Source organism: Zosterops lateralis (genome assembly GCF_965231275.1).
Source record: "Zosterops lateralis genome assembly, chromosome: 17".
NCBI lineage: Eukaryota > Metazoa > Chordata > Aves > Passeriformes > Zosteropidae > Zosterops > Zosterops lateralis.
This window is the reverse complement of record NC_139777.1, coordinates 13,753,335-14,041,692: the sequence shown is the minus strand read 5'-3', so window position 1 is coordinate 14,041,692 and position 288,358 is coordinate 13,753,335. Positions and strand designations below refer to the sequence as shown.

The 288,358-nt window shown below is 42.6% G+C and overlaps 1 protein-coding gene and 1 long non-coding RNA gene across 5 annotated transcripts; one reads left to right on the top strand and one right to left on the bottom strand.

The window, feature by feature from the left end:
- The first annotated feature begins 64,245 nt into the window (after nt 1–64,245).
- On the top strand, nt 64,246–229,633 carry MED13L (mediator complex subunit 13L). 2 transcript variants are annotated; one of them, XM_083874047.1, is made up of 31 exons: nt 64,246–64,914; nt 83,724–83,961; nt 147,886–147,970; nt 152,224–152,307; nt 184,329–184,474; nt 185,608–185,802; nt 186,181–186,372; nt 190,313–190,475; nt 191,298–191,402; nt 193,675–194,403; nt 195,075–195,297; nt 195,715–195,820; nt 196,139–196,263; nt 197,406–197,505; nt 199,935–200,155; nt 203,211–203,416; nt 205,704–206,650; nt 207,288–207,467; nt 208,952–209,175; nt 209,776–209,968; nt 211,543–211,993; nt 213,305–213,524; nt 215,850–216,038; nt 217,435–217,658; nt 218,110–218,252; nt 219,441–219,599; nt 220,825–221,001; nt 223,100–223,254; nt 225,162–225,323; nt 225,629–225,741; nt 226,743–229,633. In XM_083874047.1, exons 1-31 carry the CDS (start codon nt 64,843–64,845, stop codon nt 226,873–226,875), a joined length of 6,660 nt encoding a protein of 2,219 aa, XP_083730173.1. In that variant the 5' UTR covers nt 64,246–64,842; the 3' UTR covers nt 226,876–229,633. The 2 variants fall into 2 exon arrangements, with proteins under 2 accessions (XP_083730173.1, XP_083730174.1); XM_083874048.1 differs by lacking the exon at nt 193,675–194,403 and having other exon boundaries at nt 226,743–229,632.
- Nucleotides 229,634–230,365: 732 nt separating this feature from the next.
- On the bottom strand, nt 230,366–277,252 carry LOC310916244. Of its 3 annotated transcripts, XR_014591273.1 has the most exons (4): nt 277,146–277,252; nt 247,189–247,311; nt 232,727–232,953; nt 230,366–230,699 (listed from the first exon to the last, which is right to left on the bottom strand). It is a non-coding gene; the product is annotated as an uncharacterized lncRNA (long non-coding RNA). The 3 variants fall into 3 exon arrangements; XR_014591274.1 differs by lacking the exon at nt 230,366–230,699 and having other exon boundaries at nt 232,441–232,953; XR_014591275.1 differs by lacking the exons at nt 230,366–230,699; nt 232,727–232,953 and adding an exon at nt 243,409–244,407.
- Between the last annotated feature and the right edge of the window lie 11,106 nt (nt 277,253–288,358).

The following is a 288,358-nucleotide window of genomic DNA, read 5'->3' as shown; positions in this document are numbered from 1 at the left end:
TGGGAATAATTTGCCATTTTAATATCCACAGGGGTTTTTTGTGTTGCTTGTTGTCTTTGCAGTATGAATGATCGATTTTTTTTTCCTCAAGATTGGTACGTTTTATATCTCTCAGACTTGCTTCTGGACAGTTTATAGGATTCAGACAATCACCCAAACTTTAATTACCACAGTATTGCTCATATTTGCTGCTTGATCAAATTGCTCAGACAGTTCCCCTATAGACCTTTGCCCACAAACATTCAAAATTCATCCTCTGCAAGCATGATAGTCATCAGGATTTGTGATGCTAATGCTTATGTAAAATAGATGTGAACACAACTGGTGTGAATTCACCTAAATAGGGTAGAATAATGGAGTAAAAATGGTGAAAATTCTTAAAACTATTATAAAAATCTTTAAAGATGGAATAACTTCTATTTGATCAAATAGTGGTTGAAACAGAATTCATGTTATGCCTGAGACCTCAAGATTAAGCTTTGTTCCAGAGGGTAAAAATAATTCCATTATTTTTGTGTAATAACTGACTGTGGACATATCTCCTACTGAGACTGCTCTGCCCAGATGTCAAATTTCAGTTCTGTCTGACTGAAATCCTGCGATCAGTGAAGCAGTGGCCATTTGTTCCCTGAATTCTTTTGCAGGAATTTGATTTAGGCATCCAAGTTTTCTATGAGAACAGAAGTGGTGGAGGGGAAGGCACAGTGCAAACCACTGTTGTCTGAAACTGGGAACAAACCCTTTCCCAAGAAGGAGAAATGAGGGTGGAAATGGAAAAGCTTTGTAGCAAAGCAGGATATGTTCTGGGCACAGACTCCCTGGATCCAAGGTGGAATATTTACCTTTACGCCATTTTCTTTTCTGATGGTTATTCTATAACTCAAGGAAAACATGGGAAGGGATGCAGTTGGAGAATTGAAAAATCTCAGTGGAGGCTTTATCTCTGAAGGGAAATGGGAGATGGCTCAGACTGGGAAGCTGCAGGGCTGTGCTGCCTGGCTTTGACTGTAAGTAACTGCTGCTGGCACTGCGGGGGTTTATTTTGGCCCAGATTGGCCCTGGGAACAGCAGAGAAACTAAGGCTCTTGGAATTCTCCCCCTTACGATTCACTCAGCAACTTGGCTTCAAAAGAGTATTTAAAAAAAAAAAAAAAAAAAGGCAGGAAATGTATCCAAATATTGAAGCCAAGGTTTGTGTGTGAAGCTGTGAAGAGGAGATTAAAGACCCAACAACGCTGGACTCCTTGAGTAGGGAATTTAAAGGGGACTGGAAAGAAGGGCTTGTGCAGATGGAGGGGGATGAACTCCTATTCTGAAGATCTTGTTCAGCCCCGTGTGAAATCTGGTTGTGATCCCCGGGCAGGGAGCAACCTCCTTCCCAGCAAATGCATCCCGTTTCCAATATCTCTGGCAAGGACTGGGAAGGACTGAGGGGCTGTAGGAAAGGAGGCAGCCCAGGCTTTTTGTGTTTACGTGTTTCAATCTTGCCAATTTTTGTTGTTTCCATCAGTGCTGCTGCTTTTCCCCCAGGGCTGCCCTCTCCATTCCCTTCCAGAGACTGTGGTGTCCTTGGGCTTAATGTTCATCTCCCATGTAGGAGGTGAACCACAGAACACTGAGCCAGTAAGGAATCTGGCAATGGCATGAACAAAGCACGCTGTAGGATCAAAGTTACCTGGTGCATAATGATTAAAACTTGTTCAGGTGAAAACATCAGAATCAGGATTTTTTTCTTTCTTTCTTTCTTTCTTTCTTTCTTGCTTGCTTGCTTGCTTTCTTGCTTTCTTGCTTTCTTGCTTTCTTGCTTTCTTTCTTAATTGCTGCAAAGCTGTGTAGTCAGTTCACATGGGACACAGTTTAGTCCATGTGAAAGGAATGTAAAATATAATTTTCAATATGGGTATTATTTGTTACATTATATATTTTTAGCCTAGAGGATGAATTATATATCCTAAATATCTATTTCAGCACATAACCCACTAATTCTCAAGCATGTGGCAAATGCTGGAACCTTCAGGTTATGTACAAACGGAACTGATTTTATTCCTGTATTAATGGTTTGTGAAAGGGCAACATAATAGCTTCCATCGAGGAACGTTACTAGAAACAGTATTATTTAAAATTCCAGACTTTGTTGCAAATGCAGTTCTTCTCTCTCTTTTTTTTTTCTTTCCTTTTTCCCAGCCAGATCATCTGTTAAGTTGGACATGACAATATTTTTCTCCTTTTTTATATAAATGTAAACAGAACTAAGCAGAGAGCAGAAATTCTCTGAAGCCTTAAGATACCTAACTTTTCATTTGACCTTTATAAAAAGTCAATTTGTGCTTTGTTTCTTTAACGTGAAATCTAAAATGCCCTCCAGCCCCTTCCTCACAGAATTCATTTTTGACCATAACAAAGCAATTCTGCCTTTGCTCTTTTCAGGCATTGCTGAAGCTCAGGAGGCAGGGGCGTTGTTTCTGCTTTTTGTTTCTGCTGAAGGGTTCAGATTGCAGAGCTCTGGTGTCACCGCCATAACGTCCCTCACGTTGCAGTTAACTGTGCTTTGCAGAACATCAATGTGTGCTCCGTTTGAGGAGGGATAACTGTGGATTGAACAGAGATGAACTCCCGGAGTGTTAGTGGTCCATCTGTTGCTGACAAGAACAAGTTAGGCCAGTTCTTAAGTTCCTTAGGCCAGAAGTGGTGGCTCACTGAGGGTGACTCATCCTTTGGAGATTCCCCACCACAGCACAAAGAGGCTGAATTTTTTGCACAGGAAACACCTCTGTTAGCAGCTGATGGGTCACAGTTCTGCAGAACTCCTTTATTACACGGAGTGCATTTTATAGGAGTGGGCATGAAGTGTCATCTGAATTAATTTGCTTATGTTCCACAAAGCATCACCTGGGGGTTTTCTCACAGTGATCTGGATTTTGCCTCTAGAGGTTCAGTGGGAGATTCACACCCTGTGATTTTTTCGTGCCTTTAAAAACTCTGAGTAAAACTCATTACCTTCTTGACATCAGTGACTTCCAGAGTAATGTGGTATGGAAAATCCTTCCCAAAGAGCTCTGCTGTGTCTCTCCAGGTAAGCTCTCCTGCCCCTGGGAGCACTTCCCAGCTGGTACCCAGGCTGGAAGGGGCACGTCCCTTGACCTTGTTCCTGGTACCACACCCACAGTGCATAGTTTTGGACACAGGCATTCGTGCCCTATCATGCTAGCTGTGGTCAAGTATTCACATGAAACCCAGGTTTCCAAAGAAGATGCTTCACCTTGGAGATGTTGAAGAATCAGTTTCCTGTCAGTATAAATACCCTGTTTATTTCTGGGTTAAATTTAAATATCAATACATTAGAAGGATGTGGCACTGGGTTGAAAACCCCATGATGGTGTAGTTGATAAAACCAGTCACTTTTCTTTTCTGGCTGAATCAAATTTTGTGATCTACAGGCTGCTTTGATGCCTTAGAGAGGCTGGGAGGCTACCAGAACTGGATGAATTGAACATTACCTTTTACAAACTTCTTTCAAATAACCATGATTTAATTGAGGATTACATTTTTGGAAATTTAAACGCTGTATAGTATCTGCTAATTGCTCAATGTTCTAAAAATAAAGTTAACACAAAAAAATCAGCCCTACAGAATCAATTTTGTGTCTCCTCTTTCCAAACTTTCTAATCTGTGACAATAAAAATTCTTCTTGTAAGCTATTTAATGTATTTTGTGACAGTGCAAGGCATTTAGATTAGGACCTCAAAATGCTCATGAGCACAGATTTGTTAAGTTTTCCAGTACTCAGTGGAAGAAAGTGAATCTTATTCCACTAGAAGTCTGCAACAGAGTTGGAAGGAGAAAAAAATTTAGACCTCTGGATTCTATGAATCCTTTCACTTTAACCACAAGATCTTCTGTTTGCATCTGTGACTCAAAAAAAGAAGTTATTTTTCTTCATTGTAATGAGATGTAATTAGAATATGGAAACAATCTGTGGCCTCTGAAGCTGTGTAGAGATGTCACTACTGCATCTTAGAGTCACTTGGGGCTTTGTGGTTAACCAGAGATAGAATTTGAACTGTCCTGATCGAAAAGCAGAGGCTCTTCACTGTTGGGCTAAAAAAAGAATCTGTGCTGGCACTTCGCTATAAAGGGGCTGTGATGTTCACATGTGATAAGGTTTGGTTCTGCCCACTCCAAACAATATTACGTCTTCTGTGTGTCCATAGGATGGATAGAGCAGCATGAGTTCCTGGGCAGTGTTCAGTAGCTCTTGATGTCTGATTTACTCATCAGTCAATTCATTTACTGCAGCTTTGTGTGTGCAGTGATATGGCTCAGTGTTGTATAATTCATCTCCTTCCGCAAGAAATCACTGTCCTGGTTTGCAATGAGACCTTGGAAATGTGTGAGCATTGCTCAAGGAAATTATTTTTTTCCCTCTTTCTGCCTCAGTTCCTGTTTTTATCCATCTGCTTGACTTTACTGATTGCCTTTTGAGCCTACAGAACTTCCCAAGACAGAGAAAACTGACTGTCCAGCTCTTTCTGTCAGTCTCTTCATTCCAGTATCATTGCCAGAGAATAATGACACACAGAACTGTTTGAAAGATCCCCATTTACATGCTTTCCAAAGTGTTTTTGTGTCTGATCATCAGGATGTCATGTAAAAATTCACCAGACCTGGAAACCAGTGGTTTGGATTTGTGTTGTTGGTGATCATAGGGGGTGTAGACCAGGAGAACATCACAGAATCATGGGATGGTTTGAGTTAGAAAGACCCTTAAAGATAATCTGGTTCCCACGAGCAGGGACACCTTCCACTATCCCAGGCTGCTCCAAGCCCCATCCAGCCTGGCCTTGAACACTTCCAGGGATATAGGGGCAGCCACAGCTGCTCTGGACAAAAGATTACACAATTATACTCCGTAATGATTTTAAAAGCAGTCAACTCTGGAAGGCTGCCTTTGCTACTGGATCTACAGAGAAGAATGAGTTACCTGGTTTTGTTGGGCTTGATGATGGATCCAATCTTCCTGGACTTGCCCACAGAGAAACTTCTACGGACTGACCAGAGGTGCAATTCCAATGCTCCATCCATTCCAGCATATCTCACCATATGGGTATGCTTACTCCTGTGTAAAAACATTTGCTCAGGGTGTAATATTATTACAGCAGTAAGTCTGTGTCATACTTATCCTTGAAGATATGAGTTCTTTAAGTGCTGAAAGCTTTAAGGAAGGAACAGTGATGGCCAGTGAAGGGAAATAAGAAAGAAAAATTCTGTTATTCCAAGGAATCTTGTATTTGACCTTACCTCAGTTAAGGAGTAAATGGTGTATTATCCCCTCATCTGAAGACAACCCATATATATGTGTCATCTTGACTATGTCTTTTTTTTTTTCCCCTCCAAAATTATATTTTTTGGGTGGCATTTGAAGATTTTTTCCCCATTCATCTGGAGTTTGAGCAGTTCAGCAACAGGGTCAGAACAGGGAGTACTGCTGCAAACAAGATACAAAGGAGGATCTTGCACCCCCCAGGCCTGTTAAGCTCACTGTACATGTGTCAGGAGCACACAAACATGTTATTTTTACTCAGGATTTCCCCACAGTAAATAGAGCTTCCTACCTTCTTTTGAACTCACATGAACTCTCCTGATGCCCAGGGGCTGCAGCCACAGTTAAACCCAAGTTTTATTGTTCATCTGTGGGAAAAGCAGAGGCCCTATGTGTCTCCATCGTTATGTGAGCAGGAAGTTTGGGTTAGCTGGAACCCATGACTGAAAGGAAAGGCCTTGGGATTGCTGTGTTAATAATAATTACTTTGTCAGGAATTATGCCTTTCCCTGGACTTGCCAGCAGTGGGACAGGTGGGGTATGGCATCCAGATCCAGTCCTTGAGAATTAAAGCAATAGACCTTCCATCCATGTAAGAAGGACTATTATCCATCTTGCGCTTTGGGCCTGTGCAACTAGAGGAAGATAAATTAATGGACACCAGGCTATGGCCATCTTCCCTATTCTATATTTTAAATAACAACTGTCTTTCCAACTGTTCCTGGTATCTGGAATAGGATAAATTCCTGGAGAGATGGGTTACATATAGAACACAAGTGATGTAGCCAGGGTTGAGTGAAAAATATAATTTATTATCTGTTTTTACAGTTTATCTTGCTACCATTTTATATACACACTTTATAAAATACATTATGTTTATTGCCAGCTCTTGTCTGTATTTGCTAGTTAGTTATAAAGCTCAACAAGGACCCACTACAGTTCTTAAAATAGCCAGACTTATTCTTGCTCCAATGAATTCACCATTTCTAACTACAAAATAGGTTTTAATTACTTCCTATATCTCTATTATGGCCTTTCGGTCACTTTAGTCTGATTCTGTTCTTTCTTCATGGATAGATTCCAGGAAGTAAAGGCAGAGCAGCTCAGGGAAAACTGGATGTTGTTTCTGTTTAACAGCCTGGAACGTTTCTACTGGTGTAACATGTGGATAGTTAAAAGGGATTTCCCTCCATTTAGAAACCTTCAGGAAAGAACTTGTTAGGAGAAGGAAGACAAAGAATAATACAAATAAAGTCTACCTAGCAGCAGGTATAATGTCAGCAAACCCACTTCCAGCTGAGGTCATTGTACAAAGCCTCTGGTTCCTCCAGCTCCGACATGGAATCAGCCTTTTCCCAACAGAACTCTTTAGGCAGAGGAGTGCTCATGCCTGCATCAGTCCTCATTGTCTCTGGAAACAGCCTCAGCGTTAATGGGCAGGAGTTCAAGAATTACTCAAACTGCCAGATTTCCAAGATTTTCATTGCGGACTCTCCTCCAGATTTGGAGTACCTCCTGTCTCCAATTGTTTGTGAAACTGTGCTGCCTGTGGTAAAAGAGTGTTCATATGCATTTGTGGGAAAGCTCAGGCACAGGTAACCATCAAGGAGAAGGCAGCAGATACTCTGCTTGTGAAGGGGGAACAATTTTATTGTCTACTTTTGAGCTACTCTGACATAGTTTTCAAAACAGCAGCTTTCTACTTTTAACAGCTATAATCCTCACTAGGAAAAGATGAAAAGAGGAGCCTCACTACAACCTCTTAAAGCTTTTTCTTTTCATAAAAACCTGTGATTTTTAGTGTGAAAGAAAAATATTTCTCTTTTGTCCCTTTCTTTTCTGTAAGAAAAGATATGAACCCATTCACATTACTCTGTATCTAACAGTGCTGAGGTTTCATAGTCTTCATAAAACATGCCAAGTTTCTTAGCTAAAGATTAGGACATAGCTACAAAGCTTCATTATAATCAGAGACTCTTCATTAAGAGGTTATTGGATATTAATTGTCTATTGATACTGACAAATATTTCATAAGCAAGTTCTTTTCTGCTTGAAGTCCGAACACTGGTGCATTTGCCAGTGAGAGACCACTAATAGAGGTACAGCCTGTGGGCAAGTGCTACAGAGAATATTGTGGTGTTATGTTACAGGAGAGAGATGTAATTTGAGGGCATTTATGTTCAAGAACTGTCATTTTTGATCAGGCTGGGCAGAGAGGGACAACATGGTGGCAGGTTGTACAGGACCATGGAGGTGACAGTGAGCTGGAGGTGCTCTCCCAGTGCAAACTGGGGGACCAGTCTAAGCAGACAGAGATGGCAACAGGCCAGGTCACGGCAGATTGATTTGTCTGAACCCAAGAGACTCCTTAGAGGAAAAAGAGCTTAAAGAAAGCTTTTGGTAATAAGCAGAATTGGGTTTTAATGGGGTTCACAGAGATAGAACAGAAATAAAATCTGTGTTTGCATAAGATGGAAGAAGAAGCAGAAAGCTCAGAGCGGCAGTGACTGTCTTGATCTGAAAGGCTCAGCAAGCAGCGCTTAGGCAGCCAGGCTCCATTAAGATCCTATCCATAATGCATAAGGTTTGGAAACCCAGGGGACTGCCCATCAAAAAGGGAAGAATCCTCCAAACTCGCCTTCCGAAAGCGCTGGGTTGGCTGTCCCAGAAGGGGCCCGTCAGGAGAGCACTTTGAGTAAGTAATGGCTCACTTTGGCAGAGGTGATGGAGCACTAATGCACTACACGGAGAGCGCCGGCCCTCTCCGCACTCACATGCTCCGTGCTCAAGGATCACTGCGGGAAAACAACGCTGGGCTTAGTTCATCAGAATTACTCTTATTTTTGTTTTATTTTGGGCAGACTGTGGAACATAATTCCTGCCTTCAATTTTCTGTCAGAATGGGAATACCAATGTCCCCCCGATCACTTAGTTAAACTTTAAACTTTTAAATGTTAACCCTTTATATCTCTGTGTGGTTCTAAAAAGATTAGGTGTCTAGTTCAGCAATTCTGGAGTTTAGAAGAATTCACATGAAGAGTGTTGCTTCACATGGCTTAAGTACTAGAACAGAGTCTCCAGCCTGAAAATGTGCATTTGGACTTTTCTTGAGACTCTGATTTGGTCCTCACACATTTTCCTGTCTTTTCTGCTGAAGTTTTGTGCCAGACTTGCTATCAATCACTGCAGTCCTGTTTCTCATTTCTCATTTGTGTGGTATTTTTAAGTCTTCAGAATGAATACAATATTGAAAAAGCAGAATTATTAACTGAAATAGTTTCTTCATTAGAGTTATTTCTGCTGGAACAGAGATGCAACATGCACTGATTGGAATGACTAAATAAAATGGAGCTGGGAACTGAGGAGATGTTTCCCAGCTGTCCACGTTTTATTTGCCTGTGGGCTTTGCACTGTAAAGTAACAGACCTGAGCTGACCTTCGTGATCTTCACAACTGTAATGTCTGATCTTTTCCACCTCAGAGAAGACAGAGGATCTGTCAGTTCACACATGTCCAATTTATTTGCAGCAAACTACAGAATTCTGGAGAATATAAAGCCTCCATCCAGACACCACAAAGTCTTCAGCTACCTTACACTTTGGCACCAGCTGACGAAACAGCTGGAAGAGAAGGGATGGAATTTACAGTACCAGAAATATTTTTGGCTCCATTGAAATCAAACTTGGCAAAGTATAATGGTAAATTTGTTTCTCAGGCCTGAGAGGTGACAAGTCCTTCTTCTTCCCTGGTAAGGCCTCCTGCCTGGAGTTCAATCTGACAAGTAAGATTTTGAGAGAACTTCATGGTCTTGAACTGGTGGAGTGTGTCCAGAGTGCAGCAAAGATACCTGAATGTTCAGATTTATAGCTCAACAGCTTGGGGAAGACTGCAAATACTGCTGGTCCTTCTTCTGAAGCAAAAGCAGGACTATAAAAGGGACCTGATACTAGTCTTAGAGTATATAAAAGGCTGATGTAAGGAGAGAAGAGATCCATTTTTCTTTATGGTGGATAAACTAAGACAAAACAGTCTACACTTAAGCAAGGAGCCTCAGGCAAGAGTTTAGGAAACTTTTTCAAATGATAAAGGCAATAAAGTACTAAAATGGATTTCTTAGGGAAGTTGGAAGACTTTTTTAGAATAGTTTGTATAAGAACAAATAGATCTTGCTGCAGGGCAGGGAGAAGGACTAGATTGCAAGGCTCTTCCAGGCTGATTCCACAATTTTTTAGTTTGGTTATAATTTGGGCAAACTCTTGGGCTTGTGCTGCAGAATTTGTTTTGCCCCAGTTCTATCCATCTGTCATAGATGGATAGATAGGCCAAGGAAGTTTACTCTTGGACATCTTTCTTATCCTTGTACATCTCTCCCTTTAGTCACAAACAGAGTGTTCTTGCCCTAATCTGGAATCCAAAGCCCAACTCAATGAGTTTAAGATGACTGAGAAATTCAGAAAGAACTGTTTCTAAACTCTGCAGTTACATGCTTGGCCTGTTCCCACATTAGCATGTGGTCCACCTGGAACCTGTGAGACCAAGGTAAATGCTGAGCAAGTCTTTCTCAGCCTTTGTGCCAGCACTTGGGAGTCTGGCAGCACTGGTGACAGCCTCCCATGAGGTACTGTCTGTCCATCTAGGTGTGTTCCAGGGCCAGCATGTGCCAGGTGCTTCCAGCTGCACACTACACACCACTTATAGAGGGAAGGCAAGATGTAACTGTGTTTCCTTTTAGGACAAACTGCTTTATTAATGCATGGTTGTCTGTGTCACTCACCTTAGCTAGGTTTTGAAGAATATGTTATCTATGGGTTTGTGTTTGGCCCATAGAAATAATACTCATTCTACCTATTTACATACCTGTAGAATCCCATGTGACATTAGGTTCATCTGGGTATGATTTAATTTTATTTTTTTTCACCTCAAGGCAGCTTCATTTATTGTATTAAAGGAAAAGATCTTCAATTTTAGGAGTTGTGGTTGTGTGTCTCTAATATTTTTCTCAGCCATTCCACCATTCCAAGCACTTTGCCAGGGATTGTGTTACTTCCATTTCATAAGAGCAGAAAGTCACCTTGTAGGAGCAGCTACTGCAGGCAGTGGGCACTAACATGCCTGGTGATGTTAATATTAACATTTAGTTATCCTAAACCATACTCTCACTGCATTCAGAACTCTCCAGTAAAGACAATCCCACTAGGGATCAGCAACAGGGACCATGTTCAGAAAGTTCCCAGGTGTTTGGAGAAGTCCCAGTACATGGATGTTTCAGATTGACATGGAGAGACCTGTATTCTAGTTATGTTTGTTTCCTTCAGGTCAAAAATATTTCAAGATTTTCACAGAAAAGCATCAAAAATCCTGAGGAAATTTTCTGATCTGTTACAAGGAACTGGGAAAAAAATCCATTTTAAAAGACAGAGTCTAAAATACTTTATTTTCGTTGCGTATCTCTGCAGTTTTTCAGCAATGTCTTTTTCCATCCTTCAGAACAGGTCTGGATCCAGCCTGGCCTGGATTTTGCTGTGCCCTGAGCAGGATACATTAGGTCTGTTTGTCATTCCCATGACCTTTGTCTCTGGACATCTCTTGGTGGCACTCAGGTTCTCCAGCTCCTGGGAACTTTTCCCTTCTCACTGATCCCTGACCCAGTGGTGGCCGCTCTTCCAGTGGGACTGAACCATTTCTACTATTCCTGCCTCTGCACCTGCCATTCGGAAACAGGCCACCTAGGAGGAACAGGTGTGAGTTCCAAGTGATGAGAAGGTGTTAATTGATTGTATTTCTCTTCCCTCTTTTATCTGCCAGGTTGTCTTTACATTTTGCTGTAGGTACTGAGAGAATATTGTAACAGGTTTCTGCTGAGATCCCTTGGTCCAGAGTCATTTGTTTCAGTGTTGAGATACTGATCAGAAAAACTCAGAAGTGAGTTGTTGGTCTCTTCAGAATATTAGGAGAGTCCCAATAGAAGGTGAGATGGAAGGTTCATGCTTCTTGCATAGTCCTGTCAGCAGATTCCCAAGCTTCTATGCTGGGAGGAGAAATTGGGGGGAATCCTCCTCAGCCTGGAAGGAACTGGTCTCACTATTGGAGACAGCAGTTCTGGGGAGGATCATGAAGAATAGCTGAAATCAACCTAGACTCTTGAAAAAGAGATTCCAGGTGAGTACAGGATCCTTTAATCGCTCCAGTCATGATTTTGCAGCAAACCAAACATTCAGCTTGTTTTGAAAGCAGAGATACTTGTCAGCAATTATTGCTGAGCTAGGGAGAGCACAGTTAAGACAGATAAACTTGTCAGTTGTGTCAACTGTGCTGATGGAAGAGCAGAAAGGCCAGCTGGAAGGTTGAAAAAGACCTTTGTGTTTGAGATGCAGATAGTGAGGTGGTTCTTGCATAATGCTGCAAAATGATTGAGAGTATCCTTGGTTCCTGTGCATTAATTCCACAATTATTACAGAAAAGACCCATGAGTGATGGGCTAAGAGGGTTGTATTATCACCAGGAATCATGTTTGGTGTTGGCAACATATTTTTATAGGCATGCAGGACTGAATCTTCTGATTTGAGCTCACCTTGCTATCCATAGGATTAATGGGACTCCTTCTGCACACTATTGGTTTGCTTATCATCCATCTTTCATATTTAACTCTTTAAAAAGATGGCTTGCTGATTTTCTCCAAAAGTTTTTTATAGTTGTGACTGATAGCTGCATCAAATGTACTTTTTTTTTGGAAAATATGATCGTATAGGATTCTAAGACATCTAATTTGACACTGGCAATTGAGGTGTTGCCTGTTTGGCTGCAGGACTTGGGCTGTCTCCATGGCTGGTGTGACCCCCTGAAGAGTCTCTTGGAAGGAAGACTGAATGGTCCTGGCAGGAATTTTCTTCAAATTCTACTATTGTTTTTATATAAAATTAATAATAAACATATTTGGGGCTTGTAGGACCTAACCAAAACAGTCTCTTTGCTCCAGTGCCTGAGAGCCAGCAGAGGGAGTGTGAGGTAACTCTGAACATCCCTGGGCAATGCGAGATGGAGACACCCAGGGAAAAACCTGGGGCACAAAAGCACTGAACAGCATATTCCTTTCAGGTCCCATTAGGAAGGAAAGCTAAATAGTCAGCCCACCAAAAAGAAAAATATGGTGGTAGTAGTAAAAATCCCCATTTTAATTCCGTGTTTCTAAGTGGATATTGGCAACAATAACATTAAACAAAATTAAGCCATAAAAAAGTACTCAGGAGTGTCATATTATGAGTGAGCAGTAGAACCTGATGAGACTTGGGATGTGCTCTCTCCATTACAGATGCTCCTAAGAAGGAGGTGAAAATCTGTGCTTTGCCCTTGGTGTGTTCAGACTGTTGTGTTTGTTTCTATATTGCTCTCTTTCTCTCCCCCTCAATAACTTCTGGGTTTCAAGCACTGTTTTGCTCAGTCACAGTGAAAGATGTTTAATGCATCTTCATTAATATACATGAAATGCTGTTCCTGTTTTCTGCTGAGGAGGTAACTGGGGCTTTTCCATCTTGGGTCTGAGCTGTGTGTGTGAAAGTGGGAGAGACGAAGAGCAAGGGAAGAGGAAGTGGGAGAGAGAGTTGGTTTGTGTCCATGTGTAGGTAGTTTTAAAAACCAAATCTTTTCTGTTCTTCTAGAATATATGTTACTTATCCAGGAGACATTCAAAGCAGACACTCGTGTCAAGCAGGGTGAGAAGGGGAGCTTTTTTCCAAATTGTTTTATTTTCAGGCTTGTCAGCCAGGTTTTAATCAAATTGGTATGTGTCATGTTGGAATGTGTGTCATGTTCTGGTTTCTTCATCGGAATTTCCTATCACAGAAAATCAAACATCTTCTGCAGAATTGAAACTGGATGGCTCTTTTTTACTCCTCTGTTTGCATGACAGATCATACTGGTACAAAAATCAGAGCGAGGTTCCTGTGTATCAGTATATTAGGAATGATAGCAAAGGAATAACAAAAATAACAGGACACACACTTGGATTATTAATCAATTATGAAAATAATTACATCTCATCAACCACTCGGCCTTGTCTAGGCCATTTCTAATGCTAATACAGGGGAAAAAATTGCCATCAAAATAAATCCAAGTGTTTTCACTGCTCAGAACAGGAAGGTTCACCATCAGGTCACTTTGAAATTACAGTGGTGTGATAAGGATAAACTATCTGATGAAAATAAAACATCTTTTTCGGTGGTACAGGCAGGAACATTAACTTTTCCTTGGAAAGGTTGTTCCTTGTTCCAGTCAGATCCTGTCCAGTGATTTTCTCCCTAAAAAGTATGCATTATAGTCTGTGTGTAAGTTCTAGTCTAAGAAAAGGATTTTACAAAGCAGGGAAAAATCACCATCAACTCAAAGCATGAAATATCTGGAGGTTTGACTCATGAAGGCAAATCAAAAAATTTTTTATGTACAACTTGGTAGAGAAGTATAAGAGAGAAATGGTCTGATAATGTAAGATGTTTCATAAAGTCACAATGCTGTGAGGTTGCAAAAGAAAACCCAGAACATGCAACATAAAACCCAAAGGAAAAAACTCTGGGGAAAAACCATTAAAGATGATACAAAGGAGTGTAATTTCTTGAGGTAAAAAGAGATTATGAAATTTGTTCCTGACTGAGTCAGCCACAGAGGAGTACATTTCTAAGAAATATGATATAAGTACAGCCACTGACTAGGACTGAGTATCATTCCTAGAATACTTTAATTGCTGCACTGCTCAGGATTAGGGACTAGACACTCTCTTCAATCTCAAAGATTTGTTCACTACTTCACTACATAGCAGATAATATTTCATATTCTTGCAGCTCCTTTCATCAAATGATTTTAAGGAGCTTTAATTAGTGCTTCAATTTCTCTTTGTGATCAACAAGTGCTGTGCTCCTTGCACATGCAGGGGATGGGAGAGGAGTGTGAAGTGCAGCTCTGTAGGGATGGGCACTGCTGAGTCAGTGCTGCCTAAAGAGAAACGGGAAAACACCTGGCCTGGGTAACCAAACACCTCAGCCTCAACTCAACATGTGAACTGGCCACCACGACCTGCCAGTGAATAAGGTTTTAGATTGTTCTGATAAAAATATGTTCAAAAATCTGACATAGTTTATGGGAAGAGAGTGAAATTATTTGGCAACTTGTGCTGAGCTGTGGTAGACATTTGTTCAGTCGTTCTTGACAGAAAGAATTTTATTCCAGATGACACCTCCTAAGCATTATTTGGTCCTCATTTTATGTAGTCCAGGTGAAATCTAGAGTACTGCAGTGAAGAACACTGCATTTTGACACAGAAGTAGAGAATATCAGAATCTGAATCAATGTTTGAAAAGAATCAAAGGCTCTTTTGTCTACTTTGCCACCTGATACTCTGGAGCAAAGATTTCCACTTCCAATGAATAAAACTGCCCTAGGCTTGTTTCTTCCTCCAAATATCCAGGGAGTAAATCTCTCCAATTGTTCCAAACTGCATCAATATATAATATCAGGAGGAATGTGCAGGGGAATGGGTATAATGTGAAAAATCTACAAGGCTGAATATAAAAACTAAACAACCCTCTGATCTGCAGCCTAATCCCATGGTGCAGCTGACCCAGAATTGTAATGCAAATATTGTAGTTCAGTCAGGCTATTTTAAGACAGGATAGGAATGAGGCTTCTACTTTCCCCAGAAGGAATGTACATCATTGCCTCTTCTTTAATTTCCTTTTGATTAAAAAAATATTAGACTGTCTGAAGAGTATGTGCTATCTTTTCTGTGTGTTGAGGGAAAGAGGAAAATCAAAAGGAATGAGAAATACAGGTGAACTTGTCAATCCAGGTTCACTGGGAAAAGCTTAGAACTCTTTGTTAAATGCTCTTTATGTGCTGTAGTTTGGCTGATTAGGAAACACAATTTCTTTGGTTTTGCATTCTAAATGCAAGAAGAATGCAAGAAGAGTTTCTAGACACTTCTTGTGAGTTTCTAGACAAGGGCATGAGAGTCAACTTTCTGTGTAGTTCTTTCTTCCTTCCCTAGCGGTTTATTTGTACAGCCATTAGTTCAGTGAGATCCTATTCTCTTCTCTGTGAGGTTTGATACCTAGAGCAGGCTGAAGCTGAGCTTTATTGCCACATTTCCTGCAGCCAGCCCAAATAACCAGTGGCAAACCCTTTACTTTTGAGTTTCCCTTGTTTTTCTGAGGTTTGCTAAATATTTGCAAAATGAAAGAAGGTCTTAAAAAAAATTCCAAATGGTTTGCTATGTTTTTATTCTTGAACTGATTGTGCTGGCAGTTTTCCATGTGTTCTTTGTCTGCTTTGGAGCCAAACAGGTTCACTCGTGTGGCTGACATGAAACTTTGGAGCAGCTGCCAGAGCCTTTGAATAGCTGATGGCTCAGCCTATCCAGCCCTAAGAGATCTAGTGGAAACCATTTTTACTGCTTTTCACATTCTCTCAAAAGTGTATGGGAAATGTCATTTGCAGAAAGCATCCCTGAAATGACACTCCAGGACTGGATGTGTGATGGGGAGAGTGGCTTTTCCTGATAGTGTCAGGGAGACTCCAGAGAGCAGGATAAAATTTAGAGACCAAAAAACCCACAAACAAAACAAAACCACAACCCCCCCTCCCCAACAAACAAACAAACAAACAAACAAGCAAAACCAAAAAAGCCCCAGTCAAACCAAACCAAAACAACCAGAAGATGGCTTTGCTATTAAGGAGACAATATCAGAGAAGGTTGAGGAAAGAGAACTGCTGACAGAGAGAGTGAGCTATAGGCTTTATCAGGAATATCCTTAGGCAAGGGAATGTTGATGAGGTTAAAGCTCTTGAATTTCTATTTTTGTATTTGGGTTTACTGTCCCGTGGCTGGTTTGCTTTTTGCAGCTGTGGAATGGCAACAGGGTGAATCTGGGGCTGAGATAATGATTTTGCACAAAGATTTGCATGTGGTAGTGGAAAACCAGACTGCACTGCATGAAAATACCTACACACACAGATAAAGCAATGCTTAGAAGTTCTTTAATGCCCGACTTTAGAGAGCACTGTGTTCCCTTGAGGTTTCTTCTCCTTAGTATGTACTATTATGTAACAGTTTCTGTTACTTTGTGTATCGATCCATCACTCCCACACTGCTCTGCTAAAGACACAGTTGCTTTGCACATGTAACTTGAAAATGTGAAATTTTAAACTCTTCGTGGATTTCAGACACTTATCCTTCCTAAAGATGATCATTTGATGCAAGCTATAGAAGTGTTCCTGGATCTGAAAGCTTTGCAGTATTAATTGGAGTATGGAGGAAATTCTTTTTGCAGTTCTGCTTATTGATGAAGGGAATAAAATCTTTGTTTCATGCAATCCAGAACTGCCTGGTACTGCAGTGCTCAGGACCACAGAACTGTTGCGCTGAACATTTTATGTGAATCAAGCAACAAGATCCTGAGTGAAGGGGAGCTGGCAGCTCCAAACAAATGACCCCACAACTGTGCCTGCAATTTTCACAGTGTGTTTTTAGGTTTTGTAAAGACCTAAAAACCATCTTTGGTTTTCATAAGTTTGAAAGTTTCTTTTTTTTCTTTCTTTCTTTATTTTTTTTTCCTTCTTCCTCTCTTTTGCAATGCATTAGTTACTATAGTAACTATGCTGGGAATAGTATAGAAAGAGGCTAGTGCACCCTAGCAGTGAAGTAGAAAGCCACTTTTATATAATAGTTGGAAATTTATATCATGGGTTTGAAAATACAACAGGTTTCCATAACCACATATGTGGTATAAGTATATATAGCACACTTAGGTCATCACTGGTAATTACCCTCTGCTGCTGACATCCAAAGGATGGCAACTGGAATTCTACACCTCAGACAAAGCTCTCTGACATCCACAGCCAAGCACTTCAGCACCATCCGCTGTCACCTCCTGAGGAAGTTTGGTTGTTATGGAAAAGTGTTATGGAAAATTGTACCTGGAGGCACAACTCTGTGTTACACTGGATTTGACTTCCAACAATTCAACAGGGGCTGCCGTGGGGTTGTATCTGCACTGGTCACTCCAGCAGGGTTATATTCCAAGGCTATATTCCATGTCTGTATTCCATGCCTGTACTCCATCCCTCTATTATAACAGCCACAGAGTTTGGACTGTGATCCTGTTATCTCTTGAGCTGCCCTGCTCTGAGTCAGTGTTTTCACAATGCCAAACATTGCAGGAAGCAAAGACAGAGTAGAAAGTATTCCTGAAGCCAGTTCTGACCTGTAGCTCCTGCGTAGATCCTGGAGACACTGAAGTATGAGCTATTTGTTGATAATGATATATTACACACCTGGTGACTTTGGCCTCTTCTGGTAATAGGACACTTTTTTTCTTTTTCAGGGAGCATATTTAAGCACAGCCTGGTGTAAACTCATACTTTAGTAATTGTGTTCTACCTATCCCTGGAGTTCTGAGTGAAAGCATTACCATTCATTACTTCCTGTCCAAAACTCAGTCTGCCAGCTCTTGCGATTTTATGAAGTCTCAGGATAGCTGTATTTTCAAAAAGTCCCAGCTCCTGAAGCAATGCAAATCTATGAACTCTATTTCATTACATAAAGGGCACACTTCTGGTTTTTTCAGCTTGGGAAAAGTCTGAACTAGCAACTGAGTACACTGCAAGACTGAGGAAAAATGCAATTTAAAGGTATATTCTTTTTAATGAAGTCTCTAACTTAAGCATGACTGATAAGTTTTGGATATTTGCACTTGATAACAAGCTACTGTTTGTTTATTTTTGCTGCCATGCTCTACTTGGGATCTCATACATCCCTCCCTCACTGGTAGAGCATCCTTTGCATTACCTCATAAAAGAGTGAAGATTGAGCTCGAAACTTATTTAAAAATGTTCTGAGATCTTTGGATGGAAGCTGTGAAAAACACATCTGTCCTCTTAAATACGCATTAATGTATAAAGCATATTAAAAATTCAGCTCTTAAAACCTTCATCACGTGACCTGAAAATCTGCTGATGTTTCTTCTGACTCTTGAAGGCAGATTCTCAAGGAGCTGCCTAATTCCTTACTTTAACTCCACAAACCCCCTCAGAGCTGCCTGATTCTTAGGTGCAGGAACAGGGAAGAGTTGAGAGAGAAAAATGTCAGGGAAAGGGAGGAAAAATCTGTATGTGCCTGTGGTTCCAGCATAGAGATTTCAGGAAGCACGGCAAGCACTGAGCAGGGGAAAATGGTGAGTAAATTATTTCCCAACTACTGGCTTTCTGCAGGTTTTCTTGGATTTAAACTCCTGGAACTGACCACTGACGCAATACTTGGCTGATGGTCTTACCTCATCCACTCCCCTCCTCTACACTGGCCATGGGCTGAGTTTCATAATATCCCACATCCCAGCTTGTGTTTTTCCCTTGTGAATCAATTTGCTTAAAGGATTCCTCACCATGCAGTAGTAGGATGTTTATTTCCATAACATGAACTGTTGGATTCCTGTAATTTGGAGCCTGGAGAAGGGGGAAGGAGCAAGAGGGAGACTGAAATGTTTCTGTACAAACCTCTGTCTATGGAGCCCAGTAACCTCTCCAAAGCACTGTCAAATCTCAGCCAACTTTGAGAAGGGCTTGGAATCGTGCTCCAGGCAGGCCTAGGAGAAATTTGCATTGTTCACATTATTGCTGGTATTCTCTGCTTTCTGAACAACAGCCAACAGGAAATTCCTGGGACAAATATTTCCACTTTTTTTTCTTTAATAAAATATTTAGGAAAAAAAAAAAAAGGTAGGAGAGTGAAACCAAGCTGTACAGAACAAAGAAGGCAATATCAACCTCAAATCACAGATATGTAAAATTCTGAGCCTCCTTTGTGATTTTATTTTTTCTTCTGAAGGATTTATGACCTCACATGTGTTGTTTCTGTGACATCAGATGGTGTTGCCATGGGAACCATTTTATTGTCAAAAACAAAAGAATTTTGAAGAGTTCCTTAGCAGCACAGGACACACAGTGCAGAGGATAAAGAAACTATTTTTATTTAGATGATAAATCTACTTTATTAGACCCATGAGTTTTCAGCTCTGTCCTGCTAGAAGCGAAAATAAATCTGGCAAAAACAACAAATCTTGCACCTGTTAATCTGGGACTGAATTTGTCCCTACATGCAAAATCTTGGGAATTTCCTTTCTTGTCTCCCCCTCCAAAAGACTGATAGCTTCCAAATGCTTTAGCATATGAGGAGAAACAACAATCTGCTCATATGAGCTTTGCAGGAGCAAGTAACAGGAAGTTTGTGTTGCTGTAGGCGTGGTTGCTTTAAATTGATGAAGTATAATGAGCAGAATGAAGTATTGAGGATCTGTATTTTGCTTCCATAATACCTCCAAAATCAAATTTAATGACAGATTTGGTAGTTCATGTTATTAAATGTGGAGCTCTCTAATTTGTACTGAGAACCTGCAGGAATGATGAATCCAGTGGACCCATAGGTAAAAAAGAACAAAATGTGATTAAGTATGATTAAAATGTAGAATAATGCTCAAACCCTGCTGAGAACAACATGGGATCAACCTTCTAAAAACTAACAGTTAACATGGAGCAAATCTGGGAGTTTTAGATTCATAAAAATAGCAAGTGTGTGGTGTATGAGCTCACTGATAACATGCACTGCCAAATCCTACAATCCAATCTGAATGTGTATCTACACACAGCCCAGCTCCTTAAGGAAAATATCAACAGAGGTTCTGAGAGAAAGTTGTTTGAGAAAATTTTAAAATTCCTTTCACATATGTATCCTGCCCTGGTTAAGATTCTGCAGCTGCTGAATTCAGTGCCCCAGCACTGTTGCTGTATTTCAAAAGACAAGTGATCTCATTGCCATGTATTTGCTGGAGTAAAAGGAATATGCACAAGGGGATAGGTAGGTTAAATGCCATATGGTTAACCCCAACGTTCCTGTTTTAAATGATTCCCCATGTTTGGATGGATATCAGCATTTCACAGTATTTTGCTGATCTTTTCCTTTGTAACGAGGAAACCTGGGGAGAGAGAGAATGATAGTGACTGTAATTACTCCAAATTTGTATCTGCTCTCTGTCCAATCCACCTCTACAAATGTGTTCCTGTAGACCTAAGCAGCTTAGAAGTGGATCTGAGGGAATATCAAGGATGCAGAATCCCAGCATGGGAAGGAGAAGGAAAGTGCTGCTTAAACATTGACACATTGCCAGATGTAGTGCTTTTTAACATTGGTGGAGGCTTGTTCACACTTGTCAAATCACACTGTGCTTGCTAATGTTGCATTTTCATCAAATATATTAGCTCACTTTCTATTCCCACTCTCCAGCAACCCTTTCATTTTCATTTTTCCATCCTTACCTTCATTCCCCATTCTTTGTTTTCCCTTTTGTCCTCATGGTTATTTTCTATCTTTATTTCTGCCTTGCTCCCCCTTGTTAGCTGAAAAAAAATCAGTCTGACCCAATCTCCCTTTTTTTCAAACATGTAGGTTAAGCAGATGCCTGCCTGGAGGAATGTACAGTCTCAGCCTGATATACAACATGCAAGGAATACATAGGCTGATATTCCAGAGTGGGAGTAGTTAGCTGTTAATCAGCAATTGAAGGATGCATGAAAGAAACACATTTGGGATCTTCTTAGGGAGGAAAAAGAAAAAAAAAAGGTAAAGCAGTGAATGTCTGCCCTGAAGGAAAGGGATATTTTTTTGGTGCACCAGTGGGTAGTGTCAGTGAAGAAATTGAGTTCAGACCTGAGGAGCATTTTGTGTGGAATACTAGGATGAACCAGAAATAACAGGTTACAGTACCTGGGAATTTCTGATAGGTGAAAAAGAAGCTCTTAAATTAGTTGTGAAAACAAGCTGAGGTTTATGAAGGGGTTTAATAAAAATAACATAGAGTAGCAGAATATCCCCTCTTCCCTTTCATTTTAACTGTACACAAAAGCAGCAAGGATTCTCATTCCTTTGCCCCCTCAGCTCTTTTCCCTATTTCCCTGTCATGTGGAAGGATAAAAAGAGAGCACTGAACTCAGAGTGTCTGATTGGGTTGGACAGGAGAAATACTGAGAAGTTCTTTGCTGAGGGCAGGTCTGTAGGCAGGGAAGGAGGGTGAGGGGAAAGGAGTTGTCCTGAAAGGCTCTTATCTGGGGTCTTATCTCTTTTCATCCAAGTGGGGGATGGCTGACAAGTGCAGACACTTAAACAAGGCCAGTGTTAAAGCAGAGCATTGTCCTTCAGTGGTTTGAGAGCTGCTGCTGGAGGGAGAATGTTCAGCAGAACAGAATCCTCAAGGATCATTAGGACAGCCTGAACTGTGTAGGGTTTGCTGTCCAGCTGGCAGTGGGTGCTTTTAGGGACAGGTGTCATAATGTAAATAAATAATTTATAATTTTAATATGAGAACCTTTGTCTTCTTATGGTGCAAAATGCTAATGCTAAATCTGCTCTTTATGTAGACAATTTTTTAGAAGCTCAAAAGGAGATTTTGCCAAGGAAAGGTTTCATCTTGTGCTCCCCCAGTAGTGTCTTGTACAATACAAATATGCACATTTGTCAAAAAAAACAGCAAATGAGTCACTGAGGAAGCAAAGCCAGTGAAGACTCAGTTGTACCAGCCTTGCTGTGCACCTGGCACCTTTGCTGAGTGGGTTCTGAGGTGGGGTTTGGGTTTTGGGGTGTCTTTCAGGGGGGTTCAAGTCCCTATATTTCGCTGGGGCAGTTACACATCAGATTCAGGACTAAAGGTACTGACTGTAGGATTCTTGTGGCCACTGCTGCATTGGAAGGCCATGGAAAACTCTGTTCATTTACACTGTAGAAGCACAGAAAACTCCTTGATCCACCAAGAATTAATGGAGGAAGAATTACAGATCTACTCTACCTCCATACCTTGTCATCTTTTCAGTGGGTAATCCCTGCTTTTGTGTCATCTTAGGGTGTTTCATCCACACTTCATGTGATTGAGATTCCTAAATCTGAATGGTTCTTATCCACAGCCTAAACTGTAATGTTTTGGAGTCCTCATATCCTACACAAAGCAAGGGGAACATATCCAAGTATTTTCTTAAATAGTCCTTCTTCTTTTCCATTGTTCAGGGAAGTGATATGGTGTGTTCAGACACTGGCTTACCACAAACCATCCCTCTTTCCATTGTATGTAATCTGAGGCTTTCCTGTGTTTGGGGAAAGGTTTGCAGGGAACTTAAGGAAATTAGGGATGGTAACATGTGAGAAGGTACAGAGCTACTGAGATTCCCTGGAATGGCTGTGGCTGTGATAATGAACCCCTATCAAACATCACTTGCTAAGCCTCTGCCTCCGTGATTACTTTTCAGCTGAAAGGAGCTTAACCTGAATTAGTGTTTTGATTTGGAGCAAGAGTGCACTTTTGAAGGGAGTCCCCTCATCAGTTCTGCTTTCTCTGCATTGGAGTGGGTTTAGAATGCATTAAATCAGTTTATTTTGGAGGCACTTAAACACAAAACATGCTTTAGGAGTAACATAACCTGCAGCTGGGATGTACAGACCCAAAACAAGGATTGGTTTTGCAGATCCTCCTAAACCAAACATACAGCTGGGCTGCTCTGTGCATGGAACCAGGCTAAACCTAGGCCAAAGCAGAATTCCAGGGCTAAATTTAGTGCTCACTTTGATCCACTGAGGTGCTGAGATTGTACAAAATTACTGGCAGGATGTAGCCAGAACTGGCTGCAGTTTAAATGTCAGAATTAACTGTAAAGATTAGGAACAGGAGAAACCAGAATGACTCCCATGGAATACATCAGTTCATCCCAATATTTCACATTGTGCAGCAGTGTGTCTGCCCCTCAGCTTTGTGTCAGTGTCAGCTACAACTTCTGGTCACCTTTCCATACCACATCCCCGGGCTGATGTCAACCCGTCTTTCCTCCACAAGAAGTACAACTGTCAGCTGAATATTTGTGAAAATTTACTTATCAGAAAAGAATTAAAGCTAAAATTTAATATCAAAAGATGGGAAGGATAAATGATGTGGTGTGGGAGTCACTAGTAAATCCCACATGCCTATGCATTCCCTGCAGATTGGGCTCCCTGCAGTTCAAAAGACAGGGATACCTGAGGGAACTTGAATTTCCAATTCCCTCCCTTCTCCACAAAGGTCTTATGAAGAAGGAAGCTGGAGGTAAATGCTCGTGCTTTTCATCTCTGGGGTGGGGCAGCTGTTCTCTGCTGCTGGCTGTGAGCCATCGATTTTGCCACTATTCTAAAAAGGGAAAGATTTTAAAACTTTTTTCTTGGAGTCAGGGAACAGCTGGGGTGATTCAGGCACTCTGGGCCCTGTGGCTGGCCCCGATTTCCTATTGCTTCATAACCAGCACGAGCATAATTGTTTTGGTTCTTTTGAGAAGTGTTGTGTTTGTATTTTTGAGAAGGTTGTATTTATTTCTTTTTAACACTAATGTGTGTCCCTTGGATTCTGTATTGGATTGCTGGTTGCAGAGAAGAGAATGACTCTGAGTGTGGGTACAAGGATAAGAGATTACAGCCTGGTGCAGCCCAGACACACAGGGAGAGATGGGACACAATGGATTTATGGGCTAGAGCAGTACTGGAGGAATCCTGTCAGAGGACAAGGGGCTCTGCCATATGGAGGGGTTCAGACAGGGTGAGGAAACAAAGGAATTCTCCACAGAAAAGCAGTGCTGGCATTGTTTTCAAGTCCAGCTTTTTGTCCTCCTTAGTCCTAGGAAATTTTATGGTGAACCAGTATAAATTATTACCTCCTAATGCTATTGCTTCTTGCTGTGTTTTTGTGGAAATATTCTGATTCTAAATTTCTATGGCCCTTTCTACACTAATACAGGGATGTTTGGCCACAGCATTCCCAGTGGTACTTGATGGACTTGTTGGAGTTGGGTTATCTCTGTCTTAGATCTCTGATGTAATAAAAATACGTTATTATTGATTAAGCTTTGGTGTTCCTAGATTCTCAGCTGAGAATCTGAACTCAGAAGAGTGCATAGAAATAGAAAGAAGGAGTTTTATGGACCCCATTTGCATGCAGAAATCATTTCTGGAATGTGCTGAGTATTTTAGCTTGAGACTTCCACAGGAAAAATCTAGAACATTGCAGTTTCATTTCATTAGACTGGTTTATAAAGCAGATTTTTAAAGGAGAGAAAAAACTCCAACTTAATGTTTTATATGATTACAAACCATTAAAATTGTATCAAAGTCATAAATCAGATCCCAGAAGCAGGGTGTTCAGGATTTAACTTTCTGGATGGCCCTTAGAATTCAGTTTTCTAGATTTTTCTACAATCTTGTAGTTAACAGGGAAGACTAGTAATTTCTTGATTCTGGGAACTGGGTCTTTGTGAGAAATACAGAATGAGTAAAATACTGCAAGACCAGCTCCTCCCAAAAAGCCCCAAAATGTGACGTTTGGGTTATGACCATCTTGGTTGCTGTAAATCTTGATTAAATTCTTCACCACTGTCTGGCTTTTACACACTCAAAATAATATCTTTTCCTCCCTAAGCGTAAGCAGGATGACATAGGGCTAGGGAGGAAAACACAAGGACAGTGCGATGCAAGTCTTCCCTTACAATTATTTTGGGTAAAATTAGTTTTGACATTTTCTCCCCTATCTTGTACTTGTCCTGTGAAAGGGGAATGAATGCCAGGATTTCCAGGGCAGAGCACAGGATTGTGGAGCAGAGCAGGAGTCTGTGGGCAGCTTGCCAATGTGCACCCCTCACTGTTCTGTAATGCCCATGATCCCTAAATCCTGCTCTGAAAGGTAAAACACAGGTCTTTCTCAGTGTGTACATGGGTAAAACAAGAAAGCCAGTGATAGAAAGCCTTCCCAGACATGGTGCTTTAGAAATTTGGATTTAACTGCCTGCAACCATGTGCGTCATGTTCAGTTCAACCCACTGGGCAACACTGGATTTTTGCCTCAGCCTAAAAATTGTCTCCATCAAATAATGAATCTTTCACTTTGTGGGTGTTTTCCAGAAATCTTCTCAGAAGCTTTGCCATGTGTACAAGAGAAAAAAAGATTGCAAGGCTGATGCTGAATTCCACTCTCAGCCAGCCAGAGCTCTCCAGCTGTTGTCCCCACTTAGCTCCCAGTCTTCATCTCTCTTGATTTAAACAGGAATAATTTGGCAATTGCCTTTGAAGATGCAATTGCCATTTAAGATAAGCATCAAGTCCATTTTTTACATGACCTATTCCTTCCTCCCTTGCTTTTAGCAGGAGTTGTGCAGGTGAACTCAAACCTCCTTTATTCCAAGGAGGTTGCAAGGGCTCAGCAGTTGATTTTAGGCTCCCTCCCCTTGTGCTGCCACTCCCCCAGGCATGACTGAACCAGCAGCCCTGCATGTCTCCTTAGTTGCAGGGTAGAGGCAGGAAAATGTCCCTTTTCTGTCAGTAAATAGCACTCCTGAGTGCTTCCCAGCTGGTGGCCACAGTCCCCTGCAGTATTTTCATTGATTTTGCACAGTGTAAAGAGGGTGATTTCTATCTTGGAGAGCACAGGAGTCACACTGGGTTCCTCCAGACTGGGAAGAGCCAGGGGCATTTCAGAGTCATGGAATCATTAAGGTTGGAAAAGCACTCTGAGATCATTGATTCCAACCACTCCCCAGAACTGCCAAGGACACCACTGACACATATGCCCAAATGTCACATCCACAGGGCTGGTAAATCCCTGCAGAGACGGGGACTGCAACACTGCCCTGGACAGCTGTGCCACCCTGACCACCCTTTCCATGAAGAAATGTTTAAAATATCCAATCTAAACCACCCCCCATTCCCCCCAGCCAGCACAGCCTGAGGCCCTTCCTCCTCCTGTCCCTGTTTCCTGGAGCAGAGCTCGACCCCCCCTGGCTGTCCCCTCCTGTCAGGGACTTGTGCAGAGCCACAAGGTCCCCCATGAGCCTCCTTTTCTCCAGGCTGAGCCCCTTTCCCAGCTCCCTTAGCTGCTCCTGGTGTTCCAGCCCCTTCTCCAGTTCCATTCCCTTCCCTGGACATGCTCCAGCCCCTCAAGGTCCTGCTTGTCATGAGGGGCTCAGAACAAGCTCAATGTGCCCCACTCTGGGATAAAATGTCCATTCTGGAAAGTAAGAGAGTGAGGCTGAGGTCGTGGGACAGAGAAGATCTCAGGACTGCTTTAGGTGTATGCTGGGAATCCTGTGAAATCAATATTTATCATCTTCACCAGGGAAGAAACAAAGTCACAGATTGGTTTATCTGCAGCAAACAGACTCTGGTACAGCCCAGGAGGCTGCTCACCTGTGTGCAGGTGAGGGAGGAAGGTGCCTGTGCTATCTCATTTCAGTTCTTCCATCTGTTACATATCTAAAGAGCCCAGTCCACCAGGAGAGGCATCCTACCTCTTTTTTCAGGGAAGGTAGAGCTTCAAGGATGGTTGAGGTCACCTTTGTGCACCTGAATTTCCACACTCACAAACCAAGGGAAGGGTTTTGAGTCTTTTTTGAGTGCTTGGTTACACTGAGCTGCAGTCAGTGACAATCCTTTGTGCTCGGTACTTCTTAGATGAACTGGAACTGCTGCAAAGTCACTCCAGAAACCTCCTCAGCTCAAGGACTTGTTTCCTGGAGTTTTGTCTCTCCCTAGAAAATTAATTCCTGCTATTGCATCTCTCTCCATTCATTGGCATATTTTGTGAAGTATTCATTTGTTTTCATATTGCATTTCATTTGGCCACCTACATTGACCTCATTGTCAGTTTGGGTTTGGAGCTCTGATCCTGTGCTGGTCTTTCATAAATATCTGCCCACTGAGTGCTACTTTTTAAACTGGATCATGGCAAGGATGTCCAAAAAATGAATTAAAACCCCTCATGGGACTATTGAAACTGTGATTCTTTGGTGGTATTTTTTTTTCCTTTTCTCTCCAATATCCACAACAGAAAAAAATCTAAGAAATTTACCTTGAATTTTTCTAAAAATGAAAATTCCAGTTGTGTGGCCCCAGAAACTAGATCTTTAAGAGAACATTATAAAACAGAGATTCATTACAAGACCTTGAGAGTGGACAAAGCACTCACCCCCATGAAACAGCTCTTGTGGTAGCCAACAAGAAAAACAAAAAAACTCAAATACCACACATGGTGAGTGCTCGGGAGAAAATTCACAAAAACCACACAGTGCAACAAACAAAAATAAAACCCAAATGAATGAAACCCCAAGTTATTTATTTGTATTAATATCCTCCATCTGCTTTCTGACTGGCATTTTTTCTAAACTAGGTTGAGATCCTAAGGTCAAACACAAAACGAGAAATAAAGTTCAGAGAGTGTGAGGAAAGTGAACTTCACGTTGTATGAGAATAATTAATGAAAAATTTGACAATAACCGATTTATCTCTTTCACTGGGCTCTTGCTCATTTTTACATTGTGTCCCCTTTTCTGTCCATAAATAAATGTTTTCATTAGAATCAGTAATGTAACTGAGGATAACTTTGCTGTGTGGTATCATTTACAAATGAAAAGGAAGATGATTTTGTCCATTGGTTGTAAATTTGCAATGTTTCAGTTCCATGCCAGCTCTATCCAGCTGGTGCAGGTTTCCCAGGAGGTGCTGGCACCACACAGTCACTGCAGACCTGGGATTTGGGATTTCTTCTTCTCTTCCCTTTTGCTGGACTGGCCTGGCGTCCCTCCCCAGCACACACTTTTTATCCAGCCCAGTGCAGTGAGGCTTGGAAATGAAATTCATCTCCCTGGCATTCCAGGTTTGGAGTCTGAGCCTGGGCTCTTTGTGCCAAGCATCTGCTCTGCCTGTTTTTCCTTTGTGCTCACCCACAGCTCAGGGAATGCTGGAGTGGCTGCAGCACTCCAGTTGTGAGTGTCCTTTGGCACTGCAGGAAACACCCACTGGGGACTGCTGGATATTCAATCCACAGTTATAAACCCATCCACATCTTAAGGCATTTGGCTTTCCTAACACCACCTCAACCCCCACTGAATTACTAGATGTAAAACTGTTCTGTCTCCAGCAACTACTTTCGTTGTCTCTTTTTCCTTTGGCCTTCTTCTGCATCCCACTTTATTTTTAATATCTTTCCCTGCTTTTGTCTTTTTATTCAAAGTTCCTCTGCAGAGTAACTCTGTCCTGCAAAAGCAGTTGGCAGGAACATCTTCAAAATCTCCAACTGTGTAAAGTGTGTACAAGGATCTAAGTTTGGGAAGGGTGTCCTGTCTAAATCATGATGATGATATTTTACTTGTCCATAAATTTAAAAAAAAATTAATGAAAAGTGAATCAAGTTCCAAGTCCCCCTTCAGCCCTTCGGTTCCTAAATCAAGTTAATAACCATATGTGACCTTTAAGGTGGAGGTGCCACACCTTTTAGTGCCTGCAGTGGAGTGTAAATCAGGGGATGTTCCGTTCAGTTCTGCCCCTGGCTGCTGTGCTTTCCCCCTTTTCATGATTTTCAATATATTTTCTGGTTTGGACTTGGAAAAATTTAGGTCATCAATAGCTGAAAACAGAGGATTGAGGGGATGTCTGATTGAAAGGTGATTTACTGAGGACTCAGTATCCAGTATAGAATTCACTTGTGACAAGTTACTGCTGGAAAAGGTTTGTTAACAGTGTGTGAAAATGCAGATTTTCTGTGGCACCACGGCCATTGTCAAGCTCCAGCTAAAGGCGCTTGCAGCATTCAGAATTGGGTTAGAAGAGAACATTTTTTCAGCCAAAGGAATTCCTTGAAGTAATTTATTTACTCCAGCAAAAGAAGATCCTCTTGAGGCTGCTACTTCCAGGATTCCTTCTCAAAATCACCCCACCATTTCAATTTTTTGGGGTGTGTGGGTGTGGGTGTCTCTGTGATGGAGAAATAACATTCATGGAGCTTTTGTATCATTGGTGTAGAAGTTGCTTTGGCAACTCCCCATGGCTTATTGAATGCCAAGGTAAATAATAGCCAAAGACATGCATACACTATTATTCTCATAATTTCCTGCTGCCTTCAGGCAGTAATAACTTACACACCCTATTTTCCAAATGTTTCTAATTTATTTCTCATGAGCAGAATTATCTCATAAGGAAAACTCCTCCCCTTTGCAACCAGTCCCTGTCTCTTCTTTTCCAGCTGCCACAAACGAGGTGAACAGTCAAAGGAAAAGTTTAGGGATCTCCCGCTCACTGTGAACTCTTGGAAGAGAGCACATTCAAACTCCTCAACTCATTCTCCTTGCTGGTCTGGAGCTCCGGAATTCTCTCTTCCCAAGCCCTAATCCTGCGTGCAATGCTGCCCACAACCCTGCAGAGAGATTTCATCCCTTATAATTCCATTTTGTGGTTCTTGTACAGTTCCAGTTTTTCTCTCTGGGCCAGAGACTGGGATATCCCTGTTATTCCAGTCCCACCTCTGTCATGTGCACCTGGAGCTGTTTGCAAGTTGCCTTTTGCATCAGCCACAAAGCTTCTGCTGAGAAACAGCAAAACAAGGAGGAAGCAGCCAATTCTATGTTTTCTTAATATTAAGGCAGAAACATCATTATAGAGCTTCAGTTCTCCTCTGTTCAGGGATATCTTTGTTTTTCCAATACTTTTTTCTACTTGATTACCATCTATATTGACTTGTGAATTAATTTTGAGAGTGCAGCAAATGACGTGCAGTGATGGCTACATGATAATTGAAAATGTAGGAGAAAAGACAACTCAAAATCGAATCCTGAAGATTGGTTAAGCAAATAAAATTACTCAACAATACTATAAAACTATTTTCATGAATGCTTAGGTGAAGCTGCATTTTGCAAAGGATATCCCTTTGTCCTGGGTTGCAGTGTAGGATGTACACAAAGTATTTATTCTATCACCATCTTCATGAACTGTTGAAACCAGGTGGGCTAGTGTTTTCCCAAGCCCCCTGCCTTTTCTGCTAATGGCCCATTAACGCCTTTGGGGTGTTTTCTGCTAATGACTTCTGGGGTGTCTCCTGCTAATGCCCCATGAGTCATAGGTAACTCCCTCCAGGGGTTATCTCTGTTAATGGGCCATCAAGGACACATTTCACACTTCTCATGCTATTGTGAGGTGCTCTGCCCAGGGGGAGGAGCCAAGCATTCTCACCTGGATATAAGCTGGGATTTGGGACAGTGCAGTGGGCATTTATCCACTGGATTCCCAGAGGACCAGAGCTCCCAGACCTCTCTACAGGATCACTGCTTCAGGAAGAGCACCTCACCTGGACTGCTTCCACCATCCTGCTCAGGTTGTATTCTGACTCTGTCAGTGATCCTTTGTGTTATTGTATTTATTTTATTTTACTTTTACCTTTTTACCTTTCTTCTTATTAAATTATATCTCTGACTTGGAGCCTCTCATTCATTTTGCTTTCAAAACCACAACACCCTTGGCTGGACTGTGATTCCACTTTGTGACTCCACTCCGGCTTGAACATCCTTCCACATGAAGCTTAGGAGTGGTAGAATCCAGTCCTGAAAGTACATTTATGTTTTTCATCTTTCCTTTTAATTTTGGGGGTTGCAGAATATATTTTACATTTTGGCTTTGAATAGACTGCAGTGGAAAAGGCATCTCCTCCATTACTTTGCAGGAATCCTCAAAACAAAAGGTTTATTGTGCTTCCATGCTCAGTCTTGGAAACTAAAAACACAGAAATAAACAGTGCAAATTTGTAGCCTTGTTGCAAATTGTTATACAATATAAATTACTGCTACAAACTGGTAGCTATTACTGTTTCTCTTCTCTACACCCATGTAGTTTAGCCTGTGAAGTGCTTAAGGGAGCTAGAAAGCAGGATTAGGGTTTTTTTAACATGTTTTCTCTTTCTTAGTCCCATGCACTAACACAGTGTTGTGGTAACTGGGTTGCAAACACATCTGAGATGTTACTGTTCTCAGGGGTACATGAAGTAAATAGGTTTTATTAATGTACTGGAAAGTAATCAAGAAAAATAAGTTTTCTTCCTCTTTCTATGCTATTTATTGTGTGTTCTGCCCCATTCTCCTCCCTGCAGCTTCCTGCAGTGAGGGACATTCTGCTGCCCTGTCTCCTTCCAGCCCCAAAAGCTGCTTTTTTCCAGCAAAACTTGGTGAGGGTGGAGGCGTGGCTGGATGAGGGAGAGGAAGGGCTGGGGAGGAGCTGGGTGGGCACTGCCTGGGCTCTGTGCTCACCTCAGGGGGTCCTGGCAGGCAAAGCTTTGTGGTCCTGCAGTGCTGCCTGCCCAGGGAATGGCATTCCAGCAGGGTGATGGAAATAGGAGCATGGCAAGTGGGATAAATCCATGAGGGTTGCATCCATTCTTTGTAACTGGGAAGAAAATTTTCGCATTTAAATAAATAAGCTTTTTCTGATTTTGTTCAGTTTAGGCTTTTATAGAACTCTTTTCTCCTTCTTCTTTTGCTTTTTGTGACTAAGTTTTTATCCCACTTTTTGGGTGGCAATTTTCAAGGAACTCGGAAGGCTTTAATTCTGATCTAAGACATTTGCTTCTGTTCTAAATAAAGCAGCAATTAATTATTAAAACTGTACCTTTTGTGGCTGAACATTCTCCCTCATAGCTGCTAAACTCTAAGACATATTTTGCTTTTTAATTATTCATATTTTAAAATTTATTTTGTGAGTATACAGTAAGTGTTTTGTGGGAAACTGGGAGAAGGATGGTCTGGCTGCTGCTGGAGACTGCAGTGTAAGCCAGGAACGGTTTCAGTTCCAATACAATCTTCCTGGCGGTACCTAGAAATATCCTGAGTTTCTGCTCAATGCCTGTGTGAAAGCAGCTGTGGGGTTATTGCTGAGGGGCTTTGGTACCTCCCTTTCTGCCCCTCTGCCCCACTCAGGTGAGACCCCCACCTGCAGAGATGCTCCAGCCCTTGGGCCCAGTACAGGAAGCATCTGGAGCTGATGGAGCAAATCCAGGGGAGGTACCAGGACGGTCAGAGAGATGGAGCAGCTCTGGAGGGAAGGGAGGGAGAGAAGGCTGGGATAGTTGGGAATGTGCAGCTAGAGAAGAGAAGCTTTGGAGTGATCTAACTGTGGCCTTCTGGTGCCTGAAGGAGGCAAGAAACATGGAAAGAACTTGGGACAAGGGCCTGGAGTGCCAGGACAAAGGGGAATGGCTTTCTCCTAACAGAAGGTGGGACTAGGTTGGATATTAAGAAAAAAAAATCTTCCCTGTGAGGGTGGAAAAGCCCTGGCACATGTTGCCCACAGAAGCTGTGGTTGCCCCATCCTTGGAAGTGTCTGTGAGGCCAGGTTAGACAGGGTTTGGAGCAATTTGGGCTAGGGGAAAGTGTCCCTGGCCATAGTCGGGTGGAGAACAAAATGGACTTTAGGGACTCTTCCCACTCAAATCATTCCATGATTCTTTTACAGGTCTGACAAGGGCACTGCCCTTCAATGTGCTCAGGGAGCAGTCCCAGAGATCTAAACTGTTCTGCAGTGCGAGAATAACAACAGGCACAAAGCAAGTGAACCAGATATGCCAACATGGAATGCTGTGTGTTCTCCTCCTCTCTTCACATTGATAACCCCTGAGTTGGAACAGTACAAACCCCACATTTCTGTATGAACTGAGCCACTGTCACTTCACCCTTAGAAAAACTGGTTCTGTATGATTTGAAAAATGGCAAATTTATTTGCTTAAGGTTTGAAAGATATTTATGAGCTTTGGTAAGGAGGAAATTTCATCTCTGAACAAAACCTTACACACCAGGTTCTTTGTGAACTGCCTGAAGCCCTTTGGTGTAATTATTCATTTGATTTGCACAGGGTGGATTGGGCACAGCCTATTCCTCCTGACGAACTGAGCCAGACCTCTCCAGCAGTTCTCTTTAAGCCTTTGACTCCATGCTGGAAAAGCTGCAGGAGCCCAGGAAGGGGAGATCTAAACTCAGCTGGTGCCAGCAGCCTGTGCTGTTCAGTGTGGGAGTTACGGTGGCAAAGCCACAGCAGAGGGAAACATCTGATGGAACCAGACAGGTCATTGCTGAGTTTTAGGGTCCCGTGCTGCTGACAGGGCCATTTTTTTCTAATGAGACTTAAGGCTGGAGCTCTGACCTCCCATTGTGTGTTAGCACTTTCTGCAAGGGATGAGAAATTTGGTAGCTGGCCAGATTCCAGCCCGCAGTAAGTTCTTATATTTTGCCTGCTGAGATTCCCTTTGCAGTTTCAGGGACACAGAGTGCCCAACTCTCATTATCCTGGAGAAAGGGAGACTGAGGGGAGACCTTAAATCAGTCTGTACCTTCCTCCCAAGGGCAGCTCCAATCTCTGCTCAGGGACAGGACCCAGGGAAAGGCTGGAGCTATGTCAGGGAGGTTTAGGTTGGATACCAGGAAAGGTTCTTCCCTCAGAGGGTGCTGGGCACTGACCAGGCTCCCAAGGGAATGCGCACGGCCCTGAAGCTGCCAGAGCTCTCAGAGACAGGATGGGATTGTTGGGGTGTCTGTGCAGGGCCAAGAGCTGGACTGATGGTTTCTTAAGATATCCCAATCCAATTGTTAAGAGAGATACAGCAACTGTTTAACCCGTTCAAAAAGGGCGGCACTGCAGCAGTGAAGCCCTCTCTGAGTATACAAGTGTAAACAGTGAGTGATGGAGAAGGAAAACATATCTTTCTCTTCTCCCACAGTAGCTCTGCCTGGAATCTGAGGGAATGCCTGCCCTTTTGAAGCAAGGATCATATCAGTTCCAAACAAGAAATTATTTTCTCCTAGCTGATTGAGTGATTAGGAAGGTGCATTTGTGCCCTGCCGCCAGCTTTGGAAGGAGGGAGGTTATCTCCACAGTTTTGAGGTCAAATTATTAAATGATTCAGGAACTTTAATTTCAGCCCATGTCTATTTAATGTGAAGAGCCAGGCACCTGAGAGGAGATTCTAAAGGTCTGGAGACTCTTAGTGAACAACAGCCCAGGGAGCAGTAAGAATAGACTTCAGGAAAAGAGAGGCTGTGGGAATTTGTTCCTTAGGGCTGGATATGTGTTTTGACTATGCTAAAATTGATTTTCTTCACAGAAAAAAAGGCTTGATGGGGGTAAGAAAATATTTCTGTGCCCTGTGCTTTCCAAACAAGAAACTGAGCTGTCTTGGATGGAGCAAATGGGTGGACAAAATAAAGGGAAGCCCAGTGCACAAGTTCAGCAGTCAAACAAGTGTTCAGACTTCTGCTGATTGTAGGGATTTATTCATTACCTTGGGATTAGAACTGCTGCAAGGCAAACACAACACTGTGGGCACTGGGAATTTCAAAATCAGATATCCAGCCCAGTGCCATGACTTTTTTCATTTCTACTACTGGACTACTGGGATACATTTTGTAAAAGTCTTGGGCATTGGAAGTCATCTTTTGGTTAGCTGGTTTGCTTTCTCATATTCTTTTAAAGAAGTCTGCTTCTGATTGCTGGAAGGGCTGTATTGTTTTCCAAACCTCCCTTGGGGGCCCACTTAAAAAATAAGATGAGTTTCCGTGGTGCTGATGGTAGCATTGGGCGCTGGATTCCCTCAGCCCAGCTCTGTCTCTCTGGATGTGCTGAAGTCTCTGGCCATTGTGTACTGGGATTTTCCAGCATCCATTTTGCCCACCAGACATGGCCTGGCTGCTGCCAGCTGAGCCTGAAGAGCAGTAGAGCTTCATGGTGCCAACTCTTCCCACACATCTTGTGGTGCCAAAATTATAGAATCATCCTGATCAGCAGAGTGACATGGGATAACCCATTTTCTTAGATTAAATGATATTCCCATGAGTTCCTCTCCACCCTTCGGTAGGACTTCATTGGGTGACTGGATTTCCATACATAGGATCTCCTTGGCATGGATTCCTTCCATTTCAGTGGTTTTATTTCCCTTGTGTGCGCCTAATTTTAAAGATCTTTCTCCTTGGGATGACAGAATACTTTATAGCAATTAAGAAATGCTTTTGAATGATCACTCTGGAAAACAGCATTTACCTCTCAGTGGAAATAATTATGCTGCACTACTTCCATTGAAAACAAGGGATATTTCATATTCTGGGGACAAGAGGAGACCTGTGGTTTAGTTACAAGAGCACAGTGAATTTGGCAGGGACGTTCAATGTAATGCTGCTCAGACTGCCTATGAGAGCAGCAAGTCTGGAGTGTGTGCTGTGCAAGCAAGGAATCAGAGACATTTCAGCCCAAATTAATTAGCATTATGTAAGTGGAGAGAAAAGCAGAAATTTAAAGGGGAGGGAGACATCTGTTATGTCTCTGAGTTTCCAAGCCTGCCTACAAATACAGGTCTCCTGGAAAGACAGGAAGATCTCCATGCTCTGGAAACAGGGAGTAAGTGATGAGGAGCCACTGGCTGAAATCCAGAGGTGTGGTCAGTGCTAATCCTGGCTCTGTCTTGTGAGGGATGGTTTGCTCTAGCAACTCTCTGGGATTATTTATTATTACGTTATGATGGGGGTCATATTGCAGCAAACTGACACCTCCCTGTCCTGTCCCAACAAATCCAAGCAGAAGTGGCAGTGTCTGTCAGACTGATGGATAAAATTCCCAAACACTCTTCTGCAGAACAAGAAGTTTTCTGCAATAGTGAGAAATCCTTGCTGAGGAATGTGTTGTGTTTGCTCTAAGGTGGTGCTGGCAAAGGCACAGTGGCTCCAGAATACTCCTGAATATCCTAGGCAAATAAGTGATTGCAAGGGCAAGGTGGGAGGTAATGTTCCAACAATTTGGAAATCACTGTTGAGAGTTATGATGTTTAGCTAAGGAAACACTTCTCTGAAATAAGACATTAAGGCAGACTGACTTCTTCTCCCCCCACTGCTTTCCTCTGGTGGAATCTATTAAAGCATGTTGTGAGGAATAAAAGGAGTGAGGTCAGGTCAGGCTGCATGGCCAGGGAGGTCAGACAGGGTTAAGCAGGTCAGGTCACATTTCTGTGTCTTCTGTGGTTCTCCAGGAATTTGGGGTCACTGCTTAGAAACTGCTATTTGACCAGCTGTTGGTAACTTGAGCATTACACAAGAGCAAGTGAAGTCAAAGATGATTCTTTGAGGTGAATGATGAGTAAAAAGAGGAATGAATGGAACATCGATACATTAAAAAATTAAATCCACCCATCTTTTGTTTTATTCCCGTTTCAAATAAGCTGTCATGGTTAGCTGACCTAGAAACAAGGACTGTGTGTATTTCACCGTGTTTGGGATATCAGTGCAGCAGAGGCTGTGTGTCTGTGAAAGGAGGACAGGCAGCTGAGATGTGCACAAGGTGTTGTTCTCCTGCAAAAATTAACTTGTCACTTCAAAAGTGGCTGGGCACCAAGCATGGACAAAAGCTACTTTGAATATCTGCTAAGAGATGGAGCTGTGTTGAAGGGCTAAGAATCATCTTTATCCAGTAATTGCCAAGTATTTAATAACTTTTTTTTTAAAGTACATTATCGTGAGGTGGTTTTCATCACCATTCCTCAGTCTGGCAAATGAAGACATCAGGAGGTTAAATAACTTGCCAAAGGTCAGCACAGACCAATGGCAGTGCTGGCAGCAGTACCTGATGCTGAACCTTCCCTGATAAAATGATTGGTTCTGAAAGAAAGAAAACTCAAGGGCCATAAATTAACTGCTCTTGAATGATGGAAATGCCAGTAGAATCAAGTAAGAGGAGAAAAACCTGACATCAGCAGCTTATACAGGGGAACTTAGGGATGGATTTCGTATTCCCAGGGGAATGGAAAAAGGTGGAGTAAAACCATGTTTATTTAGGGGTTTTATCACTTTTCTTTCATTGTTTGAATTCTGAGTAAGAATTTGGCTCAGGTGTTCCTAAATCTCTCAAGCTTTGCAGGCCATCCTCCTTACAAAGTTATGATTTTCAAGCCTAAAAGTAGCAACATAGATGGAAAAGCAAATTCCCTTGAGACTGTTGTTTTATCAGTGAGTCCTTCTCCAAGAGAGATGCATGTGGTTCTCTGTCCCCTGCCATCCTTGTTTTGGATCTCCTGCTCTTGAGTTCTACAGCTCTGGTAATGTCTCTCCAGTAGAGATAATGCTGAGAAAGTCCCAGTGTAGTGGAGCAGAGGAAAACCCCCATCCCTTCACATCCAATAAGCAAAATCCTGTTGTGAAAACAAGAATTTATTTACAGCCCAGCAATACAAAGTGAATTTCAAAAGACAATTTTTTTTTTGTTTTACTGTTTTACTGAAACTGTAAGGACTGACATCCCTGGTTATGTCACTCCAGGATTTGTACTCCAGCTCAGAGTTCCTACTCACCATTCTCTACCCACTCCTGCTTGGCAGTTCTTCCTCTGAGCGTTGGGTTTGGAGCCATGACAGATTTCTGAACAAAACAGCAATTTCTCTGCACTGTGATTCCCACAGTGTTCTCTGATGCACCTGCACCCCTCCAGACTCTGGACATTTCATATCCCTTTCTGTAGGAATGGCTACTTTGGAGCTGGGCTGGAGCTGGAGCAGACGAAGAAAGCTCAGCAAAATACCGTATTTATTAAAGCATTCAATGAACTTACAGTGCAAGTTAATTGTATATACCATAAACATGAAATACTACAATAGTTTTATAGGCAGTGAGTGTTTTAAAATTATTTAAGCCTAAACACATTTAATTCATAGCAGATTTTCTGTTTTCTGGGTGCTAAAAATGCTCCTATTATGGAGAACAAAAAGAATCACACAGCTGATGCTACAAAAAATTTTTGATTTTTCTGCATCACAAACAAAGGAGCAACCTCATGTGGATATTTGGTGATGGAACAGTTGGAAAAGCAGGGTTAGAGAGGTAAGACTTTGAAGAAGGGCAATTCACTGCCTGATCCTGAGGCACAGATTGCCCCTAGACATTTCACCCTGCCAAGGCAACTTCTCCTGTAGTGTGGGGTCTGTGCTCAGTCTGTGCTCTGCCTCTAGAAAACATCTGTGTAAATTCTTTTCTCTCATCTATTTGGGAAAGAACATCACAAGTCAAAAGCTGGTGATGAATTCTGGTGTTTTCTACATGTCAATAAATCAACCACTTTAGTGTTTTCCTTTGGGTTTGGAAAAACTTGAAATGTAGATACTGCAGTCCCACTGTCTTATTTTCAGTGGCTCGTTAATGATGTGTATGTTGGGTTTTCCTCCATAATGTGAACAAGAATAGATTATTTAAAAACAACACAGGCAAATGCACTCTTTTTATAGCAGGAGGGAGAAGGATAAGTGTCAGTCAAGACTAGTTCCAAATATGTCTCCAAAGAGGCCTCCTACAGGCTCAGTGATACTGGCTGGGTGCCATCGAGATTACTCAGGGCTATAACTCTGCAAAGAGTGTTTGTTATGGATTTCCACAGGAGAGAAATTTACCAGGGAAGAACAAACAAATCCTGCTACCAGGTTTCCTTGTGCTCTGGAGAAGTGCTCTGAACTGTTTACAGGGTTGCCTTTGATTTTTCAGAGTAGTTTCACTTTCTGGGTGCTGTTTTATCCTGCTTGATTTGTGGGGATGTGAAGTAGCTGAAACAACTCACCTATTTCCCCCTGGCTTTCCATGTTTTCCAAGGACTTTTCCTCACCTTCAGCTAGGGGTCCAGCAGGGGTGTGCAGAAGACTCCTAACTCAGCCCAAAAAGGTGTGACCATGGAGATGAGCCAGGCTTGGAAGTGCTTTAGCCTCTGCAAACACACGAGTCTTTGAATGTAAACCAGTATTAAGCTTCAGAGTTATTCCAATGATTTCATTCTCTGGTTCAGACAAAGCCTGGGAAAAATTTCTTCAGGACACAACCACCCTCAAATCCCCATCACTGGGAGATGGCCTCAAGTTGCACCAGGGGTTTTTCAGGAAAAATTTCATCACTGAAAGAGTGGTTAAACATTGGAACCGACTCTCCAGGACAGGGATGGAGTCACCATCCCTGGAAGTGTTCAAAAAGTAAGTGGAGATGTGTGGGCAGTTCATGATGTGCTTCAGTGAACATGGGGGTCAAAGGTTAGATATGATGACCTTGGGGGTGTTTTCCAATCTTAACAGTTCTCTGATCCTAACAACTTCCCTACCTGTTCTTTGGAGTAGGAGTGTTGGGGTTATGTTGTACATTCCAGGGATGGAATGAGTCTCCTGTTCTTGTGTTTAAATGATGCAAAAAACTCAGTGTAAACTTGGGGATGAATTTCACTTTATGGCAGTGGTTGGGGTGGAGGGATGGGAATTAGAGGGACTGAACGTCAGTGGTGTTACCTGTGGGAACTGTGGCAAAAGAAAGCATAAGGGAATAGCATGGGCTAAAGGACAGTGGCTGGATTCAGGCTGGGATTGGGGAACACTGGAAGGATTTAGGAGACTGTGTAGTACTAGAGACTGGAGAAACTTTTAGGGAACAAAGAGGCATCACATGAAACAAGATGAAAACTGTGTGACTGCACAGGGGAGACTTCAGCTTGGCCAGGTGCTTGGGATTTTCTTTTCTTTTCCCTCCTGTTAAATGTTGAAGCCAACAGCCACAAAGGCAGGGACCTCCTGTTCTTGGGTATATCTCTGTTTTTACAGTCGTGTCAAGCAGCAGTAATATAGAGAAGCTGCTAGATGGGAGCTGTTGCGACAGTAATTAAAGTCGTACTGATGATTACAAGGAAAAACTCAGCTATTCTGATCTCCAAAATGAACTTAAAATAGAAGAGATACCAGTTCAAACATTTCAGTCAAACAGCAATGCTGGGTCAGCTCCTGCCTGACGTATAGACCTGTTAAAATGTGCAATAAAGACATGGCTGTGCCAGGAGAATCCACTCATTGCATAAGGTAACCAAAGCCAGCCCTCAGATAAAAGAGTGTGTGGCTGATCTTTCCATTCCACCCCTGTTAATTCACTGATTTCAGCAGGAATGCTCTTGGCTGGAGCCCCACACTTGCACAGGAGCACAGATCCTCTGTTCTCTGCCTGCATCGTGTGTGGCAAAGGGATCTGCTGTGGGGTGTCTCTAGTCCTTGTCTGAATCACAAGAGGCTTCTCTAATCTCTCTCTGGGAATTTTGATACAATCTATTACCTATAGCCTGGTGTGTGAAAGGGATTCAAGAGTGAGGCTGACAGAAGTAAAGCACTGCAGAAGGGTGAAACTCCCACCTTTTCTATAGTGTATTTTCCTAGGAAAGTTTAGCCTTCCAAGGAGCCAACACACCTGTCCCATTCCTCTGCATGGCCAAAGGCAGGCCACAGGGAATGGCACTGCTCCTTAGAGTGTTTGGGGTGTCTGGAATGATGAACTTCAGGGCCAGGGGTGATTTCAGGACAGCCTACATTGACAAAGTGTATCCATAGACAATGGGAAGGATCAGAGTTCGTCCTGAACCAGGTAGGACAGAAACTACTTTACCATAGTCATTCTTCTGGCAGCTTCATGGTAGTACAGCCTATACCTTGCTGTCCTTCAAGGGCAGAGCACACATTTGCCTCTGGAGGAGGATGTGCACATGCTAATCCCACAGGAACAGCTGCTTAATTAATAAAGCCATGAGGAAAATTCTGTCTGGCTTTTTTCTTGCTTTTCTGACTTCAAGGTTGATGAGGCTGAGGAACAGACGACTGCACAAAAACTGTTTGCTGCAATGTCTTGGGACCTTCCAGCAGCAGAGAACATGCTTTTTAATGGCTCTTTTGTAGGAAATAATAGTTGTGCATCTGTACAGAGTTCACCAGCACAGTGCCATTCCATACAGGTTTAAAAGAATCACAGAATATGCTGAGCTTGAAGGGACCCAAAGGGTCATTGAGTCCAACCCCTAGCCCTGCACAGACACCTCGACAATCCAATCCTGTGCCTGGGAGCATTGTCCAAATGCTCTGGTAGCCTTGGGGCTGTGCTCATTCCCCGGGGAGCCTGGGCAGTGACACTTGAGCAGCTCCTGCCGTGTTAAAGCCCCAACATTGAGTAGCACTTGGGCCATGTCACTCTGCAGCAGGAAAACATTAGAAAAGTAGGTCGTGGAAATAATCCTGCTGGTTCCAGTATACAATGGGGTCGAAAGTTCAGAGGGAGCTGGGGAATGCAGAGTTTCTTCTGCCTGAGTGCTGGACACGAGGGGCTCTCTCTGAGGGGCTGTGGAAGGAGGATTTCTCCTAAGTGGGATGTTGCTAGGTTCGATAAAAAATGCAAAATTTACAGAACCATTTCTTCCCTAGAACTTGGTGTCTTCCTCCCTCTCTGAAGTTCTCTGGAGCAGAATGGGCAGAAAAAACTTGTAAGGTCTCTCTATTCAGCTGTGCAAGTCTTACATACTGGAAATATATCCAGGTTTCTGGACAGCTCTGTGATGGTTTGCTCATTCATAGTTAAAGAATTTATACACAGGATGAGGGAGGAAAGAAGAAAATTGGATAAGGGTCAAGTTTAAGATGAATTTTGAGTTAGAAGCTGTAAATGTTTTAATTTTTTTTTTTATTTTTTTTTTTAACTTACTGGTTAAATTGTCTTCAAATTTCAAGAGGGATATTCCTGTGATATTTTGGCTGATCCTTCCCCAGGGCCAGGACATAGAATCCAAATCCATGTTATGGATTTGATTCAGAATCCAGATGTCTATCTGATATTTTGACACAGGCATTTGTATCCATGTTTATAGAACCACAGAATCATCGTGGAATGGTTGGGTTGGAATGATCTTTAAAGATCATCCATTTCCAAACTCCCTGCCATAGGCATGGACACGTCCCATTAGCCCAGGTTGCTCCAAGCCCTGTCCAGTCTGACCTTGGATACTTCCAGGATGGGGCAGCCACAGCTTCTCTGAGGCTCCTGTGCCAGGGCCTCCCCACCCTCACAGGGGAGAATTTCTTCCCAATATCCCATCTAACCCTGCCCTCTGGCAGTGGGAAGCCATTCCCTATGTGCAGCTCCTCCAAGCCCTCCCAGATGGTGTCTGTCCATGTTTCTTATTTATGCCTTCAGGCACTAAAAGGCCACAATCAGGTCACCCCAAAGCTTCTCTTTCCTAGGCTGAACAATTCCAACTATCTCAGCCTTTCCTTGTAGGAGAGATGCTCCATCTGGACTTACTCCAACAGCTCCATGTCTTCTCCAGTCCTGGTCAAAGCAGAAACTCTTTGAAAACTCCCTGGGACCACCAGGACTCCCCTCTGACCTCGGTGTCTATGGCACACAAATGACATAAACCCAGTAAGTGGGAAAGCTTGAGCTGTGGAAGGGCTCTACATAGGACAAGATCCTACTGCTGAATCCCCCTGGCTCCTGACAAGTGGTGGTTTGTGTGTGTTCCTACAGGAGGGATGCACATAAACCATCATGTTTAATAACTGTCAGTGGATCACTCCTCCATGAAATAACTTAAGTCCTTTCAGATCCTAGTGCCTCCACAGCATCCCACATCAGTGAATCCCACAGTTTCAATTATGAAGAAAACCCCTTGTTTTGTCTGGTTTAAAACTAATTTATCAGATTTTTTTCCCATGGCTCCTTAATCATTGTAATGTGAGAAACAGCAAATAATAATATTTCATCCATTTTATCCATGGCACTTGGGATTTACATCTCTATCTTCATTTTCTCTTCTCTGAGCTGAAGATAATGAGTTAGTCCAGATTTTGTCACTGATACAGAGTCCTTGCCTGGCTTTGCTCTTCCATTTGTGTGTGTGTGAAATGAGGACAACACTCACCACACCATAATTGGTGCTTGTTAAGAATTTAAGGACTATTACACAGAAAAGATGTTATTCTAGCATTCCAAAGACTGCTTGTAAATAAATTCACAGGGATGAATGCAGGTGACTTGAACATACATTGGTCATTCTCATTCACAAATGGATTTTCTTACAAAATACAGATATCAGTTAGAGGCATCAGCTTTTGAAAATTTGGTCAGGTGCATCATTCCCAGGATGCACACCCAAAATTCTCTTGGCTCTGCATGTAAGAAAGGTGTAGAGTGAGCCCATTCAGAACTAATCAGTATTAACTGAAAGAAGAGTCTCCCACATCTTATTCATCGCCTGCCTTGTGACTCGCTCTCTAGCAAGGCATCCATCATTCCTGAACCAAATGAAAGGGAAGTGTGTAGTATTTCTTAAGTCATTTTAGCATAATTAAATTTTGATTTGTCTCTTTCAAAACCCTTTTTTCCTCACTAGATCTTAGAGAGATTACTGTGAGAGTTTAAATGGCAACTTTCAAAGTCCTACTGGCTTCTCTTCTGAAGGGTTTGTCTGTAGCTCATTTTTTTTAATCTTGAAAGCCTCTTTTTCCCTTTCAGATTGTCTGTGCAGATCACTTTGTTTTACTTAATGTAAATACTCCAGCAAATTTCAGAACCAAATAGTGACAGACGTGATTAGAATTAGAGCTTTGTTAAGTAGCATGAGAAGATCCTTTATTTCAGCAAGGGAGATCTATCACCTCGCTTGCAAATTATCTCATGCTGACGGAGTGAAATGTTCTGTAACTTGATGAAAATAGAACATGATCTAACTGTATTGATACAGGAGGGGAGAAATGCACACCATGTTCAAAACAAGTATGTCAAGAAGAGTTCCTTCTTCCCTTGTTTTCATTTTCTGAGGCAGAGTGAGGTAATTGTTTCTCTGATAGAAAAGTGCAGGTGAATAGGTGGGTTTTACTCTTTTGCTCATTAATTGACAGTTCAGGGTCTGTATAACAGGGATGAGGAAGAGCCATCTCATACAGAAAGCATCACAGAATGGCATTGTGTGAAATTGGACACTGAACATGTCGTAAAAGCCTTTTCTTAGGGGAACTGATGGATTGTTTACAGGCAATTATTAAGACTATGTCCCTTCCCCCAAGTGCTTTTGGTGTCAGGGCCAAATTTCACTTGCTGTTACACCAAATCTCAGATTAAGTCATTATTTACTTCATCCAAGCCACAGAGAGTCTGCATTTATTAATGGGGTTGTTGGGAGGAATGTTGGCCTAAAGGGCACGTATATACAAACAGAGAAAGAAAAACCCAATGGTGAAACACAGCATCTTTGAGCACTGATATGGAGCAAAACTATCTGGGACTGTGGTTTTGTTCACCTCTTTGCTGGGTGCACTGGTTTGCTCAATGGATGCCAGCATAAGTTGCAATTCACAGACTCAAGTGCCTACATAAGAATCTGTTGAGATTTCTTGAGCTCAGGCAGGGGGGAGGTGTTCAGAGCTGGCTGCTCACACACAGGGTTTTACAAATATAAGAACAATATGATTTATCACTGGTGCAGGTTAAAGGAGTCACCATCTTCAAACCAATGGAAAAGGAGGAGCAGGACTGCTTGAAGTGTTGTCCAGGCTGTCCTTTGCCACTCTCCCCAGAGATTGTTTGATAGTCCACTTGAGGCTGAAACCTCTTGCATGGACTCACTGTACTCAATTTTCAAAGTCAGTATATATGCCAAAGCAAATTCTTTTTAAGTTTTGTGGTCATTGACACTGCCAAAGCTGCCCCTTTTACTGTTCCACCACCACACTCCACAGTCCAAACCATTGCTACAAAACACATTTGTACTGAAGAAATCCATTTCCAGCTGAAACACAACACAAAGCTTCCACCACACTTACTAGAGAGGCAGAAGTAGCTATTTTTCAGATCATCAGGTGTATCAGTAAATGTACCTACTCCTTGTCAGTGTTTGTTAAACCTATACTTAAACTGGGCTTTGAAATGGCAGAAAATTACATGTTTGGTTTATCATTAAGGGGATGGTGGGGAAGAGAAGGACAAAGCACTGTCTGGAGTAGGAATAAAGAAAAAGGAAGGGTTTTCTTTTTCAAACACTGGTTTTTGCTGTAAATGCTGTAATGAAATGTTCCATGGCCCTTATGCTAGTCTTGACCACATGTGTTAAATCTAAAATTTATCCCAAAATTTGAGTGAGGGAGAATGTGTTTACCCACACCTTAATTCTTGCTGTAATTTCAGCATCTAAATTTTACATTGCACTCTCTTCTTGTTCTTAACTGACAGGAAATATTGTACTGATATGGCTGCACATTGTTCCTATCAGAATAAAATCTCTCCTAACTTTGTTGATTATCGTTTGTTCCTGAATGGTGCTGGCTTTTACCACATGACTAATGAAGAGTTATCTCTGCACGTTAGGTCAAGCTTTCCAAGTAATTTTGAAAATCAGCAACAAAATAAATATACATGCCCTGTGTCACCACTGCTAGTCTTAGAACCATGTTTGGGGACAAAAATATTTTAAAAAATAACTTAGAGAAAAGTATTTTTTAATTACTTTGCAAAATGACAGGGCAGTTACTGATTTTTTTTTATTTTTCACTTTTAAACTCCTCAGTTCTCTGTTACTCAGATGATAATTTTCTGCACTTGTATAAAACAAAAATAGTTTTGCTCTAAAAGATGAGATTTGGCACTTAGGGCAAAATTCCCCTCTCCAATCTGCAATGCAGATGCCGTCGCCGCAGAGCAGATTCCCAGTGTCTTCCTGCATTCCACTCATGCAGAAAACTTCCCTGACCTCCATGGGAGCTCCATGGAATGGGCCACAGGGAGAATATTCCCTTGATGTACCTCCCATGTCCAGAACCAAATCAGGACAAACACAATTCATGCTGGGAGGAGCCATTTTAAGCTGGCTCTTCTGCAATCAGGAGATTTTCTTGGAATAACTGAGCATGATCTGGTGGAGAAGCTGGGATTTTGGTGAGGCTTTGCACAAGTCTGTGAGTGGTTTCCCTTCCCTGAATCAAAGTGACAGCTCTGCAAACCTACAATTGAAAATTCGCTATCAAATCCAAATCCTGGCAGTCTGTGTTTTGTGCAGGAAGAATTAATTTCCCCATGGTGCTGCCCTAAAGTTCCCTGTGTCCTTCCATTCCTTCCATCCTACCACTGGCCCCCCAACCCATCCCCACTGTCACATGACTAAGATAATATGAAAAAATCCTGCAGGGAGCAGACCCTCGGATGAAGTGGATCTGAATCCTTTTGGTATTTGTACTGGGGAAGGTCCCTTCGCCTGTGGAGGGAGAATGTGTTAAAGCCAGTCCCAATTGCTGGTTCTGTGTGCCTCGAGGCAATGAAAGCAGGATTTTCTCTTTAAATCACTGCTAATTAGAATGAATAAATCTAAATAAATAGCAACAGTGAATATTAATTGAAATAACCCCCCAAATCTCACCTAGATGTAGTTTGAAATTTTTTTGTTTGTTTGTTGGTTGGGGTTTTTTTTTTTTTTTGTTTGTTTGTTTATTTTTTTCCCTATAAAGTCATACAAATAAATTAGTATATGAACATCTATGCCTGGGAAACTGTGAAAAACCAAATAATCACAGACATCAGTGGAAATTTATTTTGGTAGAAATTTCCAGCAGAAATATTTGTTCAGCCATGTTGGAATCAATTTCCTTCTTCTCCCTAAATTACTGTATTTGTGAAAAAGAGGGAGAAGAAAGTCACCTAATCCAGGTTTCTGTGCCAGATTTGGTACAGATAACTGAAGGTACAAATAATTGAAGGTACGAGGGGAAACTTTGAAAAGTGTTTTTTGTTAAAATGAGACCTGAGCCATCCTGCTAAAAACTAATAGGGCCTGGACACATTAATAATTTTAGGAAATGTTATTTTAGTAGTTTTGAAATATTATTTCTCCTGGTGCAAGGACTGAAGTCGATCCAGGCGAGCTCATGAAACAGATCCCTGACATTCAAACTCTTCCTGTGCTGTGAACAGAAGGGGCTAAAGCCAGGGAGGGAACTGATGCTGAAAATCAGTTCTGGTGCAGTTCCTTCCAGTTTTCCAAAACCAAGATCTTACCTCTGGAAAACATAATATAACATAAATCCATAGAGTTTCAGTTCTGTGAGAAGAATAGGAAGACTTTCTTTGCATCTTATTACTGGCCTACTACTAAAATTTCTGTCTGACTACTTAAAATTAATTTCCTTTATAGGACAGCAAATATTAAATGTGGTATCACATACACCTTTGTCTGGAATTTTGTTCTTTATAGAGATGTTATTTTTAAATTTCTTGGATGAGACAAGAGGCCTTTCAGTTTAAGTGCCTCACTTGATTCTGTGGTTTCTGTGTTGGGTTGCTCCTCTATAATTTTTTCATAACCTTGGGCAAGTCACTTAATACCTGCATTTCATTCAAACCCAAACTGGGTGCCAAGTGCCGGAACCTGCCTGCTAACTCTGCCTTCTTCACAGACTTGAGAAGCTGCCTCAGTAAGAGAAAAATTGCAAGATTAATTAATATCATATGTTCTGGGATTAATTCACTTCAAAAATTTCATGTAAGATACAGTGGGGTTAAATGATGAATATTGATTTAAGTACGTGGATGGTTTTAAAAGACGAGATGCTATCTCAACATCAAAAACAGTTCTGAGAGGTCTTGCCTTTCTTACATGATTCGTATATTTTAAATGCAGTCTTGATCTTTGCCATTCAGTGTAAATGAAGGGATAAAATCTTCCTTTTGAATTACAGAATAATACAAAAATGATCACAATTATTTCAAAGCTTTCCCTTTCTAGGCTGTAATCAACACCAGAGCTAGAACACACTACAGACTGTGGTGTTCAAACTTACCACCTGCGGTGCCCCAAAACAGTTTGGAGGAGTCTTGTCTGATCCCCCAGGACAGGCTCTGTCCTGTGGGAGAAATTCAGTGAAAGTCCTGGGGATCAAGGTCTCTCCCAGAGCATGATTTCCCATCCCCTGCCTGTTACTGCGTTACACAAGAAATCTCCAATTTAGCCTCCAATCCTGACAAGCATTTCTTGGCCCACGTCACTGTCCTTTCATGTTGGCCAAGTTTAGAGGAGGAGAAGGAGGAGGCCAAAGATGAGCCAGCTGGTTTTAAACCCTTCAGTGCATTCTGTATTCCCTTCCATGGGGAATAAAGACAAACTCTGGGCCTCTTGTTTACTCTCTGGAGAACGGCTGGTTCATGTTTAGGGAACAGAGCTCACGTTCTCTTGCACTTGTGTCTCATGAGTGGTGTAGTGCCTAAAGACCAGGAGGGATAAACTTGTGATCCAAAGGAAGTTGGCAATAAAGTTTGCTCTATAAAAAGAAACCTGCAGTTAGGATCCAATTTCCTATTCTGAGTCAAGGCAGGGTGTCGAGTCAGAAATTCTGACCCAGCAGGTCAGGAAGGATTCCAGGACATCTTGAATCACAACTCCAATGTGTTCCCTTCCTTTCACCCTTTGGCCCAAGTCCCACTGGGATTACTACTCAGAACTATTTTATTCAATTCACTCTGTGCCTGGTGCTTGATGTGAATACACACTGTGTTTTCCAAAGCTGGAGCTTCTCTTCATGTCTTAACTGGCTACTCTTGTTTCTCCTCTAATTATTCTGCATATGAACAGCTCCTCACCTCCACTCAGAAGACTTTTTTGTACCTAAACCACTGGAGACACTGAACTCTGCCCTAAATGATAATTGGCCTTGCTGTTCCCGGTGTCCTTGCTCCTGATATTTCACTTGTAAATTATTTGGGTGGTGACTTTATTCCATACTTATTTCTTAATGAGAATTATTTTGCTAAGGACACAGGTGATTTTGTGGACAGATTTGTATTAGAAACTTCTCTCACCTATCTTTCTAGTTTTGTGCTTGGCAACCTAGGTGAAGAATAGGAAATATTTCTCATAGTTGTCATTCTCAAATGGTGCTGGCTTCCAACTATAAGGTCACAAAAATAGTCTAAGAAACCATAATTATATCTACTGTGTATAACACATGGTTCTGTGATACTTTATGATGAGAAGTGAAAAATTCAAATCTGTCTGGAAAGAAGACAAAAGGTAAAATAAGGAAATCACTTGTAATGTAGAATCACTTAAATTTGGTGAAGTGGAGCCAGTGGGACACACTTACCTGGATGGTTTTACTGAGCATTTATTGAGTCCCACCCTCCTGGTTTTCTTCTCCCCAACAGGACACTAAATGAGCTGACAATGGGGTTTCTTTCTCTCCACAATTCTGCAAGCAGCACATGCTAAGGAAGAAATGTCAAAAGGTAAAGATAATGAAATAATTAGCAAAGACGATAGACACCTGAAAAGAGAAGAAAAATCTAAAAGGTGCAATAACAACCTTAGAAGGAAAATTTCCTTGCAGCTGAGTGGAATTCATGGGATGAGCCTATTCCCCATGGTTTCAGTGGTTCTGTGGATCAGAGATGTGTTTGCACAGGGCCTTACCTGTCATTAGGTAAAGCAGTCAGTGGGAAAAGAAGGTAAAATAAGTCTGTGCTTTACTCATTAGGCTTTAATAATCCTTCTCTTTTGCCCAATGTATCTCTCACTGGGCTGCACACTGGGCTATCATCAAAGCAAGGGTGGGGAATGCTCCATCTGGAACAAACACCCTATAATTTAGTACTGAGGTCATTTCCATGGGAGATGTGGCCTTGAATCTCCTCAGGAAGATGTTTCCCTTTCCCTTCTACTGGAGTGAGTGACAGGGAACATTGCCACAGGGTCTGCAGAGCATGTTTTCTAGCTGGGTCACCTCAGGTACCTAAACTCAAGGGGAGTGGTCTTGGATGGAGCATCAGTTCTGTGGGAGGTGCGCAGAAGTGGCCATGGAGGTCAGCTTTTTGCACCTGAGGACCATGAGGTTTAAACCTTGCTGGAGAAAGACACTTCAAACACCCCCCTCCCTTCAGGATTTTCACTGACACTTTGTGTCCATCTGCTGAGGAACCAAACTTTCCCCATGAGAGCCCTGCCTTCCCTTGGGCAGGGTGATGCACAAGCCTGACTCCATTACAACCTCTCCCTCAGGTCTTTCCCAGACAGATTTACACCCCTGGGAGCTCTCAGCCTCAGACCAAACCAACAATCAGCTTCATGCCATCACCTCAAACTCTTGATCCTTTGCTACAATTTATCAGGCAGGCATGAAGTGATCAGGAATCCGAGGTGTATCATTCCAGGTTAATTTGGGACATGTGTAAAGGACAGAGAGTTTGGACAATGGAGAATCTAGCTGATTTTTTTTGTCTTTGCCTGAGACAGTCTGGATCAAAAATTCGATGCTGTGCTGCAAAGACCCAATTCCCTTCCCCTCCAGGACAGTGGCTGTTATTCTCCTTATTCCTCATTTGCTGGGCAGTTGCCTACAAGGCTTCAAACTGAGAGTGAGCAGGGAATGTCAGGCTTCCCTTCCCTGCCTTTGCTCCAGCACATGCAGGTTATTTTAAACGACGATTCCTTTGAAGGAGAAACAATGAACTATGTGAATCAAACGTTTTCACAGCGGTTGAAAACTGGAGCTTGGCAGAAAAGGGGAGCACGGAAACATTAAAGACAATGTAGCAATAACAGGCAGGGAGCAAAGAGAGAGATGGGGCAGAAGATAACACGGTATGGGGTAGAGCACACAAGTTAAGCAGGAAAATTTAGATGAGGAAAGGAATATGGGAAAATGGAGAGGTAAAGATTGAGAAATCTGTTTTGCCAGGTAAGTAGGCTGAGCTGTCTCATTTTGGGAAAAGGGAAGGTTAGAATTGTTGACTGACCACTGATGAAATCTAGCATGTACTTTCACAAACTCTTAATAAGAGTAGTAAAATAGTTGTATTGCATAATGGTCTGAGAAATGGATGCTTGCAACACATTCCAGCGCTCTGGCTGTGCTGTTGCTGTCAGGACACCAAACTCCTTGTACTGGGTACACTGGTCCTGGGGGCTGCTGCAGAGGTGCCTTCCACAGGGCAGGCTGTGCCCAAGCCTCACAGTTTGGTGGGTTTTTTTGGTGTTTTTTCCTGGAATCTCCGTTGGACTCCTATGTGTCCCCAAGCTTCTTTCATCTGATGTTCTCTTATGGAGGTGAAAGGAAAGGTTTGGTGTCCACCACTCATGCCATTATTGAAATTTCAGGGCTTGAGGCTTTCATATAATTTGTTCAAGGAGTTGAAGGCCTGCGCCAAGCACACACAGTTGATCTGTGGGTTGGTGGTGTGAATGCCCCTGTAGTGAAATCTGAAGAAGTGGGGTTTTTCCCCTATTCTTTTCCTGGAAAATACCCTCAAATCTGTGTCACACGGACTTTGCAACAGCCTCTCTGTGGATTCCAGATTTTACAGCTGGCTGTGGGCTGAGGTGATCACACTGCCAAACCCCAAAGCCAATGGACACTTCCAAAGGCAGAGCCCAAAGGCTCCCAGGCTGTGGTTTGCTCCTGTGGTGGAGGAACACACAGAGAGCATTTGTTCAGGAGTGATTCCACCTTTCCTGTTGAGTGCTGCATTCCTTTATTCTTCCTTTATATCACACTTGCCTTGTCGTTGTTGTTTATTCAGGCACAAAGTCTCCTACGCCAGCAGTGCCATCCCAAATCCTCTGCAGGAGAGTGTTTTTCCCTCCTGATCCTGGAGACACTGCTGTGAGAACCTGCTTGTGACACTCCCATGACTCTGCCCTGAGCTGGATGAACCCTGGGCTCAGGGAGCAAACCCCAGACCTGGAGCTGCTCTGCTTTTCCCTCCTGTGATCCCAAAACTGCTTCAAACCCCGGCAAATTTACACTGTGTGGTGTCATCTCACAGCCCCTGCCAGTGAATGTAAATGGCATAAAGAGCATGTGGAACAGATGGAATGAGACATGCACGTAAAGAATTAAAGTATTTGTGAGGGAATTTGGCAAGGATGTTGGAATGCTTCAAGCACAGTATACGGGGGTGGAGGGAGGGAGACCAGGATGAGTTGTGGGGGCCTCTATGCTGTGATCCATTTCCTTCAGAAACAGTATGTGACCTATTTCTGTAATTGTGCTAAACATAGCAACAAATATTCCCTCCTTCCCACCTTCCTTCAGGAAGCTTGACAACTTCTTTAGTTGTAGAAAATGTTTCCTTGAGGGAGAGCTGTGAGCTGCTTGATTTTGCATTGAAATATTAGATGAAATTAAAGGTAGCAAAGGGAAAAATGAAAGCCTGTTTGGGAATTGGATGGTTTGTTAGAATCAGGGACAGTGCCCTCACCTGTGGGCAGTGCAGGGAAACCAGTGGGGAAACAATCCAGAGCTGACACAATACAGAAATGACTTTGAGTTTTCTTTTTAAAATGGCTTTATGGATTGGCTTAGCCCAATTATTTTAAAAGTGACATTTTAGGAGATTTTATATACACACACAAAGAGTGACAGTTTTTTGAGTGGCTCATCAAATTGGAAAGAAACAGGATGAAATTTTTTGTAAAAGAGACAGAGAAAAACCACTGGGAAATGGAATAAAAAGTATGGAATTCTGCAGACTCTTTCCTTTTACAATTGCTTGAAGGAAACCTGGTAACTCACATTTTTGATCAACCCATTGTATAACCTTTTTATTGGAAGGTACCTCTTGTAGTTCATGGTCATGGCTTGGACTGGCTTTGAGCAGGGAGCTCTCCATGCCACAGGTAACACACAGATTAAGGTAACAGTTTTGTAATCTCCAGTGTCTTTCTCAGAGAGAGGTGACAGAAGCCCTAAATCTGATGATAAATGTTCTTGTTCACTGCTCAAACTAAACATCTAAATTGAGAGATGGGAAAGGTGGCTTTCTTGCAGTCACAGGAAAAGCTGAAGTATTAAATAAACAGATTTTTGAAAGAAAAAAGTGATGAGTTTTGAACAATGCAGACCAGCTGTTTAGGATAAGGTAACACCTGATGGTTTTCATTAAATCTATAACACTTCTCATGGTGCTACTGGACTTTAAAGGAAGCCCCCAGCCAGTGAGTTTGCCCCAAAAGAAATCCTGAAACAACAATGTGAATAGAAGACACAAGCCAGGTTTCCCTTGATAATCATAAAAGGCTCAAATTACCTTCCTTTCCATCCCCAAAGGGGGCATAAATACTTCATTTATGAGATTGTTTACGCATGACTAATCTATTTCTACTTGCTAATTGTAATGACTAATGTGTGTTACAAGACAAATATTAGCTTGTAATAATACCTGAACAAGTAGATTTATAAGCGTTAAGCAAAAATACAAATAATTAGCAGAAGCTGACTGGCATTATCGTCTAATTAAGTGTAAAGACACTTTCTATATGAAAGCAAAAGCCTGAAGATTTCTCAAGAAGCTAGGAATAACTAGGCCATGCTGCTGTTCTCTTGATAAAAGGGCAGGAGTCAGGTAATATTTAATTTTCATGGGAGCTGCATTCAGTCACGCTTCCCCCACTGACGTCAGTGCAAGAAAAGCACTTTCGGCCTGCTCCTACCTGCTGAGGCCATATGTCCACTGGGAAGAATTTGGCAGACATCTCCAAGTAGAAGTAATTACAAGAGACAGGAGCAGTCCAGAGAGCAGAGTTTGGGAGTTATTTCTGCACTGCCAAACTCCCTGCCCACTGCTCCCAGAGAGGGAGTGCAGCTCACCCAGCACTGGATGTGATACAAAGACAAACTTTTGACTTGGGCTGTGCTGCTTTGTTTAGATCAAATGTGAAAACTTTGCTTCATTAAAAGTGGGTTCTCTTTAGGTGAGGTGGAACATCACCTCATTTATTCCAGCCTACGGGATGTATCTCCATTTTCTGGAGATTCCATTATAAGGGGCACATGAACCGAAGGGATTTTCCAACTGCTATGATGTAAATTTTGTCTGCAGGTCAAAGCACCACAGCTCATATTGTATTTGAAAAGTGGATTTGGAGGGGCACCATTGAGTGTGGTACCTCCTGAAGGAACACTAAGGGTGCACAGGCCAGAAACTCCCATGGATTGCTCCCTCCTTGTCTGAGAGGCAGGACTGGAGTAGTGATTCTCAGACTGTCCTGGATGGAAAGATAGCTGGAGCCAGAGCACACACCATGAGCAGGCAGCACCTGTGATGACAGAATTTGACCTCAAGAAGCAACTTGGGAAAGAAGCATGACACTGTGACACAGGGACTAAAAATTGATGGCAGTTAGCTCCAAAGGTACAGATTGGCTCCAAGGGTATAAATTGGATTTTGGCTCATAAATGGTGTCATTACCTCAAAAATACTATTGTAGAGTAACTTGTTACAGTAATAGTGTAATCATTCATTTAACATCTCTGAATAGCACCTAAAATATTTGACCTGTATCACAGACAGGGAGCCAGGACTCTTGTCTGAAACCACAAAGTGAGCTGAGGGTTGTGCTAGAATTGTTACCCAGCTCTCATGCTATCAAACTCTTCCTTCCATTTTGACATCTTCCAAGTTTTCAGTCTTTTGATAAGTGGTTGGAATAGTTCACACTGAGGGACAGGATGAGGAGCTCCTCCCTGGCAGGTACCACAGGGACAAAAGGGGTGTGTCTGACATTCAGCTGCAAATAATTCCAATGTCCGGGTGGGAATGTGCTCCTCCTGCAACCCAGGGGTCTGTACCCAGTCAAATCTTAGCAAAGATTTTGTGTATTCACAATGTAAACAACAGCAAAACAATTATTTGTATGCCTTCATCCAGTCCATCTTAGTGGCTTAATATTGAGACCTAGAGATTCAGTAGAATTACTACTCTTAAGTTTCTTCTTTTACTCAAATTCTACAGCTCTGATATGGGTTTAGATTTTACACAAACACATTTCTTCCAAATACGTATTTGGAAGACCAACTGTGTTTTGTCAAAATACTGTATTAGCTTGAAGGTGTAGAATAGAATTTAGGCTCTGCAGAGTGCTGTGACTTGTAGCTTTGTCAATCATTTAAAAAAAAATCTCTCTTAGCAAAACCAAGCAGATTTCAAAATAAGTTTGTATCCATCAAGCCCCAAATCAGCAGGTGCAAACAGCACTTGTTTCTGAATATGAGGAGCGGCGTTTGTTTAAATCAGCAGAGCTGGTCTTTGTCCATTTTAGATTCATATGCCAGAAAACTGAAGGTCACCCCTGATTAGACTGGAGCAGGATCCTCTGCGATTTCAGAAAATACAGGGGCTCATGTGAACTGTTCCCCCTTGGATCAGGAGGTGAACCTCGGGGAGGCAGATATAGCTCCTTGGTTTGATCCAGGGAACACTTTCCTGCCAGGACTGGGTCAGTGTTACCCTTTCCATCTCCTTTGCAAACCCATTCAAATTTTTGATTTTTCTTCTGCATAAAATCTCAGTCAAAGGATTTTCAGCCAAAATTATTGGCTGAGGGGGAATGCAGGTATTAGTTCTGTTGTGTGACTTAAACCAGGCCAAGAGGCTGCAGGCTCCACACAGGAAAATAATAAATATCCCTGTGTAATTCCTTTCTTCCTATGTCAAGAAAAGACAAACATTTCAGTTTCTTCCTGAAACGAGTGTCAGAAAAATCCAAAAAAGCAATATTCACTAAGCTGCTGGAAAACAGAAGGCTGAACAGATATCTCTGAGATGAAACATAGGTTCCCTTTACACAAACATTTTAAGGCATGGATAGTTTCTTGAGTAATCAAGAAAGCAGTTGATTAAATTAAAAGCAGTTGAAATATTTTATTGTATATGATTATATTATCTCTTAAGGTGAATATTCTAAATTTTTCGTAATAGGAGTGGTAGAAAAATAGGATTTGCTCTGTAATTCCATTGTAAACTGGGGCATGTGAAACCTTAAAAATCTCAGAGAAATGTATTGTTTCATTTAATAGGGCTTGGAAACAGGGATGTCAACACAGGGCATCTCTGGAAGTCTTATGGCTCTAATTCCTTTATTCCTTCTCATAATTTCAATGAAAGCTTTCAGCACAACATTTGTCTGCAGTTGATGGATCACTGAATGCTTACAGCTGAAGAAAATTAACATCAAAGATATCCAGTAAATTATTTTAATGGTTGGATCTTTACCAGGGCAAGCTTTGCCTTTTGCATGTTTTGTTTCCCATAAAAATACAGTTCATATATGTTCTGAAGGCAGAATTTAGCCAGAGCTGGCTATTTGCTTTGATTTACATTTCTTATAATTGAGCTCTGAGTGAACTTGACAGCTCCATGGCCGAAGGGAAGTTCTGATACAGAGGTTCCAGAACAAAAGGGCCTTAATGAGGTCAGAGTGGTAACAGAACGTAAAACAGAATATTCCTTATTCAATCTCATTATTACTGATGAGCCTCCTCTGGGTTGTTCAGGCTCTGGTTTGGAATGGGGTGAGATGAAGAAAAGACAGAAGGAAGAACAGACTCAAATGTGAATAATATAGAATTTATTACAAATATTGCAATGTGTGTGCTTGAGTGAACTGCAGGGACATTGCTTTTGCATTTTGGTCAGTACACCTGACACTGAGCAGCTGTGGATGAGGTTTTTTTCAGGAGTATGACCTTAACTTCAATCTCTGTTTAAATGGTGAAGTCCATGGCAGTGACATCTACTCCAAACCCTTTGCTGTCCATCCCATAAATGCTCACTGACTGCACAGCTGCTCTCCCCTCTTCAGATCCCAGACCTGTGGAATGGTTTGTTCTCTTTTCAGTTTACAACATAACTTTGTACCCTCAGAAATCAAGATGTACAAAAGTCGAGGGCACAACAATAAAATATGTTTTAATGACAAAAAAAATAAATCTAGAGGGAAGGGAAGAGAAGAGGAGAAATTGGTAATTCCTATTAAATGGTGCCTATAAGGATCTGAATTTCAAAGAAAGAAGCTACACAGTGGTTGATAATGGACTGCAGTTGCAGAGCTGTTGCCTAGAAAGTATTTTTTTTACCTTTCCAGATTGTGGTAACTGTTTCTGCCTATGGATATTTGAAGGAGGAATTGTTGGGAGATAACAGAAGGCAAAGAGCTGCATTAATCCAGGCTCTGATGTGGTCACTGCTCACAGACAGGAACCACAATTTTATTCATCTTTTTTGTAACATTACTTGAGCATAACTTTCAAAAACCCCAAAGGTTTCTTAGGACTTACAAGAAAAACTTCACCTTATCTTTTCCCACCACAGGATAAGAAAATTATTTTTAGAGTTCCAGAAGTATTTGGAGGGATGAATTTCATTTGCCCATTCTTTTCCTGCACTTTGTCCATAAAGGCCATACTTGCAGATTATTCTTTTTGCTTGTTTTAATTTTAAACTGCAAAGTAAACCTTGTAAGTTTGGCAGGAGAAGCCCTTAGACATTTCGGTGCAATACTTCACAGTTCTTGTTTTTACAGCCATAAACACCTTCTAATGCCAGGGGGGAAGAGGACTTTAATCCAGATAAAATAAGATTCTTAAACCCTGAAAACTGAACACAGATTTATGGGCCAATTTTAACATTTGGGCTCCCATGCCAGAAGCTGCATATTCCACATGTGCAGCACAGGGTGTTGTCTGTCTGGCAGATTCCAGGGTCATGGCATACCAAGCTGCATCAGCCACACAAGCTGCATCAGAGTTACCCCACAACCTATTCCAACAAATAAACTCAGAGTTTTGTTCTCAGAATGTGTTTGCCAAATGTTATTTCCATATTTACTTTGCCTTTTAGCCTTAAATATTTCATTTTTTTTTCCTCTTGTAGTATTTTTATCCTGTATCTTATTTAACACCTTTTAATAAGCTGAATTCTTACCAAGCGAGCACAACAACATCTGAAAGATGAAATCTCTCTCTTTGATGGTATGAAACCATGACCCAACAGGCCCATCCTCTGCCTGCAGGGCTACTGGGAGCTTCATGTTAGATTATTAAATCCTCCAGAAACTCAGGTATGTTTATTCCTAATGCAAGGCGTCTTGCCAAATCACCATTCTTTCCTCTTTTGAGTGCAAAAATAATTTACAATTTAAAAGTATTTGCCATTTTTCTCTCCCTAAATTACACCCCTCTTTCATTCCTGAGTAGTTTCAGTTGTCATTTGCTTCTCTCTGTTCTTCTAAGCAGCTCATTTATTTTCGTTCTACAGAATATTTAAATGTGAAGTTGCAATGGTGTTTTACAGAAACCAAAAGGACAAGTTGGAGCACAAAACTGTTCCTCACTTCCACTTGAAAATAAACACCTTCTTCTGCCTTCCTTGCAAGGTCTTCTGGCCAGTTCTCTGTCCCACTTGCACCTGAAGTTCCCAAAGCCTCTGTGAAACACAGATTCTCCTTCTTTCTTTAAAAAAACCCAAGTGAAAACCTGTTCTCAGGTTTTGACACATTTTGACTGTCAAATGGGTCAGCATATATGGGACTGCCTGAAGCTTGATTTTTAAATCTTATCTCTGTGTCCAACAACTTCTATTTTTTAGCATTACACTTGCTTGAAAGTAACAGTTTGCATTTACTACTTGCTTCATCCCTACCAGTTATACCTGAAATGTCATCTAAATATCACTGTGATGTAGGGAAGGAATCAATCTACTCTTGCTCCTGGACTGTTTTTATCCTTTCATCCAGAGCCACATTTCTAGAGATTTTCTCGGATTCATTGCTGGCAGTTTAAACTTCACACTGACAAATTTAGCCATCCTTTTTTCCCGGCTGCCTCACACTTCCATCACCAGTAAAAGCACCCAGCTACAAGCATTGCTCTTTAGAACGAGTTGGGCACCTTTGGTGCTTTCCTTTCTTTCACTTTTCCTTCTCTGTCCGTCCCACTCCTCCCTGCTTTCACTGAGCTCCTGCTGCTCCTCCGTTTGTAGCAGTCAGAGATGATCTTTTCTCTTGCTAGACAGCACAAGATTGTCTATCTCCCCTTGCCTGCCACTGCTTCCTTTTCTGCCTCTCTTCTATCTTTTACAACCCAGAGAACATGCAGCTCCGAAGATAATTTGTCTGTTTTTTGATAAAAAGAAGGGAGCACATCTGCTCCTGAGTCAGCTTAGATGTCTCATTCTTGTCATTAGGACTTGAGTATTAATTTGAACTTTTTCTCTTCTCATTTTCCTGATGCTGTGACCTTCAGTTAATGGAAGTCCTCTACAACTGTTTGCAGATTTCTTTCAACGTTATCTTGGAGGTGGAAAAACTTCCCCAAATTGGCTTTCCAGGTCATTAATCTTTCCTCAAACTGCTCTGTAATAGGCACTGTTAGTATAAGATCAAGACAAGCAAATAAAATAATTTTCAGGGAATTTTCATATGTATGACTCTCAGGGAGAGGTGGAACCCTTGACAAAGTTGGCTGATTCAAAGACCATGGTCTGATCACTGGCAGGACTTCAGCTATGGGTCTGTGGACAACTGCTCTACAAACAAACATTTTACTGATGTTTTTAATTTCCTTCTAGAAGTACCCATCCCTTCAGAAAATCAATATCTTGTTTTAAAACTCGGATAACTGTTTTTATTTTTACCAGGAGTAAATAAACCTGCTAATGCAGCTATTCCTGTATCTTAATAAAATGAAAATGTGAGTTTACAGGCAATCTATATCAGTGTTTAAAAAAAGAACTATTGGGTATTGGTTTGTTTTGTGAACTTTAAAATTATTTTTATGTTAAAATTAGATGTTGTTAATTAAGCCAGTGAATTAGTTTGGCTGGTTTGGTTTTGGGGTTTTTTTCTCTTTTATGTCTCCAACGTGTGGAAGCAATTTATTTTGGTTTAAGAACAAAATAATTTTGAGTTGTTGATACAAACACTTGAAAAAAAAAAATGCAAGTATTGAATGAATTGAAAAACACTTAAGAAATTTGTGCAATTTCATCAAAAGTGGACAATGAGACCACTGAGAACATCCCTGGAGTGAGGCTGCTCAGCTGTGCTGTATCATGAGACCATACAAAAAGAAACTACATAAATCATGGTCAAAATCTTCTAAAATTCTGTGACTTTCAATCCTTGCCAATGAGCTTGCTCACTTGAGTGCAATTTATTTAAGGGCAACCCAAGAGCAGGGGGCATGCAGAATTATTTTATTTTAAGCTTTTTGCTATATGGAACAGTTGGAGATCACTTGCTTGTGTGGTTTTAATAATTTGAGTATCACATCATCCTCCCCTCCCTGTTCTTTCCATTACTGGGAAGGAAAACACAGAAAGCAGTAAAAATAAAACTTGATTAAATAAGACATGAGACAATCCTTAATGGTAGTGCAGCCACAGGACTTTGTTTTAGTGAGTAACCAGCTAAAATACATGGAAAAATATGTTTCAACTAGAAATGAGTTGTCTTTGTCATGGAATGTCAAGTGCTGCTGAGTTTTGACACGGACAAAGCTTGTCTGATCTCCAGTTCTGCTTCTGGTGTGAGAAAGGCCAAATCCTACACCCAGAGCAAGGAGAGCCCTGTCTGAACCTGCTGTTCCAGCCAGTCCTATTCCTCCAGAAAACCCTCTTTCCATGGATGGGAGGTACAGCAAAGGGGCCAGACTTTGGGACAAAACAAAGCCAAACCCCTGTTCACCATTCCATCTTTGCCTCCTGCGACACCTTTGTGTCTTCCCCCACATCGAGTTTGACGTTTAAACAGCACCTGATGGTGAAAACAAAGGCTATGGAAGTGCTGAGCCATCCTCCTGGAAGAACAGGTTTCATCATTACTCTGAGCTCTGGGGAAGTTGTTCTAGAATGAAATAAACCGGACTATCACTGTTTGGAATAATTTTGCCAAGGTGAGGACTGGCTCATTCCCAGCTCTGTGTGCTGATGGCTGAGTGTGACCTAGCTGATTTCTACCAGCCCACTAAACTTTGGAATTGCAAATTAACCCATTGGCAGATTTAGCTAAGATTGTATCTTCCTACAATGGAAAAATAGTTATTTTGTATAGTAAAAGCCTCAATGTTACTATTTATGTTCAATGATTTTTAAAAAGAGATTAAAGAAAACAGGGAATAAAACTGGAATGCCTTGAGTTGGGGAACACGTTCCACCACATACCATCTCAGGTAATTATGCTCAAGGAAGTGTCACTTGTGTGTGATATCTGTAAGCGGAACAGTTTCTGTTTGAAGTAGCACTGCTGTCAGAGACAGCAAGGGAACTTCCCCGGTTTGGTACTGGGAAGGGAAGGATTAGACTGTAATGATTTCCCTTCTCTGTGATAACTGAACACGATGTAAAGTCAAGTACCTGGCAAACTTCTTTTCAAGAAGATGTTGCATTTTTTTCAGTTTGAAGCCAAAATGGACTTGGCAGCACAGAGCTGTGGTCAAAATGTGTGACCAGTACCATTTCCAAAGTGCAAGAACCAACTACTCAACTTCAGAACTTTGCCACAAAACAGATAATTTAATTACATTACATGATTTTTAGTAGAACTGAAAGAGGGGAGATTTAGATTAGATGGTAGGAGGAAATTGCTTGTGGTGAGGATGGGGAGGTGCTGGCACAGGTTGCCCAGAGCAGCTGTGGCTTTCCCACCCCTGGCAGTGTCCAAGGCCAGGTTGGATGGGGCTGGGAGGAACCTGGGATAGTGGAAATGTCCCTGCCCATGGCAGGGGTGGCACTGGATGGGCTTTAAGACCCCTCCCAAGCCAGGCCATTCTATGATTTCACAATTCTTAATTTATAAATTATTTAACATTCATAAGACTACTGGAAGGTGGCCAAAGCAGCACAGTACGAGTATGTTAACATATCTCCTCATGAAAATGGACCTGAATCATCTGTTAGACCCCACATTTTCCTGACAAAACAAAGCATAATAAGTCGTCACTATCTGAAAGATCCAGATAAGAGGAATGGTGCTGACTGGAAACACCATTTGGAGGCTAAGCAGCATACTGAATGAACAGAAATTCTGCAGTGTTCGATCCTGCACAGTATTTATCTGGATAAATAATAACACAATTCACAATTCCAAAACATTTTCTATAATAAGAAAATATTTTCTTCTCATGGTAGTGGCTGTTCTTTTATTCCAGAAATAGGATAGATACTTCATCAAAGGGTTTGTTGTCCCTGGGCCTCCCGTAGTGATAGGATGGATGCGTGGTGCTGCAGTGGAGTTACAAAAGCTGTACTATTTTAATGCGGAAGGATGTGGTTTGGGGTTGGTTAATACACATTGCTTGACATATTTACGAGTGTCAGATTGTGTTCTCTGTTTATAAGACCTGTGCCAAAAGGAAGGGGAGTAGCATGGGCCAAAGTACTTCCCTGATTGCGGGTGCCAGGATGTAACAAGCAGTTTCAAGGCTGTGACACTTGGACTGAATAAATTTTAACTGCAATTGTAACTGAACGTGAATAATTTGTATTTGAAAACATTTTTCCTTACAGAATAGGCCCGGTCTTCGCAAGACAGAACCCCTGCTCGGTGTGGCAGGGGAGAGATTGGATGGATGATGGATTTGTCAGAGGAAACACACGGTGAGAACTCTGAGCTATGTGGAAATTTTCTTTTGGCTTAAATTCTGTCTCTCGCTCTGTGTACGTAATTCAGGTAAATGTGACGCCTTTTTGTGGGAGAGATTTGTTACCATGAGGTAAATCCAAACAAACTCCAGTCAACCATTGCAAGAGATGCTAATCTTAATTTATTGCCGAGAAAAGTAAATTGCAAAAAAGACGCTTAAATGAGATTAAAATCATGATAAGGAAAGCTGCCATTGAGCACAGAGCGAGAACTTTTTCCACTGAGTCAAATAATTGAAAATGTGCTGCATTTCTGTATTGAAGCTTAAGCTGAAATCCTCAATATCTTCATCGGTTAAGCACAATATTTGCTTTCTACCACCTGTGGAACTCTCCCTCCAGTCAGGGAGAAACTCAGGCAGGTGAGCCTAAATCTGCTCCCACTGGTTCAAATCAATGGGTCAAAACAAGGAAAATGTTATTTGTGATGAATTATCTGTTTCAAACCGAGTATCTTCTTGCATGCTGCTGACTTAAGAGTTGGACTCCATGATCCTTGTGGGTTCCTTGCAACTCAGAATACTCTGTGGTTCTTCTCCAGACCATGATTATTTTGGGAATGAATTTCATTTGTTGATCTAACTCGGGGTGTTTTTGAGCTCCTTTTATAAAAACTGATGCCACCCAATGTCTTTGAAGGTGTTTCAGGTGAGTGTGGGGCTGTGCAGAACGTAGGGTTAAAGCCGGCTATGAACGAGAGCTTGGTGTGCTCTGGTGAGGCAGTGGCCATGAACGAGTTCTGAGGTCTTTTAAAAACTGCTTTGTTCACTCTTACGTGCTGGGGAAACCCTCCGGTGAGCCGCGGAATGGGCGGGACCGTGACCGGCACCCTGAGCCACTTCCCTTCCACGGACAGGACACGGTCATCGTGCCACGGAATATCCCGAGGTGGAAGGGACTCACCAGGATCATCCAGTCCAGCTCCTGCCCCTGCCAGGGCCGTCCCAACAATCCCACCCTGTGCATTCCTGAGAGCGTTGTTCAAGTCACCTGGAGCTCTGGCAGCCTCGGGCCGTGCTCATTGCCTGGGGAGCCTGGTCCGTGCCTGAAGAAATAGAAAACCTTTTCCAAATGTCTGGGTAGCATGTCTGTTCTTTTTGCTTTTCCTTGATAGGTAATAAGGTAATTCTGCATAGTTCAGAGACAGTAAATGGTAACTTTCCTTATCCAGTTCTTTATTTGGGAAAACAAACAAAAAAGCGCTCTTTTGGTAAACTTGTAACATCACAATGTGAAACTCTTGTTTCAGCTTTTCCAGTAAGTCAGTGGTTTTCTTATGTCCTGTGGTAATTCCTGACTTTCAAGTGGTCCCTGGAGAGCCTGTTCAGTGCCCGACCACCCTCTGGGGGGAAAACCTTGTCCTGATCTCCAGCTTACCCTCCCCTGGCACAGCTCCAGCCGTTCCCTGGGGCGCTGTCAGCGGCCGCAGGGAGCGGAGATCCCGTTCCGAGGGTGGGGACAGGGATCGGGATAGGGACCGGGACAGAGATCCCCCTGCGGCCCCGTCGCTCCCGAGCGCCCCCACCGGGCGTCAGGGGCAGCGCAGCGGCGGCGGGAGGCGCCCCAGCACCGGAGTCCCGCCCCCGGCTCCGCGTCACGTGGTACGGCGCGGACCAATGGCGCGGCGCGGTGCGGGCCCGGGCGCCATTGCTGTCAGAGCGCAGGAGGCAGAGCGGGCGCGGAGCTGCGGCCGCCGCGGGCACGGCCGGCACAGCGCGGGCGGACAAGCGCTCCCTGCCCGGGCCGGGCCGCGCCCGCACCGCCGGCACCCCGCAGGCAGCGCCGACGAGGCGGCGGCGCCGGCGGCGGCAGTGGGAGGAGGAGGAGGAAGAGGAGGAGGAGGAAGAAAACACCATCCACGCACAGCCAGCGGCGGCAGCAGCGAGGGGCGGCTGGGCGGGGCGGGAGGGGACACAGCGCCCCCCGCCCGCCGCCGCCTCCGCACGGGGCCGGGACCGGGACACCCCCTCGCCCCGCCCGCACCGCGTCCCGCACGGACCCGCCGCCCTCCGCGCGACCCCCGGCCGGGGGGGGCCGCACCTGGACGCGGAAGGGCGGCCCCGGGCCCCCCCTTCCTCCTCTTCTTCTCCCGGCCTGGAGAAGTGGGGGACGCGTCCCCCCTGCTTGCACCGGAGAAGGGCCTCCCGGCTCGAGGATTATCGGCGCGAGGGCGGGTAGCGAGGAGCAGCGCGCCCGCCCCGGCCTCGGCGCGTCCCCTCCCGGCCGCAGGGCCCCGCGGGGCCGAGGGGCCGGAGGGCGGCGGCCGCCCCGGGCAGTGACGGGGTCGCGCCGGGGGTCGCCCGCCTTGCCCCTCGCCCCCCGGCCGTCCCCCCAGACATGCCCCGCCGTGGCGGCCCGGCTCGCCGAGGATCATGACTGCGGCGGCGAACTGGGTGGCGAACGGGGCCAGCCTGGAGGACTGTCACTCCAACCTCTTCTCGCTGGTGAGTGAGCGGGCGGGCGGTGGGCGGGTGGGTGCCCGGGGATGGCTCCGCGCCGGGTTTGCCGGTCGGGAGCGGCTGCCGGGGGTTTATAGGCAGGGCCCGGGGCTGCTCCTGCGCTGGCCCCTCCCCCGGTCCGGTCCCCGTGTTTATTTTGCTCCTTAGCGTGGTTTGCTGCGGGTCCGTGTATCGCGCTCGCAGCTGGGGAGCGGGGAGGGGACGGCTCCGTGTCCCCTGCAAGACCATCTTCCCTGGTAAACAGGCTCCTCTCCCCGCCTCCCTTGGCACTCCGTGCCCTGTGCGCTTTGTGCCACCGAACCGGGGGGTTTTCTCTCTCACAATGACAAACGCCATTTCAGCAGCAGCGAACACTCATGTAGTGTGATTGCCTGTCGGACTTAGCTCTGGGCTCCTGTTGACGGCGTGTCAGCTGCTGTTACAGCCTGCTCTCCTCTTTGCACACATCGAGCTCGGGGGCAAGAGGTTAAAAAGAAAAACAACCCAAACCTTTTAATTTTTTCTTCTCTGAAGAACAACAGCGGCTGACAGTAGCATGCCGGATTGTTTGCATAGACGCCGTCTGCCCATCTCACTGGGAACTTCCGACATCGATTGCGTGGTTTAATGTTGCAGAAATCATGGCATCAGTTTTGGCTGGCTATATGTTGGCAATTTAAATTTAAAATACCCAAACAAATCGTGTGTAATGGCAAAGTCATTTGGGAATACCTTGCTTTATTTTACCTGGCACGCACAGGAGCATTTATCCTGTCTGGCTGGGCAGCAGCTGAGCGAGCGAGAGGGCTGCTGGCTCATCGGGAGCCTTCCAGTGCTACAGGGATAATGTCGGAGGGGAGGAGGGACTTGTTCGGTGGGTGGTGTGGTGGAGTTAAAACCTTGTGATGCAACTTTGGGGGTAGCATGTGTGAAAGGGTTGTGGTGGGTGCCGCCTCCCCTCAGCAGAGCTCTGCCAGAATTGGAGGTGGGTGCATATGTTCTTCTGATAGAACGGAAGAGATTGTTTTTAGCTCCCTTATGAGAATAAGAAGAGGGGGAAAAAAAGGAAATTACTTAGAAATGCAAATGATTAAGCTCTTTGTTTTATATATTTTTAACTTTATTGTAGTATATTTGTTATTGTCTCAGTTTTGTGGTTTTTTTTTTTTTTTTTTTTTTTTTTTTTTTTATCTATGTATGTTCAGTGTATATTTTGCTCCTACCTTTTAAGAATCTGGGACAAGAGCCGTAGTCTTCCACTGCTGGAAAACTGTCCCAAGAGCTTGTTCTTGTTCAAATGTGAGAACGATACATTTCTTACTTTGTCTCTTTATTGAACTGTTACATTATGTAAGTTTGTATCGGTGCTTCTGTTTGAAGGCGTGCAGTAATATTGGTAAATATGTAGCAGTGCTCCGTGTGTGGAGATGCAGAAAGGGTGATTTGGGGGATTGTTATGGTGATTTTGACTGCGCCGCTCTTAACTAGGGAGGAAAATAAACCGGGAAGCATAAAGGGAACAATCGTATCTGATTGTGGAAGGGCGGCAGTGGAGGGTTTGCTCCTCGCAAAGTTGTGAAGTCCCCGTTCATTAATGCAGACTGGAGTGTGTGTTTGGAGAGGCGGAACTTCTCCTGCAGTTGCAATCTGCAAATCTGTCACTGGTAAAAAGTAATTGTTGGCATGCAATTTGCATAAATTATAAAGTGAAGCTATTTCATAGTTATTGTGGTTTGGTTGCTTTTTTTTTTCTCCCACCTGACTAGGCTAGGGAAATGTTCAATTTTAAATGGGTGTGCAATATCACTGAAATAAGTTTAACGAAATTCTTTTGCAAGTGGCTTTAATAATAATGAGTTTAATGTGCAACCCTTTAATCTCCCATGTAATTTTGTGGGAGGTATCTCTGCCTTAATGTGGTGCTGTATATGAAACTCTGTTTTTTAAATTGTATTCTGGCTCTGCCAAAAAAGAAAGGAATCAAGTAGTAGTATTTTTAAAATACAGCCTATATGAAAACTATTAGGAAGACTTATTTTATACTGTGTTAGGTTTTTGGGGGATTTATGTAGCAGAGAAAGACATTGAAAATGGAAACACTGACTGGAAATACGTGGACAGCACCACTGACCTTTTAACCTCAGATTGTCATATTCATTTCAAAATTTATGGAGTGTTAAAGCTACAGTAGTCTGGATTAGGAGTTAGAGAAACCTTTGCTAATCATTTACTTTTTTAGTGTAATAGAACAAAATCTAAACTACCAGTTGGTGGGAATTCATTCATTCTTTAGGAGCGAGGTCAATTACAAATATTTTGAAAATTGATTCTGCTATTAGAAGTTGGGGTTTTTTCAATTGCAGGCTTTGTTTTGTGTGTGAATCACAAAGAAATGTTTGTGACTGGAGAATTACAGTTCTGAAATAATTACAGTCTTCGTGATACTGTTTGTTCATGGTTAAATAATATTTCTTACCGCAGACGTTTGTTTTGTGGAAGCAGGAATGCTGTCTCCCTGCCCTGGAGAAGCCAGAGCTCTGTGCCAGCTCTGTCTGGTTGCTGTGGTGGATTTCGGTTGGTTTAACAATTCATGGTTTCTGTTTTTCTGTCGACTGTAGACATGCTAGAGAGCTTAGGAGCCTTTGCTGAATCTTTTGATGGGAAGTGTTTTCTAAAAGCTTTTAGTAACTAATTCTCTTTTATCAGTGATGTCCAGAAACTGTGGAAGCCCTCAGTGCTCTGGGCTCAGAACATGTCACCCTGAGAGGAGGGCACGGTCTGAAGTGAAGGTTTTAAAGTTCCCTTTGGCTGTGCAGGTGCTGGTGCTGGGCTGGCAGAGCTGTATTCCATGGGGTGTCCCTCTGGACTGCAGTGCTTGGCAGCACCACTGCGTGTGTGTGTTCTCCAGCAGTGTAGAGATCCAGCACTGCTCTGGAAAATGGGTTAATGTTGGTTAAAAACTCCCAGCCATCCTCCACAGAGACATCCCCAGTCCTGCTCTAAATGTGCAGGCTTTCCCAGTAAGGTGATGGAAGGGCATCTTTGTCATCAGAGTCCTCCTCAAATAATAACTTGTTTAATCTGCTAGGTATAATAGCCTTGCTCATTAAAAATACACTTTCTTTCTGAATTTGCTGTTCTAGCTCAAGAGTAGGAGAAATGATATTTATCCTCACTCTGTTTTTGCTGTAGTCAAAATGTCTGCTGCTGCTTTTGAGAAGAATGTCTGTTTTGATAAACAGTATTTAATAAGCCATTGTATGGGCCAGTTTATTTAAATACTAATTAAGAGCTGTCTAATAAGTATTTAGAGACAAAATGTTCTGAGGTAATATGCTTTGTATTAAAACTTCAGCCTCAGCTGGCAAGCAGTCTTCCTGTGAATAATCCTTAATCATAAAAGTAGTCTTACTGAAATTAATTTGACTTTTCCTGTGAGTAAAGGTTACTCATATGACAGCGAGAGCTTGCATGGAGATGTTTCCTCAACTATCAGGCTTTGCTGCCTTGGTGGATCCAAAGGCACAAGTTAGTCTTGGGAAATTGGGGTGAAGTTGCATAACATTGGGTATACTGGAGCTGGAAACAGTACAGCCAAGGGTGTCAGGAATGACCTGACATTTGAAGCAGCTTTCATGAGGTAGAAAGATTTGGTACTGTACGGATCTTCATGCTGGAAAAGACATGACTGTGTTTTGGGGAAGTGAGATCAGATTATAGAAGCTGTAGGAAAGATGTCCCATGTTCTTGTATAAGTGCATTCCTGGTGTCAGAAGGGTCCAGGCAGTGGGAATCGTGTTTGTTCTTATTTAAAAGCCAAAGTTACAAACAGTGAAGGCCATTGCTACTGTTGCTTTTTGCAGTTCACATCCAGGAACAGAAGTTGTCCCCTTTGATCAGTGAGCTTTGTTGATGTTTCCAGAATAAAGTAAAAGGAATTAAAGCAACCTGAGGTGGCATTTGGATTATTCTCCTAAAGGTTCTTCATGGCATCAGAAAGTGAAGGTTGCAGAGGCTGCTGTGAGCTATTCCTTGGTGTTGCATAATAGTCAGTAAAGGACTTCATAGTAAATGTTGATTGCTCAATGCCTTCAGTAGTAGTGAATTAACCAGTAGTCCTTGCTTGTTGTGTTTTCATAAATGCAGTGCTCCGAGCAGTGGGCTGGGATTTTGGCATGCTGGATGTTACAGCACTGCACAGTGTCTATCTTGCTTGTTTGGAATTTTATGTAGGTGTGAATTTACATGCATAAATAATTAAGAAATTGAATTAACCTCTCAAGTTGTGCAAAAGTATTTGATTCTCTAGTTATCTTTATCCTGAGTTTCATTAGGTAACAAGACAGAAGTAGAGAGATGACATTAGAAAGCTTGTTCACTTCTTGCTAATAAAAGATTATTTCAGGTTTTAAATCACTTCAGTTGTAGGTTTTTATTATGTCCTGTCAGAGTATTTGACAGTTTAATGGGATATGCCAGGGAGATGGTTTGAAGAGAACATACCCAGATTTGCAAAGAGACTGGGACAGTGATGTTCAGCCAGTGTGCCCAGCTCCAGGAAGGGAATTGAGGGATCTGTTGGATAACCAACCTTTTTGGAATATTCCCAAAGAAAATGGGGGGTGCAGGAGTGACATTCGCAGCTCGGACTAAGTGTGCCCAAGCTCATCACTAAGAAATATTTGAGTGAAGTTTCCTTGAAATCCTGAGTATCCTGTGAATGTACATGTGTCCTGGGGCTGGGAATCCTTCCCCAGAGATTGGGTCCTGATTCTGGGGGCACTGGGAGTCTGGTGGTGTGATGGCTGTTGGGAACATCAACACAGCAAAATTAATACTCAAATATTAGGGTGATGTGTTAAAAAAAGTCCTGGATAACTACACCTTGGGAACAAGAATTTTAATTTACTGTAACACCATCTGGAAATAGATTTTTCTATTTTTTCTACATTTTTAATACAGAATTGACATCATAACCCCAGTTCTGAAACACCCTCCCCACCCTGACTCATTTGATCTTGAATTTTTTCCCTTCTTCTAAGAGTGCCTCCTTATATGAAAGAATAAGGAAAGATCTACAGATAGAACTTTTTAGTCCTTTCTTCTATTATTTTCCTTCTGCACAATGGCAGTCCTTTTGAAGAAAATCTAAAGAAACTGAAGGTTTTGATCTTCAGTTGAAAAAAATAAGTATGGTGCATATGAGATGTATTTGCTGAGTGTGTTAACTTTAGTAACTTTGGTCATTAGATGAAGGAGGAATCTTTATGGATTTTGTTTTAATTTTTTCATCTCTCTAGTTCTCAGAAGCATTACATGAAAGGGTATGTGTGTATGCAGATGCAGTGCTTTTAAATACCAATTCTCCCCCCTCCAACAGCCGACTGTTGCACTTTGTGATGGGGTGAACACCTGGGCTGGTTTGAAGCTTCCTGTTCACTGGGTGAGAATGCACCTGTTGTCTCCACTTTCCTTGATCTCTCTATGGAATTACACCCACCTCTCCATCTGCCCCAGTCCACTATTGCATCCTTAGTTGTGGCAGCACACTTTGATCAGGGTTTGGGTTTTGCTCTGATCGGAGCAGGGACACGCCTACAAATTTTTTTCTCACACCCTTTGGCTGGAATGGTTGGCACCTTGCTGCATTTCTTCATTGTCTCCTTGCTGTTACACTTTCTCCCTCTCTGCCTTTTATTTTTCCTTGAGTGCTGGCTCCAGTATATGCCAGGATCACCTCATTATAAATTTATGTCCTTTGGTTTTTTCTGGTTGTTCCATCATAGCTGTGGAATGGGACAGTTGATGTCCACAGACCTGCAAACCCCCTTTTTCTGAGCTTGTGTGGGACCCTCTGGACGACTCAGTAACACTGGATAGGTGGTTGGGCTGTTCCCACTGTTGTTAAGATTGACAAGTGTAGTTTATACCAAACTTTGGAGTCTGTGTGTGTTCATTTACTGTTCTGTGGGTGAGTCGTGCACTTTGTTGTGTAGAGTCTGTCACGGTGGCATTTGCATCTTGTTGGTGCCATAGTAACACAAATAATAAGCAAAAATACTGCTCTGACTGAAAACATGCTTGTTTTAGTATTAACTTGCCAGTTTTAAAAGTGCACAAGTGTTTCCAACAGAAGATCCCAACCCAAATCCAGATTTGCTTGTAAGGAGTGTGTGTTTACATGGGGGCATCTTTGTTCCTCAGACCAGGCTGTTCCACTGCTCTCATTTTGAGTTCAAGGTATTGCTTTAAAAATAGATCCTGTTTCCTTGAGTTCCCTTACATCAACTGGTAGTTTTAAAGAGAAAGCAGATAATAAAAATATTCTGCTTTGAAGACCTCAAAATATGACTAAAAGCTGGTGTTGGGTTCCCTGTGCACACAGTAGTGGAGTGAAGGCACAGCACAGGGATAAGGGGACTGGGATACTGGGAATGACAGCTTGTGTTGTTTCCTGCTGTGGCCCAGCTTGTTACAGAGCTGTGCATTAGTGTGATTCCAGCCCTGCAAAATGATAATGAGGACTGAGCAGAACCTGCTCTGATGTCAGCGAGGAAGTTTAGCTTTTCACATTGGGAGGGTTCTCAACCTTTCCTCATATAGTAAGGAGCTGCCTTACTCACAAATGTAAAAGATTTAAGCAGTCTCTCCTTTGGCTTGTGCTGTGAATTTTGATTAATTTTGATGAATTCTGACTCTGACTTTCTACATTAATCTGTAAAAACACGTTATTTCTCATTGAGTCGTGTGGCTTAATCCATGAGCAGAATTGCAGTAGTGCATGCGGAATTGTGGCTGGAGCTTTTAGTGGCTTCTTTGCTTTTGTTTCTTTGAGATGGGCAATTTTATTGTGTAGTGCTGTTGTATAAGGTGCCCTGAGGCAATATTTATGTTTATGTGACTAACACAGATGAGCCCAAACATACACAATGACCTTGTCCCTATATTAAGGAATGTATTTAATCAACTTATGAAAATGGAGAAAAACAGCCAGGCTTCTAAAATTACAAAAGTAATAAGATGTGACACATGTATTTCTGTATCACTTCTTGTGAGGCACTTACCTCAGCTTTCTCTAATCAGCCAGTGTTGCAGCATAGTGTATTCTTGTTTATGAAAATTGTAATTATAGAGGAAAAAAATAGGGGTTTCCCCCCCCTTTCATTTTTGTCCCTCCCTGTTCACTCTTCTTCCATGCCTTGGTGACTCCAGAAAGATCCATAAATTCCTATTTAAGCCTGGAGTGTGGAACTGACCTAGTGAAAATCTCTTCCCCCTTCTCTCTCCCAAGGCAGCTCTGTTCCCCTCATTCCTCTCTCCCACGTTTTGGCAGTGGCGTGGATTGAACGGAGATCAAAGTGGCTTTGTAACCACAATCTGTGTCTTAGAGAAGGAAATTTAAAGCTTGTTCAGTAAAACTTTATTTCATTCATCTTTTAGCTTTAAAATAGCTATGCTGTGGTCAGGGCCTTATGGTTGCCTGTTCTTATGACTCCATATTTGCCCATAAAATACAATATTTTGTGAGAACAGAGGATTGAAAGCAAAATTTAAAGGAAAACTCTTCTTTACCTTTTGACCAGGCATTGGCAAGCTTCCAGTTTTTGATAATGATGCATTCATAGCTGACAGCTATGAGATGTAAGTTTCAAAATGTGTTGGCTTTTTTACATTATAGACTTCTGACTTTTTACTTACAGGAGTCTCTAGTTTACTTAGAAGTTTTCAAACCTAGTTTAGTATATCTGTAGTCTTAGTGTTGGACTTTTATGAGTTTCACTTCACTGTATGTCTACAGTGTTACTGGATTTGTAGGTGGCTCTGGTGTGGCACAAAATTAATTCCAGGAATATTTTGTAGTGGCCATGTCAAGTATTTTTAGAGATAAGTAACTTCTTTGCTGAGAGAAAAGGTTAATTGGTTAAATTACTTTATTCTGAAAGAGCTGCTTTCCGTTTTAGCCCAGTGTTTCTGGTTATTTAATTTTCCATGTGTATTCTAATAAAATTTTGACTGGAGCTCTCTGCGAATTTCCCTAGTTCCCTTCTGGCAGGAGGTGCTGGATTCTTGTCTTTGCAGGAATGACAGTGGGAGAGCTGCAAAGTGAATCTGCATGACCAGTCATGTAGTGGCTTTATTTACTGCTTTCCATGTTACAGAAGATTCATACACCAGGATTCTCCAGGTAGTGGGTTTTGAAGGGCTGAGGGATTTTGGCTGCTCCTGACAAGCTGGGCATTACTGGGTGTCAGTGATGAGGACAGGGATGAAGAACCAGGGCTGGGGATGGGATTCATGTGCTGTTCCTGCCTCCCTGTCCCAGAGCAGGAGCCTGGGATGGGCCCCTTTGGGAAGGGAGCGAGGTGTGCAGGGCTGGGATGGACGTGGGTTAAAACCGAGCTTTGCTGGGCAGGGCAGGGACGGACATGGGTTAAAATCAAGCTTTGCTGGGCAGGGCAGGGATGGCCACAGCTGTAAACCCGTGGGAGCTGCTGTGCTGCTCAGATGTGGGGCACGGGAATGTTCCGAGTCCTCGGTGCAGCTTTTTGTGTAATGGAAGAAAAGGAACCGCATTCTTTAACTCACTGTGCCAAAGTTTACTCTGCTCGGGTTGTTACTTCCTCCAGCCCACCCACTCCCCGATCTTTTTCTGCCCATATGTCAGATTACTTGGTTTGGGAAACAGCTGATAGTCCATTGTATGACTCTGATGTTTGATATTTCCTTCCTCTTTCAGTTAAAAAATTCTAGAAAAGAGTTAAATTTGGGAAGAATAGAGAAGATTCCTTTGTTTTCTTGCAGATTTGTTTTTGTCATTTTTCTTGTGTTGGGCTGCTTTTCTGTAGTACAGCTTTCTGCAAGAGGGGACTTTTAAATTTGGAAAATGGGCAGTCAGTTCTGATTCTTTCTGAAGGGGACTTGCAAACCTCATAATTCACTGTCTGAAAACAAGGGAGGGGTACTCTGGCTGCTGGCAAGTTGCATCTTTATTTGCTTATTTTTGTGTGCTATTGAAGTTTGCAGTAGGTAGTTTCCATTTTATTGTCTGTTCCTAACCATCTACTTGGAAGTTAAAATATAATTGATTCCCTTTTGTGAAGAAATTGGCTGAAGTGATGGAGAACTCAGAGATGCCTTTCTGTAAAATAGTGTCTGTGACTTGAGCTGTGGGATGGGTCACTACCTAAAACCCAGGGTTTGGTAATATGAAAAGAATTTCTTCAATTCCTTCAGTCTTTCGTCTCAGAGATGGCATTCTGCTTCCAGGCATTGTGTGCTTCCATACAGCCTACAGGGGTAAAAGTTCAGCTCTGCTGTGGGTAAACTTCATTCCATGTTGAATTAGTAAGGCTGGAAAAGAGCTCCAAGATCAAGTCCACTTCTTCCCCCTTTCCCAGTAATGATACCCAAACCAAAGCAAACCCAGTCGTGCCTTGTTACTTTTGGCTGCCATGTTTTTGCTGGGTAGATGTTTGAACGTGGGCAGGTTTTGTGCATCCTCTGAACCCCAGATTGCTGCCTGTTCAATTTTGTTGTGCAGATTGGCTTTTCCATTTCCCTTTGTCACTCCTGGTAATGGGATTCTGGCACAGCAGCTCCCCATTTTGTGTGGCTGTGTTGGTGCAAGAGCCAGCAGGACACAGGGGGAAGCGCCTGTGTGAGTCTCACTCCCATGCTGACCTGGGACAGTGCTGCTGCCATCTTTGTTTCCTTATGTCTGTGTCTTGAATATTTTGGGCTTGAAAGTATCTTTTCAAGTGATGGCTGAGTCTCAGCCCTTTGCCTTCCAGCCATGCTTATCACATTTTCTTTTCCCATCTCTGAACTGGGTTACAGCCCTGACAGTGGAGGGGAGCTGCTGAGCCAGGCACCAGTGTGGAACTGTGTTCTGAATTTGCTGCATTAGTTAAGGGATGCAGATTTGCCAACCAAAGCCTTCACTGAAGGTGAAAGATGTTGATGTAACTCAAAGGTCTTTTATCAAAAATTTCCTCTTTAATTCCTTATTGTTTTTAAATGGTTTTTTAAAGAGTTTTTGCAGTTAGTCCTGAATGACTATAGCTGCTTTATAGGTGGACATTGGGTTCTGGCTGAGGATGGCAGCTCTGAGGGTAACCATTGGGTGCTCTCTGTGTGCTGATGAGATTTCCAAGGTACCTCTTGGTACCTGGCTAAATGAAGGGGCATGGAACAGTGTTGTGGAATCATAATTCCTCCAAAGTGTCGCATCTCAGTGGTGGCCAATGTTTGTTTGGCCTGTCAGATTCACTGAAGTGGATGTAGTTGCACTTCACTCAAATAATCTCCCAGTCTCTCTGTATTTGGTTGAGAGGTTTCTTGAACCAGGTAGATGTTTTGTAGACAAATTTTAAACTAGTATGTAAGGTTTTATCCTGATACAAAATTTTCAGCCACCTTGTTTTGGTTTGAGTCTGCATTCTGATAATTTAATTTGATATCTGGATGAAAACTAGCAACTGTTTTTGGAGAACCTCAGTTTCCCTCTTGTAAACCAACCAGACTTGGATGATTTTTTAACTGTATGGAAAATATATTTTTGACCATTCCTGTAATTCTTCTGGTTTTGATGTTGTGAAACAAGAGCTGCAGTTTGTTATGAATGTGCAGAGCTACAGATGAATTGTAATGGCCTCAATTTCTGTGTCACCTTCTGTTTCTTTCATAAGAATTTCTCACATTTGATTTGTTTTGCCAACCTGTTTTTGTGGTGGACTGGAAGAAGATACTTTTTCAGTACATCAGTGTGTGCTCATTTTCCTTCTGCTGTGTTTGATTGTAGTCGTCTACTTTAGTATTTAACCTTGGAATTCTGTGAGGGTTTGGATCCATATCAGTAATTTGGGTGCTTTTACCAGATTGCTCTTCCTTTTATACTCGCCACTCAAAAAGCCTGTGTTGGTAACTCCTGCATCTGCCAGAGCTGCTGAAATTTGAGCATTAGTATTGGAGTACTTTTATATTTTCCACTGGGAAAGATGGTACTTGGTTGCCACCTCAAATTCTTTGTGAGATGGGTCCGACTTTTGTTTCTTTGAAAGAAGCAATTAATCTTCCTGGCTGCCTCCTCTCCTGCCTGGGCAAAGTCACCTCACGCTGGGGAGAAAGAGGAAAAAATACCTTATTTCTGTCAGTGCTGTTTACATTTTAGGCATAAGAGCTAATGCTGTTTGTGGCTTTTAATAATGTGAAATCTATTATTTTAGAAATGCCTTGGTTTTCTGGTCTTCAGTACTGTGGTATGGGATCTCAGGTGTCCCCAGGTATAGAAGTCCATCAGGGAGATATCTGATAATAGGATTTTGGTTACAGCTAAATCCTTCTCTGAGACTTGGCAAAGGTAAAAGATGACACACAAATGCCCTGACACTGTTGCTTGCCACAAACAGCTCTGGAGTAGGAGCATTTAGATAATCTGTTCCAGGGGGCACGAGGGAAGGAGGCAGCGTGGAGTGCAGGGATTTATCCATCAGAAAACTGTTCCAGGCACATGTGCTGCATGCACTGGCATGCTCACTTTCACATTGGTTTTTGGAGCAAAGGAATAACAACCAAAAAAAAAAGTAATTTTTTCATCCTTAATTTTTAAAAGCTTGTTAGTGGCTGCCCTTTATCCCTTTTTTTCCAGCCACTTGACTGTGTGCTTATGCAGGGAGAGGATTAAAGTCAAACATGTCATTCTGCTGCTGCTCAGTTGCATACTAAGAGGGCTGAGGCTGGGAGCTGGGCTCTGGAGAACAACCATGGCATGGTGGTTTTTTGATCATGGGACACCCATTTCAGAAGCAGCTATTTTTTAATACTCCATTTTTTGTCTTTTCTTGATTTCAGAGCAAGTTTGGAGGACTTTGTGCAGTTATGGCAATACTTGGCCTCACAGAAGTGTCCTTTTGAAGCTCATTCAGTGCGTGGGAGGCCTCTGCAGTGCCATGGGATCCCTCCCTCTTAGGGGCAGAAGGGATAAGCCCAGAGGGAACACAAACCATTCCTTGCTTTTTTAAAATGGAAAGCATAGAGAGGAAAATGTTAATATGTAGTTCAGGGAATGATCTGATTTCAGGAGACTCTGCAGGACTGAGATGGTTGGTCTGCTGTGGGTTTTCAAACCTCAGATCTTCAGACCAAGCAGAAAAGATGGGGAATGTCTGTGGACAGGTGCTGGCACTGCTCAGTTGTGCTGAACAGGAACCTCTCTCAGGGTGTACAAACAGTCTGAAAGCTGTGAAGAAACCAAATTTTTTAGTTAAGCAATCTCCTCTGTTCTTTCAATTCACTTGACAGAGACTTAGGCAGATTTTAGTAAATACTTTATTTCACTGCCAGAGAGGATGGTGTTTGTCTCCCCCACAAGCAACACATTGTTACAGAGTAATTTTCAGTCCCCCTGTCCTCGTCCTTTTGCCCTTCCTTCCTGGTGAAGTGTATCAACATGACATAACTTTTATCTGGTATTTAAATGGCTGCAGTGGAGTGTGCAATGATATTTTGTTGCTGTGTGAGGATGATGTAAGTGAAATGAGGCACTGTAACCAAAACAGATGGTGCTAATCTTGAGTCTGTCTGCAAGATCTTACAGCATTTAATTAAAATGGTGGTGTAATTCCCATGACACCTTTAACTACAGTTTAAGTTCTTGGACTATGAACTAAGGGCTTTCTTATGCAGATTTTCACTCATGTGAGTAGTCCTTAGTATGAATCTCTGGTGGCTTCAGAATAGCTACTTACTTGAATGAAGCTCTCAAGATGAGACACTAATAAAACTGGCAAACATATATATGGCATTTACATGTTTTATGTTCCAATTTGAAGCATAAATTGTAGACTAAAGATACTTAGCAGCTACTCTCCTATGTAGAAGCAAACAAAATTCTAGATTAGAGGAATTGTTTAGACTGAGCCTAACTTCAGAGGCTGGTAAATAGTGTTTTAAGGTACACTGGGCAGCTTAACATCTTCCCCTTTGGTTGGAAGGACATTTGATGAAAGCTTTTATATTCCCTTTTTTTAACTGAAATGTGTTTGTGGAAGTGATGAGGTATGGTTTGGTTTTTACGTTGCTTGCATTGTTTTTTAAAGACCATTAAAAGAAGTTATGTTTGAAGCACTGGGCAGACCTGAATTTGTCTGAGTGGCACCTTTTAAGCAGGCAACTGGGAAGTATTTTTATACTTGGTTTTTGTTTTGTTTCAAATTGGAGAAGTGTGAAAAATGAAATGACCTGAACGTTGCAATATTGAAAGTCTTTGAGAAAGCAGGGTTGGAGCTGAGGGCCTCTGTGATGGATATATGGTTCTTTTATTCATGATATGATCTTACCTCCTTTCCAATGTATTCTTCCTATTTTGAAAGTACCAGAATGATGATTTTCTACACTCTGTAGCCTGACTCTCTTAGCTTTACTTTCTTTTCTGTACTATATGAAGCAGGAAAAATAACACATTTATATAGTTTTAGTAATTGTTTTTAATGTAGAGAAGCACAAAGCAGTTAAAAAATAGCTCTGCTTTACACTTGGTGTGGCCAAATACAAGAATTTCTCAAACTTTTGATGCTCTCCCTGTTTCTCCTTCTGCTGTGTCTATATTATTGTATAATCTCTCCAAGGGAGCTTTGTGTATTAAAATGGGTGGAATTACTCAAGTGATCTGGAGAAGTTAATTTAGAGTTGGCCTGTCCATTTCCCATAAAACAGAGGCCAAAAAGCATTTGGTGGAGATGGGAAATAAAAGAAGAGGTGGAAGATGGTTTTGTTTGTGTTCCATCTGCAAGGGCTGCAGAAGAGGAAAACAGTCACAGTGGCTACCCAGCACTAATTATATCTTCAGGGTTGCTGGGAGCATGCCAACACAGAGCTGTGCACTGTGAAATGTTGCTGGGGAATTGTGATTTTTAGCAGCCTAAACTCTACCAATCTGAGTGGAGCATGATGAGATCAGCAGAAGACCCTCCCAGCCTGCATATTATTGTGATTTAAGCCTGAAGGGGGAAAAGAGTAAGAGCTTAGGTTTTCTGTCTCCTGGGAATTCACAGTCGTGGATGGTGTCCTGCAGCCCTGAGCTGTGGCAAATACATGTGGAGGTGTCTGTATTTAGGGCAGCAGCGTGTGAAAGGGAGTGCTAATTTACTTTCTGTGTCTCTCTGCTTTTCTGTGTCTGTGTGCACGGGAGATCAGAGGTTTGAACACTCTGAGCTCATCTCTTTTGAGGCTGTTTCACTCTGCAGGATGTGATGGTGGACACTGAGTTTGTGTCCCTTTCCAAGGGACTCCAAGTGATCACTCTAAGTCCACGCATTTGAATAAAGACATTGGCAATGCACTGTTTTCATTAATGCCTATTTCTTGGGGATGTTTTGGGTGGTTTTGGATGCCTGTGTGAAATTCGAACGCTCTCTTCTACCCTGACAGCTGCTTTTGAAAACATCAGAAACAAATCTTTTTGTGTCTTGGGAATTACTCTGTAAGAAGTTGGTTGTTAGTGAAGGGTTTGGGTATTACTCTTAGAGATCCAATTTCTCTGTTTCCTTACACACTTGGCCCAGTGCATTTAGAACTGGCGTCTCACAAATATTCTGTGTCCAACTGTAGTTAGCTGAACTTAGGGGAAAAAAATTCCATTTCAAAACAGCCCCACTTATCTGAGCAGTTGAACCCTTCACAGCACAGTCCTCCATAACACATGTTCCTTTATAAATCAAAGCAAAACTCTCATTTAATGCATGATTTGCTAACAGTGTTGGATAATAATAAGTATTTGTAAGTTCCTTTTTTTTTTTTTAGTCAGGCTTTTTAGTTTTAAAAACATTGTAGCAACTGCAATAAGCCAAAACTGTGCATATGGGAAGAGATGCAAGAAACACAGTAGATTACATCACCTGGCAAGAGTTCTGCTTTGTTCTGCATTCATCTCTAGCCAGTTGTGAGTTAAACAGCATGTTCACAGTTTTGTCCTCAGGTTGGCAATTTTGTCTTCTGTCTCAGTGTTTCAGGCTGCTTTCAAGCCAGCAGTTTTACTAATCAGAGCAGCTCTGCCCTCCCTGACCTGTTTTGCCGTCCTCAAACTTCCCGGTACAAGCATCTCTGTGGCTGTGTAATGAATCAGGTGTGGGGACTGATCTGAGTACAGGAAAAAGTCGTTTAATCCAACCCTTCAGGATTTGAGTCAGCCCAGCTCAGTGTGAATGTCTGAGCAGCCAGCTGAGTGCTGCAGGGAAGGCACCCAGGCCAGGCCTGCTCTGGCACCAGGGCTTGCTTGTGTTGTTTGAGGTGCACATGAGCAGCAGTCTGGGTGCACTGAAAGTTGTGTTTTATCTGATTGGAGCTGGCCCTGACAAGGGAGATCCCTCTCCACTCTCCCCCCTCTCCTGTGCCTGCTCAGTGATTCCCTGGCTGCAGGATGAGCTGTCAGGGTGCTGAGCCTGGCAGTGTTTGTCTTTCTCTTGTTTAAACTGGTGAAGTGATCCCATTCACTGAGTGATTCGATGACCAGTAGATCCAGTGTCAGACTGGGACATGGAAATGGGTGGCTGGGGCTGAGGAGGAGGAGGCTGTGCTGGGTCAGCCTATGCTCACTGCCGATGAAGCACAAATGAAACCACTTTTGGGTCTTCAGAGCAGTTCCCAGAACCACAGCCCACTGCTTGTCTTGTCTGTGCAAACCCTGCTACAGATGGAGGCCTCTTCAAACTGGGACTGTTGGTTTGTTTAAAGAAATTAATGTAAATAAATCCCCATGTGAGTGCAGCTCTTCTCCCTGTAGTGTGTTAAATGCTTTGCACAGAACATGAGTAGAGGTGTAGAGTGTGTGTAAGTGTTTTGGGTGTAGTCTGCTCTCGTGTATCCCTTCTGGATTCAAATCTCTATTTGAATTCAGTTTTAATTGACATGAGGACACAATCCAGAAGTTCTGAGGGATTAGTATTGATGCTTACCTATTAAAAATTTAAACAGAAACAGACATATCCCAGTACATGTGCTGAGCCACATCTCTGCAACTTGGACTGGGAAATGATGTGTGAGAACTCATTTAATGCTGCTACTGAGTCCAAAGCCCCAGGACTCACCTCTCACTTTTTTTGGGAGTCTCTGTCTGTGTGGGTGGGCACTGGTGTGATCCAGGTTTGTAGTTTATCATTCCTCACAGTCCACAGAATTACAGACTCTAGGAGTTTGTTAGCACAGAATTAAATTGGGTGCAGCTCTGCTGATTTCGCTGTGCTTTCCTTGACTCTGTTTCATATCTCCATATCTGGGGGGATGTTGAGGTGATACCTCTGAGCTGGCAGGAAGCCACAGGAGCCTCTCTGCTCTTTGAAACAGCTGAGCTCTGGCTTTTGCTGTGTGGATCAAGCAAGTGCTGCTGTTGGGTAATGTCCTTTGTTCAGTTGGGTTTTTTGGTTTTGGTTTTCATCATCTTCCTGTTCCATGCTCTTTGTGACTTAGCATGTGTTCTTAGCTGGTTATGGCACAAACATTTAACATCATTTTTTCACAGGCTGCCTATGCTGGCACTAATTTTTGATGTTTTGTGGTTCATAATTATATTCATTATCGTATTTCAGAAACTCTGCCTGTTCCTTTTCCATGCTATAGCTGAGGACACACATAGAACAGATGTAGATGCTTTGGAGGAGCACTTTCTCTCAGACTGTTATTTAGTGTATGAGGTGTTCTAATACCCTGGAATTAGAACACCATAATACTATGGAAAAAATAACTTTACTCCTTCCATTTTGCTCTTCCTCCTGCATTCCCTTTCCCTTGTCATGCCAGGAAGGTGGCACATGTCTGTGTATCTCAGCCAGTCTGGACTATCTTTTCCCATTTCCTTTTCCATGGTTCCCAACTCTTTGGATGGCTGATCAGCATTTCTGTCTGAGTGCAAGGGCTCAGTACTGGCTGTAGGGAGCCTCCAGCTGGGACAATCCAGGGCTGGTGTCCTGCTGGCAGGATATAGGGGAGCAGTGTCCCTTCTGCCCTCTGGAGCTAAACATGCCTGGTGGTTTAGAGGCCTGCAAACAATAAACCAAATTTCCCTGCTGTTCAGTGTTCCATAGGTTTTTCCCCTTCCCAGTGCAGTGCTGTGTGGCCATGTGCCTGGTGAGGCCACGTCAGAGGACAATTAAATGGGCAATCTGGATAATCAGTGCTTGGGGAAATAGTCCTTGAGGCAGAGTCCCAGGACCTGTAGCCATGGGCCAGAGCCCTGCTGTGCCAGGCAGTATACAGGAATGAGGTGAAACTATTTCAGAGAATTTACAAGATCCAAGAAATATTGTGGGTTTTGCTTCTGTTGTTGGTATGATGAGCATCACCTTCAGCTTTTCAGCAGTTTACTAGCCAGCTCTTGAACAAGGCAGGCTCCTTCCAGCTACTGTGGTGGACAGAAGAAAATTTTAGAGTTTAAACTTTTAAATGGACTAAGTTTGTGGATTTGAAAGAGGAAGTCCTTCTGTGTGTGATGGGGAATTTGGGTTTTGAAGGAGAAGTTGAATGTCCTTACACAGATGACAATGGGAGGAATATGTGATCTGCAAGTCTTTGGTTTCCTTTATTAGGAGTAAAAATTCATTCCTACATTGTTTCCACTGCTGGGTCTTTCCCTTGTCCCTGGCAATGCCCTCTCTTGTCAGAGGTGTAGCTGCTGCCCTGGAGTGTTTGCACTCCTTGTGGCAGACCAGCTGGCTGCTCCTGCAGGACCACTTTGGAGCACACCGGCTGCTTCTGGGCAGCCAAGGGAAGGTGTGAACACTGGAAATGAAGCAGTGAGGGAATAGCAGCAGCAGGAATGTGGTAACAGGTTGGAGAGTAGAGTACAAGCCCACTGTGAGCAGGGTGTACACACACCAGTTGTGTTTGATAACAGCCAGAGTGTCCTGGGGATATTTTCTGTCCTGTGCTGGAGAGTGGAGAGAAAGGGGGAGGCTACTACAGGGATGGGGCAGACTGGGAGGGAAGGAAAATCTCAGAATCACAGAACACTCTGTGTTGGAAGTGACCTACCAGGGTCATTGAATCCAACTCCTGGCCCTGCCCAGGACACCCCAACAATCCCACCTTGTGAATCCTTGAGAGTGTTGTTCAAACACTCCTGGAGCTCTGGCAGCCTTGGGGTTGTGCCCATTCCCTAGGGAACCTGTTCAGTGCCCAAAGAAAACCTTTCTGAAATGTCTGAGTAGCAAATCTGTTCTTTTTATTCTTCCTTGATGGTTAATAAGAGAATTCTCTCTGGTTGAGAGGCAGTAAATGGCAACTTTCCATATTCTGCTTTTGTTCATTTGGACAAAATAAAAATAAAAAGCCCATTTTGTAAACCTGTAGCATCACAAAGTGAAACTGTTTCAGCTTTTCCAGTAAGTCACTGTTTGTCTTAAGTACTGTGGTGCTTTGTTTGTGACTTTCAAGTGGCCAACTTTTGGGCTGACACGGAGCTCACGTGGCCACCAAGCAGCCTGTAGGGAATGAGCCTTATTCCTTCTCACTTTGTTTTTTCCCTTTCTAACTTGTAAGATGACAGTAAGATAACAATAAGGTTAGAAATTGAATGAAGCTGTTGGAAATGAATAGAATAGAAACGAATAGAAGTGAGTCAGGTTGTGGTGAGAACCTAAATGCAGGGGTAAGCCAGGTTTATTCAGTGCTGTTTCTAAATTTTTTTCCTTGAAGGGGAATAAAGGAAAATATATGAATAGGAAGATTTTTGAACTTGAATTGAGGAATTAACAATGAAAATTATGACTATAACTAAATGATTAAGCGATCCAATGACTCTTTTCTTCTCTTTTTGTTTCCCATAGGCTGAACTCACAGGCATCAAATGGCGTAGGTACAACTTTGAAGGCCATGGGGACTGTGGGCCCATCATTTCAGCTCCAGCCCAGGATGATCCCATCCTGCTCAGCTTTATCCGCTGCCTGCAGGCCAACCTGCTGTGCGTGTGGCGCCGGGACGTCAAACCCGACTGCAAGGAGCTCTGGATATTCTGGTGGGGGGACGAGCCCAACCTGGTCGATGTCATCCACCACGAGCTGCACAGTAAGCCACTCCTTCTTCCTCAGTTAATTCTGTTTTTTTCAGTGAAAAAGGAATTTTTTTTAATCCTTTAACCTGCTGCCTTATGTTGTTTGGTCATAGTTTGTGTTTTAAGACCGACAGGAAAACAAAAAAACCCTGTAAATTTGACTTTTTTTGCAGTGTGATAGAATGCAAAGTGAAGCTTGAGCTCAGGGGACCTGTAGTAAACATTGTGACTTGGATTTTTTGTGGAACCTCTAAAAATAGAGTAATTTCTAGTTCCAGGGATGATAATGATAATAATAATAATAATAATAATAATAATAATAATAATAATAATAATAATAATACCCCAGCTCTGGCATAAGGTTGTAGCTGATGGAATAAATTGCCTCTCCTGTAGAGTCAGGTGAACTCCGTGGCACCCCAGGTAAATCTGTGAGGTCAGGACTTGCTCCTTGCTTGTGGCGCAGGATTTGAGCATGATCCAAGGCGAGTTGCAACAAGTGAGTTGGAGGAATAGGAGGCAGGAAGGGGCAGGTAGGTCAGAGGTGACAGTGGTAAGTTGGTGATTATAGGCTTTGTGCTACTGGGATTGTCCTCAGAGTCTCCAGAATGTGGAGCCTTAACATGGTAAAGTTACTTCTACTGTGTCTGTTGTGATCCTGTTTTGGTTTGACTATATCTAGTATATATTATTTTCTTTTCATTGGTGTATTGTTGCGATGACAATTCTTAGTTTGCCTGAACTAAAAGGTGTTTTATTAGGCTGTATGAATTTTACCTCCATTTTCACCTTGTGTCTTGCAAGAAAACAACTGAAATTCACGGGTTCTGGAATAATAACAGTAGTTAAAAAACCCCAAGAAAATCATAAGGATCAGGTTCTTGTTTTTTGCAATAATTTTTTATCCTTGTGGCCTTTAGACCTTCTGGTGACTTGGTGCTAAAGTTTGTTTCAAGTACACAGGCTATTTTATTTATCAAGTTTGCTTGAGTTGTCCCTTATCTCCCACCTGTACCCTACACTGTTTAGTCCTGGGTTATGGTATATTAATTTATTTTTCATTCTGTTCTAAGCACCACTTCTGCTTTGATGACTGCCAGATTGTTTATTTGGCACCAGAGCCTGTGAAATCACAGATATGCAGGCCTGAGTACCTTGGGGTGTGTTGCACACAGGTAGCCCCGTGATCATGTATAATTAAAGAGATGGCTCACAAGTGCTGCACTGAGCCGTTCCACTGACATTCATTTTTTATGAGGCACCTGTTTTGAATGGGGGAATGGGTAATATTTCTACTTACCCAGCAAAGCTTTAATAATATATGTATTTCTCTTAGTGAAATATGATTTATTTAATATTTCAAATGCAGTAGATGGGACTTAAGTGTCTTTTTATTTGAGGGGAGTTGCAGGTGATGCTTTTGTTTCTGTTGTAAATTGATGGAGCTTGTTTATATCTGACATCTTGGATACAACAATGTGATGCTGCTTCCAGTGGTGGTGGTATGGAAATCCACTTAAATGTCTGGACAGCTGAATCTGCTTCTGCTGGCTGCAGTATGGGGCAGAGTATAGCAAAGCATCACTGTCACACATTGTTTGCCTGGTTCAAAATTTTATGGAATCACAGAATTATTTTGTTTGGAAAGACTTCCAAGGTCATTGGACCCAACCTGTACCTGATCCCCCAACCACAGCACTGAGTGCCATGTCCAGGTGTTCCTTGGACACCTCCAAGGATGGGATTCCACCACCTCCCTGGGAAGCCTCAGCCAATGTTTAACAACCCTTTCCATGCAGAAATTCCTCCTGGTGTCCAACCCAAGCCTCCCCTGGCCCAGCCTGAGGCTGTTCCCTCTCCTCCTGTCCCTGTTCCCTGGGACCAGAGCCTGACCCCCCTGGCTGTCCCCTCCTGTTAGGGAGTTGTGCAGAGCCACAAGGTCTCCCCTGAGCCTCCTTTTCTCCAGGCTCAGCACCTTTCCCATCTCCCTCAGCCTCTCCTGGGGCTCCAGACCCTTCCCCAGCTCCATTCCCTTCCCTGGGCATGCTCCAGCCCCTCAAGGTCTTTCCTGAACTGAGGGGCTCAGAATTGTGCACAGCACTCGAGGTGTTCCAGCATCCAGGCTGGAACCTTCAGAGCAGTAACTTTTAAGTGGAATTCAATCTGAAACTCATCTGTTGTCACGTGTGTAAATCCTACAAGGACAGATTTCCTTGTTCTATATTAAAAGCACATTGAAACACTTGTAGTGACTTATCAGATGTAGTTCAAAGTGATGTAAATTGCGTAAGTGTTGTACATTTTCCTGCTGATAGGGCTGTCGGGCTCTGTTCAGTACCTTTTAGAGTTCAAACATCAGTATTGACAAAATATTGAGCCTCAAATTCTGCCAGAACAAGGCATTTATGTCCATTGATTCCTTGAGATAGGACAAAGGACACAGTTTGTGTTCACTGCTCTATGCAGCCAGAAGGCAAAAGGAACAAGTTTATTCTGCTTTTTATTGTATAAACAGGCCACAATACAGAACTATTTGATAGTTGAAATTAGATTCCTGAAAATAGAAAGAGCTTTTCCATGTGGGCATACAAACAGAAAATAGGAAAGTTACTGAGGCAGAGTTTTCCTTTTCTGTCAGCTGGGCCAGGGTAACATGTTCCTTTTTTGGGGATAACCTGCTCAGGAAATGAGCTGCTTTGGCTTAAAATGCTGTTCCTACAGGTTGGATTGTAACTGTGACTTAGAGTTCCATGGCCAGAACTTTGTTGTTGTGTTGTATTCATGTGTTCAGGAACCACAATTCCCAGGAATCTCATGCTGCAAATCCAAGAGGAAGACTGGAGTCTATCCAAAACATTGACATCTGAGATAGAGGAACTTTAGGGAATAATGCCTGAAGTAAGATCATGAATTCTTATCAAAAATAAAGTTTTGGATTTCTCTTTTCCTTCCTAGGACTTATGCTTTAAAAGTGAAATAATTTAGTGATAACTAAATTTTAAAGAATTTCAGTTTTAAATATTGTTTTATTAATTCAGGTCTAAATTATAATTTTTGATTTTTCTGGATAAGAGTTACTCCAATAGTGCTGTATGGTATTAACTGCTTTCAGTAAACAGAGAAGAAGTGCAAACTGAAGCTCTGCTTTCAGAAGCACTTCTAAAAATTTTGCTCATGAACTCTAAGGGTTCCTTTATCTTTATAACATTGAAGATTTAAACAACAAATCTGCCATTAATAAAAGATTTTCAAATAGTCATAGGGAAAACAACTTAGTGATTGTAAACAGGAGGTATGAGGAGAGTTGTTTATGTAGTAGCTTTCCAAAAGTGTGGATAATTAAATGCTGTCATGGGAGATTAAGTAAAAGCAATTATTTGCAGAGCAGTTAGAGATCAGTGGAGTGGTTGGATTAACCAGGCAGCTGGGAACTTCAGAAGTGTCTCTTGCACATTCTCCTACATTTCTTCTTCCTGCCAGCCTTGACTGTGATGTTCTGGTTTTTATTGTGGTGGCATTTAAAACTGGGCCAGAGGTTAAAGATCTTTATTCAGTCCCTAATTGGGGTGGGGTCAGTCAGTGAGGAAAAACTGGAGGTTCTGTAAGTCTGAAAAAGTTGGGTGTCTCTAGTTTGTTGAAGTTTGGTTTTCTGAAGGATAAATGCTGTTTAATGATATTGCCTGGAGAGGTTTGGCAACTTCCAGCCACAGTACCTTTTCCCATAAATCCATTATTTTGTGCATCCAACAGAAGAAGTGGAAGAAGAGGAGGGAGTGTGTGACTGTTGGCAGCATTTTTGACAGGAACGTTTTGGATTTGCAAGTTGCAGAGTTCTCATTTGCATTTGGTGACCAAATACCATCTGGAACATCACAGAGAATTGAGACTCAACCCTTGGGTTTTCTCTCTTCTCTCTTCTCTCTTTTCTCTCTTCTCCCACCCCTGCCCTAGGCCCTGTGGGTTCCACACAGATGACAGGGAAGGGAGATCTGTTCCTCAGTTCCCTTCTTTGCTTTGGCAAAGAGCACTTTGCTCTGACATTTTACACCACTCCAAGAGTTGGACTTGAACTTGTGGGCCCCTTTCAATTGAGAATATTCTGTAATTCTCTCACACTTTTGTCTATCAATTTTTAATCTCTGTACTGGATTTATGGATGTATTCCACTTTGTCTGCTTCATCTGTGGTACAGAATATTGGAATTCTCAGGGATTATGATGTGTAGCACTGCTGAGAATACAGGTTGGTGACTGCAAGCACAACATTGGAGGTGGACTCTGGAAAGCTGGTGGAATGTGAGACAGGAGCTTGAAAATGAATAAATTCTGGGTGTTTGATAGTTCTTTAGGTAAAACTACATCCTTCTATCAGCTTAGTAGCTTATGTGCCTGAATTCACTGATTCTGGTGGGTATTTGGGATTTCCATCTGATATATTGCACTTGATCCATTAATTTCTGGAGCTGCTTTCCCAGAAAAATGATACTATTTCACTTTCTGCTATGTAGAATATAAGAATTTGGATGGAAATGCTTATGAAGAATAGATTACCTTGAATAAATTGGGCAAGTCATTCCTGAAAGATTATTGTACATGATCTTTGGAGCTTGGTAAGTTTAAAAACGTAGCTGAAATTTGAGCTGTGACAGGAAAAACCTGGAGCTTCGGCTCGTTCCTGTTTATGAATTCTTGGCATATCGGGCTGGCGCAGCCGTAATCCCCTGGTGCTGATAAAAGTGAGGAGGGAAAAATGCTGCCTGTAGGAAGAGCTGTGTGCGAGGCACCCACATTAACCCACGTGGTTGTGCCTCAAAATTAATTTTTGCTGTTGTTCTTTTACCTGAAATTTGCTGATTTTTACCTACAGGAAAGCAGAACATGTCAGCTCTGTTTTTAAGGATTTTTCCTGAGGAAAACAACTTGCCCCAGAACTCAATGTAGTTGTTTTTATTCCTGCTAGGAAGGGATGCTCCCTTATGAACTGCCAGATTTCAAAGTTTCATTTATCACTCAAGTCTTCTAAATTAAGTCAATGTTTAACCTGTAAATATTTAGTGGTTGGTGCTATTCAGAATTTATTAGGGATTAAAAGAAAAATAACGCAAAAACTTGGAAAAAATTATACTTCCTGGTTCTGCTGATGTAAAGGAGAATAAAGTAGTGAAAAATCTACTTTCCATTTCAATTTGAGCCTATTTAAAGTTCTTTCAGGGTACTGTCTTATTTCTGCAATTGTGAGGAACTGGGAGCTCTGTCAGGAATTATAGCGTATGTTCTAAGCTCTGTGTAGTGAGATATGTTAATTATTGAATGAGAAGATGTTCCTGTCTATTCAAACATACTTTAAGTGTGTGAAGCAATGCGTGAAATGAAGACTGAGCCCCCTTGCCATGAAATGGGTGTTCAAATGAGAGTTCTCCTCAGTCTTTTCATTTTATTATGAGATTATGGCAGCGGGCAAGAAGGGAGGGAGTTGCTGCTGGAATTGCATTACAGCTGGCTTAGAGACTTCCTTGGATTTGCCCAAAGGTTATTCCTGGGATCCCTGGGCTTTGCTGAAAGCATGGGATGTGTATTACAACAATTTTATGCACTCTGAGTAACTCCATAAACCCCAGAACTCTGGTCATGCCCAGTGGTACCAGAAATGAGAGCAGCCAGGGCATGGAAAAGCAGCGCATGAACAAGGAATAAAGGATCTGAAATGCAAGGCTTTTGGAAGGCTTTCCATTTAAAAAGCAGCAATGAATATCAAGCAGCTGAGTACCACTTATTAATAATTTGAAGTGAAATCTGAAAATGGTTAATTGCCAGTTCTTGAGTGCAGAGTGGAATTAACAAGTAGGTTCCTGTGACAGAAGACTTTATTGGAATATTAAGTTACTGAAAAGTCTGTTTCTGGCTTGATTATTTTCAATAAGATAAGTCATTTGCATTTTCTTAATTGCCTAGCATAGATTATTCCCAAAGACAGGAAAACAAAGTTCAACTTTTCCATTCTTTTGGCAAGAAGATGGGATTGAAAAGTGAATTCCTACTTTCTCAGCTTGCAGAATTGTTCTGTGACCCTTATATCTGACACTGGTAATTGGTGTCCAGTGATTGCCAGTTGAAGTTCAGCTTAGACAAAATAAACTTTTTCTTTTAAGGAGGCATATTAAATGAGGTTATTATGCCATCATTTGGGATTAAGGAATTGCTTCATGGGAAAATGCCAACTTCTTTTATACACATGAAGTTGACAAGAGCCTTATTGTGTCTGGGCGAGATGTCTTCATTTTGTTTTGTTTTCTTTCAAAAATAAATGTTCTTCCCACCACTTCTACTCCTTTTACTTGAAAGTTGGTTCATGAGAGTCATTAAAAAAAATAAATTAAAACTGAGTGTCCTGTTTGGAATTCTGATTGCACTTACCTTTGCCTTAATTCCTCTTTCCTTTAGTGGTTTTGTCTCCACGTGAACAGAGAATCTGTGTTCAGAGCAGGATCCAATGAGTACATGTGGTATTTGTGAATTCATTACCAATTCTAGTCAAGAAATGGACTTTACTGATCCTTGTGGGTCCCTTCCAGCTCAGGATATTCCATGGATCATTCTTCCATAGTGCTTTTTCTCTCTTCTTACAGCTAGCAATATCTAAGGCTAAAAAGTCTGAAATATACCAAAGGGCCATGTGTAAAAAAGCCTAATGCTTTTTATTGTTTTATTTATAGCACTCAAAAATTAACACCTTAATTTTGTTCATGGCTGGGAATTTGGAGGTTTTCCTGTTGATTGCAACAAATTACCTTCTGAAAACAGTTTAGAGGAAAGACACTGATGGAAGGCAAAGCCAAGAAATTCTCTACTGAATCCATGTGCTTCCTCATAGTCTTTCTGCTTTCCAAATATAGGCTCAGTTCAACTGAAATACTTGAAATTTTGAGTATTAACCTTTAGGTTTTATTTGCCACACAATAGTTCTTGTTTTTCTTGTGGGAAAAGGAGTTGGTATTCCAGAGGCAACATTAACAGCTGCCTTCTGGAGGGACATTTGATGGTCCTTTGGCAGAACTCTTTCAGCAAAGCCAGACTTAGAGCAAATCCAGGATATTTAAAGTGGGATTGAACTGTGGAACTGCCCGGAAAGCGCTGGAAATCCAAAGTAAGGTTCCAATAGCTGGGAATCCCTCCCAATAACAGCCGAGTGAGGTGTTACTAATGAATCCAGGAGAACTATTGAGTAAAATGGGCTTGGAATTAACTGGAGTGCTGAGAACAAACTCAAGTCCAACTTCTGAATGTAAATAAAATTGATGTGTTACCACAGGCAATTCGGTGAACCACGTAATTAAGTTTTTTTCCACGAAAAACGAGACATGCTGCAGCAAAGCAGTATGTACAGGATTTAATTCTAGTTATATGAAAATTAAACAATCATTAAAAGACTGTATTTTTTAAAGTGCTGCTTGGGGGTGGGGGGGAAATGAAAAAAAAATCCGATCAGTAGAATTTATTTTTCAGCGATGTATTGGGCAATATTAGCCACAGTTGCTGATGATTTTTTCTTTAGAGAATCTGTTTTTCCATTGAAATGAACTCACTTAACTGTGTGAATTAAATCTAAGTTAGCTTGAAGTGAAATCTGTGTTAATAGGGCTCATTAGTAATGTTTGTATTTTCATGTATTGAGTAATTCTGAGAACACAGGGTAAGCTCTACTGGAAAATTTAGACTTTAAAAATAGATGAAATGCCACCTTCTGAAGAAAATGATTTAAAAATTGCATACAATTGCATTTTGGTAATGGCATTTTTAGAATAATTAATGAACTTGAAGTGACAATGGTACTGGATTGCAAACAGAAAACACTGAAACATAGCTCTGCTGATGTGAACACATCATTCCTCTTCGGAGAGAGATGGTTTACATTACATAAAAGTCACTTTCTTTATAATGAAGTTCCTACTAAAGGTCATGAATCTTACTACAGAATTCTTATACCCCAAGCCTGAGACTGGTTTCATTTTGAGTGGGTTTCATTACACATCTGCACTTACTTATCCTGGGATTTGACTGTAATCTGTAGGACAAGTACCTTGGATACCTGGCAGTGTGTCCATGGGGCAAGTCCCAGATATGATCCATGGCTTGGGGTGTCGGTGATGAGCCAGGAAAATGGGGGGGAGACAGCTTTGGAAAAGTGAAATTTTTCCTGATGTTCATTGAAACCTCAGGGCCCTGAAGCTGGAATATGGCCTTTCCAAAGAAGCAAACAAAACCGTATTCCTGCATGGAACGAAGAGGAGGAGCAAGTGGAAAAAACCTGAGTACATGGGATAGGTTAAGAATAAGGGTGGATTCTTACCTTTGCTCTTTGCCCATGGGAAGTGGGGGTTTCAAAAGGAAAAGAAAACTCTGGAGTTGTGGTGTTAGTTAAATATTAGTCTCTCGGTTAAAAAAACAAAACAAGCAAACCAAGCACCTGTGTATTGCAGTCACTCATATAAGTAGAACTTTAAATGGAAGGATGTAAAATTAATTTTCCAAGGCTGAAATGCTCACTAGTTTGAGGTGAAGGTACAAGCCAGGGGAAAGGCACACTGCAAGGTGGGCACAGCTGAAATGCTTTTGCCTCCTTGTTGCTGTAAACCACATTTAAATGTGTCCCTGGAACTGTAGCCCCTGTCTGGGTGCTCAGCTAAGGCCGTGGTGCTGCTTTGGTCCCGCAAGTGCCCTGCAGCTGTCCCTGTGCTCCCTCAGCTCAGGGCTGCTGGGAGCCTGGCACAGTTTCAGTTTCTGTTCCAGTGCTAAGGGCTGGGAGCTCCCTGAGCTGCCTCTGCTTCTTCCCAGCCCTGACTCTGCCTTGGCACGAGCCCAGGGCTGGGCTGGGCCCTGGCACTGCCACCTCCGGTGTTCCCTGGCTGTCCCCACAGCCTTTCCTGCCCAACCTTCAGAGCCCTGATCTCTCTGCTCCTCCTGGACAGTATTTGCACCAGATCCTGGGGTGTTTATTGCTTTGAAATAGTCAGTGACCCAGAGGAGTCAAACTGAAATGCTTCAAAGTTCTATAACAAATTGATGAGTTGATCATACAAATAACCAGGCAAAAGTAGCACCTCAAATTCCTGGAGAAATTGAAGTGTGAATTTCCTATATTAAAGTGCTTATATTGATAAACTTGGTTTTAGAAGCTGCCACACCTGCCACTTTCTGCTCTTCCTTCTAAGCAGGAAATAAGTATCAGATTTTCAATAAATCATTTCTATTTTGTAGTTGTTCCATGACATTCTGGTTGCTTCTGAAATGTGAGTAATAGAACACCTTTCCCACCAGGGAAACTTCCAGTCATAGGTGATGAAAGGGTCATTGTACAGGAATTATTTTACTGGAATGGCTTTAAGAATTTCGTAGTTATTCTTTAAAGCTCTCTAAAGAGATCGGAAGTATGGACAGTGTTATTGTGTCAACAGGGGAACAGCAGGGCTTAGAGTCTGATGGGTTTATGGTTCTGGGGAGCTGGAAGGAAAATCTCTTGGTCTCTTTGGAGCTTGATAAAATTTATTCTATGCAATTCTTTGCTACTATGTCAACAAAATTCCCTGGAATCTGTTCTCTAAGGCAGGTGAGGGGGAAGTGTGTGGTGTTTGTCTGCCCTGTCATTTTTTTGCCTCTTCTATATGAAAAAGATGTGATTTCTGATATTATGGTAATGAGCAGTGTGACTGTAAAGCAAGTTTGGCTTCTGTATTTGAGTGATGTCCTCTGCTCTTATCAAGGGATGGAGGTGATGTTGGGCTGTGCTGGGATAGAATGGTGAAGGGCTTAGCTGACAATCCTGCCCTTTCCAGAGATATTCCTGAGAGTTCTGCCACTTTAACTGGCTGCTGGTCAAGAGGAATCTGTGTTCCTGACAAAAGCTTTATAGATTTTCTTTAATGTGTAATTGGCTTATTGAAAGATAACTTTTTTTTTTTTTTTTTTGGGTACTAACATTATAGTCTGAATAACTTACAAGTAACTTAAGGATTCTTTGCCATCTCTAACAGCCCTGAGTTCGGAGTCTAATTTGGATTTTCTATACAAATCAAAGTAAGATTTCCATTGCTGCACCATACTAAAATAAATGAAATACTTCACTAGAACTGGGGTGTCCTGCAGTGGTGTCACCATCATTGCTGCTGCTTCACTGCTGGTGTTGGTGCTTCCAGCTGCAGTAAGGCCCTCTGGTCCTCTGCACAAACTCATGGAATTTATACCCAGCAGGGTTTTGCAGTACAAATGGAGGAGTTCCCACTCATTTATTCCTGTTCTTTGGGAAACAGTGTATTCAGGAGCTAATAAGCAGGTGAGGTAAAGCTGTAAGTAATGAACAGCAGCATGCTTGAGAGATCTTCCCAGAGAGCCTTTGTACCTGGGGAAGCTGTTCTTGGAAGTGGAAAAATTCCAGACAGATATCCCCTGTCCCAGGTGCATGTGGAATTATGGCTCAGTCCCTCTCTGCCTTTTTCCTAAACTAAACCAGAGTGCAGGAAGCATTATTTTATTACTATTTCTTTTGCTGCAGACCACAGTTAAGGCCTGGAAAGTGTGAAGAAAAATGTTTTCCCTGCAAGACTTACTGTTACTGCTTAGTCTCAAAAGCAATATACTCTAGTACTGAAATTCCTAATCCCTGCCCTTTTGGGACTGGGGTTCCTGCCTGGCCTTGTCCTGGGAGGTTCTCAGTGAGCCCACTAAAGGATAATGGGTGAGCAAACATTACACTCAGCACTGTTTGCTTGTCCTGTCCCTGACAGCTGCTGTAGGATGGCTGAGCCTGGAGGTGAGACACTGCTCACATTCAAGGGCTCAGATGATTGTGTGGGAACAGCAGAGAAAAAAGATCCTGGTGCTTAGAGGTACACTAATATATATTTGTATTAAAAAAAAAAAATCATTACTGTCTTAAGAAGTGATTTTTGAGTTCAATATGAATTTATATGTAAGTTCAGTTTTCAGTTCTTCAGTGAGTTCTTGCAATAATTTTACACATTTATTTATTTCTGCATAGTAAACATGCCAGCAGACCTGTGTTATAAATCCCCTAGAGAAATGTTAATTTACTTAATTTTCCCTGTTCAGGTACTGACTACAGTTTACATTTTGTCATTAATGCATTGAACAGGGGTTCCTGTTAGTTTCTGAAACTCAAAATGTTTAAATTAAGCACCAACCCCAAATTGCCATTTTCTGCCTCTTAAGGATTCCTGCTTGTGCTCCCCAAATGTTGGAAGATGCAACTGAATTTTTTTTAGTACTTCTTGTGAATTTACTTGCTTTGTTTAATTGACATGAAATCACTTCACTGAAAATGTGGAGACCTTGGATTACTGGTACATTGGGAAATCTAGAAGCTGTTCATTGTCCAAGATGCCATTTTCTGGAGCTGGCTGGAATACCAGGATATCAGAGCTGTGATGCTGATGTAGCCAAAATTAAAGGGGCTGTGGAAGGAGCTGCCCACAGAGAAGGCTTCGTGATTCATTTCTGTGTGAGTTCAGAATCTTCCAGTACTCAAACTGCTGAGCTTGGGAGTTCTCTGCTGTCACTTGTCTTTGTTTTAATGGGATTAAGTAATTATGTGTGCATTTTCTTTCAACTAACCAGCCTGATAAAAGCAGGCACAACTGAAGAGCCTATAAATTGTCGGCTCTTCTGTTCCAGCAGAAGTGCTTTGATGGCTCTGCAGATTTTACGTCTTGGTGCATATATTTAGTTGCCCTACTAAGGTGAGTAAGACTAGAGAGTAGTCTATGTAATTGATGGGCTGGGGGTCTCCCCTTGGGAAGGTGCCTGGGGGAAAGTGGATCTCAGCTATAGAGCAGTTTTAAAGGAGAAATCTGTGGCATTTCCAAGCAGAAATAGAAGCTGTTCTCCCAAACATGGGAGTAACTTCATTGAAATGAATCATGTCTGGTATTGATAGTTTGGTTGTATCAGTTGTAGATTCAAATTTTGCTCCTGCTTTGCAAAACCTCTGCCTGTGTCCTGTAGCTGTTAAGACTCACGAGTTTTTTGTAAGTTTGACATCCCTCTGATTTTTCAAGTAGGAACTGCTCACTGTGTATTGTGGCATCTGATGAATTCATCAGGTGTTTGCTATGTGATATCATCAACCCACTTAATTCTTTTCAGAACTTCATTCTTGCTGCATGGCGTGTTTATGCATTCAATTTTATCTTTACTATTAATTCAAATTAAGTCTTGGTTTGAGAGTTTATGTAATCACTTTAATGAAGTGGCTGTGCCTGCTCACTGCTTCTTGTTTATTTTAAATATTGGTCTGGGGAAGTAGAGGTTTTAATGTATTCCAAATTATAACCAGCAGTAACTATGCAATAGTCCTCTATTAATTCAGTTTTAAGAGCTCTGCATATAAGATGACTTTTACACTATTGTGCTGTCTCATAATTTCATGCGAGAACAGGCTGCTGTTAATTTGTTTTCCTGTTAGTCCATATGTGTCAGAGGCAAAATTTGTCATTCCTCTTCTGGCTTGAAGTTGTGTTGTCAGCAGATCCACTTCTTTTCTGGAGTTTCCCTATTACACTTAACAATGCAGTTTCTGAATTTTTGGGCTTGTGGCCACTTAATCCCAGGTAGCCATTTAAATTAACTTGTTAGGATGAGGAATGAATTACTACATCCTAAAAATTACTTTTCTTGTCATCTGTACAGTTTGTCAGAGGCTTTCTGTTGTTACTTTGCACACATTAAGTAGTCTTGGTTTAAGAACAGTGACTTGTGATGGAAATCCACAACTTCCCAATGCCTGTGGGGCCAATAATCAGTCCAGCCCCCTTGTTTGCCTGTCTTACACATGGAATTGTTGGTGTCCTGGTTTCCTCATGCAGTGGCGAGTTCTGTGAGAACGCTGAACTCTCAGATTGTTATACCCTCCCTCACCTGGCTGTTTGCAGTGGTTTGCAGACCACACCAGTGGCTGCTCTTGCTTTGGTATCTGGAGCTGTGGATCCAACTGGAACCAGGAGCTGGGAGCTGCCTCAACCAAAGCTTTTGTGTTCAGCATTTCCCCCCTGGCCACCCCCTCTAGGCTGTGAAGTTATCCAGGATGTGTGTCCAGGATGTGGGATGGAGGAAGAGGAGGAGGAGGGAGCCCTGGTCCACAATTGATTTTAAGTGCTGTGCTGAACAAGTAGGCAATACAAATGGTGAATGGAAGGGAAGGTTGGTTATTGCTCCAGCTTGTCTCCGTGTTTGGGAGCTGGGGAAATTGGGAAAAGGAGAGAGCTGGTGTGGAACTGTTTTAAACCAGCAGATACCCAGTTTCCCCTCCCATTGCTCACGCTACTCCCAGCTAAGTCTTTCTGCTAAACTTCACGTGATTAAGAATGTTGGATGGTGACACAAAGAACTCTACAAAGTCATGCTTAAGGACATCCCGCTGTGTGCATTTGATGCCACATCTGGGATGAGATTATAAATAAATAAATGAAAAGGAAAAAGAACAAAAGAAAATACAACCCTGAAATCCTATGAACTGTAACTTTTAAAAGCCTTTGAATGTACAGTGCTTGAGGAAAATGGAAGAAGTTAAGATATTTTGTACAAATATATTAGAAAAGAATACAGAGTGCATTTGGAGTACAAAGACTCCCAGAGTTTTACTGGCTGTGATTGTTGTCAGTGTTAACAAAACACACAGTCAGCATGGCCCCAGTCTGTCACTGTGACATGTTAAGCATTTGCAGATGTAAATCCCCATCATATGTCAGAAATATGACATTTTGCAACCAAATAAAAACACACAGAAACTTGGGATTCACAGAAGTTTCTGCCATGTACCATAACTCTGGCCATAGCTTCTGTTCAGCGTCGCAGCTGCCCAGTGAATAAAGGGAGTTTTCAAAACCATATGTGCTGTGAAAATGGGACTGTTTATGTAATGATAGTTTATTTAATGGGAGCTTTGCAAAGAATTGACTGTGCTGTGCAGTGTCCAAGAGGGTGAGGCACAAAGGAAGTGGCAGGCACAGCCATCATAACCTGAAATCCCATTATCAGATTTTTGTGGAAGTGGATTCAGTTTTTCAGAAATCAGTATTTCATTGCTGCCAAAAGGACCCATTTTGCACATACCAGAAGGGGCAGAGTCATGAGAATTGGTGATTGCCCAGCATTTATTGTTCCTCAGTACCAGTGTGACAATTGGGTTTGTCTCTCATCTGCAGTGGGTGCATTGCATGGGTGGCATTAGGCCCTGATGGTTTTTCCCCTTGGGAGACAACATTTGTTGTGCCAACAGGTATTTGTGTTATGTGCCCTGGTTTGGGTGTGTGAGGGTTGTGTTGCACCCTGACCTTGGTGTGCAAGCACAGCAAACGTGTTCAGCACGTGTGGCTGAGCTGAGCCGAGCTGGTTGTAGCCAAGTTCCTCCTCTGCAGGGTCGGGGGCAGCTGCCAAATGGCTGCAAATCACCCCTAAATGCTGAGGGTCCCTGTGTTTCAGCACAGCTTTGAGGTTTGAAGAGATTTAACCACTGGAGGTGTGTAGGTTTTGATTGTGGATGCACATTTCCTTCATGGTTCCATGGATTTTCTATTCTGAACAGCAGTGGTTGTGTGAGGGGCTGCCTGTGCTCCTGGCCCATCCATTAAGGTAGAAAATCAACCACCCTTCTCTCTCTGAGTTAATAAACATTTTAACATTTCATCAATATTTGTAAAATAAAAAACAACCATCACTACGAAATCAAAATGTAAAGGGACTTTTTTTGGCTGTTACCTGGAATAGAGTTGGGAAAAGATAAGAAGCCTTTAATGCCTCTTGGATTCCCCTCTGATTTGGCCTTGCAGGAAACATGATAATGCTTGGCTTTGTGTTGTTATGGTTTCAAACTAAACCACCAGATTCTCTGATTTACATAGCAGAAATTATTTTGCCATTATTCTATTTACATTACTATTTCCTTGTGTATTTGTTAGGCAAATGAATTCCTTGTTAAATGGCTGGGAAGAGGATTTCAAAACACTGGGATTAGTTCCTTTCTTTTGGAAGAAATAGTTAACAAATAGGAAAATGCTCGTGGAGAGCTGAGTTTCTGGCAAGCCCCGCTGGTACAGAGTGTACTGAGCTGGAAATGTTGCCGAGTTAGCACAAACTGTCTGATAAAAAAGCACGTTTTTGTTATAAACACTGCCTGCTCAACAGTGTTGTTGGTCTTAAAAACAGCTTTAAACAGGGACTGTTGCTTTTGAGTAATATTAAATATTTGTCTTCTGGTGAATGTTTTCTTAGGAAAAATCACTGTAGATAGCAAACCATCCAATTCTTTTATTGTCCAGAATAAGTGCATTTGAACTTCCTTGTTTTTATCTTGACTGTTTCACTTGAATTTATATGTTTTTGGAGGGATTATTTTTCACTTGAAAAAGTTTTGGGTTATTTTTCTTCAAAAAAAATGTATTTGTACAGGTGTCTTCAGATTTCAAAATAGGCTTTGTTCTTTCTGAGCTTTGTCTTGTTGTTTTTCTGGCTTTGTACTGACACTTTGTGGCTGTTTCTGTGGTGTTTCAAATGACAGGAGTCACAACAGTAATGGAAAATAGCAACTTAAATAAACATTTTCAGGAAGTATAAAGCAGGGTGAGTGTGGAAACCTTGCCGAGCTCAAATCTTGTACAAATGTTCTCTACAGATCTGCCCTGGGAGTAGATTTATTAGGATAGAGATATGAGGCTTTTAGATATATTTTCTCTGGATTTTTTTCTATGGTAAATTCTGTGAACAAGATGTCTCTAGATACTGTATTTTGTGAACAATCTAGTGGGTATTAATTTATAATAAGCATCCAATTATCTTTTTATTGTAAGGGGTGATTGGTGTATTCTCAATTCTAGGCTGTGTCACCATTCCTCACTTGATCCTGCAGTATATAAATTCCTTTTTTCCAGCTGTCTCTGTGTACCTGTGTACGCAATCAAGGAGGTGATTTTTTTTTTTCCTGGTGTGGTAGTACATAGTAAGAACAGGATGGAAAAAAGATAACTTTGGAGCAAGTTCAGTTTTTTTTTTTTTTTTTTTGAGTTATGGTAGCTGGTTTAGAGTCAGGGATGATAATTTCTGAGCTATCTGTGTGAAGATTTGTGGCTGTGTTGGAAGAAGAGCACAACACGTTAATTTAACTTATCTCTTTAAAATTCCTTCCCAAAATCCATCTATCCCTGCCCTCTGGCAGTGGGAAGCGTTCCCTGTGCCCTGTTTCATTTAGGTCATCTCTGAGTGTCCACTTGAAAGAAACTTTTTGGGGGGTAAAAAAATGTAGAGGGGCAGCTTTGGGTTTAGATCGTAACTGAGCAATGTGTTTATTCTCTCCTTAACAACAAGGCAAATCTAATTACTTAATGCTTAACCAGTGAATCAAAGCAAACCTTAATCCATGCCTTTTGTGCAAATCAAGTAGGCATGTCATTATTTAAATATCCAACAAGATTCTGGAAAATTTGATTAAACCTGCTAAGAAAACCTCGTGAAATGCAGGAGCGGTGAAGGAAGAATTGCACTGCAATTGTGCATAAATAATTATTTTTTATCAAATAGCAGTGCTCAGTAATGATGTGTGTGATTATAATTCTTCTTTCCTTGTTTTGTTGGGATTTGTGTTTTTACTTTTGTGTCAGTCTCCTGTTGTCTGTTCTGGGGGGATGCTGTGCAGTCAAATACTTTTTAAGTAAGGAATAAAGAAACTTGTTTTCTGCTGATAATCCACCCAGACATCAAGGGAAGAAAATATCAAAAGAGAACTTATTAGAAGTCAGCCAATTTTGTTTGGAAATGAAAGATTTGGAAATTACAGGCCAGTCTGAAAGGAATTTGAAAACTGTCGTTCTCCCTGTAAAACATGGCCTTTTTCACTTTAAATGCTGCATTTTGAGAGCCCCTGGCTGTTTGTCCTTGCACACTCACCCTGTGTGGATTCCTGTGCCTTGCCACTGGGTAAATGATTAGCAATGGGAAAATGTTACACAAGAAATACTTTGGAATGTTAATTGTAAATCTAATTATTTCCTTCTAAAATGAACCTGAAGCAAATTTCTGGTAACTGTTACTAGGAGGAAAGAGGGGGGAGTATGAAGTAGCTGAAACTTGGGGTAGTTGAAAGAGGATCTGGTGATTTGGGCAGAAAGGAGAGTTTCCACTGCAATTTCTAAGATATTTTGGAGGATAATTGAAATGGGGATTTTATTTCAGAATATTCCACAGCTTTATTTTAAATGTGTTTCATGGAGTCACACAATCATTTAGGTTGGAAAAGACTTCTAAGATCAGGATATTTTGCAGCTTATAATGGAGCAGCTCATGGGATCAGGTTGTGAAGCTGATGCATTTCTCCTCAGGAATAGTTTTAATTAAACTGTCTGAATTTTGGATCAAAAAATCTGTTTGGAAAACTGAAGGAAATGCAGTTTTGGCTTCCTGGCCTTGATGAGGGGATGTATGGGCAGCAGTAGCTCTTGTGCCAGTCAGTGCTCATTTCATGAGTACAGGTGGGTCAGAACTCACCTCCTCTGACACCCAGTTAAAAACCCAACACACAGAAAACTCACAAACCCAACACCTCACACGTGGTTTGAAGTTTTCAGCTCCTCTCTTTTTAAATTTATTTTTTAAATTTAAATATATTAAAATTTAATGGCCAATGCAGTATCATTTCAGCAGTAACCATGTGTGAGTGCAAGAAAGGACTCCCAAAAGAACTCAGGGAAGCTCTAAAGTTAGTGACAAAACTGAAAAATAAAATTTTCAAGCAATGCTTTTACTACAAATTCTCTTGTTTTGTTGCTAATAATTTAGAGACTCATCTGCTGTTTTCTAAAATAGATGAGAAATTAGGCAAGTAAGGGCTTTGTAAAACAGAAGTTCTGCCAAAGCATAAACAGTTATGTATCTGTATCCCAGCATGTCTGCAAAACCAGGAAGTCAGGATTATGCTTCCTATTTAAAGTGGAACATAAAACTTACCCTGAATTCTTAGTGAATATCTGGATCTCTGTGTGTGTTAAAGGTGGATGTAAAAAGTGCTGATGATCATGGAGAGGAATAAAGATGTTCTAAATTGGGTTAGAAATGATTCCTTCCCCACCCCCTTTCAGTGTTTGATATAAAAAAAGAATCTGATAGAAGATCTCTTCACTCATTCTGCCCCAGCAAACCACAAGAAGAGAAGCTGTTTTTAACTAGATGACATATTTAGTAGTTGCCTTGCCAAAAAAACTTTTTCCTTTCAAACTGGAAATAGTTTTTTGTTCTGAAATAATGATCTTTTTATCTGCATTGCTTTTTTTTTCCTCTGAAGTTGGTCCCTTCTTCGTGGAAGTTTATTTTTGTAAGGCTTTTCCAGATTTAGGAACTGCATTTGATGACTCATAGGATTTTTTTTTCCCTTTGCTTTCTGCCAGGTAGGAGCAGCTGTGTACTTGGTAATTAGCTTACTCTGCTTAACCACTGTGCTCTCACAGTATTCTGGCTAAGGGGGGAAAACGCTGCATTTTTCCCTTGTTTGTTTTTTTGTGTTCAGTCTACAAAAGCCAGTTTTACCCAGCCCTTGAAACAGCCAGAATATTTAAATAGAGCATTGAAGTAAAAGGAGGGCTGTAGAACTGCTGTAAATAATTCTTTTTTTTTCCCCCCTCTGTGTTCACTTTCTCTGATCATGGTCATTCTGGACTGTATTGTAAGAGCACAGAGGCAACAAAAAGCAGATGGTTACTATAGTTTCAGTGAATGGAGCCAGTTTTACTTGGCTGAAGTTATTTTCTAATTTCTGTCCTCTTGCCTGACATTCATGAAAGGCCTTTCTGAAAGCATTGAAGTCCTGACTGTTTTCAAATAACATTTGATCTCTTTTACCTATAAAAGCACAAGGACCATCTCTGATGTTTTTAAGTACATCCTTATGCCCAGGGTTTTATTGCCACTGTGGTTGACTCACATCTGTGGAGGAGCACAACTACTTTCCTTATGCTTTGTATAGAAAAGCTGTGGCTGCCCCTGGATCCCTGGAAGTGTCCAAGGCCAGGTTGGAGCAACTTGGGGTAGTGGAAGGTGTCCCTGCCCATGGCAGTGGGTGGCACTGGATGGGCTTTAAGATCCCCTCAACCCAACCCAGTCCATGATTCTGGAATTCAATGACAAACAACACCTGTAACTGTGGGCAGAGTTGGATTCGCTCTTCGAGGAACTTCAGGAAACAAAGCAGCAGCCACAGCTTCCTTGTGCCCAGCTGGGGCTGTGCTATGGGAAATTTATTGGGATTGTGGAGGAAGTGATTAAATGACATTTTCAGGAAGCTGCAGTATGTCTATCGTCATCTAGTGGATGATGCTGAGGATGAACCTATGTTATGATCAAATAGACACTTGAAGATGTGAAAGGGGATCAGTTTGCTGTTATTTCATTAAATGAGCATCTGTTGCAGCCTTGCTATTTTAAAGCTGATCTTACAGTGCTTAAATCTGAATTTTCTTTGCAAATTGCATAAAGCAAACCTGTCTCCTTGTCCATATGTGGCTTCTTTGGTTGTGAGATTGTAATGTCTTTTGTATGAAACTTACTGTGTCCTGCCCTAATATCTTGTCAGGTCTGTGACAGCTGATTTGGTAGCTGTGAATAGCTGTGATCCCAACTGATATTCCTGTCACTTGAGGGGTTCAGGAGGAAGATTACTCAGCCACAGCCTCCCTTCCACCACGAAGAAGGACTTGCACAAACATCTGCTAAGGAGACATTGCAAGAGATAGCCTTTGCAGTATCTGCAACATTTTCTTTTGCTTAGTGTTTAATATTGAAGCCTGAAGTGGGTAGAAGAGTTTTTGCAGAGCATAAGGGCTGACAGCAGCATCCCCAGGTGGGTCTGTGCATTTTGTCATTGCCAGATGCACGTAGACGTGCTTTGTTCCCGTTCCTGGTGCTGTGGAGCAGAGTTTCACAGAAATTATCTATTTTACTGTGTGCACACAAGTGCAGATACCAGTGTTTAGGCAGATGGCTAAATATTACACCTTAAATCTTTCATGAAACTTCCATGGAATTTAAATCAAACTTGCGTGACTTTCTGAGAGCAAAATTGCAAAACACTTGAATAACAAAGTCCAAGACAAGTTTTGTGGTTTAGGTTTGTTAAATTCGTCTTTCCACATCCCCTGTGCTTTGTTCTGAACCTCCTGTCAGGAGTTTGGCATGAGGGGAGACAAAGGTGATGTTTTACAAGGTCTCTGACTCTAAGGAGATGTGGCCAGGGGGGCTCTGGGGTTTGTTGTGTTTGTTTTCTTTTTTCTTTTCCCAACCCTTATCTCCCAGCTGCCTGATGGCAGGAATTTACTGCAAAGCTCCAACCTCTGCCCTGCTGGCCCAGGCACAACCTGAAGTAACACTTTAAACCCTGAGTAGCTCTGTAGTAGTTGGCAGACTGTGGTGGAAGAGGATTTTTTTGCAGAAGCCGTGCCCAAAAATATTTTTCAACTTTTAAAAAAGCATTCATTATAAATTCAGATGTTTTAATCAGAATTGGTGTTTACTATGGCATCACTGCAGTGTTTCCTCTCTGGAATTGCTGAGGTTTTTAGCTCATGGCTTGAGTTCTTAAGCCATGGGGAAGCAGAAACTCTTTTTTGGCTGATATTTTTTTATTACTTTAGTAGCTGAGGAGTGTTTGTATGTATCCACACAAATACATATATTTAATATATAGGAAAAGCAGCATTTGGTTGGAGTACTAAGCATCTGTTGTGCTTCAAATTCAATTAGCAACTCAACATCTTCATAAAAATACCCAGGACTGTTCACAGTTAATGAGTATTTAATTTTATTAAGGTGCACACTTGGAGTGTGTGTGGGCCTGTGAATCCAGAACATACTTGGAGTTTGCTAATTGTATGCTACTCGTACAGTATGAAAAATCAGAGCTTTTAGTATTGCTCTGAACTGTGCATCATTATTTTGGCATTTCTCAGGTGCTCATTCTGGCATTAGTGCTGTTTTTTAATAATTTTTTCAGTATTTGAATTGGCATGTAGAACCAAGAGGAGTAAACAATCCCAACTAATTTAAACTAAAGTTATGATTTGTTTTTTAAGATTGGATGAAAATCAGCTTAAACCTCCTTTATGCCAACACTGGAATAGCAAGTAAGAAAATAATTACCATTTAAAAAACAGTGACTGTGAAAAATCTGCAAGTGAATTGTTTTGATTAATTGGTACCACCTTGAGTGGATAGGACTTTATATTAAAATTTATTCCTTATTTTAGGGAACAGATTTTTCCTTGATAGGTGTTATTGTGACTGTAATAGTGCTTTTACTTTAGAAAATTGTCAGTTTTGTTGTCTTTCATGCTCTCTGTAAAATGCCAGCATAATTTGGTATTAATCCACCTGGATTTTTTCCTTATTTCCTTACTCTGTAAGAAAAGACAGAGCAACTGGAACGGTAATAAATATAGGACAGGGTGATGTGAGCTGGGAGCAGGGAACTGGAGTGGGACAGGCAGGGCCTGGGAGAGTGATGGCTCCTCAGGGAGTTCACTAGTGATAAAAGGTTTGGAGGAGTGGTGATCCTCTGATTCCCTGGGGGCTGTGCAGCCCTTCAGAGTGGCCTGGACCTCTCCCAGTTGGGAGAGATGGGCAGAGAAGAAACTTTGGAAATCCCACAAAGGTAAATGCAGGTCCTGCACCTGGGGAGGAACAACCCCAGCACCAGCAGAGACTGGGTGACCTGTGGGAATCAGCACTGTAGAGAAGGGCTGGGCTACTGGGGCAGGACCATGTGGGGTGGAATTTCAGAAATCAGGTGTCCTGTCTGAGACTGAATGCTTTGAAGAGCTGCAGAGACACCAGAACAGTTGCATCTATAAAAGCCAACAGAGAATAGGTTTTTTTGGGATAGAGAATGAGCATTAAAGTCAAAGACAGGATAGGAAATAATGTGAATTAGGGAACAGAGATGACCTTGGTGGTTTGTAGGTATAAACCTACTGAGAAATCAGCTGTTGTCTTGAATTTTCCAACCACACCTTCCCCTATCTCAAACTTTGGCTTTAATAAATGCCATTTTTACTTCTGGCTAGAAGCCAGGTGGACACTTCTGGGAGAAGCTGGTGCCGGGACAGGAAAATCCCACCAAGGGTTGCTATTTCCAGTTAAAAGGCTGATTAGACTCAAACACTGAGAAGACTTTATGCAATCTGTGGGGAGGGAAACAAATGATTCAACAGTGTTTCCAGTTAAGAAAGTTATTAACTATTCTTGGCCTTGTCCCTTCATCTTCAGGGAGCAGCTGTTCAAATCCAACCAGGCAAAACTTGAGCAGCTTATCTAAACCAGGTGGCATGAAAGGAACTTTGGTGTGCAGAAGAAAATAAGTTTTGTCTCTAGGCAAACAGATTGGTGCAGGGTTTATCTGTGGCTCTGTGCTCCCGTAAACCCCGAGAGCAGCCAGGTGCTGATAACTATCAAAGAGAACTGGGACTGGGTCAGGCAGCTTTTTTCCAGACCCAAAATACAGCCTTTAGCCCAGATGAGAACCTGAGATGGGACTTTGGAATCACAGAGCTTGATCGTTCTGTCTTGTACAGCAATCCCAAGATATTCAGAATTCATGCTTTTACTGCTGAGACTGATTCCTGGCAGGCTGGGACTGGGACTGGGTGGAGCAGGGGATGCTGAGGGGACGATGACTCCAATGCTCTTTGGGAATTCCTGTTCAACCCTGCCAGCCTGGCCTGGAGCTGCACACCCCAGTACTCACACACTGAAATGAATCAAAGTTGTTTAGTCTGCTTGAGTAACCAGCATTCCTGGGGTCAAATAAAAATTCTCCATGAAGCAGATGGAGCAGTTCAGCCCTAATTGCCCAGCTTGCTTCAGGTTTCCATAGCTCACTTTTTTTTGTGCAACATCAGCTTTTGAAAAGTCAAAAAGAAATTAATAGATAATATCTGGATTAATAAAAAATTAAGGCACTGAAATAACAGAGTTTCATTCCTGAAAAGTTTATTAAGGATCTGCAGGAGCTTCAGCTGTTTTCCTACTTAGTCCTGCAGAGGATGTGTCCAAATCCGAAATATGTTAATCTCCTGAAAGGGTGACACAGGGTTTTTCCTGTTGTTAAGACTTGGAAGACTTTGAGGTTTATAAATATATGGAGGAGTAATTGCAAGGCGCTGTACTTATATTTATATTGTTTTTTTAATAAGTAATAAAATTAGAGATGGACCATGATAGGAAAATAACTTGCTGCAGGAAAAATTCCTCAGGATACCTGGTTATTCCCAGTATCTACTGCTGTAATTTAGTAGGGAAAGACAGACAACAAGCCATATCTGAATAACAACATGCTGATGAGCTCTCTCCCTGAGTCTGCTCTCAAAAGACCTGTGATTGACAAAGATAAAGGAATTTTATGAGCTATTTTGGTTATTTCAGAGAAAGTTTAAAATAAAGAAGGGATTGGGGTAATTAGGAGGCTGTCATTACTTATAATTTTCAGTGCTGTCTGTTGTAGCAAAAATGATAAACCTGCCAGGTTGGTGTTCTGCTGGTGTTTAGATTTTCTGAGTCCCTCAGCTGTGAGTTGGGTTCCCATGCTGGTGGAACTGTCCTGCCTGTTGGTTTCTGGATGCACTGGAACAAAGAGCTGAGCATTACTACCTCATAACTACGAGAATTATCGCAAATTAATTCATTGCATTTCATTGGGCTCAGACTGAAAGAGAAGAAATTCACGTTCGTTACAGAAAATACTCCTTCCCTGTGAGGAAGGTGAGGTCCTGGCAAAGGTTGCCCAGAGAAGCATTATAAAGTTTCAGAATTCATAATTTCTGTCCCATTCCTTTTCCATAAGTTCTGGGTTGGTTTTTGGAATGTCACCTCCTCAGCTGGTTGCCATTTGTGTTGTGCTTTCTCTCCTGCCTTCCTTTGTCTGCTCCTTTTCCCTCCCAGTGTCTCTGTTTACCTGTGGCAGCTCCCAGCCAAAGATCCTCCCCTGATTTTTTTTCCCCGATCCAAGCACTTAAATAGCTCTGGATGAAGTTCTGGAGGCTGGCAGTGAAATGTCATTGTAACATCTTGCTGTACTTGGGTCTTGGCCCCTTCAGAGCTTTGCCTTGAAGGGCAGGACCTTTTTTGCCTTGCTGGAAGCTAGACTTGCAGCCCATTGCAGCGTGTGCCAGGGATCCTCGAGGGCAATTAGTGAGGCTGCCAGGGTGCTGCTCCTGCCGTGCCTCCCAAGGGGACTGCAGGGGCAGCTGGGTGGGCTCCCAGAGCAGCCAGCAAAGGTTTCTTTGCTGCACCTTCTCCAGCTGGAGGCAGAGGGAAATCTCAGGGAGGGTTCCGGCCCCTCCCCGAGATTTAAGTTGTTTAAAGTCCTTGGCCCTCTAAAAGCCCTGAGTCACGTTGGTATAAAAAAGCGGAGTGTTCAAGGCCTTGTTTTCAGGTTTCTCGTGATGTTTATTATTTGATATCTCAGATTTTTTTCTTCTCCCAGCTGAGGTCTGGACAGAGGCTGAGACATGAGGCGACTGCCCACTGATGGGGCGATGGGGGCGTCACCTCACATTTATACGGACAACTACATGTCAGTTATTTACTATTTTGTGCCAGTGCCTAGTGCTTACAGTAAAAGGGTCATTTCTACTTTGACCCAATCCACTCTACCTTGTGTCATCACCACAACAAAAGTCCCCCATTTACCTCTATTCTAAGAACCCTAAAACTACTGAGTTTTGCATCTTCTACTGTGCTAAATTACTATTTTCACTTCCTGGTGATTTGCAATTCCTCTCTGTGTCGGAAGTCTCTCCCATGGACTAAAATCAAACCTTGTGTTTTCCTGGGCTCTATGTCAAGGACACCGAGCCCCCTGGACTGGCTCCATACCACCCCTATCCAGGGGTCAAATTCCCTTCCTCGGGTCCCAGCTCATGCAAGGGGATGTCCTGGACTCCAAAAGGAAGAAGGGAAGGGAATCCCTGAGAAAATCCTGGTCTGCTTGTGGCTGGAAGGGACCCTGCCCATGGTTCCATCCAGCATCAGGATGCCGTGAGGGAGAGGCGCCTCTGCCCCGGTGAAGGTGCAGATGAGGCCACAGGAGGACAGCAAGTAGATTTTTTTGGACATGGATTTTATTGAAGAAGAAATGGGAGCTAGGGACCTAGAAATAGTAAAGAGGTCACAGATGCACAGAGTGCAGGAGATGATCAGTTGGGTCTTTTCTTCTTCTCCTTCTTCTTCTTTCTCTTTTTCTTCTTCTTTCTCTTCTTCTGAATTGCTACTACTGCTCTTTCTTCTTGTCTTCTTACTATTTTTTTTATTCCTACTTCAATTTTTATTCTTATTTACTACTACTATGTCTTCTTATCATCTTATTATTCCTATTCCTAATCCTATATTTTTAAAATTCTTTTTTGGGTGTTTTGGTTTTTTTTAATTTTTTTTTTTTAAACTACTACTACTACTTAAACTCTACTGTCATTTCTTTTGGAAGACTGGTGGTAGTGGAAGTCTTCCAGTCATATCCGTGGAGCAACATGTTCCATCTTCATGGATATAATGCCACAGGACCGGGATGGACTCATTTGAGGATGAGGGGAAATGGCCCTTGATGCCAGCAGAGGAGCTTCTGATCCAGTATCAGAAGCAGTTTTTCTGTGGGAGAGGCGTGAGGCGCTGTAGGAAGTTCCCCAGGGAGGTGGTGGAGTCACCGTGTGGGAAGCGTTGGGAAGCCGTGCGGAGGTGGTGCTGCCAGGGTGCTGGTGGCCCTGGGGGACCGTCAGGGTCTCTTCCCACCTTGAGGACTGTGTGGGATTTCCCGTGGCCTGGCACCAAGCACATCCCACGGGTGCAGTTTGGGGCTTTGGCTGTTGGGGAGAAGGCCCTGGGCAGCTGCCGTCTGCAGGCCCGGCCCGGTGCCGGCGTGGGCGCTACTCCTGCGGCCGCGGTGCCGGGCAGAGCCAGCGGAACAGCGCCCGCAGCTCCCTCCGGAGGCGGCCCGGCCATTTCCTGAAGAGAGCCGGCCATCGCCTGGGGGCCTGGGCTGAGGGGCCGTGCAGCGCTGGCCCCGGGCTCTGTGGCCCTGCCTCGGGCCCCAGCTGGACCACGGAGTCTTGGCTGTGCAGGGAGGAGAGCGAGGCACTGAGTGACTCTGGTGCCTGGCCCTCAACCCAGGCCTCCCGAGGGACGGGCACTGCTAGACTTTGGGCCCTGCCTCTGTCGTCGTAGAGCTCGAGGAGGCTGAGTTTGTCCCATCTGTCTTCCTCGAGCGGTGAGGGAGTGTCCCTGAAGGTGAAGATGCTCGCGCTGTCTCTGCTGCCATTGTCTCCCTCTGCGGAGCTGCTGGAGTCCCCGTGCAAGAATTCTCCCTTGTACAGCTCTGGCTCGATGAAGTCTTCCCACTCAGAGAGGTCTTGGGAGCTGCAGAGCTCTTCTTGGGACAGCTGTGGCTCTGTCTCACCTTGGCGCTCTTGGGAAGGCTGAGTCTGGCTGTTGTGTTGCCAGTCTTCATCTTCCCCAGCCGGGGTCTCCTCCGTGCTCCCTTCCTCTGTCAGGAGTGACCCCTCCTCTGCCTCCTCCTCCTGCTCACTGGGGCTCATGGCTGCCAGCAGGCCGAGGAGGGAGTTGAGGGGGCAGCGGGTGGTGTCTGGGCTCTGTGCCCCTCCTGATGACACCTCCTCCTCACTGGGGACAGGAGAACGTGCCTGCATCTCCTGGCTGTTCTTGCTTCCTTCCCCTTGCTGGGACAGCTCTGGGTCACTCACCTCCTCTTCTTCTTCTTGGGGCAGCTCCTGGCTGGTTGGCCTTGGTAGGCGCTGATAGAGCTGGTGCTGTGCCCCATGTCCCCACTGCACCCTGACAGCCACCTCCTGCTGGCAGAACTCCTGGTGACTCCCTGCTCTGCGTGGGGACGCTTCCTTCACCGTCCTCACTTGTGCCGCTTGGTCAAACTCGCAGCCTGTCGCCTCTTCCCACGGGGCCCCAACGTCTCTCCTCTGCCAGGGCTTGTCATCCATGTCAGGATTCTTCTCTTCCTCCACGATGACTGGGGCCCCCTCATCCTCCTCAGTAGCCGGCCATGGCCAGCCTGAGGTAGCCACTGCCCACACCAAGTGCCCGCTGAGCGCCTGGTCTGGCTCCCAGCTGGGCAGGGGGCTGGGTGGCTGGAAGGAGTTGGCATTTGACTTCTCCATCTCTGCAGTCATGTAGCATGGACCGATTCCTGGGGGCTGCTTCTGTCTGCGAGAGCGGCTCTCATGGGACTGCACACCCAGGGCTCTGTGCCCTTTCTAGAGCCTGAGCAGTGGCTCTGTGATGTCACAGAGGTCTCTGGGCACCGCCATGTTCCGCATCAACACGGGCCACACCGGCGCCCCTTCAGCGGCCAGGGCCACTGGAAGTGGCGTGGAGGAGGCCCCGGACTTGGGGCCCTTGTAGGCCTTGGTGTGTCCAGGCCCCTCCCACGGTCCCACAGTGTGCACCAGGGACAGCATAGTAGGATTTAGTCATGCACCGGGACCTGGACAAGCTTGATTAGTGGGACCATGAGAATCTTACAAGGTTGCACATGGCCAAGTGCCAGGTATTGTACCGTGCCTGGGTCAATTCCTTTTCCAAATTTCATCCAGGCTGGAAGAGACTTTCATGTCTGTCAATTTGGTGCTGCCTCCCTGGCCACTGCCAGCACCTCCAGAACCACCACTTCATTCAGTCTTTGACCTTACCTGTTCCCATGCCCAGTTCCTGCGGGGCTGGAAGCACCAGAAGGGAGAACCTGTGCCCAGTCTGTGCCTCTGTCTCACAGCCCCTGGGGCAGCATCTGGCTGCTGTGTGCAGGCTCCAGGGGAAAATGTCCTTGCAGCAGGAAGTGCCTAAGGGTGCCCATGGCCAAAGTCTTCAATGCATTGAAATATTTTCACTGCTGGAATGGGCTGATGGGGGTTTCCTCATCCCACCCACAAAGAAGCTGATGGTTAGATCTTGTTTGAGAATTTCTCCCAAGTTGAGCCTGGCAGGGGGTTATTTACAGGGAGAAGCTGCTGCAATAAATACCTCAATACCTCCCCCAGGGTCTGTGTATGTTTCAACACTCTTGGTCTTTTTGAATACTTCTCAAATGAAAAGAAGTTCCTGGGGCAGCAGCAATATTTACCTCTCACCATATGATACTGTTACATAAGTTGGGTTTCCAGTCTATGCCACTCTTACAGTTGGGATCCTGGCATGTGAGGAATTCTGCATCGTTTTCTGTAGCCACTGTGTCTTTGTGCATCACCCAGATGTGTTTTTTGCATCTGGGGGGGGGGGGGCGGGGGGGGCAGTAAATACCAGCTCTTGGTCTGTGCTGCTGCTGCGGTCTCAGGAAATGTGCTGGCACTGTTCCCCATTGTCTGAGCATTCTCTTCCTTTCAATAAATTCTACCAAGCCCTGAGAGGTTCTTTAGAAAGAATCTACCAAGTCATTTGATTGCTTTGAATTTCTGTTTGTTAAATGTGTATTTTGTCAGGCCATTGTTCCCTCTTTGCTTTCCTTCTGAGGGAAGGGTCCAGCACAGTCCATCCCTTCCCAGCTCCAGCATTCCACTTGGACCGGTCTTGATTTTCCAGCCCTGCAGAGGCTGGGCTAGAGTGAGAACACCAGCTCTGGTGACTGGTTTTTATTTGCCTCAACTAGAATTAGCAGGTTTTCCCATCAGTCAGAAGAGATACACCCCAAAGCTAAATTTATATTATTTCAAAAACTTGAGCACATAATGCTTAAACACAAATGGCTTTTGGAGATTTGTGTAGGTTAATTTACTCTGCATTGGGATCTGATGGTTATTGGTGCCCCAATTCACAGAACAGCTGATGCTTTTTTCTTTTTTTAAGCACTTGCTTAATTGTTTTTCTTCTTCGACTCTCATTTTAAATCAGAGAAAAACCTTGTCAGCTGTAAAAATATTTGACTATACTTTGAGAATATGTTTATTTGTTCAAACAAAGAAATACTGTCTCTTGAAAAAGGCTGAGTAGAAGATGAGCATGAGTGATATATTGTGGTGTTCAGTCACATTGAGGCCTTTATTTGTGTGAAGGGAAAACAAAATTTTAAATTATTCAGCTTGGGATGTTTGTAGATCTTATGACAAAACCTGTTTTGGTTTGTAAACACAATATTTTAGCATCTGGGCTGAACTGGGGGAGTTAGAGGAGAGATGGAGAGTCAGGGGGTGCTCGGAAATTCTGGGATGGGGGCACTGGGATTTCTTTTGTGCATAATTGGTCTTTATTTAATCTAAACTCACCAAATTGCTGCCATTCCCTATTTCACTTAAGCAGTGTGGATCCTGCACTGTGGAGGGAGGTTCCACATCCTCTGTCATGTTTTCCAGGGAGGAATTGGCACTCCCTGGAATGAGCCAAATCTGAAATGGCAGTGTCTTTATTTGAATTTTTAGTAACCTCGGTTGTGTAAGCATTTATTTGTCATAATTGTTCTCAGTTTTCAATATTTATCTGCTACTTGGTGGCTTCTGGCAAGTGATTAAATCCCTGAATCTGTTGGGTGTTAGAGATCCCCTTGTTGCCTGCCATAGGTATTAATCCAGATGTGCTGTGTAAGGGAAAACTGTAGGAGACCTTGCTGCTTTAAATGGGAAAAAATATGTTGTTACTTATGTTTTAATAATATTTGCAGTAAGGCCTCATGGATGGTGTGAGACACTCTGTTAAAAAAGAATTAAAACAACCTTGCTGCTGAATAATAGCTTTTGCTTTTGTAATTACATTACTCTCTCATTAAATCTAGCAATTCTTTTTTTTAAGAATTAATGGAAGTGGTTTAAAGGGATTCCCTCACCATAAGAGACACCTGATAGCTGTGGTCTTAGTGGGAAGCACTAACTGTGATTTGCAGGTGTCCTCAGCACTGGCAGAAATAGATGCATTTAAGACATGTAAGAAAGAAGGAGGGAAGAGGGAGAAAATGCTTGGAAGCCACATCCTTTTTTAAAATTTATTTGTTGCATAAAAGTGCAGCTGAGAGCTTTGTTACTGCTGTGCCCTGTGTGGCTGCAGAGCAGCCCCTGAGAGGCAGGAGAGCAGGAGCTGCATTTTGGGTGCCTTTCCTCTGGGAAAACACTGATCTGAGGGTTGCTGATGCTGTGAACTGTGAGGTCTGAATTTCATCCAAGAGATAAAACCATTGACACAATGAACTGCTCCTTGACATCAACACACTTGTTGGGAATCCGCTTTCAAGGCTGCCCCTGGATGTGAAGGGTGTTGCTAAAATGATCAGGGAATGTTATATGGCTGTTTTTATGAGACCGTATTTATTGAATAGGTATTTATTACCTGCTTTTCACTGGTTATTCTCAGTATTATTGCATTCCAGCCATTACAGAAAGAAGGTGCAGAAAAAATCGTGGCTGAAGTGTCTCCAGGGGCTCCCTTGTTAGCTCAGACCAAACAATGTCATCTTCAGCTCAGAGTTGTAAATGAAATTTGTGAAATTTGGGGGTTTTGTCCAAGGGCAGTAAAGGTGAGCAAAAGATTTGGTCACCACACCTATCTAAAGGCTCATCTTGCAGACAGGAACTGTTCCTTTTACTGGGATCTCTTCAGGAAAAGAGAGGAGGGGTCATGCAAACATGTGGAACAGATTCCCTGGCCAGGCCATGCCAGCGTTATTTGGATACATAATGAGCTGTGTGAGGGTTTGAATCCTTGCGCTGTAGTGCTGGGACTTGGCTTTTACTGCTTTTTTCTTCTTTTTCTTTTTTATCCTGGGCCATATGTGGGTTTAGCTACACCGATTTTCTTGAGACATCAGAGTTGTGTGGAACAATTTTAGATCCTGCAAGTCCATGAAGCTGAGTTTGTGTTGATCACTTGAAACACTGGGTTTTTCTTGCAGTTTAATGGTGCTGTCTATATTTCCACCCAGGCCTGAGGCTCAGCATGACACATAATATACTGCTCTAAAAATGTATAGTTTAGCAAAGCTCATGGAGGAGGCAAGATTATTTATCTAGAAATTATTGACAGAATTGGCTTTTTCTGAAGAGATGGGGTAGCCTCATTCTCATTCACAATGAGCCATTCCGAGGTCAAACATTTTTGACCTTTCTCAAAAATTAGTCTGTGTGGAAGCAGAAAAGGTGTTGATAAAACAGATTTTTAACCTGTTTTGGGGTTGGTTTTGTTTTGCCTTTTTTGTTGGACGCCAGAATATTTTTAAGCCTTCTTCATTCCTAATATCTGAGATCAAAATAACTGTAGATATAATCATCATTTTTTTTATTTCCTCAGCTAAAATCTGCTCAGATTGTGAAAATAAGAAATAATTGTGTGTTGTCCTCTAGTCCATTTCTCAGGAATTTGCAAACCCTTGAACACTTTGAAGATGCTTAGTGACATTGAGGGAGGTTGATCCAGCAGCATCTTCCCTGTGCACGTTGTGCTCCAAGCCCAGTTTTGCTGGGCCAGTGCTGTGCCCACTGAGTGCTGCTCCTGGAGGGGCAATTCCAGCTGAAATAACACTTTATAAATGAAGCTTTTAAAAGATTGATGCTGCCAGTGGTGACACTAAAGCTGAGCTTAATTTTCCCCCGTGTTTGAGTGTGCTTGGCCTCCGTGCCAGAAGCCTTGTGATACTGAGGGTGCCAGGCTTTGCCCAGGCTTTCCAGGCAGGGACACTTTTGGGAAAGTGGGCACTGGCTTGGAGAGCCATCAGTGTTCCTGAACACAGGCTGGTTTCAGAAATGTGGTGGTGCTCAGGTGAATCCATCACTGGGGAAGGCACTCAGGGGAGGCACTGTTTCTCTGCTCCAACTTCCCCAGCAAGCTCTGGAAGCACCTTCTGTGTCTTCTGTCCTAAAGGAGACTGAGATAAAGGTCATTATTTGTTAATTTTATACCCACCCTCCTGCTGTGCCCTTTAACTTCATGTTGATCAGAGCATTTCCATTCCAGCCTTCAGCTGCTCCAAAGCAGCCTTTAGATTCCTGCAACTTCCACGGTGGATTTTGCCTTCTTAATTTCCTGCTGCCCCAGAGCTGCATTTTAAGAACAAAAAGGAGGCTTTTCCTGTAGAGCAAATCCAATTTTACTGGGATGGCAACCCAGGAAGACTGACAAGATTAAGGGCCTCCTGGCTGAAGTGTGGATTCATTAGGCAAACTGCCCTTGGAGTTACACGGAATAACCTTTCTAGTGCAGCCTTGGTAATACTGTCCCCTGGGAGCTGTGTCCTTATATTTATTGCAATTCATGTTGTCTGATAAGCATTTCTTAAGGATTTTAGGCGTGGCCAATTGCATTCCTGGTTCTGAGAGCAGTGTCTGTAGGTTCTGAGATCCCTGCCATCGTTTCTTGAAACTTGAAAGTCTGCTGCTGTTATTTTGCTTTAAAAAAAATAAAATTAAAAATCTTGGAGATGAAGATGACCACAGTGTTACTTTCCGTGTAAGTTTGCAGGAGAGGCCATGTACTCAATTACTGCATTATTTCTACTTTGCATCACTCACATTTGGGAAACAAGTGCAAAAGTGTAATGTGACTGTTGGATTTGACCCTCTCTTAACTGCCATAACTGGAATGCTTTGTGCTTCTAATCCCTAATCACTTTTCAATATATTCTTGCAAAGGACACCTTTGACTATCCCAGGTTGCTCCAAGCCCTCTCCAACCTGGCCTTGGACACTTCCAGGGGTACAGGGGCAGCCCCAGATTCTCTGGGCACCCTGTGCCAGGGCCTTCCCAGCCTCACAGGGAACAATTCCTTCCCAATATCCCATTTAAACCTACTCTCAGTTTGAGATTCTCGAGCTCTTTCCCTCTTGCCTATTGTAAAAAATGGAGTGGCTCACCTGGAACAAACACAGTGATATAATTTACTAGGAATTTTTAAGTGTTGTTCGGTGTTAAAATTGAAACAAAGAGTTTGAACAGGCACAGACTTGATGGAAACAGTTGGATCATGTTTCAGAGTTAGCTGAGATGGTCATGTGTAGGTGGACTCTTTAAAATGTAAATCAGGCTAAAATGAGCTGTTAAAAGCATACTGTGAGTAGGCTTTGTTGGATTTGTTTGTGATCAAATAATGCAGGCAGGGATTTGGAAAACATAAGAAGCAAAAATTCCTCCTTTATGGATGGTTTTTGATAAGCCCCCCAAAAGTAATATCTGCTCCCCTGTAAGCTGCCCCTCCTGCAGCTCGGGATATTGCACACCTGTAGCTCAGGCTGAGCTGGAATCCAGCACAGGTATCCATATGGATGGCAGTGCCGTTTTGCAAGGCTCACGGGCAACAAAACCAGTTTTCCATTCCCTTTATCCTTATGAAAAGTCGAGTCTTGTGCTTGATGATCCTGCAGTTGGGAAAATGAGCTGCAGCCAGATGGGGCTGGGTTTTATAGGAAAGCTGTTTAATTATCTGCCTTTCTCCTGCCTTTATGGGCTCAAAATGTGAGAGTTTGGAGGCATTAAGTGTTTTATTAGACTGACTGTTGTTATTAATGGCATTACAGGTCAGTTGGTGCTGTTAAATCAAATTTGCTGCTCTCACAGTAGTTGTGCTCAGTGCTCTGGAGAGGGGGCTGAGGTGAAGCTGAGGATAAACTCCAGTGCTTTGGGGAGTTTCAGACACTGGTGCTGGCTGGGTCAGGAATAGTCAGGGCTAGAAAGATATTTAAGTACTATTGAACCCCCTGTACATCTTTTTAATGCTTCTACTTGAATGGTGAGAATGAGCTTTAATTTGTGGCCTTTTGTTATTATAAGCATTACTTCATTTTTGTGGAAAATAGTGATAATTTCTGTGATGTCAGAAGTCAATGATCACCTGTGCTGCTGTTTCTATTTATGAGCCTCTGTTTACAGACTCTTTATTTGGTTCTTTGAAAAATACACTTTATTAACATAGTCACAACAGTCTGGACTAGTGGAAGGTGTGTTTGGAAATAATGGCGTGTGTTGAAGAAACACCCTTCTTGCATTGTGCAGCAGGTTTTTGACAGAGCTCCATGAGAAGCATTGGAGAATAAGTTCAAGTTGAATTATTAATGGTGTCCAGAGCAAGCAGTCACATGTGAATTGCAGTGAATATCCGAATTCCATGAATTGTTTTGAGAAATTACCTAAAAAATTATTTTAAGTAATAATAACAACAACAATAATGTACAGTGTAATTATTTAATTTTTAATGTAAATTCTGTATAGTGGGTGCTGCTTGGCGCACAAGATGAATTGCTGCACAGCAATAATTTTCTGATAAAGAAAAGCCTGATAAAGGGCCTTTCTGCAGGTGCAACAACCAAACTCTGCTCTTGGATTATGTTTACTTAGAGACTGGATTCACTCACTGCTGTGAACTGGATGAGTGGGAATGGGCAGGCATTGGCAGTCCTGCCATTCCCACAGGAGCACCTTTCTTTTGGAAGCTGTTTCACTTCTGCTTTAGGTAACACTTTCAACTTTTCAAGTTCAGAACTGGTTTTGTCACTGACAAAATATGAACTAGAAAAGAGTATGAAAATATTAAATACCTCCCTTGTTTGCAGGAAAGATGGAGTAGAAGTATATGAAACTGTGTGTCCTAGCAGAGATGGTTTGTGTACAGTTTCCATTCCTGACATGAAAATGGTAGATGAATTAATTGATTAATTGTACAGGATGGAGTTGTCAGGCTGGCGTTGGGATTCTGTGCACAAAATTCTTTCCCTGTGCTTGCAGCAGAGCCTGTCTAGGAGTTGAAATGCTGGGCCCTTTGCTGCTGCCTGTTCTGGGATCCCAAGTCTGAACTCATGGAAAGGGCACCTTGTGTTCCCTCAGAGAGCCTTGGAAAGGCTGGTAACTCCACAGAGCTGGAGGATCAAAGCTCAGATACTTCTCTTGGGCAGTGCTTGACAGTTCTGGGTGCCAGTGGCTGAGTTTCTACTGCAGGGAGCCCCAGAATTTCAGTCCTGAATTCCCCCAGCATTCCCCCAGTAACACACACTTTGCACTCCATGCTCTCCATGGAAGTCTTGGCTTAAATATTTCCTCCTTGAAAGCTCCAAACTTCATGTTCAGCAATGTGACATCTGTGAAATTCAGACTCTGATATCACAATGCTAATGGAATTCGGGAGGCTTTGCTATTCTGAGATACCCTACATCAATTTCACTGATTTCTGCAGATCCTGAGTTTAACTGATGAGATTTTAATATGGACATCGAACTAATTTGCCTCAAGTGTCTTGTAGGACTAATGACAATTATTTCTGATATTTTAGCTGTGGTGCTGTGCTGCTCTTTGGGGGGAAGCTGCAGCAGGTTTGGGGTATATTATTGATTCCTTCCCTTGTGTAACCTCCCTTCCACCTATTTTGCCTGTGTCCTTACAGAGGAGATGCTTGGAGTGCTTGTGGACAACAGGAGACCTCGAAGGCATTCATGTAGTCATTCATGATTTATGGGCTTGGCAACAAAGGTCTTATCTTTCTCCAGAAGTAAAAGAAAACAAAATGAACAGAAAGGCCAGAAAATGAACAGTGGCATGTTTCTGCTTTTAAATCAAGAGAGAAATCAAGGAAACAAAACATTTACTACTAATCTATAAAACAGACTTTCAGCCAGTCTTAGATTCCTCATTTATCGTGCTCATGTTCTTATTATTTTGCTCTTATTATTCCTTCCTAAAACAGCTGAGAAAATAATATTTTCTATGTGGATTTTTAAAATGAAGCTCTTTTACCCTGTTATTTTTGCTTTTGCTTCCAAAACTTTACAACTTCTTTTTGTGAGAAGGAGACTTTGGTGACTGCTGTCGGTTTGGTTGTGTTGTAGCTTATTATTCTGTGCTATAAACAGGCCAGCATTTCCAGGCCTCTTTGTACTTATTTTTCTTTGGGCAGTGCTCAAAAAAGTAAAAATGTTATTGTTTGAAGTGTTTCGGAGTTATTCCTGGCAGGGAATGGGCTTTGTCCCAGCCAGCATCTGCTGCCTGGAACCGTTTCCTGTCGGGAGGCTGGATCCGGGAGCTCCTTCCTTGCAGAGAGGGGCTGAGAGGCACCTGAGGACAGAGACCTCTACCACTTGTGCCTGGCTGCAAGGCCATAGCTCAGCCAGCACTGGCATTTGTGCCTGTTGAAAAATGTTTGGAATAGAAAAATCCCTTTGCAATGAAATGATCTTATCAAAGTGCTTGGGGAATTCTTGGTGGCTGTGCACAGCTGCGTTACCTTTGCAGTCAAATGCCACTTCCATACCTATGGGTTTTTTATGGATCCTGTGGATTTTCTTTTCTCTCCCAAGTTAGGCTTTCCTTCTCTGCAGCAACATCTGGTTTTGATATAAGGGGGAATAAAGTTGAACACTTCTTCAGAGCTGTATGCTCTGTTGCAAATATCTTCAGAATTTTTCTACTGTTCAGTAATAAAATTTAGTTTGTTTTATAGAAAAATTCCTCTGCGAGTTTCATTTTGTCAGAGCCCGGAAGCTTTATCTGACAGGGGTGATATTCAATGATTTTCTATTTGAGCCATTTTTATTGGTTATTCTTTCAAGAATTAGGCAATGGTTATTACTCGTTCTGGGAGGGCTTTCCCATAACCTACAGAAGTTATAGTATATAATGTTCCTGCTGTTGAGAGAAAATAAATCTCTTACCAGAGTTGTGGTTTTTTTTTTTTTTTTTGCTTAAATTCAAATTAATTGGCTGTGGTAGGAACTGTTCTTTTAATAATTTCTAACAAGGTCATCCACAGAACAATACCATCCATAAAAGGCTGCAGCAGCAGAGAGGGTGTAGTCCTGGAGGTAAGCACTTTGTGTGACAGGTGTGACAGCACTGGAGACAGCCGTGTTGTTCATCATTCCAGGCATGAAAAAGCCATTAAATCCAGGGAATGAATGAGGAATGTGGCGCTGCTCTGGCTCCCTCTCCTCTGCAGACTCCGTGTAGGCAGGGCAGACTCTTTTCTTGCTGTTTTCAAGAGGCCATTTGCTGGTTTTTGTCAAAAAGAAAACCCTCCCTCCTTCCCTCCTGTTTTTTTTAAGCAAAAAGCTCTCCAGGCCCTGTGAATTATTAAGATCTGTTAGCACAGTTGCTCTTTCTTTGGGAAATTGGCTGTCAGAAGTAGCAAGAGAGCTCTTAGAAGTCTCTTTGCTTTTGATTAAGTGGAACAGTTGGATCGGTAACAGATTCCAGATTTTATGTGACAGTTCCTCATTTCTGCACAACCTGTGCGATTCCAAGGCCTCCTCTGCCATGTGCCTGTGCAGCTCCCTGTGTATCCATGGAAATCAGGGATTGGGCACACACACACACATGGTCACCCACTGGACGCTGCCACAGCATTCCCTCTGCTTTTCCCGGAGCACAGAATGTTAACAGTGCTCATGGAGATGGATTTCCTATAGCTGCTTCCTTAGGGAGCAGCCTCTGCAGTGATCCAGTGAATATTGTGTCACTCAGAGCAGAACATCATTTGTATGTGCCACCTATTAATTAAGTCATGGTACAAATTCCTTGCATTTATGGAGTGTTGGTTTGGGAAATAATTGGGAGAATCACCATGCAAAGCTTCCCCACTTTCTACAACCAGGGAGACTGGCAGTGTTTAATATTTTTGGAGCAGTCTCATTTCTTCTTTAAAGAGAAAAGGATTTTTTCCTCCACAAGTCCATCTTCTTCATCAGTTCTGGACAAATGGATGCAATTGGTTCAGGTTTCTGTCAAGCCCAATTGCAAATGTACCAAGCTGTGCTACATCATGCCTGCAAGATAATGAATATGGATTTCAGTGGAAGCTTTTTTGAGAAATGTTTTGAAGTTTACCTCCTCTTGAAACAGGTTTTCAGCTCAGAGGATTAGCTTGCCTAATTAGCATATATTAGCATACATAACTTAGCTGTACATACATAGCTGTATGGTGGAAGGAGATCTGTTCAGTGCAGGAGCATGGTACCAAATATGTTTGAATCTTTTTAATGGAATATTTTGTTCTTACTGGACAGTTTTAGCCTGGGCTGGTTTAAAAAAACTGAAAAGCCTTCAAAAGGGCAACAGGACATGGAGATCTTGGAATTTTCTGATTTCACTGCTGTCTTCTGGACTTTACTTTGGAGGAACAGGGCTTTTGGGATGGTTTTGGTCTCTGATGTGGAGCACAGCTTGAGCTGCTGGGCTCAGAGGGAGTGATTCAGGATCCAGTTGGCATTCTGAGGTAGCAACACCCATCTCCAGAGTCAGTCCTGGGTTTGATGCCAGATGTAGCACCTGAGATGGAATAAAATCCTGCACTGACAACCCCAGCCTGGGGACAACAAAGCAGCTTTTGTAGGAAAGGATCTGCTCTCCTGGTGGGCAAAGACCTGAATATGGATCAGTTGCAGTTCCCCTGTGGATAATTCCCTGCTGCTCTGGGAAGGAGCATTCCTCACTCTTAGGCACTGGTGGGACCACCTGGAGCCCTGGGTTCCATGGGAGCCCCTCAGGGGGGCAGGCTGGGGGGCCAGTAGGCAGGGGAAGCAGGTTCTTGCTGTAGATATGCTCAAGGAAAATGAAAAAACAACATAAAAAGTTACCTCAATGGGCAGAAATTTCCATTTTGGATCAGAATATTTGTTTCCAAGGAGGATGTTCAAACACTGGAACAAGCTGTCCAGGGAGATGATGGAATCTTCATCCCTGGAGATGCTCCAGACTTGTGTGAGCAGCGTTAGCTTTTGATTTGGTTACAGGCCATGGCCTCAGGATGGTTCTGGGCTAAATTTTACTGTGATTCCTTTGCTTTTTGGAAGGGATCACCTCAGTCAATGAGGGTTGTGGCTCAGAAAAGCTGTGGATGCCAACCTGGGCTGTGGGAAGACACTGCTCTGGTTTGGTACAAGATTGCTGTCAAGAGATTGGACACAAGGAGCAAATGAACATTAGGAATAGAATTTCCCTGCCAGGTGCTCTCTCTGCCTCGCAGTGTGGATCTTCCCCCTTTTATTTCACTTGTTTTCTGAGGCAGGAGCATTTTTCCTGGAGTATTTGAATCTTAAAGAAATTAAAGTTCTCTGAGCTGAGACACCCAGTTTGCCATTTAGAGCTCTTGGAACATTCACTGGTGGTGATGCATTGTGCTCTGACCCTTTTTATATCCCAAAAAGCATTGTTCCCCTTCCATAATACAGCCTGGAAGGAGGAGTACAGCGTTTGCCATCCCTCTGTCCTTTCACTCTTGTTTTCTTCCTTTTTAATGGGCTTTCTGGTGGAATTTAGAACTGTAATTCCCTGCAGTACAGCACTCAGGACTCAGGATGATGTAAATTGAACAAAAAAACTTTTTTACACTGGGTTATACAAAAGACATCAAAATTCCAAGCCAAACCTTGGAACTATAAATGCCTGAGCCAGTCTGGGGGATGTTACCTGGTCACTGCCTGGCAGGGATGTGTGTGCTGTGCCAGATCTCCTTTCCTCCCTGGAGAATGGATGCTGTTGGTGCCTTAATTCCCTGCTGCCTTTTTGCTCCCTACTGGAATTCAAACATCAGGACGTTCTGTGATTTCTAACAATTTTTTTTTTTTAATAAGAAAGATACTTTGAGGGGCTCTTATTGTTAATGAGGCTTAATGTGCTGTTTTGGTGGTGCTGAGGAGTTACTGTGAGATCCTGGGTTCCTTTTGTTTTCCACCCCGGAATTACATGTCAGAAAATTACAGGAAGTTGGTAAGAGGGAGCAAATAATCTGTGAGATACAATCAAGCTATGTTTTTTTAGCATGTTATCTGCTTCCTCTTTCAGGAAAATATTTCCTCTGAACTATCATCATGTAAAGGTCCTTCATGGGATTTTCTACTCTGAAACCAGCTCCTGGTCTTGGGGAAGTTGCTAATTAGGCAGAAATGGGATTTAAACCTGTCTTATCTTTAGAGGCCAATTCATCCTGTCAAGTCTACATTCAGTTGTGAGAGCTCAACCATAAATCTTTTTAATGCACAGCCAAATCCTGACTTTCTTATGTTGGATATTTTCACCAGTTTCTGTGGGGCAGAACTGGTTGTTCCTTGCTTGGAGACAGATTGTTGGGTGTCCAAGGAAAAGTGGTTTGGTAGCTCCAGTGGAATTGCTTGGCACACATCTGTGGGAGGCAAAGTCACTGAAATTAGGGAGCAATTTGTCCTTTGGGAGAAATTAAGGTAAAGAGGGTTTATGTAGTGCAGCCCCCAAGTTTAAGGGAGGTCAAGGTTAAATACATATTTATGTTTGGGGTGGTTGTAGATCCAGTTTTGTCAATACATAAAGATTTTGGAAAGGCTGAGCAAGAGATGAACCAGGCAAAGTGAAAGAAGGGTCTCCTGGAGGTAACACTGCAGGAATGCCCCTGGTGGTTTTAGGGAGGCAGAGAAAGCATCAGAGGGCCAGGGAAGCTGGAGCCTTGATCTGAATTAACTTTGGAATGGAGCCCTAAGAAAATGTCAGAACCTGTTCAGATCATTTGTTGTGTGGAAGGAAACTTGGAGCTGTGACCTGAAGTGCTGTTTGATTTCAGCTCAGGATCCAGTGACGGTCTCCTGCTCTGGGAATAAAAACCTTCTGCAGGTGGTGCCAGGGCTGATTCTGAGGGGCAGAACTCCTCACCCAGCCAGACTCGGGTCTGGATCCCTCTTGCTATAATAAATAGATAAAACAGAGAGCTTTTGTTAAATCCTTTGTTACTTGGATATCCCTCTGTGCCTTGAGGGAAGGTGGAATGGTTTGTGGGGTAAAGCATGAGATTTATAACAAAAGAAATGTTGGATTTGGTTGTTACTCAGCTCCTGTGGAAACTCCCATGGTATGAGGGTTGTGTTTCCAATGTTTTGTGTTATCCTAAAGCTGTTGGAGGGACTGTGTGTTAGAAAACATTATTATTGATAACACGCATATAAATTATTAAAGATTAGAAACTCATTACACTTTATACAGGCACAGTCCATTGGACTTCACATTACTGTAGAATGAGGTAAGGGTGAGAAATTCACTTTGGGGCGACTCACAGAGCAGCTCCAAACAGTTCTGAAACCTGCAGAATTATTAGATGCTAATTAGAAAAAAAAAAAAAAGGTCCTTTTTCTTAATGTTTGAAATGTCTTCCCAGAACAGTGTCACTGTGAGCAGTGTCTGGAGTGCAGTTCCTATTCCAGAAGCACAGGAGTGAGGGAGCACCTGTAGTATTTACATTTACACCAGGGCTCAGACCACTACCTCCCTTCCCTCTGCTTCAGTCTTCTGTGCCAACTTTGTTTCCTGGGCTCAGATTTTCATTGTAGCTCCTGTACCACATTGTGAATCTCCACTGGAATAAAATGTGCCTGGTTTTTGGAACCTCAGGGAAGCCAATAACTTAAATTTGGGCAATGATGCCTTAGACTTGCAGAAATTCCAGATGTGCTGGCACAAGATAGTGGCGATTTCCTGTTTGTTGATTTTGTCTCTTTTCCATAAGAAAGCTTCAGATGAGATCCATTGGGAATGTTTCTCCTATAGCTTCAGACACTTGTTGTACTGATTAATGGCTGTAAAGAATTTAATTAATTCAGACTGAAAAAACCACAAAGTAAGTATGATCTCAACCCCCCAGATTAACACACAGATAATCTTTGTATTTTAATTAATTTCAACAGCATGTGCCTTTATAAAAGATAGGTTGGAGTTGTGGCCTCAGGGAAAGGATAAGGATATAGAACTTGAGCCATTGTTTTCTTGCTGTGATTTAACATCACCTGGAAGTGGTTTGACGCTGTTCATTGGGTGCACAGCTGGCTGGAGGGAGGCAGCAGATTTTCGTGTCACTGCAGATGGAATTGTTGCCTGACAACCACCCAAATGAGTGTAATACTGGAAAATAATTGAACAATTAAATTCCTTGTGTAGGTGGAAGGATAAGACACATCTTAAGTCATTATGGAGTTCAAGAGTTAGGTTTATCTGGAAATTCTGAATTGCTTCTGAGCTGATAAGGATTCCAGTGTTTTAGTGGTGCAGTGTGGATTACAACTTCAGATCTTACTAACAATGCAATTTTTCCTATTGCAAGCTGCAAGGAAGCCACAATTAAACAAAAACATCTAGTTTTGCTCTCCAGGAAAGAGAATATACCCCAGCTGATGGTGTCAGCTCTTCCAAGCCTTTGGGTGTGGGCAGCACTGCTGAATGGTATCTCTTATCAAAACCAGGTTGGCACTTGGGATGGAAGAGCAGAAGGAGAATGAATAACTAGAATTTATGTTTTGTTTTTCAGCAAATAAGACATTCATAAGTAACCAGACAAACACTAACCTAATAAAACATTTAAGATTTTTTTTCTCATTACATGAAAAAAATGTTAACAGCTACAAAATCTAAGTAGCACCTACTGAGTGCAGGTAAAAAATTAAAACCACAAATGTACAGTTATCATAAATGGTTGTGTTTTCCTGTACAGAGAAGAGGTTCAGTGTCCTCCTTTTTTTGAACTGTTCTCTAAAGGTTCAGAAAGCAAAAAGACTCTGAGGGAGGTGAGACCCAGGTGTAGGCTGGAATTACCTTGGAGAAATGTCCCTGCCAGTGCCTGGAATGCTGACAGTCCTCAGGTGCAGCATGGCAATGATAACACCCAGAGTTTAGTCTTTGTAAATTTACTTTTGACTTGCACACTGCTGAATTGCTGGCTGCCTTCTATGTATTTTTCTCCATATTTTAAATAGTGAGAGAAACATTATTTTATCAGTGTCTTTCTTTAAACTCCAAATTAGTGTAAATTAATCACAGTTAGTGGCTGCTGCTGCAGGAAGCACTGGCAGGATGGATGGCTTTTTTGTGTGTTTAATATGTTGATACTTCTTGTCAAATAGACTTTCTCATACTGAGTGTGCTCTGAGTAATGGAAGATGAGAGGGGAAGGGAATTAAATCCCATTTATTCAGTGGTTTATTGTTTCTCTCTCTCATCCCTGAAACCCTCTGAAAGATTAATTAATGGATGACAAACATTTCAGCTTCAACTATCCAGCTGAAATACATGATGGATCTTGGAGCTCATCATCAATTTATTATTAGCTCAGCAGTAAAAAGATAGGAAATAGTGCAAAGAGGGCAGAAACCCCCAAAACCTCACCCTAATATTGATAAAAGAACAAAGAATTGTTCCTAAATTCCTGTACCAATCGAGATCTTTCAGGTCTCCATAAGTTCTGGCCACATTCCCAGGAGGAAGCAGAGCAAACAGGCAAGGAGGGATATGGCTCCTGACTTATTTTGTTCTCATTGTAATAGCAGAAATCCAAAGTTTGTTCTTACAAAGCACTAAAAATGTCATAACATAGAATGTCCTTTTTAGGCCTGCCTGGATGCTCTGCAGAGCAGTTATTTATGTGTTGCAGCTTTTTGCCACTGAAGCAGAATTACAATATTTTAGATATTCCGGGAGCTGCTTTTAAGCCCTTTAGGCACTGCAGTTCCATGTGCAGCTTGCTTCGATGTTCTGGACAGGGACGTGTTGTTTACAGCGTGTGAGTCCTGAAGAACACAAATGTATACAGCAGAAATTGTGATTAAATACCAATTGATCAGGCCATTTATTCTCTATTTCTAGATTATTTCCCCCTCAGCTCAGATTCCGAGTGCTGTTGGAGGGCTTGGGTGCTTTTTGCCTCTAGGAGGAGATGCTTCCAGCTGTGTTTGCAGGATCATCTGAATTTCAATCTGACCTGCTTCCAAAAAGAGGGGCCAATTCCTCCCCTCTGCCTGCAGCTGGGCTTTTCTGCCCCAATCTTTGTCCTGTTGGTGGCTGAACATCTGCAGAGGTCCCCGGGCTGGCAGATCCTGATGGAAGATGAAGAATAAGTTTGAGTGGAAAACGAGGATGTGAGAATGGGAGAGAAATAGGGGGAGGAAGGTGATATTGAGAGGAGTCAGACTGTGGGAGCTGGGGAGTGAATGTCGCCCTGGTGAGGGAACCATGTCCAGCCTGGGCCCTGGCATGGATGGCACCCTGGGAAGCTGCAGACCTTGGAATACCCTGAGGGCATCCAGTGCAGCAACATTAAACTCAGAATGGAGACTCAAGTACATTAAACTCAGAGTGGAGGCTCAAGCGCTTCGCCAAAGTTCATACAGAACTTTGCACTGCATCCCTGAATGTTGTGCCCAAAATTTGCCTCAGCAACTCCCCTGTGCCCTGCCAGGCCAGGCTGCTCTCCAAGGAACTCTGGCATAAACAGATTTAAAAAAAAAGATTAGAAAGGGAAGAAGACCTAAATCTTCTAATTTTCCTTTTCAAGGTTTATTTTAATCTTCATTCCATGCAAAGGTTGAAGCAATTGCTGGTGTTTTGTCCCTTCCCTCAGGTCCCCTGAACTGCTGCACCCCTGGCATGTGTTTCAGTCAGATCTCAGCCTGGGCTTGATACCAAAATCCTTTTAGTTCCTAATTTTTTGGATGATGCCATTGCATTTTGAGTGCCTGAAGTCTCTTATACATGTGTGTTAGTCATGGATGGGAAAGGATGGAGTTCTTTTGTGTCTTTTTAAGATGAATGAACTCACTCTGTTTGGTCTTTATGGATGGTGGTGCCAAAGCACAAATATTGAGTTACTCAGCTGAAGTCATCACTTCGGGAAGAAGAGAAGGGATAGAACACAGGCTTTTTAATTTTTATTTATTTTTAGATCCTTACCCATTGTTTCCTGTAATTTTTTTTTAATCTTTTAAGGTAGTATGTCTTCTACAAAGAGTTTTCTTTTCTGCATTTTGATGATTTCCTTTAACAAACAGCCTAAGTGATAAATATTCCATTGCTTTATTAAAAAAACCAAACCCCACCCAAATGAAAAAAACCCAAACCCACACAAAACCCTCCCACAAATGCAGGCAAACCCAAGCAAATCTGTTTTTATTTGAAGGATTAGTTTCTGTTTCCCTGTGGCTGTAGCCCAAAGACATAGATCAGGACAGACAATGTGGTTTTGTGGGGAACAGAAAGAATAAAATTTCCTAGTATTTTCTTTGAAAACTTATTTTCTGTTTATAAATGTAATATTTAAAATATTTTTATTTGATTTCTTCTCCCTCTTTTCAGATGGGGATATTTTCCTGCATAGAAAATTCAGCTATGTGTAGAAAAACCCCGGGTTTGAATTCTTGCAAGTTAAAAAGGTCTTGTTTTCCAGAAATCAACCCATTCCAGACTGGTTTTAACCTAGATATTTCAAACATGATTTGGGTTGAGAGAAACAGTTCTGTGAGTGCCCCCAGCAAATATCTCATCCCTCTGGGCAGATGCCATTAAATAAACATGTGTTCACTACTACATAAGAACATTATTTTTCTAATGTGGCATATGCATGACAAGCACAGAAGGCTCAACTGTCAAACTTGGAAAAATATCTGTATAGCTAATTCTGGGCTTGCTCTGCAACCAGCTTTTGCATATGCTGCAAGTGTTGTTTTTCTGCATAAAATGCTTTACTTTTGCTTTTCAGTATCCAGTATAATCCTGGGAGTAGAATAAGCCATGAAGTAACAGAATGTCACTGAAGCCCTGTGTGGGAACTGGTGTAAAGCAGAATATGTGCTGGTAGAAGTTAGATGGTATTAAACCACTAGACATGTCAATTAATGATTAATTCAATGTTATTGGATAATTTTGGAGGGAAGAGCCTTTTCCCAGTATCCAACCTAAACCTCCCTGACAGGGCTGTCCTTGAAGAGGGAAGATGAGTGGTTTCAGTGTATCCTGAGAATTGATCAGGATTAATTTATGGAATTAGCCAGCCCTCAGAATGATCAGGCCACCCTCCCTTCTGCTGACAGGTGCCCCTAAATGTGCCCTTTTCTCTGGCCAAGGTAGGTGTGAACAGCACAGAAGCCTCTCCTTTGGAAACTTTCCCTGGAGCACTTTTGCAAGCCCGCAGGGGATGAGCACCAGGGAATGATTGCCTTTAGAGATCCATGGAAACTGAAATAGAATTGTCAACTGGGGTTACATTATTAACAGCATCCCCCTTTCCTGGATGCTGCACAACCATGATTTAATTAATTCAATCTATCTGGACAGTGGGAATAAAGGATCTGGCAGAGGGGCATGTCTGGAGAGCAGGAGCAGATGCTGCTGTGTCTGGGGCCTGCAGAGTCACGGGGCTGACACTGGGATGGGCTCAGGCTTTCCATGGCTGTGGGATGGAGTCACTGGGCACTTCTGTGTATGGCTCCAGGTGGAATTGTTTTACCCACAAATTCATCCATGGATTTAATGTTTGCTGTGTTACAGACCCAAAAACCGTTCAGTGAAACTGAACTGTCTGGAAGTTTTGGGCAGCACAGACAACAAAATAATGTGTGCCAACTGCCAGCCTTGTGTGTTGGCTGTAAAAGATCCCTCATTTCTGACTCTGAAGTTGTACATTTTCCCCAAACTTACTCAAAATGATGGGCAAAAATAAGTATAGCCCATTGCACCTCTGCTCAGTTACTTGTTGTGTGTCATATTTATATAATCAGTTCCATCTTTTGATAAATTTTGAAAAATTTGGGCTCGCTTACATTCCAGACATGGTCGATTACTTTTTTAGGTTTAGAAAAATGGAAGTTAAGTAATCACAATGCTGAGAATTGTCTGAGAATGATTGTTGTAGATTTTTCCAAGTAGTAATCACAGGCCCTGCTTAACCAGCTCCATATGGCCCAAGGCATGTAGGCAGCTCTAAGTGGGACAAAGAGTGTTGGAGTGGTAATGAAATATGCAGTAATCATCAGTGCTGTGTGAGCTCTTTACATTATTTCACACTGCTGCTTTGAAACAAAGAACAGGATGTGGCACATTTAGTGCTTTCCCCTTGAGAATCCATCGGAGTAAAGTTCAATTTTTAATTCAAAACGCAAGGGAAGCTGCTACGGAATTAAAGATGTGGATGCTGCCCAGATGAGTTATAAATAACTTATCCATGAACAGCAAACCCTCTTGAACAGTCATGAGGAGATAAATGTGCCCCTCCAACAGTGCACTCACCCTGAGCCCTTCCTCTCACATTTGGGTTGGGGGGGCTTTTTCTGCTGAATAATTTCGCTGTAAAAATGGCCCCCAGTTAAACTGGGTTAAACTGGGAGATGCTGATGAGAGCTGTAACTTGCGGATAGAATCACAAGTGCTTTTTATTTTGCTTTTCTATGAATCTTCTCTGTTTGCATTGCTGTTCCCACTTTGTGTGACACCACTTTGTGCTGGTGCCAGGTGGGATGTCCCCAGCCTGTGCTGCCTGAGGAGCGAAGGGGCCTCAGGAGCAGAGTGACACCAGCCCTGGTTCCCTTGCCTTCCAGCATTATTTTTTCCATTGACCATCCCTGTCCTATTCCCTGTTTGGCTCCTGCTGCCCAGCTGCTGTGTGCAGTGGGTTTGGTAGATTTTAAGGCAGGTCAAAGTGTGGAGATTTCCGTAGTTGCTCATCAGCAGCATCATGGAAGGTACAAACACCGCACCAAAGAGCAACAGTTACTGCAGGATGGCTCTTCTCTTCTGGCAGAGCCCCCAAAGTGAACATATTCTTGTACTGAGGTGATATTTGAATTCTGATAGATCTGAAATTGCTTCTGAGCTTCCTCCTTCCCATTTTCTTGCTTGGATTCAGATGTATCCTGGTATCCACTGTGGAGCCAGCCAGGAATAAATGAACATCTTCCAGTGACAAAGTTCTTGTGTGCACTGGTTTGATGTGAATATCTCAGGGTTTGGATCATTCCTTAGCATTAGCAGCACCTAATACATTAATTACTTTCTTAAAAATTATGTTTAAAAGCATCTATGGTGCTGTCCATAATGTTTTCTAGAATAATGAATTCATTTAATATTTTTAAAGGGTGGTGTAGAGTATAAGACTTTTTTTATATATATGTGTGTGTGTATATCTATATACCTATTTATATACACACACAAGAGTCTTATCTTCCTTTGATACACCAAAATAAGAGTTTATTAAACAGCAGTGGAATGAAGTCAGTTACTTTCACTTCTTTCTTAATTTGGAGTTTGAAAATGAGCCAAATGAGAAGTTAATTTGTTTTTTCCTTTTAGCTAAGCTTGTGTGTATTTGATTGTGTAACTTTCACCAAAATTAGCTTATTTACAAATAAGCATGGTGCTGGGATGTTACAGGAGGGAGTCCCTGGCCCCTGGGCTGCTCAGCTCTTGGAAATGAGCATCTCCACAGTTTGGGGTGGGAGGGACAAGGAGAAGCTGCCTGGTACTGCTGGAATCTGAGCAAGGGACACAATGCAGGAACTTCAAAGTCTTCTGGACTAATTTGTACCTGACATCACGTGAAAATGCCTATAAAATATAAAGAGTCCAAAAGGAAGTTGAGTAGGGTGTATTATATTTTAGCTGCAGAAAAAAATGCAGCATTCCAATGGGGATGTCTTGGGAAGGAAATGACATTCAGACCGCTTCTGTGAAATGCAAAAGTGACAGCAGTGAGAACAGATTTCTATTGCCTTATAGATTTACTGACAATTCATGGGGAATTTGTTGGGAATGAGGAGAATTTTAGGTGTAAAACACTACTCATCAAACACATATTCCCATTGTGGTATCAATCTCTTGCCAAAACATATCCCTGTGGAATTGAAGGACTGGTTAAATAATTTGTCTGTCTCTTACTGGTCTGTCTTGGAAAATATTCTCATGCATGGTGAAGTTACTTCTCTTCCTTGAGCGCAGGAACTTTAATAGGCATTTTCTACTAAGGTTCTTGTAGGTTTTCATAACCAGATTGATTTTATTTTGCATAAATGAAAAGTATCAATAACTTTCCAGAATTACCTCCATTGATCTGACTTTTATTCCTTTCTGATAGCCCAGGTAAAACCCACCACTCTTACAGCTGAAAGTTAAGTTTTGGAGATAAAGGTTAAATACGAGCAGTAGAGACCTTTATTTTTGTATTTTTAACTAAAACAGAGATGATGTAGTTACTTTAGACATTAAAGCCTTTTTAGTAATTAGGGTAGAGAGAAGCTGCATGTTGATAATTTTAGTGTGCGAATGCTGCAATGAAATAAAAATAACACACCACAGAACGTAGATATTAGTTATTAAATCTGAAATCAAGATTTATTTTGTTTCTCATGTGCTATTTTCTACAAAATCCTGGGACAATCCTGGGAATCAATTTAGGGGAGCCCATCTCTGCCGTGGTTACGTGGAAAGCTCAGGGAGGTGCAGGACACTGGTGGTGGGGATGGGGCATAGCTGGGTTGGGAGGTGCAGCTGGACACAAACTGTGCTCCCAAGGTAAGGGGCACAAGGAGTGAACCAGGGCATGGATTTTATGTAAGACAGCTTAAGATGGTAGCTCAGAGCAATTACATGCAGAGTTATTAAACTGGGATTATCTCCCTGTTGCTACCCTCTTTAAACAACCCAGACGTGTTTTGTGGAAATTTAAACGCATTGTAGCTGGGGTTTTATACCAGCAAAATAATGTCTGGAGTAATTGTGCTGCTTTGTGCTTGAAGGCAAAGTCCTCTTAGAGGCTATGGGGGTATCACATAAACAAGAAGGGAAGCATAAAAGAAAATAAATTGTCAGTAGCATCAGTCATTGATCTGTTGTTTGTATTTGATAACAACTTTTATCAGGATGAAGAATATATAATGGAGTACATTTCCGAGAGAATATTTTTCCAGCTGGTTTATATTTTGCTTGAGAGGGAGACAAGTAAGCAAACAGTGTTTTAGTAATCTTCAACTGAAGCTTCATTTGCTGTCAGATTATGTTTAAATGTTACAAGTGAGTGAAATTCTTTGGCCCAGAGAGATGGAGCTGGGTGGGGCTGCCAGGGTGCCGGGAGATTTCACAGGATTTTTCCCTGTTAATTTGCAGTGAAACTCAAGTGCTGTGATTTGTATTTAGCCATGATTTGGAGTAGTTAAAAGTTGCTTTTTACATCCCTAGCGTGACAAAGTCAATTAAGTCTGGCTTTGCTGCTTCTGGGGTAAGTGGGTGAGAATTTGGGTTTGGCTATAGGCATTCTGAAGTGCAAGATGTGTCAGTGATGGAAAATGAGCTTATTTTTGTTCCACTAGGGACAATCGTGGTTGTTGCAGGCACTCTGTGGGGATGGAGCCATGCGTGTGCTTGGTTTTTGACACTAAAATCGTTGACAGAAAGGCAAAATGCCGATGTCCATTGCAGGCTCCAAATGGCAGTTGGCACAGTCTGGCAGCAGATTCCTCCACTGGGGAATAATCCCGTGGACTCTGTGTTACACTGGCTCAGGATCCTGCAAGTATTGGGTCCTTGCCAGGGTGTCCAGTGGGGCTGTGCCCATGTTCTGGGGAGGCTGTGCTCAGGGAGGCTGTGTCCAGGGCAGGCTGTGCCCAGGAAGTCTGTACCCAGGAGGGGCTGTGCCCAGCGGAGGCTGTGTCCAGGGGGGCTGTGCCCTGGGGAGGCTGTGCCCTGGGGAGGCTGTGCCCTGGGGAGGCTGTGCCCAGGAGAGGCTGTGCCCAGGAGAGGCTGTGCCCAGGGCAGGCTGTGCTCAGGACAGCACAGCAGGCCGGGCTCTGTGGTGCAGGATGAGGCTGATGTGTGGTAATGGTGCTGCCAGGCCATGCTCTGGCCTGGGGCACACCAATGCCAGGGCTCATGGGGTCACCCCACAGTTTGGTCTCTGCAGAGTTCTCTGGGTGGCTCCTGTATGACAGCCAAGGGCTTTCGTGGAGATGCAGAAACGGATGGTTGTTATTTACTGAAATATTAGGGGACATTAAGTAGACTAAGCTGTAATCTTCTTACAGCTGCATTTTTAAACAGAATTAGGTTTTTTAATAAAATAAAAGCTCAAATTATAATTATTTTTATTTTAGAAATAGCATTTTGTGTTCTCCTGTCCAGCAAACCCCTGGGCAATGTGCACAGAACCCTCCTGATTTAGAGAGGAGCTGCAGGGTGCTGTGTGCAGAGTGCTGTTCTTGGGGGGATTTGCCTGGACAGCTGTGGGAGCAGCTTAGGAGAGTTCTCTGGGTGGGGAATTTGATGAAAGTCCTTCATGTTGTATCCCAGAGGTGTTCTTCCAACACCTGTGCTGCCACTGCTCTTGTCTGATCCCACTGTCTGCTGTTCGAGCATCTGCTGTGGTGTCTTCAGGCTGCCCTGTAGGGCTTGTTGACTTTCCATTGCCCTTTGACCTTGGACTTTCAGTCTGGAGGACTGTAGGAGGCAAATCCTTCAAGGGTAATAAATTCTCAGTATTACTGCTCACAGAGCAGCTATTGCTTAACTGTTCAGAGCAGGGGGCCATGGCAGCATTTCTGTGTTGGGTGGCTCCCCCACAATAGGGACCCAATGGGTCTGGGAATTGAATTAAACTATTCCAATCAAGAAGTATTTCAGAAGTGAGCAATTAATGGAGATCTGCAGCCTTGGCTTCTCTGAAAACCTTGTAACAGCCTTCTAGGGCCTAAAGGGGCTTCAGGAGAGCTGGAGGGGGCCTTAAGGACAAGGGATGGAGGGACAGGACATAGGGAACAGCTTCCCACTGCCAGAGGGCAGGGATGAATGGATGACAGGGGGATGTTTTTTGGAGGATGTTTTGCCCTTTAAGCTCCTGAATTAAAAATAGGATTTGAAATAAAGAGTACAGGTGACCCTGTGTTGCCCAAGTTGTTCAGATTGTCCCAAAACATATGATGCACCAGTGCAGCTGCCATGGAGTCAAGTGGGAGTGGTGCCATCACCAAGAAATGCAGCTGGGAGGGGGACTATTCACTGGTGTTTCATTGGCAGCAGGAGCTCTCATAAGCAAGTGAATTAAACAGGTTAAGTCAAGGAGGTTGAACATCTCTCAAACTAGTAAAGCTGCAATTACAGAACACCTTTTTAAAAAAAAAAGTCAAGAAACTTATTTTTGTTTTCTGTTTGTTGAAATAGTCAGTAGCCTTTTAAGTCTTGTAGCTATTGGAATGGTGAGCATATCTTTTGATGAGTATTCCTCCTCCCCTAAATGGATGGAGAGTTAAGAGTGAGAGACTTGGAGGAACAGGTTAAGACTCCTGATTAGATGGAATGTGGAAATGGAAGCCACAGACGACCAGGGAAGGTACTCTTGGGTTGTGGAAGATGAGATCTCTTCTATTGTTGAACTGTGGGAGTGTGGGATGCTCTATTTCAGTGGAAGGGTGGACTTAGCCCATTCCATATGCAATTCAAGGGAGTTTGGAAAGGGAAGGAGCACCTCACCACTCTAAGTGGATGACTTCCTCACCATTGAATGGGTAGACTTAGAAGTGCCACAAGATCCCAGAAATAAGGGCCAGGTGAGAGGCTTTTTTTTCTGTTAGACCTGCCAAAGGAAATGCTCAGGAGCTGAGGAGTGCCTGGGTTTCCTGGCACCACAGTCTGGAGAGGGTCAGACAGCACCAGGATTCTCCTTGGCCAAGTGCTGCTCCAGCTCTGGGTGCCCGTTTGGTGACAGTGGAAGAGAGCAGAGATATGTTTATCCCTGTTCCCAGGCAGTTATTCCTTGGTAGATCAGCAGCTCTAGGCAGGCACAGAGACCATTCATTCCCCACTCTCTGTGTGTCTTTTGACTTAGTTAAATCCACTCTCAGCAAAGCTAAACTGTTTGGGAAAAAGATTAAACCAGACAGTTTGACTAATTGAAAATGAGGGAAATCCTCTGTGACTGTGAACACTGGGTGTGCTTTGTACTGTATTCTGCTTTTCTCTAAGCTAAATCATTCTTTTCTCTGTGTGTATACCTACAGATAAAGTAGATTAACTTGTTGTAATCTTAGCTACTGTTTTAATAAGGCAAAGGAACATTTTGTTATTGTTGATTCCTGGAGTCCTTGGAGAGGAAAAGCTTCAGGATTACTTGTTGGGAATAATTTTTAAGGGCAGCCCACAACCCTGATCTTTCAAAACCTAAGAACTTGCTATGGCCCAGATGCCATGAATAGAATTGGTAAGTCAAAAAGTAGCTGGAATGAAAGGAAAAGCAGGCATGTTGGCATTGCTGAGATCGTTAGCCACTGCCTGATAATTTAGAGTTAAGAAACTGATGTTTCCAACAGAAAAATATATTTCCAACCATGGTGGAAAGCTGAATTTCAGAAGTGCTGTTCCATCTGTTGCTGAGGATGTCCCACTGTGCAGGTAACAGTCCAGTAAAAAATTCAATAGGGAATTTGGAATCTTTTAAGAACCACTTACATAGAGAAACATTCAACAACACTAAATTAAGATACACATTTATGTGCCTCTTTTTCCTTTGTGATTTGTACAACAGTTGCTTATTCTTAAATATGCTTGGTTAGATGAGTTCTTATTCTTCTGCTTCCAAGCCCTTTCATTTTGTTTCTGCAATGAAGATGTAACAATTTATGACATCACATTAATATCCATGGCAACAGCCTGTAAAGTGAACAACATATTGCATTTGCATTGCAGAACCAGCAGTGAGGGAGATGGCTCCTGCTGAAATATGGATATGGGAAAGAACTCCAGCAGTGAGCACAGGGGATGCCTGGGAAGGGGAATTCCTTTGCAGTGGTCAGATGTGGTCAGTTGGATCAAATTTTATAAAAGTGATCTTTAGAGGGAGTCCCAAGTGCAGAGGAGTCAGAAGCACTTTTTTTATTGAACAGAAAGTTAAATCACAGCTTTCTGTTCCTGGGTGTTCCTCTGGGAGCCTGCTCACCCCCAAGGGAATCGTGCTCACTTGGGTTCTTGTTTGCAGTAACTCTCAAGGAGAGATTCTTACAGGAGAGATCTTACAGAACAGGACTAGCTTTAAATTAATAATTGCCGTATATATGTTCAGCCTTAATGATCATGAGAAAAGCTGAGTACTTAGTAGACTAAATCTGTAAAATCTTGCAGTTTAGCTTATTACTGCGTGGAATTCCAAGGACTCCTCTAATTCAGAACAGCTCTCCAGTCCTCAGTAATTTGTTTTTTCCATTCCCAATGACATGTTGTGTCTTCCTCTTTATTTTTCTCCTGTAATACCTTCTGTTTATAAACAGGAGTAAATAAACATATGATTATAAATAGGAATGTGCTGCTGAAGAAATTGTTTTTCTGTCCCTATTGAAATAGCATCTGCAGTAGTCCCTTCTTGGAAAGGCAGGGATGGGAAAGGAGGGGGCTTGTTTTCCTACACTGAGGTTTCTGTACCTGTTTGGGGCAAGTATCTGTTCAACCAGCAGAAGTAATGGACATCAGGATTTTCAGGGGTCTTCTAGAGCCTTTCCCAAGGGATCACACATTTGACCAGATTATTTTTCAAGGAAGTTTCTCTGCTTTCAAAACTGTTTCATATGGAGGGTTTTATTTTAAAAGGAGCACTTACACTGTCCCCACTTCAAACGTGCTCTCTCCTAAGATGTTTATTATTGCATGTGGTCGACTTTTTTTTTTTCCCCTGAAGTTTTATTTTTAGCCTGTGTGATCTTGGATCCTTTTCTTAATCGAAACAGCAGCCTCTGGGTGAAGAGCCCAGACCGGGTCCCAGCCAGCTCCCTCTGCCGGCTTCCTTAGAGGACAAAAATAGATTTAAAAACCTGCTTGACATCCTGCTGCCTCCAGCTCATGCCCTTTGCTGGCGGAACTCAACACAAAACTGTTATTTTGCTTTTGCTTCTGTTCAAGTAGCAGCAAACTCCAGTAAACATTTGCTTACAGAAGAGCACAAAGTATTTTGGCATGTTTTGTGGGGAGTAACGAACAAACAAAATGACAAAAATATGCTTCTTCTGTCTTTGAAGTCTGTTCTGTGTTTTTATTCTGTGCCTGTTCTTTTGGAAGGCTCCTGGCCTCTCCGAAAAGATGAGGATATGAGGGAAAAGGTTCTCACTGACACATTTATATAAAGATGTTTCATTTATGCTGTTCTTCATACCTCAAGATGCATTTTCAGTTGTTTGGTGGTGGTGTGGTTTTTTTTTTGTTTTTTTTTTTTTTTTTTTTTTTTTTTTTAATTTCCAAGAATTGTTGCAAAACTGAGAGTCTTTTCTTTTGAAAATATTTTTTCTCAGTATTTTATTTACCAGCATCAAGTCTGACCATAACAATTTTTGCGATGCTGTTATTGCTCAAGCTTCACCTTCTGTTTATGAAGTGTATAAACCTTGTAAGCTGAAATTTATTTCCTAATTGATAAAAATCACCAGCTGAAATTCATGTCTGGGAAGGACCTACAGGATCATATTATGGTTTTTTGGGTTGGAAGGGACCTTTGCTTAACTTTGCTACTCAAAAAACCTGCCAGCAATATTAAATTTGGGTTTGCCTGCTGCTAGCTCTTACTTTTGTATTTTTGGGGATTGTTGGTTGGGGTTTGGGTTTTTTGCATCCCTCAGCCTCTGCTGTAGCAACTTTTTTAGTTACACAAATTGAAAAGTCAATGTTGTCATTTATTCCTGTGTAAAATGTAATGAATTCCAGCAGGGAGACAGGAAAACAAGTAGTAAAATAAGCTTTAAAACATTCATTTTGCATAACCTAGTATGCATAACCTAGAAAAAAATTATTCACATCTTTTCCTATTTTCAAATAGTAACATGAAATAGACTTATCTTATATGTTCCATGTATAATGGAATTAGTGTTGTAGTTCACATGTACAACTTTCGGCTGTTTTGTGTGGGCCACATGACGTGTATTTAACACCGGAAACTGCTCTAAAAATATTTCCTGTATCCCTTACATAAATCCAAATCTTGTTTTTTTTTTTTACAATATAGCATTGCAAGTAAGTTAAGGAAAAGATTTTCTAGTGAAAATTGTTATAACTATTAGGTTGGGGGGAAAAAAAAAAAGAATAAAGAATGAAGATAGGATCCTGGGAGCTGCAAGTAATGATACAGGACCAAAAGCAAGTGTGAAGTGAGGAAGAATAAGCACAATTCTTAATTTTTATGCAGAAGGGCAAACTCAAATTTTAGTTGATGGAAACCCAAATGTTGACTTGGTTAAGTCAGCATACAGCTGAGATGGAAACATCACCAGTTCTTGTTCCGCAGAGCAGAGCCCAGCTGGGCGCTCTGGGGCCCTGGGGAGACTGGGCACATTACACCTGGGATTTCTCCATAAACGGCTCCTTGGATGTGCCGGAGATCTTGTCTTTCCTCCAGCTGTCACCTTAGCATATAAATTAAAGGCTGTGGCAGGCAGCACGTCGTGCAGCAGCGAGGAATGCTGCCCCAGCTGCCTCTCTGCGGGATGAGGGATTGATTCCCCGGCCGTGGCTGTGCCCTCGGGCCGGGGCCGCTGCCCTCCCTGGACGGTCACCATGGCAGGGACTCGTGTCCGTGTGCCCTTGGCCGGGGGAAGCTCCTGGGGTGCCGCCGCGGCTCCCTGTGGATGTGGGGATGGATCAGCGGGAGGCACGGCCAGCGGGCCGGGAGGGGAGGGATTTGGAATGGGAACGGGAACGAGGGGGGACAGGATTGCAGAGTCTGAGTGCATTCGCCTGTATGGAGCCGTGCGGGCGTTTCTGAGGCAAAGCCGTGTGGAAGGGCAGGGAGAGCTCAGCCCGGTGCTGCTCTCCGAAGTGAGCTGTGCTCCTAAGCAGTGACGTCCCCGCATACTTGGGAAATGAGAGAAGGCTCCGGGTTCCTTTCGCTTTCCAAGTAGGGATTAATAGGGAGGACATTTTTTCCTCAGAACAAGCCCCGTCTTAATCGGGGATGGCTGAACTCGCTCTGATTCCTCCGGAGAGATTCGCTGCCCTTGTACATTTCATCACCTCCAGCAGAGCTCTGGGAACAGGGAATGCAGTCAGTGTCCCGTCAGTGCTAGTAAACACCAGTTGTTTTTGGAGAGGAAAAATACAAGTCCTCCTCATCACATTGATGGTGCTGAGGCAGGTCTCCCTGCTGCACATCCACTGCAGGAATTCCATATTTTTTGAACGTGGGAAAATCAAAAGGCAGAAGTGAATTCTGCAGAATTTCTGCAGCTGATATGTGGAATTGAGGGTCACACTGGCTGCAGGGCCCAGGTGGTCACTGGAAATGGAAATAAAGAGAACCTGGAAGATTTGGAAGGGGAAAGAAGAGAGCAAATCAAGTTTGGAGAGTACAGGTTGTTTCTGGGATTAGGAAAGCATAGTATACTTTTGAAATTTTTATTTTTTTTCTGAATTTTTTGGGTTGCTTTTATGTTCTTCTGACAAACTACCTTTAATGTATTTATTCAAAAGAGATGAAGTTGGAAATGTAAAGTAATGGAAAATGAAAAGTTCAGAAATTTGAGAGGACATTCTAGAAACTCCCAGGAGTAAAGTTAAGAAAATACTTCTTTTCTACTGGTATCCTTAGCTTGGAACATTTTAGGAAATTATGGTGAGAATCTCCCCAGACCTTTAGTGCCTTTTCACTATGGTCAGGTTATGCTTTTCATTTATAGGAAATACCTCTGCAAAGAAATATAAAGTGGCTTGGAAATAATACTACTTAACACAAACGCATGGTGGGACAAATGAAGCAACGTAAATCAGGGAATGGAGGGATTTTCTGGCATGCTAGAGCAGGTTTCCCATTGCATGCAATTTCTGCTTTCCTTTGGAAAACTGTGTAAACCACGTAAAATTGTGCCTTATTTCTGTTCCTTTTACTCTTTCTGGTGATTGTAGAAAGCATTCAAAGCAAAAACCACATGGCAAATCTGTGGTTTGATTTGGAATCTGTCCTGTCTTGGGAGTGAGCAGCTCAGCTCTCTGCACAGTACATCTGCATTCCTGCAGAGAGAGCAGACTCAAGCTGTAATTGCACAGAAATGCTCATTCTGATTTCATAGATAATAATTTTGGTTAACCAAGCTGCTGAATAAACCATCCCTGTGAAGATCTGGCTGTAGTGTGCTCCGGTGAAAGGCAGGAGAGGCTGTGCAGGAGCACAGGAATGTGAGTGCGTGGGCCAGGGAGAGGATGTAACATTTAATGTGTATTTTATAAAAAACATCTCTGTACCTACCAGGACTGAGGAAGCGATAAAAGTATTACTTTAAGTAGTGCTAACACAATCTAAGTTCAGATAGTTACCTACCATCTGTTTTTCAATAAATAGCTATTATGCTAATTTCTGTTTCAATGCGCAACAATTAAAGCCTCGGAGTATTCCTGTGATATTCAACAGCTGTTGCCTTTGAAGGTTTTATTTATCCTTCTGAAGTGCAACAATTTTAGTTTCATAGTAAACTCTGCTTGCAAGTGTTGGTTTTTATATCGAAAATTGCGGTGCATTGAGATGCAAACTCGGGTCGTGCCTGAGCAGCAGTCTCTGGGCACGGTCGCCATTAATACTCTGATTTTCCTGGGAGCTGTTAAGGATACCTTGGGAGGATGCAGATTGGAAACACTTCTCTGCATGTCCAGTGAATATTCCCTGTGTTTGGAAATAGGAGAACACAAATGAATCATTCTGGGGAGCATTTGCACTGTTTTGGTTCAATTTGCAATGAGCTGACTTGGAGAAGGGAGCCAAGATGGATTCTCAGGACTGTACGAGTGAGCAGCACAACTTCCCTACGATCATAACCAGCACAAGGAAATTAGATCTCTAAGTGAGTTGAATCTGATTTAGTAATAAGTCAATTTAATCACTAATGACTTCAAACACAGATTTTACAAGGTGATCAATGGCAGTATAGCAATGATCGATCAATGGCGTTGTCTTTAATTGGATTTTTATGGGTATAATGTAGTTTTTCAGAATTAATGTACCATTGCATTGTGTTGTTACTCTCTTAACTCAATTTTTTAGGAGAAATGATGCTTCAAAATGCTCATTGGTTTTTGAAATATTGTTTTAAGGGCACGTTAACAAAAATACAGATGAAAAATTAAATGCTTGCTTGTAGTAATTTTATGTCTGATTTTGTTGGAGTTGTTGAGCCATGTGTTTTTAAAACATGGAAAAAACCCCACACCCTTCATATTTCATGGCAACAAGGAGGGAAAATATCAAAGCCTGGGAAGGAGCATGTGCTGCTCGGAATGTGAATCTTGAGGAGCTGAGTAAGTCCCTGTCCTCAGCAGTTTGACATAGTAATCTTCCCTGGAAGTAATCTCCTTGTCCCATGTGTCCTGCTTTAATCTATCGGTATTTCTGCAGTGTGCAGCAAGAAATTGATTTTCAGTAATTTTAATGGCTGAATAACTGGTGCTGTCCCAGAGTGTTTTTTCATATTTGCAGTGGCCAAATGTGGTAACTGAGGGCAGTGTTCTGGATAATGGGTTTCATTAGCTCTGATGCCTGAGGTAAAAAAGCAGTAGGTAGGAATAAAGCCTTGTTTTTGATGTCTAGACGTTCATTTCAGCTGTTGCTGCAATATGATACATTAAAAGGAAATATGTAACATAGCTCTGAGGAAATATGTATTCTTTGAAACTAATTCTGCTTTTAAACTGCACAAGGCAGTGTGACCTGAATTATTAAAATGTGGGTGGCTGGATTTCTTAGAGGTATAACTGTCTTTGCAGCGCCGACACAGCCTCGACTTGCCTCCTCTCCTTCCTTCCTATATTTCTTTTAAGTAAAATATGTCAGTTTGGCCACTGAAGCAGAACAGAGATCTTATTATCTTTCCAGTATCTCTGCTGGGAGACCTAAAATTATTGAAGTATTTGCTTTGATATTTTGCTGTGACTTCTCTCCTTGAAATTTTTATAATGGATCTTTTTTTTTTCTGAGAACATGGCTGGCTTCATAAAAATTGTTGGACCTTTGAAGACCTTAATATCTCTGACTTGAAAATAAAAAAGATCCCAAGCCAACTAAGCTGCTCATTAATGTATGTTTAAATTATAAATTTCCCGTGTAAGGCTAAATTATTGTAGTTGCCTTTCATTCTTTTAACATCTGATCTGCAAGAATAAACATAAGAACCAGCACAAACATTTATTCATTTTTTGAACCTATGAAAACAAATAATAACAAATGCCTAAAAACTTTATATATGAAGGCTGTTGATTGATTCCCATTCTGTTTTAACACCAGCAGTGAGATTAACACCTCCACTGTAATCCATTATAAGTGTCAGATACACGTTTTTCTTGTTTTGGATTTTCTGCTATTCTTGATGATTTTTCTTCTGAGAATCCAGATTTTTAAAAATAGAATATTAATATAGACTTAGTGGTTTATTTTGGAAAATTATTTCATTTAAAAAAAAAAAAAAAACCAACAACAAAAAACCAAAAAACAACAACAACAAAAAAAACACTGTAGGGAAGCAGTTGCTTCTTTTGTTGAGAAATGATGTGATAAAGTTCTTCCTCTGTTCCAGGGCAGTGAGAAGGAGATGAGCTGCCTGTTAAAGCAAACACTTCTCCCATGTGTCATCCATCTCCAGAGGGTACAGAGGCTTGGATAGGGTAGTTAACATATACAGAAATATATATACACATATACAGACACACAGAGCTATAGCTATGTGTGTGCTTAAACCTGTCCCAGTGGAGTGGCAGTCACCTGACAGATGACTCAGGTGAGACCTGGGCTCCTGGAGGTCACCCAGCTTGACACCTGCCCAGGATGGGATTGCTGCAAACAGGGATCACATTTGCCATGGCTTTGTCTCCCCATGGCCTGGCAAACAGTGACCCATAGATTGTCCCCTCTGCTTTGCTGCCTCTCCAAACTCTTTCCTCTGCTCTTCTATGGAGGAAAATGCAGTTTGTACTCTGTTGTGCTTTCTCTCACTAAAACATTCCATCTGTCCTTGATTGGCCCCCCCCAGAAGTTCTCTAGTTTGGAAGATGCCTTTCACAACTGTTGTTCAGTGTTGCATTTGTTGTGTCTAAAGAGAAATATTTCAACTGAAGTACCAGAAATGCCTCCAGGACAGGCCACACGTATTCCCATGTTTTGGAACCTGTGCAGCACCTGTGTTCTGCTGGCTGTGCCTGGAAATGCTATCAGGAGCATGGGAAAGCTGAGGGGGCCTGGAGTTGAACGTTTTGAGTGTTAAAAGCATTAGAAATCATCATGAAGACAGACAGAGACTATTTCATAGGCTTCAATTTGCTGTAAAGAATTTAAAATACTCTTCAAATTTGAAAATCTAGTTAAATTGTAAGTGTCAGGAACTTTGGAATTTACAGGGATAGTCTAATTTTTAGAGTTTTGCCAAGCTTTTTATTAGTCACCATATGAACCCTGCAGTTGTAACTGGCTCCAGTCATTTCAACACTTTTCTTGTGGAGTCTGGATCAGGAAGCCAAAGAGCAGAGAGGAAGTGAAATGCTGCACTTCTAATATTTCCTCCTCATTTTTATGGCATCAGACATATGTACATGCTCTTAATTGTAAGATGTACTTTTTTTAGTAGGATAAAGAAGCATTAGAGATAATTACAGTAAGTATAGTGCTTTAATATATCTGGGAATTAGAGGCATTATTTATTATGGGAAAATGGTTATGGCAATGTCTTATGATATACTTAGAGTTAAATTTAATAGGGAAGTAATTTTATTTCCATTTCATATATAATTTATATGAATTCTGAGTACTAAGAAAGGCAGTTTGGAAAATTAGAATATTGAGGGTTGATACCACTCCAGACTTTCCCCTTTTCCCTGTCCCACTCCATTGGCACTCCTCTGCCAGTCTGACCTCATGGCACACTTGACCCTTGGGATTTGGCTGCAAGGTTAACATTGCTTTTGCCTGCTTCTCCTAGGATTTTGGATACCTTCCTCCCTCTGCTCAGTGCAGGACAGCCATGGATGCAGCTGTGGTCGTGGGTAGGGAGGGGCAGTGCTGCCAGTTTCCATTCCCTCATCCAGTCCCTCCTGCTGGGAGTGTAGTGCTTTCATGTCTGGGATTGTGGAGGAGTAACAGGCTGGAGTAGCCCAGGGAAACTGAGCAGGGAAAAAGAATACAGGTCATATCCAGACACAAAATAATTCTGGATTAAAATTATCAACTCTACAGAATATTATATTCAATGGTGTAAAGCAGTGTGATCTGATCTGAATTCTTCTGAAATGGCAAAATTATACTTGCAGAAAATAGTTCTGAGAGATGATATAAACTGTGACACGGTCCCGTTGGTCTGCTGTGTATAGCTGGGAGTAGGAAGGGAGTTAGAACTGAGAACTTCAGAATCGGTGGTGGGAACTTTCCTGTAAAATCACAGACTTGATTCTTGTCTCCCCTATTTTGCATGAAATTCCTAAAGCAGGGCAATACTGGCAGTACAGCCTACTATAGTGTGAAACTGGACAAGAGCTCACTGCTGTGTAAAAGTGAATTTATTTTGACTTTTACAGGTTCTGTCAAAATTTTGATTTTTTTAAATTTAAATACTGAATTTTCATGCAGGTGCGATCTCTCACCGTGTTACTAATCGGTAGCTTTTCATATATTTGAGGATTATGTAATTTTTAAGTGCAAGGCTGTACCTGCCTTGCAGCTTCAAGGGCATCAGTAGTTCTGAGCTGTTGAGAATTTATACATCAATACTTCTGACCATGCAGGCGGGCTCGGAGTTCCTTAAGCACAGTGTTTTACCCATGAAAGCCGAGGCCACGCGGAGTTGTGTGCGGTAAATAGCCATGGCCCATTACATCCTCGGTGTCAGGCAGGGCTTGCAAGCATTAAAGGGCCTGCAGTGGTTTCTAGGGAAAAGCTCCTTGGCTGCTGCTTGTGCCTAGGGGCGCAGGTCTGTGTCTCCATTCTCCCAGCAAGTCCCGTGCTGGCCGATAAAGTGATTTCGGTACTAAAACCTGGCTTTTCCATTCTGCACGAAGAGAGAGTCTCTGTTACCGACATTAGCATATCACAATATTGCACATGCAAAAAAATGTGCCTTTTCTTGTCTGAGTGTGAGTTACAGCTCCTGGAGAAGCAGCAGACAGTGGCTCGAGGCTTTGAAGGCTGCTGGCAATACTAGTATTTTCCATGGAGCTCTAACTCCTTAGAAGCTTGCCTTTAAACATGGTTGTAAACTATACTGAGATAATCATCTCTGTGCGATAGACGCGCTGCTGGGAGGTCTCGTCCTGCAAATTGGCCAAGGAGGGGTGTGAAGTATTAAGCACCCCAAGGAGGGGTGCTTAACTTGCAGTAGAATTTTGTGTTTGCACTTTTAAAGATCTGCCGACTAGTCCTGTAAAATTGAAATGACAGAACTGAGACAATTAACTGATTCTTACTCCTTGAAAAAGTTGTTTTATCATCTGTTTTCACTCTGCGTCTTCTGACTGAGTAAGATTTAGAATCTGGTACAGGCGTACCAGAAATAGTGCTACTCCTGGTAGTTTTAGCACCCAAAAGCCATCAGTAAGGACAGCAGATATTTCTGAGGTTTGTCTGTCCTTCAGGTGACTAATTCAGGCTGCACTCTACTATGAGAGATAATTAGACTTACTTTTATAAACTCTAAAATCTCTGCAGTTCGGTACTGAGTGTACAGTTTTTATTTTGGCACAAAATCTGCTGCGTATTGCTAAAACTGCAATAGTTGAAGTCAGTACAATGGAGGAATTGGACTTGAGTGTGACAGCGAGAGGTTCAGAGGAGTTGTTTCATGTTGTTTCAGTTATGTAAATTGATTTTACACCTTTAATGATTCACTTTGTTTCTTGATTGTCGGCATCTATGGTTAAGTTTTAAAGGATCTCTCAGCAGTGGTGGCAATGAATCATCGTGCATTCCTCACCCCTGTACTTGCATACTGAATGCTACAAACAAATGCGTTTGCTTTTATGCTTTTGTGTTAGCCCCTTTTTTTTTTTTTTTTTTTTTTTCCCCTAAATTCAAAGGCTGTGTCTTTGGCAAGTAAAGATTAAAGCTGCTTGGGTGCTATAGGTAATAGTTGAAATAGTTTAATGAAACATGCTACTTTGAAAATTAAAGCTGTTGAAGATAGATTTTGGATAAATGTTTGTATTTCCCTATTCTAAGCATGTTGACATTTTGTGTTTTTGTAGTGGTGGAAGAAGGATTCTGGGAGAATGGACTTTCCTATGAGTGTAGGACCCTGCTCTTCAAAGCAATTCATAATCTTCTGGAAAGGTAAGAAAAATCTAGTACTCTCAAATATTTCATTTGGATACTTAAAATCATACAGGATACTTATAGAGCAATTATATTATTATAGATCTTAAACTACCTTTTTTTAGAGTTAAGACCTTGAATCTAATAGGATAGGATCAAGATGAATCTCTTAAGTCATAGTCTCTGGTAATTTATCATAGAATGCTGTGCAAACTAATTAAACACTCATACAAACAATAATGTTGATACACATTTCTGCTTGGATTTTTGCTAAGGAGCTATGTTAAAAGCCAAAAAAGGGGACGTTTTCACCTTCTGGAAGTGCTTCGATAGTGTAATTCTATCTGGCCTTCAGTGCCTTGATGAGGTTAAATGATACATATCTTAAAAGCTCTTAACTCTCTTCTCTCAATTATCCTGGTTACTGCCTGTTAAAATTTGACTACATTTGTGCACAATATTCAGGGTGAAGCTTAACAGTTCCTGGCTCTGATGAGCCATATATATTATATACATATATATATGACTTGACTGAAGAGTTATTCTATGGTTAGTTAACACACTTATGCCTTTTTCTTCTTAATCCAGCTATCAATTTTTAAGATTACTGAAGCTTATCTTGTTATGCCCATTGTGTGGAACATGGCATCTTGGGCTATATAATTTTATTCTTTCTGTTTCTGCACTTCTTCAGGTCATCACCTTCCCGTATTACATCCTAGTTCTTACAAATTTGGATATCTTCCATTAATTATTAAATGTAATTAGACTATTCCCACTTTCTCTGAGGTAATAATAATAACAACAACAACAACAAAATAGAATGTGCCTTTGTGTTGCAGTAATTTTATAGAATGCAGCCTTAGATATTTTTTCTTTCAGAAAATAAGCAAATGGAAAACATTTTCATCTTGTCTCATTTAGTGTCCTGTTTCCTTTGATGTAGATTTACTGGTAATGAGGTTTGCATTATGTTCCTGAGGCTGTTTCTGTGGGGTAACTGAGTTACCTGTGTGCATATCTGCAGGATTACTTGTTGTATTCCCTGTTTTCTATCCCATCAGTCTCTTTAGGGGATCTTTATAGAAATTGTAGGCTACTTAGAATGAACAAAAGTATAAAAATTAAATTCCAAGTCCGGAATGTTCATTACTTCTTTTGTAGCTTTATAGTATAAAAGGGAAAATTAATTTGATATGTGTTTATTAATCTGTGGTACCCAGCCAGCTGACTTTTAAGTGTAAAGTGGCTAATTTTATTCTTTAGACCTCTTTAAACTTGTGAAATAAATTTAATCTTTCTTTTTAATATAACTTAATTGAAATCAGTTGGCAGAGTCAGCAGAGCTGTTCTGTCCAGCTGTGACTGGAAAGTCTCTTTCTTCCAGCAGGAGTTGGTGAACACACCTCAGGTGTTTGCCGAGAGCCTCGGTTCATGTCCTGATAAACTGAAACACTTCATGTCACAATAAGCTGATATGATTAATGTTGTGATAAGCTGATATGAGTCATGTCATGATGAGCCGAGCTCCTGCTGGAATCCCAGCCTTGGACATGAGCATCTTCTCGCTGCTGTGCTTATGAGAATTTTTACTGTTTTGTAGTTGAATTTACTTCAAGTTATTCACTTTTTATATCTTTATTTTTTATTTTTTCCCTGCTGTACCCAACTTAACATCATAATTACTGAACTTAACATCATAATTACTTCATTTAAAGTAACAGCAACATGTGTGCAGGCTTTATTAAACAGCGGTTTAAACTTTAAAGCCCTATTTTATCCAGTGTTTAGGAAAAGCCCCATTTATAAAGCAGAAGGCTCGAATCCATTCCTGGCCCATCAGTGCCGGGGCTGGTGCCGGCAGTTTGGTTTTGCGGGGTTTGGGGTTTATTTCGTGTTTGTTTTGCCGGAGGCTGAGGGGGCTCGGCCGCGGCGGGAAGGAAATGGCGGGAGGAGGAGCCGTGAGGGGGGAGGGGCCCCTCATGGAGCAGCCCGAAGGACAACACGGGGCAGGGAGGGAGCAGCAGCTTTTACCTAACACAGGCAAAGGAAAGAAAAAAGGGCCTTTGCATAACTGATTTTGGGTTTTTTGATTTTTTTTTTCCATACCCCCTTTGTATCCACACTAATGCTCAGTTTATGTTAATTAGCAGCATGGAAAACATTACAAGATTTGAGAGATGAGTGCTCAAAATATTATGGTGTCGTTTCGTAAATCAGAAATACAGGAGGTCAGGCGGCAGTGAAGTGCTGGAACAGCTGCAGTGCTGAGGGAGGGATCGCCCAGCCCTGAAGAGGGAGAGAAGCCAGGCCCTGCAGGGTGTTTCATGTCCTTGTATCATTAAATAACTGCTTTTTATGGCTATATATTGGGGTGTGTTTTTTTGTTTTTTTTTTTTTTTTTTTTTTTTTTTAATACGAGTCCATTGTTACAGCTCACTGTGAAAGACTAGTTACCTTTAGTGCTTATCCAGCAAAAATAACCATACTATCATTAGCTGCCCACCTGGCCGCATCTGAGATCTGTGCATGGCTCTGATTTTATATGGGATTATTCCTTAAATAACCTGTGATTTAGTTTAGCATGGAGGGTTGACTGATTTTTAAGGACAAATCTTCCCGTGAAGACTTTTTTTCTAGGAAAGCAGCATTAGTTTGAGGCAGTTGAACCTGTCGTGGTGAGACACAGTGATGTGGCATTAAAGTGTGTGTGATGGGAAGAGTTTATTACATTTTTTTGCTACTACATACTATTTTCTTTAGGGATCTGTGTAAACTTCACAGACTTCCTTTTGTTTGTATAAAACATGCTGGCACTGACAGACTCTCTGATAGCAAATATTTCCTAGGGAAATGGTTGCTGAAGCTTCCCCCCCCCACCCCCCGCCAGTGTCTTTAGATCTCTGCTGCCTTAGCTTTCATATTCAGTTTAAGATACTGGTTATTCAACTGAAATGGATAATTTTTGCTTTAATTGAGAAAGTGCTGGTAGAATTTTCTTCAGCTTTAACTTTGGAAAATCCTGCCAAGTTTATACAGAAAAATTGGGGGCATATTAGTATTTACGTTGTCAGTCGTCCATTTCCTATCTGTGTCTTCTAGGTATGCTTTTGAAGTGTAGATCACACAGCTTTTTTGAACCTTGCATGATGTACTTGCCCAGAAAGTTTCATGTGATTTTTAAGCTTTTTCCCTTTGTTTTGGCTAATCTTTAGCAGCTGCTATAGAAATAAACTATTGGAAAACTTAGAAGAGTGGAAAAATCCAGTTTTTTCATGTAAATAAAAAATACTGAATAGATGTGAAATGTATGGGCAAGGCTTGCATATTACTTGTAATGGTGTATAAACCACTAGCAACAAATAACCAGTTTTACAGAATTTTTGAAGCATATTATTTACCTTACTGAAAAATATGCTTTGATTATGAATTTTTGTGTGTGGTCCCTTGGGCAGCGTGTTCTAGTACATGTTTAATGTATGAGGCATACTCAGGGTTGGCAAATTGCTCCTGTGATTCATCTGCACAGGTGGACCTAGAAAGGCACCAGACACTCCCTAACTTGTCCATTTAAATTGGGTATTGATCACTTGGAGTCCTCACTGTTGGGGTTTTTTTAAAGAAGAATATACAGTTTCTAAAAAGAAACTGTAGACTTCCAAATGGACCACAGAAAATGGAACTTATTGCTCTAATTTTGGTGATGTCGAATACATTTGATTTCAAGGGGTTTTCTGACAGAGGAAGCAGTAATTATGGGAGTTTCAGCACCTGAAATCATGCTGGGGATCATGTGAAGGGAAAATTGAATCGTTGTTAATATTTCCTTAATGCAATTTTCTGTCATTCCTATACTATGCCATTTACATGCCAAAAATAAGGGAACACATATTCTTTATCATCTGAAATCTGAAAGGCTGGGTAGAAAAGAATCAGTACTAATGAATGGCCTTTGTTCAAGAAAAGGAATGTGAAAAATAGAACAAGGGATCAGTCAGCAAAAAAAGTAGGACAGAGTGGAAGGGATTGTGGCAAAGGTTGAGGGGAAAATGCAGAGTGAAGTTCAGCATCAGTGACAACATCATGAGATGGGACAGGAATTTTCTATGACTGATGTGGGAAAACAAAAAATGGAACTCAAAACTGTCAAACTTTCATTTCAGTCTGATTGAAATTCATCTGCCTAATCCCTCAGAGTCACTGTCTTCAAGGGCTCCTTTTAATTACGCTTTAAGATCTAACTAGTAATTGTTGCTGTAATTGTTTTCTAGATGCCTGATGGATAAAAACTTTGTAAGAATTGGGAAATGGTTCATACGGCCCTATGACAAGGATGAGAAGCCTGTTAATAAAAGGTAAGGAGATCTCTACATGGAGTCCTGCTCCTGTCAGTGTTGTGGGTTGTGTGATGGTAATTGGATGCTGCATTTTGGTGGTGGTTTTCCCACTTTTTTTGCCACATAACAAGTGAAAAGACAGACACTGTGTTCACATCAGTAATACATAGAAAGCAATTAAGTAAGTTTTCAGGCCTTGTTATGATAATTTAAGATAAGAAGGCAAGGTTGGTATTTGCCCATTAGCTCCACAGAAATGTCACATTTATTAATATCTTTTGAGCAGCATCTGCCTTTTCCTCTCATTATGCAACAGAATTGCAGGCAGTTATAACGAATTATTTTAATTTCTGGACACTAAACCCCAACCTGACATTTTAAGCAGTAAAATAAGTAGTCTATAGATTTCCTGATTTATTTTCTTTAAAGATGCCACCCTCGATACACAGCTTTCCCTGCTCAGGCAGACTGACAGATCAGACCTATAGGAGTGATTAATGTCCTTCTCCCACAGCAACACAGCCATGAGCAGGGGTAGCTGGCTCCACTGCTCGCTATTTCCTCTCCCAGCTCTAAAGGTTACAGTGTTCTCAGATCTTCTGGTACTTGCATTTATAGTCATCTGCTAAACAAGTTCTGTCAAAAATAATCTGAGTTAAGCTGAAACACAGATTTTCTAACGGGAATCATTTTGACAGAACTGGGTTAGGAAGTGACTAAACACGCAGTTATGCTGGGAGATTTGAAGGTAATGAGCAGTGGAGATGAAGTGGGGTGGCAACTTCTTCATCCATCCAGCATAGCTGCAGTCACACAGCGTCTGATGGCAGGGTGGGGACAGGTGGAAATCATCCTGCACATCAGACCTGTCTTCTCCATCTCATCGTGATCTCAGTGCGAGGTTTAGCTGCAGGAATGTTACAGTGCAGTGCTACAAACCATTGGATTTCTTCTGTAGCAAACTTGGTGCAAACCAGCTGCTTACAAATAGAAATTGGTTTTGCGAGAATGCGGGAATTAACCATGGATTTGTCTCCTTTCTAAAACCTGAAAGCGTTAATGTAGCTCGGAGTTATCTATTTTGTTACTGTTTACTTTGTGGCTGACACCCTGTGTGTAACCTTTGATTTCCCATCAATCTAATGGCAAGGAGCCATGGAAAGGTCCAGGTTTTTCCATACCTTCCCCTGTCCTGGCTGTGCGTAACCACCTTTCTCCCTTGTGTTTTCTCTGCTGCTTTTCTGATCATACCAACAACAGCTTAATTTTCTGGAAGATTAATTCCCTTAAGTGATGTAAGTAGGGGTCAATTCCAGTTTCTGGAAAAGAGAGGCAGCTCCTTTCAGCAAAAGCTGTTTGTTTTATCCACGTCACTGCAGCCTGAGTGCTCAGATTAAATGTGCTTGTGAGTCTCCTGCCTATTCCTGGTGTGTATCAATTTAATAAATTAAGCATCTGATACAGTAGATGATGTCTGTCAAAAGCAGCAGCAGCACTGGCATGGGAGGTAATACCACACTAGAATTCTGACAGATTAGTAAGTCCTGTGTCTGATTTACATGTGTGTGACACCAAATCAACCTGCACAGTGAGGGTTGTGTAGGGGATAATTGCATTTGTAAACAGAAGTGCAGTCTGCCATAAAGACATCCAGGCTGGAAGATGTCACAAAATCTGAGTTGATGTTTAGCTGTGTTTGTATTTAAGGTATTCAATATATAAATCTGACACTGAGGATTTTAGGGTTGGAGGGTGCACTCTTGATTTGTAGAAGATAATGTTTGTTGTTTGGGGGGGGGAGTGGGGGCGGGGGGAGGAGGGGTGTTGGTTTCTCTGTTTTTATAAGTTCTTGTCACTATAGATCCTTTGGATCTGCACCATTTTAAAAGTGCTTATTTAGCAATAATAATTATGTCTAATTAAGAAATAGTTTTTGTGTAGTTTCAGGTTCTTGTTTTTTTTTTTTTTTTTTTTTTTTTTTTTTTTTTTTTTTTGCTATAAATATTACATTAAATTAACTAATCTTCCTGAAAGATTGCAGTAAAGACTGCAAAAGTGGACAGTAGAGTCAATTGTGGACAGTAGCAACAGTAGAAGGAGGCTTTGGGCACTAATCTGTCCAGACACCTTTTATTTAATCTTTTAAGCTTTCTTTCTCAGCATAGCACAAAAAGCTATCTTCACAAATTGATTCATGTTAATTCCAGATAAATTCTTTGTGGAGCTCTTGCTTTAAGCAGCAGCTTGTTCTAGATAAAGGAATAAGGAATAGTCACAGGAAGAAGAGTCCAACTGAGGGTGTTTAGGTATTTTAATGTAAAATCTTCATAACAAAAAAAGGGGCATTTTATAAAATATTACTTAGAGCCTTGGTGTTATGTAAAGTAAGAGAAATAAGTTGCATGTGTGTACAGTAATCAGATTGGAGTCTGGGAACAGGCAATCCCTATTGAAAACACCTGCTCTGTTCTCCTTGAGTTTGGAAAGAGATCTGTATGGATATATTCCCCCTTGCATGGTGGGAACCAGCAGGTGTCTTTCTGCTAAAGAAACAACCATCTCTAAAGTCTGCTTTTGTACTTTTTTGCTTGTGGCAGAGTTGCTCATCTCAAGTTTCCGATGTCCAGAGTAACTAATGCCATTTCAGGAATACACTAAGAAGTCCTGGGCTGGGTGTAAATGAACAGGGAAGGAGTTGAAAGTCACAAGCTGGCTTTCAAGGAGTCAAGTCCTTCAGGGCCTGTGGTTTTTGTGAATGGCATTAAAGGAGAAGGATGGGAGGGCTGCGATTTCAGAATGAAGTCAAAGATGAAGTGGAGCATGGCAGTGGCCTTGACCTACTTATGCTGAGATGCGAGAGGGAGGCCTAAGAACAACAGAGGGCCTGGCCTGCCTTCCCAGGCAGTGCTGGGAACTGAGTGCAGGATGAGTTTCCCTGCCCTTCCAGGAGGACTGAGGGAACAGCAGAGGGAGTTCCAGACAGATTCTTGTTTTGTTTTGCTTTCAGTGCAGACCAGATGCTTTTGACAGGAAATTTAGTGCAGAACTTGTGGGTTTCCTTTCCTAAGTATCTTCAGTGTTATATGTCACATCCTAAATAATTCTACACATTTTATTATTATCCTACAGCAGTGTGTCTAAAATAGGTTTCATGCTACTGATGGGAAATGGCAAACTTGATTATTTTTTCGCACAGCTTTCTAAAGGAGATCTGTAGGTTTGGAGTTCACAGAACTTGTCTGATCTGAGGCATTGGTAGTACCTTTCACTGTATGAGGAAAATTCATTCTCACAGTCTATATAGGGTTTTTATTGGCTTTGGAAACCACCATAGTGAAGCGTTAAACAACTTACTGAAAAAAAAATGATGTTCATCTTATGTAAGAATGTTTGCTGACTGTTTTAGTGATTGTTTTCTTAGTGTGTAGGAAACTGGGGGGAAAATCAGTTTGTTTTGAGCTGTATGAGCAGCTTAAGTAGTTGAGTTGTTTTTAATTAAATTCAATGTAAAGAACACATGAAAAAAGAATTGCTGCTTTTTGTAGCTTAAATAATTTATGGGTCATCCCGTCTTCCAAAAGTGTGCTGGGTATTTTTAGCCTTAAAAAAACCTACTACATCAGTAGAATATTTAGAATTAGAGCTTGTTCCTCTTCTTGTTACTTGGTGAGAAGGCTGACAGATAGGAATGCGGTTTAGGCAGCCCCTGTGCACTCTGTGAACCAGCATGGATGGGGCAGTGGGATTGCAGTCAGGCTGCAGGGACATGCAGCTCTTGGATTGCAATTCCCAAACAGGTTTCTGGCTGTCACTGTCTCATACTTGACAACCTCATATGAAGTGCTGGGACACAGAAATCTCTGAGTTACGAGTGCATGGATATCTTAATAAATATCCTGAGCATTCCATATCAGATCTCCTCCTGTAGACCTAATCCAGGAACTTTTCCCTCTGTAACAGCTCAGTCGCTGCATCCACAGCCAGTTTTGGTCAGTGATACCAGAGTTGACAGTGAGCGTTGTTGCAAGCTGCATTTGCTTTGTGCCATTCCAGGAGCTCCTGCAGTCAAGTCAGTGTCTTCATATGAAAACATGAGGTTTGGGGAGCCCTGGAGAGGAACTGCTGTGCCAGGAGCAGTTGGGAACTAGTGGAAGCACCGGAGCACCCTGGCTGAATCCCACACAGAGCTTTGCTCCTGGCACAGATAATGTCTTCTGGCAAATGGCATTCAGGTGTTTCATTACATGGTGACATAGTGCAGTAAAAGCAAAGTAAAATAAGTTGAAGTGCTCTATTTAAATTTTTATGGGGATTTGAATTCCTCAGCTGAGAAAAAGTAAATAATTGTGCATGTACATTTTGCTGTGATGCAGCAAAGAAGAGGGTTTTATTTCCTTGACTTGGAGAAAAAGAAGTCTTATAAATTATTTTAATTCTGCACATTTGTGTACTTGTATTTTAGCCATCTTAAAAAATTCAGCAATGTGATCATATATGTGTCTTGAAAATGGTGTCTAGTGATGCTATAGTAATATATAGGTACAGTATTGCCAACACCATTATAAATGAGGAAAGGCTGGGCAGGAAAATAATAAAAATCAATCTGACTTAATTTTAAATAATGTGCTCTTATTCCTGACTTGTCAAAATAAATGTGACAGAAATACAGAGTAATAAGAAATACTGTGTATTTTCCAATAATTCTTCGTACCTCTGTAAAAATAAGCCTTTCTATTTCAGTTTAAGAGGCTTAGTTCCCAGAGAAATATTTTCATATTTTTGAGGTTTAAGTTCTGCAATGTTATGTTCATCTCTGCTGAGTTTCTTCTGAGGATTACTTACAGTTTCAGTAAAACCGTGCACCAAGTTGGTGTGTTATATCTGTAGCTGGTGTTACTTTAATTGGTAATCTTGTGTGTGCTAAAGCTGAATTATCTGTTACTTACTCTGAAATATTGTGTAGTGTACCAAACATGGTATACTCTGAGTTTGTATTTTAGCAGAAGGAATAGTCCTAAAATAGAGATTTTAAGTGTTTTCACATGCAGTTTTCAGGCAAAAGCTGCAAATATATCAAGGTGATATCAAGGTGTTCTTGATATCACATGCTTATGTTTATAGACCTTTCCAAGCAATTTAATATCATTTTATTCAAGTGTATTAATCTAATACCATTAATAAATATAACATTTTTATGTTTTATAGGCAAGCCAGCAAAATATTATTAGCAGCTTAGGTTTACTTAAGGATACTATTAAAATGGTTTGGGTAAATGCTATTCAAACATTACCTTTTTAATAACCTATTATCTATTCTTATATATGCTACTGGTAGTCTTGGATTATTCTGTGTGTTTGTATTTCTGGAATTTTGTATGTAAAATTCTTGATCTAAAATGTTAGTACACTGTGCAGGAAAAAAGCATCTTGGACTGAATGTCTCAATATTCATGTGCTTTATCACTAAAGTAACCTTCTAGATAAGCTATAAGTTAAGGGGTATTCAGTATTCAGTCGTCTTTTTATTGTTTTTTTATTTAATAATAAAAATAATAAACCAGAAATTTTCTAAAAGCTGGTAAGAACGGTGCTGGAGCATGCTGTAACATTTCCATTGCCTGTTTGAAATGTGTGACCCAGTTTGCCGTGGCTGTGCCCAGCTGTGCATCGGGGCGTGGGGCCGGGCTTTGTGTGGTGTCCTTCAGGAATGGAACCGAGCAGCTGGAGCCGGCCCCAGCCTCAGGGCCTGGCCTTTTCATCTCCTTCCCTTCCCATTAAAAACAGAGTAGCAAAGCAACCCCAGGCACCGATTCTTCAGATTCCTTGCCCCTTACCAATCAGGATAAGGTCCTGGGAACAATAGAAGGGCTCCCTGCATGGGGTCATTGGTGAGATGTCACTGGAGCTGTGCTTCCAGTTTGCTGCACATCCCCACTTGAGCCAATTCAGGTGATGCTGTGCAGTGCCTTACCCTGCTGTTTGCTGGAGGCATGGACCTGAGCCAGCCACCTCAGATAAAGCAGCAGGGGTGTTGGTAGGTGTGCTGGGGGCTATTCAGTCACGTCATAGCTTGTATTGATGATAGAAGTGAGATAGAAATTGTTTCTTCACAAGTGTGCCCTTGTCTTGGTAAGAGAGGTTCTGTGGCTGGAGTGACCTCCTTGTCTGAATGCAGCATTGTCTCAGTGCTGCTGCTGCAGCTGACGGGGCACTTGCCCGGGGTGTTTGGAATGTCTGTGTGTCTGTGTGTCTGTGGCAGCCAGCAGGCAGATCAGGGTCCCTCCTGTCACACAGCAATTCCCAGCCTGAGGCAGCAGGCTTGGTACTCACAGAATAATCAGCTGTGGCAGAGTCTTGTAAAAGGATCTATGTAAACTCCAGGTGTTTGGCTTCTCATAAGCTTCCAGCACAGGAGACAGATACTCCTGACCAACATCCACCAGTCTGAAATGAAATGGTAACAGAATTCTCATCCCTTTCTGTCCTGAGAAAGAATTCCATCATGCCCTCTGCTTCCAAAGGCACCCTGTATTCCTGGGCTGTGTTGAGCCGTGACAGACATTCAGGAATATCTGTTAGAGTGTCACAGTCTGATTCTTGTGGGGTGCCCAAGACTTTGGATTGCCTTTCCCCCTCTGAAATACTCAGAATCCATGAATTTCCAGTGTGTGTTTCTAACTACCACTTCCTTGTAGGATTTTGAAGAAGCCAGGATATCCAGGATATGTGCGTTAGGGTATATGTTTCCATGTGTTTCCTCTTTTACCATCTAGGGGGGATGTGCTGGCACATTCTTTTGAGGATTCCAGTTTATAAGGCAGAAAAGTTGCCAGTTTTGACATTAAGGATCTTCTTTACTAATTTAATTAATGTTAACAAACAAATACATAAAACTGACCTAGTAATCTTTAACTTCTGGATGCTGTAAAACCTTCTCTTGTAGTCATTTTTTCTGGGCAATGTTATTTATATATCCAAGTATTTGTGTATGTAAGGTTACTGGAATGCCTGTATATATTCTAAATATTTGCATTATTTAATGTAATTGAGAGATTATCTTCCACTTTTATAACTTAAAAAAATATACTTATTTAAATGATTGAAATAGTTTGCACAAGGGATATATAAAAGGCAGGTAGTTCAAGTAAATAAGTTGCCTATTTCTCCTTTTCTTTCCGTTTTCATGCCTTAATTTTATTTGTGTAGTTTAGAAGTGACTGAGTATCTTCATTAAGTGTTTTTGGGTACATTTATGTCAGATACTTGAACTTCAGTAATTATATATGAAGCCTGGCTTAATCAGGACTTGGTGACCTATTAGTGCAGTCCGACTAAAGTTTAAGCTCCTTTTCTCATTATACTCAGTACTGGCACTGTGTGTAAAGGATCAACTAAGTGCCCCTGATGTGCTGTTAATGAGATTTGTCAGGGCTCCCAGTTGCACTGTCTGCCAAACACAAGTGTTGTCACTTACTGTATCAGTAATGAATTGACTTAAGGGCTTCTGTAGATATTTAGAGGGCCTTAGTTTGGAATATTTAAATCTGTTGCTACTCTAATTGTAGGTGCAGTGCAGCTCTGCTCCCTGTGCTGCAGGAACCTCCAGGAACAGGAGAGAATGGCTTGCCTGGGTTTCTGAAAATGAGGCTGCATTTGGGCCATAGACTGATTCAAAATCCTCATATATGGTCTTGTGAGTTCTGCAAAAGCAGTACCACTATGGGGTTTGTTTTCAGTCAAATTCAAAAGTAAATACACTTTCTCATATTCACAAATAAATTGTTGTCCAAAGCAAAAAATCTTCAATCTCTCTCCAAACACAGGAAAGAAAACTTCAATTGAGAGCAATTCCATTGAATTATTTCTGTCAATAATACCTTTTTAATTTTTTTCCTGACATTTTTATATCTCTTATAAATAACTTAATCTTGAAGTAAAGCTTTGTTTCATAACAGTTATGTAGGTTATTTATTCACAAAGTCTGTTTTCTGAGATTTATGTTCCCTTAAAAATTTTTGCAAACCTGTATTTTCTGAAGACTCAGACTGAAATGGTGGTGAGAGGGGAATGGTTTTAAACTGAGAGTAGGTTTAAATTAAGTGTTAGGAAGAAATTCTCCCCTGTCAGAGTGGGCAAGGCCCTGGCAGAGGTTGCCCAGAGAAGCTGTGGCTGCCCCTGGATCCCTGGAAGTGTCCAAGGCCAGGTTGGACAGGGTTTGAGCAACCTGGGATAGTGGAAGGTGTCCCCGCCCATGGCAGAGAGTGGAACAAGTCCTTTAAATACTAAAAAATTATGTGATTTTTGTGCAATACCACATGATCCATTAGGTGTTGTGCAACCAGGTCCCTTGTTTAAGAAATCCTCAAATGATAGGGATATAAATGGACTATTTTGTGACTGCTATGAAGCAAAAAAAGTTATGGAAATGCTTATTTTTAAACACTAATTGTCTGGAACCATTTATAAAGTTGAGCAAAAGCTGTATTAGTCTTCTGAATGCCTGTAGTGTTTTAACTTACTAAATGGTTGGATTCAGGATAATGCACAGCTTTAAAGTAGCTTTGGCAGAGATTTACTGCTGATTTAGAAGACAGCAAACTTGAATGAATACTTGGTATATCCTATGTAATCTAAATAAGGCTGTATAAACCAATTCCTCTGGGTGGGCCTGTAACCAAACAAACCCATATCTGAACAATGAACAGGGAGCTGTAGGCCAACCTTTCTGAGGCTGAAGTGAACACTGCAGAGGACCAATCTGCTGATACAAACAGTTACACAGCAGATTCATCTTAAAATGCGTCACCATTTGTGAACTCTGTTGGCAACTGAGAAAAGCAAAATTCTGAATTATGGCTCCAGTCTGTTGGTAAGAGGACAGAAGTACTGCTCACTGCTTCTCCCTTCTGTTTGCTTCCAATGTCTCCTTCTCTTCTCCTGCATAATCACTCTAACCAAACTCTGTCCTGAGCTCAACAATATTTATTTTTAAACCTTTCTAGAACAGGAGGAGCTGCTGTTGGAGCAATGATGTTTGGTGGGACAAACTGGGTAGAGTTGGATTAGTAAAGTGCATTAAGAATCCACTGGTTGTTATTCTTGGATGCTCTGAGTTGTTGCAAGAAGTACTGACTGGTGACAGGGCTTTTACTTTTTCTCTTTGAGAAATCTCGTATGGTTAAAAATAGCTTTTTCATTGAAAAGAGTGGGGCAGGAGGGGGAGGAAGGGAGAGGTTCTGGCAATGGATGTGCGATTCGTTGCTGCAATACCTCCCTCAAACTGGGATTTTGGGGTGAATTGTTGAAGAATTTTGCCCTTTGAAGGGCAAATCCTCAGGAAAAAGCTACTTCTCCTGCTTGGGATTGCAGGGCAGACTTTGTTCCTTCAGTGTGAACTCTGCACAAGTTACGTGTGGCCTGAGCTGGAGGCAGGGTGAGGAGCATGTATGGAGCAGGTCCTTTCTCAATCCCAAATGCTGGGCAACTGTCAAGTGCTCTCACTTGGGCAGAGAAGTGACTTTTTATGTTCTGAGTGTCTGCACTTTGGAAGTTGAGAATTCCTGGACAAGTGACTGGATAACATCTTGGAAACAACAATTGGATTCTCTAGCAGTGTGTGGGTCTGGGCTGTCTGGATTCCCTCAAGGTAGGATAGACCCACTTGTCTGGACCCACAACTGGGCAGCCCTCAGCCTCACAGTCATGGCACACAGTATATTTATGTCCAGTTTTCTTTCTGAAAAATCAATAGGCATAAAATGTTGTTGTAATAAATCAGCCTGCATCAGTCTCTCAACTCTACCCTGTTAATAAAGGTAAGAGTGGGTAATTCCTAAGGAGCAGACCTTTTTTTCCAGGTGCCCAGCAAAATCCTCTTCCAGCATTGCCAAACTAATCTTTGCCCATACTGTGCTTGATGCTGCCACCTACTGCCATCAGGTCTGGTGGTGCAGCAGGGATCAAACCATGGCTTTTTCCTGTGGCAACACGTGTGGTCCTTTGCTGTAATGACACATCTGCAGACCGGCCGTTACAAGGCTTGGATGTGGGTATGTTCTTCAGGATGGGGAGCACTACTTCAGTAGCTTATGTGGGTTACAGAGAATTTGCATTAAACAGGGAAAAGATTCTAAATCCTGACTCTGTGTGTGTAGAGTTGCCTCAGTGAATATTTTGGTCAGGGAATTGCAGATGAAGTATCCTGTGATCCCAGGCCACGCCTGTGGCAGTGCCTTTAAATCCTTGGTGATCTATGAGGAAAAACCCAACAGGAATTCCTCATGCATCACTGGATTTGGCAATGCTTGTGTGAAACTCACCTGTGTGAGACTTGCAAAATATCTTCCTGCAGTAGTAAACTTCTCACTTTTCCCTCCACCCATTTCTTCTTGCCTTGTTCAAGTTTTATCTGGATTTCTGAGGAGCAGTCCAGATTTGGACTGAAAACCAGTTTTCTTACTGTGCACTGTGTAATGATGGCCATCTTTAAGTGCAGCACTGCACTGCTAGACACTGAAATGTTTGGGAAAGTTGAAACTTGTGTGGAGGGCTGATGCCTTCCCCTGATTCCTGTCAGTCTGAATGTCTTGGTGACAGTTTTTGGAGTTGCCTCCCTGGAGGAGTGGGAGAGGGAAGGCATTCCGAGAGAAGTGGGAGCTGTGGGTGCCTCTGGGAAGGATCCAAAGACTTCCAAAGGTGCCACGACTGAAGATGTGACATGGCAGAGTGAGAGACTAATGCTGATGGCCGCGGTTTGTGCAGGCACAGCTCTGGGGAGAAGAATTTTGAAGGACAAGGTGGTAATGCAGGGGTAGATTGAGTTTCTCACCAGGCAAGGGGCTTTTCTCCTGAGGAAAGCAAGATGCAAAAATTACTTTGAGAGATCTCACCTCTTTTTAATCTCTTCATGTTGCCAGCTGTTAAAGACATGGGGAACTGCAAGTGTTTTTTGGATGATGATGTCAGTACATCTAATTATATAATTTCCATCTGCTGACTGGAAAGCTGATGGAGAAGAGCTGAAGGAAGAACATTAAAATATCTTCCTTTTTTTACCTTGTTGAAGGACCCAACAGTCTAAAATATGGAATGGGATGTCTAATGTACAGAATTCTCTCTTTACTAGTTTTCAGATTATGTAGAAACACGTATGTGTGCACACAGTGTTGCTGAAACCACGTTTAGATCTGACATTTTGGAGAGCATTTCTCTAGGAGAGACACGTACAGGGAAATTATTTACTGCCCTGCTCAATTCCTAGAAAAAGATTTAATTTAGGAAGGAGTGGAAATGTTGCCTGAAGAGTATCAGATTCTGCCTAGTTTGGCCCCAGCCATGAGACAGATGTAGCATTTGGCCAAGTCAGATAAAAATCAGACTAATACAGTTACTCTGGGCATTTCAGGAAGCTGCCTACAATTATTGTGCTTCTAATTTCTTAAAAAGGAATATACCCAGATCCTAAATAATCCCTTACCATAAAAATTGTCTCCAGCAGTGGTCAGAAGTGGGACAGCTCAGGGAAGAGTCTTTGGATCATGTCAAGAATTCAGTTATTTTTCTGTACACTTGGTCAGGTTCCTGCTGGGTTTGACAATACCACTTGACATATTTTTATGTTTAACAACTGTTGATGATTTTTTCTTTTGTGCATTTAATTGAGTTTGAACCTACACAGAATTTCAGCCGGCATAAATACTTGTTGGTAATTAATACCATAGCTCATCTATGCAATGGGTAGAAAAAAGGTTGGGATTTTTGGTTTAATTTTTTCATTCATTAATGTACTTTAGACCTCCTACTTCCTGTGTGAAGGAGAGAATGTAACTCTATATCCTTTTTTGTCTCAAGCCTTTTGATTTTAGTACACATCTGCTCTCTCTCTGTTCAGTTCATCTCATTCACAATGAAAACTCCTTATGTTCTTTGTATAGAATTATTATTTCTTTTGCCTCCTGTTCCTTTTCTTTATTTATATTAATTTTGAGGTTTTTTAGTGGAGGGTTTTTTCCTTGTTGTTTTTTTTTTTCCCCTCATCCAGTCTGACTTCTCTGAAGTTGTACTACGGAGCTTTGCCTTGAATTCTAGTTTTATATTTTTCCAGTATCATAATCAGAGCAGAATTTGTTTCTGTGCTGTTTGCTTTCTTTTAATTCTCATTATTTAGCCTTAATAATTGTGACATCTCTTTTAAATGCAAAGTTAAGTCAAGGACTGTGTCTCAATGCTGGAAGAAATCAAAGAGGGCTAAGTGATCTCAGGAGAGGCACTTAAGTAGCTGTAGTGTTTGTATAAGTGAGAGAATTAAAAGAACTAATTAAAGTAAGCTGGAGCACTTTATGAACTGCCCACACAGACCTGTTTAATACAGTTCAGTCCAAACTTGTAGCAATTGTATTGATGGTAAAAATTACAGAGAAAAAAATATTTCACTGATGGAAGTTAGCACAGAGACAGCTGTTCTAAATGAAGGAATTAAATAATGTAAACCAGTTGATTGAGAAATTCTACTGGCCAATGACTTTACTGTCCATTCCCTACCCTTTGCATCAAATGTTCATTTTATTTACAGGAGCTAACACTGTCAGCAACACCAAATCTCTTTTATTCTGTTATAGTGGCTGTTCTTTGTATTAAAGGTGCAGTGTAGCAGGATTTGCTGTTGTACTTCATTATTCTTAAGGCCACTTTTCTCACAAATCCATGATTGTTCCTGTTTGTGTCACACACACACACACACACTGGTAATTTCTACTGCATTTCCATTTCCCTTTATGTAGCATTTATGATCTTCGAAGATTCATTTTGGATGTAAATTACCAGTTCAAGAGTATAAAAAGAGAAATCTGTTTAATGTTCCAATTTTGAATGACAGTTTTGCATGAGTGGAGATGATTTACTTTGAGTTAAAAAATAAACCAGTCAATCCTTCTACAATACACTGTCACAATAGAGATCTTGAAATAAGATTGTTAGTTTGGTGGGGTTTTGTTTTGCTCAAGTTGCAAACTGCAAACCACTGTTTTGAGACTGGACTGACTTTGGTTTATTGCATGTTTTCCTGAAAATTCTTTTGATTTTATATTTAAGGGCATCTTCATGTACTGCAGCTTTGTCATTTGTGTGGTATTACAGAAAAATCGAAGTCTCCTGGAGAACAGATGGACCAATAAAGTCTCCACCAAACCTCCATATTTATTTTAGAATCTATTTCTGGTACAGTGCAATCAACAGCAACAAAGAACTAAAAATAGCAGTGCTTTATTTTAGGCTCTCCTGATGCCTCTGTGCTTTTCTGGCACTGTGCTTTGTGTCACTGACGTGCTCGTGTGACCTGTCTGCTCCTTGGAGGTGGATTTTTGTAATTTGCTCTCTGTTTTTGTTCTGGGCTGCTCTAATAAAGCTGAGCGCACAATCTCCTTGCTGTAAAACTCCAGAGATTGAACAAGGAAGACTTGACTTCCACCACCTCTGGAGCCAGGGGATGTTGTTCTGTTCTCACCTAGCTGGGTTACAACAGCTTTGGGGACACAGTTGGTTCATGCTTCAAGAGTTTCCGAAATCTTTTGAGAAGGTTCAGCAATATTTTTTTAAATGAAAACACTGATTATTTGAAGAAATAATTTGGACCAAAGTATTTTAAAAATAACGATATTTTCTGTAAACGTTAATAAACAATGAAAATCACAACTGAAGTGAAGTACTTAATTACACAGTTGGCAATGTTGCAGTAATTTCACCTGTCTTTACTCTTTGCAGATGCATCCTGCATTGGAATTCCACTGCTTTGTTAGAAACAGTAGTCAGTTGACTTTATTGATGTGATTTTACTGTTAAGCTTTTAAATATTATTACTTTTTCTAAAAGTCTCTATAAAAGCCAGTCAAGTGAATTTTTACATACTGTGTGGGTAGCATGTTAAAGCAAATAAATAGTTTAAAGCAGTTTATAGTAAAAAGCATACTGGAAATGTAAACATGTGTTAAGCAAGACAAAGATATGGTTAGTTACACACACAAACCAACCAGGAGATCACAGAGAAGCAGCCCTTTTTATTAAACAGTCAGATGGCACTGCAAAATAATATCAGTGTCATTCTGCCAAAAGCAGCAGATTGCCACCTGGGGTGGGTGAAAGAATCATCCCTGTGCTAGTGTTCCAAAATTTGTAAGAGGTTTTTATGATGTAGTTAAAAATCTTGGATTTGGAGGCAGTTAAGAGCATCTCTGTGATTTAATGTGCAGGTATCTGCTTGTAGGATTTGCTGGCACCATTAGGCAGCTACTTCATGTTTCTGTGAGTGGGAATTGGGCATTATTTGTTTCCTCAAGATCCCGCTTGGTGTCTTTTTCGATCTAACAGCAACCAATTGCTTTTAAAATCTAGCTCTGAAGTTGGTTTGTGATGTAAGTCCTGTGTTCAGTGAGTAAAGGATATTAAATCCAACTGAGGGTTTGTGAGATTTAGTATTTTAAATGCCTGAGTGGGTTTTTTTGACCAGTACTTCAACTTTTTTTGAAAGTTCAATATGAAAGCTTTAATTTTGTCACTCCTGTTTATTTTCCTTTGTAGCTTCTCAAGTAATTCCTGTTAAATGAGTGAGGCTTATCCACCTGTTTCTGAGAGTGGCAATAGAAATACATATTTGTTGGAATGTTTCATTATGGATAGAATTATTTAACTCTGCATTCATGGGGCTGTTTGTGTGCATGTGCACATAATCCCAAGCACAATTTTTATGCACACAGTTTCTGTCAGCATGTTAGAGAATATGGTTTGTGGGCAAAACCCCTGAGCTGACACACTGCTCTTCCTGGCTTTCTTGTTTTGAAACAATTCTGGAGCATCTGTCATTGTTTCACACAATTTCCTGTAAAGCTGCCTGTGGCAGTTGCACTCATTCTTTATTACCCAAGGGCTTTGCAAGCTATAAAATAATATATCTGACTACCTAATAGCCTAATATTCAGCCTTCCCAGGAGAAGGGGGAGTGGAAAGCTGGTTTTACTTTCTTTTTTGCTGACCATGCAAACCTGACCCTCGATGAGGTGCTTTTATCCATGTTGTCAGTGAAGCCAAAGGATTTCCTGTGATAATGGCTTTTTTAGCTAGGAGATGGCTCCTTCCATGCTCCAAAGAATGGCTCTAATCAAATGAGATTCAAGTTCTGCCTTAATACAAATGGCAAATCTGCATGTGATTATTTTTTAACAACTCCTTGGTTTTTGGCTTTGTTTATTAGTTTAGAGACCCTTTATACTGAAATAAACTGTAAAAGCAGTCAAAAAATGTGCCTAGGGATGCTGGAGTGTGCCTGTAGACCCTTGCTGCATATGCATACACATTACATCATCTGTGCATAGCTATAGATAGATATGTGCTGCTGGTCTTGTTTTCAACTAGATTTTTTGTTAAGGAGAATAATTTTCAGATATTTTTAGTCGAAAACTGAAATGCTTATGCAGAGCTGCTTTTCTGTTTTGTAGTTGAATAAATGAATATATTTTCTGTAGAATTTTTTCTATGAAACCCGAAATAACAGCAATTAGAATTAATTGAAATTTCCTAAGCCTAATGGAACTACTTTAAGATCAATATGTGATGAACACTTCACTCTTAGTTCATTTTACATGACTACAGTTCCATTGGGGTTACTTATAAAACCTTATTTAGGTATGTTTGAAAAAATAAATTATGCTTGTGTGTATTGGGGCTGGAAAACCCCCACCACAGACCTACTGTACCAATATACCCTAGAACTTGAGTATTTTCAACTACAAACAAACCCCAAACACAACAGAAGGCTTGTCCTAAAATATTAATAATCATAGAGCAAAGGAATACTTAACCACTGTTTAGGTTTTTGTCTTGCAAGTGAGTTTCTTGGAAATACAAAAATGTTGCCGTAGGTTTGAGGGAAACCTTGTGAGTAATGACAAGTGAAGTGAGCTGGTGAGAGCAGTACTCAGGAGCCAGAGTTTGGGGGTGAGCTCCTCCCAGGGAGCAGCACCAACACCCAGCAGTGCAGGGAGTTGTGTCCTGGGGGAAGGCAGGAGCTGGGAACTGCAGTTGGAGTGGTTCAGCTGCACCATCCGGTACAGAGGATTGTGTGTGATGCCTGCTGGTTTAATAGTGCTCTGCCTCCTTCCCTGCGGTTGGATTCCTTCAAGTTCTTATTTAAAAAACACTTGAGCTGCACATAATTTCAGACTATCACATTCCAGTGAAGCCGTTGTAACCACATGATTGTTTAAAGCTATGTCCTGCCTTCCCTGTCTGGCTGAATTAGGGTACAGTCTTCATTTGTACATTCCAAACTCATGAGCAGCTTCAAAGAGATTATTTTCCTGGCCCGGTCTGCTGCCAGGGATCCTCCAGCTTTCTGATCTGAATGTGGAACCATGGCTCTGTTTAAAATTGGGCAACTTTTGGCCTGCATCCTCAGGGAGAATGTTAGCTGTGTTTGGGATAGAAGATTGTGTGATGGGAGGCTTAACCAGCATCTAAGCTGCCTAATTCACTGCTGGACTTTCCATTAGCAAAGCACTTCAGCAATCCTGAATGGGTATTAATAAAACCCCTCCTGCTGTACCAACACATTTAGAAACAGGAACTGTGTATTCCTGTCCATATGTCTTGTGCTAAATGCCTCTATTCATATGTTCTTGGGATTAATTTATCTGATACCAGCCATGCACCTCTGCAAACTTGAGAGTTCACACCATGGCATGAGGTTCCAAAGTACACGATTTGGCTGGGTTTCCTTACAGGATGAAGGGTGTTTGCTGCTTCCTCCCTACTCCCCTGGTGACCTTTAGATTTTGTCCTGGTGATTATTTGAGATTGCTGAGAGATGACTATGTATGTAGCTCTGGATGTGTATTTAGAAATGCCATGGTCTCCTCACAGTTATGTTATCTGTTTTTTCTAATTGATTCCATGGGATTACTTTGCTGCCAGAGTACACACAATAGAGCTTGCATTTCAAGGAGCACTTCAAATACTTAGTTGTATTTTTAGGGGCTTAATTTTGTGTGTCAATTTTATGGCCAGGTAACATAGCTTCACGTCAATATTTAGATTTTTCTTGTCTGCTACTTGCTCTGACCTAGTCTTCTTCACAGATAGTAGCATCTAAAGAGTCTTAACAGATTTTATTAAAATTTTGTCTTTCAGCAGGAGCATTAGGAAAACATTCACTAATGGTTGAAAAATGTAAGCTGAGCTGTTCTACCCAGGCCATTTTAATACTGGGAGAGTGTTTGTTGTTGAAAGTAAGAAAGGAACTACCTAGTCTGATTCTTTTCCAAAGAAATAAATTATTCCAATGCAGAGTTCTTATTTAATATCTGCCTCTCCACAGTCAGGTGTACTGAAGTGTTGTGTGGAGCAGTGATGCAGGATTGGCCTCCAGGCAGTCACAGAAACCTCCCCTGAGGAAATTCAGACATAGTTCTGTTCCAGTGCAGGGAACAGACACTTTCTCCAGGAGTGGGGTGGGCTTTGCACACACCCAGGTTTCTGGAGGCAGGAATGGTGCATCTTGCAGGACATCTTGGGTTGCAGTTTACTGAATTTTATATTCTTCCATCAAGTGCTGTCAGTGAAGCAGCCAAGCCCTTGGAAGTGGTTGAATTCAACTTTTTTTAAAATGTATGTCTGGTTTTACTCAAACTTTTCCTTTATTCTGCTGAGAATCTACTTTAAATGTTGAGATTTAAGGTGGGCTCTAATAGAAGAATTATTCATTTCTGAGTTTTGCCTTTTTTTACTGCAGGTTAAAACAAACAAACAAACAAACAAACAAAAAAACCCCAACCTTGCCCTGAAGTACAGGGTGGGAATAACATGAGGGATAATTCTATTTTTTTTTTTCTGGTTATGGTTTAATGTTGTTACACTTTTTTAACCACTTAATTCCATGTGGGGAGAGATGACACTTGTTCGTGTGTTACAGATGGAGAATACAAAGGTGTAGGGCAGGGTTGGCTTACACAGGCCAGCAGAATGAAACATAAACCTCTTCTTCATCCTGCCCTCTGGAAGGGAAGGGTCAAATTCTGTTAGTGTTTAATCCAGGGAAGTGCTACTGCAGAGTGGGAGCTTTTCCTGGGAGTCTAGAACTCACACCCAGGTTTCTATCTGCCTCCATGCTGCCAAATTTGGCTGCTTCACTTGCAGTCTGTGCTTCTGAAAAGAAAGAAATCAGAGAGAAATCTGTTTCTTCAAGTGACCTAAATAATTTTCCTGCTTCCTCTGCTCGGCTCTGTGTTACTCCGTTGCCTGCAACATTAATAGGATCAGATAATATCAGAGACTTGCGGGTGTTTTTTCATAATTATCTGTTTAACCTTGTGATTGAGGGTAATGCATCTCCTCCATCTGTTACTAATTCAGCTGAAGTAAAACTAGTTTGTCTGTTTGGAGGCTGTTGGAGCAAATGCTGATGAATAATTGTGAGGAGCCATTAATAATGTCATTAACTGACTTGGTACCATCTTTAAAGATGGAAATGGTTATTGATGCAGGCCAGTCTGAATTCTAGGTCAAAAATTTTCAAAGCTCTGCTGATTCTGATAGATGTTTTGCAATCATTGAGTGAAGGAATTTTGTAGGTGCTGTTTCAACTTCCATATTCTAAACCTCATCACTACACTTCACACTAATGAGCAGGCTGGGGAAAGAAGCCAAGAAATTAATGGACCATAGAAACTAAATTACCCTTTCAACCCTGAAGGAAGTCTTCCCTCATGCTCAGTTCATGAATTGATCCCAGCACAAGGAAAACAGAATCTGCTAAAGCCATTTGCTGGTAGTGTCTTACCTTGGTATTAAATCTATGTAGTTTTATACGAAAACATACTCTGTCTTCCTTCTAAATAATTTTCCTAGATTTGGATTTAATTTAAATTTCCACATGTGATAAAATTTGGCATCTATCTGAAATGATTTCCCCCCCTTCCTGCTCCTCTGAATTCCCATGGCTGCTGGAAAATTGAAATCCTTTCCGCTTTATGGAGAGAGGTTTAGAAATGGAAATTTCAGGGCTAGCTTAGATTGCTATTGCACTACTTATCATCATCCTTTATGTTACAGAAGGAAAGAATGTGAGGAAAAAAATTGTTAACTGCAAAGTTCTCATGAGACACACATTTTAGGTACTTTGAGAATCTTGGTATTGTTTAAGAGAAAATGAAGCTGTATGGAATCCAGTTTTCTCACTTGGCTGACCTTATCCTTACAGTTCACCTGTACTCTGTGGAGTATGTATATTTTTACAGACAAGGTGTTTAAAACCCGAAGACAGATGTCTTGTTTTCAGCAGCACTTCACCCTTCCCACCTCTGACGGTGACTGTAGTGACCCAACAAGTAGGACTACTGAAAAATCTCTCTCTACTTAGAGTTTATGAAGAAGTGAAAACCACCAAACCTGTCTGATGCTGATGTAGCTTAAATTTGCAAAAAATACTGTATTCTAACAGTTTAAAGCAGGTCTTGAGAAGCTGTATTAACAGAAGAAGGGAACTCTTGGGTTATACAGATTGATTTCCAGTGGGGCTTTTGCCAGCATCATTGTGTCTGTGAGGAGAAGTTGGGTTGGAGTTCTGCTCCTTACACCAAATGTTCTCAAGGGTTGGCTGTGCTTTGTTAGGATTTTTACAGCTGAAAAGCCTCTCAAAGTGTTCCATGTTCATCTCAGCATAAGCTGGATCATTGTATTTGTTCTCTTGATGTTTTGGCGGGGCTTTTTTTCCAAGAAGAAATCAGTGACATGAGTCAGACGTGACAAGAAGTCTGGAATGAGAGGAGCTGCTTGTGAATCTCTTAAGTCACTCTGGATATTATTAGGAGTCCCAGAAAGAGCAGCTTCCCTGGAAGCTTGGTGCAGGACTGGTTGTGTGATTGAAATAAGAATATCATGTGCCATCACTCTGCACTCAAACTTCCTTGTAGAAGGATCTATGGCACATTTAGCTGACAGTCTCCAGCCATTACAGAACTTATGCCCTGCTGCTGCTGGGGTAAAACAACAGCAGACTCCTGCTGGATTTTGGATGCAGATCGCCCTTTGAAGCTGACTGTGTGACAAAAGTTATTCTTGTATATGAACATGTCATGCATTATCACAAACACATAATTTCTATCATGGAACTGTGTCTTCCTCTAGCAGATACCTGTTGAAAGTTTCATCTATGTAAAATACAAAAGTGTAGCTTTTTGTGTGATGTTAGCAATTTCTGTGTGATTCAGACACACTGACAAACAAATTGTCTCATTGCTAATACTTGCTAAATTGCTGGCTGGCTGAATAGAAAATGTTCACAACTTCTGTCACTTAGGGATTATTGGCCAGTGTGACAAAACCTCTCACTTGATGGGTTGTAATGTTAATGAATGATAACTTTACACTTAATTTTTACATAAGGACTGTGTTCTTTGCTGCTCTCAGGGATTTTTTTTTTCCTCTGAAAGCCTGTCTTAAAAATGTCTTAACTAACAGTGTGTGAAAGAGGGAAGATATAGTTCACAGAATGCATAAGAAATGTAGGTGCTTGGATCTTTAAGCCCCTGGAGTATCAAGAGGGTGTGAAAGCCCTCTTGCCTCTGGTTAGTGTAGCTGGGGAGTAGTGTTGGCCATGGGGACCTTTCTTTCTTTTTGAAGTTTGACTGATTCCTGTCAAATTCTGTTGCTGATGATGGAAGCACAATAACATTGAATAACTTCAAGCTGCTGCACTGCTGCTTCTGGTGGTTTGCTCTTGGGAAATGGTGTGTGATCTTTTGCTGCCTCCAGATCAAAATGGTAACAGTCATAGCTGTAGCACACACTGGAGTTTGACTGTTCAGAAATTTTGGCAGCCTGTCAAGTGACCAGGCTGTGGAGGAAGAACCAGAATTGGGAAGTGGTGATTTGCTTTTCCTTCACCCTGTAATTCAGTCAAAAATTAACAGTATTTAATTGAAAGCCTGAAGAGAATGTTTCTGACCTTGAGGAGGATCCTGCTACATCTCAGTGACCTGTTAGAAATAATGTTTTTGGGGTTGTCAGAGAAGTTTTGTGAACTTGAACACTTTGAACACTGTGGAGTCCATGTAAGCATGGCTGCTTTACCTTTTAACAGCTGGATTCATGGAGCTCAGCTTTCCCTGGTGGGTACATTCCCTTCCAGTGCTGGGTCTGCTGAGGAGGGATCTGGTTGGAAGATCAGGGCAAGCTGCATCTGTTTTTTCCCTGCCTGCTGTCTGTATGTGGGTTTGCACTGTGCACTGGTGCTCAGCATTGCACGCGTGGAGAGCTGTGTACACATGGCAGAGCAGTGTCATTTCTGCCTGGTAATTAATAGGCTAATCCAGCTTTTAGAGCAATTTCTAATTTTATTTTGGGTTGAAGTCATTCTGAGCAGCAGACAAGCCTGTGCCACCACCACAGGCAGCAGAACAAGCCTGAAAGTTTGAAGCATTTGGATTCTGTCCAAAGCAACTTTCCTGCCTCAGGATTTTGTTTGGCCTGGCAGAGATCCTGAGTCAGTGCTCTGGCAGTACAGGCCAGGGCACAGGCACTGGGCTTGCAGGGGCTGAGCCCACTGAGGGCTTCTACAAAGCTCCCACAGGTCTCAGAATGGAGAAATTGGGAACTGCTGGAGTTGGAGGATGGATAAAGATCCTGCTTTCCCTTTCTCTGGGGGTCACGCTGTGTCAGTGTTCCACGGTGGGTGGGTGCTGGTCACCAGAGCTCCGTCTGGTTCACTCACTTGGGTGGAGTTTCAGTCCTGCCAAGACACAGAATTGGTATTTCAGGCATTTCTATAAAATATTTCTCCTTCAGAAGTGTTTTTCTGCAGTAGTGAGGTTGGGGTTTTTTCTTTCCATTTTCTGACAGAAACTTGTTCATAATTCAAGAGGAAAACTAGGGAGAAAATAATTTATGTTATAAAATTACTTGGTGGAACTAAAACCACAAAAATCTTTCTTTTGATATGAGAATTATTTTTCCTTCTCATGTTTTTTCTTGAATTTTTTCCTTGGAACATATTTTCTTTAGGTGTCAGATCATTTGTTTATCATGTGTCTATGTAAATATTTAAAATGCAACAAGCCTTGTACTGGTGTACAAAAAAAAACCCCTTTTCTTTCATTTCCACTTGAGCCTCATGTGGTTTCAGGAGCTGTTTATAGCTTATTTGAAATAGTTTTTCTTTTCAAGCTTTTTTCTTGGTTGAGCACCTTATAGAAGGGGTGAAGTCCTTGGCTCATTTTCACATTTACATTATTGTTTAGATAGAGAAATCCTATCTTCATTCTGATACCTTTTAAGGTGTTATTTTGTGGGAAAATAAAATGTCCTGTCCCATTCCAATGCTGGTGAGATTGTGATGGTTTTATAGGCAAAAAAACCCTCAATGTGTTGGGATTTTTCCCCTCTCTTAGGATTGTGATGCTGGAGGTTACTAGTTTGGTGCTCAATACCTCAGTTCCCAACCTGAGGAATGATTTCCTTGGTGACAAATCCACCTTTCCCAACTTTGACACTGAATTATTTCCATGTGCCTTGTAAAAAAATGAAGAGAGGAGCAGTAGGTAGGTGAGGACTAGAAAGTAACAAAAATTAAAATAATTATGTGTGACCTGCAATTGTCATTTAAAGCCCCCCAAACATTCAGGACATGACTGGGAGCTGGAGTAGTGGAGATCAGGGAGTGAACATGGTTGACTGAATTGTGCATCTTTAATGCTTTGTATCCCTGCTAGTGCAGTTCTTTCTCCATTCCTAAATGTGATTTGTGTGCCACCTGTTTCAACTGCAGTCACTCTCTGGGGACATCAAATTGGAGGCAGCATGTAGAAGCTAAATTATTTGGAGAGGATTCAGTGATTGACTTAAATGTAAAGGGATTAATTGGTCTCTAAACTAGTCAATTAAACCATACTCCAAAAGTGGAAAGATCACAAATGCATGGCAATGAATAAATTAATGCATTTTTCATGGTTTTAGAATTTTCTACATGTTGCTTAATTTGTTTTGAATCATAAAATTTATTCCATTAATTGTGATCATGCTGCATAATGGACGCATGTGAAATAATTTTGTGCAGCCATCCTCCTAAAGGACAGCTGGCAGCAGGCTTACACCATGAATTTCAGTGTATATTAGGAGGTGTTTACAGCCTTTGCAGGCTCTTTTACACACCATACAGCAGAGGAGATCAAATTTTCTCTGAGACCATGCTGTAAAATGAGGTTCAGATCTCTTAAAACTTTGTATTTGTTATGTGTAGCTCATTAAACCTTGTGCTCTTCAACAGAAATGTGAAGGGCATTTTATGCTTAGTGCTTGGGCAAAGTGTGCTGTGCGAGGAAATGTGAAGAGATTTCGGCACTTGGCTTTGCTTTGTCATTTAGGGGATGGGGGGGTTTGGTTTTTTGTTTATTTTTATCAAGGTATAGTTGAGTATTATTTGCTCCCATTTTGCAGCAGTGCTGTTGTCCTGTCACATTTAAGAGTTCAGCTGCGAGTCCTGGGAATATTAAAGCTCTCCATCAGGATTCTTCTCTCTTCGTGTTCTGTAATGGAAAATACTGAGTTGTTATTATTATAGATTTATAATCACGTGAAGATATCAGAAGATTTGTTTTGTGGGGAGAAATGAATTTAGAGGAGGATCAAGTCTTGCAGCACTTACAAATCCTGTTTCCAGTTGCCACTCCTAAATGGATGTGAGATGGTCAGAAGGTCCCCAGCTCCCACGTTCTGAGAGCAGGGCTGCTTCCTCACTGGAGAGCTCCCAGTGCTGGTGTTCACCTGCCAGAAAAACTAAACTTTGCTCACACTGGAGAGTGGGTACAGGGGTTTAATGCCTCGAGAGTCTGGATTTCTTCTTAAGGTTGTGTGAATCTGTGACATAAAACAATATAATGCTTTACTTCTCCTTTGCCCTTGGGAGCCCACAGTAAGCAGCACAAATCAAAACTGCATTAATAGTTTTGAGAACATCATTATTATTATTATTATTATTATTATTATTATTATTATTATTTCTGTGATGAACAACCTGGGTAACCACGGTTGTCCCTGTTGATATCCTTGTTTTGTGAATGAAACTGATAAATTTAATTTCATGTGGAGTGAACTTAATGACAATGAGAAATGGACGTGTGGCCCTTCTTCCCCTTCAGTTTGCTGATTTTTTTTTCCAGGAATCTCTTTCCTGAATGGCCTTAATCTAATATAATGCTACTTTGGATAATAGCTCAGCCTCCATGGGGCAAAGGGGAGAAGAGTGCATTAACCTACATTAGCAGGCAGGAAAAACAAGGCAGTGCTGGCCTTGCAGAGCAGCGGAGGAGCCTCTGATGGGCTGGGCTTTATTTTCATAGCTCAGACGTGGAAAGGACGCACTCTGGTTGTGCTCTGGCTGCTGACTGTCGTGACAGAGCCTGTGTGCACGTCTGGAGAGCATCCCTGTGACTGAGCCTGCAGGAATTAAAATTGGGAGAGAGCAAATGAATTGTGGTGTCTGTTAACTTGTGAATTACTGGGTACTGTGTTACCATGCCAATGCTGCTTAACTTACAAAGCAGGGAGAGAAGCCTGGCTGCTTGTGAGAAAATCAGGCATTTGATTGTAAGAAACACATCTTTTCTTTAATGGAATTTTAGTTTTCATTGGTTTTGAGCTTCGTTTTTAGGATTTGTGTAGAAGTATATGATTATCTTGAAAGAATTCAGATAAAATGATTTTAAAGCTTCACACAACCCCTCCCTAATTTAAACATGTGGCGCCAGCAGGAGTTAGTGGCAGTGGCTGCTTCACTTTCTTCCCCATGCAATAAGCATTCTGAGAATCTGATGTTCACGTATTATTTCCCCTTGTACCTCATACCTGCTAGTCAGGGTTCTTGTAGAGCAGTGACAGCTGGTTTTGTTCCCATAATTTTAATTTTTTTAGATCTCCCTAGCCTGGTTTGCACAGCACTGGGCAGTTGTTTCAGCTTGGTGTTCCCAGGTGAGGGAATGTTTGGTTACTGAAGAAGTCAGGGCTTTTATTTGTGAGAACACCATGTATGTTACATAAGCAAATAATGTGACCTTTCAGACTCTGCCTTCATAATAACAGAGTAGCTCTATAAAACACACAGCAGTGCTTATCCATGTCACAATGTTCGTTCAGGTTACAGGGATTTTAGAGTAGTCATTTCTAACAAATGGCTGTTGAAATCAAAGCCATTTCAACCCAAAACAGACTATCAGATGCATGAAATTTCTAGCTTTCAGAGCTAATTGTGATATAAATTAAGACAGAATTTAGGTGATTTTTGATAATTTGTTACAAATAAATTTTCTGTGGTATCCCATGTTGGCGCTCTTCTTGAATGTGCAGATTTGAATCCAGTAGAGCACAGGGCAAATCTTGATGACAAACTCAGTTGTGGCTTTGAGTGAATCTGTGCTACAAGGACATATTAAAGTAAGGGGTTGTCTAAAGCAATTACTAAGGGATCACTAATGACTTGTGGCTTTACTCCTAGAGCAGCATTAATTTATGAAAAGGAAGCTCCCAATGTAAATGTGGTTTGATACTTCCTCGTACCAAGTGTTAAATTCTCCTTTTGTTTCTCTGCTGAACATGATTTCATCACTTGACTTCATACACAACTCCTGCAATTCAGGTGTGAGACTGAAAACTGGGCTGACTTAACTTGGGTAAAAGTTAACTGCTCACCAGTAGCCAGAGTGCAACACAAATCTTAGCAGAAAGGATAGTATTTTTACCCCTTTATGAGGAGTAGAGGGAAGCCTTTTTCCAAAGCTTCAGCTCTATTTGGGTCTGTGACCTGCAGACAAATCATTTTGACTGTGCCAGTCAACCATCCAGCTGGAGCTGTGAGCCAGCGTAACTGATAGCTGTGTTATCTGTGATAAAACTGCCACAGAAAGCTTCAGTTTCAGGGAACCCAGCATTTAAACTTTGCAGGGCTGAGCTGTTAAGGAAAGGTCAGTTTATGCCTTAGGCTGAAAAAAAAAATGGCAATAGTTGGTTGGCGAACCTCCATCAGCGCTCGACAGGCTCGTGCTGGAGTTTGGGGTTATTAATATTCAAAAGGATTTTCTTTCAGTCCTGATCTCCAGAGCACCACTGCTCATGACTGTTCTGAGGCCTGGATGGTATTTAAGAAATGCTGAGACTAACAGCGCAAAAAGAGGGCTTTTAGGGAGATGCCACATGTAGCTAACATGTAACTTATTCATGTGCCATGAATAACTTTTGGGGCACATTGAATATATGAGCTTATCTCCCTGCATTCTTGGTGGAAAAGGTATCAGATCTTTCATGGAAATGAATTTTCCAAAGGACCCATTTCAGACCCTGTGTGGAAACACAGTGCTTCAGACAGAGAGAGAGAGATGGCAGGAGGGTTGATAACAACAGGGATTTTAGAAGATTTATGTGAAATTTTTCCTGATGTGTTGGTATTTTGAGTATGCTAAAGTGAGAAATATTGCATCCATTCTGACAATCTTCTAGTTAATTATAATCCATTTTGTAGTTTTCACCAGCTGGTACTATTGTTTTTAGAATACCTGGTACAGATATAAGCAAGTTCCTGATTCCTAAAGACATATATCTTGAAAAGCTCAGAATTTCCAGTGAAAAATATGTGTTTGTTTTGGCATTAACCTGAAAGTAACTTTAATAACCTCCATGTTTCTTTTTTGGTATGCATTTATATAGTATTTTAAAGTCTATATCCTGTAGTACAGTAGAAATATGGTCACAACAACTTATGTGTTTTCTAAATAGGGCAGGATCCAGTGTCTCATCACAATGAATTTTAAATCATAATGAATATAATAAACTTGCAGAATCACTTTTTGGTACTGACATCTTAAATAATTCAAAATAGTTGTAGTTCTAAATCATCACTGCTCTGAAGTGTGCCACAAATGTAACAAATAATGGACTCAGTAATCCTCAGTGCCTTGGGCTGCATCGTGTGGTACAGTCCTGACTGCATCACTCACCATCCCTCTGCCAAGGGAGGAATGTTCACTGGGATTGCACTGTAGGAATTCTATTTCAGAGATCCAGGAGACCCTTTGGGTTTGGCCAGTTTTATCTGGTATTGATTACATTTAGTAAAAATCAGATTCCATTAAAAAATGATAATTTAGCACATAAAATTATAATGATCTGAATTTCTGATACAGGGAAACTTCTTATGTTGATCTGTTCTGTTTATCTACCCTACAACCTCTGCTTATTTACTGCAGACAGGATTTTTGTAACCTGGCATTCCTTCAATGTTCCTAACTTTGGAGTGCTGCTGGGAGGATACAGAAGCTCCTCACGTGTTGAGCAACACTGTTGGATTGCTGTGGTTTGATCTGCTGGTTACAATCTCACTGGAGGTGGATCCCAGCCCATTTCCAGAGCAGGAATCTTCTCCAGTTCTTTCAAGCAAGCCGAGCTTTCAGTATGAAAACCAAAATCCTGCATAGCCATGCTCTGACTTTACCTTGTTTATTTTCATATTGGCAGATGTATTGACCAACCTTATGTGCCATCTGTCGTCGTCCCATATTTCTAATTATATGGGATAAAGAAAAATTATATCCTTGATCCACGGACTTACCTTTTTGCTCCAGGTTGCCTTTGGTATTAACTGATATCAAGAGCAGGGTTTGTCCCTGAGTGTAAAGAAAAGAAATACATTGCAGTAGTTACGGCAGCCCTGCTTCCTGCTTTAGTTATTCAGGGTTTTATTTTGGATTATTTCTTCAGTAACCATCAATGGTCTGAGAATGAATTCAATTAATCTTAAAAATTGTGGGAAACACTTCTAGACCAGCATATTTTGACGAGTCACATTTTATGCATGTGTGCAGCTAATAATAAATCAATAAACTTTGACGTTCAACACACAAAACTTACTTGATATAGAAAAATAAGGGTTTATTGGGAATATTTAGGGGACATTTTCACCTATTATGCTGTAGTATTTCACTGAGGATCACAGGAATAAAACTACTCTCTAGAGTTGTACATGGAAGGGAATCTCTCAATGCCAGCACACTGGAGGAGCTCCTTATACATTTAAATTATCCATTAATAAAAATGGAACCAAATATTGGAGACTGCTTGAACACAGTATAAAAATATGCTTATTTCTGTGTGTAGTTTCCAGGGCAAGCACAGGATGGCTGTTGCTGCAGAACCTGTTCCTCCCTGCAGGAGCTGTGGGGCAAAGCTCTTCTTCCCTAAAGTGCAAACTCCTCCTCCAGTGGGAGCACTGTCAGTGTTATTTACTCACAGCCAAGCCTGTTCTCTGTTCTGTAAGCAGTCCAGTCCATCTCCAAAAAACCCAAACGTGAAGCTTTCCCAGCCTGAAACTTTGGGATAAGGCCAGGCAGGAAATGGGAGCAGTTTGTCCCGTGTTCCCACTGAAGGTTATGGGCGCTGGACGTGACCTTGTCTCCAGCACAGACTTGATGTGGGTCTTGTTCCAAGTGATCCTACAATGGAATTCCTGCTCAGAACAGGCTGATGGGATGTGCAGCATCTCCCCTGGACTCCTGCAGGTGCTGCTGTTCTTACCCTGTCACATTCCAGATTGATGGATCCATTGGAAGAGTAACCCTCTGTGTCCCCCAGGCTGGCAGTTCATCCTGTGCATACATTTATACACAGGGGAGGGTGGGATCAGGGAAGGAATCCCGTTAGGGAGGTGTGTGTTGGCCTTGGCAAGGGCTTTGCTGGTGACAACTGAGGCAGTGTTGAGATAATAAGTCTGTAACACAGCAAGTGTTTAGATAATGTTATCTAAATGCTCACTGCATTGTGAAACTGTTATCTTAGTGCTTTATTTCACTACTGGAAAAACATTATAGGCAATTAATATGTATACACAGTTTGTGTCTGTGCATCTCAAATCACTGAATTTAAAAAAAATCCAACAGAATATGTGAGACAACAAATGGATTTATAGATACATTTATTAAAGATCTGGTAGTTCTGGGAACCGATGTTCTGTTCCCTAGTCATCTTTTTATTTCTTTGAGTTGTAGAAGAGAAAGAGATAAAAAAATCAAGAGACAAGAGTCTTTGCAAAAGCAATATGATTTAATCTGCAGTCTGGCCTCCTGTATTCTTATTCTGTGCCATACAAAAACTAGTGACTTTGGGCAGAGATGTATAACCAGACATCAATTTCCCTTGTTCCTGAGCCAGCAGTGTGTTCATTTGAAGAAAAGTTGTTTCAGGTGCCGTGATACAGTGAAACAATTGCCCCACCTGGTTCCAGCTAGGTGTACATTAGCCTTGGGACAAGGTCCAGCTGCCAGGCAGTGTCAGCCCTCAGCCCTGGTCTGGCTCCAGCACACAGAGAATGCTGGATCCAGTCAGGCAGGGAGTTCTTGCTTCCCAGGGGTTGATTTGGGGAGTGGCAAGGCCCCAAGCAGGCTCCAGGGTGGTGTTTTCCATATTTCAGTGTGGATCTGTGTCTGGGGCCACAGCAGAGAGAACCTGGCTGTGGGGGTCCCATGCCTGCTGCAGAAATGGGGACTGGGTGCTGTTGGGAGGCTGTGGTGTCCAGAAAACTCTGGGATTGTCTCATGCCTGGAAACACTTTCCTTTTAGCTTTAGTTGTGGTTTTGAATGTGTGATTTCCCCTAAGGGCCAGAAAACGGCCTGGCCTTTTTTTGTTTGCTGCTCCAGATGCTCCTCTGCTCCCTTGGTGTCTGTGAGGAAGTTTTCTCTGCTAACACAGTGGCCTGGAAGGGCCCTGGAGCTCCTGCTCCGTGGTGTGTCCTGGAGGATCTGGGCACTCTGGGAGTGCATCCCTCTCCTCAGCTGAGGGGAGTGCTTTAACAGGGTGGTGGCACATTTAAGGCCACTGCACTGGAACAGAGGCTCTGCCTTCTCTAAAATCAAAGCAGGCAGCCTTTCTTCCCTTCCTTTAGTGGGAGCTTGTTCAAGTTGAGGCTTCTCTGGAGATATTTATTTCCAGAATATTTAAGAAGATTTACCTACTCGACTGTTAATTTACTGTGGTGTTGGAGTGTTACTGACTGTAGGGGTGTCCAGGTGCTGCCATCTCCTACCCAGACCCCACAGACCTGCTCCTGTCCTGTTGCTTTAGCAGCTTTAAAGGAAATTGTTTTATTTTGCTCTCACTTACTCCTCTGTTTCAAATTTGCCTTTTGATGCCCTCTTTTTTGTAGTCCACATCAAACAAGTGATACCTCCAAAGCCAAACAAATCTTTTGTCTTTCAAGCTATGATTTGGTGTATTCCTTATCCTCACAGCGTTCATGGGTAGCTGTGACTGTTGCATAAGATTCCACATGATTTGTTCATGCCAGAACACTTTGCGAGACACTTGAGAGGGTCCTTGGATGGTCCCAGTTTTTTCCCTTCAGTTCAATAGCAGCCAAGCAAGACCCACAGTTAAATCCTGTAGGAAGCTTGCAGAATCCAGAGTGTTTCTGTGTATATTCTGAAGACAGGAGCTGAAAATAACAGCTTTGCTCTCTGCTTTGGAAATGCTGACCTGCTGCATGTGAACTCTCTGCACACATTATCCCCACTTGATCTTACACCTGATTTCTCGTGGGGGGTTTATTTATTAAAACCTTCTTTATATTAAAGATGTTCTACCCTGTGTGAAGAAACTAATGGGCTTTGATTAAATAATTGGACTTTGCTGTAATTTTGTATTTCTTGTATGTGCAGAAATCCATTGTTCATGGGGTTTTATTACATTAATTGATTTGCTTCTCATCTTGGGGCAGGATAGAAATACCCATTTTGTCCCATGTCCTGTTACCTTCCTTCCCCTCCATGTAACTTAATGATCAATTTACCCCACTTCATCACCGAGGATAGTGAAATTGCTTTCCTTTGTGAAAATTGAAACATAATGAAACCTTTTATTTAGTGGAATTATTGTTCTAAAGTACTTCAGAATTGTGGAAGGCAGCACCAGGGAAGTGCAGCTGTTACCTGTCATTTCAGTAACCTTTTCTCTCCGGATTTTTCTCAGCTGAACCTTTTCTTCTGGTCTCTTTTTGTGGTAGGATTTGAGGCTCACAGAAGAGTAACTTGGGCTACAAGATAAGGTACTCTGCCCAATGTGTGGAATCATTCAGAGATTTAGTGAGATTAAGAGTAGTTCCCAATTCTAGACCATCAATGCTTTTGTTTAAAAACAACTGGCAGCAGAGCAGAGCAGTTGGTTGACATAAAAGCTGAAGTGAAATGGTTGTAGTTGCCTCTGGTTTTTCTTCTTGGTACGGGTAGTGAGGTCTGTGGGTAAAACACAGGCCCCTCAGGGCTGGCCCTATGCCAAAGCCAACACCTATAAAACTGTGCACAGCTCTTGAATTGGACAGAAAAATCTCTGGACACTTACTGCAGCTCTGTACATTTTTAGTTGATTAAAATGATGATTAAAAACATGAAATGTGCTTTGTTTTCTTTTTTTCTTGTGGCTATGTAGTGTGGAACTATTTGCTGTGATGGGAGTCACTCTGTGGGTAGAATGAAGTGAAAACATTTTCAATACCATTAATTTCAAGTTAAATTTGGTCAGCAGTGGTGAATCCTTATGGTTCACCTCAGGTTGTTGACAACTTTCTGTAATATTCACATGCTTTTATATTTTTTAATCAAGATTCTCATGAGACGTTAGGCAAACATTTTTCCTATTCCTTTGTTATTCCTTTTCAGCTGGACCTCATTGTGGGGTGAAAGAAGAATAGTTTGAAGAATTTCTAAAGACCCAGAATTTTACTGCTTGAATTTTGGTTAAAATCCCATTTATTTGTAAAGAAACAAGTAGGAGAACACATGGATGAGACAGCTGCCAACATTGCCCATTATTTGACTGGTGACAGATCCCTGTGTCATATGATTATCAGCCAGGCAGCGAGCCTGGGAACAGGACAAGAGGGTGTGTGCTTGGCCCCCGAGGCTCTGACTTTCCCTCCTGGAGCCCATTAACCCCGATGTATGTTTCCTTTTGTCTCCTCTGCCCTGCAGTGAGCACTTGTCGTGTGCCTTCACGTTCTTCCTGCACGGAGAGAGCAATGTGTGCACGAGTGTGGAGATCGCGCAGCACCAGCCCATCTACCTGATCACTGAGGAGCACATCCAGATGGCACAGTCGTCCCCCTCGCCCTTCCAAGGTACCCACCTTCCCAGGACATCAGCCCTATGGGGAGGATTCTCCAGAACTTTCTATCCGTTCACATTGTTGGGAACCTTACCTGCCAAAAATATCAATCATTTCAGTTTAAAAAGATTTATATTTAAGAAAGTCAGTGCACACATGTGATTTTCTGACGTGGGCTTTCTGTGAATCCTATGTGGATTCTGGTTCAGGGCTGCTTTTCATTCATACATTGGCAACTATTTACTGTTTTATTTTAAAAACAAGGGGTGGGTGGGTGTGAAAATGTAGAAGAAATAATGACAAACTTTAAGTATCTATGACTATTTATTTGGCAGTGTAAGAAATTAAAATTGTACAGAATTAAGTTGATGGCTTAGTAAATTCATAGTGCAATTTTCATGTATGCTCTAGAAAAAAAACGAAAAACATTAAGCATTTTGAGTCATTGCATTATGCTCTCTTTACTACAGTCTGAAATTATAATTTCAAAGCAATTAAAGCAAGAAATCTTTAGTAAAGTTCAACATAGAGTAAAAAAACACCCAGAGACACATGAAATGATAATTTATAGAGACATTTATTTATAGAAGCTTTATTGAAAACATTTTGTGTCTAGATGTAAAGCATTGACAGAGGCTCAGGCACTTCAGTCATACATTTTATTTCAGTGAGCTGAATTAATTACTCAAATCAAATACAACTAAAAGCAAAATTGGATCAGAATGGAAATACCTGTTGTTAAACAAGTAGTTTCCTTATTTGTTGTGACTCTTCTTTGTATGTTATCTATTCTTTTTAATGCTGAGAAGTCTCAAATGTTCCTGTCCTCTCTTCTTTCTGTGAGTGTTCATCCCTGAGTGCTGTTTTCACTACACTGGGGTTGCTGGAATTTCATTTGCTGTGGGAATTATGAACCCAAACCACCATGGGGTGCTGCTCAGGAGGGCTCAGTGCTCTGTAGGTTTGGATTCACACCTGTTCTGGGTTTTGCAGTGGCTTTTCCAGGACCCTTCAATCCTTGGGGATGGAAGAGCGGCTCAGGCAGAGGCAGAGCTGCTGATCCACAGCTGGATCAGCCCTGCTGTGGGACTATTGTTGGTTCTCCTGCAGTGCTGCTGAGTCCTTCAGGGCTGCTGTTTGTTGCAGTGCTGGTGAGTCCTTATGGCCTGAATGGGACTCTGACGGGCCAGTCCTACAAGATGTCAGACCCCGCCACTCGGAAGCTGATGGAGGAGTGGCAGTACTTCTACCCCATGGTGCTGAAGAAAAAGGAAGGCATGAAAGAAGAGGAGGAGCTGGGGTATGACAACGATTTCCCTGTGGCAGTAGAAGTCATTGTTGGTAAGTTTCAATATTCTGCCTGAAGGATTATTTTCCTCCCCATGATTTGGAAAAAAAAAAAAAGTCATCTCATTAATCGGAAAGAGCCATTATAATTTTCCTATTCTCTCCTGACACCAGAACATCTGAGTAGTTCTGTCGCCTCAAGCTTTTGTACTCCCTGTATCCCATATGCCATTATTCACTGGATTGAGCTACTTGTTTCAGCTCTGTACTGGTTACAGAGGGCTGGATGTGTATTAGCATGGAAATTCCTTAGCTCTCTGTATTTCAGATAATAAGTTTTGTCACATTGACATTGAAAACAAGTGGAAGTAGCTGTGGTTGCTGGATATTATCAGGTGTGTCTAAGACTTGTGGTTTTCCATCTCTCTGCAGGGGGTGTGAGGATGGTGTATCCTTCAGCCTTTGTTCTCATCTCCCAGAGTGACATCCCAGTATCACAGAGTGCTGCCAGTGCTGCAGGCCATATAAATGTGGGACAGCAGGGGCTTGGAAGCGTGAAGGATCCTGTCAGTACCTGTGGGATGCCCCTGACTCCCCCCACCTCTCCAGAGCAGGCCTTAATGGGTAAGCAGTGGGCTGGGGAGATGGAGTCAGACTCTGGGTTTGCTGAGCTCCTGGGGAGGGCATGTGTGAACAAGGGCAGGGGAAAGGCAGGCAGTGGAGGAGTTCTGGGGGAGCACTTTGTAGGTCTGTGGTAAAGGAAAAAGCCAGTGCTGTGAACACCCCTTTAAACAGAACGGGGTGAATTCAATTAAGCTCCCTCCCTGTAGGTACATCTGTGTGCAGTGCTGCAAAGCAACACAGAAACCTCTCACCACTGGACAACCTTCTGCTTGAACTGCTGTTGGGCAGCACTTACTAAATTTCACAGAGCAATAGAAGTGTCAAAGACACAAAGACCCTACAAGTTTCTGTGAGGCTGTGCAGCCAGATGGGGCTAAAGAGTCCTTGTTATACCCTTACTGAGGAGCTCCCAAGCTTAGCCTTTATGGGATAATTCTGTCACATCAACAGGGTCAGTACTGGAATGACAGAGTCATTGAGGTTGGAAAAGACCTCTAAGGTCATCAAGAGCAACCTTTGGTTTTGCATCTTGATTCAAAGAAAACACATCTGGATTCACTTGTCCATAATTAGAGCCTATAGATGAAGACGATCATCAAAGTATTTAGTATTTACTGCTAATAAGTCAGAATATGAGATGTAAATTCACTTGGAATGGTGTTTTTCAAAGGAACCGAGAGTTAAAATAAGCAAGAAGCCAATTAATAACTAATTGAAGCCAGACAATCACAATTTAAATAACAATCTAATAAAGTATTTATGCATATTTTTATGTGCTATTGTATTTTTTAAATTTTCAGAACCCTGTTACACTTGTTCAGGATCACAAGGGGGATTCTATTTTTGAATATTTATAAACCATCACTTATATAAAAGTGTTCATGTTGTCCAATCTGGCAGTCACAGCTTCTGTTTGGTCTCTGCTATTGTTTGAGGGCAGTATGAATTTGTATCAGAGGGGTGCCTCTCCAGCAAACAATGAAAGGATTCTTATTTATTAAAAAAAAAATTAAAAGACCTTAAAAAACTGGAGAGATTAATTAGAAAAGCATGTCATGCAGTGCAGAATCACTAATGGGACCCAAAAACTGGATTAGTGTGAGGCATGGGAATAATATTTCAGTTCTGCCCAATACTATTTAAAATGTGAGTTTAGTGCCTTGTCCAGTTTGGGGCACCTAAAGATGCGGACAAACTGTCTGGAGTCCCAGAAAGTACAGTGAGAGTGATTCTGGATTTTGCAAACAGGACTTCCAGGAAAAGATGGGCAGAATTGAGGTGGTTTAGTCTAGAGAAGTGGAATTTCAAGGAGAAAAAGAATAGGCTTTTCTCTGCAACCAGTATGTAATGAATCTAAACTGCAGCAAAGCTAAACTAGGTTAAACAGGAGAAAAAACTTGCTCTGAGGAAGTATAATGAAATGTTGGAATAATTTGACTGTTGGAAAGCTACAGAAGTTCCATTAGCAGAGGGATGATGGGTTTTGGGAGGTTTGGTGGGGGCATTTTGTAAGGTTGTTTTTAAGAAACAGATTTGTTAAATTTGTTGATCCTGCTTTAAAGCAAGGACTGGACTAGATGGTCTCTTCAGATTTCTTTTAATCATATTTTCCATGGTTGTGTTTAAAGTATTTAACAAAACAAATTGTTGCTGGAACTGGGGAATGGCATTTTTCACCAGTGGAACCAGTCTGGACTGCAGGGGTTGTGCAGTGGCCTCTGGTGAGGAGCTGCTGTTCCTGCACTCACTGTGCCATTACATGCCATAGGTACCTCTGTGTGTTCCAGAACTGTGTCAGGGATGTTTATGGATAAAAATTAGTGTCAGTGTGTGAGGACAAAGGGGTTTTGTCTTCTGTGCAGGTCTGTCTCCTGTTATGCTGTATATTGCTGTACTGTATAATATAAAAACATTACATAATTACAGAAAGCAATAATTAATGCATTCCAATGTAACTTGAAAATCCTGGTAGTTCCTTGGTTATCCTCTTGTGCCTCCTGTCCTTCCCTTCCTTGTCAATCTTTTCCTTGTTCTCCTCCTGCTATTGACACGTGATGCCTCTGTGTGCATGTGCTGTTTGTCTATGCACACATTCCTTCTCCCCTTCTCCAAAGGAGGGCACATTTGCCAATCTGGAGTTCTGACCTGTTTGTTTTTTGATCATCTGTCAAGTTCCCACTTGTTAGAGAACATTTGAAAGCCAGTGAAGTACATGGTTAGAGGCACAAGCCTCAGTGTAGCCAGGGAATTTCGCTGTTTGACTTTACGAAAAGATAATCAGGGAAGATTTAATTGGAGAAAGAAATGCATAATGTGAGGAATGAAAGAAGGTGCAGGGTTAGGCAGCTTGTGCACCATTTCAGAAGTTGTGTTTTGCAAGTCACCTGGTGGCAAGCAGCAGGATTCCCTGTTAGCTGCAGTGATGTGCAGCACTGAGTCCCTTCAGCACTTCACACTTGAGGCTGCTTGGATTGCGTCAGCGGGAGGACGAAGTGTTCTCTACCCTGGTGTAACCTTGTGAAACTGCAGCACATCCCTCCTTGCTGTTCCAGCCCCAGCCCAGAGCAGGCACTCCATGCCCAGGCCAGTGGACCCAAAGCTCCCTCTGCTGCTGCAGCTGGGGCTTGGCAAGATGGATGTGCTGGAGTTCAGTTAAACAGAAACACATTGCAGGGCAGAAAAAGGAGCATCCGCTTGTACAATAGCTGGTAAAGGCTTCTGTATCACAGGAAGGAATGGAGTGCAGAGAGTTTTCAGGCTTTCAAACATGCTGAAGTAATATCCTCATTTGTTATCTCTTTGATAATCATACAGAAAATACACACTGAGAATATCATATGCTGTGTTAATAGTGTATCTACTGGTGATAAGCTGTTGGAAATTTCTTTAGTAGTGTAGATCTCAACTAGAAAATCTCACCGAAGCCAGTTTTGATTCTAGTATTTCAATTCAAACATATTGTAAAGAAATGGCACAGTATCTGAGAGTGATTTGAGTTGGAAAGGACCTTAAAGGTAAACTCATTCCACCCTCTACCATGGGCAGGGACACCTTCCACTATTCCAGGTGGCTCCAAGCCCTGTCCAGCCTGGCCTTGGACACTGCCAGGGATCCAGGGGCAGCTGCAGCTTGTCTGGGCACCTTGTGCCAGGGCCTGCCCACCCTCACAGGGAGCAATTCCTTCTAATATCCCATCCAGCCCTGTTCTCTGACTGGGAAGCCGTTCCCTGTGCCCTGTCCCTTGTTACCAGTCCCTCTCCAGCTCTCCTGGAGCCTCTTTAGGCCCTGGCAGGGACTCTGAGCTCTCCCTGGAGCCTTCTCTTCTCCAGGTGAGCACCTCCAGCTCTAGCAGCCTGTGTCTGTAGGAAAGCATCAGTGATCCGTTCATTTCCTCAGTGAGGTTTAATATAGAGTATAAAGAACTTACCGTTGCTTTGAAATAGTCTACATAAATGATTAGTTTTCTTAATAGAAGCTTTTAGGGCCATCTATATTACAATAAATTTCATCTTTAAAGCAACTCACCAAAGACTATATAAATTCAAGTTTAACATCCAGGATAATAATGAAAAAGCTCTGTCCTGCACTATTTCTTAGTGATTCAGTCCAGGACTGTAGGGGCTATCTGAAGTACCTCCATTTAATAGGAAGTGGGGTTTTTTATAGATATATATAGATATATATAATATGCAGAGTGTATCACATCATGTGAGGTACAGTACATGCACAACTATTTCCCATGTCTATGGTACAACCCAGTGCCATCTTTGTTACCTCAAAGGAAGTGTTGCTTTGAAATGTTTTGTAAGGATGCTCTGAGCATTTCCCAGTGAATGTGAACATTGGTGTAGTCAGCACCCTGCTAAGAGACTTCCAGGAAAAAATAGCAAGTGACAATATGAAGAACAGTTCTGACATTAATGCTTTATTTCTCTTGCAGGAGAAAGTGGCTGCTCTCAGAGCAGCATCAGCCACCCAGCTGTGCAGGAGGGGACAGTCAGTGTCCACAGTCCAAAGAAATCAAGCAAGATTACTCCCAAATTTCACAACCGTATTGTTCACCGTGTGTGGAAGGAATGCATCCTCAACAGGGCACAGTCCAAGTATGGCAGCAGTCCTTATGCTTTGCTGATTTAAAACACATAATACACAGCTGAAATTGTCATCATTTGCCTTAATGTTATTCCTGACAGGATTCCTTTGCCACCAATCAGAGCTAATGATCCCAAACAGCATTATCAAAGAAATTGTTGTAAATTTGTCCCTTTGTTCAGCTGAGAACTCCCGACACTTCCCGTTGTGTTTGCAGTTGTGTACCCTAATAGTGACAGTCCTTGAGGCCACACATCCATAGGATGTGCCTTCAGCCAGGTGCTCTCAGATTTAGTAATGACAGTTTCTATCTCCAGTTGTAGTTACTACACTGAAAGTTGGATGACTGCAGAACAGATTGTATATATCTGATATTTAGGGCTCTAAGGGGAGTATTTGTAAAGCATTACATGAGTTGTACTAAAATTTCAATTGACAAGGGTGTATGAATTGATGTTAGTATCATAGACCTTTAGTACTGGAGATTTAAAGTGTATCACAGCATGTGAGCCCTGAAATATTTACTTCTTCCTATTTCCATGCAATTTCCTCACTGGCTATGTCAGACTAATTTCTAGAAACAGTTAAATGGCTTTCCCCTTGTTTCTTGTGCTCAGACTCCAGACAATTATCTAACACAGAGCTGGGATCTTCCTCCTACATAAATCAAACTGTAAATTTAAGGAGTAGTGCAGGGGTCTGCTGTCAATTTCAGAGCTCTGGTAGAAGGAAGTAATTTATCTGAGGGAACATATATGAATTTATGCATACACATTTTTAAATTTTTTCTCTTCAAAAGGTGGTGATTACTAAAATAATTTTCTCTTCTTCAGGAGGAATCAAATTACAGCTGCAAATTTGGAAGAGGAAGTTCCTAACAATAATGTTTCATGGGATTTTGTGGATCCAGTCCAAAGAGTCAGTTGTTCTTGTTCCAGGTGAGCTTTGAAGAGAATAAACATTTGTCATATTGTGAGAGCCCTATTCAGACGAAGGTGCACTTAAAGAAGGGAGTTATGCTTTAGCTGAGACAAGAGGAAATTGTAATATCAAACCTAAAAACACATTTGGTGGATGCATCTGCATCTCATCCCATTGTCACTTGAAGGAGCCAATCCAAGTGGAAAAATGATGGTACTGGGGCCAGGACCACTTCTCATTTGTAAGGAACTCATCCTGCAGCTTTTCAGAGCTGTAACCTGTGGTTAAGTGGTTAAGGCTTGTGGTGAAGAGGGCAGGATCTGCCTAAGTTTGTGAGCATCCTGGTACTTGGAGGAAGAGGGAAAACATCCCTACACTTCACGTGGCTCTGGTCAATCTGCCATGGTATCAAAACCTACCCAAGAGAATATTAAACCTTTGCAGCCTGGTCACCCATTGTCACTGGATCAGAAAGTATTCACAGCTCACTCACACAAACACTTTGGGAAGTTGTTAATGTTATCTGTCATCTTTGGGTGGTTAGAATTCCAGAACTACTCACTCAGGAAAGGCAAACCATCATCACCAATATGCGTAACCACTCTTAAAACTGTCAGAGAGATGTTACAGGGCTAGAAAAAAATCCCAGTTTCCAGTGAAATAGTCCTGTGAAACACTTCTACTGAAATTCTTAATTCCCAAGGTCACCATCTACTTGTAAGGTAGGTGATAAAAGCACCTTTACCAAAAGAAGTTATTCCTTAAGTATGCAGTTCTTCTTTGTGTAGTGTGAGGAAGAGATGAAGGGACTGTGCATCCTACAAGGGTGGAATGTTCAACCTGGAGACTCCCTGCTCTATCCCAAGTGAGAGGATGTTTTCTGCAGCTCTTCCCCCCTCATTATACACCTTGTTTGTATTAATATACTCAAGAATGTGGAACAGATAAATGTTTTGTCAGAATGCCAAGTGTTTCCTGTGGAAAACTGAGCTTTGCCTGGAAAGCATGGGATTCAATAGTGGGCAATGGGAACCTGGTTCTATGGATAGGTTCAGCTGCCTTTGTAATTTCACAGTGTCTGTTCATCCCTCCAGTGATAAGTGCATCGTGTTGGAGTTGGTAAACACAGCAGCTGGGAAATGGAAACATTATCCTTAAAATGAAATCAGTACCTGATTTCAGACAGCAATAAGTACTGTCTGTGTAGCTGCAGAACCTGAGCAGCTACTGGCATATAGAAATTGTTTTAGTCATTCTGTGCCCATTCCGTGTACTGGATAAATGTCAGGATATAGCCTTAGATCTGGAGTCTCAAAGGGCTGTCTGGTCTCAGCATCGAATTCAGTCTCCTGCAGACCCGGCTTGGTGTGTGAGGTGCAGAATGTCTGAAATAATTCTGTGTAGTTAGTTAAAATACGGTGAATGATGGAGAATTAAGGCAATGAAATGTTACAAGAACATGCTTAAGGCAAACCTCCAGTTACCAGGGCATTAGCTGCACATTAGGGTGATTGCAGGCACGGACCATCTGCTGCTGCAGGGAATCTGCAGCATGTCCTGGGAACAGCGAAGCCCTGCAGAAAGCTGGGATAACCCCACACAGCCTGGATGTTTCTAGGGAACAGGGGCAGCAAACACAAGATATTGTGTTTGTACCTGTAGACAGGCATGTGTGTTTCTAATCAAGACCACTTCACTTGTGATCATGTAGGTTATCTTTTTAAGTAAAAAGCACATTACACATTTGGAAATGAGTTTTTCTTGTCCTATTTTTGTTCATAAAATAGGGATGGAGTGATTAATTTTGAAATGGTGTTTATTTTTAAAGATGTTTCAATGCTAAGCACAAACACATCTTTCAATTTCTGTTTAGCTTAATAAAATCAAATAAACAACTAAACAAAAAGCTCTGAACAACAAAAAAGATCAGTAAAAGTATGGGCAGTTATATTCCTGTTGTCCCATCCTTGGGAATCATCATCAGTATAATGAAAATACTTTTTAGCAGGACCTGAAACATCAAAATTCAATCCTATGCTTCTCAGTTTCAAAGATACTGGATACAAAAAAACATATGAAGCCATTACTAAGATTGTATGTTACTCTGTTATTTTGAATATTTAAAAATATTTATTCAAACTTCCTCCATCAGGCAGAAATTAAAAGCAGGTTCCAAGATCAGGAGCAGACAGGAGGTTTCTCAGTGCTGTTGTTTGGGTTTGGCTTTCCCCTGAGGTCGGGTGGATGCCCAGAGCATGCCGTGAGTGGTTTCTCCTCCTCCTTTTCCAGGCACAAGGTGTTCAAGCAGCGCTGCGCCGGTGCCTCGGGCCGGCCCCCCACGCTGCCCCAGCCTGGCTTCGGAGTGGGACCGGCGGCGGCCTCGGCACTGCCCCCTCCTGCCTCCTCAAAGCACAAAACCACCGAGAGGCAGGACAAGGGAGAGAAACTGCAAAAAAGGCCCCTGATGCCATTTCATCATCGGCCCTCGGTGACTGAAGAGCTATGCATGGAGCAGGACACATCCGGGCAGAAGCTGGGGCTGGCTGGGATGGAGTCCGCGCTGGAAGTTCCCAATTCCAGGAAATACGAGAAGCCGCTCTCGCTGCCTGCTAGAAATCCAAGCAAGCAGATTAATATGAATCCTATGGATTCACCCCATTCCCCCACTTCTCCTCTGCCTCCCACCCTGAGCCCCCAGCCCAGAGGTCAGGAGGCGGAGAACCTGGACCCCCCTTCCATACCTGTGAACCCAGCACTCTATGGCAGCGGGCTGGAGCTGCAGCCACTGCCCAGCTTAGATGACAGGACAGTCCTGGTGGGACAGAGGTTACCTCTGATGGCAGAGGTCAGTGAGACAGCCTTGTACTGTGGCATAACTCAGAGCAATGAGGCCGTGGACATGTGGAGGACCTACAGTGTCCCCTCGAGTGATGACCCCGAGTTCCGGCCACCAGAGCTGCCGTGTGAGAGGTATGATGGCAGGATGGAGGTCAGCCCCGACAGCACTGCACTGAAAAGGTGAGAGTGCACACTGCCCAGAGGTCTGGGCAGTTTGAGTCATCACCTAAACTCTAATTTCTACTTTTTGACTGAGAAAGGCTAAGGCTTCACCTTCACAGATGCTGCAGAGAGCGCCAAATACTTAAATAAAAACACTCTATTGCAGGATGCTTGCCTTTTCCATCTCTGGCTTTCTGTTGGACACTACAAGAACTGATCAATTTCTTTGTAACATATTTTTGTATTTTATGCTAGCTTAAAAATTACTGTAGCATTCTGATAATCCATTTTAAAAAATGCACCAGAGAGAGTGGTTAATGAAAATATTTAGGAAAAATTAATTGAGGAAGAGATATAGAGTTAAAAAGACTATTGGGTTTGGTAATTACAATGGAGTTTGCTAGGCTGAAAAAGGTTTCAGCCTGAAAAACACAGTCTGGGAAGGCTGGACTTCAAAATGTTTTCATTTATACAGTGACAAAATTGATTCTTCTTTCATTGTCCCAAAGTAGATCCTAATACAGTAAGGTATTTAATACTGAATATACCATATACATCCTTTATTTGAGGAAAAAGACATTTCTACTTGATCAAGGGGGATGGAGTGAGCCATGGGCTGTGTTTGTGTGACAGCTGCATATTACACTGCTTTTGTTTCATGATGGCTTTGCTTGTTTATTTCACTTCAGGCTCTTAGCACAACCTAATAAACGGTTTAAAATTTTGGAAGAGCAGAAACCAGTGCAGACCCTAAACTATCTCGACCCCTTGCCCCTACTACAACCCCCTGGAGAAGGCTGGGGAGACACCAGTGATCCTTACACCTTTGAAGATGGAGATATCAAGTACAGTTTCACAGTCAATAAAAAATGCAAACTTGGGGCTGAGAAAGATCCTTTGAAAAAGAACAAGGTAAGGTATAAATCCAGTCTTTGGCATTAATATTCTTGTGGGATTTATCCTGTAACACAGTTTGCTGTACAGCACTCTGGAAGACATGGGTCTGTTCCATTGATGTATATATTTATATATATATATATTTCAGTTATTTTATATTATCACCTGCACAATGCTCCTTATGTTTCGTATCCTTTATGGAGCTGTTTTAGTGTCTGGCTGTGCAAGCAAACATTCTAAAAGATGTTTTTTCCTGTGGAGTTTGAGGTGGTTAATTACCTGGACTGGCTGTCAGAGCTGAATATGGTCCATGGAATCCTTTGTAAATCTTATATTTAACTCAGACCCCTGAGTCTGGCTGGACATATGAAAACATTTGTTCTTACATAACTTGAATTCATATCCATGAAATCTCTTTGATGTTTTGTATAGTCAGAAGATGGGATTGTTTCCAAGGAAATCCCCTCAACAGGCCATTCCACACCAGTTCCTGATGGAAAAGATGCCATGTCCATTTTCAGTTCTGCTCCTAAGACTGGTGAGTTAAAGCTCTTTCGAATCACTCTGCAAAGCAAAAATACCCATATGCCATTAACATCTGGAGGGAAAAAATCACACGTGAACTTTTGTCTGTAGTATCAGAGCTACAGACAGCTCCCAAGCCGGAAAAAAATTGATTTTCCTTGTCCTTTTTATAAAAGCAATGACATATTTTTTAGAATGTTAAATGAGCAGTAGCCCCTTTCTTGTTTCCCGACTGACCCTTGGTGTTGCTGAAGAGCCTGCAAGGCTCCAGCAGAGCAGAGGGCTGGGTGCTCCCTTTCCCTGACTGTGTTCCTGTTCCCCGGCATGGCAGAGGTGCGGCAGGACGGCGCTGCCGGCAGGGCCGGCTCGGGCAGCCTCACGCAGGTCACCGACCTGGCCCCGTCCCTACACGACCTCGACAACATCTTCGACAACTCTGACGAGGATGAGCTTGGGGTGAGTCTCTGTGGGGTGAGCCTTCCATAGGCCAAAATACAGGAATCCTAGTGGGAGTGATTGTCCCTAATAGATGGGAGAGAGAGAGCTTCCAGGTAGGCAGGTTTGGATTTTAGCTAGCAAAGAGAGACCCTTCAGGAGATTCGTCCTGCATGGACAGGCTATGTAAGGAGCTTCCACAGGGAGAGCCATTCAGATCCTTTATAAATCCATTATATCTAGTTCTGTGTCCTGGACTTCTGTCAGCATTTCCTGTTTGAGAATTATGGCAGAAAATATCCAAGTTTTATTAATTGATGATGGGTTGTTTTACCTTGTCCGAGAACCTGCCCATAGAAAAATAAATTCAATCTTAAAGGATTCCAGTAATTCTCCAAGTCATGTTCCCTCATATTCCTCCAAGCACTTTATTTCAGTTGCTGCATGTTAGGAAATACAGAAGGAAATGCAGATTTATATCAATTATGGGGTGGGGGAAATTGCCTGGGAAGGCAAACATTTGGATAGTCACTATCTTTAAGCATAATATAATACAGCGATAATGATACAGAAGGTGGTCCTAAAGTGACTGTTAGTAGATAACAGTGTTTAAAAGTCTTATGCCCTGTTCTTGGCAGGACTTTATAAGTGCACCAATTTCCTTACTGTGGTTCTACACAAATTGCACTTCAGATGCCACAGTTAATATGCAAATCTACTAGAGGACTGTTCTGTCAAAAGAAAAAATTACTTTCTTCTTTGAAGTTGCCCTGGACAGCCCTAATGTTTTCCCTGTCCTAACATTTGCATGTGTTGGGCTTATTCTCAGTGTCATATTCCTGTTACTACCTTGGAATAATCCAAACATGGAAACAAATAGAGCAGTCACAAAGTAACATGCATTTCACGCTCAGGGCTTGTGATAACATTTTGAATATAATTTGTTTATAGAAATATAAAAGTACATAGTTATATGTATGCATCAGTTTATGAAAGGGTATATAGATATATTAAAAAAAATTTTCGTTTTTAGCGTTGTAAGGGTGGAAAAAATCCAGACTCCTTGGGGGAGTGGGTGGGAGTGTAGAAAAGCAGCCATTGTCTTTGCAGTGCAGAGTCCCTGGAGGGGTCAGTGTGTGCTGACTGCAGTGTTTGGTTTGCAGGCCGTGTCCCCAGCACTGCGCTCCTCCAAGCTGCCAGCAGCGGGCTCCGAGGAGCGGCCGCTGGGCAAGGACGGCCGGACTGCGGTTCCCTACCCTCCCAGTGAGTACCAGGGCTTCTCTGGCACACCCAGCCCTGCCTGCACTGCCCTGCAGTGCCACTGGCCTCACTGAGGGTGCACCTGGTGCTGGAATTGCCAGCTTTTCATGGGGGCAGTGGTAATACAGATGTTTAATGAGCCAACTGAGATATGAGGTATTCTTCTGCTGACATTGTTGTCTTGGTCTGGAACTATGGGAGGGGTTTGTTACAAATCTTCCTTTGGAAGACTTCCCCTCTCTTTTCTGCTCACTGTTGGGCACTTCCACCATTACCAAATCCCACTTTAAGTATAAATCCTTCTACTTAACAAAATCAAAGACTTGAAAACCATGGCCTACCAACTGGCTGTGATGGTGCAACCTGTCTTGGAAGAGAATTACATTGAACATTTGACAAATTAAAACTAAAATCACCTTCAAGGTTTAATTTGGATGTGTAAGTGCATGATTAAAATCAAAATGCTGGGTTCTAACTGGAGGCTTGGTGTGGACCTTTTATAGGTGGTTGTGGTAGTGATACTTGTGTAGGCCCTGCACATGGACAAGGGAGGTTATGGGAATGCAGGAATCTGTGGAATTGTATGAAATTAGGTTAAACAATAGGGCTTTTTTCTAAGGACTGTGCCAACAACTATTGGAAATGGTGACTTGTACTCTGAGGTTTGAGGGCTTTGCTGCATTTCTTGCACCTGACAGGAGGGGACAGCTGGGGGGGTTGGGCTCTGCTCCCAGGGAACAAGGGACAGGATGAGAGGGAGCTGCCTCAGGCTGGGCCAGGGGAGGCCTAGTTTGGATATTGGGAAAATTCTTTCACTGAGAGGGTTGTAAAACCCTGGCACAGATGCCCAGGGCAGTGCTGGAGTCTCCAGCCCTGGAGGGATTTACCAGCCCTGTGGATGTGGCACTTGGGGACATGGGTCAGTGGTGGTCTTGGCAGTGCTGGGGAGTGGTTGGACTTGATGATCTCGGGGCTTTTTCCATCCTGAACAAATCTCTGATTTTATTGGTGTAGGTGGCATTTCTTTAGAGATAAAGGAGAAATGTGTTTGTGGGACAGGAGGAAGGTGAAAACTTCTGGTATAATAGTAATGAATCAAATTACAAATTACTTAGTGGTGAGAAGAAAGAGTATTTGATTTCTGTGGCCACTGTAAGCAGAAATCCAATCTCTCTGCAAATCATTCTTTAAAGCCTTCTCATTAACTTCAGCTGGTAATGAGAACAAATTGAGGTGAAGAAAAAAAACAGTCTGAAGGAGATGAGTCAGAGTTTTATGGACCCATAAAAGCTGTGCTGATTTACTCAAATGTAGAAGTCCGAAGTATACAGAGATTGGATTTTGACAGGTTTAGTTGATCCATAGCTTTTTAAAATATGCAAAGCTTTTTCAAGCATGACACACATGAAAATGAATGATGATAGTTACTATGCCTGTTGCTGTAGGGTTGGGGGATTTTTTGTAATTAAACTTTTTTATGAATCTGCACTGCAGAATTTTGCTAAGTGGAGTGAGCTAGAGGTGAGAAAATGATGTAGTGTGAAGTTAAACAGATACACTCCACTTGTAGCCGTGCCTTGCCACCAGCTGTCGAGGCAGAGCAGTGTCTGTGGGGAGCTGAAGTGCCTTGTACAGCATCATAAATTCCTACTGGCCACCCTTCATTTTCCACTTCCTCCCTGTCCCCTCTCCAGTGCCTAAAGCGCCTCTCTCTGCTGAGAAACAGAGGGAGCTAATCCAGCTGCCAGCCTGAGCATTGTAGTCCGTATTAAATTTGGTGGGAAAGAGTTTCTTCCATTCTGCTGAACTTTTTTCAACTTTGATTTATCGGAGAAGACTAAGGTCTTTTAAACTCAGATACTGAGAGAGTGGAAGAAAAAAGAATATGGACAGTGTGGGAATAATTCATAGCCCACTGTTTACTCTGCTGCTCCACTGTTTGTGGCAGGAGTTGTGTTGCCATGGACCAGACAAGGCTACAGTGACTGAGTGGAGAAATCCAGCTAACGACACACAAAGACCTCCTGGTTTAGGGCTAGGTCAGCTCTGGCAAAGGGAGGAAACTCCTCTGTGACTCCTTAGAAACAGTCACTGGAGTGAACTTGGCATTAATGTCAATTGACCTCTCCAGCTATGAAGGATTTATTAGTTGCTGGTAAACTGTACATTTGTCTGTCTGTCTGTCTACCAGGTTGTTGTTTCTGCTGAACAATAACCTTGCAGAGTATCCCTAGGAATTTGGGGAATTTATCCCTAGGAATTAACTTTTGGTCTAGACCTACACTGCTGTCAGAACCCCAGTAAATTTGGAGAAGCTTTGCAAGTTTTTAAATGATAGAATAAGAGCTAGCATTGCAATGATCTCTTCTGTTTCATTGAATTTCCTTGGGAATTTTTATTTGAATGATTAACTGTGTTATTTTCCTCTTCAGCTGTGGCCGATCTCCAAAGGATGTTCCCAACACCACCCTCTTTAGAACAGCACCCTGCCTTCTCCCCAGTGATGAGTTACAAAGATGGAATAAATTCAGAGACTGTGACTACCTTGGGAATGATGGAGAGTCCTATGGTCAATGTGGTTCCAACACAGCTGGCTGAGTTTAAAATGGAGGTGGAAGATGGATTAGGTAGCCCTAAACCTGAAGAAATTAAGGTAACATGCCAGAAATGTGGAATTTTTACAAACTTGTCTATGTGCATTTTAATTTTTATAAACAAGTCCCATGTAGTGTGTGTAGCAACTAACAAATGTGAGCTGGACCTGTGTAAAGAACGTGTCAGCCTGCAGCTGGAAAAATATTCTTCTCTAGTAGAAGATCTTTTTAATTGTTTTCCTGATTTTAACTGTAGGCATTTCGTAATTTTATGTTTGTAATAGTTCTGGGTGTTCTCAGGAAACAAACAGTATTGTCTGTGGAATGAGCCCTGTGCCTAACAGAAAGAATATACATGTATGGAAAAGCACCACACTTGTGGCTAAGTAGCTGTTAAATGAGGTATTTCTTTAGATAATTTCTCTGTGGCGCCTTTGCTGCGCCCCCCTCCCTGGTGCCAGGCTGGCACACAGTGGGATAAAGTGGTGCACGTAGAAAGGCTGCCTTTATCTCTCTGAAATATTCCTTTTTTGGTTAGGGTTGAAATTCTCTGAGAAAGTCCAGGGGTTGAATTTGCTCTGTTTCTTCTTCAGCTGATGTTACTTCACAAGTTTTAAGGCCAGATGGGACCATTCTTATCTGACTTTCTGTATAACACAGGTCAGGTAATGTCACCTAGTTCCTCCTCTCTTGAGTCCTGTAGTGTCTCAGTAAAGAGCTGTTTGTAGCTGGGGACTCTGGGTTCTTGTGACATCCCAGTGTGGCCATTTCTCCATAGCATCCCATGGAGAGACCCAGCATCAGCACTGGTATACATTGGTTGTGTCATTGTTCCATCACAGGGTACGAGCAGGGCACGAATCATTCTGCCTGTGTGTCCTGCATTACTGAACTTCTGGGGCTGCTTTTTGTCACTTTTATCAGAAGGTGCTGTTACCGTATTTCCATGCATACAGCCTGAAGGGTGTTTTTTAATAAAAAATGCACTTTTTGTGTGGAAATGCACAGCACATTGTTCTGCAGCAAGCTGCTCTGTACACAGGGAATAAAAATGAAGATGCCCACTCTAATTCTGGCTTCCTGGTAGTCCTCAGCCCTTGATTGTAGAGCCTTATTCTTCTACTTCAGACCCACCCTGTCCCTCAAGTGCCACAGCCTGTTCCTTCTATTTCAGCAAATCCTTCTCCCCTCAGCACCACCTCCTTCCCTCTCCTTTGTGCCTGTGTTGGAATTACCTGAGAGCTGATTTTTAGGGCTCTGCATTGCTAGTCAGGGACACACTTGCAGCTGCATGGACAAGAAGTGGCTGTGTGGTGGTGTGAGGATACTGATGGATGCCTTTGTTCAGTGTAAATGGTGTGGTCAGCTGTGAACTAGGACATTTTCCTGCCAGCAGGAATAGCATCCCTCAGGCAGACTGCAAGAGAGGCTGTGGCAAATCCCACAGAACCTCCCTCTTCCACAGGAGCTTTCAGTTGTCCATGGGAGAGAAGGGAGTCCCTGTCCCTGGCAGGAAGCAGGACAGTGTGTGGCACAGCATTCCAGAGTTGTGCTCTCATGTTTTGGTGCTAGTCCAGTGTGTCCAGTCAGACCCCAGAATTCCCAGCTCATTCCCCTGCCAAGGGCTGAGCTGGCAGGGAGCGTGTCGCAGAAGTTCTGTGGGGAAAGAGGCTTTGCAGATGTGGGAGGGAATTCCTGGTGTCCCTCCTGATGGCAGAACACAGCTGGACATCAGGACATGGGACAAGTCTGCTTTGGTGCGGCCGGAGCTCTCTTTCCTCCCACCCTGAGCTCTCACTTGGAAGCAAACTGGGAAGAGGCACCTTCTGAGTATCTGCTTCCAGGACAGTCTCCATTGCCCATCTTGAGTTGGTGCCTCCACAAGTTTTTATGCCACTACAGGAGTTTGAAATAAGTTTTTCATAAGGTTTGTAAGACTTTGCCTTGCCACAGACCTTGCTGGGTTTTCTCTTCTGCTTGTGCAGTAAATTGTTTAAGAATAGGATAACTTGGGCCTGGGGAAAAAAAAAAAAGTCTGTCTTGGAATTTGTTGAGCTGAAGGTTTTGGAGTGAGAGCAGATTTCAGGGCATCATTGATACCCAAGATATTTTAATCTCCCTCATAGCCATTACAGGAGTATTAAAATACTTACTTCAGTTCTGCCTGAGAACATTTCCAACAGCACAGTTGACTTGCTTCTGTGTGTGTCACACCTGCTCATACACACCAGTGGGGGAAACAAGCACTAAACCCATTGCTGATCATTCTGAGAACATTAAAGTAGATTCCTTGTGCTGAGCATTCCGCAGCTGGAGACAGAAATTCACACATTTCTCATCCCTCAATGCTTGACAAGGTGCAAGGATAAAAAATGCTGTAAGGAGATGTTAAATACTGAGACTGCTGTTACTGTTTTCACACTGATTTTTACTTTGCAGTAGTGCCTCAAGAGGACTAGTTCTATTCTCCTGAAAGAGCTGGAATAGCTCTAGAAACTCTGGCGGAAGTTCTTGTCATCAGTCTGTGCGAGAAACGTGACAGTCACTGCAAGCCCAGCTGGGCTGAACTTCATTGATAGTTAACACTGTGTTTGCTGGATTGTTTAGATACTTGTATTTAATACTCTGTGTAATGATTGGCATATGCAAAGTGTGCACTGTTGTGGCTAAAGTGATGTGAGCCCCCATAGTGGGGGTTATTTGGAGAGACTGCCTCAAGGCACCTCAGGGTTCCTTACACTGTGACAGTCTTTCCCCACTGTCAGTACAGAAGTCTTGCAAAGATCAATCTTTTAAGTACCTAAATGAGGTGCTAAAAATTAGGTAGTGTGAAAATTTCGTAGTGCACTACTCATGTTTCAGGCACAGCCTGTCTGAAATGAGCCTGATCCAGTTGTGAAACCTTGCAGCATCTCGGGATAACAGGGAGCCTCAGCTGAGTTTCCTTGAAGGAACTACACTTGAATGCCTTGTAGAAGGAATAAATATAGTTCATTTGTGGGGGAAAAAGATAATTGTAGAGGGTCAAACAGTACAATAGATTTTAATTAAAAATAATTACCTAAAGAGCAACCTGACCACATTGTTGTAACCAAGGTCACTTGGATGTTACAGGATTTTTCGTATGTGCACAAAGTTCCATCATTTCAACCTTTCGTGGGCTCCTCCCTGTTTGCTCCACTGAAGATCCTGCCCAGCCAGTGCCTCCTGCCTCTGAAGATTCCAGATGCCTGCATCTTCAGGCCTTCTTGGGCTGTTCCTCCGAAAATTGAACAGCTTCCATTGCCACCTGCAGCCACTTTCATCAGAGATGGCTACAAGTAAGTACAGCCTTGGAGGAAATGAGTCTCTCAAGCCCATGCCTAAAGCTGGGTAACTAAAATAGTTGTTTGTATTGACAGTGGTTTAACCTGCAAATGTATTTTAAACCTTTTAGGTTTGTCATTGACCGAGTCAAAACAGTAATGATAGTAGGAACATTTAACTCCAGCTTTGGCAGTCAGTCAGGGGTGTTACAGTGTGTGTCCACTCTCAGTGCTTTTAAAAGAAAAGGAACATGCAGTGCCTGAATTAATGGTAATTTCTGATACAGGAAAATACTGTAATTCAACAGAAACCACAGGTGTTGGGGAACAAAATGAATGCACTGAATCCCTCACATCTTTGCCCTCTCATTTCCAGTCTGGCCTCCAGCCAGGCTCCCTTGTGTCACTTGGAGCTCCAGCCTGGTGATCTCCGATCCTGGTGATTCCATTTGCCCTTCTGAGGGCTCTGGAAGTGCTGAGTGGCCCTGCGAGAGCTCCCCAGGCTGTGTTCCCGTGGGAGCTCCTCTGAGCTCCTGTGGTGTCCCTGAGTGAGGCCGTGAGGAGCTGCTTATCAGACAGACAGACATAGGTCCATGTGCTGTCCTGTCGCACCCTTCCTGATACCAAAAGAGGAGAGTGCAGTGACCTACAGGGAACCACTGACATCCATTTTCAAAACTTGGATTCCTCACTCAGTTCTCAGAAATTAGCAATGTTTATGGACAGAATTCATTGCTGGAGGTTTTGAAAGCCAGCAAGAATTTGCACCATTAAATTAATAAAGCCTCTTAAAAAGCATAGTAATAGTACAAAGGTCTCCTGCTGCACTGCTTCATTTCTAGAGGAAGCAGGCTGTATCTTTAAATCAATCTGTAAATCCTTTAAATCAGTCCTTTTGCAGCCCCAAAGGGTCCTTCAGTGTTCTCAAAAGAACTGCAAAGAAGAAATTGTAAACCCTTGATATAGTGCCTAGGGAGCAATTTAATTCTCAGGTTTTTTCATAATAGTAACTGATGCACCAGGCCTGAGCTGGTTATTAATTTCAGGTATTTGTTGGGGGAAAAAACCCTTTCATTTTCAATATAATCCAATTAGAGTGAGGATTATTACTGCAGGCTTCCAACAGAGTGGTGATTGCCAATCAGAGTTTCTAGGTCACCTTTTCTTATTAGTCTGAGGCGCTCACTCTGCTGCAGCTCCACAACTCCTTCAGACCCTGCTTCATTATTTTCCCCTCTCCTGCTCTGAGCTGGACACACATCAGTTCAAGGTAATAAAATGATTGTAAGGAAAGAGGTCTTCAGTGTTTTCCTTTTCAAGTCACTAATGATAGGTGGGCATTCAAATGATAGTCCTTTCCAATAACACTCAAAATACACTGTGAGGACAGATAAACATGGAAAAATCCTGTTTCCCCTTCCTTATTCTGAGACTCATTGAGTTCTTACACTCCTCATTACATTAATTAATGTAATTAATACATTACAGGAAAAGTAAGCAGATAAGAAGTGATGTGGAAAGAGAAATGTTGGATCTTTTTCTTTGATTGGCCCCTTATTCTGTTTCTTGAAATGAGTCCTTGCAGGTGGAAGACAGATCTTGTGGGAATAGTACAAACTATTCTGTGGTCACTTGAATTTGGCAGGAAATGTCAAAAAACAGAGTAATAAAACCCAGTCATGAATAGAGATGACCCAAAAATATGATTCTTAGCTTTACTGGACTAAGACTTTGTAATGGAATGTATCTCATTGTGCCACAGACTGTGTAAACCAAAATGAGGATTTAAGTTTATAGAATATAAAGACATACAGAAAGTGTCCATGAGGTGACTCTGTGTATCAGAGCCACATCTATGACTTGTGATAGCTATTTCAAGTGATCATTTCTAAAATAAAGATTTCTATCTCTCTGAAATACTTTCATTTCCACTAATCTGTATCTCTTCACAGATAGTGGTGTTTAAAATAAAAGCTACTATTCTTTCTTTTTTTCCTAAAAAATTTGCAAACATTCTAAATCTTAACTTGATCATTTATCTAGAGATTGTTCTCAAGAGCATTTGAGTTTTAGGCCATGAGAATAATCTTTAAGACGATGAAGCGATACTTTTTATCATAATGATAAGAAACAGTGATGCTCGTGGTGAGAATTCTGAGTTCTGTTGAGAACCATGAGGCAAGGTTACGAGCAGAGTGTTCTTTAGTGCAGTTTCAATGAGTCCCTTCAGCTTCCACTCTGTCCTTGTATTTAAAATTGATCTTTGACAGAAGGGATCTCTGTTCCCATCCCCTCCCCGCAGCAACGTGCCCAGCGTGGGCAGCCTGGCGGACCAGGACTACCTGCAGATGAGCACACCCCAGATGAGCACGCCAGCGACGCTCAACAGCACGGCCCCCGCCAGCAACAGCGGGGCGGGGGTGCTGCCGTCGCCGGCCACACCGCGCTTCTCGGTGCCCACGCCACGCACGCCACGCACACCCAGGACTCCCCGCGGTGGGGGCACTGCCAGCGGCCAGGGCTCTGTCAAGTACGACAGCACGGACCAGGGCTCCCCCGCCTCCACGCCCTCCACCACGAGGCCGCTCAACTCGGTGGAGCCAGGCACGGTGCAGCCCATCCCAGAGGCGCACAGCCTGTACGTGACCCTGATCCTCTCTGACTCCGTGCTCAACATCTTCAAGGACAGGAACTTCGACAGCTGCTGCATCTGCGCCTGCAACATGAACATCAAGGGCGCGGACGTGGGGCTGTACATCCCTGACTCCTCCAACGAGGATCAGTACCGCTGCACATGCGGCTTCAGTGCCATCATGAACCGCAAGCTCGGCTACAACTCCGGGCTCTTCATCGAGGACGAGCTGGATATTTTCGGCAAGACCTCGGACATCGGCCAGGCTGCAGAAAGGCGACTGATGATCTGCCAGAGCAACTTGATCTCGCAGATGGGAGAGGGAGCCAGGAGGAGCCAGGAGCCTCCCATGAGCCTCCTGCTGCTGCTGCAGAACCAGCACACGCAGCCCTTCACCTCGCTGAGCTGCCTGGATTACATGGCCTCCAACAACCGCCAGACGCTGCCCTGTGTCAACTTGAGCTACGACCGGCTGCAGGCTGACAGCAACGACTCCTGGGTGGAATGTTTCAATGCTCTGGAGCAGGGCAGGCAGTACGTGGACAACCCCACAGGGGGCAAGGTGGATGAAGCCCTTGTCCGAAGTGCCACTGTCCATTCCTGGCCCCACAGCAACGGTACGGGCACAGCTGAGCCTTTTGTCTCTGAATGTTTTGTAACCTCTGTAAATTTGTTTAGTTGTGACCCATGTAATTTTTATGACAGGACAAAAAATATGCTAGAGATAAGGTAGATTTCTGAAACCTTTAAATTACTTCTAAAGTACCAGTAATACTCTAGTTGTCCTCAGATTTTGTGGCCTAAATTGGGAATGAGTCTGTGGAAGTTCACAAATCTGAAGCAAATTCAGGTATTTGGGGGAAGGCAAAATTAGAGGCCCTTTTTTACTTTGGAGGAGGGTATAAGCAGTCAGCAGAAAAGAATTGCTTTGTTTGATTTAGGGGGAAGAAGGGGAAAAAGTACCAAGGAGGGGGGAAATTTATAATTAAATATTACTTGTTTGTATACTGATGATGCTCTGACATCTTGTTATCTGAGCTAGTCACCAGTGGTACTGAAATGTGTGTGTAAAGGCTCATGGTAACAGCATTGTTTTTGAAAATGCCACATTGAGTGGCATCCAGCTAATTAGAGTTGTCCAAATTCCGTGGGCAGAGTGCAGAGCAGTTCAAGGAACAATCCACAAAAGCTGTTGCCACATCAGAGGGATTGCTGTTCCTCCCTGTAGTGATTGCTGCTCCTTGTCCCTTGCAGTGCTGGACATCAGCATGCTCTCCTCCCAGGACGTGGTGCGCATGCTGCTCTCCCTGCAGCCCTTTCTCCAGGATGCCATCCAGAAGAAGCGGACGGGAAGGACCTGGGAGAACATCCAGCACGTGCAGGGACCACTCACCTGGCAGCAATTCCATAAGATGGCAGGACGGGGGACCTACGGTACTTACACTGGCCTCTGTGCCAAGTTAGAGTGCAGCTTCCTAGAAATGGGCACTTTCTCCTGGAGATGTCAGGAAGGGGCTGTTCATACAGCTTGGGGTCATGGTGAGGGGGGCTCTTCACAGAGCTTTAAAGTGCCTCAAAAGGCCTTTGTGACACCCTAGTGAAGGTTTTACTGCTCCAGGTGATGCACGTTTATACGGAGCAGAAACTCTGGGTGAGGCTCAGCCTCCCCACCTGAAGTGGGGGGCTGGCTCAGGTTCCTGTAGGATTAATGAAAAGTTTTAGTTTCAGTATCTCCTGGCTGTAAGTGGCACTTCTGTAAAATACAAAATAACAAACCAGATTTTGTCTGTGCAGGTTTGGAGAATAACAACATTTCAATCTGTATTTCTTGCTTGCAGTTTATTTCAGGCTTAACCAGTGCAGTCTGGTTTAATGTTTTTTCCTACAGCTCCACCATTCTTTGCTCTCTATTGGTATTTGATATATTGCTGCTTTCCTTGGGGCTGGGACAATTGGGGGTAACTCCAGTTCCTGTCTAAAGCTGTTGTGCCTCACCAGGAGCGCTTCTAATAATTTTTCCAGCATTTGTAATTTGAAGAGTTAGGATTTGCCAATTGTTACCAGAGAATAGCACCAAAATTCCGATAGAGTGCAGAGCAGAACCTTTGATGGAAAGTCAGTGAATTTTACTGGATGCTGACTTTTTAATAAAGTTGAATTAGATTCTGCAGGAACTATTGGGTATATTTTAGCTTGACATTTTCAGCAATATTTCTTCTATTGAGGCAGTATCTGGGAGACACCCTGTTACACTGGATAATAATCCTCTCTGTGGGGACAGTAGTGCTTAGAGCACATCCTATGGAGAGGGGCAGGAGGCAATTTTTAGAATTATAATAACTTTGTATAGTATTACATACCTGGGAATGAATTTCTCTAATCATCAGTAATTTTGCACAACCAGGTGGAGGTGGATGAAGAGCTGTCAGGTCAGATTTTGTGTGTTCCTGTTATTACCTGTGATTGAACAGGAACTCCTGGGCTGTGGTTATGGATATGACAAAAGAAAACCAGGAGATGAAGCCTTGGGAAGGGCAGTATGTTAGCTTGGAGTACACTGGGAGATGTTTTATTGCAGCTTTGTAGGAAAGTTTAAGCGGTGCTTGGATCAGCTCCCTCCACTTTGGCCAACAACTTTGATTATATGACATTCCTTAAGTACGATATAGATCTTCTCTCTCCTTCATTAAATATCTTTTCCAAGAAGAAAGGCTGGGAGCACACGGTTTATCAGGCACGGCACACCCTTGATAATCATTTCCACTCCATGATAAACCTGTAGGACACTCAGAACAGCAAGGGATGAATGATTCCTAATATTCCTGTAAAAGAACCCACTTCCTGGGCCATCAGAGACCCGCTGCAGTTAAACCAGATACTTTAACATTTTTTCTTTATTTGTTCTTTCTCCTATGAAGGCTCTGAGGAGTCTCCTGAGCCTCTCCCAATCCCGACGCTGCTAGTGGGCTATGACAAGGACTTCCTGACAATCTCTCCCTTCTCCCTGCCCTTCTGGGAGAGGCTCCTGCTGGATCCCTACGGGGGCCATCGGGATGTCGCCTACATCGTGGTGTGTCCGGAAAATGAGGCCTTGCTTGACGGAGCTAAAACTTTCTTCAGGGACTTGAGTGCTGTATACGAGGTTGGAAAGAGGGTCTACACTGAATTATTGCTTCTTAAGTGTCATTGCTACTCTAGTGCATGTCCACAGGGAGAAATCCATGGGGTTTAAAGTAACAACTATTTGAAGAAGGGTTTGTTTTTTTTATTTTGAGAGCTTTCTGCACTTTCAGAGTCCAAGAATGCCATCTGAGTGACACTGGGATTCTTTGTGCATTTTGGGGTGTTTGTCTGCTCTTCCCAGCACACATTCATTTCACAGAGGAGGCAGCAGTGGCATTAATACAGCTGCAGCCTTCCAGTGATGGCCTAACCACGCCTAAAGAGCAAGGAGCACATTGAAGAAGTTGTTGCTTTCTCACAGTTGCTAGGCTGGGGATAAAAGCATTTTTTTCTTTAGCATGTACTCCCCAGTATGTCAGAGTCCTTTGTAACCTTAATTTTGCTCAAGCCAACAGATAAATGTAACTCATTTTTTTTAGATTAAGAAGCCCCTAGCTTCTTAATGTGTGCTTCTTAATGTGTGCTGAGAATGAGGGGCTTAAGCCACAAACCAGTGTCTGTAACTTCCTGGGGTGGTTGGCATCTCCTTATGGGCATTTGTTCTTCCCTCTCCTGGCAGATGTGCCGACTGGGGCAGCACAAGCCCATCTGCAAAGTGCTGCGGGACGGGATCATGCGGGTGGGCAAGAGCGTGGCGCAGAAACTGACGGATGAGCTGGTGAGCGAGTGGTTCAGCCAGCCCTGGGGCTCCGAGGACTGTGACAATCATTCCAGGCTCAAGCTCTATGCCCAGGTCTGCCGCCATCACCTCGGTGAGTGACCCCCCCACAGCTCTGGGGACTGGGGGGGGAACCCACAGTGTGGGTTTTCTAAAGGTGCAGATTATGGTCTGTTTAAAAATTTAAAGTTATTACAAGGTTTTATCTTAAATTCTTCCCATGTTAAATTTGCCTGCTTCAGAAAGTTGTGTTGCTTGTAACTCTGAGGATTGTGTCAGAGGTTCAAATTCTTATCTTTTTAGAAAAGTCAGTTTGGTATAAGGTGTTTGTGTATCACAAAGATCACAGAATGACAGTCTGATCTGGTTGGAAGGGACCATAAAACTTAAAACTCATCCTGTTCTATCCCCTGGGACGCCTTCCACCAGACCAGGTTGCTCCAAGTCCTCTGCAACCTGTCCCCGAATACTTCCTGGGATGGGGCAGGTGTTCCACACAAGACTGAAGGTGTCCATGGATGTGGTTTATTGCGGCTGACACATCTCATCACACCTGTGTGACAGAGCTGTGTCACGGTGGCCTCCAGTGTAAATATAGGAGAGGGGAGGTCACTGGGACTCTGCAAAGGCAATGAGTTAACAAAGGGGCAGAAGAGAAGGTGCTGGTGTCCTTGGTGCCTGGGGGTCCAGTCTGTTGTGTGTGGATCCTTGGATCCTTCTCTGGACCTCGTGCTGGGTTATTTCCCCCATGAAACAGTGACGCTTTCAACAGTTCAGTCTGGTTGTTTTTGTTATAGCACCCTGCCCTGTACGATATTATACCAATGTCAGGAGCACTTGTTTGGTGAGGGACTGTAGAACCTGAGAGTGTGGAAGGGTATAACATCTCCTGGGGTAGGACCAGCTGTCTTCTCCTGGCTGAGTCTCTGGAGTCACCTGATTTCAGCTGGGGACAGACATGGCTGTTTCCTCCCAGAATGGTCCAGAGCCAATATATATTGTGTGTGATTGAGAATTGGGGTCTTAGCATGAGACACAGGAATTACAGCAAGCTGAGAAATTATTACAACACTACTGAAGTACCTCAGGCTTCCCTGCATAAAGAGGCAGCCTGTGCACAGCTAGGTGAGGAACTGGGGTGCTCAGTTCACACCTGAGGTGTCTGGCAGGGGCAGCATTGGAAACTTCCCCACTGGTGATTTGCACCACCTCGGGGAGCAAATAAATAATAAATATTCATTTATCACTGTGGTACCTCACAGCAGAAATAATTGCATTAAAGTTTGCCATGATTGTAGCTCAGATATAAACGACTCCAAGGTTTCCAGCCTGACAGAGATAACCTGTCAGAGGCTGCAGAGCTGAGCACTGTACAATGCTGTTATTGCTACACACTTTGGCCAGAGAGCAGAACATGTCAGTACCACCCTTAAGTCACAAAGCCCTGCAAAGTCAGGCCTGGTTTTAAAGACAATTGATTCATATCAGTTCAAACTGACACCTTGAGAAATGGATTCCAAAGCAAACATTGGTCATGGAGATTGCATTCTCTTAGCTTTGGTATACTCTTAGAATGTTGTAAAAGTGCAGGAACATCATCTGAGTCATAGGTTGATGCAGATTCCTTTGATCTGACTGTCATTAATCCCTCTTTCCGTGCCATTCCAGCGCCTTACTTGGCCACCCTGCAGCTGGACAGCAGCCTCCTGCTGCCCCCCAAGTACCAAACGCCGGCTCCGAGCCAGCCGCAGGCGGCTCCCGGGAGCTCGGGCCCCGCGCCCTCCGGCTCCTCCTCGTGTCTCTCGGCCGCCGCCGGGGCCCCAGCCACGGGCAGCTCCTTCAGCTCCACGCCCAGCGCGGGCACCACGAGCCTTCCGGCAGGGAGCGCCTCCTCCTCGGGCTCCTCGGTGCCACAGCTCTCGGCGTCCTCTGCCACGCCCGGCGCCAGCCAGATGGGCACCTCCTCCTCCACGCCGGGCTTCAGCGGCACCGCCGGTTCGGGGCAGAGCAGCAGCGCCGCGGGAGGCGCGGCCGAGCGCCCGCAGGGCAGCGCGGGCCCCGGGGCTGACACTGAGCCTGGCCCCAACCTGCCACAGCAGCAGCAAGAGGGACAGGAAGGGTAAGTGAGGCGCTCACATGGCTCCAGGTGCTGCTGACTAATCCCCTGTCCTGTGCTCAGACAGCCTCCCAGCCTTAGGGAAACCCTTCAAAGGAGAGGCCCCTCTGACAGGTGCAGCACAGCGAGCAGGTGGGAGCTGAGCAGGGCCTGTTCCTGTGTGAAGCAGTCACTGACAAAGGGGAGCTGGAAAAAACACCTCTCCGCTTTTTCATTACAAGAATCCCATCCTGATTCAGTTGTATGGATGTGGAGCTGCCTTAGGACCCTCTACCTGTCCTGTTCTTGCAGCACCAGGAGCACATGGGGTGTGTCAGGCCCTGTGGCCACCTGTGGCTTGGCACTTGCAGGTATCCCATGCAGCTGAGTGCCTCTTGCTCCATCACACCTGCAACATTAACAGATGCAAAATGCAAGCCATGGATTTTTTTTTTTCCTAATTTTTTTGCAGTGCAGGTGTTGTTTTGCAAGCAGGCATACTGTGAGGTCAGGAGGCGTGATTGTAGTCACGTTACTTTAAAATAAATTTGGGCAGCACAAGTTTTTTAAAGACTTCATTATGAATAGCCATCCATCACATAAATTATGAAAAGGATTTTTAGCATTGTATGTAAGAAACTTCCTGAGGCGGCATGTTTTTCATTACTCTCATAATAATGCACATTGCTGATAGTCCTGGTGTGTGTTAGAGAGGGAAACGCCCACATCCTGCTGTAGCTGGGCTTGTCCTTGAGACATCTGTTCCCTGATCTGTGCAAAACACCCTTTGAGCAGCTGCAGGGGCTTCTGACAGAGGCTGAGCTGCTTTGATCACTTACAGATGTTGAGCCTCTCTATCCTGGCTGAGGCATGGGAAGAGCATTTTACCAAGTAAGAAATTCTTGATTGCTCGTTCTGTTACCAGTGGAGCTTCCTTGGGCCTGAGTAGGACTCCAGGCTCCATGAATTGCTTTGGTACTTCTAAATTTGTGCTCTCTGCCTTCCACCTCTCCCAAATGCAAACCCTAAACTGCACCAAAACCCAGACACACCTACATGAAAAGACACACAGCTAAGGAGTCAGTTTTTCCCTATTCTTCAGGTATAATCTGGTCTGATTGCATTCAGTGAGATGCTGTTAGACTGTATGGTACCTCTGATGCCTAATGAACCCCAGATATTTTGGATTAGGAGCTGCTGTGAGCACAACTCATCTCAATGCCTGTCCTCATGGGTATTAGTTTTGCCTCTGGATATCAGAATTCCTCATGGTTTCATTCACCCTGGCTCAGCCTGGCCCCAGACACAGTTGTCACCGTGTGTCTGTGCCCGCAGCACGTCAGAGCGGGAGCGGATCGGGATCCCCACGGAGCCGGACACTGCGGACGGCAACGCTTACCCCCCCGCCGTGGTCATCTACATGGTGGACCCCTTCACCTACACTGCTGACGAGGAGTCTGCCTCCACCAACTTCTGGCTCCTGAGCCTCATGAGATGCTACACGGAAATGTTGGACAACTTGCCTGAGAATATGAGGAATTCTTTCATTCTCCAGGTAATTCTGCCTTCCTCTGCATCCTCACGCTGAGTCTCTGTGTCACAGCACACCTGTGATATGGACACTGTGCTAAAAGAGATAAATGGGAGATAATGCATGAAATGTAGGTGGCAGTTACAAATTGTTTTGTTGACAGTACAAGTCTGTATATTAAAACAAGCCCTTGTGTTTGTTTTGATGAGGAAATTAATTAAAGCAGCCACAGTATCCCTGCATTGAATCTGTCCTGTGGTCCCAGCAATCCTATCTGCTCAATGCTTCCTGGAGAGGGATTTCAATTAAGTTGTAACTCAAGTTGCCATTGCCAAAACTGGCCAGTTGTTCCTTTGATTACTGTACATGTTGAGTTGTTTGCTGTTTATATTCCCTTGATTTATACTCTTTAATCCAAAAGAAGTATGTGAAGCCAGACATTTAATGTATAACTATTGTATTGTTATTATCTGCTTCTTAAAAATAACTTACCATGTAACTTGGCATATGAAACCAGTTACTTACTATGGAATTGCTGAAGAATTGAATTTGTGGAGCCAGAGGCAGCTCTTGGCCTCTTGCCCAGGCTGGCTGCATTTTGCCAGGCCTCTTCTCACAGAGGCTGAGCCTCAATAAATGTGGGGGGAGTGGGAAGCCAGAGGGCACAGGCAGGAGCAGTGTGGGAAGGATTTCTGTGCACCTTATCCATGTCTGCTCACTTTGGTTTAATGGTATCTCAAGTTAGTTAAAAATAATAAAAAAAAAAAAATTAGAAGTTCTTGTAGTATCTCAGATTGGGCATGGAAAGCTGTTGTTTTTGATAGTTTTGACCTCATTGTCCCCTGAAAGGATGGGGGAAACTGTCACCAGAATATTTCAGGCTTGGGGATGAACTGAAAATCAGATCCACAGCTTCATATTGTGGTGGGCTGCAACCGATTGATCCAGACCTGGAGACACCAAAACCAAACAGCCATTGATGCCACGGTGTCTGAAAGACAAGAACAGTGTAACCTCTGCACTGCTGTTGGAGCTGAGGCTGTAGCACACTGACCCTTTTTCTCAGTGCTGTTTGTTTCCACAATCACTGTTTGTTCCTCAAAATACATTTTGCCAGTTGAAGTCAAAACAGCAATTTTCTCTAAGTCAAGGGAAACATGATCCAGTTCCAGCACTGTATTCTCACAGCTGTACCACAGCACACACAACATGCAGTTACTTCAAAATAAATCAAACCCAAATGTTTGCAGCTTTATTACCATTCCTGTACAGAGAGGGAAGGCTCAGCTTCTGAAATTCCTGGGTAAAACTGGCTTTTAAAAACACACAGGCACATTTAGTAAGCAGAATGTGCTGCCAAGGTTCTGAAGGTTCAAGCAAGAACTGTAAAGCAATAAAAGTTTTGTGACACTTAACTTTTATTACTACTGAAAATATTTGTTTGAAAGAATCTGTTTGGGTCTTGTAGTGTTGGCTACAATGTAAATGTTTTATATTGACAGTTTCTGCTCCAAAGATCTCACTGTAATAGGAAAGACACTTTAACAGCCGCAAGTGGGACTTGTACGATAAAACCAGTAGATAAAAACAGTGATGTTACAGGCATTTAATTCTAATTTTAAAATAGGTTTGATCTAAAAACCGGGTTTTTGTCATTCTTTGTTTCCTTCTGAGGGAGTGTTATGCCATTTCTCCTTCCTGCTCTTGTTGTGTAGTTGGGTCTTAACCCCCAAACTCATCTCCCAGGCAAATCTCCCTGTAGCTGTGGTTCTTACTGGCTGTACCTGTGAATCCTTGTGAACTGCTTCCCATGACTTTCTGAAACAAATGGAACTGAGCAGCAGCTGAGACTGTTGAGCTTCTACTGGGAACTAAATTGAAAAGGGGGAACAACCACACAAATCATTGTAACAGAATCTTATTTGTGCCCTCTACACCCCTCTGTAAGGGTGACACCATAGTGCCAATTCCCACAAGGACAGCAAACAATTCCCAGCCCTGATCATGAGCCACCTGTCTGAACCTTCAGGGATTGTGTGGTTCAAGCCCACCTGCAAGTGAAGATGTTGCCCAGAGAAATACTTCTAAAAAATTCAGGGTGTTTGAATACAGGTGTTTGGGGTTTATGGATTAAAATACACTCTCATTGTGATGGAAGTTTTGTCCCAGGGAATGCAGTCCCTGCCTGCTGCAGCGACTCCTGCCAAAGGACCTGAAATGTGAATTGTGGAGCATCCCAAAGTGTGCTGGGTGTTCAGTGACTAATGACTGTGTGGATCTAGTTGGATATTAATGAGCAGCTCCTGGAAGCCTCTCAGCCCTGTTTTATTGTGTGTCTGAATTCCACAGATTGTGCCTTGCCAGTACATGCTGCAGACAATGAAGGATGAACAGGTTTTCTACATTCAGCACTTGAAGTCTCTGGCGTTCTCTGTGTACTGCCAATGCAGGAGGCCCCTGCCCACACAGATCCACATCAAGTCCCTCACAGGCTTTGGGCCAGCTGCCAGCATTGAGATGACCCTCAAAAATCCTGAGGTTGGTATTGGTGGCAAGAAAATCAAAGTCTGTTCATAAACTGTAACCACTTTTCTCAAATATCAAAGAGTAGAGAAAATACTTGTATGGGGATTTTTTTCAAGGTACAGAAGATGATGATATAAAGGGAAAAGGCAAGCTAATATGGAATAGAAAATAGTAACAAAAACATAAGGCTAACTTGCTTTCAAAACATTTTAAGCTTCTGGTTTTGAGTCATAAAGTAAAAGGTTAAAATGTGAAAGAAGAGAAAATGAACATTGTTAGTTTGGATTCTGAGTCATTTTGTGGTTTCAGTCCATAGTGCTCAACCAGAGTTTAAACCCAACCTTTATTTCTATTCACATATATATGAATATATATGAAATAAGTTCCTGTGTCTAATTGCAGATGTTATATTAATTCCCTGAGGTAATGGAGAAATCCCCCTTTTCGATGGGCTTATCTTTTATCTATTTTAAACTGTAAATATTAAAACCCTGATTCTGGAATTTCAGAGATTTCAAAGGAAGAATAATCCATCCTGCTTTCTATGAATGTTTTGCATTCTTTCAAAGATAACTATGAATATTTTATTTAGATCTAATGGACCAACGAAACACTTAAACACTTACCTTGGCATAAAGAGCTGCTTGAGAGGGTTTAAAAACCTACTTGCAAAGCCAAACCTTTTGGCATTTACTTATTGCATTTAATTAATCTCTGTTTGTTGCATTTTACACATTTGCTCTCAGCCTGCACTGCAGACTCCCAAACTTTGCTGAAGAATTAAGAAAATACCCTGACCATTTTTTAGTTATGGAATGTGTCTGGTGAGGCCCCTCTGTGTTCTCCAGAGAGGAGTTCCAAGGCAAAGATGGGTTTGGGGTGCCCATGTGGGAAGCAGCTTTGCAGAAGGTGACCTGGAGGTCCTGTTGGACATGATGGATGCTCCCAAGGAGCAGCAGTTGGGCTGCTCTGGGAAGGTACTGCAGCACAGCGAGGGAGATGCTTTTCCTCCTCCCTTCTGGGCTCTTCAGAACAAGAAACTCAGATGCACTGGAGCAAATCCAGCCAAGGGTCTAAAGATGATTAAGGGATGGAGGATCTGACAGCTGAGGGGCTTTAAACTCCGGCCTGTGTCAGAGACTTGTCCAAAGACTGCTTTCATACCCCAGGTTATGTGTACATAAAAAGAAATCTTTAGATAAGGTTTGAAGTGCATCAGCTGTAACTGGCAGCAGTGAATTGTCTATAACCTCCCTTTTCCCAATCTCCCTCCTGACTAGGAATGCTTTGAATTTACTCACTGTTTCAAGCTTGCCTGTCTCTGTACTCGCTGCCAATGTGTGTGTGTGTTCCTTGTGTTCAGTAGTTTCTGATCTATCTGCTGATGGTTGTGCTGACTCTGTTGCAGAGGCCCAGCCCAATCCAGCTGTACTCACCTCCTTTCATCCTGGCCCCCATCAAAGACAAGCAGACCGAGCTGGGAGAGACGTTTGGAGAGGCCAGTCAGAAATACAACGTGCTCTTTGTGGGGTACTGCCTGTCCCATGACCAGCGCTGGCTCCTGGCATCCTGCACTGACCTGCACGGGGAGCTGCTGGAGACCTGCATCGTCAACATTGACCTCCCCAGCAGGTACTCACTGCCCTTGGCTTCTCCCATGGATGCATGCCTGGGGTAATCCCTCACCAGCTCCTTGCACATCCCTTCCATCCCCTTTCCTGCTCAGGAGATCACGCTGGTGTTACAGTGAGAGCATTTCAGTTGGCACTTTTAGATTTTCAAATCTGCGCAGGGAAAAGTGACTGAGTTACATTTGTTTGATGGTTTGGTTTACAACTGTTCTGCTTACAAACCTTACATTGAGGAACACCCGGTGTGTTGCTCAGCAGTTCGATGGCACTGCAGTAACAGTACTGAAAGCAGACACATAGTTTTTCTTGTTAGTAGTAGTAAAAGGTAAGTTAGGGACTACAGAGCCCAGAGCTCTGTAGAGGATAAACAGTGACATAATTAGAGAGAACAGAAATCTGAATATTGTCCTTGATTCTCCTCTCACTGTTGTTTTTAATTCCTTGCCCTGCAGGTCAAGGAGGAGCAAGCTGTCTGCACGGAAGATCGGGCTGCAGAAGCTGTGGGAATGGTGCATTGGCATTGTGCAGATGACATCCCTGCCCTGGAGAGTCGTCATCGGGCGCCTGGGCCGGCTGGGCCACGGGGAACTGAAAGGTGTGCAATTGTCAGGGCTGCCTCTCCCAGGGTGTGCAGTGGGACAGAGAGACTCAGGGTGCAAGGCAAGATGGCCCAGACCTGATCACACACCTTTCAAACTCAAAATTTGAGAGTGATAATCACATAACCACAGAATTGTTTAGGTTGGAAAAGCTCTCTGAGCTCATGAAGTCCAACTGTTCCCCAGCACTGCTGAGACCACCATTGATCTATGTCCCCAAGTGTCATGTCCACACAGCTTTTGAACACTTACAGGGGTGGGGACTCAGCCATTCCTCTCAGTGTTGCATCACCTGCAGACTCGCTGAGGGTGCACTCTGCCATCACACAGTGGCATCAGATGGGGTGAATTTGGCCAAACGTTCACAAGTCCTGTCTCTGCTTCCTAGAACCATGACCTTACCAAAGGTAAACAAGGTGTGCCAAATTCTATCACAGACAGGATAGACTGTTTTTTATTTTGCCACAGTTTAGTGAGGGCAAACATGGATGGGAAGCCAGATATCCAGGCTTCCCAGGCAGTGCTCCTTAGGAGTTTATAATCAACACCAGAGCTGCTGAAGCCCTTTCTCTCCCTTTGTCCTCATTGTTGTCTTGACACTGATGCCCACTTGACCAAATGGATCTGAGTGTAAAGAAACCTGGCAAAGAAATCACCAGGATCCTCCAAACTGGAATTTCCTGGGCCATGACAGCATGGATTACAGGAGAGCTGGCTGCAGTCCTACCCTGGCACTGAATTTCTGTATTTGTTTCCATAAACCTTTCCTTGTTTGTGCACTGTGTCTGATGCTACTCCCTCGTGTTGTGCAGGACTTGCACACTGTCCTTCCGAGGGAACTTATCACCTGTTAGAAAAAGTTCTGAACGAAATTATCCTGACACAGGAATAGAGACAGGATTCAGTTGTGATTCCTCAACTTAAACATCACTAAACAAACAAAAAGGTCTTGGAAAAAAAAATGTATTGAATAAAGAAAAACTAACAGACTGCTGTGGAATAAAACATTCCACAGGAACTCCTCGAGCACCCAGTTTGGGAGGCCAGACCCCTCGTGTGCACAGGAGTCATTCCTGGAGACTTTGGGATTAGGGAAGTGCCAAGTGTTGGGAATGTTTTGCTGTTTCCAGGCGGGTGCTGGCTCTGCATCAGCTCTGTCCTCCCACGGTGCTTTTCCCTTGCAGACTGGAGTATCCTGCTCGGGGAGTGTTCCCTGCAGACAATCAGCAAACAGCTGAAGGAGGTTTGCCGCATGTGTGGCATCTCCGCAGCAGATTCCCCCTCCATCCTCAGTGCCTGCCTCGTTGCCATGGAGCCACAGGGATCATTTGTGGTGATGCCAGGTATGTTTTAGCCAACTATGGCAATGCCAGCACAACTGTTCTTGTATCACATTTCACACTTAGGCACAATAATCTTGGGATTTCTGTGAAGAACTCGACTAGCATGGTTACATGTGGCAGAAAATAGGTTGAGCCAGCAGAATTCCCCAAGATACCATGGAGAGATGCTGTGTGGGGAGAGGAGTCTCCTGGGGGAAAGTGACTGTGGGGCACTGCCAAATTGCTGATCTGTCCCCTGGGGAGGCCATGGGCTCAGGCAGCCCAGTTCCCATGGGCTGGAAGTTGTGTCACAAATACCCTCGTGCACGGAGGAGGCTGCAGTGGGAATCAGTAGAAGCCTGTGGAAATGGGAATAAGCCCACTTGCCTTCTCACTTGCCTCATCACATGCTGAAGTTATTTAGAGAGTTCACTTACAAGCAGCAGTCCATGGGCTTAAATTGAAGTAAAATTTCATGCTGAGGTTCCCTTTGTTGTTTTACCTAAACACGTACTTTTTAATGTATGTGGTGACAGATTCTTAACATATCCTTACAAATCACTCTGGGTTTTTTTAAGTTTAGAAAGAAAAGACTAATACAGAGCAGAATTAATTGAGCTTGAAAATTACTTATCATGTTGAATATTTTCAAAGCAGAGATTTTGTAATGTGAGAAAACAGATGGCAAATGAGGCTTTTTCAATATCACAGTAAAACACAAAGAAAGACCCAAATCCTTCAACAGATTTTTTTTTCCTTTAGATCCTGACACATAATTAGGTCAACAGCAAGCAAAAATTAGGTTAAAATTGAAGGTGCTGTTTAAATTCTGCTAAAGAAGGTGTCTTTGCATTGACTATTTGCACCTTTGAAGTTAATTGTTGGTGGATAATTGAGAAGAATAGAGGAGGAGAGAGAAGCTTTATTGTTTTGTGGGTTTATTTTTGTGTTTGTATTCATATCGACCAAAGTGGGGTGTATTTCATAATTCTACAGAGATGTGGGTGAAAAATCAATTTAACTTGCTCATTTAACAAGTAAATATTTGATTAAGGGGCAGCAGAATGACAGGAGAGGTGGGGCTGGTGATCTTAATGTCAAGCTCTTAGAGCAATGTAATCTTTTGAAGATAAGGCCCTTCAGCTGTGTCTGTGAGTTTGCAGAGCACGTGGGGTCGGCAAAGGACCCAGCTCCTGTGTTTGGAGGCCATGCAGTGACCCCTGTGCCCTGGTGTCTGTCCCCACAGATGCGGTGACGATGGGCTCGGTGTTCGGGCGCAGCACGGCACTGAACCTGCAGTCGTCCCAGCTCAACACCCCCCAGGACGCCTCCTGCACACACATCCTGGTGTTCCCCACCTCTGCCACCATCCAGGTGGCACCTGCAAATTACCCCAACGAGGATGGCTTCAGCCCCACCAACGGTGAGTGATGGGGGGAATCCCTTGGGGCCTTTCCAGGGCATCAGCAGAGCTGAGCTGGGCAGGAATAAACCTCTGAGGGGGTTGGGGTTCTGCACAGACCCCACAGCACCCCAGCAAGGGAACCATGGGCTTTAGCTATAGGGGAGACTGTGCTTTCCCTGAGTGTGTTTTCAGAATCATACTGGTTTATTCCCAAAGGGACAAGGACCAGCCAATGCACCAAGTGGCACAGACCAGAATGTGCTTTGTCTTGCTTTGACTTGTTCAGGCCGGCTGCTGTTTTCCAGTCATGCTTCACATTGTGCCCTGTTGTGTGCAGAGCTGACAGGAAGGAGGCACTTGTGGTTGAGTAGGGAAAATATCCCAACCTGAGATTTCTTTGTGCCCCCAGAGTGCTTTTACACTGAACCTGCAGTTTGAGTCAGCAAGACTCTGGTTAATGCTTTATATCCAAATAAGCATTTTCCTGCTTTGTCCCAAATCCTTTAAATGAGTGCAAAGCAATTAAAACCAAGAGTAGCTACAACCACGTACAGTGGCTGTATTAATGAGGAGGGGCAGTTGGGTTGGAGAGGAAGGCAGGCTACTGCTTTTAAGGCTTTGATCTGTCCCTCCTGGAATGTCCCAGGGCCTCTGAAGTGAAGTTGCCCCTCTCAATCCCTGTCCCAGGAGGCACCGGGATCCCTCCCGAGCACAACAAACATTAACCTGCATTAACCTGCCCGTTGGTGCTGCAGATGTTAATTAGAGTCAGGTACAAGAATAGCCTTTTCCAAAATGGTGTTAAATTTAATTTTCTTAACTCTGCTCTACTTAATGATTAAACTGCTTCCTATGCCATTAGCCAGCTCATTTCTGCTCTGGGGGCCAAGCAGAGCATGATATTAGCTCTGGTTTGTTTACTGAGGCTGTAGGACACAAGTTAATAAACTTCAGTTAAAGCATTGCTCCAGCAATCCAGAGGTTCTCTTTGGGAGATGAAGGAAAACAACCACCTGCCTGTTTCAATACTGGGGTTTCAGGTGAAATTAGTTCAAGACACAGATACTTTTCCATTTTATAAGAAGTAAATTCATCTTTTCCAAGAGAAATTGTTATTTCTTATATGTAGCATGCATGACTTCTATTTAGGGCTTTGTGTTTTAGTATAAATTTGGTTGCAGTTCTAATGAATGCAGTTAATTCAGACAGCTCCCACTGTCCCTGTCTACCCACTAAAATGTACTTTAAGTGTCATTATACACTTGTATTTCTTCCCCTGCTGAGAAATCTGGATAAGAAAAACCCTTCTAAACCATATTGTGATGCTGTAATTTCTGGCTGTGTGTTGATGGTGCCTTATCCTTCCCTCCCTTACTCAGGGTATTGTAACCTGTGTGCAGATGATGAGTAATGAAATGCACAAGGCAAACACATCTTCCCTGTATCTTTAGCCCTCCCCACATATTTAACATAAACCAAATGAATCCAGCCAATTATGCTAACAAGCTGCGTGGAAGTCCTGAGATGAAAGTGGGATATGAGGGCTGAGTTGTTGGGGATCCTGGTGCAGTGTCTGGAAGGATCACGAGTCCCTTGCTGTGAGCAGGGCCTTGCTGCCCTCATGGATTCTGGGGGCAGTTTCCCTGGAGCTGCCAGGCCTGTTCCCAGGGGTTGGAGCTGGCGTGCAGCCCTGGGAGCCTGAGGAGCAGCACCTGTGGCAGCAGCACATGGAGCTCTGTGTGATGATTCCAAGTGGTTTTGTTAAGGGGACTGTGACTAACTGTACAGAAGTGTCAGTTGTTCTATTACAAAATTTAGTCTGGATTTTGTGGAGCTGCTACAACGGGAATTCTGTTCACTCTATGGCCACTGCTAAAATTCATTATCCCAATAGCTGCCTGCCAACTCTCCCTTTCATGTCTGTGTGGTTGCAGTCAAGGGTTCTAAGGGGGATTAAACAGTGAAGTCTTTGTCTCTGCTTTCATCTGTCTTGGGAGTATGTTAAAGAAAAAAGGGAATGATAATAAATTAAAGGGAAAGGTAATAAATTACAAACATTTCTTGGGGAAAAGAGTATAGCACATTGGAAATTATTCTCCTTTCTTTTCCCTTTCAGATGACATGTTTGACCTCCCATTCCCAGATGACATGGACAATGACATTAGAATTTTGATAACAGGGAATCTTCATTCTTCACCAAATTCCTCCCCAGTTCCTTCCCCTGGATCACCATCTGGCACTGGAGTGGGATCTCACTACCATCACAGTAGGGTAAGGCTGGAGCACCATAAGGCACACACCACTTAAAATAAAATACAAATAAAGACCCAAATCCTCCAACGAAGTCTTTTTCCTTTAGATCCTGACACATAATTAGGTCAACAGCAAGCAAAAATTAGGTTTAAATTGAAGGTTAAATACTACTGGAGATGTCTCTGCATTGGCTGTTTGCACCCCCAAGTTAGTTGTTGGTGGATAATTGAGGGGGAGAGAGCAGGAGGAGAGCAGCTTTGTTTTTTTGTGGCACAGCCATAGCTGATGACTCTGCATGGATTTAATCTGTACTCATCCATTTTTTCCTGGAAATTCCTATGGAATGTCCCTGGCACAAAGTGATGAGTCTTTGAGAGAAGGGAAGCTGTGACAGCCCTGTTCCTGTGGATTTCAGGGGAGGCAAGAGGGAGAGAATTCTCCCAGTTATGAAACTCTGCCCATGGAAACTCCGCAGGTGCTGGATGGTTATGCAAATGTTGTTTTCTTCGGAATATTTAGCCCAGAGCACACAGCGTTTGGGAGTTATTTTTATTTGAAGTGGCTTTTATAAAGTCAGTTCCAACATCAGTGATTACTTAAAATGCAAATTATTTTTTGGTAATTCAAGTAATTTTTTTGAATTGGCATAGCTTGGATCAGGTTTGATGGAACTCTTTCACTCCTACATTTTATCATGTAAGACTGAGCTGTTCTCTTAAAATGGTTTCCATCACAATTAGGTAGAAGTTTTATGCTTTGCAGGTTTCTGTGAAGTTTTGTTCTAAGAATATTAAGTTTAAAGTAGTAGCATATTAGTTCACTAAATAATACAGTATTTCATGAGAGAAACAGGGTAACTTTTATACCATTTTTGACAATGTCAATGAGACATCTTGAGATAAGAATTCTAACTCCTGAACATGACTGACTAAAACGGTGATAGTTTCACCCCTGGAAGTATAAAGTCTTACCTGTATTTTCCTTGCAAACTCTCCAAAATGTTTCAGTGCAGCTTTAATACAGTCAATGAGGGAGAAATGCCTCCTGCCTCAGCCACAGAAATGCTAATCCTGCATTTTGTGAGCTCAGTCCACAACCACCTTGTATGGATTGTGCAACTCTCCCATCAAAGGCTTGATAACAGCACGTTGCTGTCCCAGTTATTCCAAACTGATGTGTGGGCAAATAAAAACTTCTAAATTCTGCTGCCAAACCCTGCAGCCATAAATCACAACTCCTCTCTCTCTCTCTCCCCAGTTCCCTCAGCAATCCATTCTGTCCCACGTCTATGCAGAGCTTGCTTTCAATGGAGCTGCATCCATTGGGAGCAGCCCTGGGAGGTTCATGGCCTGTGCCCAGAGGCCTGGACAAGCCCCTTCCAGCTGAACCTGAGTAATTCCCATTAGCCATTAAGCCAGGCCTGGTAATTGCAGTGTAATGTTTGGCTTTAGCAGAGCAGCAGTGTGTGATCATCCCCCCGTGGGCCTGGGGTCATGGCAATAATTGATGGCTGGGCACTGGCGCTGTGTGCTGGGCTCCCAAGTGCCTGCTCCAGGCTTTTTCCTTGGATTCCTGTCCACACCCACTGGAAGGGATTGGCAGAGAGGGATTTGTAATTGAGCTGCTTTCTGTGCAGTGGAATCTTTGCCTTTTTTTTTTAACCTGTTGACATTTATGGATGAAATGAACTGCTCTCCCAGCTGTTCGGGAATCTACAGTGCTTCTGAAACATAAGCCTGGAGAACCCGACTACACCCAACTCCCTTACTGGGGAGTAATGCAGGGCCTGGATAACTTTGACTGATTCCTGACTGACTAAAGGAGGGCTCATTTGTCACAGGACAGTAATTAGCAAATGAAGTCACCGTTCCAGGAGTGGGCTGTATTGACAACACCCTCTGAGCTGCCTTTTCTCTGTCTTGCAGAGCCAAGGTGAACGTCTCCTCTCCAGGGAAGCCCCTGAAGAGCTGAAGCAGCAGCCTCTGGCTCTAGGATACTTTGTGTCCACTGCCAAAGCGGAGAACCTCCCGCAGTGGTTCTGGTCCTCCTGTCCTCAGGCACAGAACCAGTGTCCCCTCTTCCTGAAGGTCTGTTATGCTGCACATGGAGAACTCATTATCCATTGCTATTTCTGTGCCTGTAAAAGCTGCAGTTGGGAGTCTGTGGTGTTAGAGCAAACCTGAGCCCTCCCACTCCAGAACTGCAGAACTGCAGTCAGTTTATTCAAAAAAGTTACAATTAATTTAGAAATACACATGGTCATGGGGGGATTCAACACAGAATTGCTGACTTCCCACGCTGCCCTGAGGTGATTCAGAATGGATGTTTCTTGGGGATCTTTAGCAGTACCTGCAGTATAAGGAGTTAACTTTTGCTCTTTCCCTCTGCACAGGCCTCTCTCCATCACCACATCTCTGTAGCGCAGACAGACGAGCTTCTACCTGCCAGAAATTCTCAGCGAGTTCCTCACCCCCTTGACTCTAAAACTACATCAGATGTCTTGAGGTAACACCCTTTAGGTTTTCATTTCTTCCCTAAACGTTTGGGGACTGAGCTCAAATGTTTCCAACCTATCACAATTACTTACCAGTTTTATCACCACTTTTTGGCCCTGCCATGCCCTACGTGTCTTGGGGCATTTCCTCCTCCAAGATGCCAGAGCAGGGCTTTGAGAGGGAATTCTGTGGATTTCCCTCTGCTGTGCACAATGATGCCAAAGAAACTCAGAACAGCTCAGCCTTGCCAGGGAGACATCATGCTTGCCCCCCACCAAGACTGCTCTGTTCCCCTGGCATCTAATCTGAGCTGTGCCACTCATTATCTTACCTCACTGAACCAAATGGATTTGTAGGAGATAAAAGCACCACTGTGCTAGGATTGGGGTATAAAGGAGACACTGTTCCTGAATACATGCAGGGTGTGTGTTTCATTGTTGAGGATGATGTGGGGCCTGTTTGCCTCCATCTTTGGGGAGTGGACACAGAGCTGTGTGATGAGAACACACACTGTGGGACACCCCAGTGAACAAACATAAGCAGGGAACAGGAATGTCTAAACTAAGGAAATAGGAGCTGTACTATTCTAGAAGATCTGAATTTGCATCTTCTTTGAGGACTGAGCTCTCACAGATGTCCCAGGTATTGAGTAAAGCAAGAAGTGGACAGAGAAAGGATGAGATGCAACACACACAAGTTACAAGAGGAGAAATTGCAATTAGATACAGGATCACAGGAACAGCGTGAGCAGATACTGGCACAGAGTGTCCAGAGAGGTGTTCAATCCCTAATGCCTTGACAGCAGTGGCATTTGAACCACTGTGAGTCCTGAATCTGTGTGTGTTTGGGAGGGCTGCATGCAAATAGCTGAGACATAGCAAAGCTAAAGCCTTCTGCTTTCAGTGAGGCTCCTCCTTTGGCAGCACACAGGCAGCTGTGTCAGGGTGCAGGTCCAGGGGAGCCCGTTCACCCCCCCCAGGGCAGGCTGTGATGTGTGTGCTTGCTGTGCAGGTTCGTGCTGGAGCAGTACAACGCGCTGTCCTGGCTGACCTGTAACCCGGCCACGCAGGACCGCAGCTCCTGCCTGCCTGTGCACTTTGTGGTGCTCACCCAGCTCTACAACGCCATCATGAACATCCTGTAGGACACACACAAGCACTTGTTCTTCTGGCTGCTTCTCCCCTCCGCCCGGGAACGTGCCACCACCTGCAAAGAGCTCTGTTTGCTTCTCTTCAGACCAGTCCTGTGCTGTGCTTCTGTCCCTCCAAAAGCACATGTGAATTCTGCAGTGTTCAAGACTAAACTACCCATTAACATCTCTGGCAGCTTCAGTCCAAAATCTGGGAACATCCAAAAGCAGTGAACACAGAGTAACCTCAAGCCAGTTTTAGTTTGGTGGCTCGGTAACAACTGGTCAGCGTGATTACTTTTTTTTATATTTTTTTTTTTTAAGGAAGACTACAGGATCTTTTTTGCATTAGGAACTGATAAAGACCCACAAGCAGTGTCAGCCCTGCGAGTAAAAACCACCCTGTAGTGACCAGTTCGGGTGTTTTGTTGTTTAATCGTCATAAACTGGGACATTGCAGGAGGAAAAAACCACAAACACAAAACCACACAGTTGTAGTCCTGTATAAATATTGGAGTTTTCTGTCTACCTGGAGTTCCTGTCAGAGTGGATTGGGATGAATGCATGCATTTGTTACCTGTCCATGTAGATATGAATGGTCTGGAGATACTTTATTTATTTTTAGGTTTGGGGAGGGATTAAATTATAAAGGACCAGGAACAGTAGAAATACCTTAAAAATCCAGCTCCGTTCCACTGTAGGGTTATTTATCTACAGGCCTCTCACTCTTCTGACCTGGAAATCAAAAGTGAAGCTCATAACAATCAAAGTCTGGGAAGGGAAGCGTATTCTGGTAAGGGTATCTTGTATTTTAAAGAACTCTCCCCTGTGTTTAGCCTGGTTAAAGCAAGGAATGGCCAGTTTTTAATGAAGGATAACACTGCCTAAGGGAGAAGAGTGAGAGGGAGGTAGGGAGGAAAAATACTTTAAAGCCCAGTATCAGGGCAAGTGGAAAGTGGTAAATTTATCTATTGTAGAGCTATGATTGAAATATATTTCCAGTAAATTTAGTGATGCTAGAAAAGTATTTACTGAAAGCCAAGTCGCCCTTTAATTCTGGGCAGACTCGTCCATGTACATATCCAAAAATATGGTTTTTGTTTACACTAAATCAGTCACAAATCTGATGTATTTTTTCTGACTATAGGAATATTATTTCAAAGAAATAATTTTTTAAAATTATATCATTAAATTAGTACTTGAAGTTACACCACTGTGGTGGCAAAGTTACTTTGTTTAACGAAATGATCGCCATTGGGAAGGTTAATGGCTAATTGAAGTATTTTTATGACTCCTTCATTCCAGGCTCCAAAGGGGTCCTATTCCAGCCCCATTCCCTCATTTCTGGGGGTGCACTGGGCAGCAGGAGGGAGCCAGGGTCAGGCACTTGGATCAGGCTGGGTGACCCCTCCCCTGGCTCTGAAGAAAAACTACCAAGTTTAGAGTTCTTCCAAAAGACTTTCATGTTCTGGTTAAAAAATGAAATTCTATGATTTTAAAAAGTATTTTTCTTGAGATAATGTAACATTTAAAACAAATTATATAAAATAATAAAAGAAAAAAAATTGCTTGTGTAATGAGAAGGTGAAGGCAGGAGAGGAACCTGTAAATGGATTATTTCCTTCCCTGTTCCACCCCTTTGTGTGGATGTCCTCTTTGCAATGTATAGGTTAAAAAAAATCTGATATCAAACCATTTGTATCTAATGTGTACAGTGTAAAATTGACTTTAAAAATATTGCAGTACTATTTTTTCTTAATCAGAAGAGAAAATTCTCAAGGCCTTTTGAAGAGCATAAAAAGATGAAGATTGTAAACTTGTATAAAAAATTTAACTTGGGGAGGAAAAAAATGTAAAGTAGACATTTGTAATCTTTTACCATTTGGGGGTTATTTGTTCCCAGGATTCATCTGAACTTTGGATTATTATTTTGCTTATTGTTTTTAAATGGGCCGTTTTTATCCAGGGACATTTCTTCCCCACAAACCTGGTTCTAAGCAAAAATTAGAAATTAAAAAAAGAGCAGCAAGGAGTAGTTTTCATCTGGTGTCTTTTATTTAATTTTTTTAAGTTAAGAGAAGCTGGTGACATATTTATACGTTTTTGTGCAAAATAAATGAATGGCAATAGATTTTAAAGAAAAATCTTATGTACTTCAGTGTGAAAAGTTCTGTACAATATTTCTCTTAAATATGCATTATTTTACTTGTGAGTTTTTTACTGAATTAATCTGAAATGTACAAGCCCTGGCTTTCCTACAGAGTGAAGAAAGTTATTATTTTTTTTTTTATTTCTAACTTTGGAAAATCATGCCTAAATCAGAATTATTATTACAGTTGTTTGAGCTAAAGGGCGCGGGAGGGTGGGGAATGTCCAGCATGCTTGTATGTATATTTCAGAACCTTTTTTAAATATAAAAGCTGTACATTTCTGGGGAGTTCTGAATTTCTTTTTGTTTTCTTTTTTTTTTTTTTTTTTTTCCTCTGAGCATTTTGCAGTGAGCTTCTTTTATATATATAGCTGACAATTTGAATGAAAACAAAGAAAAAATGTGAAGTTCATTTTAAATCTACAGTATATCGCTGGTACAATACACTAAAAAAGACTTTGATAAAAAGAAACAATAATAATAAAAGACCTCCATTTTAAATGTCATTCATATATACCTTGTGGATGAGAGCTATATACTTTTACACACTTTTTTAGATGAATAAATTATTGAATTACTGAAACTGTTGGTGGAGTTTTTTCTTGTATTGAGCTCTTGAGTTTTGGCATTCCCAGGTAAGGAATTGCAAGGTGCAGAGCCCAGGGATGTGAATGGAACCAGAATGAAATGTTTCAAACCATGGCTGTTGTGAGGGGAAGTTGGGTGTCAGTGATGCCAAGGATGGAAAATCCTGCCCGAGGGGTGGGTGGGAGCAGCCTGGGATAATCCAGCGCCATGGGAGAGTGGCTGCTTTCCATGGGCAGCTCCAAACCCAGGGATCCACCAGTGATGGATGAACTTCTCCATGTGCAGCAGGTGAGTCTCCAAACAAGAGTCGGCAAGGGCAGGTCAGGCCTGGCCCCTCTCCCTGCACAGGGACAAGGCCACTGTGGCTGCAGGACAGCCCTGGGTGAGGGACCAGAGCCATGGCCTCAGGGTCCCAGAGGAGCTGCAGAACCCCCTGCCCACAGGAGCTGGACTCCATGACCCTTGTGGATCTTCCCAGCTCTGGGATTCTGTGCTGAGTGTAGCTGCTGTGGGCAGGGCTGGATTGGACTCTTGGACCCCAGGAGGGCTCTTCAGAGTGGGACACTCTGGGTTTAGCTAAGTCATTCCCAAACGCAGATGTGCCAAAAATGACATTTAATGAACAGCTGTGACGTACCAGGATGCGTGGGGATGTTGGAGCCAGCTGTGCCATCCCAGGATGTGGGGAGGGATTCAGCTGTGCCATCCTGGGATATGTGGGGAGGGATCCAGTTGTGCCATCCTGGGATATGTGGGTTGGATCCAGCTGTGCCATCCCAGGATGTGTGGGTTGGAGCCAGCTGTGCCATCCTGGGCTGCAGGGACAGCCCCTGTTAGAGCAGTGCTGGCTGGCAAAAGAGGATGGGGATGTTTCTGCAGACTCCAAGTGTTTCACAGCTTATCTTTGTGGCTCATTCCCTTAACGAAGTATCCTAAAAGAACTCATTTTCCATAACAGCTGGAGCCCACATGAGCATCCCATGACAGTTCCAGTGACTGGATGGAGGAACTGCCACTCCTTTCCCTGGCTCTTTAATGGGCATTTGGGATTTCCTCAGTAGTTGTTAATTTTTGTCCACTTGAACTTTGGTGCATCTTAGTTCTGAAATTAGATAGTTACAAAAATAGTTCTTAAGATTTTACCTTTTTTTTCCTAAACTTTCAAGCTTGTATCTTTTAGTTCACTGTACTACTGTAAATTATGAATACTAAATGACACTGTTCAACTACCCTGTCCAAGTTTATACAGAACAGTTACACTTTGGTCTTCCCCTGTGAGAGCTGCAAGTGCCTGGAATTATGGTAGGGGCAGTATTTGTTACATAGAGATTACTTTGTGGCTAATTCACTGACTTCACAGACAAAACCTGCCAATTAAATATTCCGTTCCATGAGGACTGTAAGGAAGAAGTGAATGAAAACACTGAAATCTCAGTTGATTTGCAACAATAATGGGATATGTACAACAAACGTGTGCCCCACTGTGGTGATGGACTCAGCTCTTGAACTCCAATAAAGAAAATGCTTTTTCATATTAAGCTGACATTAAACTACTTTTCCTTTCTCAACTGCCATCTCTATTTCTGACAAAATGTCATGGCCACCTGAAAGCTATTTCAGCACATGTAGAAAGTATTACAAATTGTAAAGTAAACATAAGGTTTATGGGCAGTCTCTCACCATTTACAGTGGAAATGGAAACAGCCCCAAACAGGATGTCTTTGGTCTTTGACAACAAAGCAGGATTTATAAAATTATACAGCTTCCACTTCCCTATTTTGACACTGAACCTTAACCCTTGGACAAAAGTTGATGTGGCAGTCCCTGGTTCGTGCTTCACTGGCTGTTCCCTTACCTGGGGATGCCACAGCACATCCCACGGGACACAGACATCTCAGGGCTGTTTACAACCTGAAATACTCTCCCAAGGCCTGGAAGAAGACAGCCTCAGTTTATGTGTGAGGCCAGCTGGGAATTCAGGCTGCCCTGAGCTGTCAGTGCTGGGATCCCATGGGAGATCTGCTCCAGGCAGGGCAGGCTCCAGTCTGAGCACCTCCTGCTCCACTACCACACTGGGCCCTGTCAGCCACTGCAACCATGGACACACATATCCAGTACAGCTGATAGAAGCCAAAACCATACAGCACATGCTCCTTTCTTTGATAAACAGCAGCTTTTCCCTGTACGAGCTGCTTCTTGAAACCTTTCAGAATCATGGTTAAAAGCCAGCTTAGCACAAGGGCCCCTTTGCAGCAAACCAGGACATGGTACTGCTGAGAACTCTTTGTACAGGAACATTTTTTGTGGTCCTGCATCACCTGCTGGAACTCATTTGCTCCCTCTGGTTGCTCCACAGGGTCTGGTCCAATTCCAGTGTCAATGTCACCTGGCTCTGAGGATACTACAGCAGCATCTGCTGTTGACCCCTTCACTGTTCCCCAAAGCTTTCAGTCCTAAGCCAACCCCTGGTACCCAGCCACCTCCTTTACCTTCATATCCCAGGAATGTGGGTTCCTTCCCACAGCACACACACCTTTTCCTGTTGGACAGATGTTTCATTTCAGCAATACCTGCTCCTGCTGGACCTTTGTCATCTACACAGCAACATCAGCTGCTCCCCAGGCAGTGATGCTCACTCCAGCTGGGCCCTTTTAAAAGACACAGCCAGGCCAGCAGGGAACTGCTGCAGCCCATGTGGTAACCAGGGCAGGCCTAGGGCCACAAGTGGAATTTATTTTCCTTACACACTAAATTAGACGTATGTTTAAAAACTCCTACCAGCCTGACACTCTCTTTGTTTTTATTTAAATATTTTGCCATTGGGAAAATGTCAGGCTGGTATAAATCTAGGAACAAACTACATTCTCAAATGCACTGCTGCTACTACAAGTGTTTGGAGAACTTTCTGCCAAAAATTTTGATATCCAGAACCCCCACTAAAAAAGGATTACAGACACACAGAGCCCTGCAGAAAAAGCTCACTGGTTCCTGCAATTCTGTAAAACACAACCCCATGCATGAAAAAAAAACACAAAATAAAACCAAAACCAACCAGCTAACCAATCAACCAAAAAAAAAAAAAAAAAAAAAAAAAAAAAAAAAAAAAAAAAGCCAGAAAAACTTTTTTACCTTTGCAGTTGGGTGAATACTTTAAGAAGTCCTTTTAAGCCAACCTTTTTTTTAGTTATCTGTGATTTCCTGCAGCCAGTGACAGCTGTATCATGTCACATTAATCACATATGTGTCATCCTCTGTGTAGGGTTGTCCATATGAATAACTGAAAGTCACATCCTTGGTCCTCCAGCAGGGGTCATGTTTTGATGGCAAATGAAACACCAGCTTCTCCCTAAACCAGGCTTTAAAAAACCAAATTAAACTTCAGAGTTACAGAGCTGGATCATTAAAGGTCAACCACGCGAGCAGGTGTGGGTTCATTGGTCAAAGTGCTCTACCCCACTTGTAATCAGTCTCGGTGGTAATTTCATTAGTGCCTGGGGAAAAGACAGGCCAGGAGAGGCAGGTGATGGGGCAGGGTGCGCATGGCAGGGCAGGGGGCTCTTAATCCCAGCAGGGTAATGGCCCATGGAAGTGCTAAAAGAACGATGCTGTGAGCAGCTCTCCGGGCTCCTGGCTTCAGCAACATTTCAGTTACAAGTAATTGCCCTTGGATTTCTTTCCCCCTGTTAGGCTGTGTTGTATAGGGAAGGGTTCTGCTGCAATGCTCCATGCTGCAGTGGCACACACTGCAATGCCCCATGCTGCAGTGGCACACATTGCAGTGTCCCATGCTGTAATAGCACACATTGCAGTGCCCCATGCTGCAGTGGCACACATTGCAGTGTCCCATGCTGTAATAGCACACATTGCAGTGCCCCATGCTGCAGTGCCACATCCTGCTGCACCGCCTGAGCGTCCAGGGACAGGCAGGGGACAGACAGAAAAGGGACCTGCATGGGCCCAAGCCTGGTCTCAGGGTGACTTGAGCTGTAAACAACAGGGAGAGAGCCCAAGTGGAAAACAACTTGTACCACCAAGGGTGCTGTTTCTTCTGTGGCAACCGAGGGACAGAGGACACCCCTCCCTTCCCCTCATCATCTCTTGTTTCCCTCTTCTCTTTGCCCTTTGTTGCAAACTTGTTTTTGATGTTGGGCCTTTTTTCACTAGTAAAATGTTGCTTTTATTTAAAAGAAAAACCCACGCAAGTGAGTATCCCTTTCCACAATACATAACCTTCCCTCCCTAAACAAATTCAGTCAGAAGTTGAGAGGATGTAGATACCAAATTTCCCAGAATCTCTCTGCTTTTGTTATTCAGGTGACTTGGATGAGTCCCCTGTCCATTCAGGAAGCACAAATCCCTTGATGTAGAGATTCCTAATCAGGGAGGGGTATTTGGAGTGACCTCTGTTATATGTGCAACACTGATGTGGGCTCCTCGACCCCGGTTCCCTGTTCCTTGGGAGACTTGGAGACAGTAGCCCAGGGTGCCTGTGCAGGTGAGGGACACTGGCACTCAGTGTTAATACATAACCTCACAGTGCCCGAGGCCAGCACTCATGGAATGGAACTGCTGTTCCAGGTTTCTGTGCAACGACTGCCCACCCCTTCAGCCTTCTGAGCAATGGCTTTGCAGTTATTAAGGGTGCAGTTAATCAGAAGAACAGCTCCAGATTTAATAAGCAAGTAAGGAAGGCATGCTAAAGGGATTGAGGGGAAAGATCAACACTCTAAAGCTGCCCAAACTGATGTGGCATTTGGGGCAAACTGTTGGCTTTGCTACGCCTTGTCTGTATAAAAATCAATGCCACTGCCTCACTGGAGCTCTGGTTCATTTTAAGGCTCTCAGGCAGTGGAACTCAGAGCATTACTATGCAAACTTTAGTCAGGATGATATAAAATTATTTAGGACAACAAAAACTAAAACCTTCTGCAAAGACTTTCATAAATATCCCAGAACATTGTAAAACTGGCCAATTAAATATCAGAAAGAATTAATAGTAAGACACACAGAGAAAACCTGAAAAATTAAGCCAAACACGTAGAAATAGCCTCTAAACTAGGATACAGATCAGGATCATTCACTTCAGTGTTAAAAATGGGCGGAGATAATATTTTTCTCCTTAAAATGCCTTTATTAATCAGCTTTTACAAGGATGGCTCGAGAGACCTTGCAGCCGTGTTCGCCCTTGAGGAGGAGGGTCCTGGTCAGCTTTGCAGCCGGAAGTTCCTGCAGAGCTGGAGAACTCTTTCCTCGCCGGGGGTCTCCAAGGAGTTCTCATTTCCGTTTGTTTGCCTTGGGGTTTTGCCTTTTTCTGGGTATTTTTAGGTTACAGTGAGTTACAAAAAATCGTCTATTAATATTCTAGGGTATACACGGTTTAGTACTGTCTTTTGTGGGTCTAAATCTTACATGGATTTATTTTTATAAGGGTTTTTTGGTGTTAAAAAGGGTCCCAGAGTGCATTGGGATTCTTAAATTACATGTACTACAGGGTCACTCAGGGGAGGGTTATTTCGCAATCGGCGCTGCAGCAGCCTCATGGCGGGCCGGGGTTATTTCGCAATTGGCAGCAGCGAGATGGCCGCGCTACACGGGGAGCGGGCGCCTCGGGGGTCTCGCGGTTTTGATGGGAGGGTGTGTGTATGCTTTTGGCTGCTCCGCAGCGGGAGCGGTGTGGGAGCCGTGTGGGCCAGGAACAGCGGACTGCCCTGTCAGCAGAGCCACGCCGGGGCAGTGGCAGTGGCAGGAAGGCACGGGCGCGGGACGTTCCAGCCGTGCCACAGCACGGGAGCAGTCTTTGGGAGCTTGGGCCGGCTCGGCAACCCGTGCTGCGCGGCGGCGGTTTGTGGGCTCTGGGAGCCGGGCCGCGCCAGCCCAAGGCGAGTGGATGCTCGGGGGGGAGGCGGCACGCCGGCAACTTTTGTTTTTGGTTTCTTCAGCGGTGCAGAGGCCGGGAGCAGCGGGCTGCCCCGTCGGCAGAGCCACGCCAGGGCGGTGGCAGCAGCAGGAAGGCACGGGCAGCCAGCATTTCGCAGGGGTCGGGGCCGGGGCGGCCCACTCCGGTGTCTGTGCAGGCTCTCCGACGGCGGGCAGCCCACTCTGGCGTCGGGGGGGGTGCAGGCTTTCCCGACTGCGGGCAGCCCGCTCTGGTGTCAGGGGGGGCTGCGGGCGGCCTCCAGCAACCAAGCAGCCCCTCCCCCCCACTGCCCCCCCAGGGGGACCACGGAGGTGGCTCCTTACTGTTACATTACAATTCAAAATTATTAATATTTAAAATATTAATACACTTATTACATGACAATCAAGGGTTTCAACTCTTCAAATCTGCAACATATATTTAGGAGCTTTCTAATTTTCACTTTTTTCATTCAGGAAAAAAAGAAGTGGGATATCTGAGCCAAAAATGACCCCAACAGGAGTGTGGAAATGCACTCAAGCCCACCCCAATGGCTCAGCTCTGTTCTGCCTGTGGCACGACCCCACCCCAGGAATCAGGCAGGACATAAGGGCAGGGGAGAGCAGATCCTGAGCCCCTTCCCAGGACTGCCCTGAGCTCTGTGTGTCCCAGGGCACTGCAGGCCCTGTGGGGAGCTGGAGGCAGGACTGCTGCCACAGCTCCGTGGGGATGTGCCTGATCCCTTCCTCAGCTCCCCTTGCCCTGGGCCATCTTGCAGCTCCCGATGGCAAATCCTCTCCAGATCCCACAGGATCAAGCCACCACTTGCACACCACCTGGCACCTTCCAAAAAATGGCTTCATCCCAGTCCCCAATTCCAGACGGAGGCTTGGCAAATGCCGAGATCCACTGGTGCTTCAGTAAGTTGGTAACAGGCAGGGGCTGCACCTTCACTTTCCTCTTCCAGGTGCTCTGATGGCTCCTCTGGCTGCACTACAGGTAAAAGTGCCGGGTCTACATCAGGTTTTTATTAAAGAACTCCTCTCCTCATTCCCAATCCAGCATGTCTGAGGAGCTTGGCTGAAATTTTAGCATCGTTAACACCCCATCAATGCTGTGTGAAACATGCTTGTAGGCCAATGCCGGGGAAGTATCCATCTGGAATCCATCCCTGGCATGGATCAAAGTCACATGAGAGCCTGCCCCTGGACATTCTGGTGATTCTGCTGTGGGGAGAGGAGGCTGCAGGAGTCCTAAGCACTTGAGATATCTGATCAGATCTAGCTGTCAGTAGCCCAAGCTCTGTCCTTGAATTATGCTCATCTGACCAGAAAGAGCCAGGTGAACCCTCACTGCTTTGCAAGATGAAACAAAGCTGAAGCTTCCAGCAAGGAGCAAGTCCCAGCAGAAGGGGTAAATTCTGAACTCTTGTAGTTAATCTGAGGAGGAAGAAGAGCAGACATTCAGCATGGAGCAAATCAGTGTGGAGATGAGAGAGGGAAAGAAGATATTCCTACACAAATGGTCTGCTTTGTTCCTCTTGTACTTTGTGTTAAGGCAGCAGACAAGAAACTGTTAAATCTAGAACAACTCTTTTCAGAGCCTGATAAAAATGCAGGCCATAAATGTATTTCACCCCTAAAACACTTCTGCTGTACATCCAGGCATACTGACCACTGACAGGTGGGGACAGAGCCACTGTACTCAGTTTTCCTTGTTGGCCTGGACCAAATCCTGAACTTCTGTGGTGATGTGTGATTTCTGTTAAAAATGGGTGGAGATAATATTTTTCTCTTTAAAATGTCTTTATTAATCAGCTCTTACAATGGTGGCTCGAGGGGTTTTGGCAGCCCTGTTCGCCTGTGAGGAGGAGGGTCCTGGTCAGCTCTGCAGCAGGAAGTTCAGCAGGGCTGGAGAACTCTTCCCTCGCTGGGAGTGTCCCTGGAGTTCTGAATTCTGTTTGTTTGCCTCGGGGTCTCACCTCTGGTTTGGTACTTTTAGGTTACAGTGAGTTACAAAAACAGGACCAATTAGCTCCACTGATGCTCTAGGGTATACACAGCCCAGTATTGGTTCTTGTGGGTTTAAATCTTACTTAGGTTTATTTTTACAGGGGGATTTTGGTGTTAAAAAGGGTTCCAGAATGCACTTGGGATTTTTAATCTGCATGTACGGGGTCGCCCCGGGGGTGCAGGGACTGCAGGGGCTTTAGCAGCTTCATGGCATGGCCGCAACAGTTATCGGCGAGCTGGTTGCGCTTGGGGAGCAGGCATCTCGGAGGTTTTACGGGCTTGATGGTGGCTGGGGGGAAGAGGTGCCTGTGGCGGCACCTCGGAGGCTATCTGCCGCGGTTGTCCTTTTTGGAGCGGGGTCGGGTCAGGGCGGGCGTCCCGTTGGCAGAGACATGCTGCCGCGGCGGCGGTGGCGGTCTGGCGGCCACCTGGGAGCGGCGGGGGTTTTTCGCGCCGGGCTCAGGCCGGAGTGGGACGGGGCTGTTTTGTTGGCAGCCCCGTCCGTTTGCGGTGGCGGCTGGCTGCCCGGCGGCTGGCTGCCCGGCGGCTGCCCGGGAGCGGTTTGGCTGCTTGCGCCACGTGGTGGTTTTGCGGGCTCTGGGGTTTTCCGCGCTGGGCTCGGGCCGGGGTGGGACGGGGCCGGCTGGCCCGTCGGTCTGCAGCAGCAGCTGTGGCTGCCCGGCAGCAGCCCGGGGAGCCGTGGGCCGGGCTGGGATAGCCTGTTTTCGGGGCCGGTGCAGGTTTTTTCTTAAGGTGGTCCGGGGTCTGGGGGGGGGGGGTGCAGGCTCTCTCTCAAGGCAACGGGCAGTCCACTCTGGGGTCAGAGGGAGGGGGCCTGCGGGCGGCTTCTAAGCGACCAGGCAGCCCCCCCTTCACTGCCCCCCCACCCTCCGCCAGGGGGTGGGGGGACCACAGAGGTGGCTTTTTACTGTTATATTATAATTTAAGATTATTACATTTAAAATATTAATACACTTATTCTATGACAATCAAGGGTTTCAACTTTTCAAATCTTTAACATTGCTAATTTTCATTTTTATCAATTTCCACTGACCAGAAGAGCACAGAGGAAGGGAGTTTCATTTAGGACAGTGCTTGATAGGTTCCCACACAGTGAGCTGGCTGAAGGCTAAATTATCTGCTTCAGAGCAGTGAAGGATTGATATGCTTGAACTCTGTAAGCTTGGAATTACTCAAACACCTCTTCTGACTTCAAAACTTTGGAAATAAATCAGAAGGGGGCTGATTAATGCCAACCTCACACCCTGCTCCCCCTAAAGGCTCAAGAACTCAGGCATGGCATCTTTGATCCAAGAGAAGACCTTGCAATTGTATCAGTTGTGCCTGTCTCTCAACAAATGGACTCCTTTTCCCAGAGATTTTAACTCTGGCAGCACTTGGCCCCCAACACATATCAGCTGATGTACAGTGCTTGTCTGGACATATTTGGATCAGTCCTGACTCTATGTCCCTTTCTTCTCTCCCCTGCTTTCCAAATAGCCATCCGTGACTGTTTACTTTGGCAATGCCTGCAAAAAAAATGGTCTCAATGAAAAGGCAAAATCCATTAGGAAAAGCCAGCTGAGTGCTAAAAGGCCCCTAATCAGTAGAAAGTTTAAAGAGCGCCGCTCAGAGAGAGGCTGTGGTGCCTTTCCAACACCTCCCCAGCAATGTGTGAGGCTATGACATGTCAGAGTGAAGCCCCAAACACAGGCACGCTGCCAGGGGAGCTGTTTCCTCAGGGCTGAGCAGAGCCCGTGTCGGGCTGGGTGCTGGGGAGGGAGCTGCTGATGGAGGAGCAGCAGCATCACAGCAAATAACAATCAACCAAACTGGTAAAAGTTCACCCAGCTGCTTCCAGCCCCAGCTCTTCTCAGCCAAAGAAAGAGAAGGAGGGCTGATCACAGCTCAGCATTACCACTGGACCAAAGCAGAAACTTGGGGTTTAAGGGCCAGTGCAGGTCCAAGTAAGGGGATGTCAGCAAAGCCAGCTTAGATCTCAGAAAAGCAGTGCTAGAAAAGCAGCTGCTGCTGTGGAGAAAGAAATGCCCTCAACGTGCCTCGTCTGGAACACTAAATTCATCCAAGAGCTGAATATAGTTCAAGCTAAACTACCTCCAAAACACCTCTCAGCTGTGGATTCCAGGTGAGAAATGACTGCTCACTTCAGCTGTATGAGGTAGCCAATGCTCCAGTCTGGGTAGATTTACTTGCTTTGAGTTGCAATCATTTCAAACCACCATCACCAACATTTCACAAGTACACTGAATTACAGATTTCAAAGCATCACAAAGAAATCAACAAACCACTCCTTTCAGTTCCCCTATGAAGAAGAAAGTGGCATGTTTTTCTTTCAGGGAGCAATCAAAATATTTGTAATGAATCTGCTGCTCTATGAACTGTGTTTTTAAAGGTTGATAGAAACAATCAGGCTGAAGTTTAGTTCATTCTCCTTCATCCTTTAGAGACTAATATGGAGTGTAAGAGAACTCAGGCACAATTTACCTCTAGTAGCTTTATGCCATTAAAGGATGTGCACATCACAGTCCACAGGTGAGCTATTTTCTGTCATCTAAGCTATGAAGACACTCTGTACAAATTCTAAGACATGCTTTAAAAAGTGTCAGTAATTGAAATTATGATGCTTTATAGATGCACTGAAAACCATATGAAGGGATGTATAAAAAGAGACAAAATTATTAGTTTATGCAGACTGATGAGGGTGAAATTTAGGAGGTAAAAGTAGCCTGAAAAATGTGTGCTTTCATTTTCCATTCATTTCCCCGCCCTCCCCCCTCCCCCCCACAGTTTTTTCACCTTGAGGTTAAACTCATGAATTCTTATGTCTGACCAAGGTGCAGCTTTTCTTCACCCACTGGGTGTAGATAGTGCCACCATCCCACCCAGGTCCCTGCAGGGAGCAGCTCTCCCAGCCAGGTTCAGCTGAGGATGTGTCACTTGGGCAGCGAGTCTGGGAGCCTGAACCATTTCTAGCTTGTGAGTGTCTCTGGAACACCGAGGGTCATAAAAGCCCTTCTGAATGGGCACTTTACTGACAGCGCTCACCTTTAATGGCCTTTTTGTGAAGTTACAGCTTGGCTTTTAGGCCCTTTTTGCAATTCATCACTTAATCCATACATGCTACCTTGGCCAAGAGCCGGACAATGGGGCCCTCTGTGTCTGGTTTTGTTATGGAGCAGCCGGAGTGGCTTTTAACTAAAAGAACGTATCTGAAGGAGAAAAATGTATTCACCTTGAATTCCCAATGGCTTCGACTTACTTAAGGCAGCTCTGCAGACACCGGTGTGTGCAATCAATGAAATCAAAACTGCAGCCATTTAAGGATGGCAGAAAGGAGTAAGAATGTATATGCCTTTGCATGTATAAAATATGAGGGGAGGAAATGTACAGGGAGGAAGGAAACAGCTATTCTTGCAGCTTGGTCTGGAAAAAAACAATTTTTCCGATATGAAATTTTTCATGATCAAATATAAAGGTATATTAGATTGGCAGGGAAGGATTGTTACACACCCCTGAAGCCAGCTGGGAACCCTTCTAAAGGTCCTTTCAAAAATAATGTCTTCTGTTGCAGATCAATCCTATAATCCATTTGTCAGTTCCCTTTGGAATGGGAGGTGAAAAGATGGTAAAACTGATCCCTCCTACCAGTCTTGCAATGCTGCTGCACAAAGAATAAATAGTTTGCCTTGGAAAATGTAAGCCCAGGGTACTGTGGTGACAAAACCTGCTGAGTTCAAACCTGCTGAGACTTGGAATACATCAACCCAACTTGCTTAACTCTCCCACTGCAACAGAGGTACAGAGGGAAGAAGTGGATACCCTTACTTGGCGGGAAAGGGGAAGGACTCCTTCTCTAGGCACCAGGAAGTGTGGAATTGCCTTCTGGCACTGCTGACAATCCTTCATAGAAATCAGCAATCCTTTATCACAGAATGGCCTGGGTTGGAAGGGACCTTAAAGATCCTCCAGCTCCATCCCCCTGTCATGGAACCTTCCATTAGCCCAGGTTGTTCAGAGCTCCACCCATTCGCTGTCAGAAGGCCTTGGCTGCAGGATGGAGTACCCCACTGAAATCCACTTGTGATCCTTCACATGCTTCCTCTTTCCAGGGTGCTGACTATGTGAATCCACTGGGAGCAGGGACATCTGGTACAGGGAAGGGCTGGGCTTCAATGTAATGGAGGAAGAGCAGTATCCATGTGATCACCTTTTGGCTCAGGTAGCCCAGGGACTTGTCACTTTAAGGTGGGGGCCTCAAAGGGGACCACTTGGCAAAGGGTAATCTTTATTTTCCCAAAACTTCAGCTGTCAAATTTAGATTATTTTTAAAATGAGATGAGATTTTTGGCTTAGGATCCAGTTAAGCTAATGTGGAAAGCTACACATCTCTGGAGGCTTCTAGAAGCACTTCAAAAGACTGAAGTAAAGTCTTGAGAAAGCCAGCAGGGAATACTATACCCTTCTGTGGAATTTATCCCACTTTAATTTGGCTCTAGGCACCCAAAGTAAAGCCACAAATTTGGCAATCAAGTAAGTGGGTGGCCAGTACAACACTTAGAGAGTAGTGACCACTGACCTCAGTTAATTTTCTTTCTACAGCTGATCTCTTTCTACACGCAGCCATTCCACCCATGTCCTGATTTTTATCAGGCCTTCAGTCTTCCAAAGAATCTCCCTTAGAGAGCAAAGCAGGATGCATTCTTCCCCTAAACTTAAATGTGTAAGTGAAACCAAAACAGGCAAGAGGAACTGGGCACCAGTGGCATTTGCTTGTGGGGCTGAAGCCGAGGGCCTGTGTGCAGCAGGCCTGCTGAAGCATTAGATCCATTTGCTTTTTGTCTCTTAGCCCCCCACACCTGCCTGCCATTTAGCTGCCTCTGAAGGCTGGCCAAGGGACATCAGATCAAATAATAAAAGCCACATTGAAGCAGTGTTTCAGCTGAAACAGTATGAGTGGAGGCGAGACGGGGCTTGGAAAAGGCTCCCTCTCAAAGAGCCCACACATACATGCAAGAAGGTCATTAACTCGTGCCTTGTGCTATCTTTGCCGTCTCCACTCCCTCTCTCTCAATTATTACATCAGAAGGAAATGAGAGAGCACTTTGCCAAATACTAATGGACTTGATGTTTTCATAATCTCAAGTGCACAACAATCAGAGCTGTTTATTTTCCAAAGAAGATGGGAACCAGGGGAGGAGGCTGAAGACTGTGCCATTCTTTTAAGGATGGGAAAAAAAACCCCTTATGGACAAGAGCTGAGACTGAAAAACAAGCATCTAGGAACACTCTTGCTGTTACAACTCCAGCACTCATTTCTGGGGAAAAGGTAGTGAGAGTGCTTAGATAGTGTCCTGTCCCACTGCCCACTGCGCAGCAAGCGTCCAAGTTGGCAGAACACTTTAAAACTCCCACTTACAGCTTGAACTTAGATGCTTTAGTCTGCTTTTTATGTCTGAACGTAATGATACCGCTACATATTTGTTTCTAAAGTGTAGCAAGAACTGTTTTTTTTCTGAAAGAAATATTCTCAAGAGACAGGATGCAACTGAGCTGACAGGAGGGGTCTCTGCAGTGACATGAAGGAGTCAGTTCTGTTTTTTGTTCTCCAGTTGCCAGTTTCCCCACAACTTAAACCTGTGTGAAATCCCAGGTTTTGCTTACAAAGGGAGCTTAGCAGGATACTTGTGCATCCTTAGAGCTATGTTAGTGTGTTTAGAATTCTCCCAAAGAGCCAGTTAGGACTGTGAGGCTTCTGTCCTGGAGTGACCAGGCTGTTCCTCTGGTAAAGGGCTGGCATCCCATTGAGGTGTAAGGAATGTTATAAATGCAACGGCAAAAATCGGATTAATAAAGAAACAATTTATTAATAAAACAATCCCAATCACCGATAAAGAGAGAAACCACAAATAGGATGGGCAGCGCAGCGCTGGGTGGACAAGGGATCCGTACTCTAAGGTACAGATTTCCCAAATCCACACGGAGCAGATCGCAGCCCGGGGTTTTATAGGGTTTTTCGTGTCCCGAGGCAAGGCAGGTGCATGGAATAGTCCGGCAAATAGTCCAAATACATCTTTGGATGGGTTTCCCAGATTTGTCAAACTTTGCAAATTGTATTCCGGGAAGGTTCCTTTCACATGCAGATGGGGCTCGCCGGTCCATGGTTATTTCAATGTGTATTCCTCAGAGGAGAATTCCCCTTCGTTCAGGAGGAATTTCTCTGTCTGGGTATGATGCCAATTCTTATCTGGGTTGGCTAGTGTCTTTGTTCATCCTGATGGCTCCTGTCCCGTTCTTTGTCTCGGGTTGGGAAACGGCAGCAGGCTGGCTTAGAGGAAATTTTCTACAGACTATACCTTTTCACGTTTTTATATTAACACCAATCTAACATATATTTCTATATTCTTTTATCACGAATTTTTACCCCAATGTCACATTTATCACAAGGAACTATACAGGACATGTGGTTTTACTAAGTGAGCCCAAGTCACCAGCAGGAAGATACAGACAGTCTGTGTTCTTCCTTGCTGCTCAGATTTTTGGAAGCTTCTGCCTTTGACAAGGGTTTTAAATTCTCAATACCCTCTGGAGCGTGACAGACACCACTGACAGGAACCTACACAGGGGCTGATGTGGGAATGACTTACCCAGTCACATCACAACTGACTTATCAAAGGATCCTCCAAGAGTGTCCTCCATTCTCACACATCACCATTCAAAGGTCATAACCAGAACAAAGGCTTTGTATAATTTGGGAGTCCTTGAGCTGAACTGAGGTTTAACAACTTTGCTAGTGCGTGCAGGTAGTTATTGATCCTATGATCCAGTCCCAGGAACTGCCAGTGTTTGTCCATACAGGCAAATGTTCTGGGCCTTTGACTGGGCTAAGAAGCAAAAAGGGCTCTTAACTACCACTGTTCAAGCATTTTTCACCCACTTAGCAGTTAAATTCCACGTATCTTCTATAGAAAATAGCTAGAATCTTGTCTCATACTAGCTTAATACTGATGTGCTCAAGATCAGTAGTTTTCCTGATAGTAAAACAAAGGGCTGCTTCTCTGAGGAATGAACACAACAAATGTCAAATGGGGAAAGTTTCTGACCCCCATGCTAGAAATCAAAAGGCTGTTTCTAAATGGTGGATCGGATAAGAGCCGGTGCAGGGGAGGAGAGGAGCGGGTGCCTCCTATGCGCTCGGCTCCCGGGAGGTGTCGCCGCAGCTCAAGGCTGGAGGCGTCGGGACACACCGGCTGTGTCCTCACGAGCTGTGTCCCCACTGCTCCCGGACACCGGCTGCGGGGACACCTCAGAATCAGACTCCAGTGACAGCTCCTGTGTGATGCTCTGGCAGCAGCAGGCTGAGGCTCCCCGTGCCCATCTCATTCCCATCTCATTCCCACATCCCCCGTTGTCAGCGCTCCCCATGTGCACCTAGGGCTTCACCTGCAGCAGGGCAGGGGGCGAGGGGCTCTCCCTGCTGCCCACTGAACCTGCTGCCCACTGGGGTGTCTTCCGTGGGTGACCTTTGTGCTAAAGCCTAATAAACGTTCAAAACCAGAGGGATTTTGGATTTGGTCTGACAAAAAATAAATTGAGATTGTGAATACGGAGAAATCTGATAAAAAGCTGCTTTACTTGTATTAAGAAGACATATTTAAAGAGCCTTTCACTGGGGACATCGTTGGTGTAGAGTACTGGGACTGTATCCTGGGAGTGGAAGGCAGTATTGGGCATTTTGTGCACCATATAATTAACTTGATTTTTGGGTATCTTGAGTGCCATTAGACATGAATGAGACATTTATGCAGCACTTGCATTTTTGGTCATCTTAAAGGTAACCCTTTGTTGTACTTGAAAATACAGCAGCCAGTTCAACAGAGGCTCAGCACCAGCTGGTCTAGTGGTGTTTGCAATCTGGGCACCACTGGAGAATGTAGTGTGGGGACATGTAGCCACACACATCAGACTGAGACATTTTCTGTACACCTACATCAGAATACAGGAATATTTTGGCAGCAAGCTTTAAACTTGTATTATATCCCAAACTTATATTGGTTATAAGTTGGTATACAGGAAGAGACTAATGTAGCTGAGACAGGAAGTTATGATTATCCCTCACATAAAATTTAACTGTATGTAGGAATATTGAATGGGGATGAACTGCCTGTGTCACTCTGAGAAAAAGGAAACACCTTGGAGTGCAGAGGCCATACTTAGTGGGAGGGAAGTTAAATAAACCCCAAAGAATCCAAGAATGCTAACACAACCCCAAACCACTGGGGAGCCACTCTAATCCTTTGGAGTTGAGAGCTGGAAACATACCAGAACTACATCAATAGTAGAAAGTTCATCCTCCAAAAGGAATCAGATGCTCTGTGGCCCACATGGATCCTCCCTGTGCATTCACTTCTGTGCTACTCCTTAGAATCTCATGGAAATCTCTAATTCAATGAAATCAGCCTTCTCCCACTCCCCAGTGGAGTGTTCCTTCAATCACAACTAAATGTTTCTTTACAATTCCCACCAAAGAAAGTGTGTTAATGACAAGGAGAGGCAGGTGCAATCATCAAGGGCTGGGTACATGGGCAGCAGGCCTAGAGGCAGGTGTGTTCAAAAATACCTGAGAGCTGGGCCATCCCACACCTGCTCTGGATCTATTCTCCCTCTGGCTCTGGTCTCAGGCAACCCAGAAAAGTTAGAGGGTTTTCTCCATCAGCCTCTAACACTGTGTTTGTCCTTCACACGCACTGGTGACCCCTCCAAAGCACCTCATTTACTATTTTCAGATTCCTCCTAAGTATTTTTGGATGCACCATTCAGTAGTTGTCCTTCTAGGGGTTACACTTGCATTATTAGCGCTCTGAGATTTCTATTAACTTTGGCCCCCTTTATTTCCTCTTTTAAGCATTTAAGTACATAGCTCAGGCAGGTACTTGTCTCACTTTAAGCAGTGGCTAAGGGCTATTTAATGGTTTGGGTTTATGCAGCACACACTGCCTATGTAAGTACCTGTGATACATGGTAAAAGCACAAATTCTTCTGTTAGCAACAGGTTTGTGTTTAAAACAAATGAATGTACACTCAAAGTTTTCCTCAATTATAGCCAGATGAAAGCTGTCCAGCTCAAACAAGCCAGTTTCCAGCTCTCAAAACCTTCCTTCTCCTTTGTAGAGTGTGTGGAGTGTTAGTTTCTGGTTAAACCTTTTATCAGAATCAACAGTGAGGGACAGGAGTAGTAGTGTGGTTTTTAGCCCTTTTGTCTTTATCTGCTTAAAGATCATAGTGGATTTTTTTTTACACGTTAGAATTTTTCTCCTAAAACTTCTCAAGGTTGGAAAACATAAATTAATGAAATATCACTGAGTGATTACTGCCCCCCATTCAGGAAAATTATGTAACCCTTAAAAACTTGCTTGCACTGTGGGTTTTTTTTTTTTCTTTTTTTTTTTTTTTTTTTTTTTTTTTTTTCCCCACACTGCATCTTCTCCACTGTAAGTCTGTGTCTGTGTAAAGATGCCCTAGAAAGGGACCAACTTCATAAGTCTCAATGCTGGTGACAAAAAGAGGTTAAACTTGTGAGCAACCAATGTAATTTGTCTTAGCATTAAATTATTCTCTCAGCACTCAGATGGTCAAGTATCTGTACTGATAAACCCCTTCCTTACCATGTTGTTGGGCAGTGAGGACTCTCCTGTTTGGCACATCTGTATCTCAGGGTTAGAAGAAGTGCCCAGTCTCTTGGGGGGGCTCCCCAGGCTGTATCTCCACTTGTGGTCCTCCTCTGAAGTCTGGGGAAAGAAGGGAACAGCTGATCCAGCTGTAGGACTTAAAAGTTGTTCCCATAAGCTACTCCTGACTGGAAAATAGAAGTTAGGGTACCTTAGAACACAAATGCCCTATTAGAAAATACGGCTCTCAAGAGAGGAGAATACTGTTTTAAATAGTCATCCCTCACTAGAAGTTTGATGGGTTTAAATTCAAATACTTTAAAGGAAATTACACTTCTGGGTGAATAAGGCCCACAGAGAGACTGTGGCTCTCTTTAAAAACCATCAGTACAAGAGTGAAAATATGGAAGAGAAGTAGCTAAAGATGTAAAAGAAAAATGTGTAATGGAAGAAATGTAGGCAAATACTCTGCAGCCTTTTGACAGCTTTGGAACAGTGTTGTCCAGCTGCAGCATCACCCATCAGAAAAAAATATCTGAAGGTCACATTTTCAGCCTCCCAGAACACTTGAATCTAGGGCAAGTGTTATGGGGACAGATCCAGGTCTGCTACTCTTCATGGCATTCTTCCTTTTGTGCATCACCATGGTAAACAGAGAGGGTTGCCAGGAGCCTGGATGCATTGTTTGTGTCAGTCCCTCATCTCCTCTCCCGCTCCTTCCACAAATGCTTTCTCTTTGATTAGTTACTGAGTAGAAAGGGCTCCAGTTACCATGCAGCCTGCCATCCTTCCTCATTTTATTGGACTAATATCCCACCTGCGATGATAAGGTTTAAACTTGTTTAATCTCCCAGCTTAGCTGTGGTGTTTTAATATTTTTAAAGTGGTTGTTTCAGAAAAAGAGGGATTTAAACAGGTTTTGAATAAATAATAAAAGCCCTTCTCACAGGTTGCAATGCAGGCTGGGAGGCAAGAACCATTTTCATCAGGTCAGATTTCACATTGGGTTATCCCAAGGTGGCCTGACTTTGTGGCTACGGATTTACAATGGAACAGTCAGATGCAAAGCAGTTTATGGAGGAGAAACTGCTTTAATAATGCATTTCCTGCTCAGCAAACAGCAGATACAATGACATTCATAGGGAATGGGAGAATGAACAAAGTCTCACAGGAAAAGAACCAGTTTCTCCCCAGAGTTTAATAACTTTTTTTGCTTCTGCAATATATTTGGGGAGATAAAGGTCGACCTGAGAGACATCAGAATGTACAGCTTTGAAGTGAGAAAAAATACAGATTTGCACATCTCAGGCCTGATAACCTGGAGCTGCATCTGCATTGTTTCAAACCCAAGGGAATGGAAAGAGGTTCTCATTTCATGGCAGAACTGCACTGGCATAAACATAAGGCTCTTCATCTGGAATAAGCCTTGTATTGATGTGTAGAACACCTTGGTTTGTCTCTCCCTCTTTGCTCCTTGGAATGGGAATGCTGTTTTCAGCCTCAAGAGGAGCACTGGCAAGCTCCTGACTTCTCTGAGCCAAGCCCAAGCTGTAACACTAGGCCTTCAGGAGAGTCTTGCTCTCTCAGTCCAAGCCACTGGGATGCACATCAGGCTTCCAGGAGCACATGTGTAGAACTGAGATTTTAAAGCCCGAAAAACCAGGTGAGCCTTCTCTAGCTTTGATCAAGACTTCTCCTGCACACTTAGGCACAATTTGTGTGGAAATTGGAGTAAAGCAAAGCATAGTAACTAAAGCAGGGCTGGCAAAAGGCTGCCAGAAAGGAGCCCACTGATCCATGGCTCAGTTCCAGAACAGCCCAAGCAGCACCAGCTGGATGACCTTAGTGCTGTCCAATTCTTTTTCTAAGGCTGCAGAAAAGACAAGGTGGGCACAGAGCTCTTTTGCACAAATACTGTTCCTATTATTTCTGTCAAAGTGATACCAGAAGGGAACTTGGCTGTGGTCAGCTTCAAGTGAAGGGGGAGCCATTGTGTCTCAAAGATGGGTCATGCCAAACTCAGAGCTTCTGCTTGCACAGATGAATTTGCAAGGGCATCTCAGGAGCAAATTAGCTCTGAGTAGCTCAGTTAGCCCTGCCACCCCAGGTGGGCTCCTTCTTAACCTGGTGGAGAAGGAGAGGGGTAACCCAAATCACTTTGGGGTGGCAAGGAGGACAGGGAAGAGGATAATGCTTTCATTGGTGTATAAACCCCTCTCTGACATAGCTAAAATTACTTTTGAGCTCCTAGCTCCCCCAGGAAGCTTTTATGGACAAAACAGCAAATAAGAGCAATTTACTTCACAGCATATAATCATATTTCCCGTATTCTCCCTATTTGACATAACCACAGGGCAAAAACATGTAAAATCTAGATGAGATTGAGTAAATACATAATAATAACAAACCACTGCCTCCATTACACCTTCTATTTGAGGGAAAAGAGGCTGTTTCAGCATGATTTCAAGCACTATGCTAGTTTTGTATCACTTTGAAATAGTGAAGTATTATCCCTATCTTTTTTAGCAATGCCACAGAAGTCAAGTAACAACTTGCTACACACACTGCTCACTCTGTGAGGAACCCTGTGGGCACAACCTAAATACCCTCAACTGCAGTTGTCTGCCTCGACATAAAAGCATCCTTCCTTAGCAAACCAAACAAACCCCACACCTAAATTCTTTATGGAAAGATGTGGTATTGCAGGCTGAAGGCGATGTGTAATACAGGAAAGATTTTTTAAAAGCAAGAGTGAAACAGTGAAATTGGGACTCATTTTTTCTATTAAAATGAAGGTTGGGAAAGAGCTGATTCTGTCAATGAAAAGACATGCAGATTACTTGGAGGACCCTTAAAAGGGTGAAGCTTAAAACATCGATATTGAAGTGGATCTTGAATGGCAGGACAAACAAACATCCTTCCACAGGTTCAGAATATTACAGAGGAGAGCCATCCACCTCTCCGGTCACCTTGTGTATGGAAAAAACACTTTCTTCGAGGGCTCTCTGCTAACTAAAGGATTTGTTTTTCAGTTCCTTGCATGTCAGTTTTCACTTGAAGCATACCAAAGGGGAAACATAGGGTTCAACCCTGTTTAGGAATGAGCTGGAGTTTAATTTTAGTAAAAGAAAGGTCTGGGCAAGTGTTATTTTGGTTTTAGATGTAACATCAATAAATCAGACCACACTGCAGGAGAGCTCTGTAGTTAGTCTGCCACTAGATACCTGTCTGAATACAAATCACCCCTGCTAATTGCCAACAAAGCAAAGATCAGTATCATATTTATTACATGTGACTTTTCTGAGGCAAAATTTCACACAAAAGCACAGGCTACTGTGGTTCTTCAGCTTTCCAGCTGGCATCTCTTCTTCCACAAGGTTTTATGCTCAGTTTTTCAGAGTGTACTAATTGTGATTGTCTGGTTTCAGGTCATACAAATAAAGACAGATAGCACGGTTTTTGTTTTGTAGGTTATGGTTTTGGTTTGTTCCCTGTTATATGGCTACTGCTGAGCTATGCAACAAGAACATCACTGCAAGACAATCCCAGGTGAATCCCACTTCTGCCGCTCACATGTATGATGGACACAGTTCTGGCTACAGAAAATAGGGGTCAGTTCAACTTGTGAAAATTGGAATCTGCACAAGTGGGTCTAGAACACTTCCGGACTGGTCTGCAAACTATTTAACAGGAGCCAGCATGGCTCAAAACAAAAAAGGAGCAAACCCAATGGAAACAGCCATTTGTGAAGCAGTAATTATTCCTTGTTTAAGTGGAAGGTCACTGGAGGAAAGCAGCATCTGGAATTGGAAAAGTGACAAGTGCTGTTCACTGAAGTATTGCAGTGGATTTTCTTGGCAGTTGTTTGTACTTGGGGTACCTGGCCTTGGCCATGGCTTTGTTGTGCTGGTTAACTGTTTGTGGGGCAGTGGTACAGGCTGAACCACTGATAAAGCTGCCTGGAAAGGTTAATTTGAACCAAAAATAAAATTACCTGCTTCAGCTGATGACCCAACCATGTGAATCACTGTACTGCTATACAGCTGATTTCTAGCAGCTCAGGTAAGTAGCTTGGAGTAATGGGATGGAGGAATCCAGGGAAAGATCTGCTTCAGAGGAGTTTGCTGATGGTGGAAGGATGCTGTGGACATATCCTTTTAATTTTTAGAGATTTGATCTGCAAATCTCCAGGAGTAAATCCTATTCACAGAGATCTTGTTGACTTCAAACAAACCCCCAAGAACACAATTTGTAAAAAAGAGCTTCTGCATTAGAAGAACACTTTTGCACAAAATTAATATTTAAAAATACATTAGAAACAAAAGTACATTTTTTCAGGTAAAACTAGCCTAGTGCCCTGTGTGTCAGACACATTGCATTGTTTTGAAGGAAACAGCTGTTCCCTGTGAGCCCCCAGTGTCCTCAGGTGCAGGACACACATATAATTTGCTCTTATACCTCAATCAGTGAACAAGCAGAAAAATAGGACTAAATTAATTTCTCTCGTTCCTTTCCCCTCTGTCCTATTTTTTACAAGAGCCTTTTAAAAATGATGCTTACTATATGATTATGCACAGCAGAGGTTTGTAACAACCTCATCTTAACTCAACTACCTCTGCCCTTGCTGTGGAATGATTGGTTGCCTTGGCAATTTTCTCCATGTGGTGCTCAGGAGCTACAATTACAGTGCTTTTCTCAGTAGTGATCCTCTTAGTTCCCTTTCTTAGGAGTTCATGATAAGGAGACACAAAATGATATATATAATGGATTTTATTGCTCCAGCCTTCTGTCTCCTTCAGCCCTGAAGGAAGCAAATCTGCACTATCTAAATCTGTTTGCTCTGTAGCAAAGAGAAAACCCCACTGTTTGTGTAGGATGAAGAGCTGTGTTAGATGGAGGCCACAACCAGGTGGGTCAAGCCACCTGAGGTGATAACTCTGAGTCCCACATAAACCCTGAGGATTGGAGTGAGAGCCTTTTGGGCACTCCCCAGTGAGAAGGAAGCATTGTTCTGTATTGCATTTCATAGACCTCAGCTTAAATGTGCTGTCTTTGTAAGTGAAATGATGGCAACTTGAACTGCTGGCTATGCAAACTCAGGATAAATGCAGATGAGCAGGACTTCACACTGAAATCGGAGGGGGAACTGCCTCAACCTCCCTCAGCTCAGATTTATAAGCCAAACCTCATGCTAAACTACACCATCATGTATTTTCTGTGTACATAGTTATGGACAAAAGTAAAACCTGTGTCAGCTCTGTGCCATTAGCAAAAGATTCAGTGATAAAAATGCACAATTTTCTTGTCTGTACTTGTTCTTCAGGGGTAGCAGGAGGCTTTAAAACAAATAAACAAACAAAATCTGTCCCTGATTTTGAATATGACTGGTAATAGAGAGAGAGCAAGGCCACCAAGCAAGCAGTCACATAGTAGACCATTGGTGTAAGGAGAAATCTAAGGACAGCATTGAGGTTAGTTCTACCTCTGCTCTCTGTAAGCAGTGGATGGATGCACATAATGGTCATATATTGCTTAATCTACATGTGAACCTCTGTAATGTGTGCCTGTGTGTACCTGAGGAAGGATGTGTGGTTTTCTTGCTGCTGAGGTTGATAAGATCCTGTTCATGCTCAGTTGTTCTCACCGTGCACAAACTGGGGGCTTCACAACAGAAATGCTTAAATGCAGCTGGCATTTTGGACACTCTCAGTGCCTGTGCCAGTGGGCACTTGGCTGATGAAAGACATCCCTTCTGACACGAGCAACGTGAAAACTGCAGAGGAGACTGAAATGCTGAACTGCTGGTTCAACAATTAAGAACCTAAAAAAAATTAAGGGCTCCTAAACAGTTCAGTTCTAACTGCTAAAACACAATCAAGCAGAAGATAGGTTCCCAGTTCTGTGCACATGGGTCTCCTCATTTTCTCTTCCTCTGCCCCCTGTGCTGTCAGTGTGACCACAGATGTACTCTGCTCTAAGAGGGCAGCCACCAGCAGCTGCCTGAGATGCCATCGTTAATTAAAGTCTTGGTTCTCAAGTGCTGCTCAGATTCAGCAAAGGGTGAGAAATGCCACCTCTGAGAGCCACGAAAACAGAACTATCTCTCAACCAAAATCACTGATGCTGAGCACTTCCAGGCAGATCACACAAATGTTTGGCATACACAAACCAAACTCAAACCTGACTTGAAGGAGCAAAACTCCACCACCACCAAAAGCTTAATTAATCTTAGAAGCTACATGAAGAGTATAAGAAGGAGCTCTTCTTGCACTAGATATTGTTTTAATACCCTTTTGAATAAGAAAATAAATCATGAGGTATTAATCTGATCTGTTTTGTTAAGTTTGACACTGTATCAGTAATTTGCCCATTTTGGACCAGAGGAAGCCTCTGGGCCTCTGGTTAAACAGCAAACAGGATACACGGCTACCCTTAACTTTCTTATATCAGCACACTCCACGCCAGGTGTGAAGTCTGCATTTGCTTCTTCTTTCAAGAACCAAGAAATCCAATAGAATAGTTGGAGCAGGCTTCTGCTTCAGCAAGGACCCAAACTTGTTTTGGGTCAAATAAGGAGTAGCATTAATCCTCCACTTAGTTGCAGCCCCCTTCAGGGCAGAAATTGGCAGCAGTTTAATGTGATGGAGTAATGTTACCCATGAACTGAGGACAAAGCAAGGAAAGATGTCTCCATTGAAAATGCAGTGAGACATTATTGGAGAGAAAATAATTACAGCAGGAATTTGGAGGGGATGTCAGGTTTAGCGCCTCCATATTTGCAAAGAATGCTGCAGGATGTTCAGAAACCCTGCTGATCCATGTCACTACCTGCAGTGCTGCATTGACTCGAGAGCTCTTTTCATTTATTGCTCTGCAATTCTTTTTAAAATGTATGGAATCTGACAGGATAATATCTTGAGGTGGCATGCAAGCTTCAACTGCACTTCACTAAATCTCAAAGAATCTATGCATCGTTACCTTTTTGCCCTTTTCTTTTTCTCATGTTTGTTGCACAGTCAAAGGAAACAGCTTTTTATGTGAATGATGATTAATAAGCAGCCCTGCTGAAGGGTGACAGAGCTGGTGCTAAGAACAGGCTCCTTTGAAAGACACTTTAAAATGTGTTCTAACATGTGAAAATGATAGGCTGTCAAGTCACCATTCAGGTGTACACCGAGATAATAACATGGATTTGAGAAAAATGATAAGGTAAAATACACATTTCTACAGTATGAAGATAAATAGTGAAAAACACACTTGCATGCCTCTATGTAAAGTAAGGAGAAAAAAAGAAAAAATCAATTTAGAGTGGAATTGTGAGTAGTATGGACATCTCTATTGCCTTGTGCTTGAAATATCATCTCAATTGAGTGTGTCTTGTTGTATTTGTGCTTGAATTAAAGATAAAAAGCATTTGCAGTGGCCATGCTATCAAATCTTCCCACACGGTTGAAGGCATCTCAGGACAGGACTTTGTTTAAAGGTTATGGCCATACTTTCAGTATGTGAATTTTTAGGCAGAAATAGAAATGGGATCTTTCTGGAAAATAGCACAATTAATAGGAAGCTTCTAATGGAAGTGAACCAGTTGATTGTCTGGTTTGCTTGGTATCAACAAGAAAATATCACCTTTCTTATTTGGGAAGAAACTTGACAAGTAGCAACTGAAGTTGTGGACTAGTTTTTCCTATCTTTTTGGAAGTATACTGCAGCCCAGAATCCCCTTCCCTGATTGTTACTTTGACCTCTTAAGAACAAAGTGCCCAAGCGTTTGAAGTTTAACCTTAGAAACCTGCAGTGGATAACAGGCATTTTCCCGTTCATGTTGCCATTTTCAAATGTCTGATAAATGTCAAGCCCTTTCCCTTTGTAAAACGTTTTTCCTTTTGTACCAGGGAAAAACAAAACAAAACAGCAATGCCCAGAATACCAGTGTGAACCATGAAGGCAACTTTCCTCACCTGAGCAGATTGCCCTGGGGAGACAGGGTAGATACCCTTCGTGGAGCTGTTCCAAGCTCTTCAAGCCCAGCATCAAAGCAACAACCCTCTGGCTTAGAGGTGAGAAAATGATGCCCTGGGGCACAGCTTCTGTGTCAGGCAGATAGCAAGCAATGGGCTCGTAAAACAATATTTGAAGACAGGTAAAAAAACATGAGGGAAAGGGAAGAGTTTCTTATTAGTTGCAAAGTAAGGCTTTTCTATTACAATCTCTGACAAAGAACAGCACTATTTGGACAGTAAATCATTGTGGCCCACTGAGGAACCTGTGCTGATAAGAGCCTGACAGGCCAGGGAAGAGGTTCAGGGCTTGCAGGGAAAATCTTTCATTCCAAACACACACGGCACATCAGCAGAGGCAGGAGGAGCAGGTACAGGCAGGCAGTTCTGAACAGGAGAGTGAAATGGGATTTCTTCTCTTTCTAAGAGAAGAGGAAAACCCCTCTCTGATGCTTTTAGTTGGGAATAAAGAGATTAAGGTTTTTCTAGCTATGTGTTCTTTCCATCAGTTCTTGGGTGTAGTGACACAGCCCAAAATGAAATTGAGTGTGCCCAGAGATTCTCCTTCATGCTCTGGGCAGGCAGGTGGCAGGGGACGGGTGACTCGGCATGTTGTGCATTTCCTGTAAAACTTAAAGACACTTTTGGACTTGTTTACTTTGTAGTGCACGAATATCATGTTCTTTCCCTTCCTTTTCCCTTCTCCTTGTTCACTTAGTTTTGTCCCCACAGCAACAGGGAGTTTAATATGGTGTAATTTACATTGGCAAGAAGGAGGGAGATTAGAGGAAAAGCAGATAATTGAAGAGTTTAACCACTTTCCTCTTGATTCCTCAAACATTGTAAGTAAGATAGTTCATATTCTGCAGAATTTCTGGGACAAATCTGAAAGATCTAAATTCAAGAGGTAACTGGAAAAGAAACTTTTTTTAAAAAAAAGGTTTAATTAATGTTCAGCAGATTCTCTTGTTCCTTTGCCAATGCAAGGACACATACAGAAGACTACACTATGCCCTTGACACTGACCTGTGCATTATTCCATTTTAACTGTACCATCTTTGCAGGGACTGCTCCACAGCATTAGTGTAGAACCATCCAAACACTCATATTTCTCCTATTTTATTGTGTTGCTCTTGTGTTACCATTGCTCTCAAGTTTCAGAGAGCTCCATACAATACTGATGAGATGATATGAGAGAGCCCTCCCTGCAGTAATCTGCCCCTGAGCCCTTACTGCCAGTCCTGCAAGGGTATTATATGCCAACAGAGCAGCAGAGAGGCTCAAACACATTGAAGAGTCTATTTCTAAAATTTTAAGCAGTTATGACTTCATTGAGGCTATTCTGTGATATCTAAAGACACAAATCAATAAGGCTGAGGTTTCTTCCTCTCTCTATTTACCTTCTACTGGTCATAGATTCTCTCTGCAGTCAACACCTTGCTGCATCCTGGTTTTTGTGTATTTTACTACTGGTCCAGCTAACCATTCACACTCCAAGCTGCAATTCACTTGTGACCTTTCTTGGTACAGTTGAGGGAATGGGAGAGCAGAAAACATACATAGGTGTAGAAGCTCTATGCTGGGCTATGAATGAGAAAAACTACATCTACAAAGTATTAAAGAGTATTTTAAAAAGGCAAGAAAACCCAACAGCCAGAGCCTCCTGTCTTCCTTGTCTCCTGAGGAAAAAGGGGAATTCCGACTCCTGCCATTAGAAATAAATTGCCAGCAGCAAGGAGGTACTAACTAGTCTGACACGGTACTTTCCCCAGGAGAAGAGAATCCTGTTATAGCACCGGGAAACATTCTGACCTCAGGCAACTGATCTTAACAGTTCAGTGTCTTAAATTTAGGGAGCAAGAAGGGAACGACGATAGCACTTGCTCTTCACTGAGGCACTTGCCTTGAGAGGCCTCTCAGTCCCACTTCAGATGAACAAAGTCACCGTCCTTCTGTCAAGCACTTAGAGGCACCACAGATCCCTAACTCCACTGATGAGGACTACTTAAATTGGGTAAACCTTGTAAATCTTCTCACAGGAGAGACAGTGTCTTGGAGCCACTATCAAATCACACAAGAGGAGTCAGATTGGATTAGATCCCAGCTAAATCTATCCCAGCATACTGTCTGTTACAATGGTCATTAGTGGATGCAAATGGAAGGCTTGTAAGAAACAAGGCAAGTATAAAGTGATCTTGTACCAACCCAGTCCCCCCAGGAATCAGGGATTAGATGACTAATGTCCTCATAACAGGCTCTCACTGCAGTAAGATTCATCTTTCCTACCTCCTTGTCTCTGCTTTAGAACTGCCACCCTGCAATCAAGACATTTGTAAAAAAATGCATCCGTCATGTGTTGATAGGAAAAGTTCTCAGCAAAATTCCCCACATGTTAACAGAAATTAATGTTGAAATGACAAAAAACTTCAGCTGTAGGGAGGAGTAAAACAAAGTTGAGGGCTTGACAAAGTTTTCATCCTAAGAACTAATGACCTGGCTTAAAAGCCCTCATTTGCTTCTTGACTAAACCCTGGATTTTGCATCTTTCTTAAAGCACTGATACAAGGCTGTTGGATATTTGAGGACAGAGAGATATTCTTGATGTTCAGGTTTAGTTCTTTTCTGTTTTTTAAAATAAAATGTTTAGCCCAGGCACAAGAAAGATTTAAGTGCACTGTTCAGGCCACTCAGAGAATTAGATGTGGGTTCAGCTTACTTCAAACAGAGAGGGGGCATGAAACAGGGGTTTCTAAATTCTTTTTCTGTTCCAAATTTCTGGGCTGATCCAGGAAGTCACAAGCATGCAGGGTTTTCCCAACCCAGATCACATGAATGTGAGTAAATAGCAAAATGTCCAGAAAAGATCCTTTTTTCAGAGACCAGATCCAGTGAAGCTGGAAGAGGACATATTGAGAAATTCCTTAAATACTCACATACTCCTCTTCTGTTCATGGTGTCATGCAGAAAAACAAGTTGCTACTCTTAGTGCTTTTTAAAATGTACCAAAATTCAGGTGGATCAAATTGTGCTTCATAACAGGTGGGGAAATACAATGCTATGGCTTCATAGTCAGCTATTCAAATGAAAAGACCTAATTTAACATGTAATTACCTCACTATGAGTTTCTAGAACCTACCTGCCAATTAATCCCCCAGTGTGGGACGCCGTCATCTGAGGAATGGAGTGTGATCCTAGACAATTCCCTGAGCCATGTGTGTGCCCAGGGATGTATCTGGTTTGTCTCTGTGTCCTTGTGAGGGAACACATGCCACGAGTGTCCTGCAGACAGGACAGGCAGGCCTCCTGAGAGGCAGGAGCAGGTACAGCCCAGTCCTCCCTGAGCCTTCCCAAGGTCAGGATGCAGAGTCCCTTCGGCAGCCCTGACCTGTCTCACCACGGCACAGATACTCTGCTCTTCTGTCAGCCTGGCAGTTCATCACCCAGATGAAAGCTCTGATCTCCCCTGTTTGTCAGCAGAGCTGTCACAGGTGAAATTTTGCAGATTTCCCAAGGTAGGTGAAATATGACTGGGGGGCAGAGGCAGAGAGGAGGGCAGGGAATGTGCAGTTATTTAAGTCTTCAAAATGTCTCGGGCACAGAGCTTGGTGCTTCTGTCTGCCTCTTGCCCATGACTCTACTGGAAGAGGCCTAAGGGACTGTTCTTGGAATTCTCCTGATTGTCAGGGACCAGCTGCTCAGCCAATGGGCTACATATGGATTCCTCAGCTCAAGGAGGGAAAAATGTAAGCCCTGTACCGAGCCATCTTCTAGATTTTCAGATTTCTAATATTCATGTTAAGGAGGCCCTTCTGAGCCCTAAACTTTTATTTTCTTATACACTAAATGTTAATTAGTTGTCCATAAAATATTACATTTTGAAGTAGTTAGGAATCTTATAAGCATGGAAATTAAGGTCCTGTTTATCCTGCAGAGACTCCTGATACAGGGCTCCGAATCTGGTGGCAATTTCAATGCTGTGGTTCAAAGCTCTCTTTCTGTCAGAGTGCAGAATAAGACTTAATTTTTGATGTTGAGTTGTGAATAACAATGAACACCAGGTGGTCACATTGTGGTTTTATAGCAGACCCTTGGAAACAGCCACAGACCAACAATCATTTGAAGAACTCCTCAAAAAACAAGCAGCAGATGTCTTAGGAAAAGCCTAACTGCAACTGGTAGTGGAGGAAAGGGAAAGCTTACAAGTTAATCAAACAGAAAAACTAGTCACAGTAAAAGGCAGTGAAGCAGGCAGAACTGATCCATCTTTTTCTCTCTTAGGTATTCCCTAGCTAATCTCACTGGTATTCCAATCAGAATTTGACAGAGCTCCACTTCCTCTGTAACTGGTCAAGCATTTAGCAAATAAACAGCAAATAGTGGTGAGTTCCATTAAACAATACATTTTCTTGCCTTTCCATTGGTATTCAAGTAGATGAGTGGCATGCTGGAAGGGGAGAGAGCTTTCACCCTGTCAGTCAATTTTGTATTTAATAAATCCTTCCTTTTTCGAAGTTCAGTTCATTCTGAACAGCTACTTTTGTGATAGCCTGAGGATACAAGGGAGTCAATACCTTTTGCAGGGAAAGTCAGGGGTCAAAATCTGCAATTTGCACACTGGGTATTTCCATCTTCCCTGACATAATGTGCACTGCATCTATTTGTGTGATTCCAGCATCCTTAGTCCCTTCTTTCTGATCTCTCAAATATCCATGACACAACTTTCCTTGTGAGAAAAAAAGTAGTGAAAGTGATCAAAATAGATAATTTGAAAGCCTGTGCCAAGTGTCAGTGCAAGGAACTGTCTCAAGTAACTGAGCCATAATTTTAACTCTATAAAATAATTTAATAATTATTTCATAAATAATAGTAGATCTAACAGATCTACTGGCCCAAGCTTTCCTAGGTGGACTGTGTTGTTGTGTATGTATTTATTTTATAGCTTTGGCCAGTCAAGCATTGCAGGTACAGGGCTCCTTTCCATGCAGTTCAGGGCTCTGACACTCACCCCAGTCACCAACTCCCTGACAGCAGAGCAGGGTATTCGCAAAGATAACTCCAGTATACTATTCACAGCATTTATGTGGATATGATCTTTACTTAACTTATACCATGAAAATGTCTCAAAGGAAAATAAAGCAGAACAGAAGTAGCTCAGGTTCATATAATGTGCTGTTCTGAATAATGAGGAAAAGATGATGTAAAATGTGCAACCAATTTTTTTCCCCAAATGTATTTCTCTCTTCTGTATTTGGAATGAACTGCCCAACTGAAATGTGGGAAATGGCAGCAGAAGTGTTTGGAGATCAGGAACACTCCAGAGATGAGTTTTCCCCAGTGCCCCCTACACAGGCATATGATCAATCCCCATTTCTACTAAACACTGGTTATATACGAAAGAATTGGCAGAGACAAATACCTTGTAGTTTATGTAAGCCAAGATTCTCTTACAGGCCCAGTACCAACTGCTACAGATGAAGGTGAAACAAAATAAAAATTGATGGGACAACTTGCCCCAAGGAGAATTCTTCCTAATTGTGAAAAGTTAGAGAGTGGCTGAAAGATGAGTTCAGACAGTATAAAAGGAAATAGATATCAAAAACGGGACACATGCAGGGAGAGTTTTGCCTGTTATACAACTTTGCATAGGCTAAGCTGGTATTTTTTTCCACACAAAGTTTCTTGTACATTGGCTTTTTCTAGTTATGGGAGCAAATAATCTCCATGTTTGTGCCAGGACAGCACAGAGAGAGGCTTTCTCCCAGCATCCATGTAACCCTGGAGCTGGCTGTGCAGGGTGAACGCTTCCTGGAGCACTCCCAGTTTCCCAGCACAGCCCATCAGGAGAGTCATAGTGGAGCAATGGTGCATCTGGAAGGGGTGTCTGGTTTCTGAGGCGAGCAGCAGAAGCGGGACCCCAAGGGAAGGCTCTGTCCCTGACCCCCTTTGCCCTCCCTTGTTCTGATCTTTATTGGGCCGTCTGCCTAGTAGCATCAAAGGCAAAAGCAGGCCCGTGATTTGTCCTACAACAGCTCTATAAAAAACATAATTGCCCAATAACCCTCTGTCTGCAAACCAAGCCATCTTCCTGTTTCTTCTCTCATAAAGACTATTTGACAAGCCTGTTCCATCAGCTTATAAAAACCTAGAAATAGTTGCCTTCCCTAGAAAGAAACTTTACAGAAAAACAGAAAAGAAACTCATTTGCTTGTATATATGTGTATATACACAGATATATGTAGTATGTGTAGACACACAAATACAAGACTTCCACAACAAGTCAAATACATAAATCACTTTAAAGAGCCAAGTATTGGCATGACAAGCAGAGGAATTATTTCTTCCTAAAATAAGGATGTAACCCTACATAGTGAATTTATAGTGCCAGAACTGTTCTGTACAAAACTGAACAAAAGTGAGGTGGGGGAGGTGTGTTGCTAAACAAAACTGGGAATGATTTTAAAATAATGTATCAAAAATTATTCTGGATATCCTGGCATTATTCTGAAGCTAGATATGATCAGAGACAACTTAGAATTATTTTTTCCTCTTTCTCTCTTAGACCTTGTTTTCCAACATAATAACATCATTGCAAGATTCACCAACAAAATGATTCTTCAGCCTTCCTTTCAATAAGTACACAGATGAAAATTGTCCAGTCACCTTCTGGTTAGTGTAGGGAGTAGCTCATTCAGGTGACAATCTGTCCTCAAGCATCTTTGAGAAACTACAGAGAAACTTCAAATTAAATTGCTATACTTAAGCTTTAAATCTATACCATTTTGTTCTTCAGCCACTAAAAAGTAGTTTAAAGTAATCCTTTGAATAATCTTGCTCTGATGTTTTTAAAAGATCAGTTATCGAACAACTTGTCTGACTGTCACAGGTTTCATTTGAAATATTGGGCATAGATATACAATTAATTTGATTTGTGGTGCTCAGATTTACACTCCTGGCAAACGTAGAAATATTACATTTTAATTTACTTTCAATACAAAATAGTTGCTTTGATATGCCTGAGAACAAACGCCTTGGGATCTGTTCCCCCCAAATGACGTCAAATAAGAATTCATCTATTAATATCAGTAGATGAAGGATCAGGTCTTCAAAAACAAAGAATTTATGACTCCTGCTATCGGCCAAATCTTGATGTGTTTACTTTATTACACATACAAGCCTGCTGAAATCAACGAGGACAAAATGAGAAAGGTGATGCCAAAGTTAGGGGAAGGTCCTGATTTCAGATTCCACTGCTTTAAATCCAGGGATGTTTCAGGATGTTCCAATTTCACACCAGTGTTTTGTGTAAGCAAAAAAATCCCAAATCTGGAATAAGGGTAAACCCACAAACTCTTAAGTGGTCCGTGCAGATAAGGCCACTCTGGTCCTCCAGATAAGGACACTCTGAGTAGACATAGTTAGGGTGTTGAATAATGCCAACAGCTGTAATTTAAAAGCTTCAAATAATATAATAATTTAATTAATGGTTCATAGGGTGTCTCTTCACATGTTTTTCCTAGCTTTTTTTCAGTCTTATGCAGAAATGAAATATTTCTTTTCCATTCAGTTATCTGTGCTCTGGCTCATATTCACATAATTAATTGTCTCTGTGGGATTGGATCTTGATTACAATTATCTGTCTCCAGAATTTTATACAGCTGTCAGTTACTGCTGGCTAGCAATCTGCTTCCAACACTCATTTTCTTGGTTTCTTACCATGCACTGGTGCATCTTCAGGGCCCTCCTGAGATTAGACAATTGAGTTGTAAAAAAAGAGCCATTTTCTAAGCTGGGTCTACTTTTTCTGCCTTCTTTCTGTTCAACACAAGGTCATCTTCACAGGGAACTGAGCCTTGCACTTCCCCAGCATATTCCACTGCATTTTTTCAGTAGTTACACTTCTGAACTATCTTCTGCTCCCTCTCCAGGCTCTCTCTTTCCACTTTTACCTAGTGGAGAAGCAGCCTATCTGCAACTTTTCACAAATTTGAAGGAATTAATGTCCCAACGAGCTCCATTCAGAATGATCTGTCTGGCCTGTGGCTCAAGGTGAACCAGTAGCCTTGTCTTACAATGTGAGAGGATGCAGGAGTCCTACCTGTTGTCTCAAACACTGTATTGCCAGGCTTAAAAGAACTAACGTCAGTGTCTACCTCTTTTTAGTGATGTTTCAACTCTTCTCTCCAATCTTAGTGCTCCCCTGATCTCCTCCCTGCGTAGCTGTCTCCCTCTTAGTTCATCTAGATGGTGAACACAAATATTCCTGGAACAGTTTCAGCAATAATGTACAAATACAGGGAGAAGGCTGAGCCCATCCTATGGTGGCTAGATGGCATTTCTGCTCAGTGGAGATGTCACATACAACTCACCCAGAAGAGTGGAAGAGAACCACCAGTCACATACCTCGGGCATCTCAGTCTTATTCTACCTATTTCCCAAGCTGGGAGTTCCTCCTTCTGTGTGTCTCCAGCAGACTTCTCTTCAGCAGCCTCCTTCCCCCACCCAGTTTGTTTTGGGGACTCCCTAGTGATGTATTCTCCCCTCTGCTGAGGAAAGCTCTCGGCAGAGCCTGTGCCCAACTTGGAACCATGGTAGCACAGATGCCTCCACCTGGGGGAAGCAGAGAACCACACTGAGCTCCTTTTGGAAGGTTCCTGAGTACACTCCTGTTTCAGGTAGCTCCTTAATATGCCAAATTCCAGGCTTAAAAGTTGTGCCAGGTCCAACACCAGCACTGAACAACCAGAACTTGGACCAAAACCCCATATAGGAGGGAGTTTTCCCCAAAAGAGGCACAGGGTTGGTTGTTGTCCTCATACCTCCAATCTAATAATTTTGAGGATTTCTCCCAAGTAAGAATTGGACCAAAAGATGGGGTTTCACCTGTAGCTTTGGGACTGATGCAATACAGGGAGCTTATAAAAAGCAAATGACATGGTATTGTACAGAATCACTGCTCCTGAAGTTGGCAGGTTAAGTTTGTCTGGGCCACCAGGCTGTAATGCTGTTTGTGTACAAAGGCTGTGTTACACATCTTGCATGGTTACTACAATAGTAATTCCTAACTCTATAGTATTGGAGAAGAAACTGTATACCCTTTGTGAGGAGATATACTCTTAGTATGCAGTATTTATGTAGTGTATTCTACTTACTTCTATGAAGAAAACAAAAAGGTGTTGGACACAGCACTAAGCATGGCAGACTGAATTTTGAGCAAAGAAATAGAAATTAAAGTCTGCTCTTAAAAAAATGAATTGATGTGTCAATGGTAAAAAAAGTCCATGCTGAGCAGCAGGAACCTATTGTATTTACAGTCTCCTCCAAAGATGCTGGTGCAATAAAAAATAACTTGTCTTGAAACATTAAAGAAACTGAGTTGGCCACTGTGATATTGAGATCTGTGGCCCAACGCCTTCAAGCCCAGAGTTTAAGTTCAAGCCTCCCTGCTCAGCAACTGTTCACAAAGTCGTTTAAAATGAAGGTCTCAATCCTGCTTTGCTAATCTGCATGGCATAAAGTTGAGCTAAACCAGAGCCTTGTTAAACAAAATAGGGCTCAGTGCTGGCTTGGCAGTTTGCTCCTGCTGTACAGAACTGATACTCAAAGTAGAAGCAGATTTAAGAAAATGTGGAAGAACAAACTTTTCCTCTTGTTCCATCACTCAGGCTCTTACACATGTTGAAAAATAAACAGCCAGCAACTTTTACAGCAGCAGGACTTGGAGTGTGCTATTGGGCAAGCCACTAAATCTTTAAAGGAGGTACCTTTGGAAATATTTTATAGACACTCATCTCCCCAGCAGGAAGGCTAGTGCTGCAAAGAGACATCTTTAACAAATAAATAATAGCTTATTAAGTCACTTGTCTCCATAGCAGGAAATAAACTGGGGGGTGGGAAGGAGGGTGGTGGGGTGACAAAGGAAGGGAAACAAAAAATGTTACCCTTGCAACCCCTTTGCTCCAACAGAGCTGAATTTATTTAAAACACTCTTCTCCTAAGACAGATGGAAAAAATAATTAACTCAGCCACCCACCCCTTTTATTAAACTCCTTTGTGACCACCAGGGATACGATTAACATGGCCACCATAAAAACCCAGTCCCCTACTCTCAAAATAAAGAGAAAAAAACAAGCAAGAGTGAGACACCGTTCAGGGCAGGAAGTAAATTAAGAACCTGCCTTTAGGGCAGTGAAATATTTTTCTGAGTACCTGCTGGAAAATTTGACAGAATCACAGTGAAGGGGTAAGCATATAGTTTATCTCACTGGGGTCTTGAGGATTCATTTCTGTGAGAGTTTTCCTCTTAGGCAACCAACTTGTGTGGAAACTGAGGAAGTTCCATCACTCAGCAGTGGAGTAGGGACAGAGGACACAGTTCCACTTGTGAGGACAGAAGGACAATTTACAAATAGTCTCATACTTTCCCAGTTTTGAAGCTTGCTCAAACCCTTTGATGTCCCATGTGCAATCACAGAAATTCTCAGGGTGCTAGGTATCTATCTAAATTTTTTACTCACTGGACTTGTCTATCATCTTCCTATTGCTGCTTCAAGGCATTCCATGCCTATGGAAGGCCAGGCCAGATTTCCCCAGGAAAAGCTATCTTCATTTATACAGTGGAAGTCTGGATTTCTCTAGTTGTTTACACAGCACCATGGCAAATCCAGGTACCTGGATCCCAAGCAGCAGATTTTTTTCCCTCCCTTACTGCCTTTTATAGGCATCTATACCTCAGTTTCCAGTTCAAACTAGCCTCTTGTCCAGAAGATCAAAGATGTTCAGGTTGAACAACCTTCACCCCTTTGTGATGATTGTTCTGGGATCTTCTGAACTCCACAACCCTCCGCATCATTACAATCATAGGAAAAACAGACCTTAAATCTATCTGTGGATATGCACATGTTCTCCTGGGCCCAGTGGTTACAAAACCAGATTAAAACAAATTAGTAGACGGTTATAGCAGGCTTTGTGTGCCTGAGTCTGCAGTTACAGGAGTCCATACTGGAGGCATCAGCACACTTAGATACTGACTTTGCTGTGTTACTTCCATGTTACCTTTAGCAATAAACCTGCCCTTTCTGAACATGTGTATACTGACATTCACTCCTGACTGCAGCATTTCATTTGTTAGCATTACCCCAGGCAAGGGGAGATCAGCCAGAATTACCATGTAGAAAAGGCTTTTCATCATAGCAGCCTGACTAAAAATGTTACATATTGTATCTAGCAGAGCATAATGGTGATGAGAAGCCGTGCCAAATATGGCAGCCTAGAACTAGACGCTGCCAGGGTAAAATGATAGTCATCTCAAAGGTTTAAGATCTGTCAGCTTCCCAAACCAAAGATTTTTATTCTGTGATTGCCAAGGAAGCTCCTTGCACACTGTCATCATTATGTAAGGAAGCACTGAAAACATTCTGAATATCTTGTGAGAACACATTCAAGGAAAATATTCCTCAATACATTTGATTTCAGGCTGACCTGGGAAGCATTTTGCTCACCTTCTATTAACCACAGCCCTGAGTGTTCTATTCTTTGTCCCTTAGGAAAAAACAGGAGGCCTGATGGTTCAGTAAGAACCTGTTCCTATAGAACATTAGTACCCCCTGTGCTGTGGCAGATTGTGACAGTGGGAGGATAAGTGGTACCAGTTCAAGTAAAGGATGAACAAATCCACTTGTTGTATGGACAAAAGGTCTGCATTGAGCTGTCCCAGTGACAACTGTTTACAGTGTTCTGCAAATACAGAAAAGAGATACCTGGAGTGCAGGTAAGAGGAACATAGAACCCGTACTGATAATCTGGATTGAAATAGATGTTCCCATTTTAATAAGGGACTGTTTTAAATGAAAAAAAAAAAAAAAAAAAAAAAAAAAAAAAAAAAAAAAAAAAAAAAAGGAAGAATAGTTTTATAGGTCAAAAACTCTCCAGACTCCTTGGTAGAGTGAAGTTTTATTTAGCAAATGGTTTCAAAATACATGATTGAGTAGGAACAACGGGAGGGGGTGGTAACTATGATACTGTCCATTAAGGCAACAGTAATCAAAATCGGAAAATTATACCTAATATTTGCTAGTCTCTCATTTCTTAGAAGAGCCAAGCCAAACACTACATTATGTGTTGTTACAGATAATGGGGGGTTGATAACTAGGCTACTGTATGTGATTGCAGATATTAGGGAATGTTAGACTAGCACAGTGTGGTTCAGCAAAAGGGCACTGAGTCAGGAAACTGCATTTACTGCTGGCTCTGCCACTGGAGTGTTTTTGAGTAAATCATTTTGTCCCTATCTACAAAATGATAAGGACAAATGGGCTTTCTTTTTAAGACATACATTGACATAAATGGATAAAAAGCGATAAAATGAAAGATAGATGTTATTGGATAGTTGAGACTGGGCTTAGAGCATTACTGGAAGGTACAGTCTAGTTGGAACTGGAAGTATGTTAATAAGCTGGATGTGGAAGTCTCATAAAAGTATCTTTCATGACTATGTGGAGATGACAGTGTCATAACTTTAATGTCCTGTCTGGATGGCTTTTATACAGCAACACGCATCCTGTTTGGCAGAGCTTAGGATGTCTTCACACAAATATTTTAATGCCTAGCTACTACCTATCTAACTACTTTAAAAGCACTTTTAGTTTATATGAATTTTATCACACTCTCAGGGGGGATCAGAAGTCAATATCTGAGTGTTGGGATCAGAGGGAGAGACTGACCTTGCCAGATTTTCAGCTTCCAGTTACTGACAGTCCAAGTATTTCTCCTGCTGCTCTGACAACCAATCTATTTGTCTGGCCAGCAGTCATGAAACAGTTGATGTGGGCTGGCCCTGCTCACTGGCATTTCATCATCACTTGTAGCATTCATCTGCTGTTTGTGGAGATGGATCTCAAAAGAGAGATTTTGAGGGGTTTAATCAATTTCCTGAGTTCTGCCCATCATCAGTGTCTTCATTTCCTGCCACTTTATAAAACAGGCTCAAGTTACAGTAACAGACTTGTTTTGGGTTATTCTAAATAACTCCACTGAGCTGCTTCAAGTTTACACTCATCTGGGGATCCTGCTACAAAGACTGTGGGGATCGATGGGAATCTTCAGTAGACTTTTTATCAGCCTTGATTCTTCATTATTCCTATCAAGATTTTACCATTCAGTTGAATAGAAGCAGGAATAAATGCCTAAAGAAGTGGTAGTTAATCCCTTACCAAGTAAATTTTTCATGGATTGGAAAAAGTAACAAAGCAGTTAAAGAACTAGTCTGAATCCTGTACTAAATGAATGCCATAAATTTTGCATTTAAGTAATTTCATCTAATATTTAACCAAGAACTAATGGGTGATGCTCTCTTATTTTCTTCTGAAAGAAATCAATTTCTTAGCTGTATGGCAGTATTGTATGAAAAGGGATTACTGTGTGCATAAAGATTTTCAATATTTGGCTCTTATCTAGGCATTTCTGGTAGAGCTTAGCTTCTATGGGACAAAACTTTGCCTCATTAGAAGTTTCAGGACTATGAAGTAAACTTACACTAGTTGTAGCTTGGAGGGGTATCAAGGACTGAACTGGGGATGCTAAGGTAAGCTGAACTGCTTTAGGTACGCTGATTGCTCTGGGTTGGTTTTGGTTTTTTTTTTTTTTTATTTAAAATGGGTTTCTCAAACAAGTTTCTCTGTTTGTTTATTGACATGATTTCCCTTGACAACTTTGTCTCACTGATACCCAGATCCATGGTCCATTCATGCATGAGACACCAGGTAAAAGGCATCATTTGATGTGACAGCCAGAGGGCTTTTTAGACAAAGTGGGTTTTATATTTTTTCCCTGTTATTTGGCAGGTGAATAATGAAATAATGAAAGCAGATAATCTAAACAAGCACAAACTATAAATAATGCAGAATCACAGGTGACAGTGGAGAATAAGAGAGGGGGAAACTGCTCAGCATTGACCATCTTCAGTAAGAGAAGGCAGTTGCTGTGCTGTCACGAAGTTGCTGTAGCTGGGCTTTAATTACTGTGAGGTAACAGACTACATAAAAGCACATGATCTAATGAGATTTTATTAGAGGTTTTTTTTCAAAGTTTAGGTTCAAGTTTTTAAAAGCAGGTGTTTACAAAACTAAAATTCTCTATCTTAGTTACATTTTAATTTTAAATAAAATAGTATGTTCCTGAATGCTTAACTTCTGTACCACAGTAAAGTGGGTTTGCTCGTACTTGGGCAAGTTTAATACATATCAATGCTGTCACTGTCTCAACTAATATGTATAATTTTGTTTTTGAGTTTAGTCCACTTTTGACAGACAATTCAAAGAGATGCCTCAATTGTGTCAGGAAAAAAAAAATCTTTCTAGGAACTGATATTTAACCAAAATTTTCTGCTCAAGTCAACCAGCCATTTGTCTTGAACTATTGATAGCTTTTCACAACATAACAAGCTTGAATTGAACATTCTTTTCTGTTCATTTTTTGTATCTCCTCTTGTAATGATATCAAAGCTGAGGAGTCTGGGAACCTGGTTTGCTTTGAGAGAATGTGACAAGCACAGATGTGCTTCATGCTTTGGCATGAAGATTCCCAATCTTACAGAAAACAGAAATGTTAGAAAGCTGGAAATCATGATCCTGGAATAAAATTACTTTATGTACTTCTGAAAACTTGGGGAAAATTAAATTAGCTGGAACAATGGGACAAAAATAAATTTTCCTGTGCTTTCAAAAATATTTTGCATGGTCAGGTGTTCTAAAAAACACTGTCAAGAGTTGCTGTGATTAATCAATACTGTTGTGCCATTTGCCTGAAAATGCATTACCTGGGAAATGAACAAGGATTTCAGGCAGACCAGCCTAATTAGACAGAATATCCATTTATGTAGCCATCTACTTTATACCATAATAATAAACAGTAATAATAAATAATAGGTGAAAATGGATTCTAGGAATCCGATCAAATATGCATTTAGTTCAACACACTCTCTCCATTGGCTTTAGTGTTCACCATTGTTCATGTTGGAATGAAGAGTAATGGAATGAAAAGATTTAGTAAAAAAGATAGGAATTTGTCATTGGAGAGGATGCTGACATTTGTCCAACACACAGAAATCCTAAAACTCTGCAAGGCATTAAGGATGGTTAATACACTCTTCCTTTCATTATGTGTCTAGTTTAAATTGCTCTGGCTCTGACTCATTGAAGCTCTTAACCCTGTATTTGACTCCAAGAAAACTCCTACAGCACACAACAGATCAGATTAGGTGTGTGCTAAAACGCTTTTGCAGATTCAAATTAGGAAGCACCAAAATCATTACATTATCAGACTTCTAAATGCCAGGAGATACTATCAATTAGATAATTTTCTATCTTTGTTTTTCAAACAAATATCATGGACAAAGAACATGGAAAATCAAGTACTCAGTTTGAGAAACAAATCAAGGTTGTTTGTGTTCAACTGCACCTCTAACAGTGTACCCAGCCCCAGCCCCAGCTGGTATGACAAAGGAGATGCCAGACACAGGCATTATGTGCTGGGTCTTTTTCTACTCTTCCTGCCACTCCTGGTTCAAGCAAATATCTTTAAAAAGAATAAGAAAAACTCAAGCGAAGTTTGGTCTGGATTAAGAACTCAGAAAACAAATGGGCAAGGAAATTACAACAAAGTGAAGCTCACAGCCTTAGTGAAGACAATTGATACAGAATCTTTTTGGAACTGAATGGTTTGGATTTTGCAGTAGTCTGATTCCTTCCAATAGAATGACCAGTAATCTTTCCTCAGTCACTGTCTGTAAAATAATAAAAACCTACAATCTCCTGATTTAGATATGCAGATGTTACACTGTGTCTTGGCATATTACTGTGAAAACCTTGCAAGAAAATGATTGCAGCAATTTTCTTAGTCCAAGAGCAAACTAGATGCTCAGATCTGGTTTGATTATTTTATTTTCTTTTCTTTAAAGTGGTATGGATAAAGAAGGATTGATGATTCTGATTGGGTTCATAATAAGAATAGGAAGCCCTTTACAAAACTCTCAAGGCTTATCTTGAGAGAAATCCCAGCATCCACACAATAGCTGGTGCTCCTACTCCTGCTTTTGTCAAGTGTCTGAAATTGCAGCTCCTACTGACCTGAGTTATTTAATCACTGCCATGAAATGGACATAAGAATCAGTCAAATATGCAATTTATTTCTCCACAAAATTCCTAAAAAGATTTGTAACTTAGTTGCACTGAAAATGTGGGAATGGACAAGGTCAACAGGAAGAAATGGGAAAAGAAAAAAGGAAAGAAAAGGCTATATCTGCAACATTTTGAGAAAAGATGTTGCTTTGGTTGCTAGCACTGTAAGAGGCATGATGTGATAGCAGGTTTATTCATTTTTAATTATGGACATGGCTTTATCTGCAAGTCTTCCTCCCCCTCTACTAACTGCCCCCCTCCTTTTTCCTCCCGTCCCCTGGGGCAGCACTGTGGTGGGGCTCAATCACTCTTTTATTAGTTGTGATATACTGTGGCTAATTCCCTTAATCTGGACCTTGCTTTCCTATAAAGCCCAGACCTCAGGTATTGAATTTCCCTGATCAAAGTGCAACCAGTGTGGGACATAGCAATCTCCACTAAACAGGGGACCTTGGGAAAGCTCGTAAATGGAGTCAAAGAAATACACACACACAACGCACTCAAAAGATGGTGCAATCAATTGGTAGAACAATCACGTGTGAAATATTACTGGCTCCTTAAAGTGCTGGTTCTGGGATTTACTGCAGTGTATTAATCTGCTATGCTTAATGCATTGACCTTTCACCCCCAGCAATTCAGTAGACAGGGCTTGAATTGCCAGGAGCTGATACAATGGATTAGGAGCAGAAAGACCCCACCACACTGAAGTGCCACGGCAGCCCTAAAGCATACCACCAGTAACTTCTCCATCTTTCCTAATAGATGCTGCCAGACAATGTGGCTACCACAGAAAGGATGGTATTGACAGCAGAATTTCTGGAAGGGGAGATAGGGGAAATAAGGCTTGTTATAAAACAATAGAGGAGGGCAGTCTTGTGACTGAGTCACAAAACAGGGATTTAGAAGAATTGGTTTTATTTCATGCAGTTATTCTCTCCTTGTGTGTGACCTTAGGAAAGACAATTCACTTCTTAGGATTGTGTCTTCGCTATCTGTAAATTTGGATAATGGCACTTCTCTGATTTTCTCAGGGGCAACATGGAGGCTTTATTCACTGACATTTGGAAGGCACTTTAGGATCACAGGATCAAAGGTGTTACAAATTCATGCAAAATAGTATGATACTCTGTACATTAAATATCCATCTGGGTGGAGAAGAGAATGAAGAGAACATCCTTTCATATGTAGGCCAGGAAACTCAATCATTAATCCAACAGCTTTCTCTTCTGAGTGTTAAACCAAAAAGTTAACTGAGATCTAAAAACTAGTGCTGTGCAGAGTGCAGACTTGGGGAAATCAAGGAATAGAAGAAATAAATGAGATGGAGAGCAATGTATATCTATAATGGTGAAATAATCACATGGCCTTCTCCTATTTCCTTGGTAATTCAAAATCTCAACATTTTATGTACAGAAAACCCTTTGGAATTCAATTTCCAACATTAACTCTTCAATGTCAACTTTATTCCATATAAATATTAAACAAACAGTGCAACTGAATTTGAGAGGAGTGTCCCAAAACATCATAAAGGAGATTATTCTAAGTAATTGCTATCAAATGCCATTAAATTCTGAATAGCGTTAAGCCCCCTCCACCCGCCTGCACAGGCACTCTCATTTAGGATTAAAGGGACCTTTATTTGATTTGTTTTACTTCAATACAGAATAAATTAGGTTGACCTGAATTAAGGCCTCTTTGATACTCAGGAAGAGTGTCTACACAGGGATTTACTATGCTCTAATTGGTCCACTTCAAAAGTTAATTTGGATATTTTTTTCCCAACATGCTTCAAAACTACCCCAGAGTACATGTGTCATATTTATAAAATGGCAGAGAAACTCAAGCACAGGGGTCTGTGAATCTACATTCGTAATTTACCATTTCAATGAGCATGTTGGCACTGCTGAGTACTCCTTAGAACTGGAATATACTTAAATAGTAAATAATTGTGGGATTCCCCTCACCAAACTTTGGATGCCCAAAGTGAGGTCTCTAAGTTTAGATGTTACATGTCCTAACTCCACAGAAAGATGTGCAAACTTAGAAGATGACAAAGCCATTGCGGTAGGCATCTCTGAGGCTGCTGTTAGAGGGTCCACATAAGGGAGGCTGTCCCCAAAAGTTCACCTCATATTCCCTAGTCCTTAGCTGTGTGTTTCCCTGTGTCTTGTGTGCCAGCAAGCATTCATACAGCTCCAGAACAAATCGAGTCAGAAAACTGATCCAACCCAAACCAACTCTGAACAATACCAACAACAAGAAGAGAGAGAAAAACATGAGTATGCATCTTGACTTAAGCTGGTTTAATTTTGCTTGTGCGACTGTATCCAAAAAAAAGCAGGATGAATTCTTTTCCAGAGATGTTTCTTTCAGTCTACCAATTACATGAACTTTGCAAGTTAATTTATAGCAAACACCTAACTGAAGACAACTGAGGAGAAAGAATCATAGCCCCAAGAAATCATACTTGTGCTAGCTCCTATGAATGGAAGTACATCTGAGTTTCTGAGTGACATTTATACCTCGGAACTTGTGGTTAAGTTTCTTTCCTTCAATTTTTCACAGCAAGCATTGGCAAAGACAGCTGAAAACTCTTTAAAGTGCACAATTAATAGTACCTCAAAGGGGCCTGGTTTTCAGAAAATGCTGGGAGCCAGTCCTGTGAAAACAATCACTCATGTAAGGCAGTCAGAACTGCTAACCAGTTTTGAGACTCTTGGCCCTATCTAAAAAGAGTTCACATAAATTAACTTTTAAAATAAATCAGTATATATGTATTTCAATCCAGCCATGTGCACATCACGAAATGATTTTTGTATGTGCAGCACTGCTGCTCCTGTTACACATGGATCAGACAACACATCATGCGCTTCAAGAATATGTTCACTCATGGTCAAAAGGCCTGAGTGCTCAACTTGAACAGCCTGGAAACCAGAGCCCCTGAAATCATAACACAAGGACTTGGGAGTAGCAAAGGGCAGAAGAGATGAATAGTGTAAGAGTTGAGAATGCATCTGAACAGAAGGGATGTCACAGGGCCACAAGGGACAGTTGGGACATTTCTTTGCCCTGGTGGGTTTGTGGGCCCTGCTGCTCACTGCCTGACGTCAGCCGCTTGGAATGCCAGTAATATAACACCCCTGTGACACTCGTGCTCCTGCCGTACAGTTTTATTGCCCTGCTTCCACTCTCTCTGGTTTATATCGGATTGTGTTTTCCAAAGACAGGCAATAAAGAGGGGAGGAGGGGAAGGGGGATTTATAGCCTGCTAAACTAAACTTCCCTGGGCTTGCTGTCCTCTGTCCCAGTCCTCCTCTTGCTGCCCTGACCGGTCTGGAGGAACAGTGCTTACAGCAAAGTCTCAAGGTGTGAAGGACAAGGCTTGTCAGAGACTACTTGGGTTCTCTTCTTGGAAGGTCAGGGAGCACACACCGGTCACCCATCAGCTCTGCTCCCCCAGTGTCCCAGGCACTGTGCCCTGCTGCCATGGAAAAGCATGGTGCTGGTGTCACATGCTAATAATCCTGACTTGCACGGTTTGCCACACAGGTCTCTCACTGTTTGTGGAAGGATGGTGGAACAGCTAAAGGCCTACAAAAAACTGCCTCAACGCAGGCTTCTTTAGTACTTCTGCTGCTGAGAAATGATTGTCAAGGTCTCCATCTCAGCTGATTTAATGTAAAGGTTTGGCTTGCTATATGCACAATTTCAAGTGCTGCATGAAAGCATGATGTGGTTTGGGATGTTTGTAATACAGCCTTAACTAAGCTGAGAGCTTTCAGAATGTGAAGATGAGGACCTCCAAAACATCACTATGCCTCTCCATAATCTGTAAGGTGTCTCAGCTGAGGATATGCAGCTGAAAACAACTGCAACTGCAGTTTTCTGGAAGAGGGAGCTAAAATCCTGAAAGGCTGCCATTTAGACATATCTGCTTTGTGACAGGCACAATATTAGCACCACATGATTATGGCATTCTCTATAAACATGAGAGGTGGGACAGAGGATATGGGGTTGGATTTGGGACAGAGAACCATTTCTACATAGCAAATACATGGTGAAATGCTTATAAAAGGCATAAGTCTCTAAAAAAAGAATTAATCTGAGATGAAAATTCCACTTAGTGGAACACTCAAACTCCTGCACTATTCAGAGTTTTTAAAACATACAGTCTTTGGCAGTATTTCTTGGGAGATGGGATAAATAGATGGCATTCTTCCTTACTGGATTTTCAGTGTGACTTGGTATAGGACAGATAGAATGAGAGCAAAGTAACTTTGTGACACAAATCACTGCGTTCAGGTAACTGCGGCAGATGGACGGGGAGGCAGACAAACACCAGTAAAATGCAAGCACATGCACCATGTAAGCAGTGAAATTACAGTGTGCTCTGCTGTGATAAAACTGTCAAGTGTCTCTGAACTGCCTGTCATCGACAGAAATTTTAAACCTGCTCTTACTAGTGTGATCTCACAGCCCCAGGTGCTCCCCTTCTGCTCTCTCCATCACCGCTTCCTGCTCATCTCCATCTCTGGCAGCTGCCCCAGCCGTGGTGGGCAAGGGGAGCACAGCAGGCAGTGGAAGGGATTGCCTCAGCTTCTCTGGGGAGTGGAGCGAGTGAGGAAAAATCAGCAAAGGCAGAGATGAGTGGTGTAATGGGACTTCTGAATGTACCATGTCACAGCTTCTCAGTCCAGTTCAGCTGCACACCAAGGACATGCCAAATGATACCAATAAAAAAAACACCCATCATTTAGGTCAGCAAATGTTTTTTTTACACTTTTTCTTTTTTAATTTTCTCTCATGAACCAAAACAGTGTTGTGTTCTTTAGTGCAACATTTAAAAAAGAAAAAAAGGAATCTGTGTTGGATGCTGATCACTTCTCCTATTGCACTTATAAGCTAAGCCTGGTTTTTCTCAAAAAAGCAGAAAGATTACTCCAATTTCAAGAGCTTTTAATTTCCTTCTTAGGAAAGAGGTAGCAACTCCTGTAGATGGTTTCCCTGTAAGTCTTGAGGGTAAAACACTACTCAGGGCGGGTTCTTGTGTTTTAATGCTTTGTCATTACCCCTTGTAAGGAGAAAAACACCCTAATGGGGCAGAGGGAGAAGGCAAACCTGATGTTTAGAAGGTATCCACTACATGCAGAGAGAAGTCCCTCATCTCTTCAGCTGAAGGGACAAGATCCTTTGTATATTGTGCACTCATAATTTATTTACATCTTTACTACTTATGCTTTGTATGTCTTTAGAAACTGGAACCTAATCAATATTAATGATAATAACATTCCAATTATTATTTAAATAAAATTCCAACTTCACAAAGTCTCAGGGAATGCAATTCATGCTATTGTCTGTGGTGCATCACAGATGTGCAAGGCTTGAAGCAGCAGACAAAATTCTCAACAATTCAGTGAAATACAAGCTGAGTATTAGAATAGGGTTTACCTTTTGCTGCAATGACAGGGCATGTTAAATGCAAAAGTGTCTCTAGACACAATTTCCCCTGTGTTACAGACTAATAAGCAAAGACCACATCAGAATAATTAAATCAACTTCTTTAAAAAGAGAACCAGCATAAACTAAGGACTCATTTTCACCTGTTAGTTCCTGGAAGATCAACTACTCTAGACACTTCTAAATAAACTGGCATTATTCATCCATAACACATCTATTCATACTTTCTTAAATTTGCCCTGTTCAGAGCAAGAGATAAAGGCACCATTTACACTCCAGAATTCCAGATTAGGTCTAAGTGGAAGTTATATTTGCTCATCCTTACCTGATCATCTACTTGGGAATTAATTTTGCTGTTTGTGAGCAAGAATGCAAGTGTTCTTGTGGGATTTTTTCTTCCTCAGGGAAATTTCACATTGAACTTCCTCTGTATTCTGAAATATTTAACACAACCCTCTGCAAAGGCTCCTGACAAAACCGGTCCTCATTAAACAGTTACAGAACCTCAACCTATCTTGAATGCTGCCATGGTTTCCAGTCTGGCAATACACAAGTTAGAGCAGTGTTTCCTGTCAGATTTTCAATATGTTAATTTGATATAAACATCTCTCCTACCTTCGTGCTTTTATTTCCTGCTTGTCCTGCATAGTATTTAGTGCATTTAACAATTGCTTCATCTGAAGTATTTCTAGTGAAATAAAAACAAATCCTGGACCCCTTCCTTCTCTATTTCTGCTGCTTATTAACCCACGGTGATTTAGGACGTCCTTGAGCCTTACAGCAATTGAAATTTATTTTGGGAGCTGTGTGCTTAGGGACATGTGGAAGAGGTTATTTATTCCAAAGAGCCATCCAGCAGTGATGATATCACCAGCAAAACACTGTATCAGCTCAGTTGGTTTGCTACCAAATCACTGCCTTGAATTTCCTATATGTGGTGGCACCTGCTGATATACAGGGTGCCTGTATATAATTGGCATATAGATTACTTATTTTGTTAGAAATACTTAACATTAGCTTTTGTACTCTTATTTTTTTGCCTTCTCGAAACCCCTGGTTGTGAACTTTGGCAATAGACAAAGATCTATTGTAAACAAGTTCCATCCCAATCTAAAGTGAAATGCAGCTCAGTCATGGCAGGATGAACTCCTGGGCAGCTCTTTGACTGAAAAAGTGCATATACAACAACAGATGACAGATTTGTGAATAAAGTGATCTAAATGAGGATACTTTTCTGTGGACTCCTATGCAGATGTAGTTGAGTTTGAAGAAATTCTGCTACAGGTAGCTCATATTATTTTCAGTGCTGCTTCTAAAATTCCTGGCTTCCTCCTGCGAACAGCAGTATTCCAATCTTGCCTTGGTTCTAGGCAACATATTCTGGTAAAAACTGTCCAGGGTAAGGAGTAGACATAGTCCCTTCACTGGGGTTTTTCAACTAGTTATGATCTGGCTGCTACAAAATCCAAGCCGTGGAGTGTAAGACTTTATGGAACACAACTCAGAGTCATAGAAAACAGGCCAGAAAGGAAGCCAGCAGATCTCCTAATCCATCTCTTTCCCTGGGACTGCTATACTTGCAGTCTTCCTCAATGAGGAGTGAAGGATTGGGATGGGATGCTTTTTACAGGATGAACCACAGATTTCCTATACAATCTGTAGGAAATTAGTCAGCACAGCATAAGCAAAGCCATAAAACCCCTCTAGTTTTCATATGGGTATTGAGGAGCTTAAATACTGCTGATAAAATGCTGTAGGGCCATGCACTGCTGGATTGAAATGTATATAAAGGTGTCCAAAGTGTTTTTTTTCTCATGATTTTGACTCTCTTAGCATCTGATTCAGTGGGACTTAAATACCCAAGGGAAGGTTCTGTCTGAGAACTGAATTAGATTCTTTATAGTACTGAGCCACTGGTAAATGGATTGTGACATTCTGAAATTTCAGATGCTTTACTACCTGCAAGTGTTAGTGTGCAATATTGCTTGTTGCAAATAGCCCAGAATCAGGCCACGGTGAATATCCCACCTGCAAATTCACCCCAAGTAAGGCAGTCACAGGACTCGGGTGACAGAAATACTGTACATCCACTGGTGACTGAACAGCACATTCTAAGTGTGCCATGAACAACTGCTCATTCAATATGTGCTGTCTGCAGACATTCAGATATTAAATTCTCCCTTATCCATGTACACTGCTATACACTCTGAACATTTGCTGGCCCACAGAGTATCCTGCTATGATGAAGTCCATAACTCTTTCAAGATTCTAGGATATGTTCATAAAAACATTACTCGACCCTTAGCTGTAACAAGTACAGGAGTGGGATTCTGTGTTAGAGAAGTGGTCAGAATTACTGGCACATAATGGGAGCAATACATGTGAAACAGTTATTTGCTACCTGGAAACTTGGGAGGGTGGGCAGATAAGTGTAAAGAGGGACCAAACCTGCAGTGTAAGGGAGAGTGGGTCACTTGGTGCTGTTGTTGTCTCAACAAGTCCAGTCTGTACTGAGTGAGGACCCCCACACCACTGACACCTTTCTTGATGAAGCCAGAAGTGGTCTCACTGCACTTGTTGTGATTCTATTTTAATTTACACCAAACTTTCCTCTATATCTCTTTCACTAGGATGATACAGGTAGTCACTGCTATCAGTCACTCTAAGCCAACACATTCTTTTAACGTGATCTTTCCCACACTTTGCCTTGGAAGCTTTTTCTTTCCCCTCAAAATGGATTGCTTCGTACCAATTCCTCTTCTCCATTCCCTTAACTTCAAGCAAACAAAGCAGATAATGTCTAAAGTAATAGGACAACGTCACCTCTAGGGAAGAATAAGGCTCTCACATTCCTCCCCTACTTCAATAATTCTATTTATAGACCTTTTTTTTTCCTATGCCAATTTCTCATCTGTTATTTCTTTGCTCTTGTTCACTTCTTATTCCTAAAATGGATTAGACTCTTTCCTATATCTTCTACAGACTTCTTAGGGTGTGTATGTACGGTTAAAGGGTCCTATTAACAACAGAGATTGTTTGTATGACCTAATTAGATCTCCACAGAGACAGCCTTAATAAGCCCTTTTGGGGTTTTTTTGGATTGTCTGCAAAGTAATAGTGCAATGGCAGTGTTCATTTTGCTTGGCTGTATCAGGCCATATATCATATCCTTTTCCTTCCAGTCCTTCAAGTAAGCTTGTCTCATTCTTATTTTGGTTTCAAACTATAGATTATAAATTTCACTTCTCTCCACTTTTCCCTATAATTTGACCCCCAGCTGTTGAAACCACTTCGAGTGATTCCCCCTGCCCACCATCCACCCCACGGTTTCATATGAAAGACAGCCCTGGCTTTAGGAACAAATGACGTCCCTCGGACCAGCTGTGCCTAATAAAAATCCAACCTCCAACTCTCACTTCCCTTGCTCAAAAGGGCAAAATTGATTTGAAAGTGCTGATGATAAGATACATGGGAATACAAAATCCGCCTCACAGACCAAAGTTGTGCACAGTGACACAGGATGGATGCTGTCAGTTCCTCCACTGCCCTGTAAGTACAAGTTATTGCACTTGTCCTAGAGAAGGGATATTTGTTCATTTAACTAACCCTTGTTTAGTCTGGCAAGAGTTATTTTCATTCCTGAAGTGCCATAGCAAATACTAGAAAATACCAGTTGCCCTCTAGGGTCCATTAGAATCAATTCATGTTGTGAAAAACACTCCCTAGTACTGGATGGCCACTTGAAGCAGTTTTCCAGTAACCCTGTGGAATGCCTGAGCAGGAAAACAAGGTGGCTTTGAGCTGGCAGTGAGCCTGCAGCACCTGCTGTGCACTGCCAGGGCTGGGAGGTGTCAGAAGCTGAAACTGCTCACTCTTACCTGCCTGTCCTGGCAGGCAGACCAGAGGCTGCCTGCACATGGCTGTGTGACAGAACACAGCTGTACCACAGCGCATTTCAAACCACTCCACTGCCTGGGCAGTGGACAGCCAAAACATCTTCTCTTTCCTGGTCTTTTCCTCTCATCAGTCAAAGAAGGGTATTTCTGTAGTACTCAGTGCTGAGGCAAGAACAATTACTTGATTTTTTTCCCCTGTTTTCTACTGGAAATTTATTCTATTCAGCATTCCTAAACTTCTTTTAAGATCTGCATCCTTCCTTCTCTTCACCCTTTTCTGTACTCTGCTTTGATACTTAGGGATATTTCTATAGACCTGTTTGATTGAGAACATTTTATGGAACTCTAATACAGAATATTTTTAATGAGATTTCTAGTATATCTGGATATCGGGCAATTTCAAGGTATCACTTTCCAGTTTTTAGTTCCATTTAATCCCTCAGTTCCTAAATGAAGCCAGCAGATACAGGACACCTACAAATGATCTGAGAAAAATAGTCCGGAATCTTTAACACAGTTCAGTGTGCTAGTTATGGAATAAGGGGATTTAAATGCAAATTAAATGCTTTTGTTACTACTGTAGAGTGTGAAAATATTCACAATCAAAAGAAATAATTATATCAATGCTATATTCAAATTTTGACTCAAGCCTACACTTGCCCATTCCTGCATTTTGTTAGGAACCTGATTCTGCAGATATAACCCTCCTCTGCCAGTGAAAACTGAACAATTTCAATGATTTGGTGAGCCAAGGCTACTTATCACCTTCCTGAAGTTCTGAAGAGCTTATAGAACTGAGCTCTTAATTATACCCTGGTGTAAGCAATCCAGGCAAGGCAGCTGGGGAATCCCAGCTTTTTCACACCTCCCATGGTTCATAGAGCACCTCCCCAAAATCCTGTAGAGAGAACATCAGCTTAGTTTTGTCCTGAAACTGCTGCCTACAGAGTATTTTGTACAATGGATTTACCACTGACTGTAATAACAGGGCCTCTGTGAGTTCCATTGGAAGAGAGTTCAACTGTCCAACAGGTCTTATCATTAAAAAATATTTCTGGTGCTCAGCTAAAATGCAGTAATATTCAATCAGAACTGCAGTCTTGCTTAACTATGGCTGATCAATGACAATAAGTTGATTAAATACACAGTTTAGAGCGAAACACAGGAGAATAAACTTCAGAACAATGAGCACCCCAGGGAGAACTTTCTGATTTTCAGGAAACTGCCTCAATTACCTTCTGTATTTTTGCTTCAACAAGCATGACAGGATAAAGTAAACACTGATTTTGATTCACAGAATATTCTGAGTTGGAAGGTGCCCACAAGGACCATTGAGTCCAACTCTTAAATATTTATGGCCCATAGAGGGATTGAACCTACAACGTTGGTGTTATTAGCACCATGCTCTAAGCAAGATGAAACTAATTTTATCGGTAATCATCTTGATTCTTGTTACTTGCCTGAGTTTCAGCCTTTAGTTATTATCTGAATGCTTAAATCTTGCTGGTTCCAGTGTGGACCAGGAGATGGGGAAAGGCCACTCAAGCTCTCACAATGAAAGAAGAAACCAAGGTATTTTCTGTCTACTTTGTGGTGACAAATTTATTTAATTAAATAAATTTAATTTTTTTGACGCAATAGGCATGAGTTAGCTTAATAGAATGCCACAAAACTGAGTTTGGAAAATAATTGTCACCCTCATCTCCATCTGAGAGTAGCCCAACTTCTCCTTTTACAGGGTCCCAGTACTGTGAGGTGAAGTCCTGGCACAGGTTGCCCAGAGAAGCTGTGGCTGCCTCATCCCTGGAAATGTCCACAGCCAAGTTGGATGAGGCTTGGAGCAACATGGATTAGTAGAAGGTGTCCCTGCCCATGGCAGGGATTGGGATGAGATGAAACTTAAAGGTCCCTTCCTACCCAAACCATTCTGTGACTCTCTAATACCCAAGAGGATCTCTTCCTCAAACTTACCTGGGATGTCCCTGGCACTGGAATGTGCTCCTGGAAGGATACAGGTGACTAGCTACCTGCTGCAGTGGCAGCGGGACAGGGAGGGCAGAGCAATGGTGGCCTGAGCTGTGGAGGGACGTGAGATGTGGTGATGTGGCCATGAGGCCCAAGGGTGGGAAGCTATGAGGTGTGGAGGGACATGAGGCACAGTGATATGGTCATGAGGCCCAAGGGTGGAAAGCCATGAGGCATGGAGGGAGATGGGCTGTTGTGGTGATGCAGCCCTCAGGCCCAAATGAGGGAAGCTGTGAGCCGTGGAGGGACACAAGGTGTGGTGATGTGGCCCTCAGGCCCAAGGGCGGGAAGCCTTGAGGTGTGGAGGGATATGAGGTGTGGTGATGTGGCCCTCAGGCCCAAATGAAGGAAGCCCTGAGGCGTGGAGGGACATGGGGTGTTGCGGTGATGCGGCCATGAGGCCCAAGGGCGGGAAGCCATGAGATGTGGAGGGACACAAAGTGTGGTGATGTGGCCCTGGGGCCCAAATGAGGGAAGCCATGAGGTGTGGAGGGACATGGAGTATTGTGGTGATGTGGCCCTCAGGCCCAAATGAGGGAAGCCATGAGGCACAAAGGGACACAAGGTGCAGTGATGCAACCATGAGGCCCAAGGGCGGGAAGCCATGAGACGTGGAGGGACATGGGGTGTCATGGTGATACAGCCCTCAGGCCCAAATGAAGGAAGCCCTGAGGTGCGGAGGGACATGAGGTGCAGCGATGTGTCCCTGGGGCCCAAAGGCAGGAAGCCGTGAGGTGCGGAGGGATATGAGGCACAGTGATGAGGCTCTGAGGCTCAAATGAGGGAAGCCATGAGGTGCAGAGGGATATGAGGCACGGTGATGCAGCTCTGAGGCCAAAGGGCGGGAAGCCATGAGGCAGGAAGGGACACAAGGTGCAGTGAAGCATACCCTCAGGGAGTGCTCGTGGTGGAATGAGGTTAAAGGGAAAGTGACCTCAGGCACAGTAAACATGGTTTCACAGGTTCAGAGGATAGTCAAGGTTGGAAGGCACCTCTGCAGATCACCCAGTCACGCTCCCTGGCAAGGCGGGGTCACCTGGTGCAGGTGACAAAGGAAGATGTCCAAGTGGGTTTGGAATGTTTGGGAGACTTCAGGTGTTCCAGTGCTCTTCCACCCTCCATGGAAAGTTCTTCCTCATGCTGAGGTGGAGCTTCTTGTGTTGTAGTTTATGGCCTTTTGTGTAGGTATTTTTTGTGAAATGCTACAAATGACTTTGAAACTCTTTATTGTTTGTTTCTGTATCAACAGTCCATTTCATCTTCATTTCAATGACAACCTGCCTGAAGGTTTGGTTGTATCCTAGTCTACATTTCTAATACTATGGTTGTTTCTGCTTATGATTATGGACAGCTTTCATCAAAACACTCTTATTCTTGTTCAGCAGATCCATACCTTTAGGGTCACATGATTTTTTCTTTAATTCCAACTGTGTCCTCTGCATCCCTGGGATAAAATTGCTCCAGAGCCTTTGGTGGCTCATTTGGGCTCCACTCAGTAAGGCAGGACTGGCTTCTCCAGGAAAACTGAGTATGCAGTCGCAAATATGTTCTTAGTACAGTTATTTAGTAATAACTTTGCTGTTGTTTAGTAAAAACATTATTATAATTGTACAGTGATAGAGCAAGGCCCTAGGGGGGCCTCAATGTCTGTGAGACCTGGGCTAAAAATGAATATTTCATAGGATGAATCTTTAAACAGAAGAGGAGCAGAATAGTGATGGAAAGATGGAGGGGGCTGGGGGAGCCAGGTGTGACTGAACAAATTTATTTATGGGGGAAAAGCTGATACTTGTATCCCATAACCCTTTTGAATCTTACTTGAAGTAACACAATCTCTTGTATCTTAATTACCTGTCATTTAAACTGTATATGAGGTTTTGGTGGGTTTTTATGCATTAACTACAAAGAATTTGCTGCCATAAATACCCTGATACAATTGTATCACTGAATCTTCTGAGAGGAGCCACAACTTTAAAAGAACCATTTGTCTACATAGTTTATAAGGACTTCCTCATGCCCCAGGCAAGCCCTGGAAGCAAATTGACTTTGGTTGTTTGCTTTTGGGTTTTTTGCCCATTTTTGAATTCATCTATATTAGGGTGACAGGGGTTTACACCCAGTAAATACCAATATTTTTATGCAACTTTTAAGTATAGGCCAGGTTTCAGTTTTCCATTCTAAGCTATCACTACCTGTGCTAGCTATGAAATTACTTAGAACACATTTTTTCTGTAAAGCTGAATGGACATCCTTTTGATGGAAATGGGAATTTCGGACTGAATTGTATGAAAATGCAATTTCTAATCACAAATCGTAGTGTGAAATTAAAAAAAAAAAAAAAAAAAAAAGAAAAAAGAAGAAAACCCATCCACAGGTGAGAGCGTTGGGGTTTCCTCAAGCAATTGTAGATCCATTATCAGCTACTTGTGAGTTAAGAGTTGTTAGAAAATTGAACTTCTGCATGGAAATTGCTACAGTTCTCTCTTTTGCTTTAGCATTTGGAAAATATTTCTCCAAGTTGTCTGAATTTAGCCTCTCCAGATATGTCAGCTGAAATTTGTTTAAATTCTGATTCAGCCTTAGTTGTGATCTGTGTAAGTTGCTTTCAAATGTGGTTTAAAAAGATACTGTCAATGGGCCCAAACATTTGCTATGCTGTAGGTAATATTCTGACTTTATTCTTAGGGTGGGAAAATCAGGTAAATAAGCACTTCAGTAATGTATATGCTATGAATAAAGCTAAGAACAGCCCTTGTTTAGGTTGTGGCTGCTCCCACTGGGTGTCATTGCCAACAAAATGATAACAGGAATGGTTGACAAGACTTGTGTAGCACCTCTGAACAGAGGACACCCCATCTGTCAGTGGAGAAGTGCTGGTGGTTTTAGCTTAGCCTGTAAATTTAGTCTTAGCCTACAGCTGAGTGTGGTGACTGTGTCCTGGTGATCTCTGCTGGACCAGCTTGATGCTGACATGGGCTGGAGCCACACAGTTCCTGCTGTGAGCTGTGTGCTGTCAGCTCATTTCAAGGCAGAGCTTTATCCCTGTCTTATTCCGTATCTCCCGCCCCGAGTGCCTCGGAGTAGAATAGGCCCTGTGTGCTCCTGAGCAGGCACCAAGGCAGCCACAGTGCCCTACAGAGTCTCACATGTTCTACTGATTATCCAGCACACTTAAACTTTGAGTTATAAGGGTGACCCCAGCCACTTGGCTGAAAAAATATATTTGACATCATTGAAAATGTATGCTGCTGCTGAAGCATGGATTTTAATTTGAGGAAAATGTCGGCCGTAATCTAGCATACATGAAAAAATATATCTTTTTATTTCCATATGGGTCACGTTAAGGAAAATATTAAAAAAAAAAAAAAAAAAAAAAGCCAACCCTATTATATGAAATCTCATTAAAGCAGCCTGGAAAAGTTTAGCCAATTTACAGGCTATACATCTTAATCTCCCCAAATTAAAGGACCAATAGAAAAACGGGCAGTTGAGAGGGAAAGCGGGACCAGCAGAACCTGGCTGGGTGCCAAACGGATCAAGTAGCCCTTGCTTTCACTTGACTGCTACCTCTTGTTATTTAAAGAAAAGAAAGGATTTTCAAAGAAAGGCCTGGAAATGGCAAAGCATGGAACGTACTTCCTTCTCCAGGTGAAAACTAAAACCCAAAGCTTGGTTATTTTAACATGGTGTCTTGGCCTAGCTCTCTAGTGCTTGGAGAGAGAGATTTTTGTGAACTCTTGAGAGAAAATAAAGTATCTGCAATTCTTCTGAGTTTACAGCAGGCAAGTGGTTTAAGGGCTACTTGTGCCATCTTGGATATCATTTGTGGGAAAACCAAAGGTGGAATGGGTATAGGGGTGCTAAAGGATGCAGGGGGAAAACACAGGAAGCAATGAGGTGTGTCATGGCAGAGAGGTCATTGTCACCACTAAATTCAGTGCTGTATGTGGAAAACTACACACCCACTGCTTTTCCTGCTGTTGCACTGTATCACAGGGCTCTGCCCCATGGCAAAGTGGGTCTGTGAGGGGAGCATGGAGAAGCTGGGGATAAAGATTAACACCTCGTGCATTGATCTAAGAGGACAGACACTGTAGAAAGCATTGAGAGGAGGTAAAGTGTCCTGATGTGAATTAGCAGGTGTGTTAAAAGCCAGCAAAGGGAACAAACCTGATCAGCAGAAAGAAGAGGAAAGAAGCTACAAGATCTTGAGTGTTTGCAAATCTTCCTGCTCTTAGCTAAAGCCAAGACTGGCCTAAAGCATCTAGAAGAGAGTAGAGTATGGCAGGTACTAGGTTGGTCTAAGAGATGTTTTGTGTCTGTGTTGTTTTCAGTGAATAAGAACTTGCACTGCAGCTCAGAGCAGAACTGTGTGACAGAAATGAGTGGTGTTTTCCTCCTGCAGGAATGATTATGGCTGACCAGCCTCATGTCCTGTTTCTGTGGTACCAAGAAAGCAAGCCTGGGGCAAGCTGGATGCCTGTGCAGATGGAGGAGCTCACTGCTTGTCTCCCTGAGTGTGTCTGTGCCCATATTAGCCTGCTGAGCATTAATGTATTTATTAGTCAAATTATGGGTGACTGACAAAGCAGTTCTATACATTTTTGAGAAGAATTTATCTCCCTGAACCTTCTATTTCATGCTTTTAGATCAGGGGAAGTTGATGGGGGTACGTATTTTTCTGTGCTCTGGTAACCAATGTTTCACTTTAGTATTTGATGAACTGGATCTTGAAATTTCCTGTTCCTGCCTTCCTATTCCTCAAGCCCTCTGGCCAGGGATTACCCCATCATCAACGTAACAACCAAAGGGAGGGGCTTTGCTTTTTGTGTGGCCAGCTCTGGCTTGTTCGAGGAGTTTCCTGTGACTTGTTTGCTCCAGGAAACTTAGAGCTTGGCAAATGGGGTGCTCAGCCTGCCTTCTCGTGGATATGAGAGCAGTTTTTTTCATGTGTTTGCCATGCCCTACCTATTTCTTCTTTAGCGCTGTTTCTTTCACAGCACTGGGAAACATTGCCCGCAGGGGCTGAGGCATTCTCTGTGCCTTCCACGTGAAATGGGCGCATGTGGGAATGTGAGTAAGGGCGTGTCTTGGAGGCAAGTTTATTAATACCACTGGAGATAATGGCCTTGGCAATATTTTGAAGCATCCTGCTCCATTAAATTATAGACTTTGTGGAGACAAAGAGATTAGGGAGAGCAAGGAAGATTATTTCACAAAGCAAAATACTATTGTAATTTGCTAGTCTTAAAAACTTTGCAGAATTCAGTGGGAAAAATTAGAGGCCTTAAATATGCTGAAGTTCCTACATCTACACTTGATGACTGACTCACTCCACCTTCTGAGTTAGTGTCCAAGAATGCACAAACAAATATGTATTTGTACACTGATATTGTTAAAAATATTTGTCGTTGATCAGTGGTGTATTGTAAAAAAACCCAACCCAATCCTTGGCTTTGTTGAGGTCTGCTAGGATAAGTAATAGTGCATATTTTCTCCTGATTAATTTAATTTTTTCCATCCCTGTTTTTGTTCATGGTCTGTCTGCAAATAGACCATAGAACATCCCAACTATTCAGCATTTATGAATTCCTTTCATCATCTTAAATGCAAATAC

Coding starts and splice junctions, on each gene's coding strand:
- MED13L (XM_083874047.1), top strand. CDS start 64,843: ATGACTGCGGCGGCGAACTGGGTGGCGAACGGGGCCAGCCTGGAGGAC. Junction 185,803..186,180: donor GGCAGTAGAAGTCATTGTTG/GTAAGTTTCAAT, acceptor ATCTCTCTGCAG/GGGGTGTGAGGATGGTGTAT. Junction 225,742..226,742: donor ACTACATCAGATGTCTTGAG/GTAACACCCTTT, acceptor CTTGCTGTGCAG/GTTCGTGCTGGAGCAGTACA.